This window comes from Anolis sagrei, chromosome 2, assembly GCF_037176765.1.
Source record: "Anolis sagrei isolate rAnoSag1 chromosome 2, rAnoSag1.mat, whole genome shotgun sequence".
Lineage (NCBI taxonomy): Eukaryota > Metazoa > Chordata > Lepidosauria > Squamata > Dactyloidae > Anolis > Anolis sagrei.
In genome coordinates, this window is record NC_090022.1 from 235338974 (window position 1) to 235588052 (window position 249079).

General features: G+C 39.7%; 1 protein-coding gene across 1 annotated transcript; it reads right to left on the bottom strand.

Annotated features, from left to right (window-relative positions):
* Positions 1 to 57835: 57835 nt before the first annotated feature.
* Positions 57836 to 193553, bottom strand: ROR2 (receptor tyrosine kinase like orphan receptor 2). Its single transcript, XM_060762016.2, has 9 exons — positions 193245 to 193553; positions 99723 to 99800; positions 89399 to 89686; positions 87095 to 87125; positions 79563 to 79690; positions 70110 to 70424; positions 65123 to 65368; positions 62015 to 62217; positions 57836 to 60825 (listed from the first exon to the last, which is right to left on the bottom strand). The coding sequence occupies exons 1-9, from the start codon at positions 193303 to 193305 to the stop codon at positions 59383 to 59385; spliced, it is 2793 nt and encodes a 930-aa protein (XP_060617999.2). The 5' UTR covers positions 193306 to 193553; the 3' UTR covers positions 57836 to 59382.
* Positions 193554 to 249079: the final 55526 nt, after the last annotated feature.

Below are 249079 nucleotides of genomic sequence, written 5' to 3' on the forward strand. Positions count from 1 at the left end.
GATAATAGCAGAGAAACTTGGATTCTATACCTTACCCCAACATATATGCAATTTACATTTCTTTTGAATGATCGTAGTTGGCCTTTCTGCTGCTATTCTTCAGTATTATAATCCTTTTGATTAGTTTCATAACCACAAAGGTGACAGGTGAAAGATACGTCATTTGCTATTCTTTTTAATGGATGCAGAAGTTTCGGGAAAACCAATGATGTTGTAAAAGCACTGTTTCTGAATTGTTAAATATCATAGTATTATTATACTTGTTTTCATTTCTGTTCTGTATAAGCAAGCCAACTTAGAATCAAAAGCCTTTCAAATGAGACCAGGAGTAAGGTATTGAGCATTTTACAGGGGAATAATACTTGAAGTGCAAAGGGGATTGCATTAGCTCAGAGTTGAGTCAAATATTATTTGCAAAAATTGCACAATGACGAGCCAGTTCAAAGAGCAATTAGCTTCTGCCATTTAGCAGATTATATTTCTGTGAGAAAAATATTTCAGTAGAGCTTGAGCTGCGATTCCAGAACCAAGCATTCTTGTTGATGACATCAGCCTTCAAAGGGGAAACCAGAAAAGGGATGATTATCCCTGCTTATTCCTTAAGATTATTGTGTGTGCTTTGTGGTATTTTGTACAATGGAATGCAGCTATTCAGTTGCAAACTTCACCACTGGCTTTTATGTTAAGCTCCTCTTATCAGGAAAAGACAGAAGTATTCTATTTTCAGTGCAAGACTGGTTTTGCTACAGGCTACCACAGGCAAAAAGGGTGTGCATGTGTGTGCGTGGAAGAGATTCTTGGGATGCTGAATTAATTCTATACCCAGTCTCATTTTCTGTGCTTCTCCTTTTGATATAAAACCACACTTGCTCAGAAACTAAGAATGTACAGGTCAGCATGGAAACAATCATTCCACACTCTTGTTTCAGGATTTTAACAGAGGAACGTGCATGGTGTGGTTTAAGCATTGAACAATGACTCTGGAGAAGAAGATTTGAAACCCTGCTTGGTTATGGGAACCTTCTGGGAGACCCTGGGCATCTCACACCCGCTCAGCCTCAGAGGGAGGCAACAGCAATCCCCTCGCAAACACATCTTGCTTAGTAAACTCCATGATAGGGTCACCATAAATTGGAAGTGGCCTGGAGACACACAAAAACAACAACCATTAATTTTGGAAACAACGAATAACACACATGACACTGTTGCATTGGATTCATGCACTATGGAATTATCAAGATTAATACAGATTATCAATGCTTCATCGCTTATAGATGAGGCTTGGGTTCAACCCGAAGTTCATTCAGATCTGCCAAAGTCATGCAAAAATCAAGTAAGATCTGTATGAAAAAAAAAAACCCTCTCAGGTGTAAATTCTTTTCAGGTGTGACAAGGAGAAGTCTCATTTCTCAGCCTCTGCAAATTCATTGGAATGAGGTCAAAATGTGCAACCCTTCAAATGTTTTTGATCCTAACACCCACGCAGCATAGTCAATAATCAGAGTTTATAAAAGCTATAATTTTGCTATATTTGAAGGGCCCCGTTTTGAAATGTCCCTGCATTGAAATGTTTACAGCAAGAGTGCACAAAAAAAGCATGTGGGTTCAATGTGGCTCTCTTGCCTCGGTTCTGAAGACCCATTTCTTTCTTGAGAAGTGGTGTGGCCACTTCTGTCATCAGCACAGCCAAAAATGCAGTTGCATTTCTGCCATTCTTCCCTCCCTTGGTGATGTGGAATGTTGATGGTAACCATACTTGGCCTGACAGCACTGAATGGCAATTCAATCCTCACTGGATTTTGGAAGTCCAGGACTTCCTTCTTTTGATAACACTCTTCTTTGTAGGCAAACATGTAAAAGTTTTTTCCAGATAATTTAATTAATGTTCCCATATTAGTCAGTTTTCTTCACAATCATTGATTCTACACAAATTAACACCTGAAAGGGGAACAAGAGATTCCATTCTGCATGATAATTCTATTGTGTCATGTCTTTGACTGTTAACAAGTAGATTTACACTGCAGTATTTCCATTTCCCAACCTCTGCATGTTCAAAGCTGTAGCATCTGAGCTTGTGTCACCCAGTGCAATAAGTTATGGTATCAACCCCAGGAACTGCTTCGTCTACTAGACCATACTACAAGGTTGTAGCTAAAGCATCAGAAAATTTGCCAAAAATTTGTTACTCTTTAAAAACAAACAAACAAACAAACAAAAGCAATGAAAGCAACAGCAGATCTGGCTGGTGTACATGCACATTAGACAGTTCAAAAAGTCAATTAGCATGGAGTTTTCATCTTGTAGGTTTATTGATACATGTAAACCATAGGGATAATTTTATTTTTAAAAATGCAAATTCTACCAGACACACTGCACATTTTTTTTTTACAGAGAGGCATTTTCATGTCATCCCCATGGATTATGTCCCCAGTCTGGTTTGCCTCCTCATCACCCTCCTAGTAACCCCATTGGTTCAGACAAACCTTTTATGACTCATTTCTCTCTGTGAGCATGGATTTGGAAAGTGTTCAGAAACTGTGGCAGTTCCAAAATGATATAGTTAGGCTGCTGATCAGGGCTCGTTGTAGAGAGCACAAAACATCCTTGCTAAAATGGTTTTGTTGGCTTCCAATCCATTCAGACTGCTGCTTATAACTTATGCAGCCTATATGGCTTAAATTCAGAGTGCAGTCAACCCTCCACACTTGCTGAGGTTAGGGGTACAGACCCCCACAAAAGTGAAAAACCACTAATGAAAGAATTACTAATTTCACTTATGTGAACACCTTCCAGAAATCTCTATGTTTTCCAGCACATTTCTGCCAGAAGTTGACCATAGAATCATATTGGAGAAAGGTAAAGGTTTTCCCCTGACATTAAGTCCAGTCATGTCTGACTCTGGGGGGTGCTGCTCATCTCCATTTCTAAGCCGAAAAGCCAGCGTTGTCCGTAGACATCTCCAAGGTCATGTGGCTGAAATGACTAGAGATTCTTAAATTTAGGTGTTCTTTGTAGAAATCTCTGAATCCTCCAACATGACACTATGATCAACTTCTGGCAAAATCTGAACACAAGAGTACACTGCCATACAGGCCCGTAGCCAGGATTTCATTTCGGGGGGGGGGGGGGCTAAAAAATTTCCAGGGGGGGTTTCGGGGGGGCCTGAGTTTCGGGGGGGGGGGGGGCTGAGTCTGAGTGAAAGAGGGTCTAGCCTAGCAAACGTTTTGTATCATTACCCGAATACCCCCATGCATATGGGATATATTGAGTATGGTGATCAGATCATGATATGAATAAACATAACAGTTTAAATAATGCACTAGTAAGGCCTTTTCGCGAACCACCATGAGAATTTCGGGGGGGGGGGGCTGAAGCCCCCTGAGCCCCCCCCCCCCCCCGGCTACATGCCTGCTGCCATATATTCCAGTTCAAAGCAGATAATGTGGGATTTTATTCAGCTGTGTGGAAGGGGCCTTAAAGATTCTTATAGAGAACATTTTTACTCAAATTTGCAAATGTTGAGGGCCAACTGTATTTGAAATCCTGTGTCTCCCCATAGGAGCATCCCTGCATCTTACAATCTTTGGAGGTTCATTGGGGAGGACACAGGAGACAGCTTTCCCAATGGATGCTCCTAGGCTATGATATACCTCTTAAGAGAGGCTTCATTGGCCTTTTCTGTGTTTTCTCTGGCAAGCAGAAAAGTTTTTATTTAAACTACCATATATTCTCAAATATAAGCCGGGTTTTTCAACCCTTTTGGGGGGCTGAAAAAGCCCCTCTTGGCTTATATTTGAGTTAAGGTATCGGCACCATGGAGTGGACCAGAGGAGGAGTTGCGGTAAAAGCAGTGGCGGCAGTGGAGACTGGAGGCCTTGCCTTCACCTCCTTAGCCTCCTTTGCAGCCTCCTCCTCCTCCACTGTGCCCTCCGTTGCTCATGGGTCACCCTCCACTTTTTGCAGGGTGCCCTACACCGCTTGCGGGGCGCCCTTCCGCCACTCGCAGGGCACCCTCTGCCACCCATGGGGCACCTTCCACCGCCAATGCACATCTGTTGGGTGTGCATTGATTGTGCTTTCCCTCCATGAAGGCAGAAGGGGTTTCGACTAGATGGTCTTTAGAGGTACCTTCCAGCACTATTATTACTTTTAATATGATTAAGACTGGATGACCATCATCTGTTGGGGGTGCTTTGATTGTGCTTTCCTTCCATGAAGGCAGAAGGGGTTTGGATTAGATGGCTTTTAGATGTCCCTTACAACTCTAGGATTCTATGAAAGGAGTCTTAGTCAACTATGAGACAAATATGAGACAAACAGTGTGGGATGCTGCACCTAAAAAGGCCAAAGCCATTTTAGGCTGCGTCAATAGGAGAAGCCTGAGAGAAAGCAAAAGGGAACTGATATGACAGTTTCCCACCCTTGGTTTATACTCGAGTCAATATGTTTTCCCAGTTTTTGTGGTAAAATTAGGTGCCTCGGCTTTTATTTGGATCGGTTTATACTCAAGTATATACAGTATATTCAGTTTTTAACTGGGGCAGAAGGATTATTAATGGATGTACTGAATATTTCACTGTATTTCAAATGTGTTTTTGATTTTTTGAAATAAATGTTTTTGAAAGATATATATATATATATATATATATATATATATGGCAGATTCTGCTATCAGCATAGGAGTTCTGGTGGTGCAATGAGTTGAACCCTTGTGCTGCTGAACTGCTTACTTGAATTTTGGCTGAACTGCTGACCTAAAGGTTGGCAGTTCGAATCCATGAGACAGGGTGAGATCTCATCTGTTAGCTCCAGCTCCTGCCAACCTAACAGTTTGAAAACAGTCAAATGTGAGTAGATAAATACATACCGCTTTGGCAAGAAGAGGCAAAAGAAATGCTCCAAGTAATCTTGCCAGCCACACAACCAGAAGGTGGCAATGCAGACTCCTCGGCTTCAAAAGGGAGAAAAGTACCTCCCTGGAGCCAGAGATGAGCACCAGCTTCAGAAGCCAGAAATGAAAGGTGTAGCCTTTGCCTTTGTTTGTGTTTGTGTGTCTTCGTTGTATATGACTGTAAAGGCACTGAATGTTTGCCTATGTATGTAAATGCTGCAATCTGCTCTGAGTCCCCTAGGGGAGAAGGGCGGACTATAACTAAGGTGTATTATTATTATTATTATTATTATTATTATTATTATTATTGCCCCACAGGAGCATGATATTGTGGAAAGATAGTGAAGGTGGGCAAGGTATTGCAGTCTTGCAGTATAGGTCATGTAGTTTCACTAAATGCAATATAGTTTTTTCACTAGTAAAGCATATGCGTGTTACCCCTCACTTCAAACCTAGGTGAAACGTGCAGCGTGCTAATGTACAGTACACTGAAAATCCCAGGTATTTTGTTTTCACATCTCAAAGAGAACCCTGTGTAGTGTTTTTAAGGATAAACTACACAAAATTTCCCAAGAGAAAATAAACATCAGAGGCAGAAAAATGTTATGGCTTCTTTTTACAGGGAAGGCAGAGGAAATTGGGATTTCGCCCTCTTGACCTATTTCAGCAAAAATGTACCCATTCCAAGCAACTGTATTTTGGCCTGACCTCAACAGAGAGCCAAATGTATGAAGGCTGCACTGTTCAGATTTCCACTTCTTCTCTGTTGATTCAAAATAGACAAGAAGTACATTAAGTTTCTCCAAATACTGTACACATCAAAAGTTATTTTCAGTTTTTGATCTTCTTCCATCTCAGAAACCTGTAAACACAACAGCTTATTTAACATTCCTGGCAGAAAGTCTTATGCTAAGCAAACACATTCAACATATCCAACAGCAGTTTAGTGATTTTTGAATTCACTCAGTACATGTGTATTATAGCATTGCCAGTTAAGGATTGCTCCAGGTTCTGAGATTTCTGGGCCAAAGCCTGAGACTTAAGGATGGTATCTAGTGCTTCTGTTAGATGTTATGCTTTAAGTATTGACCACATTTGTCCACATTTATTCAAGCACACACAGAACATTTTTCTTTTGGGAAATTAATAAGATCATCACACTAAAGCAGTGGTTCTCAACCTGTGGGTCCTCAGATGTTTTGTCCTTCACCTCCCAGAAATCCCAAAGATGGTAAACTGGCTGGGATTTCTGGGAGTTGTACGCCAAAACACCTGGGGACCCACAGGTTGAGAGCCATTGCATGGATCCGCTTTAAATCCGGTTGCTGCTTCCTGCAGAATTCTGGGGTTTGTAGTTTAGGGAGGGGCTTTTAAATAGTCTCAGCCAGAGAGGTCCTGCACTTCACTAACTTGCAAACCTCAGAATTCTGCAGGAGGCAGAAACTAGATTTAAAGTGGATCCATGCTCTAGTGTGATGAAGCAGTAAGACTAAAATCTTAAAAGGGACTATTCCCAGATAATGGTGAAATAAGGGTATTAAGTCTTCTCACTACAGAGATGAAATGAAGAACATTTAATCTACCTCATTTGCTGTAAACCAGAAGTTTGGGTGCAGAGCAGAGTTGAGGGCAACCCTGATTGCTACCATAACTGGGAGGGAAGATGATAGCTAACTAAGTAGAGAAATATATAAATTATTTGAAGAATCTTTGCAAGTTGCAGCAACAAATCATCTCAGGTCTCATATACACTGTCTATTTAATGCAGTTTCAAACTGATACTGAAGGAAGAGGTTTTGCTGTGCAGATGATTACACAGGAAATCCTGGAACCAGAGACTTGGGGCCCATCCAGACAGGTCCTTTATTGCAGGAACAATGTTCTGGACAATCCCGCATTAATTCGCTGCAAACCAAGAGTGGATTTATTCTGTGCCTTCTTGGAAGGCGCAGGATAATGCCAGTATTTCTGGGTCTGGACTGCAATTCAGACAGCATTCCCACAGTTTACCAGGCTAAATAAACCGGGTAAACTGTGGGAATACCCAGCCCCTCCCCCCAAGCCCCGAGATCCCTTAGAAAAGTAATAGAAACTTACATGATCTCCATTAGAAGCTCTCCTGGCACATAAAAATTATGTGCCAAAAGAGCAGGGGAAAGGAAGGAGAAAAAATCTCTCTCCCCCCCCCCCCCCCGCGCCCTCCTGGCACACCTTTAGAAGCTTGCCAAGGCTTCTAATGGAGATCATGTAAGTTTCTATTACTTTTCTAAGGGGACTGGGAGCTTGGGGGGGGGAGGGGGTAAGGCTTCTTTACATCTTTCTAGGGTGGGTGCAGAGAGCTCCCTCCAAAAATCTGCATTTTCTTAATGCGGATGATTTTGGGATAAAGGGTTGTCTGGAACCGCCCCCAGATGGTCCTCCTGGCATGAGAAAATGATGCCTGAGGAGATGGGAGGGGTGATGAAGAAAATCTCCCCCCCCCCCCCAAAAAAAAAAAAATCTCCTCGGGCATCATTTTCTTGCACCAGGAGGATGCAAGGAAAAGCTTTATGGCTTCATGGAATCTTGTAAAGTAAAATTTAGTGGGAAATCAGAGGCTGGGGGGAGCATGACCCTAGGAGTCAGTCTCCAGAGGCCCAAAACCTTATTTTAGACCTGGGCCCAGATCTAATGAGGTATTAATTCAGAATAAACCAAGGAAATCAAATTAATTTGTTTTTACTGGAGGCATTGTTTGAATGCAATGATCAAAGGATTGCACAGAACACATAGCAGGCAGGCTGCCAAGAAAAGAAGGTCCATGGGTACCACAACTGTAAAATAATATGACATTGGAAACACAGGTAGCCTAGTGTCAGCAGATTGAAGACCTCATCACATAGAGGTCCCAAATGTGGGAGACAGCAAGGGGAATCACTGGGCAACATGGCGAATCTATGGGGCAGTGGGGGTAAACTATCATCCCACACCCTGGATTGCCTGTATCACCACTTTCCTCATCGCACAAGGAAAAGCAGTGCCACCTCCCCCCTCCCCTGTGCGCTGTCCATGTTCTATGCAAATAAGCTTTTAGCTTATTTAAACCATCTTGTTTTTAACTTGTTGCAATGCTATTTGTAAACTTTCCTGAGATCTCTTAATAAAGAATGAGATATAAATATTTTGGAGGCCAGTGTGGTGTTGTGGTTTGAGCACTGGAGTATGAATCTGGAGACCAGGGTTCAGTGTCTCCTGCCATGGAAATTCAATGGTGGCCTTGGATGAATCACATACTCTGAGCCCTAGAAAATCCCATGATCTGTTCACCTTAGGGTTGCTATAAGTCTAAAATGACTTGAAGGCAGACAACATTTAAAAGCCAGCGTGGTATAGTGATTTGGGAAATGTAGTTTGGGAAGGAGCTGGGAATTCAAAAGACCCCACTTTAAACTACATTTTCCAGAATCCTGCAGGTGGCAGAAGATACCCAAAATGCAGGGTTCCCCACTTTAAAGCCCTTGTGTGATAAAGCAGCATGTTGGCAAAGGTCACCTTAGATCATAGGTTATGTATCCTACTAGCAATGTTACTGAGCACTGTATTGTTAAGTTTATAATGGGTCAGATGATTAGGATTTCCAAACAACTTGCTTTGCTGACTTCATCAAAGTCTAGCAAACATTCAGAGTAGAATTGGTAGATGAATCCAATACCTAGGAGGCTAAAAAAAAAAAAACACCAGAGAAAATGCCATCCGGTTTCCAATGAGATATTCATCTGAAAAAGTAGCAAAACATACAACCAGAATCTGTAGAAGGATGCTGTTCAAAGATTAAAAGCCTATGTGATTAATATCAAGGGCTTTTTTTATAACTGCACAGTGAAAACTTTCCAAACAAATCTCTAATTGAGATCTCTCTTAAGAGACATAACAATTCCTAGGTTAGATAAAGCCTTTTGGGTGATTGAGATAACCATATAATTTCCAGTCAGTCTGCAGTGCTTAGAAGTCCCACTCAAGACTGAATTTACTTTTCCGTTGACATGATAGGACTGCCTTGTTCTATAGTTTATACAGTTCAAGAGTGAAAGAAAGAGAGAGAGAGTGCAAAGAGTTTGTTTCCATTTGCGGCATTATGCTATTCACATAAATAATTCCACCTCTATTATATAAAATGCCTCATTATCAAGCTTCACTCTACCTCCCATTTCACTCAATGCTACCTTTTGTAAATAGCTCTCTTCTATGAACACCTGATTGCTGAAATATTTTGGTCATCTTCCAGACCAAATGAGGCACCGCCACACACCCTCACGACTAACTAAAGCTCTTGGCATGGTTTATGTCTGGACAGCCAAAATAAACTACATACAGAGCAAAATATTTTTGTCAGCTTTAAAGCATGGAAAATCAAAATGTTTCCAACAACTTCAGTGCTTCCAAATATTTTGGCAACCCAATTGGAAATATGCACAAACCTTTTGAATAACAGGGATCAAACACATTCAGACTAGAAGATCCATGTAATAGGAAACATCTAACGGGATACACACAGTTAACAACAAGAAAAAATATAACACCAACAAATACAACAGGAGCTCTATTCTGGGACAAATGAGGTTACATATTATGAGCACACAGAGCGATGAGTTTAAAATTATTTAATTCAAAAAGTCTACCTTTTTTTAAATGAGGGAAAGTTTCCTCTTTTTCCCTTGAGAAATGCTAGCTACCCCCTAGATGGATTGTCACCTTGTCATAGCGTTCCAGTGAGCCTGTGGGCGTGATCATCGGAGTCATGTACTCCCAGGAGGATCCAGACTGAGCACGATCTGAAGACCTGAAGAACTCATTGGCAGAGCAGGCAGAAGATAACATGATACATGTTACAATGGCTGTGAAGGCGGAGGAAGGCTGCAGCAGATGAGAAGCCACCATTGCTATGTTAACAATGCCACTAAATGGGACCATCATTCTGTGAAGACTGTGCATTGATCGGTTGCGCACTGACCTCCATACATTTTTTAAAAATCATGTACAGTCATCTTCAAATAAAATAAAATAAAACAAAACCAATGAAAGTTCTGTGGTGATTAGTGAGTGGTGACGGGGGCACAATTGTGAAATCTGGAAGCCCCTAGTCACAGACTGGCACATGGGTGGTGGATACGGACTCAGTCATTCTACCTCAAAGCCTGAGGCAGTTTAGTAATTCAGCAGCTGTATCTATGACTGAGCAGCCCTTTTAAGGATCCACACTGCTCACCGCATATGGGGAGGGGGCTAGAAAAGGTGCCCTAAATATAGGCTGTCTCTCTCATCCCTGACTGCACTGCTGCGTCCAGAGGGGTCACCACCTTGTGGCCAAAACCTTTGGAACATGGAACATATTGACATTGTTGGACGACACAGACAGTGAATGCCCCAAATGCAGGACTGCTATTATTGAAAGGGAACTGTTACACTTTAACATCAACATAGCAGCACCTCAGGAGACCTGGAGAGCAGAAGAGGGACAGCTGAAGGAAGAAAAAGGAGGCTACACCTTCTTCTGGAAGGGACTGCCTGAAGAATAACAAAGAATACATGGAATCGGCTTTGCTATCAGAAACAACCTGGTGAAACAGCTGTCTGAAGCACCCATGGGCATTAATGATGGACTCTCAATCCTCTGAATTAACCTTGCAAAAAAACCAAAAACAAACAAAGAGGTAACCATCATAAGTGCCTATGCACCAGCACTAGATGCTGATGAAGGCATCAAGGAAAAGTTTTACTGTCACCTGGACATCATCCTGTCAGAAACATGTAATGAAGTCAAAATCATCCTCATGGGGGATTTTAATGCAAGAACTGCACAAGACTTCGACCTGTGACCAGGGTCCATAGAAAATGATGGGGTTGGAAACAGCAACCCAAATGACATCCTGTTTCTCACCGAATGTGTGGAACACAACCTTATCATCACAAATACTCTTCCACCAGAAAGACAAGCTTAAGATATCATTGAAGCACTGCCGGTCAAAGCATTGGCACCTCTTAGATTATGTAATTATACGTGCCAAAGACTATTGCAAAGTCCAAAGAAGGATCAGAGAACTCAAGAACATCTGGTGGATGGTTGGGGGGTCACCACAACATGTGGAACTGTCTTAAGCGGTCGCAGCATTGGGAAGGTTGAGAACGCTGCCCTATGATGTGGGGGAAGCATCACTCAATCTCTGAGATCCCATGATGGCTTCATAGGAGCCAGTACAACATTGGAAGCTACCAGTGTAGTAAACAAAGCCTCTGGTGATGCCTTTTGTCCCTCAGCCAGAAGTCATACAATGTCATGTGATGGCTGGCGTAGCTGTAAATATGGGTATAACATGCTAGAGCTGTGAGTTTATTGCCTGTAAAACAGGAAAAACAACTCAAGGCACTTTTAGTGTGAGAAAAACAAAAACTTACAATTAAGGATAAGACAAGAGAAAATTGTAAACACATACATTCATTTTCAAATGCACCTAAAGCTGGCTTCTTTGAATATATTATTAGACATGCAAAAAGAGAAAATAAATCATCCTTGGATGCCTTTTAGAAAAAGCCTTGGAGTGGTCTGTAAAGGATTCCAAATGTTTTTGTTTACTCATACAATGCTTGTCTGACCTGGTTGTACATTTCACATGGGTACATTTTTGGTTCTGAATAAAAAGTCTGCTGAAACAAGATTATTTTCTTTTTTGTGTGATGTAGGAGCATCTCCCTGTTCTTTTTGTTATTTCCACCTCTAGTATCAATGTTTCTGTGAAAGAAGCCAGACCAAGGAATATATCTACTTTGTTATCTGAGGTTTATCTGTACTGAAAGATCTATCTAGGAATGCATCTACACCTGGCATATTAACCCAGTGTAAATCTGCCTTCAGACACCCCTCTTTTGCCATGTGTGTGCCAAATTTGGGGCTGTTATTCAAATGGTCCCAGACTGCATCCACCCTGCTAGGTTGCCTTCTCTGTGTCACCAGCACTGCTCTTAGCTGGCCACAGAGCTCCATTCAAGTGTCAGGCAATCACTCACATCTCTATTAATATCAGAATGGGGTGCCTGTATGACCAAGTACAAGGAGGGGAGATCTCAACATTTTGACAGGCAGGCAGAGGTGCCCACAATGGCCAAGAGTTCAGACGCAGCTGCAGCAGGCTAGAAGTGGCAATGGAGACCATGGGCACTATCCATCCCCTTTCCTGCACTGCTGAGCACAGGGAAAGGGTGATGACATTGGTGCCCATCTTGGACCATGGATCAGGTCAAATTGAACTCAATCCTGCTGTTAAGACAGACTGTGCTAAAGCCCCGCGATACTCCAAAGTTCCAGAAAAGCAGTTTGCTAAAAACAGAATGAAGTTTGTTTCAACTGAAAAACCCCACAATCCTCACCAGGAGCCGCTGTGTGTCCTGAAGACTGCCAGTGGTCCATTCTTGGTGAATATAGGGTTTTTAATTAAAGTAAGTCCTAAGATAGACATATTTTTCCATCAGAATCAAGGTGTTGCCATATGATCCCTGTCTTGAAAAGATTTAAATATGCATCAGAGTTCAAGAGAAAAATAGGAGCAGCAGATCAGAAGTACTTCTGGTTTGACTGAGTCACTGTGTCAAGCAAGCATGGCATACTGCAACTCTGTTAAGAAGGGGGAATCTGAGAAGCTGGCAAATTGCTGGTAAATGTTCCTGTGATGCACAAAATGTAGGTTCTCACTTAGCTTGTGGGCTATTAACAAGCTGTCTCTTAGTAAATGTCATGCCAAAGTACAAGTTATTTTATAGCTATTTCTAATGCTCAGGCTGTCTATCAGGAGCGCTGGAAAAGTCTGCAAGGCTGGGGAGAGGTGTAGAAGATCATATACTATAGTAATACAAGTGCATACATGTTTTTACTGAATGTGATGTATATGGAGAGGAAAGAAACATTTGTAAGGTCCAATTTGTTTCTTGTACATGGGCCGAATAAAATGAATTCACAATATGTACAGCTGGTTCCATAGCAGAAACTCTGCTTCCAGCCACTAACCCAGCAACAAGAAGAACCACAAGTTATTCCAGGGTTTCCAGGAAACTGCAAAGTGATTCTGGTGTTTTTGATCTGTGGACAGATATATTGGGTTGGATTCTGGATGATCTAGTGTCTACATGTAAAAAAGAACCATGCTGTTTCACTGACCAGAAGCAATTGAAAGTAGCTCCCTGCGGAGGCAACACTGCTTTTCCTGGACACCTGTTCTGTTGTGACCTCCCCAGAAGCAACGTCACCAGCAAGGCTCTGCTGGGGAGCTGCTTGGAGCTACTTCTGGTTGGCAAAATGGCAGTGCTGGAGGCTCTCAAGAGGACAGCACACAGGTGCTGATGTGCCAACTGGCTGCCTGAATTCCAGAAATGGACTCCACATGGCTTTGCAGCACTTCCACACTGTCCCACAGTATTTTGGTTGCTGTAGGTACAGCCATAATCTGAGTTTGCATTGTATACAAAAAGTTGCAATTGCTTGTTTTAATATTTAATAATTGTGGGGTTAAAACATGATGCAGAAGTGGGGTTAAAACATGATGCAGAAATTGATCCAGAATCATGAGTTTGGCCCCATCTACACTGACCATTTAATGCCATTTCAAATTGGTATAAAAGAAAATGACTTCACTGTGCAAAGGATTATATAGGAAACCCTGGAACTACTTTGAGATCCTGATAATGATGATGCAAACCACAGAACACAGTAAGGGCTTTCTTTCCTGCACTTTTGTGGGAGTTTGTTGTCTGGCCACTACAATCTGAAGCTAGCTTCAAACTGCATTAAATAGACAGTTTAGATGGAGACTTTCTGAGGACTAGAAGACTGACTTTTCTGTTGTTAGTATCTGTATTCACACAAAAGTTCTGTTGTGAATTCCAGGTGTAATACACATTCTTGCATGAAAACTATCAGGCTTATTTGCATGTATCAGAAAAAAGTAGTTTTATTATGAAAACACAGAAAGGCAGGAGAATTTTCCAAGACAAATGGAAGGATGTTATTACTCTGCTTGGGTTGATAAGCAGTACATTTGACAAGGTGTGGTGGAGAGGAGGGAATAACTGAGTGGGCACTGTGACTTCAGAAAGTCTGCTTCTCAGAAGAAATAATGAGTCACTGTAGCCCATAATGTATTAGTCATTCCCTTAACTGAGCTACAAGCTTTTTCATGAGCTGGATGAAAAGGCATGCGGAATGTCAATGACATCCTAAGACATTTTGTAGCCTGAAGCAAAGGACAAAATGGTGTACCACTGCCTGTCATTCTATGCAGAGAACCTACATGTATCAGCAGCTGAATCTTATTTCAGCCCTGCCAGCCTCAACTAATAAAGCAGGGGACACATGCAGTTTTATATTCACACCTCTCACTTCCCATCCTCCACAGAAATTTTCCACATGTGGTTGCCATGTCCTGCTGCTTAGTGGTAAGGCTGGCCCCAAACATAGCATCTGCTTGATAAGTCATATATTGACAATAGTGACTGGTGGGTCTCATGCCAGTAGAGCAGTGAATTTGTTTTGCATTTCAGCCAGAACTTTATAGCATCTATCTGAAGCTCAGATATTACTTAGGGAATAGGTTTCTCCACCTTGGATATCTCCTTTGAAGTTCAGATTGAAAACTGGGACTCTATCACACTACACAATTATCACACTTTAACTGCCATGGATGCATCTTCTAGTAGAAATTTAATGAGAGGCCAAAGTCCTCTAGTTGATAATTCTAAACACTTTTCCTTGAACTGCAGATCCCAAGATGTCATTGGGTGGAACCTTGGCAGCATAAGTGAAATCATAGTATTATAACTATATGGTGTGAAAGGACCCCTGGAGTGGATCCACCACCCCCTGACTTGAACATTAAACAGCTACTCAGCTATATTGAAGAAGTTTTCTTATAAAGAATAGTCAAATTCTGCATGATGTATCACTTCAGTTTAGCAGTCTGATCTAGTAGTGCCAAGCATTGAAGAAAATAATACATCGACAAATGAAATACAGTGTAGAAAGGCTAATATTTCCCAAGAATATGAAAGACAAATGGTTAACGGGTTGTAAGACTATTTCTTCCTCTTAAACTGCCAGCATTTACTTCACTAAAAAGCAGTCAAGAGGAGCAAGCTCAAGGGTTTTGGCAACTGTAAAAAGAGGATTGCTGAACTAGAGCTACTTGCAATTTATGTACAGCTTGGAATGTGTTTCTTCGTGAGTAATAGTAACCATAGCACCGGGACTGTGGCCCAGCTGGCTGGGAGTGACTGCTGACTGAAAGGTCATGAGTTCGAAGCCAGCCCGGGTCAGAGTGAGTGTCCGACCAATTTGTGTAGCTTGCTGTCAACCTTTGCAGCCCGAAAGACAGTTGCATCTGTCAAGTAGGAAATTTAGGTACCGCCTATGCAGGGAGGCTAATTTAACTAATTTATGATGCCATAAAAATATCCAACAAGCCTGCAAAGAATGAGGAAGTACTTTGTCAGTGTCACAAATAGACGGTGAAGCAACGGCTCCCCTGGTGGCCAGAATATCTTCATGAAAAGTTGGAATGTTAAATTGCCTCTGTATCTGTCTAGATATGTTGTGTGTCTATGGCATTGCATGTTTGCCATTTATATGTACATTGTAATCTACCCTGAGTCCCCTGCAGGGTGAGAAGGGTGGAATATAAATACTGTAAATAAATAAATAAATAAACCATGTCACCAAGTTGTAGTAACCACACTATGAGGTCCAGATAGAAAAGCGACAGAAATGTGTCACTGATGTCAGTGAGTAGGAGAATTACAGAATATGGAGCTCAACAGGGTGCTTCATAACTGCCAAACCACATTATACACAAGTCCAGGTGTCAAATCCAACAGAAGTGCACTACAGAGACATGAATCTGTTTTTCTGTGTCTCATACATGGAACCTGAAACCAGATTACTTGGCTGTTTTCCAGGAAGCAAGAAAGGCATCTGGGTCATTCCTAGAATACAACGTAGCCACCCAGGTAATTGACTAAAATGAAAAAGATAGTGATAAATAATTACAACCTCAGCACATTTTAACTATGGCTGGATAATTTCAGTTTGTACAAAAGCTGGCTTCATCTCCTGGGTCCTTCAACAATGGTATAGGATGATAACAGTTCATCATCTTTAACCATCACTGGAGTTCCATGCCACCTATTCTAGTGACTCATGGGGAAAATCATCTAAATTTGATTTCTTTAGTCACCGAATAAGATCAAATGATGAAAGCAGAATGCATGGAATTTAGAAATGGAAGCTTGTACCAGATGAAAACTTATGATAGTAAGCCTGTTGCTCCAGCCAAGCTTGGATCTCACACACGTCAATTTGCAGCTACAGTTCCAGGGATATCCATGCTGCTTCAGATCTCCATCTGCAAAACTGGATACCACAAAGGACCTGAAATGAATGTGTCAAATTGTACCTTTTGAGCAGTTTGCAATGCATCTCACAGTTCTTGTATGGAAGACAAACTTTACAGAAAGAAAGTTCAAACTGAAGAGCTCATATTCTCTCTTGGCATCACATGATACCTGGCTGCAATATCTGTTTCTGTCTATTAATTTTAAAGGGCTCATCCATGGCTCAGCATCAGTAAAGTGTTCCACATTTGTAACTAACTCCCAACAATTTTTTCTGAATCCTGAATTTAATTCAGAAAAGCCAAGGCACATTTTAAAAACTATTTCACTTACTCCAGTGGTTCGCAACCTGTGGGTTCCCAGATGTTTTGGCCTTCAACTCCCAGAAATCTTAACAGTTGGTAAACTAGCTGGGATTTCTGGGAGTTGTAGGCCAAAACACCTGGGGACCCACAGGTTGAGAACCACTGCTCTATTATCTCTTCCACAGTATTGCTTCTGGACTTTTTGAATGCCTGGGTGGGAAATAGTGGTGGCGGTCAGGCAGAGCTGGCCATCTGTGGCAGCTTTCCCCTTTCCATGGAATGGCCATAGTTATCCATGGATTTTATCAAAATACATATTTTTTCCCCAAAATTTGCCCTTGACTTATACATGAGATCAACTTAAACATGAATATATATGGTAGTTTCAGTTTGATTGTTGAAAAAACCAACTACTTACAGTTTTCTTGCTTTCTGTAATTAGTTATTTCCAGATAAATTAACCAGTTTCTCCAAGCAAGTGGGACTAACTCACACCAGGAAGTGCACCATTCCAAATTCAAGGAAGCTAGAAATGTTTAATGCATGATCAAATTGGCACTCTTCTGCATTTTCTCTTATTTTGTGTAACTTCATTGGCCAAATCTGCTATTCCACCTTTCCTGTCCTGACCAAGCTGCTAAATACCTCACAGCTGTATTGGTTGGGGTGAAAAATGACAGCGTCAATGAAAAGTCAATATTTATCAAGCAGAACAGACCGGTTCTAGCATATGGCTTCAATGACCTCTAGTGAGTCAAACTCACTAGACTGAAGAGGGCTGTGAATGCTGGCTCTATGAAAGGGTGATTCATTTAGGGGAGAGAGGTTGGTTTTGCTGCTGAGTGCCAAAAACCCCAAATGCCCATGCCTACTTTCTTCCCATCTGGTTTCTTCAGCTATGCTGAACCTTCAGCAGCAGATTGGTGAAGCGTGACATGGCTCCAGAGCCAGAAACAAAGACAGGCAAAGCTACAAAGACTGCCAGACACTAATTAGTATCAACTAGATTGCACTCCCTGGCTGGCATAGTCTGGCATTCATTTTCAATGGAAGATCTTTCTTCTGTTGTCCCTCACAAAAGGTTCTAAAGCTGTGAGGTCTATAATATTGGTTACTGTAGAATGTAACTTCCTGAAAACAACCAAAGAGGCTCACTGTGATAGAAACAAATTGCGGGGGGAAATGAGGTGGGGAGTAGGGAATATTTCGATATTTGTAGTCCCCATAGCCCATCTTTGGAGGTCATTTCAGTACCACCCATATCTGATTTAATGGACAAATGAATATGAATCAGTTGGATTTACTTAAGTATTAATTCTCACATTAACATTTGTTCAATAAGTTTACTCTGTTGGGTACAAACAGTATATTTACGCTAGAAACCAAGAAAATAATTTGAAAGAGGTTGCTTAGGATGAAAAACCAGGAAGTTGAAGTAGTCAGAAAGAAGGTTAGAGTCAAAGGTGACCCGACCAAACAAAAAACAAACGCACAAAACACACACATCTCTGACCACTGTGGCATTTATTTAAAAGTTCCAGGCCAAACCTAATCAAATTTGACATTTGATGCCCTGGCGTAACTACTGTATGCCCTTGGTATCTACTGGGTTTTGGGTCCAAGACTCCCCCATGGATATCAAAATCTGTGGATGCTCAAATCCCATTATATGTAATGACACAGTAAATTGGTGTCCCTTATATCAAATGGCAAAATCAACATTTGTCTTTGGAAGTTTTGTTTTGAATATTTTCAAACTGGATGATTGAATCCATGGGTGCAAAATTTGCAAATATGGAGGACAACTCTACTGTGTAAGAAAAAAGTGGATGCCATTATGAATCTTGGACAGCATCTCAGAACTTGAATATCTGGTGGTATAGGAGGGGACAGAGATCATGAGGCCATTAGTCTTGCCCCTGATCATCTTGCTTGTAGTAGGAAAATGCCATGTTTATGGAGTAATTGCTGACAGCTCTGCACTTTCTAGAAGACAAATTGAAAATGCTAGAAAATAAATCTGAATCATATAAGTTTTATCTTTTCTTGTTCAAGGGTGTGCACGAAGCCATGAGGAAGCCATAAAGAGGGCAGGATTCCTGCAGCTCTTGCTTGAAGGTGGGATGGCAGAATAACAGGTCAGATTAGAAGAATGTCTTAATTTATGTATTTATTTACCTTATTTATCCCTCGCCTTTCTCTACGCCAAGGGGGACTCAAGAGTCGCCCTTAAAGGTCTGAGAATTGCGGTATATAAGCGCAGTAAATAAAGAAAGAAAGAAAGAAAGAAAGAAAGAAAGAAAGAAAGAAAGAAGGTTTCCATGTGGCACTTACACAGTGCCTTAAGACATACAAATGTTAATTTAAAATAAAATAGATTAAAATTAATACATATTAAACATAATTAAAATACATTCCAATGTTAAAACCATACCATCCAGGAATCAAAGTCTAAGGCCGTTCCAAAATCAATTGCACATATTCCAGATTATAATTATTGTGCTGGGCTATTTTTTGAAAGCCTGCTTCCAGAGCCAGGTTTTTACTCTCCTTCTAAAGGCACCGAGGGAGGGGGCTGATCTAATATTGCTAGGGAGTGAGCTTCACAACTGAGGGGCCATCACTGAGAAGGCCCTATCTCTCGTCCCCAGCAGTCGCGCTTGTGAAGAAGGTGGGACCGAGAGCAGGGCCTCCCCAGATGATCTTAATCTCTAAGATGGTTCATAGCAGGAGATACGTTCAGACAGGTAAACTGGGGACAGGTAAACAGGTAAAGAATACTGTGGAGTCATCAAGGTGGATATACATAATCAGCATTTTGCTTTCTTCCCAGCAGTGGCTCCTTGAGGTGTTACCGCAGATAATAATCTAACCGTTTCTTTTTAAAGAACCTGTTGTCATTACAAACAGTGGGGAATGTGTTCCAATCTCAAACAACCAGTATGTATGTGATACCTTTTTGTTATCTATTTCCTAACTTTCTGCTCCCCTTACGTGGAAGTACCTGGACTTTCTCATATAGCCAATGTTAAAAGTCTCAATGAAGTCTGAATTTAAAAAGTCAGTGATAGAAGGAATATCCAGAACAACAGGTTGTACAAGTTTCATTTATATACCAATTTAGAATTTCTATCTTCTTAGCAGGCATATACTGGCAATTTTCCAGTAATTTTCCTATCTCAGAGATTTATCCTTTAAGCTGGGTATTCTGCAACCTTTGGGGAAATGCAATGGCAATCGTGATTTTTTTAATCCTTTAATTATTTATACTCCGAATCTGAACTCCATTTTAATGGATTATTATTTTTAGTTTGAAAGTGAATAAATATTAAATATATATGAGCAAACATTGTGCCTTATTTACACGTAGTCAACATGCATCCTTGTAAATTTCAAAAAAGAAGACTCACAATACCTTAGAGCAGCATTTTGTAACCAGGGGGTCGGGACCCCTGGGGGGGGGGGGTGTCAGAGAAGTTGCCAAAGACCAGCAGAAAACACGTATTTCTGATGGTTTTAGGAATACAGTGCTCTCCAGAGGTAGGTGAACTACATCTCCCCTAAATCACTGTAAATTCCTTACAAATCCCTCCAGTATTTTCTGTTGGTCATGGGGGTCTCTGTGTGGGAAGTTTGACCCAATTCTATCATTAGTGGGGTTCAAGAGGTTCTTTGATAAGTAAACTATAAATCCCGGCAACTACAATGTCCAAATGACAAGGTTTATTTTTTCCCAAATTCTACCAGTGTTCACATTTAGTCATATTAAGTATTTGTGCAAAGTTTGGTTCAGATCTATCATTGTTTGAGTCCACAGTGCTCTCTAGATGCAGGTGAACTACAACTCCAAAACTCAAGGTCAGTGCCCACAAAATTTTCTGTTGGTCATGGGAGTTCTGTGTGCCATGTTTGGTTCAATTTCATCGTGGGTGGAGTTCAGAATGCTCTTCGATTGTAGATGAACTATAAATCCCAGCATTTGCAACTCCCAAAATGACAAAATCAATCCCCCCCCCCCTCAACCCCACAAGTATTCAAATTTGGTTGTATTGGGTATTACTGCCAAATTTGGTCCAGTGAAGGAAAATACTTCCCACATATCTGATATTTACATTACGATTCATAAGAGTAGCAAAATTACTGTTATAAAGTAGCAACAAAAATAATGTTATGGTTGGGGGTTGCCACAACATGAGGAACTGCATTAAGGGGTCATGGCATTACGAAGGTTGAGAAACACTGGTTTAGAGCACAGCTTGTAAAGATCTGGGGTTTTAAAATATTTGTCATCTTATGACAACAATCTTTATAACTATGCGCTTTTTACACAGATTTTTTTCTTACTCTGTATTGGAAAAAGGATAGTTTTAGACTATAATAAAGATTAGAAATCTAGACATCGGATTTACAGAGACTTCAGTGAGGGTTGCAACATTAACATTGCATGTTTGGGTATTAAACCAAAAGAAAACAATCAAAACTTTCAATAAGTAGGGGAAGAGAGCAGGCCTCCTTACATGGTTGATGCTGTGCAGAATTTAGATAATTTCTTTGATGTTCAGTATGGTGAATGTGCAGAAATTAAACATGATTGCAAAAAAACAAACAAACAACCTCTATCCCTTTTTATATCCCTTTTTATATTAATAGAAATCAGATTGGAATTTTAAGCTAGAGAAAGGATATCACCATGAGAGTTTTCTATGCCTAGGTCATTGTGACTCTGAAGTCCTATGGCTTCAAACTACAAGAAAAGAGATTCCATGTGAACATTAGGAAGAACTGCCTGACTGTGAGAGCTGTTCAGCAGTGGAACTCTCTGCCCCGGAGTGTGGTGGAGGCTCTTTCTTTGGAGGCTTTTAAACAGAGGCTGGATGGCCATCTGTTGAGGGTGCTTTGAATGTGATTTTCCTGCTTCTTGGCAGGGGGGTTGGACTGGATGGTCCACGAGATCTCTTCCAACTCTATAATTCTATGATTCTATTCTAAGACTTCTGATGCATTTCATGGGAACTGACGACATATATTTCCTAGCAAAAAAGAATATAGAAAGCTGTTTGTTTTTGAAAGACATGTTGGCTGGACTGTGGTCCAGTTACATAGCAAAAGCCTCAGGCCAGGGAATCCTAAAAACAACACCATGTGAGTCCAGCATTGTGGAGGCTTACTCTGACATCACTCCAATTTTGCACAGAGGAAAGGGAGGTTCACATGATTCCTGCTGCACGTTGAAGAACAGGGGAAGTGGGTGTGGTGCTCTGAAAGCTCACCCTGAGTTTAGAAATATTTGTTTCTGAATTATTACTCCTATAATCCTCAAACCAGTATGACTACTGATAAGAGAGTGGCCTCTCCCCCACCAAAAAAAAAAAAAAAAAAAACCCTTGTCAAAATGCCACAAAATGCCAAGAAAGTGACTAGATGGCATTACTAATTACATACATGAAATAACCCCATTCTTAAACATTTTGTTACTTTTAAAATGTCACTTCAGTCCACACTTGTTACTCCCTCAAAGGTATGTAGTTGCCATCTTAAAGATCTATTTTGTAGAGTTTTTGTAAAATTTTGAGGTGGGTTTGGACGAAAAGGCCTCCATTAATGCATATAGTGGTAGGTTACATACCTGTGACCATCTTTCTTCGAGTGGTGCTCTGCGAATTCACACGTGTGGAGAGACTGCGCCTGCGCGGGCTCCAACGGAAACTTCTACATTTTAAAACTTTCAAGTTTTGGCGGTAACCCCGCCCAGCCCCGGCAGGGGATAAAAGGGCGCCCCGCGCACACCGATCCAATTCCTACGCCGCTACGGTAGCGAGAAATTGGAGGTTTGCATAGAGGGGAGGCTGGGCGGGTTAGTGTGAATTCGCAGAGCACCACTCGAAGAAAGATGGTCACAGGTATGTAACCTACCATTTTTCTTCGTGGTCTCTGCGAATGCACACTTGTGGAGACTAGCAAGCTCAGGTCCCGGAGGCGGGAAGAATGCAAACCGACTATTCAAGTCAAGGGCCAAACAATTTTATTAAGTGCAAACAGTTACCAAACAAGAGATTGTAATCACTTCCGAAGAAGGGCACAGTGCATAAAACTTATGGGAGTACGTGATCCTCCCGGTCACGTGAGGGTGACCAATCAACAGTGAAAGACACTCAATAAATGAGGGCATTCTTTAACAATAAGAACTGTTTCATGACCCTTGAAATAAACACATGGTGATTTTCGAAGACACTCATTGCAATGAGGGCACATTAAGTAGTTACACAAAAACAGTTTTGTTAACAAGTGCAAAACACATTAGCGAGGCAAGAAGGCGTCGATATCGACACAAACACTATCCGTGGTGAGCCCCATTAGGCTATAGTGCAAGGTTGCCTGTGCCTCAGGCAGTAAGGCATCAAGTGTAAAGGTGCAATTACATTCACTGGCACCGGTAAACAGTTGAATTCAAGTAAAACATGGTAAATAACATTCACAACAATATACGGTACCGAAGAAGCTCTCGGTACCGATCAAGTATAAGAAAAAAACTTTGCAAAGTTTAGGGCGGACACGACCCCAGAATTGCCCTCCCAAAGGCCATGTCAGGTGTACACCTGGTATTCAGTCTATAATGTGAGACAAACGTCTGGGGATTCTTCCAAATGGCCGCTTTGCAAATAGCATCCAAGGGAATCCCTTTAAGGAAGGCTGTCGATGCCGCCATAGCCCTGGTTGACCGAGCCCGGACAACCAACGGGGGTTGCTGTCGAGCAAGTTGGTAACAAAGCTCGATTGTCGAAGTGATCCAATGGGACAGGCGTTGCGCCGTGATCGGCAGGCCCAATTTCTCCCGGGCATACGCCACAAACAGTCTCTGAGTCCTTCGAGACTGAGCAGTTCTGTCCCTATAACAGAGTAAAGCCCTTCGCACATCGAGCATATGAAGTCTTTTTTTCCCCCGGGGTAGAGGGGGACTGACACAACGAGTGAAGGACAATGTCTTCATTCACATGGAAAGGGGACACAACTTTGGGAAGGAATGTCACGTCCGTACGTAGGACTGCCCTGTCCCCGTGGACAACAAAATATGGTTCGTCCACACGCAGTGCTGCAAGTTCCGAAGGCCTACGGGCCGAGGTGATAGCAACAAGAAAAGCCACCTTCCACGACAGCAGTTGAAGATCAATCGATGCTATCGGTTCAAAAGGCTCTTGTGCGAGTCGAGCCAGCACAAGGTCGAGGTCCCAACCCGGAGTCGGGGAGCGGACTGGGGGGTGTAGGTTGTTGAAACCCCGCAGGAAAGACTTCACGGAGCTCTCCTTAAACAAGGAGGCCTCTCCTGTCCGTTGAAGCTGCCAAGAGATAGCTGCCAGGTGAGACTTGAGTGACGACAGCGACAAGCCCTGTTCGGTAAGGTGCAGCAAGAACGAGAGGACTGACGGTATCGACGGTTGATGATCGTCTAGGCCCTTCTCGGAGAGGAAGGCCTGGAAGCGGTTAAGGCACGCCGAGTAGCACTTTTTGGTCGCTGGTTTGTGAGCTGCCTCCAGGATCGGGAGAACTCCTGGACACAGGGACCTCAGGACTGGATCCTCCACGCCGAAAGATGCAGAGAAGCGAGGTCGGGGTGGAGAAGCTGACCGTCTTCCCGGGAGAGTAGATCCTGCCGAAGTGGAAGGCGTCTCATCCGTCCCTCTGATAGTTGTAGAAGGACCGAGAACCACGGTTGTCGTGGCCATTCCGGCGCGATCAAGATGCAGTTCGTTTGCGCAGACTGGATTCTCTCGATCACCCTCGGGATGAGCGGGAAGGGAGGGAAGAGGTAGAGCAGATGCCGCGACCAGTCTAGGAGGAACGCGTCCCCGAGACATCCCGGTACCGTGTTCGGAGCAAGCCGGGCACCGAACTGAGGGAGCTGAGCGTTTTGCGGCGACGCGAAAAGGTCTGCGGCCGGGAGGCCCCAATCCCTGAAGATCTTGGCCAGTTCGTCGGGGTTCAACCTCCACTCGTGAGAGGTTGCCCTGGTTCTGCTGAGTGCGTCGGCCTCGACGTTGACCTCTCCCGGGAGGTGTAAAGCTGTTATCGACACCGACCTGGCCACACACCAGTCCCAAAGTTCCAGTGACAGCTTGAGAAGTTTTCTCGAGCCCGTTCCTCCCTGCTTGTTCACGTAGAACATTGCCACCATATTGTCCGTGAGGATCTGGACCGACTTCCCCGTGACCAGGAGGGCAAATGCCCTCAGGGCTTTGAAGATTGCCAGCAGTTCCAGGTAGTTTATATGGCACTGCCTCTCTTGTGGAGACCAGAGGTCGTGGACTGAGAGTTCTCCTGTATGGCATCCCCATGTGAACATCGAGGCGTCTGTCGTTATCGTGACAGCTGGGGGTTCTGGGTGGAATGGGACGCCCCTGCAGACATGCTGGCGGTTCATCCACCAGTTTAGAGAGTCCTTTACCGACTTCGGTATCAGCAGGCGTTTCGCAGCACTGTCCCGCATGGGATTGAAGTGGTCCAAGAACCATCTCTGGAGGGGACGGAAGCGGAGCCTTGCCAATGGTGTCACCATCACCGTGGAGGCCATGTGCCCGAGGAGGATCCGTATCTGCTTCGCCGGGACCACTCGGGATCGACGCACTCTGAGCGCTTCGGCTCGAAGAGCTCTGAACCTCTCCTCCGGAAGGAAGACTGTCTGGGAGAGAGAATCGAACATGGCGCCGATGAACTTTATGCAGGTGGTGGGCTCGAGATGGGACTTCTCCTCGTTCAGCTGGAGGCCCAGGCCTTCGAGGAGGGAAAGCGTCTTTGCCACTTGAAGGCGCAGAAGGTCCGGGGAGCGTGCTGCCAACAACCAGTCGTCTAGGTACGGGAAAATGCGGATTTTTTCCCTCCTGAGGACTGCCGCGACCACCGACATGCATTTGGTGAAAGTTCTCAGTGCCGTCACGAGACCGAACGGGAGGACGTTGAAGACGTACGTCTGTCCCGCTACCCTGAAGGCCAGGAAGCGTCTGTGATGCTTTCTGATTGAGAGATGAAAGTAAGCGTCTCGAAGATCGACGGACGCGAAGAAGTCCCCATACCTGAGGAGCGGGAGAATGGACGATACCGTCACCATCCGAAACTTTTGAGGTTCGATGAAGGTGTTTAAGTCTCTGAGGTCGAGGATGGGGCGGAGGGAGCCATCCAGCTTTGGGACAGTAAAGTATCTGGAGAAGAAGGCTCGATGGTTTTGAGAGTCCGGGAGAGGGGAAATTGCCCCCTTTAGAAGCAAGGTCTCGACTTCTGCCAGGATTGCCGAGGACGGTTCGGTATCGACAATCTGTCCTGTTGGTGGGAGTTCTTCGAACTCCAATGCATAGCCTTCGTCCACAATCTTTAAAACCCATGCATCTGAGGTGATATTTTCCCATGCAGGGAGAAAGTTTGTCAGGCGATCCCCGAACGGTGTCGAGCCGGATGGAAGGAAGAGGGCGGGTACCATTGGGAGGGACATGGGAACAACATCTGTAATGAAAGAGCAAACGGTATCGTCCATTAGGGCGTCAAATGCGGCGCCTGGCCTGATTGCCTCCAGAAGCCTGACGGGACCGCGAACGTTGCTGCTGGTGTTGCCTCCTTTGCTGTTGGGGTTGCTGAGGGTGGGTTTGCTGGGAGGTATGCAGAGGACGGGCTGGTTGATGGTATTGTATGGTGCGGTACGGGACCGTGTGTCGGCGTTTGTACTGGAACCATCTGGTCCTCTGCGCCTGGTTCTGATTCTCGAACCCACACTTAGAAGCCAAGGTCTTGAAGTCGTGATTTGACTTCAGTTTGTCATCCGTTCCCGCATTGAAGAGCCCCAGGGCATCGAACGGGAGGTCTTCGATCACCTGCCTCGACGATGTAGAGAGGCCAGAGGATCTGAGCCAGGCATGTCTCCTGATTGCCATGGCGTGAGCAATCATCTTGCCCGCGGTGTCTCCTGTATGTTTGGCCATCTGCATCTGATGATACGCCAGAGAGTTTGCCTCCTGAGCCAGGGTGGAGAGGGCAGAGCGGTCCTCTTCAGACATTCTTTGGAAAAGTGGTGCTGCTTTTTCCCAAATAATCTGTTGGTATGCGCCCATACAAGCGCCATAATTGGCCATGCGGGCCAGCAGGAGGGCACCGGAGTAAAGCTTCCTGCCTACCGCATCAAACCTCTTCCCTTCACGGTCGGACGGCGCCGACAATTGCCTTCCGAACCCCTGAGCCGCCTTCACGACCACCGAGTTAGGGTCGGGATGGTGTTTCAGCCACTCCAAGCCCTCATCGTCCGTTCTGTACCATGATTCAATTTTCTTAGAGGTTGGAGGGATGGAGGAAGGGGTCTTCCAGGAGCCCTGGATCACTTCAAGGAGGTAGGGAAGGAAGGGTAGAAGAGGGGCGGGTGGGGATTCCGCTTGCACCCTTTTAAACACCGGGTCTTGCACAGCCTTGGAAGTCTGCTTGACCTCCAGGCCTAGAGCCTCAGCCATACGAGCCATTTGATCTGCAAAGGCTCGGACATTGTCAGTGGGAGATGGAGGGTCAGCCTCATAGGCGTCGTGAGTGGGTGATCTCTCGATCCCGAGAGACAACACAGACCCCGAGTGTTCCGATCCCGGCAACTCGCCATCTTCTTCTTCGTCATCGGCCGCCACGGATTGAGGAGGAGGGGATGAGGAGACATCCCGACTCGGGCGCTGTAGCAGAGCCACTGGGGGGCTTTTGAGGTTGAAGCCTGAGTGGCACGGGCCAGAGCCAATCTCATAGTCTGTCTGCCCCTTTCCGGAGTCTCCAGCACTGGAGAAGTCTCCTGTCTTGCCGTCACAGTTGTCAAGGTCGTGACCGACGGGAAAAGCTCCTGTCTGGCTGTCACATGTCGAGTTGGTGCCTCGATCACCGTGTCCACCGAGATCACCGGGGACTCGGGTTGTTCCGACGGCAGTTCTGGTAGAGGCTGCGGCTCCTGGGCAGGTTGAGGGGCCGGTTGGGGTTCAACCAGCTGCAAAGGCGATGACCTCGCCGACGAGGTGGCCGAGGAGGCGGTGGTCTGCTTTCGGGAAGAAGAAGAAGACGAGGATGGAGGCGGCATCGTCTTCTTCTTCTTTGCCGGCGGCTGAGCTGTCTTCGACACCGACTTGCCCGGGGTGGGCGGGACGGAGGAAGAGGTGGAAGCACGCCGAGACTCCTCTTGAGACCGGCGAAAGGCAATGCGAACCGCCGTGGAAGATGGCGGAGTTGCTGACGTCGACCTCGTGGACCTGATCGATCTCACCGATGCCACAGAACTGGTCGAAGAGTGCCGGATGCGTACGGTCTTGGTCGTGACCGTGCATGGAGCTTTTTGCTTTGTAGGCTTTGTAGCCTTGGAAGCTGTCGACACCGGGGCCTTAGAGGTTGTCGACATAGCTGCTCTCGGCCTATTCTGTGCAGCCTTCTTCGCCCTTGTCTGGCGAGGCTCGGTCTCCGCCGAAGGATCGACAGGTCTTGATGTCGATATTGCCTTCGACGTCGAAGCTGATGTTGAAGGCCTGGATACCGCGGCTGACGTCGACGCCGATGTCGATGTTGAAGGTACTGGAGCCAACGTCTGCTGGTAGAGAAGGTATCGAAGCCGATGGACCCGATTTTTACGGGACTGTGCCGTCAACGATTGACAATGACGACACGAAGAAGTAATGTGTGCCTCACCGAGACACAAAAGGCAAAGAGCGTGCTTGTCCGAATCAGGGATCTTCTTCGGACAATTCGCGCATCTTTTGAAGCGAGTTGTTGACATAATACAGTCAAACAACTCGAAGAAAAACTCTCTGAAGAATCACTATCCAAATCGAAGTACCGAAGCGAGCCGTGCGGCGGAAAAAAAGGAATTGGATCGGTGTGTGCGGGGCGCCCTTTTATCCCCTGCCGGGGCTGGGCGGGGTTACCGCCAAAACTTGAAAGTTTTAAAATGTAGAAGTTTCCGTTGGAGCCCGCGCAGGCGCAGTCTCTCCACAAGTGTGCATTCGCAGAGACCACGAAGAAAAAAAGAGAATGACACAGTTGGAATAACCTGAGCTTTATGGGTTACACCTGCTAGAACCTTGACACTGCACATCGTAGGGATGCAAACGTCAGAGGACCTACCTGCCAACTAAAGAAAACTGTCCTGGGATAGCAGTAAATGGGATCCATAGGGACCAATGTCACTGTATCTTTCCCATGACCTTGTGGCCTGAGCCAGGAATTATTTAAAGGTATCTGTATAGTAGAAAATGAACACAAAGGCACTGATTTTCCCGCAACATAAGTCCAGTCCTATAACCAAATTGGGAGAGAGAAATATATACAATTGGCCCTCTGTATTCACAGATTTTACATCCACAGATTCAACTATGCATGGCTGGAAAATCTTCCTCACCTATTCCAAAAAACAAATCTTGGTTTTGCCATTTTATATAAGGAACACAATTTTTACGACATCATTGTATAAAATGGAACTTAAGCATCAGTGGTCCTGGAACCATTGTTGTTGTTCATTCATTCTTTCGTCTCCGACTCTTCGTGACCTCATGGACCAGCCCACGCCAGAGCTCCCTGTCGGCCGTCACCACCCCCAGCTCCTTCAAGGTCAGTCCAGTCACTTCAAGGATGCCATCCATCCATCTTGCCCTTGGTCAGCCGCTCTTCCTTTTGCCTTCCACTTTCCCCAGCATAATTGTCTTCTCTAGGCTTTGCTGTCTCCTCATGATGTGGCCAAAGTACTTCAACTTTGTCTCTAGTATCCTTCCCTCCAATGATAAAATGGAACTTAAGCATCAGTGGTCCTGGAACCATACCCCACTGGATACCAAGATCACATTGCAGAAGGGAAAGCTAAGACACTGTGGTGATTTTCTGCTCAATTAGGAGCTTCTTTACTATCTGCAGTAGAAAATAATTGCATACACACATTCACACCCCCTCGTTTTGCTGTACCTTTGTAATCAAAAGCAGTTGACAAGTATTTACCACACAGCTGGTATAAACTTGAATCATATGAATTGCACTCTTTAGAGAGCTCTGACGTGTGGGTGGGAAATAACTGCGAGAACATTTCCCTTTTATGTAGAAAAATAAGTAATACAGCCAATACTGTGCAATCGCAACATCAGCAAATGAATTTCTGATTTCGTCATCCTCAAAAGACGCCAACCATCAACATCAAAGCTAGGAGCGTAATCTGCTAGCAGTGTCTACTGAAGGGCCATTGAAATCAAATCTAGCTGCAAACCAAGAAATAGGGGTTTCTCAAACAAATGCACACCCAAGAAAAGGATCTTATCATATGTGGGAGGCTAGCTGGCATTGCAGCAGGTGAGCAACAGTGACAGCCCCATCATATAATACTATGTATATCCCACCATCAGTTTGCCTCATTGCACCCTGTGATTCTCCCAACCTTAGCTATTGACAGGTAAAACTTACGAGTAACTCCCCATCCTGCTATGTTCCCACTACCTACCATAGTGTGAAGGGTCCCTTCCACTTCAGTGCCATCTTACAAACAGCAATCTGATGTCAGGAGGTGGGATTCTCCTCTTCTCCTCCTCACTACTCCCAAGCTGGATGTTGACACAATGTGCCTTTGTGTATTTTAAATGCTGGAACTGCACAGTTGTCCTACTATTACTAATAACAATGGCAACAATATAGAGGGACCACAATAGTGCAGGAAGAAGCATGTGCAAAAGTATGATCCCGAAACTAGGGAATGGTGAATCAGCATAACTGTGCTACTGAAGAGAGGTGTGATATCAAGGGTGCTGAATCTGGAATGTAACCATTATCTACTTATCTAACCTGCTGCTCATGGGCTGCAAGTGGCTCAGAACAACTAGGTATGCGACCCAGCACAAAATTGTAAACTTACTTAAAACATTGTAAGATATTTTTTGTAGCCTAATTGCATGGTTCACTAGTGAGATTAAACTTTGTGGATGACAATGGAATGGAATGGAATAATCAGAGTATGTTACATTCACAAATATTGGAGCATTGTCCTTAGTCCACATTATAATTGCAACCACTTCAGCCAGAAGACCTGCTTGAAGATTTTAAAAGATCCTCCAAATGGGATAATTAGGATTATTATGCAAGGACCTTTTTTTGGCAGATATCACAAAGTTATGCACACAGGCCTTTTTTTTTTTTTTTTTTTTTTGCTCATCACCTCATAGCTCATAGTGTATTTTTCTTCCAGGGTGGACAAAGGGAAGTCAAAAAAGTTGGATACCCCTGATTTAAACTATCATGATTATAGCTGAATAGTGGTTTGGAAAAAGTCCAAAGTCACATAAATGGGTCAGCAACTTTTTGCAACAGTTTATATCTTCAGCAGCAGTAGATGGGTCTGTCGAAAATAGCAGCCTTCTACAAGCCTCCTATAATAGTTATTTCTTATGTATATAACTGTAATTGCTTACTATATTGTATGTATATATATTGATATGCAGTTTTCCCTTAACTCTATGTTGTTTGAGGTTGTGGGAGGGACTGCAGAGACTATTCAGACTGACTATTCAGTTTTAGAAGTCAGTCAGTAAAGTTTATGAGGTTAGTATGCAGTAGTCAGTGTCCGTATGCTGCAGTGTATAGTCAGTCTGTATTTAGTCAATGTCCAGTAATTCATTAAACTGAATAGAGTGTTAGCCTGTATACAACAAAAAGAGAGAGACTAAAACAGAATGTTTTGGTGAACTTACTATTTAAACTATCAACCAATAAGAAATGTACCTGTATGCTGAATACATGAAGTTTGTAAGTAAATCAACTACAGTAGAGACTCGCTTATTCAACCTTTGCTCATCCAACATTCTGTATTATCCAACACAGTCTGCTTCCCGCCCAGATCCACAGCTGTTTCAACATCCACAGATGTTTTGGTGATAAATTCGTAAATACAGTAATTACTGCATAACATTAATGTGTATTGAACTGCTTTTTCTATTTGTTGTAAAACATGATGTTTTTGTGCTTAATTTGTAAAATCATAATGTAATTTGACATTTAATAGGTTTTCCCTCCTTGTTATCCAATATTTTCGCTTATCCAATGTTCTGCTGGCCCATTTATGTTGGATAAGCAAGACTCTACTGTATGTTACTTTTAACAAAGACTATGTATTTTTGGTCTCTTGAGAGCATGATTTCAAAGCAATATATTTTATGAGAGAGTAGATGTTTTTGGGCACTGAATAGAACATTTCTGAAGAACTGCTATATTTTGTCCATTGACATAATCTCTATTCCTAACAGATCAGAGACAACTAAGTTATCAATCTAACAGCTGAAAGTCGAATTGCCTTTCAGCTGTTGGATATATACGACTGAAAAGAAGATTTTACTCAAATGAGTTTTTGACTCTTCTTTAGATCATACTTTTACAAAAGTTTATGAATGCCCTTTTTCTCCAAAAGGTTATGGAGATTCTGGTTTTCCTGAAGGTTATAATCTCTAAAAAGTCATGCCTTTCCAAAAGGGTCTGCAGCTTCCAACAGGGTCACTGAGACCAAAGGAACGGTATATATTTTATGGCCTTCATACAAGCACAATTTCATTACATTAAAATGATTCAAATAATGTACATTGTCTTATTCATTATTTAATACTTTGACTGAATGGATATTACATAGGATGTTTAATCTTCCCAAAACTGCCTCATTTGCTTATATTAATTTCATGTTTTGAAATAGGTGTTTAACTGTTTATGGATTAGTTTCAGTCCAAGGATTACAATTTACCACATGAATGAAAATGAGACGGTGATGAAAACCTAATTCACAGGGGTTTTTTTAATGCAGCTGGAGAGACTTGAGGTACAGCTGGTGAGAACACAGAGCGAGCTATCCTATAGGTTACAAAGGCACTAGTCTACTTGAGTGTATAGGGGAGCAGGGCATTACTGTATATTGCATACAGTAATATCTTTAAAAAATTGCATTTCATTTACTTGAACCCATGTTGAAAAATAAGCCATATAAGATGAGGTGTCAAGATCCTCACACTAACAGGACCTGATATTACACAATGATTGCACCAAATGAAGGAAACAATCCCCCCTCCAATCCTTCTTTTCAGTTCTGCCTTTTCCTGATATTGGGAAGCAAAGTACTTTATAACAATTAAAAAGACATTGTTAAAAATCCATAAGATTCAACATTAAAAAACATAATTAAACAATAAAAAGCTAAAATATGCATCATTAAAACACACACATAACAGTACAATAATTGGTACTATTCAGCGCATTGTGTCATTTGGGCCTTATATAGTAATTCATTAAATGCCTGTTGGAATAGAAAAATCTTTACTAGTTTGCCAAAAAAAGTAGGGAGGGTGCCAATCTAACTTCTTTGGAAAAGGAGTTCCAGACCAGAGCCAGCCACTGAATAGACTCTCTCCCTTATTCCCACCAATAAAGCCAGAGTAACTATGGGAACTTCTCCCAGGAATTTTATGTACACAACCATCAGGCCCGTAGCCAGGATTTTGATTTGGAGGGAGCTGAGTTTGATTCGGGGGGGGGGGGGGGGGAGTCTGAGTGAAAGAGGGTCTACCCTAGCAAACCTTTTGTATCATTACCCCAATACCCCCATGCATATGGGATATATTGAGCATGGTGATCAGATCATGATATGAATAAACATAACACTTTAAATAATGGCCCTTCTTGATGGTGGGCCCACAGCTCTGGAACTCCTTCCCCAAAAAGGTGTGTTCAGATGCCTCATTACTGGCCTTTTGCTCCCAGGTTAAAACCTTTATATGGAAGTAGGCCTTCCCCAGTAACTCATAATAAGCAGGCTATTTCGGTCTGGCAAGACTCTCACAGCCAAAGATCTGGAGCTTCGAGATTTTTCAGTACAATGTTTTAAGGACAACTTCAGTGGCCTGAGGCCCAGGGATTTTTAATGATAATGATAGATGTTATTTATTATGCTTATTTTATATAGTTTATGTCATATGTTTATGCAATGTGTTGGTTTATTGTTTATTTGTTTGGGTTGGGGGGATGATGTTGTGCTCTTGTATTATGAAATTTCTGATTTTAACCATTTGTTTGCCGCTTTGAGTTCCAATATTTCACACACAGAGCATAGATGTGACCATTCTTACAGAATATTCTTACACCTTAATATGAAGCTTTATGAATTGCACATACAAGAGAGATTGCACAGTAACAACTAAGAGCTGCTATGAAGTAACAAGTTATCTTTTCATTATGAACTGTTACAAAATAAGAGGAATGTTTAATTACAGAGCATGTGTTTGTATTGCTTCATTGTTCTGCTCTGGCTCCTGCATTAAATAAATGCAATTATAGCAGATCAGTATCAGAGAAGTCCTTTTAGATATTACCAAAATGTCTTTTCCCCCTAATCTGTGTCCTCATTTTGCCAACAGATCCTTTCCTTAATTAGGATTTACCTCAAGAAACACCACAAGCGTGAGATATTTTAGTAAACTGCAGATTCAAGCATTTGTACTGAATAAGATTGCTTATACAGTACAACCTGTGTACCCACAAGGCCAGTACCTACAGTTTGATCTACCAGCATCTGACACAATATGTCCTCTATAAGACTTATCGAGGTATTTTAGGTGATTTCAGCTTCCGCAAGAGCTACAGGTTGAGAGCCTGGCATATCGAGCTTCCCAGAAGGTCACATGAGACACAGACAGACTGAAAACAAAACAAGAGGTTTATTCTTAGCCAAAGAGGATGCCAGCAGAGAGAGAACCCCAAAGAATCATAATGTAGCATATATATTGCATTTTGATAGCAATTCAAGAATACCACACCTGCTCCTGATTGGTTTAGAAAGTGTCCAGCTAGGATTCACTTCTTGATTGGTCCTGGGGTCCATCTGACATCATTGCTGGTTGGTCTCTGCTGTGGCAGGAAAAGCTAATAAACTGTTATTGGATTATTTTGAGGTGTCTATCTACTTATTGACCTGCCCTGGAGAGGGGTGCAATTAGAAAGGAATATGGTATGACCATCCAGAATGGGCTTAATGTCTGGTGGATGAAATAGTGTTAGTCCATATAAACAATGGGTGCTTTTAAGGTGATGGCTATCTCAATGGGTGTCACAAGGATGGGTCTGGCTCAGGACATGGGAGAGAAAATATTCCCAAAGATAGAACAAAGCATATCAGGTGAAACAGGTAAAGGGACCCAGGGGGCTCTGACGCAAACCCATTGTGTATTTTTCCCAAGTCTCCCAGTTCATTGTAAAAGAATTATGATAATTTGTAGAATTGCTTTCTGGAGTCTAGGCTGGGGTGAGGCAACATACCAAGGAAATTAATGAGAGGTTATTACAGGGCAAAGTGGGCGCACTATATGTCCTCATGGAGCCATGACTCATAATTCATAATTTTGGGGTCTAATTTCTCGATAACACTATGGTATGCTTCCACTGGAGGTTACCATCGTGTTATCTTGGAGGACCTAGTAAATTCTAGGTCCTCCATGGTAATTTCCAGTAGAAATTGTTCATTTCAGTAAAGTTGACTATTATTCACAGTTTCCTATTTCCACAGTAAATTTAGGAACAGATCCCCGCACACTATATGTCCTCATGGAGCCATGCCTCATAATTCATAATTTTGGGGCCTAATTTCTCTATAACACTATGGTATGCTTTCACTGGAGGTTACCATAGTGTTATCTTGGAGGACCTAGTAAATTCTAGGTCCTCCATGGTAATTTCCATTACTGTTCATTTCAGTAAGATTGACTATTATCCACAGTTTCCTATTTCCACAGTCAATTTAGGAACAGATCCCCTGGTGATATGGGGATTATATGTTATATTTATACTATAACATGAAATATAAATATTTTATTGGCTGGGATTATCTATCACAGTCTCCATTATGTCAATTCAAATACAGAATACTTAGCTACATATCAGAGGTACTAAGAACCCTGTTAATGAATTGCAAAGATATGTAATGGAGCACCAGCAAAAATGTCCTGTCGGGTATTGGATCCTGTTGTTTATTGGTCCTATTGTACACCAAACCTAATGCATATCATTCTCACTGACCATTTAATATGTTCTGCATAGACCCTGTTGTGCAACAGTCCTAATGTACCATGTCCTGGTTGTGTATCAGGTTTCATGTGCATTGGATTCCAATGTGCAATGTTTACATTGCTGGATCATGTATGCTGAAAGCAGGGGTATAGCTATTGGGTAGCCCAAATGCTGCAGGAATTCTGCTCCCTCAGCCCACAAATTGCTAGCATTACAGTCAGTGAGAAACTGAATATCACCCACAACTAGAATTTTTATATTTTCTGTATTCACATTCCCCTATTAACTTTACCTTCTCCTTATCTTTAGATGGCTAATTGTAAATGCTACTCTAGGACAAGAAATGCAGACACTGAAGTTACATTTATGGGGAAGGGGGAATCAGAAATCTTATGGAAGCAGTGCCCTCTCTTCCATACTGGAGGCAAGGGAACATGGGTTTGACAGGCAATTGCTGCTGTTGCGTGAGTTTCTATGAAAGATGTAACAGCATCCTTTTACATTAAACATTAGGAAAAGAGAGGGAAGCCTTCAAACTGAAGTCGCAGCCACTGCATTAAAGCATCTAAATCTTTATTCACTGCAGCGGAAGTGTTTTGGTTTTCAGAGTTGTAAAGCTTAGCACTTAAAGAGCTCCCATTTAGCTCAGTGATGAGATGATACAAAATTGTCTCTGAATAATTGACATGCCAAAGAAGAAGAGAGATTCCTTCTTTGAAAGGAGCCTGCTTCCTTCAAGCATGTCTCATTCAAAAGACATTTTCCTTTTGTGTGTGTGTGTAAGACACTGCAGGGAGTTGAATTAATAGCAGCCCCTTCCCAAAACCTCGAAACTACTTTCTCCTGAAAGGAAGCAAGAATCTGTCATTTTTTAAAAACTGCATACACCATTCTTGTTACATGGTGTATTTGATAGCTTGGCGAAAGGCCACTCTATCTCAAAATCATTTCTGGAGAACAGAATGCCACAGAATTGTCTCAGCACAGCTGCAGTAAACAAAGGAAAACAACATATGGTAAAAGGATGGGTATGTGGCAGCAAGAAGACGCTTGATACTCTGTTAAACCTCGAAGGCAATTTCTCTTCTGCTAATGTCTATGGATAGGGAAGATGCTACTGCATCATGTATCACCAGAACAAAAGTCCCACAACAATGGTTGCTTCGGGTTAACACCTTTGTTGTTCACTTCCATTTCATAGAGCATCTGAATAGGATCAATCTCAGCTCTCAACATTCTCTGTTTTTTCTGTTGTTCTCCAGATTTCTGGAGTTTTGCCCAATGAAACACAGCATTGCTTGCAGTTTGCTCCTGTACCTTTAATCAAAAACACCCCATTTTCAGATTTGGTCATTTTAGGAACAGCTTCCAGAACATGGCCATACAGTCCGAAAACCCTACAACAACCCAGTGATTCCAGCATGAAAGCCTTCAACAATACAGCTTCCTAAATGTTTCGCTTTTGGCTTCTCTTCTAGAGAAAGAGCAATTTTCTTATTAATGTTTTCCTTTTTCCTTTACCTTTTACAGTAATGAAACTATTGCTTCCCTATAGAAAACAGAAAAAAATGCAAGACAAGTAAAGTACAATTGCAAATTCCTGGATTTCACCTGGATATGCCAAACCCTGTTGAATTGAAGGACTTACTGTATCTACTCGCTTATAAGCCTAGTTTTTCAGCCCTTTTTCAGGCTGGAAAAGCCCTCTTGGCTTATACTCAGGTGAGGGTCCTGGCGGGAAGGTGTGGGGTTGAAAGAAGGATATCTTTTAGCTCCATGCCTTCCTACCAGGACTCTCACTTCTGCACGCAGCAACACAGCTCTCCTTCCTCTCCTCCTCTCATGCAGCACGCACCTTTCTCTCCTCCTCTCTTGGCGCCAGTCTTTCCCACTTTTCCTTATTCATATACACACAGCATTTCCCCCAAAAATGTATAGCTAAAATAAACTATGGTGATTATTGGAAGGATATAAGCACATTTACATTGAAGAAGGTTAGAATAATGATTTAATCAGAGTTGGGCAGCCTTATCATTATTTATGTAAATATTCAAAAACATTTAACCTACTGATGCCTCAATTAATGTAATTTTATTTTGAAATTTACCCAGTAGCTGCTGTATTTCCCCCATTGGCTTATAATCGAGTCAATACGTTTTCCCATTTTTTTTGTGGTAAAATTAGGCACCTCAGCTTATATTTGGGTCAACATATACTCGAGTATATACGGTAAATAAAATCTATGACTCACAGGGACAGAAACTGGGAAATTAGAAGGAACTGGCACCAGAACTCACCTGATCTTGGAAGCTGAGCACTTCTGAATATTTCTTGCTCAAGAAAACCCTATAAAACTCATGGGGGTTACCATAAAATGACTTTATGAATTGTATGCAAGTCACACACACACACACACACACACACACACATTAAGAGGAATTAAAAAGTCCTCAGCTGCCCTGAAGAAGAATCAGTAAGATGGGCAAAGAGGACAGTTTTAATAAGGAAATGACTTTTGCTAAATAAACACTACAAAGAATTTGGGTCACATGGTATATATAGATATAGATAGATAGATTACAGTACTATTTGTTAAGTGTTGTGTGAAGCCTCCAGTTCAGTTCTGCTTTTTCCTATTTGCAGGACAGTATTTGTTCATTACTTGTTTTCATAACTGCACACTGATTATAGATATTTATTATCATTTTGCATCTGTTCCTATTGCTTTGCTTTGTGTTATAAATAAATGGCACTGGGGGAAAAAGCATGTTAAAATGAAGGTGTAAAAAAATCAACAGTGAAAGTGTCTCCCTGGCAATTTGCAATCCCAACTGAATATGGTATGGACCTAGAAGGCAGGAAGTGAAATAGTTTTATGCCACATAAAAATGAACCTCATATATCCAAGGTAAGAACATTGTTTGTCAGCCCAATCTTTTGTGTATTTCATGCCCAAAAGACTGAATGTATCTTTTTTTGAAACAGTGACAACACCTAAATGATACATAGTAGAGGAAAATGTCCCTTAAAGATGACTTTTGCATGCATATTATTCACATCTTATTACCAATATTGGTGGTTATTATTCACTATCAATTGGATTAGATCACAGGAAACTTAGAATGCGCACAATGAATGGATCCTTTTGTTCTGCAGAACAGTTTTAGGTTCTTGTAACCTGCACAAACTTTCATTTAAGGGCCTTTTCGGAATGTGCCTTATGTTCACATGTCTCAGGCTGGATCTACACTGCCATATAACTTAGTTTCAGAATGCAGATTAGCTGCTTTGAACTGGATTATATGAGTCTACATTGCCATATAATCCAGTTCAATATTGTTAATCTGCATTCAGAAACTGGACTATATGGCAGTGCAGATGGGGCCTTACATGTCATCTACACTGCTTGGTTAATGTGGGTCCAGCCCAGAGAAGAAATGCGCTGAACTTGGGGACAGTCATGTGTACCCTCTTGAACCTGCAGTGGAAGTGGGTAGGAGTCCAACCAGTCAAGTGAGGACAAGACTGCATCAGCCGTGCTTGATCATCACCTTACTGTCTGTGTTGCCATCACTGTTCCCAGATGGCCCCAGAGCTCCGAGTGAGCGCTTGGCCATCATGGACACTCTCTTCATGAAGCTCTGTGGTCATCTGAGAGCAGGGATGGCAGTGACACAGGCTGATGAGTGCAGGGAAAGGAGAATGAAAAAGCTGTGCCATGTGGACATTTAACTGCTGTCCACACAGCACAAAAGCATTCACTGACTTTTCTAAACACAGGCTAAACTAGATTAACCCCTGATGTCTACTGGAAGTAGATGAACATTGTGAAGACAATTATAATCAAACACACAGTGGTTACAGGTAATTAGGTCCATGTAGATGAGCCCTCAAGCAGAGAGAATTAACTGTCCCTCCAGATATCATTGCACTGCAGTTCCCAGTGTTTGGCCCCACAGACAGGGTTGAGTAGGACAATCCTGTTACAGACACGCAGTGCTAGTTGGAGGATCCTATGTCAGTGGGACAATGAATTAGTTCCAATTTGAATGGCATTAAGGAAGAATCAGCTCCTTATGTAGTTCCTTTAAAGTCTGAAATTGAACCTAGAGTGAATTCACTGTCCCAGTAACATCAGAACCACCAGTAACCACTAGTGACATGCACGCACCTTAAGTGGAACTTATGTGCACATATTTGTCTTTTCGGATAATGGCTCTTTGCTTGTATTCCATCCCAAACATCTCCCCCAGAGTATAAGGGACCGCTATTACTTTGTTGTTGTTTATTTGTTCAGTTGCTTCCGACGCTTCTGGATCTCATGGACCAGCCTACACCAGATCTCCCTATCAGTCATCACCACCCCCAGCTCCTTCAGAGTCAAGCCAGTCACTTCAAGGATACCATCCATCCATCTTGCCCTTGGTCGTCCCCTCTTCCCTTTTCCTTCAATTTTCCCCAGCATCATTGTCTTTTCTAAGCTTTCCTGTCTCCTCATTATGTGGCCAAAATACTTCAACTTTGCCTCTAATATCCTTCCCTCCAGTTAGCAGTCGGGCTTTATTTCCTGAAGTATGGACTGGTATTGCTGCTTGCCATTAAAAGGGAGGAGGGGGAAGAGGCAGGAATTCAGATAAGGAAGATGTAGATGATTTGGTGTCAAAGAGAATGGAAAAGAAGAGCATGTTCCCTCAGTGAATGCAGCCTTATTTCTTCTTTTCTCTAAGCCAAGACCAGATCTGGAGCCGAGGAAGTATGGCAGGACAAATGATTTTTTTTTCCAGACTGAGGGATTAGTGGGGGTTCGCAAGTAGCACCTGAATGTTTGCAAGTAGCATCTACTGCAAAGCTAAGCCTGAAATAATCAATTTCAAGAACTAATTTTGTAGCAAAAACACAGAGGGAAGTGATGGGCATAGTGGAATTTGATGACAGCTGTTTTGGGCTAGAACTTCCTTGAGCAGAGCATTTACAAATGCATGTAAGAGTCACACACAAGCTATAACAATCTGTGACTCCAAAGAGAGGGACAATTAATGTAGTAAACATCAGCTCATTCATGCAGTCGCTTCTGAATCAAATAAACTTTTAATGGAACAGGCCTGGAACACAAGCTGAAGATTTCCCCAATGTCTTCTTCCAATCTTTGTTTACAACTTTCCCCCACACCCCCATCTCAAAATATGTATTTCAATTATTTATCTCCTTATTATTTATTTATTTATTCTCATAGCAGTATCTCATAAGCAAATGCATGGTGTTCCTTCTTGGTTTCTTCTTAAATATTCTGGGAAGGCATTCTTTTACAAAGGGAAGCTGTGAAGGCTCTCATTTCAAAACAGACAAAAGACACTAAAGGCTTCTTCACATGGTCCTTTCAGGCCATGCTGTTTTGCAGTTGCCATCAAAAGGGAAAGCAAGTGATGTGGTTCATAGTGCCCCATGTGCCCTCCCTCCTTCTCCCATCATACGATGGGCATTGGTACCCTGTCCTCATATGATGGGAGAAAGGGTGGTAACATGTGTTGCCCCACTGCCCTTTCCCCCATCATATGGGGAAAAGAGGAGTAAAGTACATATAGCTCCATTGGAGCTACCCAAAACACATTTTCTTCCCTGTGGTGATGGAAGAAGCTCCTTCTGGTGCTTCCCCTCCACTTTGGGAGGAATGTGGGCAGGACCTGCCAAAGTTCATCTAATGATGTTCGGCAGTCCCCTTCCAGGCCTGGCCAAAAGCTGCAAAATGGGTCTGTTTTAGCCCCATGTGAAGAGGTTCGAGGGGTCACGAAATCCAGAACTGGTCATCATTTTAGGATGATGAAAAGGTAAATGTAATGAGGTCCTTAGTCCATTGATTGACCAATAGCTCAATGAGAAATAAAATTCATTGATTCTGAAAGAATTATGTATGAGTGAGAAAACTCAATATTTCTAAAAGAAAAACACATCACTTGCTTTCCCTTTTGATGGCAACTGCAAAACAGCATGGCCTGAAAGGACCATGTGAAGAGGCCTTTAGTGTCTTTTGTCTGTTTTTAACAAAACACTTTTTAGTTGATTAATTGAAGCCATTGTGGAGTGGAATCTTCAATTAGTAGGTATGTGAATCTTTGCAATTATAATTTTTCTCTCATGGCAAAAAAAATCACTATTTTAGAGGAAACAATCTACAAAAACTATATTTTTATTAGGAATATTCAGAAGAGTGTGGACATTTTGGCTGACATTTGGACAGTCCTAAAAAGATTTTGCTCAACTGCTGGATTGAATTGTCTCATCCCCCCTTTCCCCCCCCCCTTTTAGATCAACAATCTAAAACTTTAATTTTGCTTTTTGTACATCTTGTGCAAAAATATATTCTGAACACTGGAGGGAAGGCTTCTTTTATGTTGATGGTTGCCATCTGCAATTTCTCTAAGTAAGCACTTGCATTTTTTAAAAAGTGATCTGCAACCCAATTAGGGTGCACAATTTTAATCAACCAAAACATTTTCAAATTAATTGACTAAACACTCTAATTTAATAGCCTCCACCCCCTGCTTCTGCAGTTGCAAGTCTTGCCATTTGAGGATGTGAGGTTGAGGGTTCTCTGAGAGTAAATAATAATAATAATAATAATAATAATAATAATTATTATTATTATTATTATTATTTTGGAGCACAATACTCCTGACCTCATGATCGTGTTAAAAAACAAAGTATGGGTTGTCGATGTTGCAATTCCAGGCGACAGCAGGATAGAAGAGAAACAACTGGAAAAGCTGACATGATACAAGGATTTAAAGATCGAACTGCAAAGATTCTGGCGCAAGCCAGTAAAGATGGTCCCAGTGGTGATCAGCACACTGGGTGCAAGTGCCTGCATGTAAACACAATTGGTGCTGACAAAATTACCATCTGTCAGCTACAAAAGGCCACCTTACTGGGATTTGCACGCATTACTCGGCAATACATCACACAGTCCTAGATACTTGAGAAGTGTCCGACAGCCAGCAGAGTGATCTTGTTTACTGTGGACTCATTTTGTGTTTCTAAACATTATCATCATCATCATCATCATCACACTGGGTGCTGTGCCAAAAGACCTCAGCCAGCATTTGGAAACAATAAACATTGACAAAATCACGATCTGTCAGCTGCAAAAGGCCACCTTACTTGGATCTGCTCACATCATTAGAAAATACATTACACAGTCCTAGACGCTTGGGAAGGGTTCAGCTTGTGATTTCTGGATATGAAATCCAACATACAGCTCTCGTTTGCTGTGACATACTGTGCTTTTGTGTCAGTAAAATAATAATAATAATAATAATAATAATAATAATAATAATAATAATAGACTGTTTCTGCTTATCTTTCAACATACAAGCATATATTGTACTCTGGTTATTTCATGTAAACATTTTTTTAAATATCCATGTCTCTTTACATAAAAACCTTTTTTTATGCTTAGTACTTTGATAGACTCCAGCAGAAACTGATTATAAAGTTTAGTGTCTCATCTGGACAAAGAGTTCTTAAATACTTTATGTTCTTCAACCAAGCAGCAAGTGGCCAGTGTAGCAGTAAGTCCCTTATGGTGTAACAGATGCCTTTATAATTTAATTCATGTTCATCCCATGAATATTCATGCATGTAACTTGAAAAATCATTCAGCAAAGCAAACAATCATACAGCCTCAAGTCAACAGACAGGAGAGAAATGATCACCCTTGCCAAATGTATTATCAGTTATTAATGTACAACAACAAATGTCATTTCTTCAGCTGGGAATCTTGTTTTGTAATTGCTTTATTATTGCTTAGCTTGCTATGCAGGTCTTTCTGTCCATCAGAAGCACAATGCATGAAATAGCATTGTGTTGAGGGGAGTCAATGATTGATGATGTGCACCATCTTGTGGGAAACCATGCTAACTACATCACATCCCTGGTACAGCTCAGAGTTGAACACTGTAGCTTCCCATGTTTGAAACAAGGCCCTGGGCTAGGATTTGGCAAGTCACACTTACTCCACATACAAGGAATAATTTTGGCCAAAAAACCTTTGGCTACAATTGCCGTAAGTCAGAGTTGACTTGAAGGCACATCACAACAACAACAAATATTCCTACTGGCTACTTCAGTAATATCTTGGAAAAGTTGGTTTTGGGAACTACAACACTGCAAATCCCAGAGACAAGATAACCAATAGCTCTGGATGGGATTGTGACCCAGATAACCAATAACTATGGATGGGATTGTGACCAAATCCCAGCAAAGACTGGGATTTGGTGGAATAGGGCAAGGATCCATCAGGACAGCTTGGCTCCAGTGGCACACTTCTAATAGATAAACTTAGCTAAATGAAAGCTGGGATGGTGGTTGATCCTATGTCAGGGCAGATAGCAGCCACCACCATCACCACCAGTGAACTACTAATCTCCTTGGTCTTTGCTGTAGTGAAGGAAAGCTCAGCTCCAAAGAGACTGCAGAAAGGATGACATTTGCTAGTCATCCAAGCCTGGATTTACCCCAAGCACAAAATATAAAAAATGGTTAAAGATCATCTGCTGGGAGGCTTGATGGTGATTGTTTTATATTGTGTGTTGCTTTTCCTGTGTAGAGGCAAAGCATAGGTGAAGAAGGTGGGCACTGTAAGCTCAGGAGTTGGGTGGGAGACATAGGCCAAGAGGGATGAGATGGAGGTCTTTAAGACCATGGTGTAGGTAAAGGGGAGTGAAGTTAGGGGAGAGATCTTCCTGCCAGGTTGTGCTTTGGAGTTGGGTTGCTTCCCCTCCTCTTGCTCTGGGCTGCCTTTCCTTCTTTGCCTCACCCAGGATGGAGCTGGGCAGAGGGAACGGTCTTTGTTGGTCAAGGAATGATGGGGGCTATAGTTTCCTGAGGCATCAAGACTCTTGATCAGAGAAGGTTAAAGATCTTATAAAACTACAACTCTCATGATTTGCCAAAAGGGAAGTGGTGAACAAGCCCTATGAGAAGTGGCTTAAAGATCTGGGCAGGTTTAGCCTGAAAGAAGAGGAGGCTGAGAGGATACATGATGGCCATGTATAAATATGTGAGGGGAAGTCATAGGGAGGAGGGAGCAAGCTTGTTTTGTGCTGCCCTGGAGACTAGGATGCAGAACAATGGCTTCAAAAAACAGTAAAGGAGATTTCACCTGAACATTAGGAAGAACTTCCTGACTGTGATAGCTGTTCAACAATGGAACTCTCTGCCCCGGAGTATGGTGGAGTCTCCTTTGTTGTAGGCTTTTAAACAGAGGCTGCATAACCATCTGTGAGGGGTGCTTTGAATGCGATTTTCCTGCTTCTTGGCAGGGGGGGTTGGACTGGGTGGCCCACAAGGTCTCTTCCAACTCTATGATTCTATGATTCTATGATAAGAGCCACCTGAAATTCTTTGGAGGGCTGCATGCGGCCCGTGAACCATTTGTTGTGCAGGCCTGCCCTAGATCCTAGATTTTGATGCACTACCCTTAGGTCCCTTAGGAGAGCTCACCTTTTCAGAACTGGGGCACAACACTCCCTTGTACTGGCTCTGACATAAAATGCCAGTGTAAACAACAACAAAAAGGTATCTTTAATGAAGCATGTAGACGCAACAAACGACAGTGTTATGAGAAACACACACATTCCACTGTACAGGACAGTCACTGTACATCATGAAAGAGTTTTAGCTATCCCTTCCTCCAATGCTTAATTTCTCTGTTCATAGGATGAACAAATACTGAAAATAGGGAAGATGGCAGGCAAATCAGGAACAGCATGGCTGGAGCCTCCGGGTGGACCAGAGGGAGAATTCTCCCTCTCACATCCAATCTTATAAATTCTGCCCTTGGGAACCAGTCAATCTTACCATTTGGCCCTGAGCTAGCTCCCAGCCTGCATGGGAAATAGGTACTCATTATTTGCCACTAGTGACTTCCAGAGCAACTCAACTTTGAAGCTGCTCCAAGTTATATCTTTTGCATGTGCCTCAGCCTATACATGGAATGCCTGTCTTTTGCCCTATATGTATTTTGTGTCCCTCAAGAGATGCCTGTCTTACTTTGCTGATATTACACTAATTGTGACTTCTGAGGAGGAACTGTGACTTTTAAAAACAGAACGGCAAGTGACTGTGAGTCACACGTCTTTATTTGCTTTCAACGATTCTGTGAATCAGACACTTGGCTCCAATTTGAGCCATTGACCTCACTGCAGACTATTTTCAGATCTTCCTTCATTTTTATTTGATTAGAAGAAGAAGAATAAAAAGCCCCCCAGCATGGTCACACAGAGTGCTCTGCATGGAGCAACACAATGTTCTTTGTCGATGAGATTACTAGAGATGGGCTTTAGTCACATTTTCCAATAAGTACTTATATCCGCACTGTTGTATCTAATTACTCTCAATAATTGTAAATGCATTTCACTTCATATAAAATAACCTAATTTATTTGCCTGCAAAGGCTGCAGTACTTGAATAATGAAAACAAATACTTTCCCTTGGTAATATAAGTAGTAAATAACTTTGATACATGGCAATTCATTTTTTGAAAACATAAATAATATAGACCAGACCTTCCTGTGACCCTTGTGAAAGAAACAACAGCAGTTTTGCCTGAAATGGCTTTTCCATGAGAAGGCTCCAGAATATGTAACCTAACTGGAGGGACAGCTCAAGCTATGGTAGGGTTCCTACCTCAAGGCACCTGTATACTGGAGTGCATCATTTCTGGGTATGAGAATGTTATCTTCATCAAGCTTGTCTAGGACAGACAACAACATGGTTTCTTAGAGGCCTGCCTTCTCTTTAAGACTGTGGAGAGAAGCTGATCAAATGACAGTGTTCCCTTGCTACTTCGTGGTTCACTTTTCGCGGACTCACTGTTTTGCAGGTTTTGCCTCCCAATTTATGAATGGTTGATGTTGCCCAGAGTGGTGTTCTAACCTCGCCTCCTGGCAACGATGGAATGTGGAAGGGGGTTTCACCCTCCCCTTCAAGAGAGAGGCAGCCATTCAAGAGAGATTGAAAAGCAGAGCAGTGATAGCTAGCAAGAAGAAGAAGAAGAAAAAGAAGAAGAAGAAAAAGAAGTATGCAGTGCCTTTAAATCTCTCTTCGCTTCTGACTCACCCTCAGAATGTGGTATACATATATAGTGTCCCTACTTCATGGATTTTCACTTTTCGTGGGTGGTCCTGGAACACAACACCTGTAATAAGTGAGGGAACACTGTACTTCTTTAACAGAAATTTAGGTACTCAAAGTAAAAATAATGTGGAAATAGTATCTTTCAGCACCACAAAAAATATGTGTAGTTCAACATGTTTCAAAATATGTTTTCTCCCAAACTAACAATACTTTTGAAATGTAGATACCAAGAGTCTAACTGCTGAATCTGAACCAAAAGTGGAAATCATGAAATCTAAACATGATAGTGGACTACAGGTCTAACTAATGGTTATGTCATCTACAGATTATGGGACTTGGTTCCCACACCAATCGAAAAGGTGTAAGTGCATCATGAGAGATCAAGTTAAAGACCGAGGACTCTTTTTCTGTCCTTTCTTCTATTGACTATGGCCTCAGCTCAATAGCTACTGTAGTTCAAACCAGGATAGATTCATTGAAACTCAACCACTTATTTAAGTATCATTGCTTCAATAGATTTACTCTAATTAGGACCAGTACCTAGATTTGGGATTGGGGTGGGAATCTTGTTGTCCTTTGGTTGGACTGCAGCTTCTAGCATCATTAATCAGTATAGTCAAGGACTGGATGTTGAGAGCTGCAGTCCAATTGAATTCAGAAGACCACAGGATCCCTACCCATGCTACCTCTTAAGGAAGCTGCTCTCTTCATTCCTCAGATAAAAGTATACAAGATAAATCAATGAAGGGATGCATTGGTGACTTCTTTGTATATCTGCCTGTAGGGACTAAGAAGACATGTTGTGGGATAGGTAGTGAACTACTGACAGAATACACTATGGACTGGTACCCTGGTGGAGCAGGAACTGTGAGTCCATCTCGTGTTAGTAGAGTACACTGCCTGGAATTCTTCATTACTGGCCATATTCGCTAGGACAGAAGGATGCAGTGCAACACCTGGAGGGCTATGCAATTCCCATTCTTGCTGTGCAGGTGCCAGAAATATACTACTGCAAAAATCATTCAGAGCTCTTCTAGGGATTGAATTGTTGATAACATAATCCAGATACTAATCAGAAAGAAGCATAATTCATCAAACTCGGTTGCCAAGATATATCAAAGCAAGTGTGCCTATCAACCATCCATTGATAATTAGAGCTACTACACTACTATCCTCTAACAGGACATTTTGTATGTTCACCATTTAGCTGTTCACCATTTTAGCCAGTACACTGGTTTTGGAAGACTATCCTACTTGGACAATGAGGGATCGCCTAAGTAAAGTAAGTAAGTATTTTAGCATCTCTTTCTTTTTCAGTTCATTATGATTATGAAACCCAATGCATTATACAGTTGAGTAGCAGACTGTTGTCACATTATATCTCTGTTTAATTTCAAAAGTAATTTAGAGTATAATTCAACTGTACTAAGTGCTGCAAGCCTACTGAGAATTAAATCACTTTAAACTGAACATAATTATGAGATATTTTTATTCAACAATCAAATGTATCTAGTTGCTGAAAAGTGGAGAGCAAACATTAACGCATCAAACACAATTTCCAGTGTTTCACTTCAGTGGAAAATTCATTTCTGAAGTAATTAAAATTAAGAAAACATTGGCTGAGCAAGTTTTTGAGCTTCTTCTCTACCATCACATTAGAAGGATGAATACTCCTATTGCCGCTAAAAGGAGAATCAAATTTCAAATCACTTTTTTTTTCATTCCTTCAGGAGCTTATTATATGCATCTTTATCAAGATGGATGCAGAGTAATATGCGGCCTTCTAACATACTGGAATTCAACTATTTCCTCTATGGCCACTGTTAGGTGTAAGTAAACAATCAGTTCTGCAGAGAGGTCTGGAACAACGGCTGCCGCTGCCAAGGCCCTCTTTGGTGGCAGCCTCCTCCTCTTTGCCACCTCCACTGCTCCCAAGCTCAGAGGTCCCTTCTTTGCCAGGTTGGGCGCCCAAGTCTGGTGCCCAGACTGGCAAGGAAGGAGCTGGGAGCAGCAGAGCTGGCGAGGAGGACACTGCTGCCGAGGCCCACTTTGGTGGCAGCCTCCTTCTCCTCGCTGCCTCCCCTGCTCCCCTTGGGTGCCCAGCCTGGTGAGGAAGGAACTTGTAGCAGCTACACAGTGTTCCCTCACTGCTCCCCTATGGACATATTTGGCACCCAAAGGAAAAATGAGCAACTATGTGGGAAGCATGAGCCAGTTGACATCCCATGATTCCCCATTGGCAGCACCTAAGTGTCTGGGCACACTGAAAGTGACACTGCATAATTTCAATTGCCATTTGTCAATGATTTGGGCAGTTTTTAGGAGGCATTTTTAGAAAATGGAAATTCATAGAATCATAGAGTTGAAAGAGACCTCATGGGCCATCCAGTTCAACCCGCTGCCAAGAAGCAGGAAAATGGCATTCAAAATACCCCTGACAGATGGCCATCCTGGATATAGTCACTATACTCCTATTGATGCAGGCCAAAATCCCATTGGCTTTTTTTAGCTGCTGCACCACATTGTTGGCTCTTGTTTAACTTTTTGTCCACAAGGACCCCAAGATCCTTTTCACACATATTGCTATCCAGCCAGGCATCCCACATTCTGTTTCTTTGCATTTCATTTTTTCTGCTTAAGTGAAGTGTCCTTCGTCTCTGTTGAACGTCATTTTGTTTGTTTTGGACCATCTCTCTAAACTCTCTAATCTGCTAAGATTGTTTTGAATTCTTCTCCTGTCTTCTGGAGTATTATTTATTTATTTATTTACTTTACTTTACTTGTATACCGCAGTTTCTCAGCCTAACAGGCGACTCAACGCGGTTTACAACAAAGGTACAACAGTCAACAATATACAATTTAAAACCATAAAAGCATAATACACAATATTGACACAACAATAACAACCCAAGGCATCTCATAACTAAAATCGTGATCCAGTTTCGTCGTCCATATTACCATTCCTGTAATCATCACATTCATTGCACCAATTAACCAAATGCCTGTTGGAACATCCAGGTTTTTAATCTTCTTCGGAACACCATCAGCGAGGGGGCTGATCTTACCTCCATGGGAAGGGCATTCCATAGCCGAGGGGCCACCACAGAAAAGGCCCTGTCTCTCGTCCCCGCCAGCCGCACCTGTGAAGCAGGCGGGATAGAGAGCAGGGCCTCCCCAGAAGATCTTAGGGTATTAGCTATCTCTCCCAATTTGGTGTCATCTGCAAACTTGATGATCATGCAAATTCTCCAGGTCTTCCAGTACAGGAAAAAATCTGGCCACATTTTTTCTGATGCCCCACTTTCCAGTGACATTGCTATTGCCTCACTGGAATGCTTTCTCACATAAAAAGTGGAATGTGTGGAGTGGATTTTGGTCATTGCACAGTTGGTACAGAATTCCAACCAATGGAGTGATCAAAAATAAATTTTGATGATATCTTATGCCATTGTAATTCATCAAAAGATGCCACATCCTTTCATTTACCCATCACATATCACAAATCTGTGGAGTTTATGAATTTCATACAAGGTTCGTCCACTCGCTGAAAAAATGCATCAGGTTTTCCACTTTGGCTTTTTCATTCATGTTTGTTGTGCTACTGTTGTTAATTGTTGTTAAGTCAATGTTCACTTATCACTAACCTATAAATGAAAGTTCTCCAAGTAACCCAGTTATTGGAGCCCTACTCAAGATGCTATGCAGTGTGCAAATAAAACCATACTGTGTTGGAGAAACCCATTTACAGTGGAATTATATCAAAATATACATCTAAGGGTTTTCATTTGTTCTCACGTGCATAGGTGGGATATGAATGGGAGAAGGTATCCACCTCTGCCTCAATACAAAGATGCTGATCAAATGCATATGTGATGTAATACCTGCACATGCATCGGTGGACGGTAAGTATAATCTAAGCACATTGGAATCCTGATCTCACTTTGGCCCTTAGGAGCAATGTGCAAAAACCCCCACCAACTCCACCAACCTCCCACAGCCAGTTTAATCACAAATAATGATAAGCAACATTAACCTAAATGCTTGAAAAATGGAGTTTGGGGTATATCCTTTTTTTATTTATTTTGTTGTTGTTGTTGTTGCAGTACTATCTAGTGCATGTTTCTTGACATAGAACAGGAATTGTTTGAGCACAAAGTCACTTCAACACAATCAAATCAACTTTGGAGTTTGTTTCCAAAAGGTAACAATTTATATAGAATGGCAATACATGGACTAGGAGTGGAGTATTATGAACAGATCAAAACTATAAAAATGTATCATTTCAGTACAGGGCTTGGAAAATTGCATTTTATAATGAAAGAATGCATATTTTCAGAATGTTTTTTTTTCAGATTCCTGAAATATTTGTTCAAATTGATTTGGTAACTTTTTTGGGGGGGGGGGGGGGACCTCACAACTGTAAATTATAATGCTTGAAAGTGTATTCCTTATTAGTCATTTTGCATTCTGCTGGATTGGCTCTAAAAGAAGCACAGCCCCCTCTCTCCAGGGCTCCACAATTTAAATCTTGCATGTTGTTTAACTAAGTTTGCTCTGCCACAAAAGATGCATTAATAGAAAATGTGTTTTATTCATAAGGTAATTCAAGAACTTTAGAATATGGGTGCATTATCAAAATAATAAAAGCACATCCGTTAAAACATAACCCGTCTCAATGCCCAATTACTTTTGCAAAATTAAGTCCTGCAGGCATAATCATGTTACTGCAAACTATTAAGGAGAAATACAATACAGATCATTTTTTAATTTAATGGCATATATCACGATGTTAAGATCATATGCTGACACATCCAACAGGCATATAAATTATTTTTATTGAATGGAAATGTAGCATTAAATCTGAAGCATGTATGTTGAGAGATATTGCTTGCAGCCAGGATATTAAGTATGTTTCTCTAGGATGATTTCAATTGTAGGGTAGAATAAGGGCAATGGCAAGGCAAACAAAACAAGCCCTCATGCAACGGCAAATTTATATAAGTTAGGCTGGCTGTTGATAAGAGTCAGACAGATATAACCATAGACAAAATAACTCTATTTATGTTAATGGATTATGTGTCCTGGAATCTTGTAGTTTTATGGCTACTTCCAAAACTGCATTTTAAATTACAATCCACACCAACCAAACATGGAAACCATATCTAGATACCTAATTTGATCTGCATGGCAGGAAGAGTGATAGTACAATCCTATACATTTCTGCTCAGAACTAAATTTCTGAACTGAATGTACTTGGTTCCAGGGAATATTTAAACTGAAAAATAAAATCATGCTCACCTTGTTGCTGCCATGACACACGATGCACAACCCCTTTAAGCAGTGAATGCACCTGTTTTAGCTTTAATACCACATACTAAAGTTCAAGTCTGGCTTCAGCTTCCAGGAAAATGTAGTGTGTTGCTGTGTTTTATTTCGTGTGCACCATCTAGATTGGAGAGGGTTTGCGGGAGATGAGACAGGACAGGTTGCTGGGGTAGCTGGTACTGCCTTTTTTTTTTTTACACACCCTGTGCTACTTCCTGGAGTATATGCTTTATAACATTACAGATCCCTGCTCAGACGAAGAGAGGGACAACTGACTTGTGAGTAAGCAAGTGGAGCACTCTCATTCTTCCCTTTGTCTAGGTCAGTTCCTATCTCATCTGGTGCTGCTGCTGCTGCTGCCACCATTCCCTCCTCGCCAGGTGAAGCACTGCACTCATGCTCCTTATCTGATTCACTATCCAGCTCTGGAAGCAGTGTTCCAGTGAAAGGACCCCAGCAACCCAGAAGCTAGTGGAGAGGAGCACTGAGTGCCTGACAAGGAGAGGATGGCGACAGTGTCTGCAGTACCAGCAGTGGATGAGATGTGAGCTGGCTCAAGAAAAGCAGGGTAGGGAGAGTAGTCCCCCACTCATTTAGTTCTGAGTAAACTGCTTGTCCCCAACTAAACCATACTCCCAACTAAATGGTTTGATCCAAATTTGGGGTGTGGATGGCAAGGCAATTTCAATGTATTGTATTACAGGTAGGTATGGTGCTAATGGAGTGGATCACTTCCAATTTCAAAAAAAGACCCTGCCCAGTTCGAAACAACCTGGACATCTGTAAATCAGGGAAACTTATCCTCATGGACCTTAGAAAGTACATGGAGAATCTGTAATATTCTGGGCCATATCTTTATGGAATATAGAAACTGAACATTTTGATCAAGTGTATTCATTGTTGGCATGTACCCGCAAGTTTATTCCAAAGTATGGCAACAGTCTCCTAGAGTTTTCTTGGCCAGATTTATTCAGAGGAGACTTGCTATTGCCTACCTCCAAAGCTGAGAGTGTGCCTTGCCCAGTCACCCAGTAGGTTTCCATGACTGAGTGGAGATTCAAATACTGCTTTCCCAAATCCTAGTCCAATACTCAACCCTTAATTGCCACACTGACTGTCTAATGAAGTGTTTCTAACCCCTTAAATTAGGAATAATTGAGCTTCCATGGATTGAGTGTGATCCAGGATAATCCAAATGAATGCTTAGTAAGAAAGATTTTTAAATTAGACATGGTATTATGAAGCAAGTTATACCACCACCAGCAAATAAAATAGTAGGCTGAAGTTGCGCTTGAAAATGAGTGAGCTATACAAAGTTGAAAACTTAATGTTCATACACACATTGACCAATTGTAGAAGTATAGTCTCTTTCAATACAACCTACTGATGAATAATTGATGTGCAGATGCCACATTAACATGGTTTCCTATGTTTTGTGCCTGAACCTAATTACTTGTTCATGGACAAGTAGTTCAACATGAGTGTAATGGGAATCTCCACACCATCAAATGTGGTATTTAGAAGGAGAAAGTGGCCCCTTTAGTTCCTGTGACAAATGACTGATCTTGCATGTTCAACTCTGCAATATAGACCATGCTATAAGGCATACTATGTATCTTTCACAGAAGTAGCACTGATGCCATTCATAGTTTTAATACATGTTATGTCTTGCACAAAAGAAAAGAAGACTTGGATTGCCTTAGAAAGATATAAGCTTTCAAATCTTTACTTTAGCATGGGCACCAAGTGAGTGAAGTCATTGACCTTAGAGTAGGGAGAAGAGTAAACACATTCCAGGTCCCTGTTCAACACACACACACAAACCAAATAAAAGTTCTGAGAACTGCAAACCACAAAGCAATAGTTATGCAAAATACTTCAAAATGAAATGAGCAATCTTTTTAGTTAACTAAACTCACAAGGATCACAGAAATAGTGGATAGCCTTGGTCTTGCTATTAACCTCTCCACAAGCTCCATGATGACCAGTGTTCCATAGACACAGGAATTGGGGCAGGAAAAGGGGAAATTTCTATGGAGTCTTACATTTCCACAGTGTTATTACACGTTCCCCTTTTAGGTAAGTTTGACTAAGTGTGCTTTTGCTACTGCTATACTTCTGGCATGTTTTGTGTTGAGGTATTTGTGGAAGATAGGCCAGGGTGGAGTTGGGGAATGGCAGAAGCAGGGACCCATTCAAAAACATTTTTGTACACTACTGCAAAACAAATAAGAGGACACTGCAGCAATCCAAGTAATTACAGGGATTGAATGACTAAAGAGATTTGTTGAAGGTAACTGGCTTTATAAAGCTTCATATAAGAAATTTTAAGAACGTTTGATAATAAAATTTACCAATGCAATATACCGGGCAGACAATCAAGATAAACTTCAGGCATGAATACTGATGGAGCAGGCATTTCTTAAAATAGCTTTCAAGAGCTGCTGCCATAAGCCAATTTACTGAACTCATGGCAGCTGAATTATCCTGGGCTCAATGAAGAACTGCAGTGAAATTAGTAATATAGGGCACTTTGACATGAGGCACATATATAAAGAAAGAGTGAGTGAGACTTCTGGTGGAGACATGGAGTGGCAAGCTGCATTCTAGCAAGCTGCCTGGAACACAGGACATTGCTGGGATAGTAATGACTATTGAAGAGTTAGAAATTCCTCTTCAGAAAAAAAAAACAGAAACAAACTCGCAATACTTGACAGATCCTACCTTTCCCTTTTAGCTCAGTGGAACTAGAGGAGAAGGTGAGAGGAGGGGATGACATCACACACCCCAACAATTGCTTCCAAGGAGGCAGAAATTAATCAGATTACACTTCTTTAAAACTCTGTACTCTTAAAAGGATAACAACATGATTAAACGATGCCCTTAAATCTGCTGTAAGTCCACCAACTTTGTCGGCAAAACATCTCTAAAGGTAAATTTACTTTTTTCTTTGTAGCTTTTTTTGAAAGCTACAAAGACATTAAAAAGACTCTTAAAATTTAACCAATTTAATTATATTCTAAGAATTATATATGTCTGCCTAGTAAAACTATCTGGTGATTATCTACATAAAGAAAAAATGTTTTATTTTGCTAATAATGAAACTTTTAAAAAACGAAACAAGACAAAACAAATTGTGGGCTTACTCCAGACAGAAAGCAATCATTCAGTGGAAACAGAAAACAAAGCAGACTGGAAACAGGAAGTAATTGAACCATACAGATGAAACCATAGAGGGACAGAGAGGTCCATAGGGCTAGAAATATAGGAAAAATAAAATAACAATCGTTTAGAACTTTAGGCAAGAGGCCCTGCTCTCGGTCCCACCAGCTTCGCAAACGCGGCTGGTGGGGACGAGGGACAGGGCCTTCTCGGTGGTGACCAGGGGGAATTCGCTCCCCAGCGAAATTAGATTGGCATCCTCCCTCCTTTTTTTCAGAAGAAAACTGAAGACGTGGTTGTGGAACCAGGCTTTTGGCTAATGGATATAACGGCACCTGAACAGTGATTTGGACCAGATGGTTGTTATAATGGAAATACCTTTATGATTGGATAACTAATGTTGTTTTAATGTATTATATTGTATGATTTTATTTTACTTTTATAATTGTAATTATTGCGGAATCCAACCATTGCCATTGTTAGCTGTTCTCAGTCCCCCTGTGGGGGTGAGAAGAGCGGGGTAGAAATGCTGTAAATAAATAAATAAATAAATAAGAGCACATGAAAGTGGTCAGAGGTGGAACTACAATAAAAAAATATTTGAAAATTGGAACTTAATTTAAAAGGCAACTTGCAAAACGTGGTAATCAACAGAAATGACTACAATGACAACAAGACCAAGAAAAGACCAGAAAGATCAAAAAGATGCTCATAGGCATGGATCTTATGTGGATGAAGATCCAATGAATGAAATCCTGACTCAATTAAGATTCAATAATGGAGGATAAAATGGTTCAGGCAGAAAAAACACCTAGGAAAGGGTCAACAGGAAATGAAAAAAGGTATGTAACATATGACAGACACAATGAGTGGTATTTTGAAGAGAAAATAAAAATTATTGAACTCAAATGAAGGTGCAAATTGTCTTCCAAAGGGATTCAACCCAACTCCAGAGGTTGCAATATTCACAAGAGAATATTCCTTGATATTGAGCAGAATCCCTGAATCTGTACAGGTACTGGATATTATGATAATAATGGAAATTTTGGCTAGAATCCCTGATAGAACAGAGGAAATAGCTGGGAAGGAGTGGGACAGGGTCTTCAAAGTCCACTCTCAATACACAACAAGGAATAAACTCCCAAGAGATATCATTGTGTGTTTCACAAGAAAGGAAGTAAGAAACCAAGAGTTGCAAACATGTGCCAAAGATCCCATCATGATAGGAAGCACCAGGATTGCTGTGCTAAGAGAATTCCCACTGCACGTATTAAAGAAAATAAGAGACTAGTTTTTCCAGACAGATAAGCTCAGGAAGAAAGGCTACAGGTTCCAATGGGAAAATAAATATGGAGTGTTGATATCAGGGGACACACATTAAACAATAGGAAAGGAAATATTTGACAGAAAAAGACAGCAGGAACTTCCAAAAAAATGGCCCTACAGGACAATTACAAAAGTTACACTATTTGGAACATGCCATGCTATACTATCACACTTCACTTTATTCCTAAATTCTTGGGTAGAACTTGGTGGTCTGTCACCACACTGTTGTTACCACTGTCATCACTAGACTAACATGACACAGATGTCAAACATGGCCCACCAGACATCAAACATAAACAAGAAAGGAATGCCAGAATCGTATCAACTTTCTAGAGATGGAGTCTGATGAAACATTCATGCTGTAGCAGACATCAACACTGGCTGAGGTTTGAATATCAGAGACCTCTACATTCACGAAAATATGATTTCCATAATTAATTTGATATTTTATGAACAAAATAGAATGTGGTAACTGAGACATTTGTTCTTCTCAATTATAAGAATCACTTCAGTCAATGTCTTCCTCATGCTTAAATGTCTATCTTGAGATGAATCTATCAGAAGATTGCATTTACAATCTAATGCAGTTCTGAAAGATTTTCTGTGACACAGAGGAAGATGTCAAGTATAATAACTTACTAGGTTGACCTTCATTAATGACCTTCTGATGTAAAGTTAATGACCTAATATTTTATATGCTTCTTTGCTGTTCTGATTCTAGTAAATCTTCTCTTGGGTTCTTGGGTATATCCTGACAAACTGGCCAACATCTAGAACATGATTTATATTTACTTATGAGAACAGAACACAATACTTACCAATTGCTGACCTGCTAATTCAAATAAGAAGTTGCATAGACCAGAATGATTTAGATTGCTGAAGTTGTTTTAATCACCTTCAAAATAACTGCAAGAGACTATCATGAATTTTGTGAAGTTTAACCCTTAGGGAAATAAACATTGATTAATATTACTCAGCCTTCTACCCGCTCCCTTTTCCTTATTGTTTGTTTCTGTCTTGGGTCATAATCTTTGGATACAATGAGGCAAAAGGCAATAACAGAACACATTATTTTAAAACTTCATTAGTTTGTCCTTCCACAATAGCATTCTCTTTGCTTTTCTAGACTGCCATTTCAACTCCTTTAAGTAAGATAACAGGAACATAAGAATACATTTCAAATTAGTCTGTGATATAGTATTAAAACTGGACCACACACTATAAAAAGTATAAAAAAACCTTTCAAATTTATTTGTATGATTTATTAATTGTCTCCAACTTGCATTTATATTAACAAGCAAGAGAGCTTCCCATTGTTTGCCTACCAGTGCATAGCCAATTTCAAGAGAGAAATTGGAAACCAGTAATACAGCTTGTTATGAACATGGGCTGCAGATCAAAAAGGTGGATCCAAGTGAATCCAAAGATACAGAGCAAAGGCACAGTTTACATGAATAAAAAAACCCGAAATCTGTAAATTATCAGTTTTACAGTGTACTTTTCATTAACAACTTGTTAAAATCAATTGCATGTTTATTTGCTATTTTGTCAAGATAGTCCCAAGAGTTGGATATGTAGACAGGAATATAGTGGCACTGTAGCAACACTATAACAGAACTCAGGGAATATTTGCACTGCAGAAATGGCTATGAAATGTGTGGACCCCTTTTGTCGATGTAACAAAATCATACAAATTCTAATCCAATAAAATATTACAAATCATAATGTAAACGGTTAAATTATATAGGCATTCTTTTCAAAATTCAATTGCTGCCATGAAAAAAATCCCATATAAAAGGTATCAAAACATAAATTACATTTCAAAGTCTGTACATTATTCTTCTCATAAAAAAGCACTGAAGACACAGATAAACACACACTCTGTACAATATTGCTTACTTTGGTCTTTATAGGTCTACAATCACTAAAAATAGTTTTATAAACAAAGAAGGCCGTGTGTGTATTTTTATAGCACCATCTTAACTAAAATAAAAATGAGTGTATTGATCATTGTTATTAATCATTACAATCGATACAATGTATTAATGTATTTCTGAGGCATTTTTTTCTGAATTTGGCAATCTGCAGGCAAAACAATTTGGTTTATTAAATGTTAGAGCATAGCCCACCTTGTCACTTCTTTTGAGTACCATATATTTTTTTCTGCTAAAATCTAAGCTGTGCTCCCTTTTATTCATAAAAAATTAAAAGGAAATAAATCTGCAGTGATCATTCATGGCCACGAAGATATACAAGTTGTCCTGCTCTCTCACCTGGATTCTAGCTTTATCTGGAACAACAGCCCCACCTATATGTTACCTATAGCTAAAGAACCCCTTTACAAATATTCTTTTAACAGTGAAACAAGATGCCCATTATACTTTGGGCACCTCATCACAGGCAGAACAATGCTGCATGTAACCTTAGTTTAGCTCTCCTTTTGTTATTGTTTTAACCCAGATTCATAAAAAAAATCTTACAATCAGAGTTCAAGATATACATGATGTGCAATGAAATTCCACTATATGTTGCACAGCAACAGTATATTATAAAAGCAGCTTCCCTGCAAGAACTGTAATCAACCCTACATTTAGAAATGGCAATTCCTGATCGTCATGTTTGAAAGTATCTGCTGGAAAGGAGAGCCCATATACATGGCATGCCATTATTGCTGCTTTGTATCTGGTTTTGATTTTGTACTTGTGTATAGGAGTCCAAAGAAAAGTATTGATGACACTAGAGTTTCCAGTATACTGAGGAGATATGGTACCATTATTAAGCTTCTGACTGAAACTCTGCCTCATCCATCTGAAGAGTGTCATTGTCACCCAATAATTCTGTCTCAGGTACTGAGCCTTCTTCTTCCTCCTCCTCCTGGACCAGATTCTGACCAATGTCTTCTGCCATATTATGTGCATCTTCTGTCCCTTCAGGGAGGAGAGCAGCCCTGTCAGCCACAGAAGCATTGGAGGGGGCTGTCGTTACATATCCTGTACTTGTGGAACCACTCCCACTATGATGGGACCCTGGTTTTGGAATCATCTGAGGAGCCATCTGCTGAGGAGCCATCTGCATTGGGATCTGGACAGGATAGAAATTTGGCAAATAGGCTCCGTATGCTGGCATTGGTTGGTAACCATTGACAGGAATGTAGAGCTGAGGAGGTGGAACCATAGGTCTGATCTGTCCTTTCATTTGTATGAACTGTGGCTGAGGGAAAGTTTGTGTCTTCTGCTTTGGCCCAACATACCGAGTGTTGCTGACATTGCTTACAGGACTTGTGCTCAGAGAACTGGTTTGGGTGGTGTTGCTTGCACCAGATGTTTGTGCAGAACTGTTATAATTAGACAGGTTCCCCCATGTTCTCAGTCTATTGTGGATGTCTTTAAATCTTGGTCTCCTGTTGGGAAACTCATTCCAGCATTCTAACATCAGTGAGTACATCCATGCAGGGCAGTCATCAGGGCATGGCAAAACTTGCCTATTTCTTATCATTTCAATGACATCTTGGTTTGAATAGCCACAGTAAGGCTGCAAGCCATAGCTGAAGATCTCCCACAAAACCACTCCATAGGACCAGATGTCAGAATCAATGGAAAATTTGCCATACATGATTGCCTCAGGAGACATCCATCGAATGGGAAGAGGGTTGTTTCCCATTAGTTTATAGTAGTCAGCAGAGTAAACTTCCCTGAAAAGACCTAATTCAGATATCTTCACATTAAGCTTGTCAAAAACAAGGACATTTCTAGTGGCCAAATCTTTGTGGACAACATGGTGGCTTGAAAGATATTCCATTCCTGCGGCTATCTGTGTCACAATATGAAAAAAATCAGCCGGCTCCAATGTTGATTTCACGGTCTTGTCATCATCAGTGCTGCCAACATCCGAGTGAGGAGATCTCATCACCAGGAACTCATGAAGATCGCTATGGGAGCAATAACTAAAAATCATGCTGACAGGCTGTTCTTTGGTCACTATCCCCAGTAAGCAAACTACATTTGGGTGCTGCAGTCTTGATCTCATCATGGCTTCATGTTTAAATTCTTCACGGAGGGCTAGGTCTGCTTTATCCTTGAGTGTCTTGATGGCAACTGTTTGTGTTTGCTCCCCTGGAGTTGTCCCAAACAGGTGACCTTTGTAAACTTTCCCAAACTTTTCTTCACCGAGCTCCTCCATAAACCTCACAGTAGACAGGCTGATTTCTTTCAGTTTCGCCTGAAAATAAAAAAGGAGAAAATTCACATGTCTTACATTCTGTGTGATATCTGAATCTACTTCAAGTGAAATTCCTTAATTTTTAAAAACATTTTTAAACTCGTCAGTTCAAAGGGAAATTCTTAAAAGGATTCCTGCAGGTAGAAAGCTTTGAATCAAAACATACTTCCAACTCATTAACTGATTCTCAGATGTATCCTGCTACATAACAAATAAAAATGTGCCAATAAACAGAAACTGTCAAACATTTTAATGAATAAATAAGAAGGCCACTTATCTGCTTTAGAGCAGATCTCCTGTCTTGCAGGAGGCTTGTCTATATGACCTTTGAGATCCCTTGTAATACCAGGATTCTAAACTTTTCACCTCAACAACATTTATTTATTTTATTTATTTTTATCCAGTCTTTCATCCTCCCAGCACTGGGTCTTAAAACAGCTTATAAAAATAACAGGTAAGAAATTCCTATCACTAAAAGCATGTAAAACTTAAATTATCAAAAGAATTAAAATAATTTAAAAAGCTATCCTTTAAGAACAGCAAGCAAAAATATTTGCATAGTATTAGAAGCTCTTTCTCCATATGCAGTCAGTTTTTAATGGCCTGTCAAAATTAAAGTATCTTCATGAATTGAGACAAGGGATATAAGGAAGAAGCCAAGGATGCCAGAGACTGAAACCAGTCACCAAAAAGACCCTTTCCTGTGTCCCCATCTGATATACCTATGAGGGTGGTGGGAAAGAGAGAAGGGTCTCCCTTGAAGATCCTAAAAACCCAGAACAGGCTCAAATGAGAAAATGCGGTCCTTCGTATAACTTGGACACAAGCCATCTATGTTTTGTCATATTCTGATATCATTCTTTTACATAATGATTCAAAATTTATTTAGAGCAACATAGTACTTACTCCAATGACTACATGCCATGGTCTCTGAATGTAGCTTAATCATGCACACATATGTATACTTAAGCCAACTAAATCAGCCTAAATTCCTTGTGCTTATTTTACAGGTTTTCAATGTCTTTTATGTCTTGTTTTTTTTTTTTTGCACCTGACTGACACCAAACAATCAAGAATGCAGTAAAAGTAAGCATGGAGCTGGAGAATGTCAATTTTATCATCTTATGCCTGAAAACTCTGAAACCACTGGATGGGTGTGATCAAGATGGTGTCTTCTGAAAACAGGTACCTGTTTGTGCTGATTAATGAGAGGCATTTCCATGTCCTGGCTAGGAGATGCCATCAGCTGGCGACGCTGTGGAGTAGTAGCAGAAGCCTTCTGCTTGTTTCTGCACATGCAGACTAAGAAGAAAAGGCATGCAATAACCAGGGGGATGGCTATGCTGGGGACCAGGATGTAGAGGATCCCCATCTTGCTGCTGTCACGTGGACCTGTTAGGATTAAAAGCATATCATGTTTTCAGGTGGTGTTTCAAACCTCCCAATGCATTGCAAAACAATGACAGCAGTGAAAATTATGAGATGAAATTTATACACATGTGTTATCACAGGAAAATAAAGTTATTTTCACTACCATTTAATTTATAAGTAGTATTGGATACAGGATGCATCTACACTGCAGAATTAGAGCAGTTTGGCACTACTTTAAATGCCATGGCTCAATGCTATGGAATCATGTAAGCCATAGTTTATGAGGCATCCGCACCCACAATTCCCACAATTCCATAACACTGAGCCATAACAGTTAAAGCAGTGCCAAACTGCATTAGTTCTACAGTGTAGCTGCACCCATGGTCTAAAATAGTGCTAGGCATAGTGGTCCTGATGCTTTGGGAGATAATACCTGCCTGTCCCCCATATCAGATAGTTTAAGAAGCACTGGTTGAAAAGTATTGAGATTTGAAAGGAATACCAAATTTACAGATCTAACCAATGAGTACTGAGTCCTGTTATGTTAAGGCTGCTTATGTATGTATGTATAACCAGTGAGTGTCAACTCTTGTACTCACTGGTCATATATACATACATACATACATAATCTTATACGTCTCTGCTCAGAACTGAGTTGTGGCAGCCATAGGATGCAAATGCACTCCAAAGGGTTCTGCCTGAAAGAACTGTTCTGTTGACTTCAAAAGAAAGGGCAAAAGCTTTCTAGGCACATTGAGAAAGAATCCCCCATTTAAATGAATGAGGCAGTCTGCCCCAGAACAGTTCCAGCATTAATTTGCTTATACGATAAATGAACACAAATAGCACATTTCTATTATTTTATCTTGCATTCACATTGACCTTGTAAATTACATTGATCTTGTAAATCCAAAACACATCTGCTATCCTAAATCACAAAGGTGAGAAATTAAAGTATGAGGTATTTTATCTATGATATTGAGTCCCTCTAATTTAGATAGGGAAAAATGTAAGATGTCTTTTCTGAGTTCTGACTTAAAGAAAAGAAGGAGGGACTGAGTAATCTGTTCACATGCGTCTTTGCTGAACAGTGCCGTGCCTGGTCTAAATCATGTTTAGTTGCATTAAATAGTTATATTCTGGTGTAGAATCCATTCAAACAGCTCACAGAAAAATCAGGTTAAAACAGTAGGACAAAAATAAAAGATATGTCAAAACCAGTAGAACTAAGAACAACAAAGCAGAATTAATTCCAATATTAATAAATACAAGCCACAAGGAGGAGATGTAAGCCCCTTCCACACAGCTGAATAAAATCTCAAATGTTCTGCATTGAACTGGAATATATGGCAGTGTGGACTCAGTCCAAAGAAGATATTGTGGGATTTTCTGCCTTGATATTCTGGGTTGTATGGCTGTGTGGAAGAGCCCTAAGAGTAATGGAATTATCTTTCCCCATAAACCATTACTTATGCTAACTACTCTTTGGCCTTGATATTGTTGCATGTTTTCATGCCATTCCCAATTTATGGTGATACTAAAATAAACCTATCAGAGCATTTATTTGGCGAGATTTGTTTAGAAGATGTTGCCATTGCCTTCTTTTGAAGCTGAGAGAGTGTGACTTGGCTAAGGCCATCAAATGAGTTTCATGGCTGAATGGGGATTCAAAACCTGGTTTCCAGAGTCATAGTCCTGTATCAAATCCATGACATCACACTGGCCCTTGTCTTTGTTATATGTAACAATTAAAAAAACCCATAAGCTTACAATAGAAGGGAATGACTCTAAACTTGCAGCTGCACTGGAGGAAATGCAAAGATATACATGCCTGAGCTCAGAGCTCAATCAAGCTCATTCCTTCAGCACTAAATGAAGGTGCACATTACATTACAGGTTTAGTGTCTGCATGGACTAGGTCAGAAATTTCCCTAGTGACTTGAGTCTTTTTTCTCAAAGACAGAAGCATATCTATAACTTTTTATCCAGCACTTATTTTTTTTCAGTTTAGATGCACCACGGGCTTCAAGATAGATTCAGGGTGTCTAGCAATAATTAAAAAAAAATACAGAAACCAACCAACCAATACACACAGTACAGTTATAAGACAAAATGCCAGAGCATATTCATCCCTAAGATGTATAAATAAACAAAGCACAAGAGGCGTCTGTGTCATGTAATTTCTGAGCAGAGTTCTAAAATGTGTCTCCTTTCCTCAGAAAGGTTTTGCAATCCTTCTTTATAATTCAGACTCTGTTTTGGCATCAGAAGACAGACTTTGCTTTTCTAGGTTGCACTTGAGAAGCTCAATAGTTTTTGCCTTCACTTGAGAAAGGCCATTAGGCGAGGTTGTTGTAGGTTTTTTGGGCTGTATGGCCATGTTCTAGAAGCATTCCCTCCTGACATTTCATCTGCATCTATGGCAGGCATCCTCAGAGCTTGTGAGGTCAGACTTCGGAGGATGCCTGCCATAGATGAAGGCAAAACGTCAGGAGATAATGCTTCTAGAGCATGGCCATACAGTCCAAAAAACCTACAACAACCCAGTAATTCTGGTCATGAAAGCCTTCATTAGACAAACTTTTAGTCTCACACGGCAAATTAATATCCATTCTCCAGTGCTTAGCCTCCATTTCTCCAAACAAAAAGATAAGGGTGGCCATAGGTCCAAGGAAGAGATGGGGGTTCCTCACCTCCAACCCGCAGCTCACTTGAACTAGACACCACTGGTGATAAAAGGACAGAAATCAAACCAGTAGACTAGTTTTCGGGACCTTAAATTATATTGACAAGTCAATGAACAAATATACAATATTTTGGATTATCTTCTCTTACCTAAATATAACAAAAAGGCTCTTAATAATGATTTAGTTTACAGATGTTTTATTACAAACACTCTAAAAGCAGGAAAAAAGATAATACATACTACAAGAAGGAACTTCACACAGTTCCATGCGTACGTTTTTGTTTTGAGTAAAACACCAGGGACCTTCCATTTGGTTTCCAGGGTTGCGACAGTATGCATGTCCCCCTCCAAGCTCTGGAAACTCTGTGCTTGTCAAGTCATGGAAATGAGGATGCTGAGAGTCCCAATATTGACAATTATGGCCTGACTTGGTGACACTGACAGTTCCTCGATAATCGACTCCAGAGCCGTTGTAACATTGGTGGTCTGCAAGAAGTAATTTTACAAAAGATCCAAGATTAACTGGAGGAAGCAGTACTCCCCTTTCTCCTTGAAAAATACTTCACAGTTCCCAGTAAATCTATTTTAGGAATGACCAAAGCTAGTCTGACAAAAGCAAATCTGCAAGACGAAGCAAATCAGTACCATGTGTATCAAACATTTTTAGCAAACTCATCCCTTTAAACATGATTTAATACCTGGTTTGTAGATGTTCATTTTAGTTGCATGCAAGATAAATTGCTCAATTCAAAACTGAAAAATATGAAGGAAACTTAAATTGCAGGAGTCAACTAGTTTAGCAGAGGATGTATGACTTTCCTATTGACTGGAGGAATGTGTAAGCCTCATGGAAATAAAACAGATTATGCTAGAATAAATAGACTTATCTACGTGTTATTAAGAGCTGCCAGTGGCGTATTGGGCTAAACCCTTGTACCAGCAGGACTGAAGACTGACAGGTTGGAGATTCGAATTTGGGGAAAGCATGGATGAGCTCCCTCTGTCAGCTCCAGCTCTCCATGCAGTGACATGAGAGAAGCCTCCCACAAGGATGGTAAAACATCATAACATCCTGGCATCCCCTAGGCAACATCCTTGCAGACTGCCAATTCTCTCACACCAGAAGCAACTTGCAGTTTCTCAAGTCGCTCCTTACACATAAAAAGTGTTATTAAGCTGTGTCATCTATACATGTGAGGAGAGGTATGAGCATGCTAGCTTAACATTTGTTATGGTTCTCCTTCTGAACACAGTGTACTTTCTGCAGCAGGAAAAAGTCATCTTTTTACAGAGGCCACCTGGGCACTCCAGATGTCCTCATGTGGAAGAACCTCCACAAACAGAACAGAATACTCACTAGATAACTACGGTGGATGCCAAGAATGGGCATAGAAAGAAACACAGCTAATACACTCAGCTCCTTTCAGCTTCCCCATATTTACAAACAATACTGTCTAAATAGGCAAAACCCCATCAGCTCCCTCAAACTTACAATAATTCTGTCTACATAGACAAATGTGATCAAGAACTCTGGAACTCCATCCCTAGGGAGACTAGAATGGCCCTGTTCTTGTGGTCTTTCCGTTCAAAGGCAATTTTTTTTTTGGACAGGCTATTAAAAGTTTATATGGGGAGGGCTTTTAAGAAGGCCCTGTCTTATGTTTAACTGCCTTGTTTTGTTTTGTTTCAATATTTTTTTATTACTTTATCATAATTATTACATTTATTATACATTTGTTTATAGCAGGGTATTATTCAACACCCTCTTTAACATATAATCTTTTTCTTCTGCTTAAGCATTTTCCCCCCTTCCCCCCACCACTGTGCTCCCCTCCCCCCCATTTCAAGCCACAACTTTTACATATCATCTGTCCAAAATCTCATTTCTTCTTGTGGCGGTAACCTTCCTTCTTTGTTTTTTAAACCATTTACAACAAATTTACCCCATAGACTGCCTTGTTTTTAATCTACTTTTAATCTACTTTTATCATTTTAAAGTGTCTGTTTTAAATTATTTTAATATTGCTAATAGATTCATTCAATTTTAATGCTGAACTTTTATATGTTTTAACTACAATGCAATCATTTGTAAGGTCCCTTGAGTTCCAGTCTGGAACACAAGATGGGGAATTGATAAAGATACTGCTGCTGGAAACAACCTGATGACTCCATCACTTTCCCCCACATTCTTCATGACAACAGTGATGTATCATGTTGACCACTTTGCCTTACGGGCAAGGCTAAATAATTGCAGTAGTTTTTTACCTGCTGCAGGTAAAAGCAAATATTCCTTAAGAGTGTTCCCACATTATTCAAACATTTGCTGCAGAAAAAGTATTTGCACAGAAAGATGTGTGTTTTCTTCACAGAAAGATCCCCCCGCTCCCAAGCAAAGACCCACATGTTTTGCTGCACAAAATAATTTATCTGCTAACATTTTGGGAAAAATCCTTGAAGGTGTATTATAATTCTTAATAAGGTTGCCTGCAATCAGGATTAAGCTTCAAAACAAACACTATTCCTTTTCCATTCCTATATTGGAGGTACTATGTTAAAACCATTGGAAATTTTCCTCTTTAGTTCATACTTTCCATTTTTTAAAATTATCCCACTTTCCTTTTGTCCTTTCCCTGGCAACCTCTGATCTTCCAAGAGCTGTTCTTTGATTGTAGATACTCTTTATTTGTTTATTTATTTATTTATTTGCTTGCTTACTTACTTACTTACTATATTTATACCCTGCCTTCTCCCCCCAAGAGGGACTCAGTGTGGCTTACCATCTATGGCAAAAATTCAATGCCGCATTGTGCACATAATAATAAGCATATCATCTTAAATTATGAAACAGTTAAAACATATCAATAAAATAAAATAGATTAAAAAACATACAAATGCTGAGTCATGATTTCCATACTTCTTGGTTTTCCCATAGTCATTATCCAGATTGAGATTGAATTCTGTATCACCCTACTCCCTGAATGCCTGGAGGGATGGGGCCAGTCTAATGTCACTGGGGAGGGAGTTCCACAGCCAAGGGGCCACCACTGAGAAGGCCCTGTCTCTCGTCTCAGCCAGTCACACTGGCTGAGGGGGTGGGACCAAGAGCAGGGTCTCCTCAGCAGATCTTAAAGCTTTAGTTGGCCCATAAAGGGAGATATGTTTGGACAGGTAGTTTTGCTTCGGTTCTCTAAACCTCCCAAAGTAACATTGCATACCCTATTATATGTCATACCAATTGCATGAAGTGCTTGTCACTTCTGCTGCACAATTATGGGACTGGAGAAGCTTTCTTCCCAGGCTTTGCCAACTTATCATTTTCCCAGTTGGTTTACACAACTTTGGATTCCTTACACCTCAGGTACTTTGCAAGAGTGTAAAGATTAAGCCAGGGCATTGTGTATTACTGAAAACAATGAAACTGAAAGCAGTATGTGCAAGGACAGCTTTCCTACCAGGGAGAGCTGGTAGTTGTTCAGATATACTTGAGGCAGAATATGCATACTTTTTGCAGAAACCTTTACATCAGACAGCAAAAGTTGGCCAGAAGAGATTTGACATCTCCTGTTTCTTGTTTCTCACTGCTATGGAACACTCCCCTTTCCAGGTAAATTCCAAGCAACTGACAAACAGAAAAATCCCAATGCAGCCTAAATGTTTTTGCACATATACTTTTCAAACTATTCTTATTTCTCAGAAAAGATTTACAACCAGGAATGGGTAAAAGTGATGTGTCAGCTCACTGATTTGTTTTACAAAATCAGTGAAAGTATTGTATTTGGACATTAAGGATTTCGACATGTATTACTGCACAGGAGAAAAAAAATCTGTTAGTCCAGAGCCTTTCCTGTTGCTGGTTCCAAAACACACCATATTTTTGAGAGAAATTGAGAAATTTGGAAGAAAATGTATCAAATCTTGGCCTGTTTTTTATCAGGGAAGGAAGACTTGCATATTGAAATCTGCCATTTATTCCTTTTTCAGATTATTTTCTAGTTGCTATCAAAGCACATTGTTTTAATGTCACTTAGATTTCCAAAGAAAAAAGTGAATTTATTTACAAGGGAATACCAGAGGGCCAAACCCTCTGAATATAAAAATATAGTCCAGAGACATTTTCTCACCCCCCTCAAAAAAAAAACAAACAAAAAAAAAACAAGCAAAGGTGGCTAATGTGTAGCCCATAAGATGCAGACCCTTTTGCAGTCCCAGATCCCATCAAATCCCCTATTTCATCATGGTTCAAAATTTCATCATTATTTAAACACCACCATCGTTTCAAAAAAGAGAACTGATGTGACTGGATGCCTCCCGGAGAAGCCATTGCCCTCTAAGATAAATCACAAGACCTGACTTGAAGTGTATGTGTCTTTATTTTCTGGTTTGTTTTTTTTTTTTTTTCAAAAATCCCACAGATATTTCCTTCTGGTGACATCTGGTTTTGGAAAAATGTGACAAAGACACATTTTTGCACTGGGTATAGCGTATGATTAAGTCTCTCAGACTTGTTGAAGTTGCTGACTGTTGCCTTACAGATTAACACATAAATGATTATTTATTTGCATAAATAGTGATTCAATTGTGGCCTGTATCCACTTCAGTAAGTTCCATATGCAATAATTTATTCCACTTTAATATTAGACACAGAACTGTAGTTTTGACTGAGGTGGAGCAATTAAATGAATGGAATCCATGGCATAGTTTTCTATGATCCTAGATTCAACCACTCACTAAAACTGATAGTGGTTGGAAATTAATTTCCAGTTCGGGAAAAAGCTGGAAATTAATCTTCATATTAAAAATAGGTACGCTGTGGTTGTGGTTCTTAGTTCAAAACAGTACTCAACTTTTAGAAGTGCTATTTTTTGTTAAAAAGAGGGGGGGAGGGAGGGAGGCTGAAAAAAGTGAGCAATGGACAACATGCATCCCATGAACAGCTTCCCCAATCCTGATTTAAGACTATGTGGAGTAACTCCCTCTTTTTTTTTCTTTTTTTTTTTGCTCTGGGGAGCACAGTGGAGCAGGCAGCGGATGATGCTGGTTTGAAATTGAAATAGATCTCATATCAGGACAAGGGTGGATATAAATTACAGGAAAGAAGGAAAGAGGGAAGGAGAGAGGTCTGAATAAGGTATTATACAACTGAAAGCCCAACAGGAAACACACAAATCTATCAAAGAAAATACAGTGTGTGGGAATGTAAACTGAAAATACAAGGATGTTAACTTACATCTGTTGAGTCGCTCTACAGGTATTCCAATTCTTATACAGTTGGCAGCCTCCAAGGTCTCTGGCAATGGCAAGTCCTCACACTTAGGTGGCTGGAGCTGCATCAGGATGAGTGGATTAGATCTAGCGATGCTGTACTCCTGCCTACAGAGGTCATTCTCCAGCACTTCGCACTCATCCCGGCATAACTCCCGGGGCTTAGGCGTCCGAGACCGTTCATCACACAGGGGGAACACAAAGTGGCAGAAAGATGGGATGGCAAATTGGGAACACTGATCCGATAAATGGGTGGAGGTGCCAATCATAGTAAATGCAGCTGAAAAACAAGAAAGGAAGGCTTAGTTAAGATAAATTAAGACTTAGTTCGTACAACAACAGTGATGCGAAACAGAACAGTATCACTGACCTCATACATTTGAAATATTTTCAACAGTGATGTTTCACATGGATTTAACTGAATAGAAAAAAAAATGATACTACACAGGAATGTTGTTGTTATTCCTGGCCAGTACAACAAACATTGTACTCTGCAGATCCAGCAGCTTTAGAAAAATGGTCCCCAACCAGCAATAAATCTTCAACATTAATCCTTTGAGACCAAACACTCATGTTTTCTACTGTGGGGAATGTATTCAACCAAGCGGAAACCTCCATCACACCATCTCTTTTGGCAGTATTATCCCAAATGTTTCTCCACAGGTACAATGAACATAATCAAGGATGTGCTGTTCTATAGTATTACACTATATGTTTCACATCTGAATCCCAGTTCTTGAAAGGACTAGCCTAGAACAGTCTAGTTTGGATTATGTTTTTTTTAATGACAGCTGGATTGGACAAAATATAATATGGATTTTCCCAGCAGATAATAACTTATTGAAAAGCATAAATAAGAAAATGCTGACTGGAAATGTGAATAAGGCAAATTTGACAGGAATATGGGGTAAGGAGAGGCTAGTATTTCTAAGCTCACTTACACAGTTCACACTAAGATGTCTGTTATCGCTGCTCTTTTATAAATTTCCTCTGTTGATTACATATTGACATTTTCTGGGAAATCTAATATACACCAAAGCTTTAAATCATGAATTAGATCCCAAATATAGGTATATTGCACTGAGCTTGTTAGAAATCTGCAAATGTACATGATCTGTCAAATTGTAAGAAGCCAGGAATCTTGGAACAGCAATGATACACAGGGCCCAATAAACCATTCCTTCTACCTTATTAATGCACGGTGTCTCCTCCCACATAACAGCTCAGGACATTGGAACAGTATATTCTAGTAATATTTATTTGGATTAATAAATTAAGATTATGAGAAACTGCTTTCATAGCATACTTAGCATGCTATGGGTTTGAAATTGGCTATGAGACCTTAGGAAGAACAAGAGTTTTCATTCATGCAAGTACACGCAATTAAAAAACACTCCAACTCAAATATTACACACTGTTGCATAGACACTCTTTTAGATTTTGTATCTCTTGTCCACACACACACACACAGCTGAAGTCATAATAAGACATTTTTGTAAACTGATGGAGGAGGTTGTTCCAACTGTTCCTTGCTGACCGGATGACAAGTGCGTGGTCCAATGGAAACAATGCAGTCTCTGCTCAGCTGAGCTGTGTGGATAACAATGCAGCGCTGCAGAGGATTTGGACCAGCATATGTAGCTGTCATTGCAATCATCATCATCATCATCATCATCATCATCATCATCATCTTTTATTTGTACCCCACCACCATCTCTCATAGGAACACATCCAATAGATCTGATGCTCCCGATGAAGCAGCTGATATAAACGAGACCTTTGCCTTTTAGGCAGAATGTTTGCAAGGAACAAAACCAATAAGGATTTTAGCCTACTTCTCTTGCTCCTTACATTTGGCTCCCTCTGCTCTACCTTCAAACATGTTTTTTATATAAATGGAGGAAATGAGGATTTAAATATACAGAACCGTTGCCATCAAATCTATATAGTTGAAGCCTTCAGCATAACCACCAAAGTGTCAGGATGCCAACTCCAGCCATGTGAAAAAGGCCGAATTGGTCAACCTGACATGGAATGCCAAAAGGAGGGGAAAGAGCAAAAGACTGAGCTGATAAGGCCAGCTGATTTTTGTTATGAGACCTGGGGGAGGTTGGAGGGGGATGTGCTGGCAGACTATATAAACCACCATTTTGTCTACCTTGGCAGAACGGTCTTTCTTGTACTCTGGTAAAAAGGGAAATAAGTTATGTTTCCAGTGCCTCTGCATTGTGGGTGGCTTTCATTCCTAGAAGTTTCAGAAACTGAAACAAAGTCTACATCAGAATAGTGATTGCAATGAGGCCAGATGGTAGGATACATAACAAGGTATTTATGAAAGATAAGTATATCTCCATCAAGTCCCAGAATAAACAACTGGATTGTAGACTGAGTCTGTCAAAAAAACCTTGAAATATTACTAAATCATGATGTTGCTGTAGAGTACTGTGGCTCACTTATTTTCTCAGTAATTTTAAACAATTACTCTGTTTTAACAGCTATTTTAAACTACACTGGAGAGCACTAGAAAACTACTGTGGGGGCAGAAGGGTCTGATTTAACAGTCTGCTTTAGGCACTAGCACCTCAGTACAGTTATAGGCACTATGGGACTAATTTCACCTTTGTCCTCATTTATGACGTCTGAAAATCAGACTTCAGTTTCAACCATACTTGGTGGTTCTGAAGAAAAAGGACTTGTTCTGGGGCTCTATTTAGGGTTTTGACACCCCATGCCTGGATATACTAAAGTACCTCCACTTTTGTATTTGGAATTGAATAAAGTCCTGGTGCTGGAGAGTCTTGGATTCTGAGGACAGTATTCCTTTTGAGCATTAAATAGTTTTGTCTTAATTGTTTCAAGTTACTATTCCGGCATATAAGATGACTGGGTGTATAAGACGACCCCCAACTTTTCCAGTTAAAATACAGAGTTTGGGATATAAGACTACCCCGCTTCCAACACACACCAAATGAAAATTTTAAAAGCATCAGATTTGATTTCAATATGGTAATTTTCCTATTACTGTACCTCCTTCTCTGCCTCTCAGATCTCACACCTGCACACCTGCATCACTTCACTGCAGTCTTCAGGAGCAAGATCTGACAGGCAGAGGAGGAGGTACGGTAATAGGATACAAGGGTGGGCCAGACAGGTAAAAGAGTTGTGTTTTTCTGGGCCCAGAGTCACTCGACCTCTTTTTTCAATACCCTGGGTGCCCCAGAAGCCTGCAGCTTGCTCCGCCCTTCACTTACACCTATCCAGTGAGGTGCCCCTTCACCTCACCATCAGGATCACATTAAGTCCACAAATTCTGATGAATGGATTTTTTCTACCATACTTGTACAGCGCCGCCCTTAATGCTTTCATACAGTCACTGCATATGACAGGGATGCGGCCACTGCCATTTTTGAGCTCCCCCCCCCCCCCCCCAATATGCAGCAATCACAGATTCTCCAATCCGGATTGGAAGTTTCAGCACCCTCTCTATAAGATGACTCCCGGCATATAAGATGACTCCCATGCATAAGGCTACTCCAGCATATAAGATGACTTCCGCGTATAAGACTACTCCCGCGTATAAGACGATTCCTGCGTATAAGACGACCCCTGACTTTTGAGAAGATTTTCTTGTGTTAAATTGTAGTCTTATACGCCAGGATATATGGTATATAGGAGAGGTTCAAAAACTGGTATCCTCCCAAAACTACTTTTAATGTGATTTTAGATAGGAAAAGCTTTAACATATGCACAACTCAAACAAGAATGAACAATTCTCAAGATTTCCAAATGGGAGCATATAACATGTTTGCAGTTAAGGTTGGATTGCATCAGACTTATGCTGATTTCTGTTCACAAAGGGGAAAATATGAGCACACTGATGTTTGCTGATGACCTCAGTAATCTACTTAAGTATAATGAATGACCAAACCCCCTTTAATCAATGGCAAAGAATCCTTGAGTAAGCTACCCTTAAGAAGAATGCAGATAAGAACAAGGCTGAGATAAGTGAAGATATTGGACCTACCACAAAAGAAATCGTTAGAATGAGGCACAAAAGATCACAGGGCTTTTATGCTGGGACAAGCTGTTGGAAGAATTTACCTCCTTAGCCACAATGGAGCAAATTCACTTGTTTCAGGTGTGGGAGATCAATACAAATAATTATCTGGCAATAAAACATTGCCTACACACTGGCAGCCTAAGCCCACCTTGGCCCTACATATTTCTTTATATGATCACACATGTAAGGCTGACAATAAGCACATGCACACAGCCAGCATGCAGTTTCTGCAATTGTAACTATAATTCTTCCAGTTGCTACAAATTTGAAGAATTGCTTCTGGGTGTATCTGTGTATTGCTTAGTTGACATTTACCTATCTGCAAGCAAGTGTGTGCAGGTCTGAAAATGAATCAGGATTAATAGGTTATTTTCTGTGAAGAAGATAATAGCTTCAGGCTGGTGAAACGGAAGTAAATTTGTTCTGAAACAATCTGTGGACATTGGGCAGCTGCTAAATAAGCAGTTATGTTTTCTTAAGCACTTATGTTTTCTGGCAGTTGCCATTAAGATGTCAAAATTTCTGAATAAATGAAGTGCTGAAATAAAGACAGACAAGTCTTTATTTATGAGGAATGGAAGGGAGATAGCATCTTACTGGGTACCACTGAACTATTGTGATTGCAGTAGTCAGAAGTTTGCTGACATGAGAAGTGCCTGAGGATGAACATATTCTTAGATGTTCATCAGGATTTTAATGGGCCTCTCAGTTTCTTAAGACAGGCTACAAACTGGGAAAGGAAACCTTAGGGCCAAAGTTCAATGCAGCTCTTGTGGAAGATGCAGCTTGCTGTTCTGTAGTTAGGAATTACACAATGCACAACTTCTTTTTGGACTCACCCCTGTAACAAATTACAGAAAAGTGGTCTCAAGGATTCAGAAGGTAACTGTTCAATAAGGACCACTTCTCTCAAGTTTCATGTTTCCTTTTAGATTTGCCTATATGTGGAAGTATAACACCAAATGACTCAGGCAATTTGGAATTATTATGTATAGTGATTGGACAGATATATAGGCATACCTCAGTTACTAGGCATGCATGAATGGCAAAACAAAGAGAGAATGGGAAAACAGACTCACCAGCTACCATAGGCTAAGTGCATTCATTTCATATGTTAGCATGAAATAAAAGGGTGTTGAAATATTTTTAATTCTTCTTTTTTGTGGTATAGTCATATTGTCCTATTCTTTCCATGCTATTTTGAATCTGGTACACATCTTTTCCTAAAGATGTTATGCACAGGAATACAACTATACTCGTCACCTCCTTATCCATGGATTCTGTATCCACAGAATCCATCAACCACCCATAGCTTAAAAGTATACCCCACCCACACTTTCCAAACCTAAACCTTGAATTTACCATTTTATGTAAGGGATGCCATTTTACTTTGGTATTGTATGTAATAGGACTTGAGCATCCATGGTTCTGAAAACAAAGTGTAGGATACATCAAGGGACTTCTATACTTCACTAAATGAAATATACCTGTATTTATAGGTGTAATTAGTGTAGAAATATTTAACATTTGTCAATTAACAATACACAAAGTACTTCATTCCAAGAACAAATATCCTAAACACAGAAAGTAAATTTGTCCATTAGTTCTCTTGATGGTACAGAAGTTTTGTGACAGTTGCCCAGATCCCAGCATTGCTTCTTAAAGAAAGACTCCCTAAAATAAAGTCCACAGGGCTCTAAAGTACACCCAGAAAGCTTCCAGAAGTCCTAGTACCTATGAAAACAAGGTGTGCATGATCAGTCTTGTTTTCAACAAAGAAGCTTCCATTTAAGCTTCTGTTGTAATAGCGAATTTGGTATATAGTTCCTGGTCTGTTTTTGGAGGGCAATTTGGCCCTGAGATTTTCTGTACTATACATTTATGTACAATGATCAAATAGCCTTAAAGAAGGGAAGATAATACATCATGTGACATAAATTTCTAATCTATTTTTTGTGTTAAAAAAAGGCATGGTAGGGTTATTTTATACTTTTTAAAGAATGGTAATGTCATAATTTGAACAAACAGTAGATGTCACTACTTTCCATTCCCATAGCTACGTGCTTGTTTAATGCAAGTGCAAATCAGTAGACACAAGCTTAGATTTGGGTTTAAATCAAAGCAATTATAAACACTTTTTCACCTAATAAAAATAAATGTTCTAATTCTCCTAGTTTAGTTTTGCTGTCTTAGTTTAAAGGCGGGAGGTTATAACCTTCAAAAGGCAATAACAGAGTGTTTTACGCAATACTTGTAAAGTCCCACCTTACCTAAAGATTGGACAATGTCTGAAACCATACTTCTAGTGAAGAAAGGAGACACAGAAAACCTTAGCAACGATTGTCTTATTACACTCCTCTCTCAACTATATAAACTGTTCACAAGGATCCTGCTACAAAGAATATTTCAAGAAGTGGAAATAAACAGGGAGCAAGCCAGCTTCAGACGCGGCTACTCTGCCCTCAATTCTATCCATGCAGTCAAACAGCTACTGGAAAAACCCCCCCAGAAAATATCGAGTTCAGGTTTGTCTTGCTTTTGTTGATTACCATAAGGTCTTCAACTAAGTTAAGATCAATCCTATCCTTAACGCTCTGCACCAAGCCGGTGTAAATCCAGCATATGTGAACATCATAAAAAGCATAAATACATCATAAAAAGCACAATGGATATAAAACTGTTGTCAGAAGTATATTACATCAGAATAAACAAAGGAGTGCGTCAAAGAGACACAAAATCGCTAAAACCATTTGTGGCAACTTTAGGAAACCTCTTCCGAAAAAACAAATTTAAAGGTGGGATTTCAATTGACGGCAGACAACTGATGGTCATGGCAACTTATGAACTGGAATCCAAGAGACCACAAGCAGCCATATGACAGACATCATCCTTGATGGGACAAAGCAATGATTAAGCTACTTGGCCAGAAATGGCCAAGATAGAATATTTTGGCAAATAGATTTGTGTGAAGCCCAAAGGAGTGGGTCAACAACAAATCAAATAGAACAGAATAATACATATTTGGCCAAAAAGATCCTAAGAAGCATGTTTCCACATAAGTTAATAGCTATATGGTATGACCCCTCCCCAAATATCCATGGGGGAATTGTTCCAAGACACTTCCGTGGATGCCTGAAATCATGAATATTAGCAAACTCTATATTTTGATTGTAGTAGGGACCTTTGTAAGTCACAGAGGGCCAAAATACCGTAAGGCTAGGCACAGTCAACCCTGGGAGACCAACAATGAATACTAGGTGAACAGTTTATTTCAAAGGAAAGAACTGACAAAACCACGTCTGTATATTCCTTCTCTAACAAAAATCTATGAAATCCATGGGGTTCTATAAGTCAGGTTACTTGAAGCACATGAACTATAAATTATCATTCCTCAGTGCAATAGCGAATTCTAGCTAAGGATTCCAAGTCAGGAAGGTGGTATTTCTATCTCCCTTTTTTTTTTTTGCTTAAGAAATGTATCTTCTTTGTTTCCTATTCACTTCTTAGGACACACAACTGTGGAGTATGTGTATTAACATATGGCATATAGTGATATTGCCTGGCATCCGATTGGTTAGTTGCAACTAGAGTAAACACATTCAATAGATTTTTTTAATGGTGATTCAACATGCAAGTAAATCCCACTGATTCAGAGGCTCTAAATTAGAGTTAACAACAGGATTTAGGCTACTGATTGTGAAGTGTGTGTATGGATGTGAAATTATCTTAAATCTCATGACTGTTTTTGTCACAGGGTTTAGGATATTCAAAACATGTTTAACCTAGATACCCTAAAGGCATAAGATCTCATTTGATCTTGGAAGCTAAGTAGGGTCAGCTCTGGTTCGTACTTGGGACTGACAAGGAATACTAGGCACTATAAGCCATTTCTCAAAAGAAGGAACAGGCATAGGATACATAGCATTTTCATAGGATTTCTTTGCCTAAGAAACCCCTATAAAATTCATGGGGTTGACGTATGTTGTCAGGCACAGGCAGGCACACACCCACACACACACCAATTAGTCTCCCCCAGTTCTGATTTATGGGGCAGCAGACATAGCAAGCAATAAGGATCTGTTCCCTATCAACTGGGGTGCAGTAGACTGGTATTTCCACCACCATCCCATGAGTGATCTCCAATGCACTGAAAATCATGACTGGGATCTTTCTTCTAATTTTTCACACCAGAGATTGCTTGCAGAACAAGGGTGGAAACATGAGTCTGCTGCCTGATAAATTAAGATTGGAGGAGAGGGTTAGAATGGGAAGCATTACTTATCCATGTATCTGGAATCCCAGCCCATGACTCAAAACGTGGAAATACAATTAAACATTCTTACTCAGAAAAAGTTACTGAAGGTTCTTCAAAATTATTTTGTAATGTGTACATAAATCTGCAAGAAATTTATAATTATATTCCTAAGACCTAGAAGTAGGAACTAAAGTGAAGGGAGAATTCCTTCCCTAATATCTACTATGTTGCAACACATCTTCAGATCCTCTGAAGATGCCAGCTACAGATGCAGGCACAACGTTAAGAGAAAATGCTGCTAGAACATGGTCATACAGCCCAGAAACCATACAACACTCCACATCCATAAAAAGTTTAATTCTTGGGAATTCCACTGTAACTACTGCAAAAATGACTGCCTAATGGGAAAAAGCACTGTTTCAACCAATTCTTACATGTGGTGATGAAAGGTCAGAAGCTGTGCGTAAGGCAAACCAAAAGAGAGTCAAGGTGAAGAAAAAGTATCCTCAAACAGGGAAAGACACTGTCATAATACTCTCAGGGGTATTGACGAAAAGTAGCTTTAGCATTTCCAAAATATGTTGACACTACCATCAAGTGTCTGGTGTTTCCTACTAATAAAAGTAACAGTTGAAACAAAAGGGAATAGTTCAACATGAATAGTCTTCACTTCATGCTTGCTTGATAATTTTCCAAGCAAGTGAAAACTGTTATTTAATAATTGGCTACAATATATCTACACACACAATCAGAAGCACACAAACAATGTGCCCCTGTGATTTGCTGCAAGTTGCCACATACTGCTACTAAATAATGTTTCAAAACGATTAAAAAATGAAAAGATGTATCTTTACTTTGGTGTCAGATAGCTCAGCCATAAGACTGGATATTTGGATTGGCATGCCATTAAATAAATGACTGTCTCATTTCACTAAGCTATCCATTCTTGAACCTAAGGAGGAGAGAGGACAATTTTCCCCTAAACATACTAAAGTTTGATATGTTATCCCTAGGTTGATTTCAACTCATCTATTCTGTGGAAGTCAAATTTCAAGTTTATGAAATATAATATCCCTGACAAGAAGAGAGGCATGCAGCCTTACCAGTAATTCGGTTTTCAATTTCCCCTTGCATTTGGAGGGAATCCACATAAATGGTCCTGTTTCCAATGATCCGAGCACATGCAATTCCCCGGTAAGGCTGGCAAAACCCATCTTCATGGTAATCTTCCCTGCAAAAAATATATATATTAAAAAATGGGAACCTCATAAGTACATCTGCAGATGTCTGCCTGCCCCTGATGAATTCAAAGAATTATTGTATTTATTTTTAAATGAAATCAGGGCAAAGAGACAGTAAATGTGACATTTCGAATTCCTCCAGATGCAGCACTCATCTCTTCGTTTCAACAGACGCATTGTTTTGGAAATAAGAAAAACTATATTGGAGATTTTAGTTCTGGTTATGGAGGAAGCTCTCCAAAGTGGAAACAAGAATTATGCTAGAAATCTTATACTAAAGATAATGGGATATGACAGGTTATTCTATTAAAAACTTGTACAACTGAGACAGGACTATGTGTCATGTTACACTTCGTAACAAATTGCTGGTTTCAAATAACATGCTATGTAATTAGACAAGCAGTTGTTTCTCTTCTTTCATATCCTTCTGCAATTCTTCATTTCCTGCAGTGAACAGCAAAGCAGTTCTTGCCAAGATTTAATTAAAATATGCCATAATTCTGAACTATGGTTTAAATAAACAGAATGAAATCAGTGTTTAACTTCCTCTCCCTCCTCCTAATGCTTTCTTTAAATTTGACGCAACACCAATTTTATTTTCAGATATGGGTTGAGTTATATTCTGGGTTGAATTCTCTACTTTTAAAAATCAGTTGAGTGCACATGACTTCACAGAGCTGCTATGGAGTTGTACTGATTATAAAAGGTTCATGGTTCTAACACTATGGATGAACTCTTAACTTGAACTTAAGTTCAAGGGAGCTGTATTCCTTTGGGAGCTGGCTCATATTGCCAGGTTCATGCAGTACACCTGTCAAGTTGGAAGTGGAGGCTGCTTTTTGGCTGAGCAGTGCTAGTGCCTTGAGTTAGGTCAACTAAGTTCAAAAGGAGCACATGGGACTGTTATAGCCTTTCTGGCTTGGCTGGTGCTTTATTCAGAAGCCTATGTAATGCAACACTGCTTTGAATCCTATCAACTGGAGTATAACTATTGAATCCATTATAGAAGGAAGACAAAAAGTGTCAGCTGATGGAGCAATTTTAGCAATTATGTGGAAAAAATGGAAAGCTTTGTTTCACCCAAGAGGTATTCAGAGTTCATGGTAAGATAAGTTGTATGAGTCACCAGCTTCATTATAGATGTATGACGCAACTGTAAATAAACCTCAAGACAGCTTGTAAACATGTTTTGAGAACTACATCACTGCATCTCCCCATCTAGTTTAATCAGCAACTGCTTAAGAAGTTAGAAGTTTCCTGCTCTTAAATCACATGTCCTATTTGTCTTCACCCAAATCTTATTAGAGAACCATGGTCTGAAGAACTGAAGAAGGCTAGGCAGAGGAAGAGATATACCACAGTTTCATCTGGATTTCTGAATTTAGCTTTTTGAAATCTTAATCTTCCCCTTCTCCTCCTCCTCCATTGAATCCATCTATGAAGAGTCATTTCTTCTTTCCCTTGCCTGTCACTGAATAAATTTTGCAAGAACTAAACTATTAAGAATGACTGAGTGAACAAAAATGCAAATATACAGCAGAAACCAACAGCCTTGCCTTCACTTCACAAAAGGCTGCAGAAGTCAAGTAAAACTTTCATATACTTTTCATAAACCTGATGAAAGTGACTCAGTGGCAGACCAGAGCTGAATGGAAGAAGGACTTCTTATCCTTGCTGCACAAACTATTTTTGTTAAATCAACACGATGGCTTCAGAGCTTTAAAATTTGACTCAGTTTCAACTTGAAATGGACTCTGTCCCTTAATCTGATGAAGAAAATTGGAAAGCTAAATATAGTTTGAAGTAGTGAGACAATGTTGGCACTTGCATAGACTGACATTTAAAGGTCAATTTAAATGTTGCCTAATTAATTAGATAGAGTAGGAATTGCTTTTATCCCAGTAATGATGAAATGTTCCTCCTGTTATTTATTTTTATCCATCCACAAAACTTAGGATTTTGCTCTTGAGAAATATAGGTTTAATTTAAGAATGGAAACCTGCTCCCAACAAATATACCATATTTCTTTTGTTGTAAGATGCCATCAATAGTAAGACACATACTATTTTTGCTACCATTAACAGAATATGTGTGTGTGTACACACACACACACATATATATATGACCTACAATTTTAAGACAGACCCTATTTTCAGACAGGATTATATGGCAAAATGTGTGTCATAGGATTGAAGAAATACAGTAATATTCAAAGAATTATCATGAAGGATATTGCTGATGTCTTTCCCCCCTGAAATATTTTTCTTGTTGAATGTTGATAATAAGTAATCAAAATAAGAGCCAGCAGATTTAGGTTGAACAGTATATAGTTCAAATATGTTGGAAAAATGTGTCAGAGCTGTTGCATAGAAAACCCCTTGCAGACCACTCCATTATCCCCTTACTCACCAACTCAAAAGTGAAAGAGATGGGTTTTCATCACATTATTGTCTGCTCCCTAAACTGCATTTATGCATTCAGGAGAAAGCACAACAGCTTTTCTAACTAAATTTGGGCAAGCCCAACAGAATTTTAGCTGTAAAATACAGAAATGTATGCCATTTATTTAAATTGGCCACCTTCTTTCTCTGACTGCCTTTGTGTTCCAGTGGCAAGCAATGGCCACCAGCCACTATGACAGGAACAGGAGGGGACAGCGAGTGCCATTCTGTGTCCTTGGGAGGCCTAAACTGAGAAATATAGGATGGTCATAGTAATAGTTGCAGCCAGTTCTGTATTGGAACTGGCCCAGCTGTATACATGTCCGAAAGTCAGGGTTTGTTCCCTGACTTTCGGACATGGATGCTCAAGAGTCTTGGAAAAACTCTTGAGCATTCCATGACTTTTCTCAGTATGGTTCATGGCTGCATCAACCTGAATCAGCTCCATAAGTCACGTAAACACCATGGAACTAATTTGCCCCCTACCCCCTTTACGATTAAGTATTCATGTAGGTCTGCCCAAAGTTGTCTCTTTGAGTGACTTAACACATCATACCCGAAAAGAAGCCATAGGCATTCAGATCTATCAGTATATTAAACCATAGTTTGACATTTTGTTCATAGCATACACATAACTCTCCATTTTTTAAAAAAATCACTCAGAACTACTTTAGAATGCAAGTAGAACTTCTTGATTTCATGTTTCTCCATGTTAAAATTCTGAATAATACTTTATGTGCCATTCTGAATGATACCACCATGAGTGATCACTATGACATCATGGAGGATTATTCCTTTCTTAACAGGTAGAAGGAGGACATTCCTGGCTATCATGTGTTAGCTTTATTTCAAGCAGGAGTTTATGTTAAGTTCCATTAACATTTGTCACCATGCCACCACTTCAGGGTTTGACACAGATGTCCAAATCCTGTTTGTAACAAAACTATGTTAACTATGGATTGCCAACAATGAGCGTGTAAAGAAAAGGAAGAACAAACAAGCTCAATGTAAAGTCTTCATAGCCAAAACTTGGTGTGGTTCCAATATCTTGAGTTACACCAATGTCTGTTATTTTGATTTCCAAAAATTCTTTACCATGCCATATGGATAAAAAATCTGGCCTTAACTCCATTTGTTAATCCCAACTATATTAGACTAATAGAAGTGACAGAAATTTATTGCTGGAACTGAAATCTGGATTTAGGTCAGAATCTTTTTAGTGTGATCAGCTGTCCTGAACAAAACAAAGACTACAGTACCACCAAATGAATGCTTTTCAATAAAATGTGAAGAAAAATTGTGGTTTCACTTAAATATAGCTATCTTTATAACTGTGATATTTGAAGAATGATATTTCTTGCATGAAGAAATGAGTACGTTTTAACATCTTCAGAAGAGAAGGTGCTGATGTTAAACAATACAGATGTATTTATTTGCAATTCACAAGTGTTTTCATAGAATCATAGTGCTGGAAGAGACCTCCTGAGCAATCCAGTCCAACCTCCTGCCAAGAAGCAGGAAAATCACATTCAAAGCACCCCAGACAGATGGCCATCCAGCTGCTAATTAAAAGCCTCCAAAGAAAGAGCCTCCACCTCACTCTGGGGCAAAGAGTTCCATTGCTGAACACCTCTCAGTTAGGAAGTTCTTTCTAATATTCAGGTGGAGTCTCCTTTCCTGTAGTTTGAATCCATTGTTCCATGTCCTAGTCTCCAAGGAAGCAGAAAACAAGCTTGCTCCCTATTCATAAATATCACCTGAACACACATCAAGAGCAGTATTGCCTCATCACTTATTCATAAAACAATGCTTGTTTTATGAATGAGTGACTAAGTAAGAAAAGCCTATGTTATTTTTTGAGTGGGGTTGAAAAGTTGCTTCTCCCATTAATTAGACCTCAAATTTATAGTTTTTAGCAAATGAAACAATATTTGAAAGATGTAACTTTCTCTTTGCTATCAGACTCATCAGTTACTGAAATGTGAGATGTAATATGCTAACAGTTCCTAGGCAAAGCTTTCAAAGATACTTGGATCAACAAAGAAGCCTTTCTTTGTATAGCAAATGAACTACATGCCAAAATAGATATGGGCAAATCATGATGCATGTTAACCACCTAACACATCTATGGTACAAAGTGTCAGATGAGTGTACCAGAGGGCATATGAATATAATGGGCATATTGTCTTCAGTTGAAAGGTACACATCAGCCTAATCCACATTAGGAACATTAAAAATGCTATAAAGTCTTTAAAAGCTGTTTCCACTTAAAACAGAGGATGACAGCTGTTTGTGTAATTTGTGGAATGTAAACAATGTGTGTTTCTTCCTCCCTTCTATAGATACAGCAGACAAATGAAGGTGTTCTTGTTATTCACTTCAACTAAATCTTGTTAGCTGAGACAAAACTTGCAAAAAAAAACAAACTCCTGCAGAACAGCTTTCTAATCCATCTGCAACCCTATGGTCCTTGCAAAGACATTTCCTATTGCAAAAAGTCTTTTCCTGGAATCTAAAATGGAAACAAGGTGATGAAAAATGTAGCCAAAATGCCCCCATGGCCCCAATAGAGCATTTAGGGCAAAAGATTTCTTTCCCCTTGGAGATTGCAGTAGGGTGACTGTCCCAAGATCTTCTGTGGAAGGTTCCCTTGCCTTTCTGTAGTGAAAACTGTATTTAAAACAAGATTTCAAGATCATGTTGATTCTCCTACGGTTAAATCCAGATTGGCATAATGTGGTTTATTTGATGTGCCATAATTATGACATCTATCACTGAATCTGTTTCTGCATGGGTTCTAAAATATTGGTTTGGCCATAGGCATATGAATATGTGATATTTACAAAGAGTAAGGCTCAATTTCAATTCAAAGGAATGAAATCGCTTTATTGAATTACAAACTCTTTTTTTAAAGGAAAAGCTCTTTGAAGACAAAATATCCTTAAAATGTGGAAAATGGTGAAAATCCTGCTATTCATTCACATACTTTTTATATTTAAAAGTCACATTGTCTGATGCAAAATCCAGTGTCTAGTGGTTTTTCCCAAGACTCTTCTACATTAAATTGGAGGGGAGAAATTTCCAAGAGTTCTTTCCATTAACTCTATTTTCAAATTTTATTAAATTGATGTTAATTGCTTCAAGAGGCAGAGATAGACTACTTCATGTGATATACCTTGCATTTAGAAAATTACATATGCTTTTAATGAAGCCACATTTTTCACATATAAGTAAAAACAGGAATAAAGATTTCCACTGTGGAATGACCCTGGTTCACTTGAAATGCCACTTTCCTAAATACATCAATCCATAAACAAAAACAAAACACAATGAAACCAGAGTCTAAGCTCAATCAACTATTTGTGATTACTTTGTGTGCTCAGTTCAGCTCAGAGTATCTTGTGGGGAGGGGGGTGTATCCTCCTTACTTATATTTTTCTTGTTCAGCTTTTGGTTTTCTTCTTGATAAAGTAGCGAAGAAAGTTAAGTTTTCATTCCACTTTTGTTGTTTGGTCTCTTTATTCCTTGGGTTTGTCAGCAAATACAAATAATATTTACCCTCTTCACACTTCTGTCCACAGAATAAATCATTTTCTTGCAAAACCTAATTCTCTTCCAGAACTAGAGAAGGCAGTGCAGAGCAGAACTTGGATACATTAACAAAAGGAAAGCCTCCATAAAAAGGTTGACCGATTTACAATTCAACTCTATTATAGGTCTTCATATAAGATTTTCTTCAAAACGTGTTGTTAAACCATGCAAGTTTGCACTTTCCTCTTAAACCAGAATTTTTCAAAAATAATTATTCAATTTGATTTCTCCCCAGAAAATGGCACTCAAATCTTACACAATCTGAAAAACATGACAACATCCCTTTCACAACATTTTTTCTGACTGTCATTTTGGAGGCGAAATGGAGGGGGTGGGGGAGATATTTTAGCACACTTCCAGTGATGTGAAGGATCTATGAAGGGAAACTGGTTCCTGGTCCTCAGTTGCCCACTCACAACTGAAATATGCTGGTGCTCCCTCAGGGCATCCTCATAAATGAGATCATATATCCAAAAGTATGTGTTCAGTACTATGTCCTTGTTTTCCAAAATCTATGGGGGACCTTCAGGCTGTAAGTCTTCCAAGACTGTCCCACATGACTGCTCCCTACAGAAATGTTCCTTTTTCCATGGCTTCTAATGAGACACATTAAGAAGGTGCTGATTTTGTATAATGGCTGACATGACAAGTCAGCTCCAGACACTCGCAGGGCACTGAGAAGTCAGTCTTCCAAGGCAACGAGAGAGCTTTTGAATAGGATCAACAAGTAGAAGACAAAGCTCAATGTGTATGTTTGTGAAAGAGAAGGTAGCCAGCAAGGTTTCAGTGTTTGAACTATTATGGGAGATGAGGATTTGAATTGCACTGATTGACTTAAAGGAAGTCACACTCTGTCAGCCTTAGAAGAAGGTAATATCAAACCTCCTCTCAATATACCTTTCTGAGAAAAGTGATAGGATCACCATAATTCAGTTGGCTTACAGGCACATTACAACAACAAATACAAGTAGAGGTCTGAAGAAAAGGCTTCCTAGAAATTAGCTTTGAGATGACTACATTTGAAGCAAATACATAATCCAAGTTAAAATAAATTTTCTAAACATAAAAAGCCATCTTGGATCCTGTGCTAGGAGAAAGAGGGAACCTAAATAAATATCAACGAATGAAGAAATATCAGCCTTGAAATTGGAGAAATAAGATAATTATTTCAAGTGAAAACTAAAAAAAATACAATGATTGCTTTCTTTCTTTGAGAAGATCTTCAATCATTTGAATACTTAAATATAGATAAAATTAAGTGAAAGCATAAAAAGAACTTGGCGTATTTAATTGTCCTGTTGTCCAAAATATTTGCATCAAAATCCTCATGAAGCCAGTAAATGCATATCAAATAATACTTACTGAAAATTGTGGTTCGGGCTGTGTGTTGGGCCTGTAAATATATACAGCAAAATAATTAGCAGATATAAAAGATAGGAAATATAATTTAAAATGTAAGTACATTTTAAACATCTGGTTTTGCTTAGTTTCAAACTACAAGTGAAATAAAAGTGCTAGTCTCAACTAGAGTAGGCCCACTGAACCAAGTCAGTCAATACCATTGATTAAGTGGGTTGTTCTAATAAGCACTAACAACTCGATTTCACTCAAAAAATGTCTACATCATAAGTATATTCAGAAGCAAAAATCAGAATCATATATGCTGAAACTAATGTCTAAATAATATTTTGAAACTGTGAAGTAGTATTTCTCACTCTTTAATTCATGATGCCATCCTTTATTTCTAATATCCTCTTACTAAACCCTATTAAAACCTATTAAACAGAATCCAACAGAAATGTTAAATTAACACCTACTGCCACATGACCTTGGCTGTGAGAGAAGATGTTGATTCAATTATTTATACATTCAATATTATAGTAAAAAGATATACAGAGAATTCAAAGCTTCCTTCAGGGATAGTCCCATTTTATGCTGTGTAAATGACAGATAATAGTCATTTACACAGTACAAAGCAGCATGCTGCAAAAGAACATGTACAGTGCTGCAGGCTGAGTATATGCATGGACTTCTGTTCCTTCACAAGAACTTTCACTTCAATGGGGAAAGCCAATCTGTACGCAATCTCATTTTGCAAACATAAATCACTTCTATATCCCCAAAAGGAAGCTTGTGCTGAGGTGTTCCATACATTTAGAACTCTGGATCAAAGCATGCAACCCATGGTGCTTCTTAACAGAGCTTTCCAAGCAGTGTGTCATGACATATTAGCTTGTTGGCTGCAGTATATAGGTATGTCATAAGGAGAGACCTCTGAGTTTATGTAAAATAAGCAACATGAACTTTCATGCATTTATATGATGCAAAGGTGCTAAATGGTAAGGTGCTCATCATATCCTTGTATGAATACCCTGGATGAGGAATCAGATAGGTACTGTGCAGTATGCATAATTGGGTCAAAAAAGCTGATTCTGCATCACTTCCTGTAAAACTGAATAACTGTATCATAAAATGATATATGTCTAAAAGTGTGTCACCAAGATGGAAAGTTTGGAAAACTCTGTTCTAAAGGATGGATGCCTAACTTCATCATCATAGAATGAACCAGACCAGAACAGCTTTACCATGAAAAATGCTAAACTACACTTGGCTGAGATTTACATGATGCAAATCTTTGGAGACGAAAGTTAAAAATGATATATCCAATATCGCTGACCTACCAGCAAAATGGAAACTGCTTGGGGGCAAGATTTCCTCCTGCAGCCACCTGCCAATCCTGAGAATTGGAGAGCCCTCCAGAGGGGATTTAAGGGATGCAGGATGGGCAGAAAGTAAGGAATGTGCTCCTCTATTGGCAACGAATACAGTCCACTTCATGGAAGACTCTCTTACATGCTTCTTTGCAATCCTTTTGTTCCCTTGTCATCACAATGAATATTTATTTTTGCACTAAATGTAGCATAAGATGTAGCATTGATTCAGATTATATTGTTTATTTTGATTGGCAGCAGTTCTTTTCTATCACCTTCTATCTGACCCTTTCAGCTAATGATGCCAGGGACAGAACATGAAAACTTCTGCATGCAAAAAGTGACCTATCTTTGAGTTACAATTCCTCATCCTCTTTGAAGAAAGTGCATCAAAGGGTTTTTTAATGACTGCATGTGGTGCATATGCCTTACACTACCATTCCCTGGTCAAAAAAAAAATTACGGAAAAATATGTGCCTTGACTTTTAGCAAGTTGCCACAGACATCATATACAATCTTTCAAAGACTGGGGCCAAAACTATCAATACCAGATGGAGAGCTGCTACTTATTCTTCAGAGCAGCAAGAACACAATGTGTTCAAGCAGCACTGTGAAATGTGAAGTAATGAAAGTTTGCCTTTCTGTACCTTAGACTAAACCTTATTTCACATTTCTGCTGTTCTCTGAACTTCATATTTACAGACCATTCCATCTGTATCTACTTTCTTTTATTACTAGTAAATGGTATCAGGTTCTACCCAGAAGTTTTTGTGTTGAAGAGGAAGCCTCAGGCAATGACTTTATTGATTTTCTTTCATGCTGCAATTTATTTTCTTAAAAAGAAAAAAAAACACAGTGAATTAATTTCTCATTTTGTGATTGTGAAAAGTAGGAGCTAGTCTATAAAGCAATAAACCTAGTTATAAAAGCCACATTTTAAAACAAAGTGACTCACCCATCCGTACAAACAGAACTCCTGTTGCATTTATTGTCTTCATTCCATTCGTGGCCACACATTGGTAATAACCAGTGTCAGTGGTGTCCAGATTTTGGATCCTTAATCGTGAGCCATAGTCTGTTTTCCTTATAATGATCCTTTTGGGTTCTTGGACCACTGGTGCATCATTTTTTAACCATCTGACGTTGGGGGATGGATTCCCTGCCACTTTACAATGGAGAATTGCAGTCTGGCCCTGGACTATGGTGATATTGTTCACGGGTTCCAAAAAGGTCAAAAAGTAACCTTAAAAAAGGAAAAGGTCAGAATATATCAAAGTTGAACTTATATACCCAATGTGTCAAAGGTCAGTTATTCATGAATACCTTCAAGAAAACTATATCAGTTTTTTTAAAAAGTATTTCTACTGGCACACCGTTTTAAATATATAAGACAACATATACGGTATAATTACATAAGAAAATAACAAACGTCAAACTAGAATAACATAATAAACTGAATTAAAACACACATATCTTGAACAGAAATAAAACAGAAAAATGGGGGAAAGAAGTGACTCCCAAATGGTGGGGTGGATGGACGTTGTTTAAGAATGTAAGGAAATGATCTGCATCCAAGGCCTCTTCTACACTGATCTATTACCCAGAATCTGATCTCAGATTATCTGGCACTGAAAACTCATGTAATCCAGTTCAAAGCAGATAACCTGGGATCAGATCCTGGGATATAAGGACAATGTAGAAGGAGCCCAACTGAAAACTCAATAAGCATCTGGATTTGATACTAGCAAGCTAATTCTTTTTTGCTACCTTGCTGCTCTCCTCCCTACTCTCGGTAATGCTGGAAATTCTCCTTCACAGTGTCTTATCTATACAAGGTTTTAGTCTTTTCCTTCCTCTTCTCCTGATATTTATCTCCCATCATGCTTATGGAGCTTTTTCAGAGAAGTAGACAAGCTAAGTCTAACTGTGGCTCCATTGGACCCTCTGTGCTAGCTAGTGGGCACATCTATAGGTAATGCAAAATTAGGTGCGATTTAATTACTTATATTTCTAAGCAATTATATTTCATCACTTCAGCAAAAAGGGGAGTGGCCTTCACCTGCATAAAGCCCCTCTCAAGATCACCTTAAAAACCAACTAATTCTAACTTTACAAACAAAATGCAGGCCCTGACTTAAACATCATTTTTCTTCTTCTTCTTCTTTTATATAATTGCCAACATCTTTGCCAGATGAAGGAGATAACAAGCTCCAAAAACTACTGTGATATATTTGTACCTTTTGGCTGGCCTAATAAATGTACTACAGCAATGTCTTATGGTGAACTTTTCCCTATTGTCAGTGCATCTAACTGTGGAATTGATACAGTTTGATACCACTTTAACTGCGATGGCTCTAAGCTATGGAATCAGTTGTATTCTGAGGTCTTTAGCTTTCTCTGCTAAAAGGGTTCCAAACTACAAATCCTAGGATTCCATAGCACTGAGCCATGCCGTTAAAATAGTATCAAACCGCATTAATTCAACAGTGTAGGTGAACCTATCAACTCCCTTTCTAACCTGAATGGTGATCTTGACTTTCTTGATCCCCTGATTGTATACACTTTGGTTTGTTTTCTGGTGATGCATGAGCAGTCTCTGGAGTGCCAAGAATGTGACAAATACAAACAAAAAAAATTATAAAAAGTGAATTTAAAAAAATCAGGTGGAAAATAGGGGCAGGTGGTTCATTATATGGATTACAGGGCAATACCAGACAAGAACAAGAGGGAAACAAGGGAGAACTAAGCCCATCAACCACTAGCTTCACATAGATTCAATCATACTAATCAAGGTCTAGCTTTTAGAGTGATTACAAGTTTTTGTTTACCCATATTTAGTATACCATTTAAGCCACAGACAGGAAGTTTTAAAAGAGTCAAATCTAACCCATGTGCTAAACATTCCCGTCACATACTCTGCAGTTCAAAAGTGCACTAAATTTGCTTTAGGCACTCATTCAATAGTGGAATGAGAATCTAGGTCTTGTGCCAGATAGTTATTTTGACTAAAGTCAAAACTATTTGATTATGTTTAGTCAAGCAGCAGTATAATTGATAATACTACGCACCATCAAATAAGAACACTGGATCTGAAATTCCCTTTTCAATTAATGATAAAATACAGATGCATTCGTGCATATGAACTTTAGAAACAAGTGAATGAAACAGGAAGCTCCTAGTGTGAAGGCAAATCACAGACATAATTGACTTATATAAACCACTGGCATCTTTTTCTACCTTGGGGAGGACTGGAACTATAGCTGACATTGGGCTTAACCCTTTTCCTATAGGTCCAAAGCAAAACTCCAACCCAATGGCCTCATGTAAGCCACCCCAAGTCCCCTTGGGGAGATGGTGGTGGGGTATAAATAAAGTTTATTATTATTATTATTATTATTATTATTATTATTATTATTATTAGAACCACAACAAGATGAGTCCATAGCATACACTCTACTGGCTGTTGAATTGGATCACACGTTGGACACTTCCCAAGTGTCTAGGACTGTGTGATGTATCCGCGAATAATGCATGCAGATCCCAGTAAGGTGGCCTTCTGCAGCTGGCAGATGGTAATTTTGTCAGTGCCAATTGTGTTTAAGTGCAAGCCAAGGTCTTTAGACACTGCGCCCAGTGTGCCAATCACCACTGGGACCACCTTTACTGGCTTGTGCCAGAATCTTTGCAGTTCGATATTTAAATCCTCATATTGTGTCAGCTTTTCCAGTTGTTTCTCTGCAATCCTCCTTTCACCTGTGATTGCGACATTGACGAACCTTCTTCTTCTTCTTCTTCTTCTTCTTATTATTATTATTATTATTATTGGAGGAAAATTCTGAGTGTGCCTTGGACCGTGAGAAGGTCAAACCAGTCCAGACTTCAGGAAATAAAGCCTGGCTGCTCACTGGAGGGAAGGATATTAGAGGCAAAGATGAAGTACTTTGGCCATATCATGAGAAGACAGGAAAGTTTGGAGAAGATAATGCTGGGGAAAATGGAAGGAAAAAGGAAGAGGGGCCGACCAATGGCAAGATAGAGGGATGTTATCCTTGAAGTGACTGGCTTGATCTTGAAGGAGCTAGGGGTGGCAATGGCTTGGCGTGGGCTGGTCCATGAGGTCATTAAGAGTTGGAAGTGACTGAACAAATAAACAACAATTTTCAGCTGTAATTGATTTACTCCATGGTTCGAATCCAATAGATATAGGACCCTTCCAGACAGGCCCTGTATCCCAGGATCTGATCCCAAGTTTTCTGTTTATCCTAGATTATCTGGCAGTGTGGACTAATATAATCCAGGTTAAAGCAGAAAACCTGGGATCAGATGCTTTGATATAGTGCCTGTTTGGAAGAACCCAGAGAGCAGACTGTATTTATTTTTTCCCACAAGTAACTAATATTACATTACATTTTGGCCAGTGATGCTACGGTTAGAAGGAGTCTTACTCATGTCTATAATGTCTGAAACAAAGCCCTCTGATTAATGTGTGACACTAAGAACTTTAAAAGAAATGTTGCACATTTGAATAATTGACTCCTAAGGCAATAGTTAGAAAAGATGACATTTACAGCTTCAGTGATACTGTAAAGCTGAAAGTAATTTATGTGGGCTTTAAATTTTTGTAACATTTGCAATTGCAAAAACGTACTAACAAATCTGGTTTGAGTTAGAAAAGGCTTATTTTTCAGTGTGATATATTGTTCAACAAGGCATTATTTTAACACATGCATGATCAGTCCAAATTCCATGCAAATCTTTCCTATTTTTGTAGAACAAATGTAAAGCAAGAAATGGTGCCACAAAGATATACATTATAAATGTTAGTACCATTTTGTGCTCACCCAAACATTTTCATCAAAGTGGAATTTGCCTGTTATTTGTGGTATACTCCAAGGATAAAAAGCAATTATATACCAACATTATTGACATTAGAATCAAAGAATTGGAAGAGACCTTGTGGGCCATTCAGTCCAACCCGCTGCCAAGAAGCAGGAAAATAGCATTCAAAGCACCCCCAAGAGATGGCCATCCAGCCTCTGTTTAAAAGCCTTCAAAGAAGGAGGTTCCACCACACGCCGGGGGCAGAGAGTTTCACTGATGAAAAGCTCTCTGAGTTAGGAAGTTTTCCTAATGTTTTGGTGGAATTTCCTTTCCTGTAGTTTGAAGCCCAGCTTACTTGTCTGAACGTATTTCCCTCTATGTCCTGCCTTGCAGTTTAAGATCATAGAATCATAGAATCAAAGAGTTGGAAGAGACCTCATGGGCCATCCAGTCCAACCTCCTGCCAAGAAGCAGGAATATTGCATTCAAATCACCCCTGACAGATGGTCATCCAGCCTCTGTTTAAAAGCTTCCAAAGAAGGAGCCTCCACCACACTCCGGGGCAGAGAGTTCCACTGCTGAATGGCTCTCACAGTCAGGAAGTTCTTCCTCATGTTCAGATGGAATCTCCTTTCTTGTAGTTTGAAGCCACTGTTCCTTATCCTAATCTCCATGGAAGCAGTAAACAAGCTTGCTCCCTCCTCCCTGTCTGGCGAGGCCCTGCTCTCGGTCCCACCAGCTTCACAAAAGCGGTTGGTGAGGATGAGGGACAAGGTCTTCTCGGTAGTGGTCCCCCGGCTGTGAAACTCACTCCCCAGCAAAATTAGGTCAGCTCCATCCCTCCTTTCTTTTAGGAAGAAGCTTAAATCATGGTTTTTGGACCAGGCTTTTGGATAGCAGGAACGACAGCACTTGTAATTTTTGAAAAATTGGCTATGGACATGCTCTGAATCAGGTCTATGGTTGTTGAATTGGACTGGAAATGGCTACATGGTTTGCTAATAATGTTTTAAATTATTTTAACTTAATGCTTTATTTATTGTTTTGTTTGTTACATTTGTTTATATGTTGTGGCATCGAATTGTTGCCGGTTTGTTAACCGCTCTGAGTTCCCCTTCGGGGGTTGGGAAGGATGGAATATAAATGTTCAAAATAAATAAATAAATATGCCATTGTTCTGTGCCTTTGTCTCCAGGCCAGCAGAAAACAAGCTTGCTCCCTCCTCCCTATAACTTCCCCTCACATACTTATACATGGCTGATGTATTGGAATGGGCCTAACTTGAAGGACTAGTGTATAAGGATTTCTAGTCCCTAGAAGGGAAGGTCTGGTCTAAGACAAAGAGAGTAGGGAGCACCCATTCCTTCCATGGTAGTGATGCCTGATTGATGTAGAGATTGGGGAGTTTTGCATAGCAACAGAAGGCAGAGAGGTCCAAAGGGCAGTAATCTGAGTCAGTCAAGGAGGAGTCTGGTGGAGATTTTTTTTTTTGTCGTGTCAGGAGCAACATGAGAAACTGCAAGTCGCTTCTGGTGTGAGAGAATTGGCCCTTTGCAAGGACATCGCCCTGGGAACGCCCACATGATTTGATGTTTTTGTCATCCTTGTGGGAGGCTTCTCTCATGTCCCCGTATGAGGAGCTGGAGCTGATAGAGGGAGCTCATCCGCCTCTCCCCGGATTCGAACCTGCGACCTGTCAGTCTTCAGTCCTGCCAGCACAGGGGTTTAACCCACTGCGCCACCGGGGGCTCCATCTGGTGAAGATAAAGGAAGTGCCTTTAGGCAGGAGAGAGAAACCTCTGTGAGGGAGGATTTTAAAAATTAGAGGCAGCCTTTGGGGAGATGTGCTGAGTTTTTAAAATAGCCCCTGAGAGACAGAGTGCTAGTGTTTTGTGATCCTCTAGTTGGGAATAACTGAGAGTTCTGAAAAGCCTTGTGAGTGAATGTTGCTTTGTGAAGGAACCATTTACTGTAAAGAAACAATCTGACAACCAGCTATAACAAATAAGCATCTGTACCTCTCTTAACATCTGAGAAGCCTACTTATTCACGTTCAAATAAGCTTTATAAATCTGTTTGTTTTACTTCGTCACAGTCAGTGTGTCTTTCTGTGCACAAATATAATAAGGGTGCCTGTTTGAACAACAGCCAACTCTCTTTATATTAGAGTTTTCCCTCAAATTTTGAGTGGCTCTGGGGGTTAACTCCGGTGATTGGTCAGACTGACCAATGTGATTTTGGTGGCAGAAATATAGTTGGTGGTCAGAGGTCGGATTGTCCATTGTAGCCATCATGTCACCGCTCAGCCTTCTCTTCTGCAAGCTAAACATGCCCAGCTCTTTAAGCTGCTTCTCATAGGGCTTGTTCTCCAGAGACTTGATCATTTTAGTCACCCTCCTCTGGACACATTCCAGCTTGTCAACATTTCCCTTAAACTGTGGTGCCCAGAATTGGACACAGTATTCCAGGTGTGGTCTGACCAAGACAGAATAGAGGGGTAGCATGACTTCCCTGGATCTAGACACTCAGCTCCTATTAATGCAGGCCAAAATCCCATTGGCTTTTTTAGCTGCTGCATCACATTGTTGGCTCATGTTTAACTTGTTGTCCACAAGGACTCCAAGATCACACGTACTGCTGTTGAGCCAGACGTCCCCCATTCTGCATCTTTGTTTCTGTATAAAAGAAATGAAGCATTTTGAGGAACATAGCATTAAGATGCTCCTCTACTTTGAAACATCTACAATTATTTCTGTTTTATCTCAGATGCATGCCAAAATGGCTAGCTACTTCTGAGATTATGTAGCTATAAAATCAATGTATTGCTTTTTGCAAGAATGTATTTCAGGATAATGATAAAGGCATGAAGTTAAAAAAAACCCCAGATACTTTGGGAAAATGAGATTTAGAAAAGGAAATACATCTGCAGTTACTAAATTTAATACAGTTCATAATAAGATCAGATCAGTTAAATATTATTTAACATTGTGCATGAGTCTGTTGGAAGGAAAGCAGCTTTCGCCAGTATTAAGCCTAGCAGCAATATATTTAGTATAATGTTCCCTGTCCTGGAATTCTATTACATCAGATCTCATTTTGATCATTACATTTTATACTTGCTTTCATTGGATGAAATCCAAAGAGCTACTTGAGCTCTGTCCAAGAACTTGGAGGTGCCCATCAGAATTTTCGATTTGCTCTTTTTTCATATTTGCAGGCTCTTCCACCATCACTCTCACTCCAACCTCTGTTACATTACAGATTGTTTTGAAAGCATTTTCAGCATCACAAAAATTCCCATTATGCAAAGATGATTGTTTGTTTCTCCCTTGGGCATGTAAAACTAGCCATGTAGATCTTGGATCCAAGCCATTAAAATTTAATCAAGTGTTTGGATTCACTTTATAAGTCTCCAACCAAACTGAATTCTAGGATAACATTCTTCTTTTGCAGAATGGAAGAGTTTATAAGTGAAATCTTTTTTGTAAGGTCTTACATCCCTAATAATTAACTTTTGTTCTAGTACTGAGGACAGATTAGGTTAAGGCTTATACTTTTAGCAAATCTACGAATCTCAAAGGGAAGGAGAATTAATATGCAAATCTCAAAGGGAAGGAGAATTAATATGCAAATTTCCAAGTCATACAAAGCTTTTTAAGAAATGAAAAATGAACTGCATTATAAATTCTGGTGTATGTTCATATTCTTGTTTTGAAGGCAAGTCATCAAATATTAAAGCAATTTTAACAATAATATTTGTAAGTACTAGACAAGCCTGAGGAACCTGTGATGCAGTGAACAAAGAGTAACCCGTAACCCATGGAGGGAGGACTTCAGTGGAGTTCATTTTTAAACTGGATTATGGGAGTTCAGGGGAGTTCTTGTTTTTACCATCTTCTCAGGGTTACAAAAATTGGTGTATATCCCATAGTGCTTGGGTGGGCAGGCTTGATAGTTTTAAGGTTTTCTTAGGAACACTTGCTATTTACAGATTACTTGTGATTATATTTACATATACTTTATCCTTAACCATGCATAGCCTACTTTGCTCTCATAACAATCTGTACGGTATATTACTAGCTGGTTTTTCTTCTAAGGCAACCCACAAAAATTATTTTCATGATTGGTTGCTGTTGGTTTCAGTTTTCCACATTGGTGATATCATCATCATCATCATCATCATCATCATCATCATCATAGGCTATCACTCGTGGCCAATTCTCATTGTCTTCCAGTTAATGGTGCACCTCTAGAAAATGATTATATCAATAGGCATGGCATAATACATTTTTACTTATGAGCTGTTTACATACTTAATAACCTACTTTTAAAACAGGTTATAAAATTCTTCAAACACCAGAAAAGATAGCAGGTGACCAAAAGTTTATTTGATCTAACTATTCCAAATACAATGCTTGGGTTGTAACAACAATTGCCAGTGGTCAGTGGGAGCACCAACTCCATGACTAAAACATAGTAGTTCCAAAACATAGTAGTTCCAAACCACAGTTGTTCCAAACCAAGTTAACAGTAGTTCCAAATAAAGACAGCTAACACATGAATATTCAGCAAATTAAAATGAATTGCAAACTTCTGCCTCCTCAAGTTGGGGACTTGTGTACATTGGCCAAAAAACCTAACAGTGGCACAAAGGTGATTCCTGGATGTCTACACAACATATAGGAACTTCTAGTTCTTATTGCAGGTTAAATTGGTTAAGCCTCATGCTAAAGAAAGTCAGGGAATGTTCTGGAGCTTCAGCAAGTTTAACCTCATGCTTTGGGCATAGTGTGGACAACACAATTGAGTTCACACAGGCTGACACTGGTATCTCATTTTCCCTGCACTCATTAGTGCAGGAAAGGTGAAGTGGATCAGGCTCATGTTGCCTTCAATGCTGCAGATGGTCACAGAGCTCCAGGAGAACTCCTGGCCAGCATGGGTTCCCTGTGCCGATATATGCAGAGGTGTCCTTATGATCAAGAAAAAGGAAGGACGTTTACAATGGCCAGGAGCTTGCCTAGAGCTTTGCATCCACCCAGCTGCGGTGGTGTCAATGGCAACACAGAAGGTAAGGTGATAGTGCTACTGGACCAAATTGGTTTCAGTCCAGGTGGATTGTGTAGACTCGATCCTGCTGCTCATGCAGATCAGACTCAGAGTGTTTAGATACTTCCAAGATCTTTGGGGTAGTCTGCAGCATTTCTGCTCTGGATTGGCTCTGAAATAACTGGCTGATGTAGGTAAGCCTTACATCTTAAAATATAAAAAATTCAGATGCTTCACAGGTTGATTCAAACAGGCTAGGTGCATGTCACACATGGAGATGATATACAGTCAAATATAATTATCAGAAAGTTCCATAGTGTAACATTCAAAAGTGCCACATGAAGCAGCTTGCAATGAAAAATACCAGAGAAAACTAAATGGTCACTTTTAACATACTGTTTCTGCAATGCTGGATGGAAGAAGCAAAATATATGTCAGAAACACACCATTTTCAGGTATTTAAGCATTCAAGACACTTGCCTACCCAAAATTCTAGAATCTTAAAATTCAGTTTATTGTGGATCAAATTAAAATTAACTCTAGTTAGTAGTGTTACTAGTTGGAAACACTACAAGTGTCTTTCTATAAACTCATTGGTGGTATGGGAGAATCAGAATCCCCCCCCCTTTACATTAAACTGGCCCATAGATCATTAACTAATGAATATGAAAGTATTAGTTGGGGTAGAGATAGACTTCTATGAGTAGAAACAGCAGAGATGGTATACTTCAGTTGCAGCTTCATGCTAGGTAGCAATGTTGGTAAAATGCTGGCCAACTGCTAATTCCATAGAAAATTTGGCAACAACAGCAAAGTTTGCTGGAATTTCAGCATGATAATTTGCAGTTACAGTAAGACACTTTGCTTGTCATATACAGAAAAGGAAGCAGAAGAGTGGAGGAGCCTATTTTTGCTTACTTCACAAAAGGCATGAAATGAAATCAGTGACATCACTTCACCACAATCCTCCTCATATTACCAGGCACAGTTCCTGAATATCTCCCTTTCCCAGTGGAAAAAACTGATTGTGCTTTTTGACTTCCACACAAAGTGAGTTAATATCCCCCTTGAGTCCTTTGTAGGAAAAATGTACCTTTAATTCTTTATCACTCAAAAAGTCAGTACAGAGAAAGGAAGTCTGCTACTTCTTTGCACATATAGGGAATTGTGTAGGGAAAGGATATTTGGCAATGAGAAATAATGACTAATAAGTTAACCAAATCTTTATGACTTCTGGAAATACTATGCATCTATATTAAACCCTTTGAATTTGAGGTACTTGTCATGGTTTTATAAAAGGATAGCATTTTTCATACTAATAATACAACTGTAGGTTGTAAAAATAAAAGCTTTAGATGGCAAGTATTGATAAAGTTAGAAAAACAGTGTCAATAAATGTTTACTCTTACCTTTATGCGTTGGAACTGGCCTGCCAGGTCCATCCAGTTGGCCTAAAGGATCATCAGAATCTGGTATCTCCATTTCACCTTTAAAAAAAAACCAAATCAAAACATGATTCAAGCTGCTTAATTCACCTTAGGTTCTAGCATTATTATGAGGGACAATATTTTCCCTGCTTGTATACGACCTTTTGGTTTCTATGATTTATATAAGTTATGTACAGGCAGCCCCTGAGATAATATATCCGACTTACAAATGACTCACAGTTAAGAATGGTGTTGAGACAACAAGAAGTGAGAGACATCTATCCCTAGGAAGGCTAAATCATTCCTGAAAAAGTTATCATGGGGTGGGGGGAAGAACTGGGTGTTTTATTATGAAGTTGTTGACGCCGGGGGGGGGGGGGGGGGTCTTTAAACATTTCATGTGTATATGTGAGCCTTGAAGAAACCTGCTGGCATAGCAATGCTATCACTTTCACAGAGTTTTCTTGGCCTAGGAATACTCAGAGGTGATTTTACCAATTCTTTTCTCTAAAGTATAGGTTACAGTACCTAGTGCATTATTTGTACTAGCTGGAAATAATAGGAATTGGCTACCAACACTTCTGAAAATATGAAGTTCTACATAAATATGTCTTCGAATTATCAGAAATCTAACTATGATACCCCATCACACAATTTTTAGCAATCATATTAACTTGTTTCTATGATAGTATTTGGCCATTCAATGATATCAAGACATCCAAATCTTCTCTGAAACATGGGCCTTAAATAAGGCTTCTTCAGACCTTGATGATCAATAGAATAAATCCACAAAGGTCTCCAAACACAGCTTCCTGATTATTTTCTAATCAGGCCATTATCTGAATGATAGTATTAAGGAATAACATAGTTCTCCTTCTTTCTCAGTTGATTTATATACTGGTCATAAAATCACTGCACAGACAGGTATGTGAAATGAACTATTGACCTTTGAGTGTTAAACAATTAAAATGAACTGATGGCCTGATTTGACATGGCAATTACATTTCATTACTAAAGTCTCCAGTTTGCCTTAAGATTAAATGTAGCATATCAGTCAATTTCTTGTGTGGATAGAAAACTTCAAAGGATCATGAAAAGGTACAAAGTGTGTCTGTGATAGCATTCCCAATAATATTTTATACTTTACAGAGCCTGGGAAAGTAACTACTTTGACTACAACAATTGCCAGAGTCCTCCAGCCAATGTCTTGTGGTAGAAACAACTACTTTTTCCAAGTTCTGTATGTAACTGGTTTTGACATTTCAACCATATAAGGCATAGCCAAAACAAATGGCTGTGGTCAGAATATCTTCATTCCTGATCCTTCCCATTCATGCAAATCTTGTGCTGTCAACATCATTCTTCGTGTTTCTATTTATTTCATCCATTTATATCCTGCTTGTCAAGTACAGGCTTGACGCTGCTTAACAGCTAAAACCATAAGCCCCGATAATGTCTAGCGTGATCAGCAAACAGTCTAGTTTACACCCCACCTACAACATACACAGAGACAATTTAGTTTGCTGATTTAGCACTGTTTCAGTTACTACCAATTCAAAAATAGATTCTACTTTCATAATGTCATTCCTTCCTGTGGAGCCCCCAGTGGTGCAATGGGTTAAACCCTTGTGCCGGCAGGACTGAAGACCAACAGGTCACAGGTTCCAATCCGGGGAGAGTGCAGATGAGCTCCCTCTGTCAGCTCCAGCTCCCCATGCGGTGACATGAGAGAAGCCCCCCACAAGGATGGTTTTTTGGTCGTGTCAGGAATGACTTGAGAAACTGCAAGTTGCTTCTGGTGTGAGAGAATTGGCCATCTGCAAGGACGTTGCCCAGGGGATGCCTGGATGATTTGATGTTTTTATCATCCTTGTGGGAGGCTTCTCTCATGTCCCTGCATGAGAAGCTGGAGCTGGTAGAGGGAGCTCATCCACTTCTCCCCAGATCCGAACCTGCAACCTGTCGGTCGGATGGTAAAGAATACAAGGATGGTTAAAAAAATTAAAAAATATCTTGGTGGCCTAGGGCAACGTCCTTGTAGAAGGCCAAGTCTCTCACACCAAAAGTGACTTGCAGTTTCTCCTGGCATGAAAAAAAATCCTTCCTATATCTTGGTTGCTGCTACTGCTATTTCAGGGCATATCCATCAACATATCTACTCATCGTTCTCAGTGGATCTACATGTGGCTTAACTTGACACACTATCATGAAGTTCTAAAATTGTCTAATGAACATCTGGCCATTCTCCAAATAAAAGACAAGGAATAAGGGGTGATGGGGGGGAGGGGGCTGCTGCATTACATCTGCACAGGCATCAACATGAGTATATGGGGGGAGGAGGAGGAGGAAATGCAATGGCAATATTCCAAATCCATTAATCATGTGGATGCATTAAAAGATAATTTATTTTGGTTTACCTCAGTCAACAGAGGTTTGAGATGTGACTGTCAGGAGGCACTACATGGATTCATGAATATCACATATGAAAAAAGTATATGTCTTTCAAATCAGTATGATTACCTATTTTATGGGTTGTGCTCTTGCTGTTCTACCATCAGTTATCAACGTCCACACTCCTCAAACAAAGAAAGCACTGTATATTTCTAATTTGTCTACCAATCTAATTATTTTGGCTGTGAAAGGCAAACTGCTTAGGTTGCTGAATCATAGCCTTTCACTGGAATTCTCCCTCCCCAGCCCCCAACATCTGCAGCTCCTGGCAACAGACATCAAAAACAGCAAAGGGTGCTGAAATGCCTACAAAGAGGCAGTTAGTGCTACAGTTAGCACATCCCTTTCATAGTGATGCACAGATCCTCCACTGTCTCTGCTACTTAGAGTTCCTGGCTGAAAGAAAAACAGCAGGACCAAATGGGCAAGTCTGTGAAGACTTCCTGTTTAAGCTATTGGGGGAAACACACCCATGTATAGATATTTTGCTTTCTTAAACAAGCAAAGTTAATGATTTCAGTGTCAATTTGTTTAAAAATATCACCGAGGGAAAACACACTCTTACATTCCATTCCACTCATGCCGAATTCAGAGTAAAGGGAATTTTACAGTATCAAAATCGCAAAGAGTAGAACCAAATGACATCACCCAGACTTGGCTAGCAATGAACTTTAGTGAAAGAATTTAGAAACTCAGAAAGAATGCAAAATTTTGTCTTTTTAAAAAAGTAAAAACAAGACTAGAGCTTACAGTTCTGTCCATAAATGCTACATAGAAGTTGGCCATGTTGTTAAGTTAAGCCTGATAATTCTGTTTCAAGTCAACCCTTCCCCTCATACTGGGTTATACAAGATCAACGTACCAAGAAAGGACAATATCTACACACAAAGGGTTATATGCAATATGGAATTGCAATGAAGCCTTTTCAAACCCTTTTCCTTTCAGCAATTTGACCATGCATGACATACAAGGAAGAAGTTACTCAACACATGTAACATCAAGGTCAGGTCTACTTAATACAGTCTTCCCCACATGTTAGATTCATTCTAAGCTGAATGCCAAAATAGGACTTTCAACAACAACCAAAATATGTTTTGCTAACATGTTTATCTTCTTGGAGGCAAGTCTTGGTGAATTAAGTTTCTGCATTCTTAATTCACTGGTTGGCTAGACAGCATCTTTCTAGAGAGATTCAACTACAGATCAGATCAAAAGACTAAATGCTTGTGTTCACAAAATATCTAGAAAGTAAAAGAAGAGGAAACGGCAAATTACTATGATAGGTAGAGAAGGTAGAAAAGTGTATTTTTCTTATGTACATATTTTTGAAGTAAGCATTCTGTTCATTATTTTGTAAGTTTCTGCATCATTTTCTTTAATTTAAATTGAAGTTTTAACACTGCAAAGCATGTACTTAATCGTTGTTGTAGAAACCTCCTGGTTTCATCTTAAAAGATTGCATTCCAAGGTCACAAACACTACATAGATTTTACATGTTTATGTTTACTCTTTTTTTACAGAGAAAGAATTCCTGAAAAAATTATTTGTTCACCAGATTTATGGAGTGCTAGACCCATAAATTATTATTATTTTCAGCCTTTTGGAGTCCCTGGCATGTGTGTGTGTGTGTGTTGTTTTCACAGCCAGGAGCAGTAAAATAATCAATCATGCAATAATGTCATGGATAATTATCATGTTACTTGGTGTGCTTTGAGCTGCAGGTGTGTTCAGTTTGGCTAGTGGGTGCATTTAAACTGTGATATTTACAGCTCAGGCAGTGAAATGTTTTTGGAATGTGTCCTCATTTTCAGTAAGTATTTTTATTTGGTATAATACTGAACTGGATTTTGCCATCTGTTGTGAAGGCAAATATGCATGGCATCATGTAGCTTAATGCTGATCCCCATTCATTAACTTCCCATAATTTACCAGTGTTCTTTCTAAAGCATAAACTAGCACCAGATGTATTTTCTACAAATAAATTGTGTCTAATTGCTATCCAGACAGTGCACTTAATATTTTTAGAATAAAGACTGTGAAACTGCTATAATTTTCTTCTTCAATTGACTCAGACAGATGTCCCCTGCTACCAACTTAATAATTTCCCTAAATTATTAACAATTCCCCCCTGGGAAAAATAATACATTTTCACCCCTCCCCTTCAGTTCCAAAAGAAAAATTCTAACTGGAGCTGATGGGCCAATTGACTACCGCCTGCTTCCAGACTGCTGTCAATGTGATATGACATCTAGACTTTTCTTACTAGCCCAAGAACTGACCATACACTCATATGCAGAAGTCAGAAAAAGACTTCTTTTACTTCAACTCTTACATTTTTGTAAGTTGAACGGTTACATTACAAAATCTTAGATATTAAAATGTAGATGGAGTCCCCTGCACTTCAAAGGCTACTTTGAAGACAGTCTCTCTTATGTCATTTGAGAATTTCTCCTACACAAGTATTTGTTGAACTGCAGTGAATAGTAACCATGCAATGCTTACAATAAGATTCTTATCTAAAAATACTCAAATATGATGTTGTTGTTGTTGTTGTTGTTGTTGTTGTTGTTGTTGTTATAAACTGCTTCTCAGGTCAATTTCAACTTATGGTGACCCTATGAATGAGAGACCTGAAAGTCACCCTATCCTCAACTGCCCTGTTGCAGTCTTGCAGGCTGAGTCTAGTATCCATCTGTAATGTGGTTTTCCTCATTTCCTACTGCCATCTATCTTAACAATTGTTGTCTTTTCAAGTGTAATGTCTTTTGATGACATGTTAAAGTAGACTTCAAGGGAGGTTTCCAGCTTCATTTGCTCTAGGACCCAATTATTTGTCTTTTTAGCATTAGTTATTTGTATAACTTTTCTTCAGCACTACCTTTAAAATGAGTTGATTTTCTTCTTGTCAACTTTCTGGGAAATACAATGGCATGGACAATCCTAATTTTAATATTCAATTACATATATTTACACATTAGGTTCTTGTTTAGCCATTTCATAAATGAATTTTAAAGTCCTGTTTTTTCCTGAATTCTTGAGCGCAGTCTCCATTCTGATTAATGCCTGAGCTAAGTTACAGGAAATCTTTGACTATCTCAATATCTTCACTGCCTACTTTAAAGTTATGTAATTTAAAAGGTAAAGGTAGTCCCCTGACATTAAGCCCAGTCATGTCTGACTCTGGGGTGTGGTGCTCATCTCCATTTCTAAGCCAAAGAGGCAGCGTTGTCCGTAGACACCTCCAAGGTCATGTGGCCGGCATGACTGCATGGAGCGCCGTTACCTTCCCGCCGGAGCGGTACCTATTGATCTACTCACATTTGCATGTTTTCGAACTGCTAGGTTGGCAGAAGCTAGGGCTGACAGCGGAAGCTCACGCCGCTCCCCGGAATTGAACCTGCAACCTTTCGATCAACAAGCTCAGCAGCTCAGTGCTTTAACCCACTGCGCCACCAGGGGCTCCTTTATGTAATTTACATGTGCTCATTTTTGTTTTGTTAGTTCTCGGCTGTCGTCTTTACTCTTTCTTCATGGATTTCCTTCCATTGTAGTTCCAAGTTGTTGCTATTTTCTGCTAGCATTATGGTATCAACCACATATTTCAAAATGTTGGTTTTCCTTTCTCCAGCGTTCATTTTTTCTTTCCCTGAGTTTAATCCTGCTTTACATACAATATCTTTAGCAGACTGGATGATAAAATGCAGGTATTTTGCTATCGTCTTTTATTTCTCTGCATTGATTGTTATAGTAGTTCTCCTTGTTTCGGCACACAAGCTGGTGCACAATTTGCATTTAGGATTATGACTCTTCTTTCTGTCACCTTTTACTTTTGGTTTATATGTGTCCTCAATAGTGGGAAGAGTTCCATCTGCCTTCTATTGAGACTTCTCTTTCTTTTTTCCCATTCTTCCCTGACAATGTCCCTGGATTCAATCCAAAATTCTTCTGGCTCCCAATTATAATTAGGCTTAACAATGCAGGTCTTTTTAAAACATTATCTTTAAATAACTCTAGCATGTATGTAAGAAACCCTAGCATGCAAGTGGACCAGCACTGAGCTCTCACTTTGTGCCCTAAAGCCAAAACATTACTCTTAAAAACGCCATCTTAAAAATATGTTTAGGAAAACACAGCAAGATTTTACAAACAAGTGAAAGGAAGATGGATAAAAACCTCTGCCACATCCTAGAGATGGAGATAGTTTTCTGCCAAGACAAACACTACATTTTAGTTTGAAATCACCTATGAGATAATTTGGTGCACTTCCTTTGACAAATACCAATTATACACATGATCACTAGTATCAATGACTATAATGTTTTAATTGAAAACAATATTCAATTTTTAAATCTACAGCTGAGCCGAAGTTTGAAGTATCATATATACTTATCTTTTTGACAGCCAACAGATATCCTTTCCTCAAAATAGGAGAAACTTCTTTTCATCTCCCATCTTTTGAAGAGGAAAAAAATCAACAAAAGATGGATTATGGTGTTTTGACCCATCCCTCTGCCCTTCTTTACAGAATTACACTGCTGTACTTTGCAGGGGTAGAAAATCATGACTTTCCACATGGTTTAAGAATAGAATTTCCATTATCCTGGTAAAGTTGACTATGTTTTCTGGGGTTGATATAAGTCCAACAACAACTCATATGCCATGGTTGGAGTAGGTCACCTACATTAAAATGCTTATCTTCATTCATCCATTTGATACATTCTCCCATCAAGGGATTCAAGACTCTCTAGTCTCCACTACAACCATATTAACTGGTCAGAATATAAAGGCATGGAGTTATCTGTTCCCATACAATTTAGAACCAAGTTACAGGATGTTCAAGACACTATGTTAACCTCACTTAATGGCTAACTCAGAAATGACAAACTATCAGTAAACCCAATGTATTTTATGTATTTTTTTTAAAGATGTGTAAATGTGTATGTTGAAATAATAGTTTACTTTCAGCTTCAACTTCAAAGATATATTGTGTCTTTGTCTATATTTTTAAAACCTTGTTTGGCACACACTTTCTTTCAAACACTAGAAAGCTTATCAAAGTTACATGCTGCTTAGTGAAACACTTCCAGATACCTTCCAAGAACACTGGCAGTCTCTACAAAAAGAAATGTACATTATATGTATGTAGAAACTGGGGGGAGGGGAAATGAAGGGAATGGATTTGCTGCCATCACCACAATTTTGGTGGAAGTTGGTTGCTAGGGTAGTACAATTTGGTCCCCAGATTCTAGGACATTGCCGCCTCCCCGTGCTTTACAGCTCTGTCTATTGTTTTTATGTTGGGAAGTTGAATCAAAGAAAGAGGGCAAAGGGTCAGACAGTGATGGGTCCATGAGGAAACAGTTTTCAGTGAGACTGTCCCAAGTCACTGACTCTTAAGTAAAGGTCAACACACTCTCATTTGGCCAGATGGTAAAATGCAACTGGCTGGAGAATTCCAACTGGAAAGAATAAAAAGGTTAAGCATTACACTGTGAGATGCAGACCACAGTCATTTTGGAACCAGAGCGTGATTTTTAAAAGAGCTGAAGGAAGAAGTCAGCAGTAGAACACAAGGGAAAAGCTGAGAGACAAAAGCATGGATGCCTTAATTGTAATAGTGAGTGGCCGCAATCAGCATCTCTCCAAAAGAAGAAGGATGAGTGAGCTGAATTTACACAAGTTGGAAGATCTGATAGGAGAGGAAATTCCCAACATCAATTCTCCAGGAAAGCTTAAAACTCTTTGAAGTTGAGGGTGTGTGTAGGATATTCCTAGGGAAGCAAAGGAGTTGAGGACAGTGCAAATTAGAAAATAACGAAATATTCTACTTCAATCACACGGAGTAGAAATTTGGTGGAATGAAACCTAAAATACAAAATGTATTGCTTTGATAGGACTGATGTTCATGATCCCTCAAATTGAATACTACAGTGGTGGAATTATGTAGATGGGATTGATAATCTCCTCCCCTCCCCCTCCAGTCTATTCATTCCAGTCACACACAGATCATAATCGCAGACATTACTCAAAAGAGGTATTTTGTTAGTGTCTGTATTGCTGTTTTCTTTTCCTCACATAGCATAATGTATATTTTCATACATATTCCTGAACTTGAAAAAAGTTCCAAAGTCACAGTTATGATGTTAGCCCTCTCTTCTTTATGTGGCATTATGATCTGAGCACTGACAATGAACCCGGGTTCAAATTCCTGTTTAGTCACAGAAACCCACTGGGTGACCCAGACTCTCAGCCTCAGAGAAAGGCAATAGCATACTACTTCTGAATATTTTTTGTAAAAAAAAAATACCCATACCATGTTTGTCTTAGGGTAACTATAAGTCAGAATTTACTTGAAGACTCACAACAAGATTGTCTTTGTGTTCCTTATACTGCCCCTACCCTCTCTCTCTTCTATTACAGAGAATCACTGATAAATATATATGGTATATGAAAAGCATCCCTAAACCACCACCTTCTTCTTCTTCTTCTTCTGAACAATTCCTTGGGGTTCATTCTCAACACTACACCTACACTTACTTCTCCTCCCACAAATCAGAGTGGCATTGACTTTTGCACTACAAAGCACTTAAGGCAAGAAAAGGAACTATAGGCAATTGAGGCAATTATTAGCAGAAGGGATTGCACTTTTTAGCTTTTGGTTAGCAGCCGCGACTGGCTACCTTTCAAAACAGCCTTCTCATATGGGCTTCAGGATTATTATTTTTTTTAAAAAAAAAAAATTACAATTAACTCTGTAAAGAAGAAAATTATGAATAAAGGGAGCAATGGGTTTACTGGCAATGACAAACTACATTCTAAAACAAAATCAAATTTTCCCTTGCAAAACTTCATCCAGGAAATATTTTAACTTTTTGTTGAGCCAAGAATTTCAGAAGTGCATGGCGTGTGGTCTAAAGTGTAGAATTTGCTTATTAAGTTTTGAAAAACTGCCCAGCTGTCCTGTCTGAACTCTAGTCTATAAGCATTACACCTGCTAGCAAACTTGGGGGGGGGGGGGGCATAAACAAATAGACTTTCGGTGTTGGGTGTAGTAGCAGGAGGTCTGCAGCGAACAATGGAATAAATCGCAACCGGGTGGGGGTGGGGGTAGGGTGGGGAGATGGGATTTTAATCTATATTATTCTAGATTATCCAGAATAATTACTCAACCTATGTAAAGGGCAAAACAGAAATAAATGGGAAAGCAGACTATGCTTGCTTCAACAGCTATTCTGCATATTTAAAAATTATAAGTCTGTAGGTTTGGCCACCAAAACGAAAATTACAAAGGCTTTTGAAAGGAAATAAAAGAAAAATCGCAGATATATTTTGGAAGAAGCTTTCAAGTGGTCTCAAAGACCTGACCTGGTAGTTTCATTTTATATTTGCATATTGAGGGGTTTTTTTTTGTTTTTTGTGGATAATATTTGTTGAAACAAATTGAATGGTTCTTCTTTCATGGCATAAGAATCTATTCCTGCTTTTTCCATGTTATTTCTGCATCTGATACCAAAGTTTTTGTTAAAGAAGTAAATCCTAGGAACACATCGTTTGCTGCATTACATTCCCTGATGCTATAAACTGGCTTGCAAAATAATCTTTGTACTAGAACATGCCTTAAAAGCATTCGACTCTTTCCAAAAAAGATTTTGTAAAAGGCTTTTAGTCTGTTAGTTAGTTTTCCTCAAATGAAAATGAGCAGGGAAAGACTCATTTTCCTCTGGTTTTCCTATCAGAAGAAGCAAATTATTAACAAAGGGAGCAATAGGTCTACCAATGATAAAACTACATCCTAAAAGAAACTCAAATTCCTTGAAAAATCTTGTCCAGGAAACCCATAAAATTTCTATGCTACAATATCATTTACTTTTGGTGGTTTTGGTGTTGTGTGCCCTCAAGTAATTTCTGGCTTGTGGACATCCTAAAATGAACCTTACAATAAGGTTTTCTAGGTGGTATTTGTTCAGAAGGGTTTGTCATTGCCTTCCTCTGAGGCTGAGAGTGTGTGATTTGCCCAAGATCACCCAGTGAATTTCCATGGCTGATTGATTTCAAGAGTCTAATGCTGAAACCACTACACCAAAACCTCATAATTATGAATTTATAATAAATGGATATCCCCAAAAGCACATAACACACAACAAATAGGTTGACACGTAATGACAAGCTAGGTTGTAGCTTGTATATTCCAAGCATACAAATTGCTAACCACAATTACTTTTTAAATTACTTAACCGGTACAATAAAATAATTCCATGCTTCTATCCACCTAATGGGTATAAACATGGAATTATTCTCACATACACACAAAGAAAACTGTAGTGTGGACATCTACCTTCTATATAAGTGAGCTTTCCAAACATTTCATGTTAATGATACATTTTTAGACATGCATCGTTTTGTGACACACTAACTCAGTTTTACTAGCAAACCGGAGAGTAAACCAATCTTTTATAAGAGATATAAATTGCAATAATGAAATGTATGGGGACACAACAAATCTCATGGAAAGCCTCTCATTTATACAGCAGTTTCTCATTATGTTCACGCAACACACCTGTCTCTACACACTGTAGCTGACACACTAACATGTTTTGATACATAATTTGGAAAGCTCTACTCTATGATTGCAGGGAACAAGACAAATCAGAGTACCTGATATGTCAGAGGTGGGACATACTGTTGGAACAATTTCTGTGGTACCTCTGAAGATGTCCTGGGCCACTTATATTTTGGGACCATTCAGTCCATGGTTTACAGTGCTTTCTTTTATATTTGTGTATATAAAACTACAGGCTGGAAGGTGGGAGCGAGCCTACATGGCACAAGGCCAATGTGGCTCAACTGTCCAGAAGCAGGAACATTTTGTGTTACGGGGTAGGGGAGGGATGATGGTGGTTTTCCTTGGCCCAGCCCAGATGCACCCTTATTGGCCAAGGTCCCAGAGGTCCCGGCCAAGAAGTCCCCACCTACAAGCCCCCCACAATCCCCTCACCCCGGCTGAGTGTCCCTGCTTGCATTCGTCATACTGTCTTATTAAATAGACAAGATTATAAAGGTTATTTACATGCAACAATATCATTATGTATTATTTTTATGAAAGTAAAATGTCCATCTCAATATTCCTCAGAGGATTTTTTTTAAAAAAAAAAACTATATGCACCCTTATTCAAAAAATCTGAACACAGCCAAAGATGCATTAGCAAAGTTTCCACTTTTGGCAAAGTGACAAAATATACATTCACCCAATGTTGACTTCCACAGTTCAGATCACTCACACCTCTCAGTCTGCAAGGGCCTACAAATAACAGCTGTTGAAATTTTTGCATAACCTAAACTTTCAGTTCTAAAGAACTCTTACCTGTCTCAATTTGTTTATATTCTTGGTAATGGACTGATTCACTATTTATATTAGTTGTTTAAATAGTAACGTAGCTGTTATAGGGATTGTGCATTTGCATAGGGATGGCTAAGCCTATGTAGATGAAATAGCTTTCATCATTAATTAATGGAGGTAGACACAACTGTTGTTTTCTACACATTTTTCTTTGTTTCATAACTATGGATTTCACAAAATCATTTCTTTTAAATAAATGACATACAGCACGTTATTTTGCATCTTATGATGGATGTAAAGCTTCAATGGATGTAAAGCTTCAATGCCTTTAAAACAATACCATTATTTGTATACTGATGGCATGATGTGCTTAATGAGGGGCAAAGCAAATTTAGAAAACATGACACTACGTGTTTCACATGTTGGCAAAGCTGAATAACCACTTCTTTCAGATTCAAATGAACTGGCCATACTCTGAGGATAACACAGGTTAGCTGTTATAACTGGCAGAGGTGGGTAGATGCTTTTTTCCTGTTTGGATTTGCCACTTTGGTTTCTCTCCACGAATCTGAAGTGGAATGCCAATTGAAGGAAATGAGATCTATAACTGTTGCATAATGCTGTGACCTAATATATTTACCCAGATACAAAGGAAAACTTCTAAATGTACCCAGTGCTTCAGAAAAAAATATAGGAAAGTAACATTTTATTGAGCTGGCTTTCTAGTTCTTGGCCCACCTGACACAGATGTCACAGAACTCATAATTAAACTTGGTAAGGCCTATGCACCCAGCATGGATGTGAGTGTTTACAACCTCAGTGAGATGGGATTTCCATGCAGAAGTCAAGTAACCACAAGCATGTCCTTAACTAACATTTATACTGGAGCTGCATTGGGAGAAATATTTGCTATCATGGGGCAAACTTCTTATTTAGTAGGAGGAAGACACAATTACAACTACTACTACTACTACTAATACTACTATAACACCCGGAGAAAGAGAACATGTGATTAATTGTGTGTATAAGAGCCTTCAATGAGATTTACTTAAGAAAAGGAAAGGTAAGAGACAAAGATTCTTCTCGGTTACAACCCTTGTGTCCCTATATGTAAGCCTCCATTAATTTTCACATTACTGGTCTCCCTTATCCGAAATGCTTAAGATTAGAAGCATTTTGGATTTTTCCAGATTTTGGAATGCTTGCATTTTCTTTTCTTTTTCTTTTTTTAAAAAACCCTCAAAATTGCTTCTCCTGCCACCATGCCCTACACACAGCCTCACAGATTCCTCAATCATGGCTTCATTCCCCTCACTTGCCCACCGATGCACTGAATGGTAGTGACACCAGTTGTTATGAGATGACAAAATAAAATGAGACTTGTGTGAAGAGAGGTCACTTTACTGCATTAAATGCTTTCTACTTCTGGTGTGGCAATGGTGGAAACATTACCACTCTCACTGGTGCTGATGCTCAGTGCCATTCCTGCTCTCCTTCTCCCCTCTCTCCACAAACATACTCCACATCTGAGTATCTTTAATGAGTTTTGCTAGGGTTTGACATCTCCAGCTGGCAAGAAGGAAGTGACAATGCCAGCAGCAGAAGAGTAGGAGCCCAGGCGACAAAATAAGCAAGGAGGAAAGTAGCTGGTTTTGTACTTCCACCGTTGCCAGAACAATCACTTCAAAGTGCTGACATAACTGTAAATATGTGATAAGTGGAATGGTCCTCCTCTCACCACCACCAATGCAGTGATTTCATACCACCAATGATGCCCAGACAGGGATGGAGACAGAAGAGAAGACGGTGGCGGGCACAGAAATGAGAAAATGCATGCCTTCCTTCCTTTCCTCCCTCCCTGATTCCTTTATCTCTCCATTCCTGTGGCAAAAGCAAGTGGGGAGAGAAAGAGGAGGATGGATGACGGAAGTAGGTGGCTGGTGACAAAGCATTTCAGATTTTAGAGTACTTCGGATTTTGAAATTCTGCATAAGAGATGCTCAACCAGTATTAACCATTCTTAAAGATAGAAGAAGAATATCTGACAAGAAGACTATAATTCCAAGAGACCACTACAACACATACGGTAGCTGCAAAAATAATGAATATAAGATACTTAAATTTTGGATTTAATAAACTACTTGGAACTTTTATCCAGTGTTATGCAGGCTAGTGTATATGTAAAAATAAATTATCTTCTCCCTAAATGTCAACATTATAACTGTCTCCTGCATAGAGTTTTATCAGGTTAAACATCTTTATCATCCTAGTAATGTCTTATAAAGCATTTCTTAATTCATTAATATGATCTGTCATTTCATAAAGTAAACCAAAACTATTTGAAACAGAACACAGTGCCACAAAGTAGTACTTGAGAAAGAACATTAAACATTTAGGGTAAAAGTGTATACATTTCCAGTGTACACTGAAGCACTAAATCAACTAAAACTTGCTTCTGACAGACTCATGATGAATTATAGGCTTTTCACTAATCCTCAGATAAACAAAGTGAACTCTGTTCTTGAAGCAAGACCTGCCTGTTAAATCATATAGCCCAGATTTTGTTCCTCAGCTGAAAAATGTGATATTGCATTGATTGTTATACAAGCAAAAGCACTAAGTTTTCCAGATGCCCTTTTGTGCATACAGAGCAAAGAAAAATTATGTGCTAGAATACAAAAGTGCATAACAGACTTGAGCCCAAAAACTGGAGAAAAAGAACAGAGTAAATACATAAAGGAGAGACTATTGTCTCTTGAATATATTAACATCATCTCAATGATTAGCTATGACACTTGGAAAAAAAATCCATGGTTCTTTTAGTAAAAATACTAACATACCAAGGCTGACCAGAGTTGTTGTAAAGCAGGTCCATTCTCTTGAAATGTTACTAAAGGTTATTTATATGACAATGTGTGTGCAAACTCTTCAAACCATCACTATTCATTCTTAGCTACTTTAAGGTCAATGTGGTTGCAACCAAATACTTGAAGGTGTATAATTTTGTGCTCTATAGTGTGTTCTCCTGAAATTCCACAGTTAATAATTCATAACCTTTTAAAATTTCTGTAGAATATAGGAAAGGCTATACTGAACCATGTTGCACACTGAATAATAAGTCATTTATTGTAGAATAAATGTTTTAGTCCTTGAAAGAAACCAGATTCTGTTAAAAAGAATGAGGGGAAATCCAAACTCAGTGGGATGTAAGCTACTTCCAATGGACAACCCTCTAGCAAAACATTGTGACTGGTGCAGAGAAACATGCCTAATCACAATGGGTAGCATTCTAGACATTCTAGGTTGGCTATGGCTGATGTAAGCTTATGTGATTAAAAAAATTCATTAGTCTTGAAGACACCACAAGACTATTATTTGTTTCTATTGCCACAATGCAATATGACTATTTTTCTAAAATGCACTGGACCTCCCACGGAATCATAAAATATTATAATTTAGGTAAGGAAGAAATCTTTTGTATTTTTGCATGAGAAACAGCACACCTGCCAATAATTTAGAGCTATAATCTTTGGGGATTTATGTTGCATTAACTGTACTGTTCCCCCTATTAAGACTTTTAATCACTTTTTTCTATAGGTCACCATCACCCCAAGTCTGTTTCAAGTCTTTCTCTACTCAAACAAGGCTTTAAAAGAACCAAAACCAGAAAAAAAAATGCCACCCAGGAGAGTCTATGACAGGTGTTTCAAGTGAATCACTCCTTTTGGATCAAAATGTAGGAGGACACAAGGGTAGCCAAGGAAATTGTTTTGCTAGAAATTTTTCTGCTTTCTCTCATTCCTCCATAATTTCCACATGAGGGCCTATATGTTTTCTCCTGCTCTCTTCCCTAGCTCCAACTACTCGCGACAGAAAAGGGACACATTGCAAACTGAAACCTATTGGGCTTTGTCAAAGGCTTTCATGGCCAGAATCACTGGGTTGTTGTGGCTTTTTCAGGCTGTATGGCCATGTTCTAGAAGCATTCTCTCCTGACATTTTACCTGCATCTATGGCAGGCATCCTCAGAGGTTGTGAGGTCTGGGACTTCACAACCTCTGAGGATGCCTGCCATAGATGCAGGTAAAATGTCAGGAGAGAATGCTTCTAGAACATGGCCATACCACCCGAAAAACCCTCAACAACCTATTGGGCTTTGGTTATAACAAATGATAGAGAAAATGTTTGAAGAAAGGACAAGAAAATAAGATATTATTTGCTGTAAAGAATGGAAGCAATCCTAGGCAGAATGCTTCTCCTATCATGAAATTATTGAGTTGGGTAGCTTCCCAAGAACGGCTCAAACATTGGGGAAAGGGAACAAACATTTTCAGTTATGAGTTCCATGATTATGAAAAACAGAGGTCTGCCAAGCCCGAACATTATAATCCTTTAAGTACAGACATTCTCTACTTCTAAGAGTTTGATCAATTTTAAAATACCGGATTAGTTATTGTTTTAATTTGTAGTGATTCACATTATTTGTCACTGGTAAACAATGTGTAATTTATTTGCACATTTTGCATATTTTATAAAATTCATAGTGTCTGACCGCTGAGCTGAGAATGTTCCTCAGTATATATAAACATATATGTGAATTTTAAAGAAGAATTGGCTTTTGACATGGCAGGGGACTTCATATAATCAAGCCCTCAGCCATATCAAGGAGACTTTGTGTATATGTGTCTTTAGATTGCCTATAAACTGATGATAACCCCATGAATGTTACAGGATTTTCTCAGGCAAGGAATACTCAGAGGTAGTTTTCTAGTTCCTTCTGCTGAAATATTGGCTACAGCATCTGGTGTTCATTGATGGTCTCTCACTCAAGTACTAATCTGGGTTGACCCCGATTAACTTCCAAGATTAGGTAGGATGTTGTACCTTTAGTATATCTAGAACAGCATCAAGAGTGCTAACCTAAAAGTTATGATTTACTGGGTTGTTGTGGGTTTTCTGGTATACCTCACAACCTCTGAGGATGCCTGTCATAGATGTGGGTGAAACGTTAAGAGAGAATACTTCTGGTATATGGTCATACAGCCCGGAAAACTCACAGCAACCTGGTGATTCCAGCCAGGAAAGTCTTTGACAACACCGTTATGATTGATTCAATAATGTCCGCCTCATGCTTTAAAAGAAATTCATCATGAAAACATTTGAGACTTTAAGCCACCTCCATTCTGATGAAGGGAAAAACATGCAAAAAAGTGAGTCACACTAAAGCTATGCGATTTTCAGAAGAGCACTTCTCTCAGTTCTGATACCATATTTAGCACTTCTTGGAGGTCAAGCCTCCTGAGCTCCCTTTCTAGAAAGGTTAGATCCCCTCAACCCAGCACTGAGCTCTAGGGACCCCATTTGGGGTTAGGACCCACAATTTAAGAAGTAATGGACTAGAGCACTGTGCCAGGTTTCAAATCCCTTTTGGCCATGGAAACTCACAGGTGACCTTATGCACATCACACTCTCTCACCTTCAGAGACAGACAAAGGCAACCTTCATTTGGGGACCTGAAAAACAGATTAACCCACTAAGCATCTCATTCTTGTGTCTCCATCCTCCCCCATACAACAAGAATTTGCCTTTACCCACACTTGCAGAAGCTCAAATATGTAAAGAGGCTACCACCCCAAAACTGATGATAGTTGGTACACATCCATTTAGAAAATAAAATAAATCTTGAATTTAACTCTGAAAGAACAGGACAATAATTTTTATCACCATTTCCTTTTTCACCAAGCTGGGAGTTTAGCTGGAATCTTTTTGTGGTTTTGGCCATATCAAATCTATACAATTTCTGGCTGTCATTCAAAGGCCATAACAATCAGACACAAGGCAATCTTGTGTCTTAGAGTGAAGAATGTTTACAAAAGCCCTGGAACAGAGCTGGGGCAGAGCTATATCTTAATCTCCTGCTCTCTCCATCCTGAGGAACCAACATCCCTACAATAATATCACTGTGTCTGCTATTTTAATAGGACATTATCAATGCCTTAAAATTCAAAGAATTCCAATCAGTTTGTTTTTTTTGGGGGGGGGGGGGCTGAATTTTTTTCAGGGGGGTTTCAGGGGGGCTGAGTTTCGGGGGGGGGGTGAGTCTGAGTGAAAGAGGGTCTAGCCTAGCAAACCTTTTGTATCATTACCCCAGTACCCTCATGCATATGGGATATATTGAGTATGGTGATCAGATCATGATATGAATAAACATAACAATTTAAATAATACACCAGTAAGGCCTTTTCGCGAACCACCATGAGAATTTGGGGGGGGGGGGCTGAAGGCCCCCCCCCCCCGGCTACATGCCTGCATATGTGTATCATTACTTCAAGCTAGTGTGCTCTGCAAACAACTATCCCCAATTCTACTATAATTTTTTTTCCAACCTGGAAAGGTTTTAAATACTGAAACTCAAACTATAGGAATATTTGTCTCTTCTGGAATATTTATCTCGTCTGTCCAGTTCAGTTCTCATTCTTTTTTGTTCCTGTTTGATTATATATGTACTGTAAACCCAATAGGTCACTCTGAGATGGGCAGCCAAGATTAGCCTCCAATTTGTATGCATTCAAACAATCACAGAAAAGATAAAAAATAACTTAGACTGAGTAGAAGCACAATTTTATTTAAATTTGCTCATTGAAGGTCTGCGGATTTGTGCTGTTATTTATTTCTCCCTTTTCTACAATTTTTATTGGAATGAACCAGTACAAATACATAATAACGACAACTACTACTAATGAACACCAAACCATGGCCTAATATTACTTTTCAATTATTAATCGATAAGACGGTGCATGCTGCATTTCACAAATATACTTTGTCACTATTGGGTTTAAGAGTTGAAACTATTATGAGTGCTGACTATGTTTTTCAATTTTTTATACAATATTTATTTTAAAGATAAACTGTTTCTCCCAAAAAGCAATAATGGCCAGAGTTCCCTTACTGGAAAGCATGCTATACAACTAGAATAGTCAGGCCTTGGGGTCTGATCCTGAGACTCCAGTTTTCATGGGGCATCTTCAAGTGTGCAAACTCTCCAATTTTTATGTGAAAGTAGAAAAGCCCATGTGCAAATATCTAAATCAACTATTAAAGCAGTAGTTTATTAAAATTTGCAAGGGTTGATTGAGTATTTGCTTACCTTGCCAAAACTCTCCTTGCTTTTCTGAGTTAGTTTTCTTCTCACAAGTTCTTGGAATAGCCGTACTCCATTAATTTTAATTTGTGTCCCACCATCCTCCCAAAACTGGGATACCCACACCAGCTCATTTATTGAAAAAAACAGCATATGGGGAGATTTTCAATGATACCTGAACATAGGCAAAAGGTTTAAACTATTCCTGTACCTGAACCATTTCTCTAATCTAACATAGGTACTTGAACATGCCCCATGCATTTATAAAATGGGTTTTTTTAACTAACCAATTTCATTCCAAAACAAAATTGAATTGTTTTGTACAAAAGTTTGACTGAGAACGGCTAGATAGTTACTCTGTGAACATTGATACCATTGTGTTTTGAGTTGCAGAGCATATTTAGTTTTAAATGCAATTTTAATTGTACAGGTATTTTTATTGTAGCTTAACTATGTTTTAACTTATATTCATGACAAAATATTTAATAGTTTTTCATTTTTGTATTTGCCGTTTCTAAATTTATTGGGTTTGGTCATGTAATTGTGAGCCACATTTATTTATTTATTTATTTATTTATTTATTTATTTATTGGGTCCCCATGGAGAGAGATGGGGCAGAAATAAAGTAAGTAAATCAATCACTTATGTGTCATCACCCTTTGCAGACACAAGTGAATTAGCAAAACACCTCTCCTTCCCCAAGCCACCAGTAGGATTTATCCCTCAGGTTAGAAGGAGGCCTTTGGTCTGTGGGAGGCATATTCTGTATACATCAATTTTACTTCAAAAGGGAATGAATATACAAGTTATGACAGGTATATAAAACATGAAAGGTTAATGCATCACCACACTCAACTAAAGATCAGGATGAATCCTTACTAGGACTTTGATTTAATTCAGACACATCTGAGCCAAAATCCACTTCGTATTTTTACACTGGAGGGAAAAGGAGGAAACTGAAATAATAAATTATCCCCTCAATTCCCTAACAAGTTTCAGAGGAGGAAGGTTGGGAATTGTGATGACTGAAATATATTGGCAGCTTTTCCCATCTTCCTAAATAAGTGAAAATGAATAACCCACTTGTTTAATCTTGGTCTGGCAGAACCTCCTTTTAGTTCAGATTTCTGTCTTATTTTCCAATCAGGAAAATGCATTCTGTGCTTGTATGTGTGTGTGTTTGTTTAAATAGCAAGCTGAAAACAACTGTGATTGATACTTAAGGAATAATGACTTCATGGAGGACTGACTCTAAGTCTCAGGATTTGGCCCTGGAAATTCTGGACTGGAAACTCTATATACAAAAAATACTGGACACAACTTTAGGATGCAAGCGTTACTGATGTCAAAACTTCCAATTATTGAAAGCCTTCTCTAAAACGGCACACCTGGCACCTATACAGCATTGTTTTTGGCAGTAAGTAAAAGCATTTTTTATTTTTCCAGGTATTTTAATTTGAAAAAAAAATGTTTTAGCCTGCTTTACGTCTCTACCTGCTGCCTCGTTTTATTTTACTATATGTTTCATTATATATTTATGATTCACTCTTCCTACCTGGGATCTGCTGGATGATGTGTTGTATGCAAATGTTTTAAATGTTTAAATAAATTTCTAAATAATGGATGATACTGAGAGGTTACTTGGCTTGGAAGAGAGAAACACATTTCCAAACAAGTCACCTTTAACACAGTCTCCTTTTGTTGACATATTCTGGACTCATATAGCAGCTGTGTTCTCTCACCATCAGAGGAACCAGGGTTCATCTGACAACTTACAGAGTTGAGAAAGGCTGTCAAATTCATATGCTGTGCCAGATCACTAGACCAGTCCTTTCAGAGGCCTATTCTTACTTTATAAACACTCCTATCTGTTTGTAATTAGTTATGCCGGCCTCCGGTAGACAAACTTGTGCATTATTAACTTCTAGTCAAGCAAATCCCTTTTATGGTTGTCTTCTCTGAGGTTTGACATACAGAATATGGTGCAGGATGTCAGTTAAGAGACTAGGTTTGAACCTTTTTGTTTGGTGTTTGTGAACTGTATTTGTGAAGACAGGAATGAATAAATTTGCAGGAATGAAGATATGCTGAGGAGCACCAGTTGGCATTTAGGATAAATTCAAGGGAAAGAATACCACTGCTTTGCACACCTATCTTTGTGTCTCCCATATATATTGAGTAATCACTTGCTACATCTCCCATACATCCCTATTAGCATGGCCAATTGATAAGAATTACAGCAGTAGCCACATTATTATCTGCTCTAGGAGTGCATCTATACCAGTGGTTCTTAACCTGTGGGCCGCGGACCACCAGTGGGCTGCGAGGATAAAAATCTGGTATGCAAGCCTCCTTCCTCTTTATTTTATTTTATTTATTTTATTTTATTTCTGCTCCTTTCACACCGCCTGCCACTCCTTCCCTGTTGCTGACCAGAAACTAGAGCTGATATGGTCTACCCAATGCAATTTTCTGAATCAGCACCCCAAACTGAATCTGAAGTTGACCAAAAAACTGATTTGAAACCCTTTTGATACTAATATTGAAGAGTGGTCCCTGGTCAAGTGGTCCCTGGTCAAAAAAAAAAAAAAGGTTGGGAACCACTGATATATTTTGTAGAATTAATGCAGATTGGCATCACTTTAACTGCCATGGATCAATGCTATGGGATCCTGGGAGTAAAAGTTTTGCAAGGTCTTTATTCTTCATTGACAAATAGTGTTGGTGCCTCATCAAACTCCAACTCCCAAAATTCCAAAGCACTGAGTCATGGCAATCAAAGTGGGATCACTGTATTAATTCTACTGTGTAGAGTAGATGCAGTGTCCATCACACCTTTGCTGTTCTCACAAAATGTGTTGTATAAAAGATTGAAGTTCTTCCATAAAGAAGTAAAAGCAAAATCAAATAAAATATGCACTTTGAGCCATATTTGCATAAATGTTAATTTATTCTAATCAAGTTATGGTTAAAAAATAACCCCCTTCATCTCTTTTTTTGTCATGTAGAAAATGATGGCTATAAAATATATCAAGGTCCATAGAAACAAATTATCTTTACTTCCCATGGGATAGGATGATTAAGAAAGATCATGGCATGAGAAAAAAAAATTCACATTACTATGATTCTATTTATCTACTAGAAAATTATTCTTCGTGACTATGTATGCATATTCAGTTTTGAGGACATTACATATCCATATTATTCATAATTGAACAGTTAATAAGCTATATTTTCAGAACAAAACCAAGTATACACAAAGGAAAAAAAATGGTTTTACAGGCTTCTGTCATGGAGATATGAAGGAAATAAAAACTCTCACTTTCCCCTCTAAGCCAGGCAAATTTGCCCCCCCCCCCCCCCCCACTAAACTTTTTGAAATATTCCAGGCTCTATAATGTGCTTTCACATATCCTGCCTAGATAGCAAAATGTTTTAGGAAAACAAAAAAAAAATCTTGATCAACTCTGACAAAGAACAGAACTGCAAATGCTTTTGAAAGCGCCATGACATTTATAGAAATATCCACAGATGAATAGGATGAGATAGATGGACACTCTCTGAAGCTACTGTAACCAACAAATAGAAACAGAAGTAGTTTACAATTAGTGAAATATTTTTATAAGGGTCACTTAAAATATTGTCAAACTGCTGATAAGCATTACCATCTAGAAAGCAGTGGTTGTGTTTGTGGATACATGTTATTTTTTTCTGCATTTCTTTTCCTCTACAATAGTGGCAGGATGTAGTGCAGGTATTCTATTAAACATAATGAGATGTAAGGTTCCGAAATGTAAGAGCATAAAGCAGTTTAAATCAGAGTCTAGCATTTACTTCCTTCACAACAGTGGTTTTCAACCTGTGGGTCCCCAAATGTTTTGGCCTACAACTCCTAGAAATCCTAAACAGCAGGTAAACTGGCTGGGATTTCTGGGCGTTGTAGGACAAAACACCTGGGGACCCACAGGTTGAGAGCTACTGCTCCACATGGAGAAATGTACCATCTTATCTTGCCCTGACCTAACAAAGTGTGAAATATGCTAGGATAAAAAATAGAATTATACAAGTTGTGTATCCCTCAACAAAAATCTTGAGACCAGAAAGGTTTTGCATTTCAGACTCTTCACATAAAATCACAGACCACAAAGATAATCCAGTCCAATCCCCTGCCATGCCAGATAATACCATCAAAGCACTCCTGACAGAGGGTGTAAAGAGGGTTAAGAGATCAGGGTCTTTTATTGCTCCTGTGTGACAGGAATATGGTAGGTTTGCTGCCACCACCTCAATCACTGTTTGAGGAATTAACTGGTTGTAGTACTTGAGGTAATATGTCCCTATACACCGGTTCTTCTGTTTTAGCTCCCTTTCTTGTGACTAAACTGCAGAGATGTAGAGGCTGGCTGGAACTGGCTTTATAGGACAAAACAAGGCTGAGGCAGATTAAAAGTAAACTAAAGAACAGGTTTATTGAAATATTCCAAACAGACAGCTCATTACTGGGAGGTACATATGCGTAGATGGTTACTGAGGCACCGACTTATAAAACAAATGGTTTCTATAGAAGGAGTAACTTTTCTCTGACGTGAGTTACGTTTCTCACACTATCCCTATAACAAGTACCAGTGTGTTTCTTAGACCAGCCGCCCTGGCTGCCTGCAAGAGTAACTAGGTTCCTTCTAGCCTACTCTGCACTGTAGGGAAATAAACCCACTTGTATTCTCTCTTAATACAAGTCAGCAAGTCTTCCCTTTGACTACCTAAGCCAAAGTACACTGGAGCACTTGCCCTCTATTATTCCCTATCAGTCTACTTTCTAAACCCACTCAGAAACTCACTTCTCCCTGCCTGAAAATCCTAATCCTATCTCTTTCAGATCACAACCATCTCTCTCTAAGACCAAATCATTCTCCCCTCTCTGACAGAAAGTACAGCCTTTTACCCACTCTTTCAACTTCTCCCCTAGGGGTCTGAGCCTACCAGGAGTTTGCTGACTCCTCCCCTTGCCTCTGCTTTACCAACATGTCAGCTATCCTGAGCTGCCTTCTCAACATGGAGGCCTGCTCACTGACTCCCAGGCTGCGGCCTATGAAGCAAAGGTATGAGTCCACTACAGAGGGCCATCCAACTTCTGTTTAAAAACGTCCAAAGAAGGAGACTTCACCACACTCCAAGGAAGTGTTTTCCACTACTGAACAGTTCTTACAATCAGGTAGTTATTTCTAATATCCAGATTTTGGAATATCTGTATTTGCGTATGGATACATAAAGCGATGTCTGGGAATGGCAATCAAATCTAAACATGAAATTCATATATATTGTACATCTAGTCTGAAAGTAATTTTATACAAAATATTTGCAATAAGATTGTGTACATGAAACCATCAGAAAGCAAAGGTATCACTATCTCAGTTTCAAGATTGGAGATATTTGGGATATTTGAACTCAAAATCAAAATCTTACAACTTATTCCACTTCTTTTGTGCCATGGAAGAGGGGAGCAATGTCCCTCAATCCTTATTTCAGCTATAATAACAGAAATAATAAAACAACAGATTCCCACTGCAGCTGAATGAACTCATCCTGTTGGTTAAGCTCATCTGAATCTATCAAAGTGCAACTGAAAATTGTTGCTTAGGTTGAAACTGAACTTATAAAGACTTTGTCACTTTTGATGCAGGAAACAGATTAGTGTGATCCTCTCTGATTTGCTTTAAATTCCTTGGAGATGGTTAGGCAATACTTCTGAAAAAAGCAACTGAATCATACCCCATTTGGTCTCTGTTTGTCCCCCTTGGGGCAACAGCTGTCTTGGTGCAATTAGCGCAAATTGACCCCATGATTGCAGGCTAACAGGAGGAAGCCTGCATTCCAGGCATTCCCTCTCTCTTTTGCAAATTAAAAAGAGGCTGCTCTTGAGAGGGGGAGAGAAAAACTGCAATTCAGCAATTAGGAGATCAATTCTGAGGAAGTGTTAGGTGGAAGGGACTTAAGAGAAACAAAACTGTAACTTAAAACACATTTAAAAGGCTATTTTACTAAAATAATTTACAGCAACTATGCATGCCATCTTACTATTTACAGTTTTAGCATTAATACCATGTTATCATTCAATTTATGAGCATTTTCTACTTTCATGTGCTCTTTTTCTGATTTTTTTTGTGGCTGCATGCCTTCAATTCATCTTGGACTTATGGCAATTTAAAACATTTATCACAAAGTTTTCTTGACAAGATTAGTCCCAAGAGCTCTCCTTTGTAATTATTTATTTATTTATTTATTTACATTATTTCTATCCCGCCCATTTCAGCCCAAAGGCAACTCAGGGCAGTATACACAGTTGGCACAATTCAATGCCGAAACAAAATACCTACATTAACAAAGCAAAAACACCAAGTGCAATTAAACATAAACAACAGTGCATAATAAACAATTTAAAAAGAAACTATGTCCTCTCATTCAAATCTTCATCCGTTACATTGTCTTGGCCATTCCTGGGTCAAGGCTGAGAGTGTGCGATTTGTCAAAAAATCACTTAGTGAATTAGGAGCCCCCGGTGGCGCAATGAGATAAACCCTTGTGACACCAGGACTGAAGACCGACAGGTCAGCAGTTCGAATCCGGGGAGAGCAAGTAAGCTCCTTCTGTCAGCTCCAGCTCCCCATGTGGGGACATGAGAGAAGCCTTCCACAAGGATAGCAAAACATCAAGACAGCCAGGCATCCCCTGGGCAATATCCCTGCAGACGGCCAATTCTCTCACACTAGATGCAACTTGCAGTGTCTCAAGTCCTGACACACACACACACACACACCTTAGTGAATTTCCATCGCTGATAAGGGATAGAGTAGTCCCAAAGAAAATCAAATTACTTTGCAAGCACCTTCTTTAAGCAATTCCTATAAACTTCCACTGCAATATCTTGCCCAATTCTTGCAGCACCTTAAATACCTTCCCATGAACCTACCTCTATCTCATTTCTAAAATTATCTTTCCTTTCACTCAGTCATTCCTCATTTCATATGTACTTATTTGCACCTTTTCACTCATAGCATGTTTTCGTAACTTGTAGATTCATCCTGCAGAAGCAGCTGAGACATCATCTCAGCAGAAATACAACTCTTACTAGCTGTAGCTAGCTGGAGGCAAAGTTTAACAAATGAGTCCATGTTTTAACTCTGATTAACTCCTTCTCAAATCCATAGATGTAGAAAGGAAAATTATAATTGTGTATGTAGCATGGACACAGTAGGGGTAGCAGGTTGTTAAAATTATGAGTGTTGTCCTTCCTTTTGCATCTCAGCAGATTGAAAGAGACCATTAGATTTAAGAAAAGAAGTGATGGCCATATTTGAACATCATGGGTATTCCTGCATCTTGTTTCACATCATAAATGGAAAATGGAACAGAACACATTGTTTGCATGGAAAGGTTTCCAGATTCATTCCTTGGCATCTACAGATAGGGATGGAAATCACGCATACCTCATGTCAATGGAAGCTTCTATTGACCAGTCCACAAGACACGGCAATGGTCTGATTCCTATGTTCAGTTTTGCGGTGTAGAAATGTTCTCCCCAGAAATAAACTTCTATGAAATGGCATTAGGCTTTTGGGGATTCACAAGCTGAGGGGCAAGAAAATGCTACCAACAGAAGAACAACCAAGGAGAACATGAAGTGTACACACTAGAAAGATATAAATGTTTTTGTTATAAAAATGAGTAACCAAGTATCCTAAATATCTTATAAATAACTTACTTTGATGAGTTGAATGGAATATGGGCCAAAATTCTATTAGGATTACCACCAAAGTGCTTGCATCAACTTTAATGTCCATGTTTCAATTTAACTGAAGGAAACAATTTACCAAAAATCCATTAGTCAACCAAGCAAAACTGTGAAATTACAAAAATTGGGCTTGTTTAATTTTAATTCCCATAAACACATTCACCCAAAGAGTGGCTTTGAAAGCTGAAAATGGATTTTAAAGTTAAACAAAACACTTTTCAGCCTCTCCTTTCATGAAGACATGGCCCATTACATGGAGCACAAAAGTTTCATCTGAACAACTCTTTTTGACTCCCACAAGGCCCAAGATAAACAGCACTGTAATAAAAGTTGATAGCATGGGCTCTGCTCAAGTGAAACCACTTTATAACTTGACCAAGTGAGTTCTCTGCCAGGAAATTGTTGCTTTTCTAGTCCAGTCTAAGAATGCTGCTCTGCCTTATGTCTGCTAGGAAAAATGCCTGTTTATGGGTGGGCTGAAGAGGGAAGATTTGGGGACAACATTCAGGTCTTAAAAAATAGCAGCAGAATTAAGAATTTGGTTCTAGATTTTCAGTGCTCATCATAATCTGTATTGCTCCTATTAAACCATAAAAGATGAGAAAGATGGCATTTAATAGTATCAGAGAGTTTTTGAATACTGTTTTATCTTCTTCCCAGTTTCTGTTGATCACAGAATACCACTAATGAAATCATAATGACATTCACAGGACTAAAACTGCTGAGCTGCAATACAACACTGGAAATCATGTGCACTCTTGTCTAATACATTACAAACTTTATAGTTTCTTGTAACAAAGTGTTTTATATCTTAAGAGTAATTTATATCTAATGGTGGAATGCTATAGCCTGCTATGACACCTTGCCAGCCCTACAAGCAGAAACATCTCAAACTACTTACCCAATAAATCTTCCATCTTCTCGGAGTTACTTGGCAAGAGTCTTTCATACAAATTTACCATTTATGTACCTACAGATGTTAATCTTCCCAAACATCCTTCCTGTAAAAACAGCTAGGAGGTACAACGATAGTCTCTTTGCTCCAGACTCCTTACTGCCTTTATAGACCACTAGTGACACATAGATAAGGGAGAACAATACAAGGAGGCTATCCCCATGTATACTGATATACAATAGGATCCCTGTACTCATAGTGCCAGAATCCATAGTTTCAAAAAGCTGCATCTGACAAAAATATCCTCACTAAGAATTTTCTAGGTCCTCCAAGTAATTCTATGGTACGTTTTTGCAATGTTACTTTCAAGTACCCCTGGAAGACCTAGAAAATTCCTAGAAGATACCTCACTAGGAATTTTCTAGGTCCTCCAGCAAGACTCGACGCTAAATTCCAGTGGAAACCATTCTTTTCAGTAGTGTTTGCTATTATCCATGGTTTCCGTTTTCATGCTAAGTTTTTGAATATATCTCCTGTTCCATACTGTACAATGGTGAGATTAAACATATACATGTGTTTGTGTGCATATGCTTGCGTTCTCTCTCTTTTCCCCGCACACAAAGGTTATGAGGTTACCAAAAAGTGGGGAGAACAGATTCTCAAGCCTCTGATTGGTTTCTTATCCATTTCTGATTATACACAAATTCCTTGTGACCACACCCAAACCTCATCTGAAACATGTCCCTCTATATCTCTCCACACTTTTATCTTAACACAACCTTTCTTATGGCCATTGTTCACATAGCTGCAGGAATCTCAGCCATCCAAAGCTCTCCATATAACTCCAACCATTTGGTATTGCTGCCCCCTTACACCTGGAATTACCTCCTAAAACATTCCTCAGTCACCATGTCCCTTACTGAAACTCTATTTCAAAATTCATGTCCCACTCATGTTTCCCTTAATCCCCAGACATAACGCTAACTAAACCCAAGCATAACTGTAATAATCCTATATTCTTACCCTGTTTGTCCATTTTCCCCTTCCCTCTTCCCTCTGTTTCTCACATGGTGTGTTTAACATTATAAGCCTCCTGGGGTAGGCAGTTGTCATTCCTTTTTTGGTGTGCAAAAACATCATTTTGAAATAAATGTACCACTATCATCACCATTTTCACCACTAACAACATCTGAAGGGAAGCATGAGTGTGCACATATCAGTTATAGTACATTGGATACAAAATGGAGTTGACCACAGCTTCTTATTTCATACCATAAACCCCATATTAGACTATAGTTGTTCCTTCCAGTATGTACTTCTAAGTCACTAATTAACTCTGCTAATGGCACAGTGGATGAACTGAAAGTCATTGTTTTCTGCTCATGGCAGCACTGTTCAGGCATTATAAACTGTGTTCACACATAACACAAGCATGGATGGGCAATGCTAGAGTTGTAAAAGCCTGGGGGTGGGGTTTGAAAAACTTAAGTGGGGAACAACATTTCTGACCCCCCCCCCCCCCCCCCCACACACACACACTCAAGCATATACAAAGTGGAGAAGAAAAGATTATGGGTAATTTCTTTTGGAATAATAAAATATTGAGGACAAAGTGTTTGTATAACAAGTTTTCTAAACAATATGTTGCAGGAAGGCTTTAATGGAATTTAATATCCAAACCAAGAGCTAGTATGGTGCAGTGGTTTGAGCATTGGATTATAACTCTGGAGACCAGGGGCCAAATCCCTGCTTGGCCATGGAAAACCACATGCTGACCTTGGGAAGTTTCACTCTCACTGCCTCAGAAGGAGGCAATGGCAAACCTCCTTCTGAATAGGTTCTGCCCAGAAAACACCATGATATACTCCTGTTAGGATCAAAATAAGTCAAAAATGAATTGAAGGCACACAACAACAATAGCTTAAATGCACCAGATTTTGTCTGATTATGGAAGCTAAGCAGGGTAAGCCTTTGTTACTACTTGGATGGAATGTCATCAGTGAATACCAGATGCTATAGGCTGCTTTTCAGAGGAAGGAACTAGAAAGCCACCTCTGAAGATTCCTTACCTAAGAAAACAATTTTGTTTTTTTGGGGACAAGAGCTCTTTCACACTGTTTTAGTGCTATTGTTCCCTTTAAGTGCTGTGGCTGCACCATGCTAGAAACCTAGATTCCAAGAAGGAATGCTCTTCTTGGCATTTGTACAGTTATCATTCCTAATAATGGAATTGGGTGAAACTAAATATTTTATTTTAAAAATTAAAATTGTTTGCATTTTTATACATCTATGTGTACATGAACTATTCCGTTCAGTTAATATTAAAACTTGCAGAAGGTCACAGTCACTTAAAATAGTTTAATTGTAGTTTGAGTAATAATGTGAGGAATTATTATATTTGGCTCTGGTCCAGTGTACCTGTCCGAAAGTATCTACCTTCTACGTCCCACCTCGGAGCTTAAGATCTTCTGGGGAGGCCCTGCTCTCAGCCCAGCCTTTGTCTCAAACACGTTTGGCGGGGACGAGGGACAGGGCCTTCTCAGAGGTAGCTCCTCACCTGTGGAATTCGCTTCCCGGGAAATTAGATCATCATCCCTCCTCACCTTTAGAAAGAGGGTAAAAACGTGGTTGTGGGACCAGGCCTTCGGGCAATTAGGTTAAAGGACAATTGATAGTGTTTGACTATGGCTTAGAAGTGGTTTTGGATAAGTTAAGCGGAGTAATCATTAGTATATGGCTAGATACATAGCCACCAGACAGGCAATAGCTAAATGGATTGTAAGTATACTTTTTAATCTTTATTTATTAATATTCATGTTTTTAATTGTTATATTTGCTATTTTGTATTTTATGATGCGGCATTGAATTATTGCCAATTGGAAGCCACCCTGAGTCCCCCTAGGGGTTGAGAAGGTCAGGGTAAAAATGTTCGAAATAAATAAATAAATAAATAATATTCCTTTCACAAAAGCTTGAAAAGTTTACAAAAGTATACATGTTGTAATTTAAATGTGAATTTTACAAGTATATTATAGTTGCTCTTTAATAACGATCATATGAGGAAACAGAATATTTTCAAAATGCAACAAGAAAACAATAATGCCCTACTGCTTAGGTTTTGCATTAAGATGTCAATTCTCTGACATGAGGTAACTACTGTTTTACAAAGAAGATTAGGTAAACCATTAAGATAACATGTTGTGAAAGATTTCTAGCTAGCATATTTTCTATTTGTTGGAAGAGGAGAAGGTTTGCTTTTTTAAACAAAAGGTGGCAGCATTTGGCAAAAACAGAAAAAGATTACTAAGAGGTAACAAACTCTGAAGCAGAGAATATGAAAGCATTGTGCGCATGTTATTAATAAAATAAAGTTAATAAAAAGACTGTGAATGAAGAGAAGTGAGGCAGTAGTCCAATGTTTGAAAAAACACTACAAAAATTGAAAATTAAGGCAAAGGTATTAAGCCTCATGCTCTTTTGTTCACTTTGTAAAATACTACTTTCCGTGCTCAGTGAGTACATCTTGGGAAATCCATTATAATTTGCCATTAATTATAATTATGTATTTCAGGCATTTTATTTTCTATATATATATATATATATATATATATATATATATATGTACTTATCCACATAAAAGACAAGAAAATATTCAATGTACAATTCTGAATTTTATTTTACACCCTAACTAGCCAAAACAAAGCAAGAGACAGGTAGACAACTCAGCCAAGACCCACAGCTGAAGAAATAAGTCAAGATTCATTTCTGAATATAGCCTTTCCAAGAGGGAGGAAATACCTGTGCCATATAAACGTAGTAGTGAGCCTGGGTAGGAAGTCTGCTCAGACTCTGTGGATTTTCTTCCCTGGTTGAATAGACAAATGCTGTAATGACTGCAGCAGTTAGGGACCAGTTAGTCCACATAGGCAACTAAACCAGAAGATGTCTTCTGTACTGAAATGATGGTCCAATAAAAAGGAGAGAAAACTCTGAATGAAAGTGTGAGATAGAATTAGAAATACAGTAGGCTCTTGATATCCTCTCAGGTTTGGTTCCAGGATTTAATGTGGATATCAAATTCCATGGTTGTTCAAGTCCTATTATATATAATGGTGTTGCAAAATGGTCTCTTATAAAATGGCAAATCAAAATTTACATTTTGGAATTATTATTATTTTATAATTTTGAGGTTGTGGCTGGTGGAATCAATGGATAACATGGGTCATGCGCACCCTGCAGATTTAGAAATACTTTCTGAAACAATTATTATAGCTGTGGTAAATTAATGGAATGGATTAGAAATGCTTGAAGTGCTACCAAATATTGAAATGCATATATATGCTCTTTATTTACATTTTTTCAACAGATAAAAGAGGAAATTCTGCAAATGTTTTTGGCCAAAATATGCTTTCCTTCTCTGAGGTAAAGTAGCAGGGGAGGTTGGTACAAAAAGACTTGAGGAGCTGTATGATGCTCCCAGGCTGTATTTTGCCCTTTCCTATGCACTAAGGAAAGAATGCCAATATTCATCTGCAAGACAAATGCAGTTAAGATCACTTTTAGCTGGAATTTCTTGTACAAAGACATAGTCAATTCAAGCTGATTTGGGCAATGAACTGATGAAATAAACAAAAAGTACCATCCAACTATCACATTTCATGGCAAATATTTCAACTAATGCAGATGTTTGGAAAAACTGAAAATCCATGCATACATTTTAGAGGAATGAGGGCCAAAAGCAGTTTCATGGCACACTGCACACCAATTGTTCCATACTTAGCACCACTCCATTCAATTCATGGAACACATGAAGCAAAACACATCTAGAGTGAAGAAGGTGAGATGAAGGAAATTATTTTATGCACCACTGTAATAATGCCAAAATAACTCATTCCTTAATGAGGAATCAATGCAACATTCTTTTGTAGTCTATGGTCTAAATTTACAAACATATCGAAGAAAGCTTTAATACTCCAGATGTGTTTTGTCTAACAGAGTATGGCATGATTGTGGACCTGGGATGTGCTCCAATTATATGGTTTTCTCCCTCAGAGCTTACCTTGGAAATTCAGTCCAAAAGTAACAACTTTCCTTTGTATTATTTCAACTATCATATTTCTTTCCTAATGTCATTGCTCCCAAGCCTACGTGGGATATCCCATTTCTACCAAAAGGAAGAATGTTTTCATTAACATATGTTACTGCCTAGGTCTTTCTGCCTCTCCAATCAAATACTGCTTTAGTTCAGGGAATTCACAGGTGCAAAGTAGAGTTTAGATTCCTGCAGCTATGAGAAAGTAAAGATGGGGAAACATTACTTTCTTATGATGCTGGGAGTTCATGTTTGCTGATGACACCCATTTCTCTACTTCTTTTTCAATGAATTCAGGGGGGGAAACAGTGGCAGCAATGCAATGGTAACTAGAATAAGTAATCAATAAAAAGATGAAGAAAGATGAAGCCCTGGTGAAATGGCAGCTGCTGCTTCCACTGCTTATTGTATGTGCCTCTGTTTCCTCCATGCAACGACAGGTCAGTGGTTCGAATCCGGGGAGAGAGGGTTAAGCTCCTCTGTCAGCTCCAGCTCCTTGTGCGGGGACATGAGAGAAGCCTCCCACAAGGATGGTAAAACGTCAAACATCCGGGCATTCCCTGGCCAATGTCCCTGCAGACAGCCAATTCTCTCACACAAGAAGTGACTTACAGTTTCTCAAGTCACTCCTGACATGAAAAATCCCCATGAAACACAGCCCTCCATACCTTAGTTTCCTATATGCCTCGGTTTTCTTCACTCATTTTCACCTGCCTGTTGCCCTAAGCCATTTTAATAGGGAGTCCCAAACCTTGTTGCATGTCTGCAGCCTCTCTGTCTCACAAGGCATGACATCCATATTTAAAATGGCATAGGGAAATAGTAGAGGTGGCAGCAAATAATCTAATTCACAAAAGTTAAATGCCAAAATGTGGAAGGCCAATTGTAATGTTATTCACACATAACGTTGAGCTGGGGGGAGGGGGATGACGACGAAGACAACATACATTTGTAGATACAAAGTGAAAAAGTTTGAGAACCATTGTTATATTAGATCCAACATCTCCAAGAATGGTAAATTAGCACATTATCCTTAACTGTTCAAATCCCTTCCTTCACTGAAAACAACAGATGGCAATAGAACTAATGTGCCACAATATACACAAATTGTGGGTCTGAATCCTCACAAATTGAATCCCCATTCCTTGATCTGTTTCAGATGACCAGGAGCACCGTTACTTTGAAAATTACATGGTGTGTATGTGTGGATAGATACAATAGTTTTAGTCGGGGTGCTGTATATTTTGTACTTAAACTGAACAGGAGTTTCATAGCTACAGGTGCTGCACTGACTTTTCTAGAAGTACTGGAGATCCCATAAAATAATGCCTCCAATTCCCATCTTAGAGGACTGAGAAGGATACCTTTGACTTTTCCATTAAAGTCCTCCTAAATATATAAAGCATCCCCTGAGGATGCTTGCCATAGATGCAGGTGAAACGTCAGGAGAAAATGCCTCTAGAACATGGCCATATAGCCCGGCAAAACCTACAACAATCCTAAATATATTTTCCACCCATTTCCTAGGACAGATTATTCACCAAAGCAATCAAAGAAGATGTTGTCCCACAATAAGATGTGAAGGAAGACAGAAAATGGTTTAAATAGTCTGTGCCATATGCTGAAACTGAGAAATCACTTCATCCTCCAGTACCTTACCAAAAATTGGAATGCTAAACTCAGGCAAGACATGTTGAATGCAAGAAGGGGACACAAGTTCTTAAGAGAATTATGTAAATTTGTCACAATAGACTACTGAAAGTACTGCATTGTTTTTTATATAAGTTATCATTGGTCCTGGAACCATCCAAATTATTAATGGCCAAAATTCTATTGGTCCAGGTAGAATCACACATTCATGATTGATTCATATTCACAATTTCTATGTAGCCTCTAGTTTAGGGGATACATTATATAGCAACTATGAAAAACCCCTAATCCCAATTATCAGTCAACAACCACTGTGATTGACAGGGTCTAAACACCTATTGATTGGGAAGTAGTTTACTGATGATCCTAATCCCCCTCATGCTGCAATTTTTGGCATAAAAGGAATTGCAAGAGGATCCTGTTTCTGCCTGCCACTGGAAGGGCAGTAAAGGGGAACCCAGCCTGACCTCCCTAGGAAGGTGGCTCCAGAACCACAGGAAGCTCTTTCCATCTTCCCAGACAGGCTTGGGAGGTTGGCAGGACCAAGAGAAGGGCCTCCTCTAAATATGTGTTGGCTTGGCAAGCTCACTTGAGAAAATATGATACTACAGATATCGTGGACCACACTTTACGAGTGATAACCCACACTTGAAATTGAGCCTGGGAACCACTGGAAGTTTGAAACAAGAGAATTGTGAGATTTATTTGATCATTCTATGAAGATGCAACATTTGTGCTTGCAAAAAAAACCTTCTTTGTCACTGTAAGGACTACAGAACAAACACGGTACAGGGTGCATAAAATTCCTTAAGCAGCATGGACTCCATACACATTCAGTCAGATACACTCAACATTTTCTGCCAGCAGTTCAGTTACTATTTTATCACTTGTTGCCTCGGGCTCCCTGCAAAATCAGGAAGGTTGTCTATCCCTTCTCAGCAGGAAAGGACATTAAAAAACAATCATGTCAGCCATCTGGGTCATTTCTCAGACAGAACTTCAACAAAACTGGTGGCTGAGGAAACATGAAAATGTACAACAACAGTCAGAAAACATGTGAATCTCTGTTTAAAATAATACGGATAAATTTTTATCTACAGATCACACTAGGCTTCAGAACTGTGTGCACTTCTGTGAGAAATGTGCATGATGTGAACACATAATTCAGGGTACTAGCTGACAATTTCTTAAGAAATTGAAGACATCGATATGTATCCAGCATTTTTCTGCTCTCTACTTTCATGGGGCCTGAGTGACAATGGTTAATGGTGATGGATACTGGGAATAAAAAGTGCATTTTCAAGGGGAACAAAAACTCTTGTTTTCTACTATGAGACAAACGCAAAGACCCATTCCTCTCTTACAAACCAAAAGGAATACACTGCCTAGATCCACTCTTCTATTACAACAGAAGCCTTATGCTTCAATGTGCATTTTCTTTAACATGACACAAGTAGTTTATCATGAAAATGAGTACTTCACCCATAACTGAAATATTTACCTACATCACTCCTTTTAATTAATTTAAAATGCCAATGCAATCACTGACATATTGGTTGCTAAACTATGTATGCCAGACAACAAATATTTTAAAACTATAATTACAGGTGAAGATATATTGCAAAGAAAAGACTGAAGCAGACTATGCATAATTCCCATCTCATTTTATGGTTTGTTTGTTACAGATATGATCTTATATACTATTTCCAGCCTGGAGACCAGGAAATATCCCTGAACATATGGTTTTGATTAAGAAACTGCTCAGTACTGAAAGAAGAGGTCAGCATGTATTTTCAACATCATTTTTTTCATCTATCTAACTCTCTATGTCTTTTGAAAAGAAGAGGTCAATCCTCTGGATGCCAATATCTTCATGCAGTCATTTGAAAGATGATTCTATATTCCTATATAGTGTTGGGACTCACTCATCATTTGAGAACCTCTTCAATTGTATAAACTGGCTTTGTTCCAGATGAGAAACATTCTCCAAAGGCATGGAATAAGAGGAGAGTACTAGGCTCTCAAAAAAACATTCTATTGGGAAGAGATAAAAACAGTACAAAAGCTATTAATATTCGTGGTTGTAAATTCATAAAGTAACAGGCCCTGTAAATTTAGAGCAGATACCGCACAGCATCAAGCCTGTCTATATACCGAATTATATGGTTGGTGGGCACAATAGTAATCAGCTCTGTTGCTATCTTCTGCAACTTAAAAGTAATGTGATAACAATATTGTTATGTCTCAATACAATTTCCATCTGCAAAAGGTAAAAGCAAAGGTTTCCCTGACATTAAGTCTAGTTGTATCTGTCTCTGTGGGGTGGGGGGTGTTCATCTCCATTTCTAAGCCAAAGAACCAGCGTTGTCTGTAGATACCTCCTGGGTCATGTGGCCAGCATGACTGCATGGAGCGTCATTACCTTCCTGCCTGAGCAGTATCTATTGATCTACTCATATTTGCATGTTTTCAAACTGCTAGTTTGGTAGAAGCTGGGCCTAACAGTGAGAGCTCACCCTATTTCCCAGATTCGAACTGTCAACCTTTCAGTCAGCAAGTTCAGCAGCTCAGCAGTTTAACCCGCTGCCCCACCAGGGGCATCTGCAACAGATCTAAAATACAAACAGATCTGAATAGGGCAGATTGTTTCATTCAACATGGTTTTTGAAATTTGGCATATCTACCAAATTAAGAGACCAAATAATCTATAAGGAAATTTAAAGGAAAAATAAAGATCATTCTGTGTCTGCTCAAGTTACTAGTATTTTTGCACAAGTTTGATATATGTTTTGCCACTTTATACCTATAAAGGGACATGCAATGGTTCCACCAAGAGCTTTTTTTGTAACACAGGACCCAAATACTACACTAAGAGTTTGAGTCCTTTGACCTCCTATCAAGAGATCTTGGGGTCTGAACCTGGCATTATCTGCATGGAAATTCTGTTCTCTAGCACAGTCATACTTCAGTTAACAAAACATCTAACATAGAAGTTCATTTCTACACAGGCTTTTTATGTCTCCCACTCCATCCCTCATCCTCTGTCTGCATGGGAATTCTTTTTCTTAAAAAAATAGCACTGGCACAAGGATAGTGAAAGAGGGCTGGAAAAACATAGCATTGGGTTGCAGAAGTGTCTGCACTAAAAAGACAATACATTTTCGGCTTGGAAGAAATGGGATTCTACTCTAGTCAGTCCTATTACAACCCTTTGTGCCAGTCTGCAGCAAGCAAGATAAACACCACCTGCCTCCGAAATCCCTTACTCAGCAAACATGAACAACAAAATGAGAAGTGGCTTAAAGAGCCTGCAGAAAAGATGGTTAGGAGGAGACATGATAGTCGTGTGTAAATATTTGAGAGGATCTCATAAGGAAGAGGGATCAGGCTTGTTTTCTGCTGCTCTGGAGACTAGGACTCAGAGCAATGGATTCAAATTACAGGAAAGTACATTCCACCTGAACATCAGGAAGAATTTCCTGACAGATCTAGAACTCACTGCCTTAGAGTGTGGTGGAAGCTTCTTCCTTGAAGGCTTTCAAACAGAAGCTGGATGACCAGCTGTCAGGGATACTTCGTACTTTTCCTGCATGGCAGGGGGCTGGACTGGATTACCCATGTGGTCTCTTCCAATACTATGATTCTATGAAAACAGGGAGAAGAGAGCAGATAAGCTTGGATCACCTGTTACCCCAATATGTGAAATCTCTAAGTTAACCCGAAAAAATCAGATCATTAAAAAAGTGAAGGCTGCTGAAAAGAAGAATAATAATAATATGGGAATTTTAAATACTGTTTATATTTAATTCTGCTTTAATGTTTGCATATTTGTATATATTTATTCTATGCTAATGCTTTTATGATAAGCTACTTTGAATCTTCTTGGGAGAGATAAAGAGAATAATAATAATAATAATAATAATAATAATATTTTGGGAGAAATATTTCAGCGAACTTTGTTCAAAATGTTTCTTAAGAATTTATGCAAGTCTTATGGTTCCATGTGGATATATTGTTACAGTTCATGAAAGGTTAATTATGGCTAAGATGAACTAGCTAGAAAGTAACTAATTTGCTATGAGTGTTTTGCTAACTTGTTACATTTTATGGTAACAAGCTGAGTTGTTTGCTAACTTGCTTTATGGGATAGCTTCTCAAAACAGCACAAAAAGATACACATTTGTACTAGGTAAAGATTTCTCCTTGACATTAAGCCTAGTTGCGTCCAACTCTGGGGGGGGGGGGGGAGGGTTGCTCATCTCCCCTTCTAAGTTGAAGAGCCGGCATTGTCCATAGACACCTCCTAGATCATGTGGCTGCTATAACTATATGGAGCACAATTAACTTCCCACCAGAGTGGTACCTATTGATCTACTCGCATTTGCATGCTTTTGAACTGCTAGGTTGGCAGAAGAAGCTGGGGCTAACAGCATCTTCCTGAACTTTTTAATAGCACAACAACAATACTAATCTCATTAGTAATCGATAGTTCCAGCTCCTGGAATACAGTAAAAGTTACAAATATTAGCCCCTTTAGGCATTTCAAGGGGACAAATAAAGTAAGCAGTTTCTGGGGTATGGTGTGGTTTCTGGGCTATATGGCGGTGTTCTGGCAGCATGGTATACCCAGAGTTATATATATTCCATTTGCTTGACTACTATCAGATCCTCTGAAGCTGCCGGCCACAGATGCAGGTGAAACATCAGCAGAAAATGCTGCTTGCTAGAACACCGCCATACAGCCCAGAAACCATGCAACACCCCAGTGATTCCATTGGGCAGTATTGTTTAAGAAGTAAAAGTCCATGAGCTGTACAAGAGTTAATTGGCGCAACAGAATTGTGATTACCATGTCTCCTTTGAACACTGCCACAGATTCTGTTATGTCATTTGGGGGACTGTATTGAAATGGAAATTATTGAAATTGGAGGTGATGACGGCTGACAGGGAGCTCTGGCGTGGGTTGGTCCATGAGGTCACGAAGAGTCGGAAATGACTGAACGAATGAACAACAACATTGAAATGCTATGTACCATATTTCCTCAATTGTAAGACACCATTGATTGTAAGACACACTCTTATTTCAGTACCACAGTCTCCAAAAAACATAAGATACACCTGCAATTCTAAGACACACCCCATTTTTAGAGATGTTTATATAGGGGAAAAAGTGAACTGAAGAAATACAGTAGCTTGTAGAGGAAAGTATTTATCCAAATGGGACTGAAATTCCCATTTGTACTAGCTAGCATTGCTATTGGGAAGGGAGCTGCAATGCAAAATTTATTGACAATTGCCCACTGATCCATCCCTATTGCAAAACATCTGTGAACCAGCAGATTCAGTTGTCTTTTTAAATATTGACTGCTGCTGTTGCTGCATGTTTTCAACTTGATTCCAACTTTTGGTGACCCTAAGGTGCACCTATCATGGGGCATTCTGGAGCTCTGAGTGTATGACTGACACAGGTCATTTGGTGGGTTCCCATGGCCAATTATGGAATTCAACACTGGTCTCCAGCATTATTGTCCACTGATATCTTCCCTTTGCTAATGTCTTTTCATAACTGATGCTAGCTATTGTTATTTTTACAGCCAACAATTCTAATAATATTTTTGGGTATAATGATTGCATATGGTAATTTTTTTCAAATGACTACCAAACTAACACAGATAACTACATATTAAATAAATGTATATATAAAACATCTTCAAAACAAAGTAACTGTTCAACAAAATAATGCAGAGGTTTTATTTTTTCCTGATTACAAACTAAAAGCCATCAAAACACGTTGGGTTTTTTTTTTTGGGGGGGGGGGTTCTTTCTCAGGATCACATGGGAAATATTATTTTCCATTTCTCTGTCCATGCATCAATTCTATCTCCAGAAAGCCATTGAAATACTGTCAAGGGCAAGCCCCCTTTTTCCTCTGTCTTTTTATTCCCATACCAAAAGGTCATACTTCACTAACAATAACTACAGTTAAATCAAGTGGCCCAGCAAGATTGCAGATGAATCGTCTCAGAATCATTAACACACAAATGGTAAACCTATTGAACTAGAAGTCTCAAGAGCACTATCACTTGTCCTCCAGTGACTGAGGGGCCCTCCTTTGGAAAAAGGCCAGCAGCCTTCATTGGTCTGTTTTGGAAATTCTGTTCAGTGCTTTCAGCTGGCTGAGAATGATTCAATGCCATACTTTGCACTTAGTGACAGCTCTGTAAAACTTTACACCAATATTCTGAAGGTCACCCCAACACAAGGTCATATCTCTGTGTATTCCTTATCTGAAATGTCTGGAAACAGTTGGATTTTGGAATAAATCTAGACATGAAACTCCGTTATGTTACATATACACCTTCTATTCATAGCACAGAATTTTATATAATATTTTAATAATTTTATGTATAGAATAAAATTTGTATACACTAAGCCAGGGGTCCTCAAACTTTTTAAACAGAGGGCCAGGTCACAGTCCCTCAAAACTGTTGGAGGGCCACATTATAATTTGAAAAAAACATGAAGGAATTCCTATGCACACTGCACATATCTTATTTGTAGTGCAAAACCCCCCAATTTAAAATAATACAATAATTAAAATGAAGAAAAATATCAATAAATATAAGCCTATTAGTATTTCAATGGGAAGTGTGGGCCTGCTTTTGGCTGATGAGATGGGATTGTTGTTGTTATTGTGTGCTTTCAAGTCATTTCAGACTTAGGTTGACCTTGAGCAAGGGCCAGGTAAATTACCTTCGAGGGCCGTATTTGGCGCCCGGGCCTTAGTTTGAGGACCCCTGCACTAAGCCATCAGAAAGCAAAGGTGTCACTATCTCAGGCATTCATGTGGACAATTTTAGATTTCAGGATAAGAGATGCTCAGTCTGTACTATATAATTCTGGATGCATTTGCTTATAAGCAATGCTAGCTACCAACATCACCTGCTACTGATTATCTTATTACAGGACATCTTATTGATCATTTAATGGACAAAAAGGATTGAGTGTTTCCAGACTGGGATTTGTCAGCAGTGCAAAAGATGGCAGTGAAACATACCTTGCTTGGTCAAGACAGACACGGGCAGCTTAGTTCTCCAGTGCCCTTGACCTTGCCATTGTGTATTTATATGGGAACCAGAGACCTGGAGGAACCTAGTCGACAGTGGGCTCCATGGCACTGGACTCCTGCCCATTGACCATGTGGTCCTTTGTCCTCCAGTTGGCCTTACTGCTCGAAGGGAATAAGCTGTTTCTTTGTACATATGAATCTTCCCTTTGGATATTCTTCCTTCCATGGAGTAGCAGATTTGGGGGGGGGGGGGGGGGGAGAGATATTTTCATTCTGAGTGCAAATATATGGGATTCACAATTATCTGCAACTCTGAGTAACTGCACAAAGTCTGATATCCTCATGGATATCGGGGTCATACTGCATTTCAATATTCTAATTTTGTTCTAGCCTTCTAATACTAATTTATCTTCATAAAACTCACAATCTGCAAATGCTCAAGTCTTATTATACAGGCAGTCCCCAAGTTACAAACATCTGACTTACAATCGACTCATGGTTAAGAATGGGGGTGAGACAATGGAAGTGAGAGAGATATACCCCTCAGAAGGGAAATCCACTCCTGGAAGAGTTATCATGGGGAAAAGATGTCTCCACTGAAGCTTTAGCACCAATCCTTGTTTCCACAACAACTCACATTTTTTCAAAATCCAGTTATCACAGGGACAGAAAATGAGGTGAAATCTTCTGAACAGGGGCACAGGCAGCAAAACGTATACCACAGGGGTATTAACCCTTCCCTATTCCATCCAAAGCATGCATGTGTGTGTGCTTACACTTAAAAATGGATCTGTTCTGGAGCCTATCTTGTTCATAACTCAGGGACCACCTGTATACAATGGCATAGTAAAAGGGTGCCCCTATATAAGATTGGGGGAGGGGTGAATCAAGATTTGCTTTTGGGGTTTAAAAATATTTTCTAGCTGTGGATTTATGGATTGAGAATCTGTGGATAGAGATGACTGACTGTACTATCTTATATTTTAGATGCTGACAAGTGAGATGAACTTTTTAAAAAATATATAGTTCAATATGACAACCTACAAACCATTCATCTCTCTTCCTTTTAATTTTTTTATCTCCTTTGTAATATTCAAGGTTTTCCATCAAAAGATCTAAAAATGTAGAATGTTCAAAATATAACCTAATATTTCATTATTAGATACAGCACCTTTTTAAACAATTGAGACATTCACAAAAATAAATGGACTGTTCTTTTTTTTTTTTAAAAAAAAGAAGATGATCATGATGAATATACAGTTGTGCAGCCTACAGTAAAATTGTAATTCACTACAACTAAAGAGAAGGCTTCTTTGTGCACTCAGAAGGGAAAACTAGATTAATTTCTATTCTAGCAGAGAGGAAAACCTAATAACTTAAACCTGGGCAAAGAATCAAAAACGGCATTAAAATAAAGATACAGAAAACATACACCACTTGGGATCCTGATGACATCCATACTTCTTATAAGCATGAAGGCATACCTCAAAGCCTTTAATGATCCATATATGTAACAATAGCACTTTAAAAAACTTAATAATGTAATAAAATATGAAACATTTTTAAAGGGGAAAAAATTAAACCCTGGGACCAATTCCTGGCGCCACTGGTTACAAAGGGAACCACAAGCACAGTATATTTACAGCAAGCTTTCAAGTCCTATTGCCTGAGCCAGCAGTGTTTCAGACAGGGATGGCTTCACTCAACCGCTTGCAATCACTCCCTATCAGCATTCTAAGAATACAAGAAGAAAGGTTATGGTTTGCAATGTCACATTTTATATTCTGCTCTTTTCTTCTTTGCAGATCTGCTCAGTCTGCCCATAAAGCCTGTTTTAAAAGCATAAGCAAAAGGTGGAGATCCGGTTTGGAAAGCCAGGAAGGAGGAAGAAATATTTGCAACAGAGACTCAGAGAACAAGTATGAAAGGAATAGTCATTCATGACTGATTCCTCTGTTGGACCTCCCAGCACATCTACCGTAGCGGCCAGGTCCATAAAGATACTCAGCACTTCCTGAATGGTGCTGAACCGCGCTTTAGGGGCCTCACACAGGGCACTAAGAACGTCACGAGTCAAAGCATAGTTGTTGCAGAGAGCCCTACTTTAAGGCAGTGGGAGGAGGGGAATCCCAACCATTTAACTGAAGAATGAAGCAGAGTGGACTTGGGCAAAAAGCTGCTGAAAAACAAACAGCACAATAAATGAGGAGAAATAAAATAAGGGGCAATCATGAGACTCACACTTCTCAATGCACTCCACTTTCTGTAATAACGATTTCCTCAAGACCCTACTTGAATAAATCTTCACTAGGAAAATAAATACCTAGGATGATGACAGGTGCTCTTGGTCTGAGCTGTTATAACTACCCCAACTTTCCACTTCCTATTTAAAAAGACACCGACTCAGCTTTCATTTGCAGAAATCACTTGCAGCTCCTTAAAAAATCTGTCCCCACAAGGAAGCACCCTCGGTTACTACTGTAATTGGTTAGCAAAGTTAAGATGATAAAACAACTTCTTGGAACTAATTTTAATTTCACGCAATCAGACATTTTGAATGTTTTATACTGTTTTCCTTTTTTACTGGCTTAAATAACACTGGTCATACTTATAGACCCTTCTCTCCACAACACACACACATGAGCAATGTATAATTTAGGAGAGGGTGGTTAGAATAGTACAGATATCTGCCGGTTCCCTATAGTCTGCTATTAGAAAACCACAGACTGGTTTGAAGTCAGCAGAGAAGTGGTTTAGCAATGACTTCATGTTCCCTTGCAACTTTCCAGCCCACAGTTAAGGGAGACAAAATCTCACCAAGTGTTTTGGCATCATTGATTTATGTACATTTGACAAAAATGCTGAAAAATTAATCACGCTGTCAATCACAAACTGTAGTGGTTTTGTATAACCAAAAGGTATGGAAAACTTCTCTAAAATGAAGATTAATCTAAATTTGAAACTAATGGGTATTGAAAGCCAATAATTACCACTCTGCTGTTCACATTCTCATATCTGCCTAGATGCTGACTGCTACTGAATAGTTATGTTTTCCATCTTCATTCTGAGGTTGTCAGTGGAATGTTTTAAATATGATAGCTGCCAAAATAGAAGGGCAAGGATGAGCATCTTCATATTTGAATCAATAAAAATCATTTTAAAGCAATTTTTCTTATCAATTGATGTTCCCATAAATACTCTGTGAAATAAATTTTCACCACCAATGATAAAAGGGGAACCTAGTAAACAGATGTTTTCAGGAGGAGTCCACACTCGGAACAAAACAGTGCCATCTGTTCTTGTTAGAAGAAATGATTGATATTCCGTTAATGTTTGTCAGAAAGAGTTGCAGTGAAAAATGATTCTCTTCTATTTCAACTTTATAGTTTTGGTGCTGAGATTGTATGGTCCTTTAATAATGCTACTTCAATGCCACACACAAACCATCATTCATATGTACTTCTTTGGTTCCTGTCTGACTGTTTTGCAATGAACTGCCATATAAGAACAAAAAAGTATACATAAAGTTAGTGTATGTAAACCATTCTAGTAGCATAATATATTTGCAGGTATATCTCATTTACAAAGGAAGAGTATAAAACTCTTTAGTATAAAACAGAGGCAGAAAATTGATGGAAAGAGAGATAGATTTCTATGCTACAAAAAGAAGAGAAGGTCAATAGGTTTCAATGAACATTCTGGTCCTCCCAATGATATGTATAATTAGCTGGGGGAAAGGATTCAAAGGCGTGGACCCTCACAGTATACAAACCAGATCTGAGAGAGTCAAAGGGCCACCTTCTGATTTTGGTAGAAACTTCTTTGTAGATTAATTCTGAGACGGGCAGCATGCATAGTTGCCTTGTAATTCTGACTTCATATTGTAAGGCTGGAGAAAGCCCCTCAAAAATGAAAAACAGATGACCACAAAGAAATGTTATTTATATTGTGGGATGCTGTAGTTAAAAATTAGGAACTAAGGATGACTTATCACCGATGCCTCACCACTAATCAATACTTACTGAAGTAATGAAGATACATCTCACACTTAAGTAAATAATGAAAGAAAATAAGAGAAAATATTTTTTTTTCTCCAGCAAAATTTTAGAAATATTATTTTTGAAATCTGAAGTCAAAAAGAAAAATGAGTCCTTTATACAGACATTTCCAAAAGTGGCATCAAACTTACACAAAGGATTTTGAATTTAAAATTGTATCGTTGTATTGTCGAAGACCTCACAACCTCTGAGGATGCCTGCCATAGATGCAGGCGAATTCTCAGGAGAGAATGCTTCTGGAACATGGCTATATGGCCCAGAAAACACAATTTTATCATTATTCAGACCCTAAATAAGAGAAGAAACATGGTAAGAATAATTGAATACAATTGAAAAGGCTATAGAAAAGATAAACACAGATAATACAATTTGGAACACCTTGGTAATCATAACTGTTTTGAGGTGTTGTGACAAACTAATTTATATCTCTGCCTCTCCAATTTAACCCTCATTACCCTTTGCCAGCACATATATTTCAGGTTTTCCTTCACTGTCAGCACTGCATTGTAAACTGGTTGTAAGCACCATCACGCTTGCCAAGGGTTCAGCTATAGGGGTAAGAGGGCAATGTATCCTGTATAAAAATCCTGCCCCAACTCAAAATACATTTTCCTCCATTTTCCAGATTTCTAGCATTGCAGGAATGTAAAACTTAAAACTTCACTTTAGCATTTAGAAATACAATTTAGGCATCCAAAAAAAGAGAAAAGCAGCATTATAGAGCAAATATACAGCGATAATTCTACGTGTGAACGGTTTTCTGCATCTGATTCCACCACCACCACCACCCACCTCTATTGCTAAAAATTGGGGCTGAAGGGAAATGTCATTTATGGAAGAAGGATCATGGAAGAGCAATGTTCACATTTGGCTACTTTTTGGGTAGCTTCAATTAGGATGTTTGTGAATATTAACACCACGATAATCTAGAGACAAAAGTTGCATAGCTTGTAAATAACTACTCTTCTGTGCATCAGTGAGAGGATTCAAAATACCTTCAAGAATTGAAATAGAAAAATTCCAGGGCTTTATCACTTTATACTTTGAAACTTCCAGTGTCCTATAATCCATTCAAATAGATAAATTTCAAGAGCTGTAGAATAGTTTTTTCAATCCAGACCAGTCACAGGTTATCTAACAAGACAAAGGGTGAAACAACAAAGTGGTCATCAGCCAGTCCAGGAGTTAATACAAAAGGTCAGCAGTCAAGATACAAGAACTTAGCAAGGAATAAAAGGGGTTGTTAAAGCATAGCCTGTCCAGTGTAAAAACAAATTAATGCTAAAGAGTACTGTCAGTCACCCCGATAAGAGGGTAGGAAGCTGCCAGGAGATTTATGGGCAGCTGACTCCAAAATACCATATGCATAATTACTCAGCTCTTTTTATTTAATAGCCACAGCTATAAGCATGTTGAGAAGAGAATTATGGCATGTTTTCAGCATCCTCAACGTCTGCCACCTTTTGCTGGGGAAGTGGGCCCTTCACTGCCTCAGTCTCCAGCTTCTCATCTAGAAAGACCATCATCTGATTCCCTTGTGTCTGATTCAGCTCACTGCAGAAGTTGAGTTCTGACAGCTGACATGCCACAACTAACTATAACTTGGCTTCTATGCAATCTACAGATGGGCATCCTAGGATCTCTCTACTCCAGACTAGACATGATATTTAAATGCACTCATAATATCAGGTTGTCTAAACTTTACCACTTTTAGGGCCATATTCAAAGTATGTTTGGTGAGTGGAAAGTATGCCCATGTATGTATGTGCATTGTTGTTGTGTGCCTTCAAGCCACTAAACTTATGGAGACCCAAAGGTTACTCAGCAAGATGTTCAAAGGTCTTTGCCTTTTCTAAAACTGAGGGAATATGGTTTACTCTAGGACATCCAGTGGACTTCCATAGCATAATGGGGGTTCAATACACACACACACACGCATAAAACTCTTGGTAATTTGGATGTTCACCCATGAAACACAGGAAGAGCAGCTCACTTTCAAGCATGTATACCCAGAAGTAAGACAGTGTACAGCAACCTTCATATAGGAAAAACAGTCTGACAACACCATCCTCCCGTTTCTCTTTGCACAATCTTTGTGTAATCAATTTAAACTGTCTGCTTTTCAAATATCTTTATATTTTCACTTTTAACGTAAACTTTAAATGTCTTAAATTATTCTTATTTCTCATCACTGAACAGAGATAGAAGGGTTTCTTTAGTCTTTGCAACTCCAATCCAAATTACTGCCTGGGACTACTATGATCACCAGTACCCACACCTTCCATCCTACAGCTCACTTGTATGACTAAGGACCACACAGCACACTGCAAACAGAAACATTCAAGGCATCGTTGTTAAATAAATGATCTAGTCAGTCACTATTAGTTTATACTCAGATGAGTTTATAAGAAAAAAAATCTGAACATTAGAGCCTTGAAATACATGGCAGGAGCTGCAATACATTAAAATCAAATGAAATTATTGTCATTTTTTATTACTTTGAGTTGTTTCCAACTTCTCACTGCCCTATTTCAGGGTTATCTGACAAGATTGGATCAGAGGAGGAGGACTGCCATTGCTTTCCTCTGAGGCTGGAGCAGCATAAATTGCCAAAGGTCATCCAGAATGTTTCCTCGGCCCAGTGGAGATTAGAAACCTGGGTCAATCTAAAACAAGTATGTGTGCAAAGCATTAGATTTTCCTGTGTATAGCCTATACTCTATATAGGCTATCTGCCACAGTTATAGCAAACAGAAATACAGTGGGTCCCAGAGTCTCAATCCAGTACTATGCTATCTGTCTGAATGAGCTGAAATAATATGTAAAAATTCTCAATAACTCCACAACATGTGCAATCGACTTTCCTATTCTACCCCTGAAAAATATCTGAAAACCTGAAATGATTTAGTTTAACCTATAGCAGAGATTAAAGTTAAAAGGGAGACAAAAGGAGTGGTGGTGGAGAAAGAAAATCCAAGGTGTGTTTTATTTTCCTTCATTAACTTATGGTATTGCAATACAATTTTCATGCTCCATGTTAGCCTTTGTGGGTAACTGCAGCTAGTAACAAATGGAGGGAATTGCGGAATTAAGCCTAATAGAAGCATACATATTTCAAGGAAGAAAGCTAGTTATGCTGTTCCAAATGAGAGACTCCAAGGCACCAAGAGGAAAACTGAATTCCTTTATAAGCCTAGAGCAATATGTACACAATTGCACACTGAAATTATGTTGAAATCTCTTTGAGAACTGTTAAAAACCAATCTCATTTTGAGATGCAAAATCTGTTCAAAGAAAGAATATTGTCTATAATAAATATAAGCACTCTCACGGGCAAATATTTGAAGAATCCTTTGTGAAAATTTTGAACTAGCCCTCTCTCGTTTTTTCCTCCTATAACTAATAAACAGTTGATTCAATCTCACAGTAGATAAATCTTCATGACTGGTCATTATTCAGGAAAAAAGAGGCAGCATGTGTGACAGGGTACCTTTTGTTTCACTTCAGCTCTAACAATCTGTTTTTCATTGAGCAGTGTTTTTAGTTCGTTCTGCACAACATTTTTCTTTAATTATGATAAAAGACAGTAACTTAATCAAGCATAAATCCTGCCCAACTGAACATAAGAAAACAAAGAGAAATAGTCATGCAGGTGGCCTTTTCCTCTCAATTATTGGCTATATGCACTACTATAAAACATTCACAAAATTGGCTCTCTCCAAAAACACTGAAATTACAATAAAGGAATCAACAATTCATCTGTGTTCCAATTTTTAAAATCAATCCAATGTGCAAACTGCTATTGTTCATATATACAAATTGCCCTCTTGTTTTGACCTCCCATATTTAGGAGGGAAAATGCAAAAAGATATTTTCAAAGTAAATTAAAAAGGAAGGTTGTTGCCACATTAGTATGATTATTCTGTTGTTACGGTTACGCAAAACAACTTGGCTATTCATATTTCAAGAACTAAAAACCAACAGTATCATTTTGTGGTAATTGCTGGCTAGAGTCCATTGGCCCCACAGAAATATTCCACACCTCCAGTTAAAACACCATGTTCAACTGGAAACACATAAAAACAAGACATATCCACAAAGAAATGCACAACCAAGCAGATAAGAGTTATTGGAATGTCAATCCAATAAACACCAAGCAAAGCCATCTCATAATAGATCTTGTGAGTGATTTGACGAATACAGGTTGAGTATCGCTTGTCCAAAGTGCTTGGAACCAGAAGGAGGTTGGATTTTGGATTATTATTATTATTATTATTATTATTATTATTATTATTATTATTGGGGAGGGTGTACTCACTTCATTTGCATGAGGTATCTTGGAGATGGGATTCAAGTCTAAAAATGGAATTCATTTGTGTTTCATATATATTTTATTAACACAACCAGTTGGTAAAGGTGAGTGTTACAAACAATAAATAAACTAGACAATAAACATGCAACAAACTAGAAATCTGCCACTTTAATGGATGGTGTCCAAAAATCTGGAAAAGGAAACCAAGCCAAACAAATTCATTCATTAGGTTCTTGTGGGTTTTTTCGGGCTAGAGAGCCATGTTCTAGAGGCATTTCTCCTGACGTTTCGCCTGCATCTATGGCAAGCATCCTCAGAGGTTGTGAGGTCTGAGGTCTTCTAAACAGACCTCAGGTCTTCTGAGGTCTTCATCTTCTAAACAAACAAGTAGGCCATCTTTGGTGAGCCAATGTGTATGTAGATGTCAAAGAAACTACCTTTTGAATAATTATTCAAAATATCATTTCAAATTATGAGACTATGGGTGGAATTCATTTATCACACATCAAATGTGTATACTCTTCTGAATGGTGTGTGATTCAGTCCTGTGAAATATGTCTATCCAATTTCACAGGATTCCCCCAAGTTCTCAGTAGAACAATTTTGGAGACAACGTTATGTATTTCTAAACTCAGTATAAAATACATCAAATTAAAAAAAAGTCCCAGGGAGCTCAGTAAGTCTCATTTCAAGATAATTGTATTTTAGTAGTCATGAGTGCTTCAACATTTCAATGGGTTTGAAGCATTATGAGAGATCGAAAACCAATGCTTTAAGGCTGACCAAGCTATTCCAAAGTTTCAGCCACTGAAATTACACTTGTTACTTGGCCTTTTCACCAAAATTACCTGGGATGTCATTCTGAATCATCATCTGAAAAATCCATACAATATACATTTAAAGAGTGGTTCAAATATAACCTACCATTAACTCATGTAATATGTACATATCAAATATATCACAAATGAATTCTGTTGTAGGACTATGCTATTATCCATAGATTGCCTTTTATATCCAGTATAGCTCTGCTCAAATAAAAAGGCTAGTTTGTATATGCCTGCTTTTTTCTTTCTTCTAATTTATCCTTAGTGGTTTACTGAAGAACGTGTGAATTAATGCCATTGGAAACAAATACTGCCAGTCACTTCTTGTGTATAGTTGTTTCCAATGGAATGGATATATGCAGGAATAACTCAGCAAGCGAGAGTCCAAAAGTGGCAGCTAAAATCCCGGAATCTAAATCAGTGGCTGATACCAGATGAGAAACTCCCTCCTGGACATACAGAAGACTGAGCTCTGGTACGAGATGCAGAGTCAATCTTAAGAAATGGAGCTACAAAATGGAGTCCACGACATGTGATTGTGGAGAAGAGCAAACCACAGACCATTTACTACAATGCAGCCTGAGTCCGGCCACCTGCACAATGGATGACCTTCTTACAGCAACACCAGAGGCACTTGAAGTGGCCAGCTTCAAAGGAAATTTAGCATAATGCCGAGTTTTAACTTTGTTAGAGATTTTTCATACACTATAACTATATTCTCAATTTGCTTCTGACATGATAAATACATACATTGGAAACAAATGTGCTTTACGTTATATCTGTTTTCTGATCATTCATGCATACAGGTTAACTGTGATCACCATATGTAACTTTCACACAGAAGATTAAAATCGTATCTAAATATATCTATATCTATTAATACTGTTACAAATTATATGTAAATTAACTGATAATTATGAACAAGATTAAACATAAAATAATATGAAAAGGTATGAGAAATAGGTCCTAATTACCTTTATAACTAAGGAAATTGGCCATTTTGTGAGTTTTAATATGTTTTAAAATATTGTTAAAAACTATTATGCTAATGAAATGTTTTTAGGAATGGTTAGTGCAACTAGAGTTCTCTGAAAAGCCAAATCCAATATAAAAAGTAGTTGTCAAAGGGAAGAGAAAGCCTTATTTTTGGTATCTGGAATGTATTATTTCAGGCAGCATGGAATTGCTTCTGGCTACAGCCAAGGAATGGATCTTAAGTGAAACCTGGTGTTTGTGTTCATAAATGTTTTTCCCAGGTGCACAAAACCTTACCTAGTGAACATTCAGATTTGTGACCACCAAACCCGTAGTTGATTGTCTTGTGTTGGCTGAAGGAGGATTCTCTTAATTACGTGCTTTTGATTAAAGCTCTTTAGCTTCCATTTAATGTTTATGGTGAAAAGTTGCTTCTAGTTGTTTTTAAAGATGCTGTCTCTTACAACTCTATCCCAGTTATAGCTACAGACCAATACATTTGCACAATTGGCACCCACCTTGTCCACCTTCCAAAAAGAAATAAAGACGTGGATGTTCCACTGTGCCTTTGACTAGATAGTTCCCCAAATAATGCCGGTTTCCATTTTGATCCATAATTAGACCTTACCACTGTCCCCTTTTAGAAACATAGTGCTCTCCTTACAATGCCTTCCCAGGTCCTAATTTCGTCGTCTACCTTTGGCACTTTATCCATCAATCCATCTTGGCAGTGACTAGGGGAGCTTTTGCACAACTAAAACTTGTGCGCCAGTTGTGCCTGTACCTTGGGAATACTGACTTGGCCATGGTGGTCCACACTCTTGTTACATCTCAAATAGACTGCAATATGGGGTTGGCTTGGAAGACTGTTCGGAAGCTTCAATTAGTCCAACGCATGGCAACCAGATTGCTCACTGGAGCGGCGGACAACGAGCATACCACCCCGTTACGTTAGCTCCACTGGCTGCCAGTCTGCTACCAAGCACAATTCAAAGTGCTGGCTTTAGTCTATAAAGCCCTAAACGGTTCCGGCCCAGTTTATTTTTCCGATCATACCTTCCTCTATGATCCACTTTGGAGGTTAAGATCATTCGGGAGGTCCTGCTCTTGATCCCACCCCCCTCAAAAGCGTGATTGGTGAAGATGAGACACAGGACCTTCTCAGTAGTAGCTCACATCTGTGGAATTCCCTCCCTAATGAAATCAGGTCCGCCTCTTCCCTCCTATCCTTTAGGGAAAAACTTAAAACATGGTTGTGAGACCAAACATTTGAGCAGCAGACGCAGTGATACTAATGTAAATGACTTATGTGACTGACCATGGACAGACCTCGGATTGTGAGTTTGGATTTGTGTAATTTTAAATTGATGTTTTATAATCAATGTTTTAACTAATTGTTTTAATTGTAATTGCCATTATAATTGTTGTGCTTGGCACCTAATGGTTGTCAGTTGTGAGCCACCCTTAGTAACCCCCCCTCCCCCCAGGGTGTGTGTGTGAGAGAGAAAGAGAGATGGATGGGATAAAAATGTTTGAAATAAATAAACAAACAAACTAAGCATCCATGGATTTTGGTATCCATGGGGGATCTTGAAGTGTAAATTTACCCTTTATTAAATGAGATATGCCTATACAGCTTTCCTTCTATTCCAAAGATCCTCAAACTAAGCCCCATGGGCCGGATACGGCCCTCCAAGGTCATTTACCAAGCCCCCGCTCTATACTTTAGACTTAGGGTCATTCTAAGGCTGAAACGACTTGGAAACAAACAACTGTCCTGACTATCTCATTAGCCAAAGATAGGCCTACACTCCCTACTGAAATACTGGTAAGTTTATGTTGGTTCAAATTGGTATTCGTTTTAAATATTATATTGTTCTTCCATTTTTTTGCAATACAAATAAGATATGAGCAGTACACACAGGAATTTGTTCATTTTTTTCAAACTATAACCCCCTCTCCTGACAGTCTGAGGGACCGTGAACCAGCTCTCTGCTTCAAAAGTTTGAGGACCCCTGGTCTATACAGTATTTTATAATGGCTTGAGAGACTGCTGTGCACAGAAAGCACAGAGAAATCCACTTGTTATAATCATATTGTATACATATAAATCATGTAACTGAGCTATAAGGGTTTTATATTAAGTGCATTTGCTTTGAAGAAAATTCTGCCAAAATAGATTTGAGTAGCTTTTATAGAACTCTATTAGTAACATCCAATCAGCTTTTACAAAATTGCTCACTTCATAGAACAGATTAATAGGCAAATGATTTAAGCAAATATAGTAGTCTAGTAGTAATGTCACCACATCAAATGTAAGAAAAAGACTGAATTCGGAAAGTTTCAGTTCTAGCACTGCTCATTATGATGACCTTAGAATATAATTATATGCATTCCTCTTTGAAGTAAGTTTCCAAGTTCTTCAAAAAGACTGAACATTTTTGCAATTATACACAAGAATGGAACAAATATTTCAGCTTTCCAGTCAGGTTTTCCAGGCAATCTTGCATATCAATGTAAAAATCCGATTTGCATTTCAGTTCATTCCTATAATGAAAATGGACATCAGCACAACTATGTGGCATGATCTCAATTAAAGATTCTATTATCCAGTTCAGTTTTGCAATACAACTTATGGCAGATCATGTAGATGTTTTAAAATTATCTCTCCCAAGTTTCCTTAAATGTGTTAGGTCTATTTCTTTTATCCTTAAACAGAAAAGCTGCTTTACCATTATTTCTTAACATGATCCTTAACTCACTACACTGAGTTCCTTAAAAGTACACAAAAACAGTCTGAGTGAAGATTATGGAAGTTGTAATTCAGCCTATCTTGAGAGCAATCATTTTGGGCAAAACTCCACATGACAAGCATTCTATGTATGAATCTCATGCACTCCCCTCTTCCTCTCTCCTCCCAAGTAAATGAAAACACACTATACTTTCGAGAGACCTCAAGATAGCTTCTTTCAAAATGTTTCCACGTTTACCTTGCCTGTTGTAGATAAGCACGCACAGCTACAGTAGCATCAGCTAAGGTAGAATCACATTTTTCCCAGCTCATTTTTTACTGCATTGCTTATTTCTAACACAGAGAAACCAAGTTGTGCTTCCCCAACATCCATCGTTCTTCACTATCCTCCCAATGAGAATGCTGCCAAAAAAGAAGCTAGAAATAGAATGAGGGAAAGTGGAAGCTGGGCAGACACATTGAGTCTCTTTTGTAGAGAGATAAAATGAGCTATTATTATTATTATTATTATTATTATTATTATTATTATTATGCTTTTTTCAAGAGGGGATCCTTTGTAAACAGAACTAAATTTAAAATAAGTGAGATTCCTTGCTTGAGATGTTACCCTGTGATATTTTTGGTATCATGAAAGTAGATGTGGAAGCAAAACTAGTCTTTAAGTCTAAAATTGAAAGCTGTATCCTGAGCATTCATTTTTAAAAAATAATTCCAGTTCCTGAAGTGTTCACAGCTAACAAATGGAATATTTAATAAAGCAAACTTAAAAAAGAAGCCTAACGTTGCTCAGACAAAGTAATTTTTCTGTGTGTGTCACTAGTAACTTGAGACATTGCAAGTTGCTTCTGGTGTGAGAGAATTGTCTCTCTGCAAGGACATTCCCTAGGCAACGCCTGGATGTTTGACCATCCTGTGGGAGGCTTCTCTCATGTTTCCACATGGGAAGCTGGAGCTGACAGATGGGAGCTCACCCACTCCTCGAATTTGAATCACTGACCTTTCAGTCAGCAGTCCTGCCAGCACAAGAGTTTAACCCACTGTGTGACCGGGGGCTCCAGACAAAGAATAATAATGAATAATATTGCAGTTTTTAAGAATGTATGCAAGTTTGCTCACATAGTTAGTTACCAAAGCAAATGTCCTTATCTTTAAACTGTTTCGGTGAATGATTTGTATAAAAAACAGTCTGTGATTCATGCTGACCAGCAGTGGCTTACAACACTAAAATATTTGTGATATAACATCATTGCTGGCCACATGCTCTTTAAGAAATCAGTTAGAATTTTCAAAGAACACAGACTGGAAATTATTTGTGAGCAGCTGATTTTCATGAACCTTGTAAGATAACAAGAAGAGTAACATTACTCAAGACTTCACATGATTACGTCTTCTTATAAACTCAGAGTACAAAGGCAACATTTTAGTGGTCTGAGTGTTAGAGTAGGACTTTAGGAGCCAGCATTCAAATCTTCATTTGGTTGTGGAAATGGACTGGAGAAGTCACACTCTCAAAGGAAGGCAAAGACAAGCCCCCTCTGAACAAAGCTTGCCAAGAAAAATCCATGATAGGTTCCCCTTAGGGTTGCCATAAATCAAAAATGACAATCTAACAAGAATACTCCTGGCACCAACTATGTTTTTGTATCTTACACTGTTCATTTTTCTCTAGTGGTAAAAGACTGAAAGGTGAGTGAAACAGCACAGTTAAGAATGAAACATATAGTGAAAGGATAAAACAGTGGTTCTACGGACAGACATTGAATTCCAGTGGAACTTGCAGGTATGTGAACACCCCTCCCCCTGCCTTCTCCTTCATGCCCCAAAACTAGAACTGGAAGACCTAGCACTTTTCAGATCACACTTTGCGAAAGTGCAATGGGTTATGTAGGGCAGTGGGAAAGAAGCATTAAGTGCTTTATCACACTAGAGAATGAACCCACTTGAAATCCAATTTCTGCCTCCTGCAGAATTCTGGGGTTTGTAGTTTAGTGAGGCTGTTAAAGTGAGGCAGCAACCGGATTTAAAGTGAATTCATTCTCTAGTGTGATGTGGTCCTAAGTTCTGCCAGTGGAAAGTTGGGTTTAGTCCATATACCATTGGTGGACCATAGCCATATCACAGCAGTATGCAATGAGAACACACATACCAATGCTTGCATTCTAAAGGAACTTCTAAAGATCTAGAGTAGCCAAAAGGTCGGTAGTTGCCTTGTAAATTTTATCTCCAAGAATGATCTGGTTTTGATTACCTCATCATGAAAAGAACGTACATGCCTCGAAGCAACTACTGATTTACATGCCTCTCAAATCTGACATTGAAAATATACTTCAAACTACTATTCTTGTTCAAATTAAGTCCTACTAATTGGATTTGAAAACAAAGTTCTGTTTCTGTTGCATAAAAAAAATGAAATGCTGCTTGAAGGAGGGAGGCAGGATTAGCTCCACTAGACAACTGTCATGAGGCTTTATTATTCTGGGATGTATCTTTTCAAATTCAAAATGATCCAACAAAGTGTAAACTCAGCTATGTGGGTTCATCACAGGAACAAATCCAAAATCCATAAAAGACCAATATGTTTCCTATAGATACTTCACATTTTATTTTATATTCAAAATGTATATTCTGTCTCTTCACTAAAATAGTACATAAACTACTTAGTAATACAGTACAGATAAAATATTGTGGTTATATTTCAAAGAATAAAAATAAAATATAACCATAGAAAATCAAAGTAAAAATTAAGTATCTCAACATAAATAAAATACATGCAGTTGGTAATAATAGGAGTATTGTTCTAGTCATAAATTTAAATGCATTAGTTGAGAAAACAATGTTATTTTTAAAGGAAATATAGCCGAGTAGGCCCAAAGAACCTTAGCCCAAACATACTGAGAAAAGTATTGCCATAATAATGATACTCAATAAACTATTTACATTCAATGGCAACCATTTGGATTATGCACAACTTTGGATAATTTTCATATCAAAAATTAAATAAAACTAAACGTTCCAAAACTTTTTTATGAACTGATTATTGGTATGCTAGATAGTAATAGTAGGATTCTTTTAATAAGTTTGCCCATGAAGTCAATGTTTATACAGTTCAGAATTACTGTCTCACATCAAATAATGGTCTCTCTCAATATGCCATGAAATGGATTCTCTTGACATGGCCAATTGCATTTCAAGGATGCTAAGTTTATTTGCTTTCAGCTCTAATACTAAAGGCTCATTTTAAATAAAAATAAAGCATGTCAGAAGCCATAGTTATATTTTAACAATGTTAGTACAAGAATTATTGTTAACCACTTTTAAATATAAATATTACCATAATATAACCTATTATTAACTGCCTTTTCATATAAATATTTTCATTCAAAGTTATTAACAATTTTTTTCAAAAAACAATGTACAACAGTTAATAATAAGCTAATTGCCTTTTCTATTGTTTATGCTGACTTACTAGCGAATCCAATATTGCTCAACTCACAATAACTAAAATCATGAAATTTCCCATGGGAAATAAAGCATTTTTCTGTATCTTGCCTAATAGTAATTCTTTCTTACCTAACACCCAATCTATGATTTAATTTTGTTCCAAAACTTAAATAAAGCTTGTCAGTTAGCCAGCAAATGTTTGTATAAGCCCTACTTTCCCTTATGTATTAATAATAAGTGAACTTCTAACATATACTGAAGATTAGATCTCATGTTAACAGAGAATTATTATATTTCACAGTATCATAACAAGGCAAAATAGCGAATTTTGGTACTTGTTGCTATAGCCTTTTCTTTTCATAAATCCATCAGACTGTGATCGTTCTCTTTTGCTATACATAAGAAATGAAGTTGCAAAATGTTGGTAAACTTTTTGCCAGACCTGAAAATAATTGAGGTCTCCAGAAATTTACCTCCCAATGATTCTTCCTCTTATATTTTAAATCCCACTTAAGCTGGATTCCCAAGCAGAAGGAAACTATTCAACAGTCAATGTGCAGAAAGATCCGGTTTACATACAAAAGCAGACTTGAGTGGAATGATTATGTCAAATTATATCCAGTTAAAATGCCTAAAGCAGTAAAATACAATTAAGATACCATTTCTTAGAAACCCCATCCTCACATACCTAGAAGTTCATCATTTGTTACCAAAGTTTGGATGTGTACATACACATGCAGGAATGTATGCACACAATATACACAAAACATACACACACACAAAACAAACATACAAGCAAATATAACATAGCCCACCCCCCCCCCCACCCCAAAATCTGCTTGACTTGGTTTTTAGATCTGTTCCTGGGATTTGGAGGCACTGATTCAGAAAATCTCATTGGATAGATTGCATCAAATCTAGTTTCCTAGATATGGTTATCACGGTGTTCTATGGGCAAACAAGTGGCAACTGGAAGAATCATATAGTTGGAAGAGACCACATGAGCCATCTAGTCCAACTCTCTGCCATGCAGAAAAAACATAATCAAAGCAGCCCAAAAGATGTTCATCCAGCACGTTTAAAAGCCTCCAAGGAAGAAGCTTTTATCACACCCCGAGGCAGAGAGTTCCACTATTAAATAGCTTTCATTGTCAAGATGTTCTTTCAACAACATTGACAATCCTAACCCTAATTGAGTTCCTAGATCATGTGTTGATTACTCCAAAGAGGACACTCTTTTTGTTTAGTTGTTCTTTTACTATGGAGCTCAGAACTTGGTAGAAATGGCAATAACATAATCCACTTTGTATGTTTTCCCCACAAAAAAATGCCCTTTCCATACATTTCATTTTTATATGTCAACATTAAAAAGTGGCCTTAATTTATTTTGGACAAAAACATTTTTTAAGGCAGGAAACCATTTATTAAAATCAATCCATGATCTATAGCTGATTACAACAACATAATGCATATTCCAAACCTATATTTGTTCTCATTATACTCTCTTCATTCCATCACTATTATATAAGGTGCTGGGCTCTTACAATGAAGAATTCTTTAATCAGTTCTGACAAGCATCCACTTTCCACTTGGCCAGGCCCCAGCAAACATAGTCGTGCTCTACTACACTTCATTTCTCTCCATAGCCTCCCCTTTTCCTTTGGGTAATATACCTCATTTCAAAGGTTATGACTTGCCACAGAATTCAGTTAGTGAGGACACTGTTGGCATTGATTCGTACAGTGTTTAATATCAAAGACAAGAGGCATCTATGCTCAAACCTGCCTAGACATTACTCTACATAACCTAAAAGCACTTTTCTCTGCTTCTAGATGCAAAAGGTCTTCTTTAGTCATTCAAACGTCATGGAAAGGCCCACTGAACATGATCATCGGAGACACTTTTTGCATTATTATTACTCCACACATAGATAAGGGATAGCAACAGATTCACTATGGCATTTTCCATGAAAATTTCTCTTTTTCTAAAAAATGATTTATTTAGTAAAATTACCACACAACACAATAGATAAACTGGATAATTTCAAAGCTATATGTTGTTTCAGATGACTCTTTCTTGGGTGTGCAGATATTAAACAGACACACATGAACATATTCCTGTTTATACATTGAAATGAAAAGGATGCATGTATAATCACTACATGGTTATTTGGAGAACTTCCAGAGAAGTTTGTCACCTTAGTGCACCAAATGTGGTCAGGAGGAAGGGGTATCACCCTCCTGTGACTTAAAAGCAGTGGGGACAGGGATGAATCTAACATTTGCTCACAGTCAAATGTGTACTTGCAACATATGCACTCTCTATTCCCTGGACCATCTCAACATTCAGCAAGATGGAAGGGTCTAGTAAAAGATTCTTGATCTAAGAAGAATCATGGGATAATCAGATTAGCAATCATGGGAAAGAGCTATAAGTCCACAGGTTAAGGCTGAAGGATTGGGGGGCGAGCAGAGACTACAGAGGGTATGGCCCAGGACCACAAAACTTGTGTGCCCTTGGAGGAAGGCAAACTTTGGTATGATTTTTGGACAAAAATAGTTCCCAAATGCATAGAGGGAGATATGCCCCTCCATGACTCTGTCATCCATATTTGCTGAATGAGCAAACTTTAGGGCAGTGGTTCCCAACCTTTGGGCTTCCAGGAGTTCTGGACTTAACTCCCTGAAATCCCAGCCAGCTTACCAGCTGTTAGGAACTGTGTCCACACCATACAATTGAAGACAGCTTCAATAGCTAAGGCATGGTGTGTCCTGAACTAACAGTAAACTGAAAGTTATCTTCTCAATAACTTCAGGTGTTAAAAAGAATTTTCATTTTAAACAGTTTGCCTACAGCATCTTATTTTGGGAACACGTTATTTCTCTAACATCCACTGAGAGAAGTTCTGTAACCCATTAGTTCTGATAACCATTTTTTTCAAACCAACAGCTTCAGACAATTCTCAGAATAGTAAGGTGACCAGAGTAACTTTCACCAGTGCAATTTCTATTAGAAGAATGTGCTCCTATGTGCCTTTGTGTCAGAAAGAGCAGCTTTACAATTTAACAGATATTCAGTTCTACTAGATTTCTGATATACACCCACTCCATTCCATTTTGGAAGCATATAATCTAATTCTTTTATCTTGGTTTTCAAATTTCTAGAATAAAAATATTGAAATATTTTTCCTTTAAATATATGATTTGTGTGCACAATTATTTCTTCTACATCTCCATTAGCCCTTGTTAGCTTAAATGGATCCATTATCAACTTCCTATCCCTACTTTTAAAACATGATACATGTATCTTTTATTTTAAAAATCATAAAATATCTCGGACTCAAAGCTATACACAGATTACGGAAATTGTTTCCAGAGCTACATATCATTTTAAGAGGCAGCAATGTGGCTCATTATAATTCAAGTAAAACCTGAATCCTTGAAACAAACTCTCTGCTGTGCCAAACCGATCCTCACAGATCGGAAGTTCTAATCAATCTTCCCAAACATGACCATCCACATACTATATAAAGTGGCACTACATAGAGCACTGGCAGTATTTTCAAAAATACCAAACATGCTCAATTTGGTTTCGAGGAACTTCTGACAACAATCCTGAGAGCCAGTTATCTAGGTCGGATTTTCTCAAATTGTGTTCCCTCCAGATGTTATGGACCTCAGCTCCCACAATTCCTAACAGCTGGTAAACTGGCTGGGATTTCTGGAAGCTGAAGTCCAAAACATCTGGGGGAATGAATGGAATGAAAGAACCTCCAAGAATGAAAGGACCTCGAGGGCAAAATAGGCATCGCCCAGAATAACACAGGTTTTATTATTTTGAACAGGACTAGAACTTTGCAGCTTTTTCCAGTTGAGACCTTCATGCACTGTGGCCTACATCTGAGGCACTTATTTATGTGCATGTGCTTCCACATTTATATTCATGGTGATAATAAATCCATACACATTCCCTTCTGTTGAGTTGCACAGATAAATTATTCCATGTGAGCAGTGGATCTCTCAGGACCTCAGAAAAATAGGAAAGGAAGGTCAATAATAAAGTACAATATTTATATGGGTTTTCCCAGCATTTACCTTCAGGCTGATAAATGTTATCACTATTGAGCAGGTCAGAGGTTTTGACAGATCTGCCCTGAGTCCCTTTGGAGAGATAGAGCAGAATATAAATAAAGTTTTATTATTACTGCCCTCCCCTTCAAAATTTTAATTTAATTCCCTGTTTGCAGTGCTTTGTCCAGTTGGGTTCAATCCAATTTTATCAAGCCTAAATATCTTAAAGGCATCAGATCCCATCTGATTTGGGAAGCTAAGCAGGGCTAGGCCTGGCTCCCAACAAATACCTGGTGCAGTATGAAATACTTCAAAGAAAGGCGATGGGAATTTGCCTCTCAGAAATTCATAAGGTTGGCAAAAGGAAACTTGTAGATTGAAGGCAAACACATACACATAAATTCAGTGGTAGTCTTCTGCAGATAAGCCCCACTGAAATCAATGAGTCTTGAGTCACCATTTGCTCAGTTTTGGTTTCAGGTCCCCTGTGGATACCCAAATCCGTAGCCATTCAAGTCCCATTATATATAATGGTGCAGTAAAATGGTGCACTGTATAGAAAATGGGGAAAAGGTTTGCTTTTTCATTTCATTTTTTGTGTATTTTCAACCCATGTGTGGTTTAATATTTCCCTTCAAACTGAATAAATTATTAAAGGAATTGTACAGTCAGAAAAGTTTCCATCTTTCATTCTAACCGTTTAGTGGTTATAGTAATTCATCAGTCTTCATCCCCCTCAGGGTGAGAAAAACGGTATACAAATACTGTAAATAAAAATAAATAAAGTAATAAATTTTATTTCTAAAAATATTTTGTAAAGGTATATATTTATTTGATGATAGGGAAGCATTATCTTGCATTTTGATTTATTTTCATTCCAGGCTTCTCCAAGATGCAAGTAATATTCACATAAAATGGATCTCGGAATGCCATATAAAAGACATTCCACATTAAATAGATGCTTACTGCCTAACATTTCCTGCTGCGTGCACTTAGAAAATAATAAAATGGAGATGCAAGGACAGTCACATATGAAATGCAGCTGATGACACCACAGGCTTCATATAGTGCAGTCATTTCAGTCTTGGGTGGTCTATTGCACAGGTTCTAAAGAACTCAAGCCATGAAGTTGGTTCAGTCATCAGAAGACAGGAATAAACAATGTAGTCCTCGGAGTTGTAGAAAAGTCATCTTAAAATCAAATGGAATAGCGCAAAATTTCCCCCTGTATTTTCCTAGGACACCAAAATATGAAAGATTGAAAAACTGAGCTTTAAACCACAAGCAGACCTCCTAATCTGAAACTGAACTAAAATGAAACTATCTATCACAATTCTATAGAGGATATGATTCATTATTATGTCTTTGCTTCTTCATATTTAATCAAATCAAATCAATTCAATTCAAACAGACTGTTGTGTAAGCTCTTATTATATTAGAGGGTTTTTTGTTTTCTGCAAAGAAAGCTATATGGGCTTAATTTATATGCATCTTTATTTTGCAAAGGTAACTTATCAGCCAAGATATTGTATTAGAAGATAAGAGCTATACCTTTACAACAAAGTAGCTACATCTCTGACAGGAAATGACTCAGTTGTCTCTCTAGGATTACATTTCCACTCTTAACCCTTCATTGGGCTGACACGTACATTAGAACTGTATTTTTCCACACACTGGATACAGTGTTCCCTCACTTATTGTGGTTCCGTTCCAGGACCATCTGTGATAAGTGAAAATCCGTGAAGTAGGGACACCATATTAATTTTAATATTTATACATACACACACACACACACACACACACACATATATATATAATTTTCTTACCCGTGCCTCCTTACCTACCTCCCGGCCCATCCCAAGAGCGCCTGCCTGCCTCCCTGGCCTCCGCAAAACTTCCAGAGCCACGCGGGTAGTAGCAGACCAGGGAGACAGGCCTTTCCCCCCATGCCTCAGGCTGCCACACTTCCAGGTCCCTGGCCTCCACTGGACATAAATATTTAATATCTTATAAAAATTTTATTAATATTTTCAAAAACCCTTGAAACAGTCATTCAGCTAAAAGCGAACTGCGAAGTAGTTCCTAACTAATTCCTAACTAATACAGCATCTTTCTACCTAACAATATACTGCACTGAAACTGCATTACTCTTCACGCCCCAAATTTAAATCAGTATCAGGTTTAGTAGTTGACTTGGAAGTACATGCTTCACTCAGGAGTAAGGAGTTTATTCCTCCCCCCCCCCCCCCCCCAAACTTAGGCCAGCTTCTTCTTATGGAACATTTCCTCTACTCCAGCTTCAGGTGGAAGGATGACTTATAAACTCTGGAGCAGCCATTACTGTTATCAAATGCAACCGCTGCCAGCCCTCTGGCCTACAGTGGCTAACATGTGGCATGGTGCGGGAACCTTTAGCAGTAGATGAAATGTGAGCAGGCCTCAGCAAATGGTGGGATGGGCGAAAGTGAGATTTACTAGTAAGTAAATTTCTCCCTTGCTCTGACCAGGGACTGCAGTATTTCCCAAAAATTAAAGCAATACATCATCGCAAATAGCAGTAAACATGTAAGCAAAAACGGCAATGCTTGCCACCCAGCAACCTATCTCTCCTCTTATCCCTAAAATCAGCCTAATCTAGGTGTTACATATGTTGCAAAACACATCAACAAACTGTATTTTCTTTGAAACTGATGGACAAGTAGTAAGTTTTGACATAGAATCCTAGAGTTGGAAGAGACCTTGTGGGCCATCCAGTTCATCCCCCTGCCAAGAAGCAGGAAAACCTCATTCAAAGCTCCCCTGACAGATGGCCATCCAGTCTCTGTTTAATTGCATGAAAGCCTAAAAGAAGCATTTGCGTTACTAAAGGTACAGTATGTCATGAGTCAAGATCTAGGCAGCTATGACATAAATATGATTTTCCCCCCGTGTAGACACGCCCTACAGCTCTGTTTCCCTTCTGAGAATACAAACACTGTGCCAAACTGCAATTCAACTTTATGAGGTCATAAGCCAGTTTACAATGATGTAACTAACTACCTTAATAGGATGCCAGCTAAAATTTCTTTCTATATAATTTGTTTTGCACTGTTACATATGTAGATTGAGGGATCTTCACAAAACACTATATTTCACTTTAATTTCCATAGTTCCATCTGAGTAATGTTTCTACCGAGGGCAAGAGAAATACCTATCCATAGTTTTAAAAATCATAATCACATTAACAGATACAAGACTAGCTGGCATTGCACTGATTAATTACAGATAATGAAAACATTCCATTGATCCTGTCATGAATATTCTGCTAAACATATGGAGTAATACTATGCAATGGATTTATTGCATTCCCAAAGCAGTTTCATGGCTGACAAAAAAAAAATGAGTGGAGACTAATTTCCTGACGGGTTTGGGAATATCTGTCTTCTATGACTAAGAGGGAAGTATATATTACCCTATGTGGAGAAAAGGAATAACAGTAAAATCTATTACAGCCAATTTCTCAAACAGATTTCTTTTAAAATGTACATTCAATCCACCAAACTTATATAATACAGCTTCCTCTTGGAAGCACATGGGGCCTTTTCACCCTACTACATAAGTATACAGTTATCCCTCCTCATTTGCTGGGATTAGGGTTACAGTCTCCTATGAAAGTGAAAAACCACACATTTTAAAATGGCTACTTAAACACCTCTCTAGGAATGTCTAGGTCTTCTGTTGGAAGCTGACCACTGAATCACATTGAAGGATCTTGAGCAACAGTCCTCGAACTTTATAAGCAGAGGGTCAATTCATGGTCCCTCAGACTGTTGGGGGCTGGACTATAGTTTGAAACAACATGAACAAATTCTGATGCGTACTGCAGATATCTTATTTGTAATGCAAAATATATGAAAGAATACAATATTTAAACTGAGGACAATTTATAACCAACATAAACTTACCAGTATTTCAACAAGAAGTGCGAGTCTGCTTTTGACTGATGAGATAGTAAAATTAATTAGGGTTGCTGTTGTTTTTGTTTGCCTTCAAGTAATTTCTGACTTTTATCATAGTTTCAAAAAAGATTTCAAAAAAGTGGACTATTTGAATATTAAATATATGCCATATGCAATAATTGTAAGTATTGCCAATTTGGAAGCTGCTCCAAGTCCCCTTTGGGGTGAGATAGAGTGGGGTAAAAATACACTGAGTAAGTAAATATGCATTGTATAAAAATACAATTATCATGATTGTTATGACATATACAAGATGTCCTTCAACTAATATGGCATCTGATCAACTCGGGGTGTGCCCAAAATGCCTATGGGTCTCAGCATAAGAAACATTTTATAGAAAGGAAGCAATTAAGCTATACAAGATCTTTGAGTATCATCAGAGATAATATAAAATTAAATTGGCTGAGAAATTACTTTCAGAGGGACAGAAGTTCAATGATTTTCTTATTTACAAATATTTTAAACTGGATAAAAAGAGTTATAGCTTTGAATACAGTAAATCTGAGTAACAGTTATGTACAGATGGTGAACATTTGAATGAAATTGTTAAAACTAGGTACGGAAAAACAGCAAGTTAAAATTGTAATGATAAAAAAGGTCCAAAGTTTTGAATATGACATACAGATGGACCAATGAGAAAGGACATGGTTAAAAGGGCTGAAATTAACATTATGTATGAACTTAAAAAGGATTTCTAAAAAATGATGTATCATTAGTATATGATGCTAGACAACTGGCTATAATGTCTAAAGCTCTTTCAAATGTATGTTGGAAGTATGGATATCATGAAGGGACATTCAATCACATGTGACAAAGCTAACAGGATCCTTTAACTGAGATTATTTTAAAGGTCACATCCAATTAAACCCAGAATTTTTTCTTCTAGAACTTATAGAAGAACTATATAAAAGGAAACATGGAATAAATTATCACTGCAGCAAGACTGATATACACAAAACGATGCAAGAGCTCTATTATCTATATAAATAAAATGTAATGTTTGTTTGTGGAATTAACATAACTCAAAAACCACTGGACAAATTGACACCAAATTTGGACACAATACATCTATCAGGCCAATGAGAGATCATCACTGTAATGAAGCATTGATTTTTAACTGTAAGTTAAGCGTTGTTATGTATGTGTGTCTCTACAGTAAACTATGATTGCGTGTGTGTGTGGTATGTGTGTGTGTATGTATGTACGTGTATGTGTGTATACACACACATGCTTAGATGGTTGAATATTATTATATGTATGTGTTTAGGAAGTAAAAGACAGTTATGGATGTACATAAAGGGTTAACCATTTAGAAATAGCAGAACTAGGGGGATGGGACCGAGCTCAGTACTCTGGAGAAAGGGGTGGATCCAACTGCATTTACCAAAAGCAGACATTTTGAGGCTTCAGTCCTTTGGTCATCGAACCAAAGGGAAGGTGGTTCAAACATATGGTGAACCAAACAAAGGGAAAGCTTTTAGCCTGAGTGATTTAAATAAGTCAAGGGGACTTATTTAGGTTTGTGGTTTAGCTGTGTGCTAATAGGAAAAGAAAACCCACTGGGAATCTTTACTTCAGCAGGAAGCTGAAGGGAGATGAGAGCATTAGCTGACCTTAGTTAATCTGTCAAATAAGGAAACATATTTAGAAGTGCAACAACTAAAGAACTAGCTGGTGAAGTAAAAGACATCCTAAAGTTATATTAAGATTTGTTGAAACTGTAACTCATAAAGCTTTATACCTCAGGAGAAGAGAACTCTGAAACCATTAAGACCCTTCCATACTCCAAATAAACTTGTTCTTGTTTTAGTAACTCAAGTCTCAGTGTACTATTTCAAAGGAAAAAAAAGGAAACCTCGCTACACATCAAAAGAAACACTACAGAGTGGTAGCAGTGAATCTATTTGAAAATAGGGGAATCCGTTAATAAATTAAATAGGAAACCCTTATTAATTGGTGGCAGCATAGCCTAGTATCTCACAGATGGTGGCAGCATATTAGATTGAATAGAATATCAGACAATAAAGAGGAAGCCTTTACAATCACTCATAAAAACATTGAAAAACACAGTGGAGGGGACTTAAAAAGCAAAAGATGCTACAGTGCATGTGTAAAAACTATTCCCCTGGCAAACAAAACACACAATAGCATATCCATGCTCTCTTCCAGACTACAGCTCCCAGCATCCCCTAGACCTGGCCCTTTAGGAGAGGAGGATGATCCAAATGCACTGCTTCCACGCTGCAAGATTTCTTCTCCTTGGATTTCTTTGAGAGCATCCCAATCCCTGCATATTTCCAATTTCTTATTCCTGGACTGCAACTCCCAGCAATCCTCCAGATAGATAGATTAAATAGAGATAGGTAAGTAGATCAATCTATCAGGAGGACTGCTGGGAGTTGCAGTCCAAGAATAGGTAGAGAAGGAAGAAAGGGGAGAAAGGGAAAGGAAAGAGGGGGAGGAAAGGGAGGAGGAAAAGAAGGAAGGAAGGAAAGAAGAAAAAAAGAGAAGGAAGGAGAGAAAGAAAGGAGAGAAAGAGGGAAGGAAGGTTGGCCACAGCAACACGTGGTGGGTACAGCTAGTTGATAATAGAAGACTTGTTATTAAAACTGAATGATTTAGCAGAAATTGATAATCTATCAGCTGTTGTTAGGAAAAAAACATTGTTAGTGACATTTTAAAAGGACTGAGGAACTGATTGATCAATACCAGGTTTGGGAAATTCATAGCAAATATGTAATTAAGGGTCAGATTATATTGCATGTGTCACTGCAAAAAAAGTTAGGAGTCTTTTTATTTTCATGTATTATTTTCTTTATGTTATGTGTTCTATTTGGGGTTTTTTTCTGTCAATTATTTTGCATATAAGGGGGGGGGGAGAGAGAATGCCTCCCTATTCTAAAACTATTTAATGTTTAATACTGTGCTTTGACATTTTTGAAGTGCTACCTATTTTTATTGTAGTAATATTTGCAATTCAGAGTCTGTTATCTTCATTGTCCCCACATACAGTCATCTGAGGTTAAGGGGTAGGCCCAATTTTATGCAATACCCAGTCTCCATGGCGCAATTTCATCTGCATTGATAGGAGCAAAGTAGTTGGCCCTACTGTGAGTTCACAGAAAAGTCCACCCAAATAGAGACAAGATATAAACAAGAAATGTCCTTATTCTCTTAAAATTTAATATTTCACATGGCTGATGGAGCGGGGAGGGCTATGTTTAAATGAGCTACTCTGGAAGATGTGTTCATAACAGCAACAGCACAAAACCAAATAATGGACCACCACTGGTTGAACAACAGACGTTCACTAATTCTCATTCCATTCACAAAATGTCAATGAACACTGTGACTGTGGAAATGCTACAAGTTATTGTTTGTATTCTTGTTCTATAAAGAAACTGAAAGCTGTAGCTCTTATAAAATAAATATATATTAAAAGAAGATTGAAGAATAGCAAATCCAGAATGAAAGGCTGACCTTACTGAACCAACTGTGGCCATCTGTAGAGAAGTAATCATTCAAAAATGACAAGGATATATTGGCAGGGCAAAAAATATAACGCATTTTCAAAGAATAGCCAAATCCGTGCATGGAAAGGAAATGAGATAAAGATGTAGTTAAGCTCTCACAAACCTAACCAAAATGGCTGGCTCACATTAAAATACAGGCTGCCCAAAATATAAATCACCAACTTTAAAGGCTCCTATTAGTAATGGATTTTAAATGTGTAAATTCAGCAAAATTCAATCTAGTACTGAGTCCCAAGGTAAACCAGCTGTCCAGAATAACCCATTTTCAAATCTTCTTGGCCCAATTTGGTACATGCAGATATCCTTAAATGGCTGACCTTTGGGAGAGGCCAATGTCTTCCTTTATTTCCACATGAAAGCATTAACTCACAGCAGCACTGCTGTTTTGTCTGGCTCCAAAATATGGTGATAACATAATACTTTCTCAATCCAGAATAGCTGAAGATGTGTTTCACATCTATTACAAGATTTATCTAGGTTGGTTTTTTTTACTGAAGTTAATGGCAAACCTTCTTAGAATTCAATAGTCTGAGATGACGAGCCATATAAAGCCTGAAAAGTATTGCTTGGCTATGATGCATCTGTTGTATCTTCTGCAACTACAAGGGAAAACATATCAGTGTAATCTGAACTAGTTATCAACTGGGAGATATAAGTAGTAGAGATAATCACTAGCTTGTAAACCCAATTCCATTCATTAAATGAACATGTGCTAACTTAAGTTTGATTATTTGGGAGAATCCTCTCTAAAGTCACTTAATGTTAGGGATTTCTCATCTTCAGAAGAGAAGGGGAGCAGAGAAGTGCTCAGGAATTGGAGGGGGAAGGGGAATCAGAAGATGAGGTTTTGCAAGTGCCCATATTTCTGGAGAGGTGAAAGGAAACATAGTACAGAGGGCGTTCAGCTAGAATAGTTGCTAGACACGCCGAGGTAATTGGGAACCACCCTAGCACCTCCTGCGTGGGGAATTCGGAGCTATAAATCAGAAGCAGGAGCAGTTAGCTTTCGCTGCTAACGACGACTCTGATGCTGATGTTTTCACTCCAATTGAACCTGCTTCGAGTCTACTTCTAAGGATTTAGTGATCACTGCCTATTATCTGCTGTTAGACATTGCCTGTTGTCTGATGTTTCTTTTGGACTTTATCAGAGACTTCAGTTTTATGTCTGCATTAAGACTTCCTTGCTTTCTTTTGCATTTTTCAACTGCATTTGCTATTCGTTTGTGTTTGCTGAAGCAAAGCATTTTTCTTTTACTTTCAACATTGTATTACTGTTCTTGAAAGGGAAATCAGGGCACTTAATGCCCTGCCTTTTAGATTTCAGAATCAGACACTTGACAGACACTTGGCAGATTCTGAAATTGTTGTTCCTTTTACATTTGTTTATATTTGCAAAGAAACAACAGACAACACTAGACTATTTTATTGTGAAATTCTTATGGAAAACATAAAACATCACTATCACATACAGACTTAAAATATTATTTTATTGCATGCCAAAAGAATAAGATTTTTTTTCACCTGATAATTACTCTATATAGGCCCAGGTAATTAAAACATCTACAGGATTTTATTACAATTCCATACCATAATTCTATAATTTGATATAATGATTCTACATTGAATGCTCCTCCAACTAACATGAAGAGCATAAAAGAAAAGATATGATGTTCTTGCTATTTTACCTTGTCCACAGTTTCCAATCAGTAAGTGTGAAAGAAAAGTTTATATTAGGCTAAGGCAGCCTTCTCAATGAAGACAAATTTCATTAATGGGTTTTAGAGCTATCTAAACATTCAGATGGCATGCCTGACATTTCAAATGTTAGTTGAAAAAACATTTTTGTCCTGAAATGAAGAGAGGCCGAGAGAAACCAGATGGTGAGGAAGCAAAAACAAGCAACACAAGAGCAATTAAATTGCATTCACATGGCTACAAAAAGAGTTCTGGTTGAATCTTTAAAGCAAAACAATGAGAAAGTATTTATTTATTTCTGTTCGGACACCTTTCTTTTCATTGTGTGAAGTTTGGCATGTGGAGACCAGAGCCCACAGTGATTTCATATTGGTCTCCACCAACCAAACAATCAAATATTTGTTTCAACTTCTATGATTGGCATTGCTGCTACTACCACTGCAATACAGGCAGTCCCCGACTTATGAACAAGATATGTTCTGTAGGTTTATTCTTAGGTAGAATTTTTATGTAAGTCAAAATAGGTTCATTTTTGTGTAACTCCAGCCGTGTGTGTGTGTGTGTTAACTTTGGATAGCATAGGAAAGGGTTAACACCCCTGTAGTGTTCGTTTTGCTGTCTGTGCCTCTGTTCAGAGAGTTCATCTCACTTTCTGTCCCTATAATTGGATTTTGAAAAACTTTGCTTGTTGTGGAAACAAGAGTTGGTGAGAAAACTTTAGCAGAGATACCTTTTCCACATGATAACTCTTTCAGGAGTGAAATTTCCTTCTGAGAGGTAGATTTCACTCACCCCTGTTCTTAGCTATGACTTGTTAGTAAATCAGATGTTTGTAACTCAGAAACTGTCTGAATATGGAATTCAAACACATGTGAAACTATAAATGTCCGTACAACCATTTTGCTTTTACAAATGCTTCCAAAAATTGCACATATTTACGAATACTTATCCAAATAGTTGCATCATGGAATGCATTTCTGCAGGAAATGCCTATATAGCCACGATTCAAAATTCCCCCCGCCCCCAATATACACATTTTTTTGCATATTCCCCTAATATGCATACTTTTGGAATATACCTTTTTCCAGTCAACATACTTGAGTATAACATTTGGATCAATGCTCATTTCTCAATTCAGATCAAATTGGAAATTACACTGATATGAATTCTTTATTTTCCAGCTAATTGTGTCACCTCTGGAGACAGGTGAGAGAAAGCTTCATGAGAATCTTAGTGATTAACAAAATAATAGACAGATGGACAGAAAGTGTGGTATTATCCTAAAAATATATTGGAAGTACCAAGAAACACCACAACTTCATGGAAATATTCCAATCCTCTTCCATCAATATGGAGAAATGTGCATGTAATGTTCGTCACAATTGCTTGCAAAGTATTGAAATTAACATCCCTCTCAGTAATTTGAAGAATACAGTTTTACACAAAACCAGAAATACTTGGGTCATTTACACTTACAGTATTATTAATTGCATGAAGTTGTACTTTGAATTATGTCCCTTTATTTGAGAGGCTGTATATGCAACCTCTCAAATAAAGGCTGCATATACAACATATGGCCCAGCAGATGAAAAGTGAAAGTCCTAGACTGGAACCTACAAAATGCATATGAAACATACTGGGGAATGAAAATATTTTAATTATCCCCTCCTGTTCCTAGCAGTCCTGGTATTAGCCTCTCCTGGCACTGTTATTTAATGTATTGATACACTCTACATGTAAGTGCAGAGAATGGGGCAAGATGGAATTAGAAATGGAAAAAGAAAAGCAGACAACAATTATGTTTTTACATACTGCTAGAAAGAACCCTACAAAGCTCTCGGGAATTTTAAGCGTATGGGAAATGCAGTTACACTACACCATGGTGTTTCTCTGTCACAGGAGAAGACCTTTTTGCAGCAGCCAGTAAAGACAACCAAACACTGTCACTTATGAAGAAATACGTTCATGTTTTTAAGTAATATCAACGACACTCAGCTGCCAACAATGCCCTCCCTGGCACTTCTCATCTATGCCTAGCCATCATCAGAAGATACTGTAACCATACATAGTGGTAAAAGAGACTGTGAAGTATCACAACAGTTTAAATATTCCTTCTCTGCTATAACCAATGCAACATACTGGCTCATTCATAAAGCAACTGAGACTGATGAATCTATGTGTTTCAAAACGTAATGCTCTATCTCATGTAAAGGGGCAAAAAAAATGAATTAACAGATCTGGCTACTCCAGAAATAGCTAGTTTTCACTCCAAGGCAACAGGGAAAATATATTAGTGGGCCCTTGGTATCTACTAGGGGTTGGTTCCAAAACCCATGGATGATCCCTTATATTAAATAGCACTGATTTATTTATTTTTTGGATTTAAAAAATATTTTCAAATTGTGGATGGTTGAATCCATAGATACAGAATCCATGAATATGGAGGGGAAACTAACACCTTTTAAAAGCATTTGTTTCAAGAATGATAGAAAAAAGCCAGGAAAGTGGAAGCCATTGCTCATCCGCCAATTGGTAAAAAACAGGCAAGACAGAGTGGTTTTAAATTAGATGTAAGTGTGTGAACTGCAGCAGCCTCCAGATGTTGTAGGACTGCCACTCCCAGAATTTCTCACCAATGATTTTGATGGCTGTGGTCAAGCAAGACCTAGAGGTTCTTACAGTTCCCATTTCCAGGCTGGAAGGCAATAGATTCCCTTCCAAAGAAAATGTATTTCATTGAGGGTAAATGAAACATTCGCTTTTAAAAGTTTCTGGGGAGAGGCAGAAAAGCCATCTGGCAGGGATATCTTGGGTATAGGATATCCCATGGCTAGAAAAGTCCCAGATGCCTGAAAATGCAGTGCTGGTGTCTAGGCAACTGACATGCTTTCCCAGCTGTGGAAGCTCTTTGCCTTAAGGTAAGGCTGCTCTTGATGATTTGCTGAATCCCATCCAAATTTCTGATTCTGGATGCAATGCAGGTATGCAAAAGTGTCAGTCCAAAAGGGATTGAACTGCCTGTTAGAGAAACATTTATAACCTGAACAGAAACTGCTTGAAACAAAGGAACCAAATCCTTAAAAAGAAAGAATTGATATCTTCACAGCAGAAGTACACATCATAAAGTTCTCCAGACTGCAGCTCCCAGCATTCATCATTATAAGTGGTGCTGTACAGAGCTGTTGGGAGATACAGTCTTACAACATCTGAAAGGATGTGCAACTTGCAGCTCTGCTTTACAAGACACATAATAAAAGAATCACCAAGTGAAATCAAGTTTAGGGTGGGTGGATGTTGAAACAAAAATAATGAACATAAAACACAAGTAACAGAGAAATTCATTAAATTTATTGTTTTTGTATCTGCCTACCTATGTAAATCACAACCCCTGAACCAAAAGGCAAAATTAAATCACTTTTGCATTTTTCTTGATTTTTGCAATATATTCTCCTCTCTGAAAATGCGCTCCCACTCAGTCAGAAAAAAATGAGGACAAAATGCATCTGTTACAGGACATTAAAATCCATAGTATAAAGACAAATTGCTTTTCAAAATACACACATCAGAAAAATGTGTATATCAATGCATATTCTAATACATGTATACAGGCATACTGTCAAGATAGTAGTGTGTGTGGGGGGGGGGGGGGGGGAGAGAGATGAGCAGACTCAAATTTGATATATTCTCTTCTCCTTAGATAGGATCACAGAATCAGAGACCCAATGTGCAATTGTATATACATAGCAGAACAATGGAGTAAGCACAATGAATAAGCCATAAAGATAATGACATGAGTCAGAAGAATGATCATTCCATTCCTACAACATTCTTCTGCTATTCATGCCACCCCCCATAACTTTTAGTATACTGTCATTCCTTCCTAATTCTCTTATCTTCTCAATCTCCCCAAACTTCTCTAAAACAGAACATATTATTACAGTTCACCAATTGGAAAATGCTGCAAACAAAAGTGCTGTCTGTGAAAAAAAATTGGAAAAGTCTAGTGGAAAACTAAATGCATCAACTTAATTAAAACCTACCAGATTCAGGCCAGAAAAATAAATAGATTTGCAGAAAACAAAAACCATGTTCTTTGACAAAAAAGTGAGAGCCAAAACTAAAAGTATGGACAGAAACACAGTGCTATACTAATATAAGTTTTGCACATAGTTAACAGGAAGCAGAGGAGGAATATGGTTAATATTTTACCAGTTTTGGTGATTCGCAGATGTCAAAGGAATCTGGAAAGACTTTGAGAAGGATATGGGGACAGATGGACCTTTACTGCCTATGTTTCTTTTCATTAACTTGGAGCTACCACAGTCACAAAATGCCAAAGTCTTTTTCTAATGCACCTTCCCAAATATTTAAGTCAAACTATATATAAATTTAAGCCCCACCTAGAATTGTACAACTCTGTCATATTAAAAATATTATCAAGCAAATAAATACTGCTTTTACATAAAAAGAATTAGATAGAAATGTATTTAGCTAAGTGGTAAATACAATGGTATATGGCAAAACACACACATGTGCAGATACTTTTATCACATGCACCGTATACACATAGCTTGCCTTCACAAATGTACATTCCCTTCAAGTTTTCAGATGAAAGATCACTTCTGAGGACTCCTTATGTAAGAAAGGCCTATGAAATGTATAGGGTTGCCATAACTCAACAGGTGACTTGAAGGTGTCTACTTCAAGGCTGAAGCTGCTGGGGTGGGAGAAGAGATCAGGATAAGGTTTAAGACAAGCATGAAGATGCCTGAAGAAAAGCAAGTGTTTTAGAGTATTCCAAATACTAAATTAAAAGTATAACTTTAATTACATATAACTTTAACTACAGACTGCTGATCTGGTCTTTTCCATTTTTCCATCTAAACTTAAATAGGAACAGAAATATTCTTATGATCAGTTTCTTCATATAAGTAGTCCACCCAAAAAGTGCTTTACTGAACAGACAAAAAGTTTGGTCTCACTAGAAGAAGCACAACATTTATCTCAAAAAATAGCCTATTATTCGGCCAAAGGAATAAAAGAAGAAATATTAAACTTCCGAGAGGTTTACAATGAATAATTGAGAGGGATGTATGACCAATAATAATAATTTTGCAAGTTTTTCTCAAGCCAGATTGAGACCTAAAAAACGAACATGGGACCAAGATCCCATAGCACCATAAAACTACAAAGTGATCAGGTGTGTTCAAAATCGCATGCCTACAAAACCAGAAATGGTGCTGGTCAGTCTTTTTCAATACATAGAGGAACTATTCTCTCTTCCTTTCCATTCCTTTCTCAAAAATGTCAGTGCCAGATCCTAGCATTAATGGTAAATGAACATGAAAGAAAAGAAAAGAAAATTGACAATAAATGCTAAGTAACAGTTAAATAAAGAGCTGTGAAACTATTATAAATTCAATTTGACGTGTTCTACATTTTTGCTGCCATTATTATTATTATTATTATTATTATTATTATTATTATTAGCGTCGTTCAAGAGGTCTCTATTTAAAACAAATGATTTCCCTATTTTGTGGTAAAATATTTGCCTAAAAAAAGGATAAAGAAACATAACCATGGATTAGCCTACAATGAATTTGATTGTGACCCAATCCAGATTTTTATGATGGTAGAAATATTTGACATGGGACTACGGGCCTGTTCTACACAATATCCAGTAGCTGACCCATATATGCACAACATTTTCAATTCTTCTGATAATCTTGTTCCATTTTTTTTACTCTGTGACTGAAAGACAAAAGAAGTCTGTTCAAATATGAGTCAAGGCTCCGCATCAAGGAACCTCCAATATTGGATGAAGTCGATTTCAAGGGAATACGCTATAGGCTATGCCACATTCTTCAAGGACAGGACCTAGATTCTTCAAACAAAGCTCTAAATCCATAACTTAGCCACATCCCCAGATAGCCAGGGTTGCTCACTTTCCTCTGCAGCATAAAGGTCTAGAGCAAGAGTTCTTAATTAGAGAGTATCCAGATGGTTCCAGACTTCATGTCCCAAAATTCTTGACCATCGGCCATGCTACCTGGATAATACCTAGGAAGAGAAGTTCAGCAACATTCTGCAGTTGAGAACTGTTAAAAACTAGCTCTCAACTCAGACCTGACACACAAGTTTATAGCAGTGTGCATGTAAAGCATCTTTATCTTCACCATAATTTGAACCAGCCCTTAAGCAATGAATTACAAAACACATGTTTCTTTCAGTGAACTGAAATCCTTCCACACACAAAGGATCTCAGCTGTTAATATAAGGTGGTTTAGATAAGTTTAACTGATGGTCCAATAAGTCATTTTTACCTATTTTGCATCACAGTGAAGGATTTATGAACAAGTCTTCTATATATTATCTAATATCCAAAGCATAACACAACATAAGCTTACTACAATTAAAATGTCTATCAAAATGTGATTGATCTGTTTTTTTCTGACTAATAGTGACCCAAAAGCAAACCCACCATGGTTTTTTTGTGTCAAGGTTTCTTTAGAGTCGTTTTGCCATTGCTTTCCACTGACACTGAAATAATGCGACTTGCATAAGCTCACTCCATGGAGATGTTTGAATTCAACATCTTCAACATCCATACCACTACACCACATATATACACAAATTGTAAAAACATGATGCTATTTTCTCAATTAGGAAACTTCCAGACTATAACAGCATATGGTTCACATTCCCCAAGCATATAATAGATTAACTTCTGTAAACGCATACAAGTAGTCCCCAAGACAGAAACATCCAACTTAGAAATGACTCATATTTAAGAACAGAGGTGAGACAACAGGAAGTGAGAGAAATCTACCCCTCAGAAGGGAAATTCACTCCTGAAAAAGTTATGATGGAAAAAGGTATCTCCACTGAAGCTTTATCACCAATCCTGGTTTCCACAATAAGCCTAATTTTTCAAAATCCAATTATCACAGGTACAGAAAGTGAAATGAAATTGTCTGAACAGAGGCACAGATAGCAAAAGAAACATCACAGTGGCATTAACCCTTCAATGTGCTATCCAGAGATAGACAGATATTTGGCTGGTTACACAATTAAAAATGTACAAACAAATTCAAGTTAAGAACAAACCTATAGAACAGACATGGGCAAACTTCAACCCTCCAGGTGTTTTGGACTTCAACTCCCACAATTCCTAACAGCTGCTAAACTGGCTAAGATTTCTGTATTTTATCTTTAGATATAGTTTTAGGTTGCAGTTACATCTTCACATCTGATTTGAAGCTGCTTTACTAGCTGCCTTAACTAGCAACTCCCTTAAAATCCCTTTATATCAAATTTTAGTCACTAAAATGATTTCATAGAAATTTTTATCACTTTCTTTCGGCCATTACATTTTGACTTACTCAGGATACGTAATCAGAAAACAAAGATAAAATGAACTAAATTCATTTCTTTTCTGAAGACAACGTAAAATACAAACACTTACATAACCAAAGGCCAATAAGGGAGGATAATAACAGAACAGTATAATCAAAAATACTGGACCTTTGCCCCTTGGGACCCATTGCTCCTTTCCAGGTCATTATTTTAAATTAAAGACATTTGTAAGGCAGCATTGCACTGTTCCCTTTGGATATTATTCCAAATCATGGAACCATTATATCCTTCATTAGAATTAGTAGATCTATACTGAACAGGGTTATTTTCTATGTAGTGCTATTGATTCAGGACTCATAAAAATAGGACTCAAGTTCTTAAAATATACTCTAGTCGAAACATTTGTATTGCAATGTGCTTTGTTTTGCAAATTCATCAATCATGGGAATTCAAGAGTGGTCTGTGACGTACCTCAGGTTTGTGTGATCGCCAAGTTACTTGGGATAGCAAAATGTCAAAGGATACAATAAAGAGTTTCAGCATTATCTGGCTATATTAATGAAGACCAAATGGAAACAAAATGAATTACAGTCTCAAAATGAGGCATATCGCATGATGGTTTTTTTTATTATTATTCTCAATCTGGAACCTATATCTCAGCCACAGATTTCAACACTAATGCAAAGTTCTGGCCAAAGCAAGGAACCAGAGGATAACAAATAAGTCTCTTAGACAGCAATATGTCAGAGCAAGTCATGTGGCAAAGCTTGTGTCCTGTACATGCTTCCAAACTCAAGACTTATTATAATGGCATTCTGCTGATGCTTTTGGACCTTATCGCAAACTCACATCATAAATACCCCATTGTAATGCATTTTGGATTTGACTGATATTCCTTTTCTGTTCTAATACAGCAATTTAATTGTTTTGGTATGACACCAAGCAATAAATGGGCATAGCACCACTCAAAGGCACCAAATTCCATATGATACTGGATGATAAGCAGGATGAGCTATGGTTATTACTTGAATGAGAGGCTGCCAATGAATACCAGGTGCTGCTGGTTATATTTCAGAGAAAGGAAATGGAAAAACCATTTCTGAGCATTTACTGTCATAGAAAGTCTTATAAAACCCATGGGGCAACTTGAAGATATATCCACACAGAGAGAAGAAGTTCCATCAAATTCCCAAATTTGAGGACCGGCTGCATTTGACAAAAACATGCAAATTATATATGCACACAGTGGCAAATACACTTCATTTGATCACCAAAGGAAAGTGGCTCAAAATATCAATCATGTTGACTGGCTATCACATGTTCAGAAGGCCACTGAAGAAAGGTCCTAACTCATTCAATTTTAAATAATCCAAACTTTTTTTTTAGATGTACAGATTTTTTTAAATGTTCTCTGGCTACTTCCACACTCATTATTCTGAATCTGAATATAATGCATGATCTTTGCAACACAAAAAATTAAAACATTTTCTAGGATAGTTTATTATTTAGTTGGACAGTTATATAGCCTGTGTTGAAAAGTCAACTTTCACACTCAATTAATCCCAACTCCAACCTGTTACAGAGCCATAGCTGAATTTATCTTTTATTTATGCAGCATGCAAAGCCATTCTAGTTAAATACACAAAAGTATATAAAAAAATAATGTCAAGGCATTAAAGTGGAAAAAGCAAGGAAATTCAGTTAGAGCAGCCAGTTCGTTGTGAGATAATACTTACCAGATGAATTGTTACTGAAAGGCTTAAAACTACTCTAGTAGGACAAGCAGAATTGGCCTAGAGCTACTGAAGAAATGTTTCAGTTACAGCTATTAGGATGTTTGAGGGAGTTTGCTGTTATAGAAATACACAGGCTTTTAAATGTCATACAATTCTTGAAATAGAGCCCCCTTCATCATCTGATGCCTGTCCTATAAAAGGGGAAGGGTAGAAGGTGGGTTTCCTTTGTTTTAGACTTCTACCTTCAGCTCTTCACAGCATTACTAATGGTCACAAAATAAAGCCTGAAAACATCTGGATACCTGTCTACTCTACTATGGAAGATATTTCAATATCCATATTCATATTCTCCCTTTTAATGTAAATAATATACGTTTTAAACACCACACATTTTAAGCATTGTACACTTTTTAAAAAACAAATAGCAATCAGTATCAGTTGAGCTGCAACATATAACATACTATTAATAATTTAAAAAGAAACTTATCTTACTGAGTATTTGCCAATTTAAAAAACTGAAGCAGATCTATAAAGGTAAGACAAAAATAATGTTCCCACAAAATGATAAAACAAAATTCTTCTCATCTGGGTTTGCCATTCACAAAAAGAAACTCCCATGAATGTTGCCCAGTTACAACTAAATACCTCAGAACAGTTACTGCTCTCTGTAAGGTACATTGATGTTGAATGCGCAGGGTTAAAAAAAGACTTTATAGGCTTTGTGAAGATAAGTGATATGACAGGTGGAGAACTTGCAGGCAGTATTTTGAAAACACTGGCAAATGGGCTGAACTTGCAATACAGGGTTATGAGTGGACAGCTGCTAATATGAGTGGTCATATTAGTGGTGCACAGACAATTATATCGAATAAGTATCCAATGGCTGTCTATATTCACTGCAGTGCTCACTCACTAAACTTTAGCAAAGACTTGCAGCATTCCACCTGTCAGAAACTGACAACGAACAATATCATTTGTGTGTAATTTCTTCAGAGCATTATTCATCAGACTGGAACTGTTGAAGAAAAATATAAAAGTCTGTTTCCCTGAATCAGAAGCAAATAACCTGTTGCTGCTTTGTGAAACTTGTTAGGATGGGTGACACAATGCAATTTTACATTTTGTTGAACCTTAAAGTGTGGTGGTGAGAACACTTGAAGAACTAAAAGAGAGTCCTTTATACAACAGTGAGACTTCTTCCCAAGCTGGACACCTTCTTTTAGCTATTCTAAATGTTGAATTTTTAGAAACCATACACATCCTAAGAAAGCTTCTATCATCATCCCTTCAACTTAGTAAAACTTTACAAAGAGTAGATATGGAAATTTTCTGTAGTCTGCAACATGCTGACAGTTTCGTAGAAAAAGTCAGGGGTGTGTGCACAGAATCTGTGAAAGAATTTCAAGAGATCTTTGACACAGCAAGATCAGTAATGGAATCTATGAGTGGAGAAGTTAGGGTTCTTTGCATTTGTTCAAAGAAGACTCGTAAAAGCAACATCTCGGCAGTTCATAACACCAATTGAATATTATAGGCTAAATGTGTACATCCCATTTCTGGACTTTTTCTGCAATCAGCTTCAAGAAAGGTTTACAATACAAAGGCAAGTGGTTCAGGAACTGCAAGTATTCCTCCTTATTAATTGTGGCCATTTAAAATCCAACTTGAAAAAGTGCACAGAGTTTTACAATGAATGCCTTCAAGATACTGACACATGGGTGGAAGAATTTGACCGGTGATGTAAAAAATGGGAAAAGATTACACCTGCAGAAAAACCATCAAATACCCTGGGAACATATGTTGTCTGTGATAGACAGAATTATTTTTCCGAATGTGAAAAAACTTCTTCAGATTTCTTCAACATCGCCAGTGTCAACAACTACAACTCTTAAACATACATAAGAAGCACAATGGGGCAAGAAAGACTGGCTGGACTTGCACTCTTGAGTGTTCACCAAAGTTTATCAATGGAGCCTGATTTCTGTCAAAGTATATTGACAGTTTTCAAGTGTTTCCAAAAGGCGTTGTGGTATTATTTTGATACCACTAAATTACCAATTAAGAGTCATTTTCAGGTTTTATAGACATGAAACTTCGTAACTAAAATAGAAATTTGATTTAATTAAGTCTATATAAAATATAGAATGAGTCACAGAATTATAATTATTTTGTGCTATGGACCTAAAATATGTTTCAACACACAGCTGCCTCCAAGCCATAAATCTCAGATGATCAAAACAAATGAAATGTATAACTCTATTTCTGTTATTGCTTATTCACATATAGGGTCAAACTCCCCCTTGAAGATCTCTTTTCAAAAGTCTTGGAAACAGCAAAACAGTGTTCTCTCTCTCTATGAACCATCTTGCTATTATCTGACAGGATCTTTTTGTTTGCTAGTCTGTTACACAACTCAACTCCTAAAAAGCTCCACAATCCAACAAACAAACCCCACAACTGAACTACACAACTGTATGTGTGAGAAGGGGAGGGGGTGTTAATCAGTTTGTTCCTTTAAAGACCAATGACATTTTAAAAGTTAAAATAAGTATTGCTTTTTGGAGGCTTTCTGGCTATCAAATGGAAATTTCAGAATGGAACATTACATAAAGGAGTTGGAACTCAAGGTTTTCTTCTGAAGATAAAACAACTTTTGATAAGCCTCTGATTTCAGTTTAGTGAAAGTATTAGAAACTTTAAAACTTGCATATTTATTCACAACAAAAATGAAAACATATTAAACGTCAGATTCCACTTCAGAGTATAACAAAGGCAACATAAACTGCAAGGGCCTCTTTGCAGACCTCTCACAGGAGGGAGGGAAGAGAGAAAAAAAGAGAAGGAAAATCATTTAAGTCAAATTGCTATTTATCCCAAATGGCTGAAGGGGCTGTGCTACAAGAGCCAGTAGTCTAAATAACAATAAAAACAGGATTAACAAACAATGACTCTTCTTTCATTGCAGCAAAAGGCACCCATTTCTTTTCTTTGAAGCCTTAACTAGTTTGTACTTATTGGGTTAGAAGAATTGGGCACTTGCATTCTTTCTAGACATAGTGATCATAATGGCAGCTTCCTTTCATAAATATACGAAAGCCAGCACCAGAAAGTTAAATTGCACATCCTCTTTTACATGAAGGAGCCTACTTTTGCAAAAGTATCAGAATTTTACAAGTAACATTAAAATAACTATTTATTCCATTAAGTACATAGCAAATCAAAGCAAAATAACACAGATTTTGAGCAACCTATACCAGGCTAGATTCAAGTTTGTTTTGTTTTAAGGTTTGCTTTATTTATATTTCAGAACATGGAAAGCATATTACAAATTTTCTGGGATTTAAACATAATGTTCAGGTGCTACATGTTTTCAACATAAGATGATCATTTAAAACAAATTATTAAATTTGGCAGAGAGACACAAGAGAAGCTAAATCTTGGTAAAGAAACACACAACTTACTTTAGCATCTCAAAAATTTAGTTTAAATGTCCACTTTGTAATTAATTAGCAATCTAATTGTTTAGACACTGACGACAAATACTGAATAACAATAACACTTCACCCAAAGTTTTAAAAGAGAGAGATCAGCTTTCCTGCAAATAACTGAAAGCTCCCTAAATAGGATTAATCTCCCAAGTTTGTCAATCTTCCTCCTGCCCCTCTCTTGTATTTCTTTCCTTTCTACAGAAAACAAGAGATTTGGAAGACAAAACTGCTATTGACAAAGTCAGGTCACTCCCAAAGAGAAACTCTTTTCAACTAAAGCCTTATCTGCTTCTTGACCCAAAAATAAACTGAGGATTTTTACTGTCAATTTAACGATGAAACAGGGAGTCTGGTATTTTGGGGGGTTTTTGTTTTTGTTTTGTTTTGTAAAGAATGAAACTCCTCATATGAAAACCTGGAAGTCTGCAAAATGCATTACAATTTGGAAGGAGGACAGTACAGTGACACTTCTTGAGGGGTGGGCAATAGAAGCTTCCAGAAATCATTAACTTTTAACCCAACTCCTACCATTCTTCATCATGGCAATATTCGCTAGAGATACAATGCGAATTATGGAGATCCAGGCTTATCTACCTCTGTCACATATTTACTCTAAAATAAGGCTCATATGTTGTGATAGGATATACACGCAGATGTGTATTTGACAGTGATGATAATTGTGGCTCTCCAGATGTTATTCTACAAATCGTTTTAGGCCTAGCCATCTTAACAAATGGTGAGGAATATTGGAAGGTGCAGTCCAATAACATCAAGAGGCTTACTTGAGTCTTACTCTTGATCCTTTGTTCTTAAATCAGTTCTAAAATGCAGGCTTGATCCTTTAAATATTTGAAAAGCTGATATTGTGTTAATTTTTGGAACTCTTCAGTCTTTTTTCATTATTACTCTCTGGCAGCTTGCAAATATTAATGACAGCCCATAATATTTAACACACGTCAGAGAATTCTTTAGGAAATAGTTTGACCTATATGGAGCTTCACACAGTTTCTTAAACTCTACTGAAATGTTTTTTTTCTCCAAATCTTTTCTCATTCCGAAGTTATTTCACTATGCATTTATATTTAAGAAGCTAGAAGTTACCAAAACACACAAATCCAGGGGAACTGAGGAAAATGCATGGCGTGCAAGAGACAACAAGGAAAATGTTCCTGCCTTTATTGCCTGGTGGTTCTCCCATGAAAATAAGTCTCATGACACTTTTAAATTCATTTTGTTTGAGACAGGACCTGAAACCAGAAGTCACGCAAAGGGAAAGGTATGGAGGAAAGAGAACATTTGCAAAGAAGTCTGGGGTTATGAGAAGTGTAAAGCGTCCCTCTCTCACCTACCATTTTTCTTTCTACAGATAATCTGCCCTTATATTGCCTAATCAAACATAGGCTTGGAAAAATGTGCCTGCTCTCATTTAGAGATGGGGGACTGGTATTATATTCTTTTTAGCAACAATGTTGGATTAGTGTCAAACTACATAGCAAATAGAGCTTAGAAAAGTTACTTATATTTTCAACAACTAACTACTTCAAGGTCTGGCAGCAAATTCTAGGTATGAGAGTGTTTACAAGAATTTCCACACATCCTACAGAACAAATACTTAGCACTAGATATGGGCAAACCCAGAATATGGTTCAATTGTGTCAAACATGTGGTTGTCCAGCTTCTTTGGGACTTCAGCTCCCAGAATTCTTGACCATTAGACAGGTTGGCTAGGGCTTTTAGGAGTTGGACTCCTAAATACCCGGAGGGCCACAACTCTGACACCTCTGTTAGATTGTGTAGAAGAAAGACCTAAAACAGCGACAGTGCCGTACTTATAAACCAACAATGGAATCTTTTTTCTAAAATGCTTATTTTGATATTTTAGATAAATATCAAAGTACATTCAAAATGCATTCTACTTCAATATTTTCTTTTCCTATTGGATTTCTTTTTAGGAGTACATATGGAGTGGGTGTGATCATATGGATTCTTCCTGTTTTCTCAGCATCCCACTGGGAGGGGAAATGATTATTAGATTTAAGAGAACCACATTGTCAGCTCTTCCTAAGAAGTTGCGGTATTCACACACATACTGCAAGTATTTGGAATTATACCTCAAAGAAGCAGCTGCCATAATATGGCTTGGAGCCTATGACTGGTTTTATCCATCTGTGCATAGGATCAGAATGTCATGTTGGTATCCTAAACCAGTAAATCATGCCGAAATAAATGAAAGGCGCTTCTGGGTGAATGTGCTACACTACAGTTTAACAGTATTCCACACTAGCATTAACACATTCATCTTGGCATTTTTGCTGGAGTTTACACAGAAAATGTTTGACTGTATGGATATTTGCACAACTCGGTCTCAGATAATGGAAATTGTACTTGTCAAGACTATGAGCCCCATCACTCTGAGAGCTTTGGGCCACAAGAAGCCTTCAAAGCTCTATTTAGCCCTTTTGAAAACCACGAGGGGAAATAAAATTCCATATTTCATCACATAATAGTCACACTTTTCCCCTTACTTAAAAATGGGGGTGTGACTGTTATGTGAGGGAAAACCCTTTTTTGTTCCAAAACAGCGATTTTGAAATAAAACAATGTGGAAAATAACTTGGGAACACACTTTCTCACACACTAACTTGATCACACATCCATTCACTGACAACCCCCTTCCAAGAATGCCATTTCAAGCAGTGTTCTTGGAAGAGAATGGTCACTGAATGGATGGGCTACCAGGAGAGTGTGTGCAGAGGTACATAAATGAGTATCCAGGAGGGCCTTTGGGTGAGCATGGATGGGCGAGCAGATGGGTGAGTGAGTGAAGTGGGTAGGTCTTTGGGTGGGCAAGTGAGAGGATGGAGGCTTACACCAGTAAATCAAGAATGTGACTATTATGTGAGAAACTGGGACTCTAAAAATGGGAGTGTGACTAGTACATGGTGGTGACTATTATGTGATGAAATCCAGTAAGTCTCCTTAAGGAGATATCCAGGCACCATCTGGAAATGCCAGGATAATGCAGCATGACTATCCATGTGAGAAATAAGGCAAGTCAGTCCAATTCAACTATTATTCTGTATCACTTGCCCTTCCCTCCCCCAGCAGATGAATCGAAGTCACCATGTACCATAGTTTCTCTTTCTCTCACATACACACTAAAAAAAATTCAAAAAGACGGATCACAATATGAATCATGTTGTCAAAGTAAACCGCAAACATATGTACATGTGTTTTAGAACACTCACTAAAAGTTTTTCCTGTCACTCTTTGTCTCTTGAAATATTAATTCCCAGCATATCCCATGCAGAGAATTTACATAATACTCAGAAGAATGGAAGTGCATTTTCCATATGGGAAAACTATGCTCAAACTATGCACTCTACTAAACAATGTGAGGCCACCACCTGGAAAGTATAGAAATTTTAGGTTAATATTCTAGGCACACTTACTTAGAAGTAGACCTCTTTGAACTCAAAGGGGCTTAGTTTTGAGTAGGCGCATGCAGGAGGCCCATACTGTTAGAATCTCACACTGAGAAGGTTTTTCACAAAATTCTTACAAATTAAGGATCTTCATGGAAGGGGAAGGAGAGATTAGCAAAAGGTAGGGCAAAGCAGACCTCCAGCCAGCTCTGCTTATTTCTCAATTAAAATATTTCAAGTATTTTGCTAAGATGTCACTCCTCATTTAATTTCTTCATTTTTTTTCCTGTTCAAGGAAAGGAGAAAGACGTATTTCATTCAAAATGTTACAAAGGTCAATAAAGTTATCGGTGCAAAAGTAACTCTTGTTCAAAAGAACAAGGCTCCATTATGACACAGAGTGCAGGGAACTGGCCTGAAATCTATCAAAGGGGGAAGGAGAACCTCTTGCAGTGAGAGGGGGGGGGGGAGGCTGCACTCTTGTGTGCTTTTCGTTTGCTGGCCCCCTTAAAACAGATCCAGCTGTTGAAAGGAAATGGGGGTTGGGCTGGAGAGTTATATCTCTCTTAGGGGCTGGATCTTGAGCAAAAAGAGAATGCCAACCATCCTCCCTTGAGTAGTCCCCCAAGAACAGTCTATTTACTACTGTTGCATATATAATCCTCCATCACTCTGCAGCTCTGTCCCTGTCCTGGTTGGCAGCCCATGCTTATTTTCCCCTAGTCACATCCCCAATAGAAACTGGAGCCCCTTGGGAGGAAACCAGGTCAGAAGGGCAAAGTATTTGCAACTTACTAGAGTGCTTGTTGATTCTGCGATCTTACCCACAAATCCTTCCATCCCAGTTCTCCCTCATAGCCAGCAGGTTTCCCCTTAAAAAATAAACTCAGAAACATTATCTCCCACCCCATGATAAAGCAACAAATGGCAAGACCATGGGACCCCAGAGCTGAATAACAGCCAATCTAGGCATCTGTCACCTCCTGGGGAGAGGTAAAAGGATCAGACCATGCAACAAAAGGAAGAAAAGTTCTTTTAAACATGCAACTGATTAACAGGCCCTCTCTGCTCTGGAGTGTTGGCCTGCTATTGCTCTGCTGGGACAGATTTCTCTTATTACTCCTCTGAACAAGCAAGTTAACACAATTTATTCTTTTTTAATTAAAGGGAAACTTTGTCAGATCCCTGCCAAATGATCCCTGCCAAGTAGGGTCAAAGCCAGGCTAATACATGGATGGGGAATCACAACAGCTTAGGCTTTATTTCAGAAAAAAGCAATAGCAAAAGTGTTGCTGTAAGATTTTTGGGCTGTATGGCCATATTCCAGAAGCATTCTCTCCTGACGTTTCACCCACATCTATGGCAGGAATCCTCAAGAGATAGGAGCACCTGATGGCACAGTGGGTAAAACCCTTGTGCCTGCAGGACTGAAGACCGACAGGTCGTAGGTTCGAATTCGGGAAAAGCATGGATGAGCTCCTTCTGTTAGCTCCAGCTTCCCATGTGGGGACATGAGAGATGCCTCCCCCAAGGATGGTAAAACATCAAAAAAAATCTGGGCATCCCCTGGGCAATGTCCTTGCTGATGGCCAATTCTCTAACACCAGAAGTGACTTGCAGTTTCTCAAGTCACTTCTGACACAAACCAAAAAAAAAACAAAAACCTCAGAGGTTGTGAGGTTTGTTAGAAATAAACAAGTGGGGTTTATATATCAGTGGAATGTCCAGGGTGGGAGGAAGATCTCTGGTCTGTTTGAGGTAAGTGTGAATGCTGCAACTGATCATCTTGAGTAGCATTGAATAGCCTTGCAGCTTCATGGCTTCACTGCTTCCTGCCTAGGGAATCCTTTGTTGGGAGGTAATTAGTTGTTTCTTGTCTGGAATTTCCGTTTTTGAGTGTTGTTCTTCTTGACTATCCTGATTTTACAGGTTCCAGTATTTTAAAACTCTAAAATCAGTAAAGAAAGAACAACACTAAAAAAAGCGGGAATTCCAGACAAGAATCAAACAGGGCCAGCTAACATCTCCCAACAAAGGATCCCCCAGGCAGGAAGCAGTCAGGCTTTGAAGGCCATTCGATGCTAATCAAGGTGGCCAACTGTGACATTCACACTTGCGTCAAGCAGACAAGAGTTCTTTTTCCCACCCTGGACATTCCACAAATATATTAATCTCACTTGCCTAGTTTCCAACAGACTTCACAACCTCTGAGGATGTCTGTGAAATGTCAGGAGGGAATGCTTCAGGAACATGGCCATACAGCCCTCAAAACTCACAGCAACCCATGCAACTGATTAACAGGCTCTCTCTGCTCTGGAGTGCTGGCTTGCTATTGCTCAGCTAGGACAGATTTCTCTTATTACTCCTCTAAACAAGCAAGTTAACACAATTTATTCTTTTTTTTAATTAAAGTAAACTCTGGTAGATCACTGCCAAATTATTAAAGCCATGAGGGATCGAAGCCAGGTTAGTACATGGATGGGGAATGACAACAGCTTAGGCTTTATTTCAAAAGAAAGCAATACCAAAAGTCCTTGCCATAAGTCAAGAAGTGACCTGAAGCAATGCATGGATACATGTGATAAAGCAGGCATGAGCCAACTTGGGCCCTTCCTCCAGGTGTTTTGGACTTCAGCTCCCATAATTCCAAATTAGATGGCCTTTTGGGGCTCCTCAGAAGTTTGGAAGGAGATGAAGAAGCAACCTAACCAAAAGTAACCATCTTAAGCCAACAACTCCATGACTTTGGGGAAATAGAACTTCTAAGCCAGGCATGAGCAAACTTGGGCCCTCTGGGTGTTTTGGACTTCAACTCCCACAATTCCAAATTAGGTGGCCTTTTGGGGCTCCTCAGAAGTTTGGAAGGAGGTGAAGAAGCAACCCAACCAAAAGTAACCACTTTAACAACTCCATGACTTTGGGGAGAGAGAACTTCTAACTAAGCCAGGCATGAGCAAACTTGGGCCCTCCAGGCGTTTTGGACTTCAGCTCCCACAATTCCAAATTACGTGGCCTTTTGGGGCTCCTCAGAAGTTTGGAAGGAAGTGAAGAAGCAACACAACCAAAAGTAACCACCTTAAGACAACAATTCTGTGACTTTGGGGAGAGTGAACTTCTAACTAAGCCAGGCATGAGCAAACTTGGGCCCTCCAGGTGATTTGGACTTCAACTCCCACAATTCCTAACAACCTCAAGCCCCTTCCTTATCCCCTTCAGCCACTTAAGCTTGCTCAGGCCTGTGATAAAGTAAAATATGACTCAAATAACGGGAAGAGAAGATTATGTTCCCCATCATTTTCCTGACATTCGTGGGGAAATTTCGGTCAGGGTGAAAAGTGTTAAGAGACAAAAAAGGATGTGGAAATAAACAGAAGAGAAGGGAGATTGGCCACAGACTCTTCCAACACGAGGATCAAAGAGGGAAGAAGCCCTCCTCCGCTCCCTGTTTCATTTCATGGCTTGAGAGGGCGGGGAGGAGAGGAGTTTGCAGTTGGTCTCTCTCTCCCTCTCTCTCTCTGAGGCAAGTTGGTTTCTCTCTCGCCGGCTTGAGAGGAGAGTCCGCAGCGGGACATAAAACTTTCTGCTTTTTTTTTGCCAAGGACTGTTCAAAGTCTCTCCCCGGAGCCTCCACACGCTCCCTCCCCCTCCCCTCTCCCCAAACGATTCCCATAAATCTTGAAGCTGTTAGGAAGGCAGAGCGAGAAAGAGGGAGAGAAGCGGTCGGGACTTGGCAAGGGTTCAGCGGCGAGCAACGGCGCAAGGTCAGAAGGGAGCCGAGAGCCAGCCGCCGTCCCAAGTCAGGCTTCTCTAAACAATCACATGGCTTGTTGAACCCAGGCTGGACGTGTCCTCATCCCCCCGGGCTCCTTTTGTTTGGGCTTTAAGCCAGCCAGGTAACTCGCAGGGAATGGGACTTAGCTACTTCATCACACTAGAAAAGGAATCCACTTAAAATCCGGTTTCTGCTCCTGCAGAATTCTGGGGTTTGTAGTTTAGTGAAGATGTTCACAACTCTTCCCTTAACTACAAACCCCAGAATTCTGCAGGAGGCAGAAACCGGATTTAAAGTGGATTTTTTTCCTCTAGTGTGATGAGGTATTTAAACACTGACACACAGGAAAGGAGGGGAAGAGAGAAGGGGTAAACAAAGCTCCCTCTCTCTCTCTCAGACCAATTCCCCCTCGCTGCTTTTCAACCTTCCCCCCATTCCAGCTCCACTTGCCTCCAAAACAGCCAGAGCAACCACCAAAGAGCACAGGAGCCCTGGCGAAGGAGGCCCCAGCCTGCCTCCTTCCAAGGGGCTCCTCCTTTGAAGCGCCGCCAAGACTCGCCTTTCCCAAGACAGAGTCACCTCCTTCCAAAATGGCCAAGGAAAAAGGGCAGGGAATCATCATCCCCTGGCTTTCCTCCCCCTCTTTTCCAAGAAGCAGGCGCCTGCCTCTCTTTTTGTCTCCACAATGAAGTCGGGAGAAGGAAGGGCGGAAGCCAGCCTGGAGGGAGCCAGGCAACTCCCCCCCCCCCCCCACTTTCTTCCCAAATGTTTCCACTCGCCACCTTCTTGCCCTCCTGTTATCTCTCCCTCCCTTTGACCCTTTTCTTTCTCCCCTCCAAATTCAAAAAGCAAGTTCCTTCCTTCTCCAAAAAACAACCCTTGTTCTTTCATCATACTAGAGGAAAAAATCCACTTAAATCCAGTTGCTACCTCCTGCAGAATGCTGGAGTTTGTAGTTTAGTGAGGACCCTTTAACAGCCTCACTAAACTACAAAGCCCAGAATTCTGCAGGAGGCAGAAACCGGATTTTAAGTGAATTTTTTCTCTAGTGTGATGAAGTGGAAACTTTTTTTCTCCTCTCCATCTCCAAAAAGAAGTCCCTTTTTCAAACTTAAGTTTGTTTTAATGTCTTGTCGAAGGCTTTCATGGCCAGAATCACTGGGTTGTTGTGAGTTTGTTAGAACCCTGCCAAATGATCCCTACCAAGCCAGGTTAGTAGATGGGTGGGAATCACAACTGCTTAGGCTTTATTTCAAAAGAAAGCAACAGCAAAAGGATTGCTGTGAGTTTTCCAGGGTGTATGGCCATGTTCCAGAAGCATCCTCTTCTGACGGTTCGCCTACATCTATGGCAGGCATCCTCAGAGGTTGTAAGGCAGGGGTCCTCAAACTAAGGCCCGAGGGCCGGATGCGGCCCTCCAAGGTCATTTACCCAGCCCTCGCACAAGGTCAACCTACGTCTGAAATGACTTGAGAGGCACACAACAACAACCCTATCTCATCAGCCAAAAGCAGGTCTACACTTCCCATTGAAATACTAATAACTTTATATTTGTTAAAATAGTTCATTTTAATTATTGTATTGTTTAAAGTGTTTATTGCACTACAAATAAGATATGTGCAGTGTGCATAGGAATTCATTCATGTTTTTTCAAATTATAATCCGGCCCTCCAACAGTTTGAAAGACTGTGACCCGGCCCTCTGTTTAAAAAGTTTGAGGACCCGTTGTAAGGTCTGTTGGAAACTAGGAAAATTGGGTATGTGTGTGTATCTGTGGAATGTCCCACCCTGGACGGGAAAGGTCAAGAGTCGAGAGAATGCTTCTGGAGCATGGTCATATAGCCTGGAAAACTCACAACAAGATGGTTTTTTTTTGAAAGAAGGAAAAGAAGTGATGTCGCTGAAGAGGACCTCCTCACACTAGGGAATGAATCCACTTTCAATCCGGTTGCTGCCTCCTGCAGAATCCTGGGGGTTGTAGTTTAGGAAAGAGCTTGAACAGCCTCAGTAAACTACAAACCCCAGAATTCTGCAGGAGGCAGAAAGCGGATTTTAAGTGGATTCATTCTCTAGTGTGATGGAGAAAAAGCTGATACATAAACCTTGAAATCGCACCTTATCAGAGGCCCTTTAAACTCACACACATATATACACACCCATAAAGGTCGCATTTTGTGGTCTCTACACAGTGCTTCTCCTCAGTGGAGTTTCCTTTCTTTCCATCCCCAAACCAGGTGGCGTTTTGGGACCTCTTCAGAAGTTTGGAAGATGAAGAAGCAACCCAACCAAAAGTAACCACCTCAAGTGAAAAACTCAATCACTTTGGGGAGAACTTCTAACTAAGCCAGGCATGGGCCAACTTGGGGCCCTCCAGGTGTTTGGGACTTCAACTCCCTCCATTCCTAACAGCCCCGGCTGAGGGGCAAAAGGAAGGGGCCCGGGGCTGTTAGGAATGGTGGGAGTTGAAGTCCCAAACACCTGGAGGGCCCCAAGTTGGCCCATGCTTGACCAAAACAGCCTGGGCTTCCAACTCGCCCTCCTCCGGGTTCATGTGCTTTCGGCCTGACTGCAAGGTTCGCCTCTTGAGGAAGCCCCGAGGCGCTAGTGGGGTGTCCTGAGCCCCAGCAGCCCGCCCGCTCTTACCTGCCGCCTCGAAGGCAAGGCTGAGGAAGACCAAGAAGGCGGCAACGCTGCCCGGCCCCATGCTGCCTCTGCTTCTGCCGCCCGCCCAAGAGTGGCTGCCTGCCTGGCTCCACAAAGAGCCCTTTGTGGCCGTGGCTTCTCGGGAGGCGGACGTTTCTTCCCCCGAGATGCTAAGGGCTGCGGGAGAAGTGGCCGCTCCGCCTTCTCCGGCGGCGGACCGAGGAGGAGGAGGAAGGCGAGGGAGCCGCGCAGTCCGCCTCCTGGGCGCGCCTTTCGTTGCTTCTTTCCCTCCCTCCTGCCGCCTCTGCCCACAGCGGAGCCCACCGGCCGCCCCAAGGAAAAGGGGAAGGCGGGAGGCTCGGGCCCGCCCCCTCTGGCCAAGGAAGGAAGGAGGGATGGGGCTTGAGGAGACCTCGAGGAGACACAGAAAGTCCTCTCAGAGGGAGAGGAGGCCAGGCCAGCAAGAAGGACCATGCGGACTGAATTCCGTCACAGTCCATGAGGGAAGGAGAGGACCATGGACCAAGCCTGTAACCAAAGGGAGGGGGGTTTAGGGGTTCAAACTACCCCTACCCCTCCCCTCCCTTTGGTTACAGGCTTGGCCCTTGGTCCTCTCCTTCCCTCATGGACTGTGACTGAATTCAGTCCACGTGGTCCTTCTTGCTGGAGGATGCCTGCCATAGATGCAGGCGAAACGTCAGAAGATAATGCTTCTAGAACATGGCCATACAGCCCAAAAAACCTACAACAACCCACCTCCGAAATTTTGCAAGTACAAAACAACAACAACCTGGTTTACTCATGAATTTTAAATCTCCATGCCAAGTCTATGAGAAGCAAAAAATTAGAGTCCCTCCAGAACTGCAAGCACTATCTTAACCAATTGTTGATTGCTCACACTATCATTACCTGCCTTTCTACCAGCTTACATTGCAACTTAAAATTGCTGGACAAAATTTTAACAACCTTAAATATGCAGATGATACCACTTTGATGGCTGAAAGCAAGGAGGAGCTGAGGAGCCTTCTAACCAAGGTGAAAGAAGAAAATGCACAAACTGGGTTGCAGTTAAACATAAAAAAACAAGATTATGGCAACCAGACTGATTGATAACTAGCAAATAGAGGGAGGAAACGTGGAGGCAGTGACAGACTTTGTATTTCTACACGCAAAGATTACTACAGACATAGACTGCAGCCAGGAAATCAGAAGACTTCTATTTCTTGAGAGCAATGGCCAATCTTGATAAGATAGTGAAGAGTAGAAACATCACACTGGCAACAAGGATCCACATAGTTAAAACAATGGTATTTCCCATAGTAACCTGTGGATGTGAGAGCTGGTCTTTAAGGAAGGATGAGCAGAAGAAGATAGATGCTTTTGAACTGTGGTGTTGGAGGAAAATCCTGAGAGTGCTTTTGACCACAAGAAAATCAAACCAGTCCATCCTCCAGGATATAAAGCCCAATTGCTCATTGGAGGGAAGCATATTAGACGCAAAGATGAAGTCTTTGGCCACAGAATGAGAAGACAGGAAAGCTTGGAGAAGACAATGATGCTGGGGAAAATGGAAGGAAAAGAGAAGAGGGGCCGACCAAGGACAAGACAGATGGATGGTATTCTTGACATGGCTGGCTTGACTTTGAACGAGCTAGGGGTGGCCATGGCTGACAAGGAGCTCTGGCATGGGCTGGTCCATGAGGTCATGAAGAGTTGGAAGCTACCAAACAAATAAACAACAACAACATTGCAACAGCAGCAATAGCTGACATAGTGGAAGTAATTGAGTGCCCCTACCCTCAGCTGGCAGGCAAAGCCTAAGGTGTGGGGTGAGGGGAGGGATTTGACCTGGATTGCAAGTGAAAACTGAGGAAACTGTGGTGTCTCCCACGGGTTCACCTAATCCAGTAGTTCCCAACCTGTGGTCCACAAGAATTAAAATATGGCCCACAGCCTCACCGTTATTACATCATGCCAAGTCAATGAGAAGCAAAAATGAAAGTCCCTCTGGAACTGCAAGCACTATCTCCACCAAATGATAATTATTCACACTATCATTACCTAATTTTCTACCCATTTGCATTGCAACAGCAGCAATAGCTGACATAGTGGAAGCACTCAAGTTGCCCTACACACCGTTAGGCAATGGTTAGGCAGTGGTTCTCAACCTCTAACAGCTGGTAAACTGGCTGGGATTTCTGAGAGTTGTAGGCCAAAAACATCTGGGGACCCCAGGTTGAGAACCACTGGCCTAAGGTGTGTCTTGGGGATGGGGGCGCTGGGATTTGACCTAGATTGCAAGAGGAAACTTTGGAAACTGAGCTGTCTCCCACTGGGTCACCTAATCCAGTGGTCCCAACCTATGGTCCATGGACCACCAGTGGTGTGCAAGAACTAAAATATGCTCCGCGGCCTCACTATTACTACATCATCGCAGACGAGAGCAACTGGTCTTGCAGAGCTCTCTTATAGTGCCAAGACAACGGGGATGTCAGGAGGGGAGTAGCTGACAACCCATGAAAGGCGTGACTCAAAGCAGTGAACAACACACAGGCAAAAAAATTACATAACCATAAAAAATAAACATAATCAACAAACCACAACATATTTAATGAAAATTATATAAAAATAAAAATCCGTGATATGCATAATAAATAGACCATAAAGCATAGTTTAAACACTCAGTAGATTAATCCTAATTCCTTACCATTAAGCCATGGCAGTGGAAGTGGGCTCCAACTACATTCATTCTACAGGGTAGATCCAGTGACAAATTTGCATTCTTTTTATATATCTATATTTCTATCTATGCCCTACAAAATGGCAAAGAAAGATGTTGTAAATAAGACAACGTGAAGCTTGAAATTATAACTTTATTTATTAACATGAATTACATTAACATTAAACACAGAAAAATAAGATAACAAAGGATAATATTAAAATAAAAATTATGAATAACATTAAAATAATCCTAAATGTGAGGGATAAACCTGGTGCACTACTACCAATTTGTTAATGTTCAGCTCTACTTTTGTCAGCTGCCTGAATTAATTTTTTAATAATTATTGTACTTGCACTATTATGAGAATTAACTGATTTTCACACAACTCAGAACCAATCTAAATTAGATTTCATGCATGTCACCTATTTATGGTATCATACTGTGTCAAGCCATTACATGCACATATTCCTGCCAATGCATGCTGGAGTTCCCAACAAAGTGCAACATGCTCACCTGCCAACATTTGCTTGTTAAGACCTGTTGGTGGACCTGACCACCAATAACTTGATACTTGGAGGAATGAGACCCACCACGTCCATCCTAGACCCCTGCCCATCCTGGCTTCTTAAGGAGGCCAGAGGGGGATTGGCCGAGTGGGTAACGGTGGTGGTTAATGCCTCCCTTCGGGAAGGCAAGATTCCAGCGAGCCTAAAACAGGCTGTTATAAAGCCGCTGTTGAAGAAACCATCACTTGACCCCACTAAATTGGACAACTTTCGGCCTGTTTCCAATCTTCCCTTTTTGGGCAAAGTCATGGAAAGCGTGGTGGCCTCACAACTCCAGGTATTCTTGGGAGACACGGATTATCTGGATCCGGCACAATCTGGTTTCAGACCGGGACATGGTACCGAGACGGTCTTGGTCGCCTTAGTGGATGATCTGCGCCGGGAGCTAGACAGGGGGAGTGTGTCCCTGTTGGTGCTCCTGGACCTCTCAGCGGCCTTCGATACCGTCGACCACGGTATTCTTCTGGGACGCCTTGCAGAGATGGGTCTTGGGGGCACTGCTCTGCAGTGGCTCCGGTCATTTCTGGAGGGTCGCACTCAGAAGGTGTTACTGGGGGACTCCTGTTCAACGCCGCAGCCGTTGACCTGTGGCGTTCCTCAGGGTTCCATCCTGTCCCCCATGCTGTTTAACATCTACATGAAGCCGCTGGGTGAGATCATCCGGAGTTTCGGGGTGCGGTGTCATCTGTACGCAGATGATGTCCAACTCTGTCACTCCTTCCCACCTGCTACTAAGGAGGCCGTCGAAGTCCTGAACCGGTGCCTGGCCGCTGTAATGGTCTGGATGAGGGCGAACAAACTGAAATTAAATCCAGACAAGACAGAGGTACTCCTGGTCAGTCGCAAGGCCGAACAGGGTATAGGGTTACAGCCTGTGCTGGACGGGGTCGCACTCCCCTTGAAGGCGCAAGTTCGCAGCTTGGGTGTGACCCTGGACTCATCGCTGAGCCTGGAGCCTCAGGTTTCAGCGGTGACCAGGGGAGCATTTGCACAGCTTCGGCTCGTGCGCCAGCTGCGCCCGTATCTTGGGAAGTCTGACTTGGCCACGGTGGTACACGCTTTGGTCACATCCCGCCTCGACTACTGCAACGCTCTCTACGTGGGGCTGCCCTTGAAGACGGCCCGGAAGCTTCAGCTAGTCCAGCGCGCGGCAGCCATGTTGTTAACGGGAGCTGGACGCAGAGAGCATACAACGCCTCTGCTGTCCCAGCTCCACTGGCTGCCGATTTGCTACCGGGCCCAATTTAAGGTGCTGGTGTTATCCTACAAAGCCCTAAACGGTTCCGGCCCAAAATACCTTGCAGACCGCATCTCGGCCTACGAGCCCACGAGGGCCTTGAGATCATCCGGGGAGGCCCTTCTCTCGGTCCCGCCTGCCTCACAGGCACGTCTGGCGGGGACGAGGGAGCGGGCCTTCTCGGTGGTGGCCCCCCGGCTGTGGAACACTCTCCCTGCTGAAGTTAGACAGGCGCCCTCCTTGATGGCCTTTCGTAGGGGCCTAAAAACATGGCTCTTCGAGCAGGCCTTCAATTGAGTGTAGTTAAATTGACAATGGAATGAACTAGGACTACGAATTTCGGCTATGACCCCAGGACTTGACGAAGCGGATTTTTTAGTATAAGTATATGTTATGTTGTATCTGTTTGGTTTGTATCGTCTTGATTCACTGTACATTGTCTTCTTGTTGTTGTTGTTCACCGCCCCGAGTCGCCTCTGGGCTGAGAGGGGCGGTCAATAAATGCAAGAAATAAATAATAAATAAATAATTTTGTATAAAGTTACAATTACAACTTTAATTCTATGTTACACAAGAGATGAAACATCTACGAATGGTTTTTCATTTCTTCTTCTTATGTTTATTGAGGAGCCCCAGCCACACCCCAGGTTACTACTGCCCTCTGGATTGTTCCAGCATCTCCCAGGGGACAATATTACCCACTTTGGGAGTTGCTGTTGTAGAGCAGGCATGGGAAAACCTTGGCCTTCCGGGTATTTTGGACTTCAACTCCCACAATCCCTAACAGCCTACTGGCTGTTAGGAATTGTGGAAGCTGAAGTCCAAAACACCTTTTGGACTTCAGCTGCCAGAATTCATGACAGTTGGCCAAGTTTGGCAAGGCTTCTGGAGCTGAGGTTACAAACACCTGGAGGACCAAAAGCTGGGAATCACTGATTTAGAGCATAGTATTTTCTTCATAGCATACCTTTCTTCTATTATAACTCTTATCTTCAAATTTCCTGTCTGAAATCTGTTCCATGTAAACAACATATGGTCTGTAACAAATATCTCATCTTCCCATCCTGCATTTGGAATCGAGAGTGCTTGGTTTGCCATGCGTGGATGATCTTCACAAGAGCAGAGCAAAGGAAGGACTGACCTTCTTGGTTTTCTTGACCACAGGATGACCCCCAAAAGACCAAGACCTTTGGCATTAAAAAGAAGTGCCAAGTAGGATTAAGTCCAGCAGTTTCTTACTTTAAACATTAAGCACTGGAGTAAAGTGCACTTTAGTCACTTGGCCTTTCTTTGGAGAGTTGCTGCTCAACATTTGCTTTCTGTGGCAAAAGGTGGCTTGACATTAAGGACTAATCATTTATCTCTCACAGCTTAACAAATGCAGTAAGGTCTATGCAAGAAAACGACTATGCCTTAAAAGCAGGAACCTCTGGTATTTATCTCATGTATGCCTTTGTAAAGCTAGATATGCTTGACATTTTTTCTTTTGTATCCAAAGAGAGGATATTTATTTTTCTAAGTTTAAAAATTTTAAATAGTAAATGCATAACAGAAGTACATTCTATTCATTTGAAGTAAATGCATCTTTAAAATCCAATCTTATATTCTCTTTAGACAGTTTTGAAATGACATTTTGGCTCTTATGAGTTCCTGCATTAGGAAATATTGTTTATTTGCTATCCCTGCTTTTAATTTAAAAGATGCTGCTTTTAATTTCTGGTCTTACTGTCTGATTTTGTTCCAGTTCTGTATAGGTCTTTTGTTGTCATTTATTTTACTGCAAGCTCCCTGGGAACCTATTTGTAAAATAAACAAATAGATAAATCGCAAATATGAAGGAATGAATAGAGAGATAGAAAGAGGAAGAGAGGGAGGTAGGGAAAGAACCCAGACTGTGCTGGAGCTGGATTCCCACTTTCCTTTCTAAAAGGCTAGCTCTGCCATTGTTTGTATTATGGAAAATATTCAAGGAGGAAGAAGACAGGAACAAGAAAGATCCTCCAGTCTGCTCCCTCTTTATTCTCAATTTCCACATCCACCACCAACTACCTTTTTGGAATGCTTCTGGTGTAAGCATTTATTTGCTTTATGAATTATGGTTTATTTTGAACAGCGGCCTATAAGTAATTGTAATATATAAACACATCTTACTGTAATATGCTAGATTGAATGGGGCTGGCTTTGAGGAGCTGTAGCCACTGCAGCATGGTGCAGTTAGACAGTTGCCTGGATCAGAATGTAAAACCCATATTGCACCAGTGCTGAAGGCAGGAACTTCAAGCCGCAGAGCTTCCAGCCCTCATGTTGTTTGTCTTCAAGTCATTTCCAGTTTATGGAGACCCTATTATTTTAATTTCTACAGTTTTGAATCTTTATCAGTTTAAAGTGTTTAAGTGTTTAAGTATTTTTAATAGATAAATTCTGTTACATTCTAATCTATTCTATGTTTTCAGCTATAATGTAATAATTTTAATATGCAAGCAAGCCACCTTGAGTCCCAATCTTGGAGGAAAGGTGATATATGAATAAAGTTGGTAATGATATATTAGGAGCTTTGGAAAATCACAAGGATGAGGCCTAAATCAATAAGGCATTTGTGTGGTTGCAGCATTAAGACAGTGTTCTTTTTATTTCCCTGCACATCATAGTCTTCGGAGCTATCAGAAACTAGTTCTGAGGATTTTCTGGTCCTCTTGGAGAGGTTTTTGGGGATCACATCAAGCTGTAGACACTATTGTTTGCTACTGTCAGGTTCTCTTCAGTGAAAGTTCAGTATTGTATCCTGCCTTATTGATAATTGGATTTTATTTATTTATTTACTGCATTTGTATACCGCCTTTCTCAGCCAGAGGCGACTCAAGGCAGTTCACAGCCGGCAGCAATTCAATGGCATAACAAATTATAAAGATATATTTAAAACAATTATAAAAACAATTAAAACCTTTAAAATATGATATAAAAACAATACAACCTGTAAAAATAAAATCCTCTGTGTCTCCTTACTAAAATCATTGTCCAATTGCATCGTCAGCCGTTCCATATATTCAGAGTCGTCTAATTATGCTCCAGGAGTAAAAGCTTGCTCGAAGAGCCAGGTCTTGCTCGAAGAGTCAGAATACAAATTTGAGAACTTGATTTCTTTCAAGTTAAATATATGCTATATATTATTGTGGAAGTCTAGAAATTTTAGTCTAAAAAATCAAAACAAAAAACCCGGGTCAGTTTTTCTATGGGTCAGTGTGAGTACTGTACCTTAACTTTTTTTTTACTAAAGGCATCCCCCATCCCCCCGTTATGTGTAACGGCGCTCCATGCAGTCATGCCGGCCACATGACCTTGGAGGTGTCTACGGACAACGCTGGCTCTTCGGCTTAGAAATGGAGGTGAGCACCACACCCCAGAGTCAGACATGACTGGACTTAATGTCAGGGGACTACCTTTACCTTTACCTTTTAGGCTTGTTCTTAAGTTGAATTCGTATGTAAGTTGGCACAGGTACATTTTTAAGTGTAACTCCAGCTCTCTCTCTCTCTGCACATACACACACACACAATCTAAATAGCCTAGGAAAAAGTTAACACCCCTATGGTGTTTGTTTTATTATTTATTTATTATTTATTTGTGGTATTTGAATACCGTTCTTCTCAACCCCGAAGGGGACCCAGGGTGATTCACAGTGTTGGCAACAATTCAATGCCAAAAATAAAAAATAGTATAAAACATCAAAATTGCCCCTCCCCTGATAAAACATTAAACATTATGCTGTCTGTGCCCCTGTTCAGAGATTTCAGCTCACTTTCTGCCCCTGCAATAATTTGATTTCAGGGAAAAAATGCTTGTTGTGGAAACAAAGATTGGTGCGAAAGCTTCAGTGGAGACACCTTTCCCCAATGATAACTCTTCCAGGAGTGAATTTCCCTTCTGAGGGGTTGCCATCTCTCACTTCCTGTTGTGGCACACCGATACTTAACTATGGGTCATTTGTAAGTGATATGTAACACGGGGACTGCCTGTAGATGGAATTCAAGCACATGTGAAGCTATAAATGTCTACGCATCTCTCTCTATATTGCTAATAGTCACTAATATTTAATCAACAGTTTTTATTGAGAAGAGGAGGAGGAAGAAAACAACAACAAGAGGAAGACTGCACCTTAGATTCAGGAGAAGTGGGGTAAAGTAATGGATATTCTCCAAACAATATCCTTTTTTTCTGAGACTGTTATCTTGTGATGTTGTGTTTTTTGAAACTTGTGCAATAAATCTTTAAAACTAAAATGATTTGTAATACCAATAATGCTACCATTTAATCAACTAACTAGATGACTGATTTATTAACCAAAAATCCTTAACTAGTTGACAGACCTGTTAAACAGCTGCCTTACCAGTCTGCAGGATAGAAAGAAAGAGGTAGAATTATTTTGATGAATAATTGAATATACATAGGAGAAGCTATGTTTTACTATAACATTGTGTTCAAAAGCACTGCGATATGTATTGTGTGGTGAACAATGTAGTAGGATTACATCATGGGAGCATGTTTACAAGAGTTCACAATCCTTTAAGCTTCATAACGTAAAAAAAAAAAAAGTGGGCATCAGGTTGTGTTTACCAGGCTTGATTTGTTGTTAGATGTGGCCAGTGCACCGATGTCACTTCTAAGTAAAGTGATCAAAAACTAATTGCTCTTTCTAATGAGCAGCCTGGATTAATTCCTTGAGCAACACACAGTCTGAGATGAGGTTGCCCCAAAGAACATGAGCCTCTCTTGAACACACAGGGGATTGCATTTCACTCAGTTCACTGTTAAAAGTAAATTGTGTAACTTTACCCAGTAAGGGACTGGGAAAAAAAGGCTTTCTGGTTGTTCTTTGAAATTTAAAAAACATTTCAAAAGTGATTTATTGCAGTTGTCAAAGTCATTGGGAAAAGAACTCAAACAGTATGTTGTCTTGCTTATTTGAATTATTTTGTCTTGCATGAAGTGAAGAAGGCTATTGCTTGAAGGAACCCTTCTGTAAGGCACCAACCACAGAAACATTCTGAGTACATTTCACATGAGGAGAAAAAGCTACATTCTTTGCTGGGAAGGTCAGTGGTTTTTAAAACATGTTTTAGGAACTCTTAAGGGATTTTTAAAAAATTAAAAATCCATTTTTCATATTGCTCAAGGGCCATGCAACAACATAGTGATATCCCTACTAAATAAACACACATGCATTTGGAAAGCTAGAGGTGATACCTGATGTCACATGAAAGGAAGACACAGAAGATATCTTTCCTTTCTCCTCCTTTCCACAGTTCTCTCTTGTCCACCCCCAAAAGCCTTTTCTAAACATGGTGGCTTATGGGAAGATGCTGGAAGAGAAAATCACAAAAACAGAGAACTTGGCACAAATAATGCAAAATCACTTTTGGCTCATTTCCTGTCTTCCCACTTAACCCCCCCCCCCCCCAAAATGCTGGTAGGCATCCTTTCTGCATCACATGATTTATTTATTTACAGTATTTATATTTCACCCTTCTCACCCCGCAGGGGACTCAGGGTGTATTATAATGCACATATACATGGCAAACATTCAATGCCATTAGACACACAACATATACAGACACACACAGAGGCAATTTAACACTCCAGCTTTTCGGTTTCATGAGGGTATGCTCATTTCTGGCCACAGGGGGGAGCTGCTGCTTCACCCTCCACTTATGACACCATGTCCTGGTCAGGCTTTGTGTTGGGAAGGATACAGGAAACTGCCCATGTGTGCATCTATACTGTAGATTTATTGCAGTCTGACACTGAACTGCCATGACACAATGCTATAGATCATAAGAGTTGTAGTTTGACAAGATATGTAGCCTTCTTTGACAAAGAGTGCTGGTACATCACCAAAATAAAAGTTCCAGGATCCCATGGTATTGAAACATTGTGGCTAAACTGCCTTAAATCTAGAGTGTAGATGCACCCCACAGGAAGAGATAAGGTTACTGCTCATGAGATACTGGATATGATTCCGAGGTCAGAGTGAAGAATTAATTATAAGGATTGTCTGAAAAGTTACAATATGTCTCAATATGTCTGAACCTGTTTTAGAGGAATTGAAAAAAATGTGCTGAGAATATCAACTTTTTTGCTACAAAATGCAATTTACCAAGTCTTCTGCCAAAGTGATTTGATACATTTTGATAGTTTTTATATGGACACATATATGTACACAATATTGTATTCTTAGCCAATAATGTTTTTTTTTTTTTTTGTTACCTTTTGGAAACAAACTACACACAGATACTCAGAGAGATAAAGTTTCTTTATTTCTATTTTGAATCTGGTTATTCCATCACACCATCTATTTCACAGAATTTTTTTTAATACTCTATAAATAATTTGTAAATTATTATATACAGAAAAATACAATTTCAATGAGTATGTGAGTTTTAAATGCCACTGTACAGAAAGGACAACAACATGAACAACAAGTATATTTTGAATAATTTGAATATATTTGAGGCATGAATTTCAATATCTTCTAATATCTGGGATAGAATAAAGAACAAGGAAAGGCAAAACTGAAAGTGTTTCCCCTCATTTCTTGAAAACAGGGTACTTGAGAATCTAGCCATAACATTGTGTTCTTTATTTGTGGCTTCATTCAGCTAAATTCACTGGAGGTATGCCAATCTATACCCAATGCTCCTTCAGTGGATGGCTTGAAAATAAAACCAAGGCTAATGTCTGAACAACTGTGCATAGAGACTGGCGTCCTGCTTGTTTCTTCTGACTGGAAGAAAGCTATATATATTGAAATAAAGGGGAACTCGTTTCAAGCAACTGTTTTTAGAATCAACAGAACCCACTCATTATGTTTTAAATAAGATGGTATTTCTCTCCTATCCCAGTAAATCCCACAAACCATATGCCCAAAGACATTTGGTGGGCTGGTGAAATACATTCCTTCTTATGAGGGCATGCACAAGAATAATTTGGTCACTGCTAAAATGACCACAGAAATATTACATGTAGTGTTTCTTCTGCTGTCCCTAATCTCACCCACACTGCCACCCCCTTTTCCTTTGGTGACATGGCCTCATTAGATGGTAAGCCTGAGCGCAGGGAACTATTTTGTTGTTCTTCTACTTCTAAAGTGCCATGTACACTAATGGTGATTATAAATAAATGATAACAATGATTATCTTAGAAAAACACGTTGAAACTTTATGGTAACATTTTCATTCATCTTTTGACATTTGCTCTCATTATTTTAATTTAGTCAGGAAATATAATTTCTCGATTTCCTACCAGTCACAATGTCAATATATTCCCTTCAACATCAGAAAAAAGTATGTTTTTTTCACTGCCAGCCCTTGTGGATCATGGGCAGAAAGGTGCTATTATGCGTGTGTGCATCTACACTGTATAATTAAAGTCATTTGACAGCACTTTCATTGCAGTGGCTCAGTGTTTTGGAATCCAGGAAGTCGCCAGCACTATTTGACAGAGAAGACTAAAAGCTTGTAAAACTACAACTCCTAGGATTCCATAGAATTGATGCATGGCAGTTAAAGCACTGCCAAACTGCTTTAGTTATGCAGTGTAGATCAGTGGTTCTCAACCTGTGGGTCCCCAGATGTCTAGAACTTCAACTCCCAGAAAACCTAACAGCTGGTAAACTGGCTGGGATTTCTGGGAGTTGTAGTCCCACCTGGGGACCCACAGGTTAAGAACCATTGTAGTCCCACCTGGGGACCCACAGGTTAAGAACCATTGGTGTAGATGCACACAAGCATTTGTCAAGTTATGTCAACTTTGATTCATTTTTCAGTGTGGATGCAGTCCTTGCTTTCTCCTTGTGAACTTTCCTCAGGCATCTTGTTATGAGAACAGAATGTTGGACTATGCATGCCTTGGATTAATCCAGCATTACTCTTCTTATGGTCTTTTTCTGATTAGATATGATGTGTCTGTACAACTATTTGAAGCTGCTTTCAAATTTTCATCTACCAAACAGGGTAAAAACATTTTAACAACCACAATAACAATAGCTACAATTATTGTACCCTTTGAATTGTGTTTTCACATATTTTGGCCATCCCAAAAGAGATTAAAGAGTTTGGAGCCCTGGAGCAATTCTGAAAATAAAGTGCCCTTTCTGAACTTGTATGAGCTGTTCTGGGAGTGGTGAAATGGATATTAATTAAGTCCATTAATGAAATGCAGAATGTAACAGACAGCACGACTGGAATATTCATATGTGAAGAACCCCTTTCACCCCTTCAGTTTCAGCATTATTTGTTGTAAAATTTGGTAAGTGTACTGGTGGCTTGCCAGTACAAGCCTAGAGAAGACAAAAATGCCCCTCTTACTCCTAGGTTTTGTCCATTCCTGATTAAAGCCCCTAGTCTTGTTGATTTAAGTGAATAGGAATTCTTAAATTTTTAGCACACTGAAACATTCTGATGAATTGCGCCCTTTTGTGTGTATACTTGTTTTGTAGCCCTTTCCACCTCAAGGGTTCTGGCTGCGTAATATGTTAAACACAAACAGCTGAAATTATTAAAACCCAACCTTCTTCTTAGCCTTCCACTGCCAATGTTGGCTGAAAACAACATTCACATTGCTTCCAGAACATGCTCAGACTTAATTTTTGGCAAGGCACCAAGGAAACTTTTTCCACACATGAAAGATAGGCAGTGTGAAGACCACTCTGCACTCCATCAAAGTCCCAACAGGGCAACATGAGAGTACTGTTGATTTAAAAACAACAGGCGATTTAATTATACAAGAGGATTGTTGGGTGAATGAGAGATCGGAAAGTGGAAAAATGACCTTATCCAAAGCTTTGCCAAGCTCTTTAATTTTATGATTTCCCTCTCATTGGTTAAATTGGGTAGCACAGTTTGCATCAGCTCTATGTCTGGCATACACTTCCCAAATTCTGGTGGTGTGTTAGGGAAATTGGAAAGGCTATGCAATCCATGGATTCAGGCCATCTTAAATCTGCCTTTACCGATGTCAGATCTGATGTGGCAGAGACAGAGAACATTCCACTGTGGTTGGGAGGGCTTTTGAAAGGTCAGACCCTTTCCCCTCTGTCTTCAGAGGAGAAAATTTAAAACAGGGTGAGTAATTTGTAATATCTGGGAGCTAATTACTAGCCTCTGGGACCATTTCAGAGATGAGAATTAGAGAACAAGAAGAAGGAAGGAGAAGGAGAAGAAGGAGAGGGGAGGAGGAGGCATTATTATTATTATTATTATTATTATTATTATTATTAATTATCATTATACCATAGACCAGGGATCCTCAAACTTTTAAAGAAGAGGGCCAGATCATGGTCCTTCAGACTGTTGTGGGAAAACTATCGTGTTTTTGTTTGTTTTTTTTTTTAAAAAAAAAACATAAATGGATTCCTATACACACTGTAAATATTTGTAGTGCAAATGAAAAACATGAAAGAACAATACAATATTTACAATGAAGAATAATTTTAACCAGCATAAATTTACCGGTATTTCAGTGGGGAGTTTGAGCCTGCTTTTGACTTATGAGATAGTAAAGTTAATTAGTATGGTTTTTGTTGTGTGTCTTCAAGTCCTTTCAGGCTTAGAATGACTCTAAGCTTAAAGTTTAGAGCAGGTAAATGACCTTGGAGGGCCACATCCGGCCTGCAGACCTTAGTTTGGGGACCCTTGCCATAGACACTGGTGAAAATGTTATATCTGCGTAAAGCCTGACCCCTGAGTGACCTTAAGAGCCAGAAGCCAGGTAAGATGAATGTCAGTTCAGCTTCTGATAGGACAGCCCCCAATTTATCCACCACAGATCAAAAAGATCATATGGCCCATGACTGGCTCGGATTACAGCAGATGATGTCATAAATTTCCATCTGATTATGCATAGCATAGCCAGATGCTTCTTTGATCCACTTCCTGCTCTCCAACAGACATATTCAGTGGGACTATTGCAGAAAAAATGAGAGTCAGAGGGGAGGGTGTTGGTGCTGCGGAGAATACAGGAGAATTTCAGCCTCTGCAATAATCAATATAGATACACAGAGGCATAAGGTAAACTTAATGCTTATGTAGATCAGTAACAGGATTCTGTACACTGTGTGATCTGTTGCCAGTCATAACCAGTAAGAAGGTCAATTGAGTGGGCAACACATGGAGAACAAGCCACATTTATCGCTTGCATCCTTTTTTCTACCTCTCACAGCACCTCTATAACCATCACATAATCTACTGCTGTAGTCCATACCCTAAAAACCATGACTGTTTCCTTCTTCTCGTCACCTTCAGTATGAAAAGGAAAAAGACACTCTCCCTGCAGTTTCTCATTGATCTATGGTGTGAGATGTTATGCAGGCCTCACTGAACTGTTGCATTGCCATTGCATCACAGAGACAACTGCAGCAGTAGGAACAGCAGGAGGACACAGCTCCTGAAAAGTTGCAGGATCTAATTGAGATTCTCCAACACAGCATTGTCATTCTCCCTTGAGCTAGAGGGACGTAATTCATAAGAACATACAATGTCAGCATTGTATGTTCTCATGATGCTCGTGGTGCTTATAATTGTGGGAATCAGGGTATACCAAAGGTATACCAAAGGTATACCAAAGGTATAGCTGATGTAATTATTTTGGTGAAGGAAAAACATATGCAGTGTATGATGTTCAATTCTGAATTGGAGTAAAAATAGTAAATATCTGCCAGGGCAAAAAAGCATACTGCTTCTGCTTCACTCACCCTATTATTTCCCTTACATCTTTAGAATGCAAGTGTGCGCTCTTTAACATCTGGTTCCAAACTGTTTGCTTTCTGTTTGATGAGAAAAGATCTATGCAGAGATCTGTATGCATGACCATCTGGTTTTTAAAATGTGACTGGTGTAAGTATTTGCCAGCAAAGAGATACTGACTAACACCCTGGCCATGGGCATATTTGTTAAAAGCAAATGGTATTGAGTATAATGGGGCTTTCTTGCTATAAGTTGTGCTAAGGAATACAATCAAATGCTTCCCAAACTGTTTAACTTTAAATGGATTTTGTAAAGTGTCATGTTTTCTGCTGCATATTGTCTGTTCTTTCATGTTACTGTTGAGACCTTGTGTTGCCAAGGCTTCAGTTCATAAACTTTCAGTGGTCTAATTTGTTCCAGAAAGCTGGGAAACTGACTCTGGATCAGTCATAAGCTAGCAGTTTATTAGGGACCTGATCCTTTCACTACAGGCAAGCAAGTAGCCCTACCGAAGTCCACTCCTCTTCCCCAGTACCAATACAATGTTAGAATTGGCCTAGGGCCTTTCCAGACAGGCCCTATATTCCAGGATCTGATCCCAGGTTTGATGTTTATCCCAGATTATCTGACAGTGGAGAATCATATAATCTAATTTAAAACAGAAAACCTGGGATCAAATACTGGAATATAGTGCCTGTCTGGAAGGGCCCTTAGTAACTGGGATCCTTTGGTAGTGCTAACAATTCCCTATAAACAGAAGAGCATCATCATATCTAATCAGGCCCGTAGCCAGGATTTCGGGGGGGGGGGGGGGGGAGGGGGGTGCTGAGTTTTTTTCAGGAGGGGGTTGGGGGGGGGGCTGAATTTCAGGGGGGGCTGAGTCTGAGTGAAAGAGGGTCTACCCTAGCAAACCTTTTGTATCATTACCCCAATACCCCCATGCATATGGGATATATTGAGTATGGTGATCAGATCATGATATGAATAAACATAACCGTTTAAATTATGCACCAGTAAGGCCTTTTCGCGAACCACCATGAGAATTTCGGGGGGGGGGGCTGAAGCCCCTCAAGCACCCCCCCGGCTACATGCCTGTATCTAATTGAATCAACACTGGAGAAATTACTTTAGGACAGGGATTATACTCCTGCATTCTCAAGCAGGCACAAGCAAACTTCGGCCCTCCAGGTGTTTTGGACTTCAACTCGCAGAATTCCTAACAGCCAGTAAGCTGACTGAGATTTCTGCGTGTTCTAAAGGAATGCATCTAGAGCAGAACTTTCCAAACTTTTTCATGTTGGTGAGATGCTTTTTAGACATGTAAACATATATCCTTTCATTACACAATAATTCAGTTTTTCTAACAAACCAGTGGTTAAAACAACCCCGTATAAGAGTCTCATATTCTGTGTGTGTGTTTCATATAATCTTCAATGTGTAAATGAGGCTTGGAGGGGAGAGAGCATTTTTCACGCAATATATCTAAGGCCTACAGGCAACACACTCGTGTATCCAGCACACCATTTGGAAAGCTCTGATTCTGTTCTCATTTCACGTTGTTAAAGGTTAACATCCTCAATTCAAACACATTGACAAAATGTTAGAGAGATCAGAAATGCTTCTTAATAATTTCTTAATAATTTAAACTATGGGTTTATTTAAAAAGACTCAGTGCTCCTATGACCTTTACTAGAATTTGACCACGTTTGGAAAGCTCTGATTCTGTTCTCATTTCACGTTGTTAAAGGTTAACATCCTCAATTCAAACACATTGACAAAATGTTAGAGAGATCAGAAATGCTTCTTAATAATTTCTTAATAATTTAAACTATGGGTTTATTTAAAAAGACTCAGTGCTCCTATGACCTTTACTAGAATTTGACCACGTTTGCATATTGGAACTACACTAGAAGCATTTGTCAGTCCCCTGACAGATATAGCATGAAGAGTGGGGAACTCTAGGATAATAAAATATAGTCTGAGATCTTTTATCACTAGGATCTGGTGTGATGTAGTAGTTTGAAAACTGACTACATCTATGGAAACAAGGTTCAAATTTATTTATTATTTATTTATTTGGCATACTTTTACCCCGCCCTTCTCACCCCGAAGGGGACTCAGGGCGGCTTACACATCCAAGGCACAATTCGATGCCCGTAACATACAACAGCAATAAAACAGAATAGCACAAATTAGCAATCAACAACAATACATTACATCTATACCCGCTAAAACCAATAAAAATTTCATACAAACCGATACAAACCAATTACTCCTTATTGCCGGTCAATGTTCGCTATCTCATAGTTCAGAGTTTCCTTCCACATTTATCAGTCCTGCCGGTCCTATTTGTCTGGTTGTCCTTACCTAGTTAGCAGATTGCCCGAGGGCCTGGTCCCACAACCACATCTTTACCTTCCTCCTGAAGGACAGGAGTAATGTCGATGCCCTGATATCCACTGGGAGTGAGTTCCACAGGTGAGGGGCCACCACTGTGAAGGCCCTGCTCCTCGTCCCCACCAGCCTCGCTTGGGAAAGCAGTGAGGTCGAGAGCAGGGCCCCCTCAGATGATCTTAAATTCTGTGGTGGGACGTAGAGGGAGATACGTTCAGACAGATACGCTGGACCGGAAACGTACTGGGTTTTGTAGGTCAAACCAGCACCTTGAATTGGGCTCGGAACTGAACCGGCAGCCAGTGGAGCTGACACAGCAGAGGGGTGGTGCGCTCTCTGTATGTCGCCCCGGTGAGCAGCCTGGCTGCCGCTCGCTGGACCAGTTGAAGTTTCCGAACTGTCTTCAAGGGCAACCCCATGTAGAGTGCGTTGCAGTAGTCTATTCGGGATGTAACAAGAGCGTGGATCACTGTGGCCAGATCAGACTTCCCAAGGAATGGGCGCAACTGGTGCACAAGTTTTAATTGTGCAAAAGCTCTCCCGGCCACCACTGAAACCTGGGGTTCCAGGCTCAGCGATGAGTTCAGGATCACTCCCAAGCTGCGAACCTGCATCTTCAGGGGGAGCGTAACCCCGTCTAACACAGGCTGTAACCCTATGCCCTGTTCGGCCTTACGACTGACCAGTAGGACCTCTGTCTTGTCTGGATTCAGTTTCAATTTGCTAGCCCTCATCCAGTCCGACACAGCAGCTAAACATCGATTCAAGGTCTGGACAGCCTCCTTGGTGACAGGTGGAAAGGAGTGACAGATCTGGACATCATCTGCGTAGAGATAACACCTCCGTCCGAAACTCCGAATGATCTCCCACAGCGGCTTCATGTAGATGTTAAACAACATTGGGGACAGAATTGAACCCTGTGGGACTCCACAGGACTACGGCTGTGGGGCCGAACAGGTGTCACCCAATAACACCTTCCGGGACCGTCCCTCAAGGAAGGACTGGAGCCACTGCAAGGCAGTACCCCCAAGTCCCATATCTCTGAGGCGTCCCAGAAGGATACCGTGATTGACAGTATCGAAGGCTGCTGAGAGGTCCAGCAGAACTAACAGGGACACACTTCCCCTGTCCAGCTCCCGACGAATATCATCTACCAAGGCGACCAAGGCTGTTTCCATTCCATGCCTCGGTGTAAAGCCAGACTGTGCCGGATCTAGTGTAATCAGTGTCTACCAGAAATCCCTGGAGCTGTGTTGCCACCACACGTTCCATGACTTTGCCCAAATAGGAGAGATTGGAGACTGGCCGATAGTTGTCTAATTGAGTGGGATCCAGTGATGGTTTTTTCTACAGCGGTTTTATAATAGCTTGTTTTAAGCTTGCTGGAATCTTGCCTTCCTGCAAGGAGGCATTAACCACCACCTTCACCCACTCTGCCAAACCCCCTTTGGCTTCTTTTATTAGCCAGGATGGGCAGGGGTCTAGGATGCATGTGGCAGGTCGCACCTCTCCAAGAATCCTGTCCACATCCTCAAGCTGAACCAATTGAAATGAATCCAACAAAACCGGACAAGCAGATGCTCTCGTTACATCCTCAGAACTGCAGTTAAAGTGGCGTCAAAACCAGACCGGATCAGCGCAATTTTATCTGCGAAGAATTGAGCAAATGCTTCACAGCGAGCTCCAGAGCTGTCAGGGATCTCGCTTTTCGGCGGATTTAACAGACCCCTGACAATTCGAAAGAGCTCAGCTGGATGGGCAAATCCTCACTTGCCCGTAGGATAAGTGGAAGGAGGCAGCCCTAACATGATATTATAGGTTATTATCTTATTATAAGATAAGATGTATCACTACCTAGAATGTGATCATCAACCTTATCACATTGGCTGCTGGAATCACCACGGATCATGGTGAATCCGGCAGTGCCTGACAGGGTGAACCCATCATGCCACGCCACGCATCGCCTGACTTACCCCAAACCCCATCCTATGTGGGAGCGTGTCCACCACCTGGCTTCCCCTGTTGATCCTGATGCAACACGGGAAACCTCCCATGTTGCCGCTGCAATGGCATATGCCGGTTCATCTCCATTTGTGCCATGGAGCCCTGCTGGAAGTAGCTCTATGTCATGGGATGGGAACCAGTGGGCTCTATGGGGCAAATTGAGAGGAACTGGCATATGCTGTCAATTTTAAGCCCATCTGATGAGGTCATTGGCCAAGATCATCCACGTGGCTTCCATGGCTGAGTGGGGACTCAACATCTGATTCTCATTTAGAAAGGAAAACACAAATTTTACCCTTTTTTGTCCACTTTTCTGGTCTTTTTTTTTTTTTACAAATGTCAGGTGTCCATCTAAAGCCTAAACATCACACACACTTCCCTTGAATGTTTTTAGAAGTTTACAGAAGTTTAGTAATACCTAGATGCCCATGGTGGATTTATTACAATCAGGAATGTGTTTTTCTGTGTACTGTGAAAGCACATAATTGTTCCCAGATCTCTGCCTGCCTGCATCTTAGTAGTTTTTAAGGCAAAGATGAATGTATGTTGTAATGCTTATGCAACACCTAATAAAGATTGCATGCAAGCATGCAAACAAACAAACATGGGCTGGTGGTCAACATCACTCTGGTGAAGTACATTTTGCTTCCACAATTTCAAATCTCTCCTCCACCATGCAAGTCAGTTCTGCAGCTGGGATCTCCTTGAGAAAGATCTCAGTTAAGAAAGATCTCATTGACTTCCTGGATCTCCATTGAGTCGTGACGTGTGACTGCAGCAATGTGCTGGAGATCCAGTATTTTATTCATATACATACTCTTTTCCATGCACCTCAAAACTGTACTAGGAAAAATTATTTTCAGGACCAAGACCACAGGGTGAGGATTTATTTTTCTGTCTAGTTGCCAAATAACCCATGATGGCATTCAACAATATAGCTGAATTCTGTACTTTTGGAGAAAACTTTTTAAAATGCATTGGTTCCTCAACCTGAAATAATCTAAACTGCAATAAATAATAACAATAAATATATTTCAGTTCTTTTGGTGAAGGTAACTAGAGTAATTTGGATTACAAATAGTTAGAAATGGATAGAGGTTGTTCATCATCCATTACATATCTTCCAGCTGTTGCAGTTTAGCAAGAAAAAGCTTTGAATAATCCTCTGAAGTTCTACTTTTTTCAGTTGCCTTTTAAAAAGTCTAACCTCTCTTTTCTTCCTATTTTCACCTTGATCCTTAGATTGCTTCCATTGCTGTGCAATGAGTTTAAAGTGCCAAATTGGTCTTCCGCGATTCATTGGGGTTAGGGTGGGGGGAGAGGAGCGGAAGAGCCAATGTGATGTAGTGGTTTGAATGTTGAACTGGCAGATTAGAGTTCAGCCATAGAAACCTATTGGGTGCCTTTGGAAATGTCACATTATTTCAACCTTAGAGGAAGGCAAAGGCAAACCCACTCTGAACAAATTCTTCCAAAAAAAAACCTGTAATAAATTTGCCTTAGAGTCACCATAAGTCAGAAATGACGTGAAGTCAGAAACAACAGAGACATGAGAGGAAAGAGTGGAATCTTAGCCTTTCCATTAGGCTTAAACAAAAGCATTCTGCTTCAGACACTCCTACACTCTTTTTCCTTATTCATAACTTTTGGCATCTTGTTCACACTTTGATGCTTCTTGACTGCATGCATCCCAGCTTTCAGCTGCAGAACGTTGAAGGGTATGCAGTTTTTAATGTGTTCTTGGAGAAACCATGATGCTATTTTTTCCGTTTCTAAGCAGCATCAAAACATTTTCCCAATGCTTCTTCCATGTTCCATATTTAAGTTCAGAAGTTATAACAAACTTCCCTCTAGTTTCAATTTTTAAAAAGGGTTTTCTGGTTTTATGATGGTCAGGGAGTTTGTTCTCAAATATTACTCAGGATCTCATTAATGCTGATCACTGGGGAATTATTGGAATGCGATCTGTTTCTTTGAACATTTCTGGATTATTACTTCCTCCCTCTCTCTCTCCCCAACCAATAAAAGCAAGTGCTGAGTTTTGCTTTTGTTTTCAGGAAGAGGAAATGCCAGAAATATTATAATGCGTACCCTTTCCTCACGTATCATGTCTGATGACATGAAAGCTTGTCAGCATCTGTCTGCTGCATGGGACTGTCCAACATCTGTTCTAGTACTGTGGTATATTTACAGAGGCAAGAGAAACCCAGGGACATATGTTTTGTGTGCATACTTGAAAGAGAAGGAAACAAGGAGAGAGAATGCCTTGAAAATATTTTTAATGATGTAGGAAATTACTTGGGGAAAGGATACATTTACAATATAGTAAAGTCCTTTCTAAAATATTGGCCATGATCCTATTTAACACTGGCAGAGGTTAAAGCTCTACTAATATAGAAGTCTAAGATAGTGATGGTGGCGGTCTACAAAACAGCACAACAAAGGACTCCTGGAGCATTACCTGCTGGCCAAACAGTTGTCATTTTGGCCATGTAGGGAAATACCATTCCAGAAGGAGATACTGGACGCCTCATCAAGTAATGTACACAAAAGTGAAATCATCAAGAATATTCTGGCCAATGAATATGTGATCTGTCCCAAAACTAATGAGAATGATTTTTTTTTAAAAAAATGAATATCTGTTAATAGTTTATCTCCTTCAAAATAGGCTCCATCTGACAGAAGACTGGGTGACCTGGAAGGTGCTGAACAGACTGCGCTCTGACAGAGCTAACCTTAAGAAATGGGGCCACAAAGTGGAGTCCACAACATGCGAGTGTGGAGAAGAGCAAACCACAGACCACCTATTACAATGCAGTCTGAGTCCTGCTACATGCCCAACGGAGGACCTTCTTATAGCAACACCAGAGGCACTCAAAGTGGCCAGCTACTGGTAAAAGGACATTTAATATAATTGCCAAGTTTTTGAACTTTTTCATTTTTTAAATACATTACAACTGTACCCTTGGATCGCTCCTGATACGATAAATAAATAAATAAGTAATAAAAACTTATTTTTTAAAAAAAAAGTTTTAAAAGAAGAAGTTTAAGGATGCTGCTCCCAACTCCATCACATTTTCTCCTGTGGTAAGATACAGAAACAACAACAACAACAACAACAACAACTTATTTTTACACTGCCCTGTCTCCCTGAAGAGACTCAGGGCAGTTTCCAACACCTAAGGCCCTTTGCTAACACAGAGACTGCTACAAAGGTCAAGCTTTATGCCTGATTTCCCCCTTGACCTGCCTCAACCCCCACTTTCCTTTCCTGGCCCTTCTATACTGTGAAAAAAATCATTCTCATTACTTTTGGGACAGGCCACATACGTTGTTTGCATGTGTATATATTCACCTGAACTTTTTTTTAACTACACTTTCCCAAATCTCCCAGCTAGCATCATGTGCTGGGGGGGGGGGGGGGATAGGATTTGTAGTCCAAATAAGTAATTTTCTCAAACTATGGGACGATGTTGTCTATTTGAATTGTATGATTAGTTCCACATGGTCAATGAACTCTGTCAGTGGACTCTCACATTGCAGTGCCCTCATTCACGTCATTTTTTCTTCTGAATGATGGGAATTTCAAAAGCAGTTAGTGGTGTTGGGGTTTGCTGTTTTTCAGACTGTTAATCAAAGGGAGGGGGAGGATATTTCCAAATTCATATGAGTACCTAAAGTAGCTTGTTGGATCTGAATCTGCGAATCTAAATTTCCAGATGTGTACACAATGAATCTGGAACTTTCCAAACAAGCAAGAAATCCTGATTATATCAGTTGTATTTTACTTAAACTAGCCCTGTGATCTGTTGTCAAGAAATAGATGCACACATTGTAATTTAAGGTGTTTTAATATACACAGTTGTACATTGCCAAAAATCAAAACGGAGCTTAAAATGTGCTTCTTTTCAGCAGTGTTTGAACAGAGAAGCCACTAGAAGCAGTCTGGAGGACTGCTTAGCCAACAAGAAGAAAGGCAGACAAAAGTGGCATATGGCCGAATTTTCAGCCATCCCCCTAAGCACATCTGGCAGGCATACGTAATACAGCTACTGCAGGGAAACATCAAAGAAGACACCCATATTGCAATGGAAATATCTTCCCTGGCCAAAGTTATTAATGCTTTCTCAGGAACAGTTTGCTTGATGAGTTTTCCCTTCTTTCATTCTTTAATATTCGGTAACATTGTGTGGACAGCCCTTCACATCTCCCTCCATCTAACGTGGCTAGCCTTTCTTTTTAAAGTCATGGGCAGTTTAAAAAAGTGAGGATGATCAAGAGATAAATCTCCCCTCCCTTCAATACTATCACAAAAATAACACTTTATCCCATTTCTCTCATGCTAACAAATAGGAATTTGTTGTTGAATTTGTACATTTATGTTTTAACATCAGGTCTCTGCATACTTCACTTTCTTCCTTTCTAATTTAAATAGCTTAGTCTCCTTCCTTTGGTCATGCTATAATGTAAACAAGACGTGCAAAGGCTTTTATGTAGAAGAAGCATGAAGTGAGAAATTTGCAAAGAAGTTCATCCATGATCAAACATATATTGTACAACTGAATACTCCTTACATGCTCAATGAAACCAGTCTTTATACGCCAATCTGCCACTGAAATGAAGGGCAGATTGATAGCCAAGTGCCAACGGGCCTCATGTGTAGGAGTTTCTCCGCTGTAAAGGATGGATGACAACTTATATGTATCTTCTATATATTTATGAATTTTATCTCTTGACTTTCTGCCAAAAAGCAGCACTCAAGGCAGCTAAGAGAAATAAAACTCAAATAAAAGTCCAATTAAAACATAAAAGCATATGCAAAGCACAAATCAAAAAGACATCACTGAAAAGAAATCACAGCATCTAAATTTGTTACAACCTCTTCTTAAAGCAACCCAGTTTGAATGCCAAAAATACCTTTAATCCAGGTGGCCTGGGCTTCTTCTGTAAAGACAAAAGAGAATGACTGGACCAAAGCATTACAGAACACGTGTGTGGCCACTGAGAATGAGAAACATCTCTCTTGTTCTGAGTGAGAAATCTCTCCCAGGACCTTTCCAGACAGACCGTTATCTCAGACCGTTATCTCCTGAGATAACGGTCTGTCTGGAAATATGTTCCTGGGGTCCCATCTAAACTCACCCTAGAAAGTACATGCTTTCTGGGGTGGGTGTCCAGATGTTCTACTGAGACTTCCCAGTAGAACATCGGGACACTTAACCCCCACCCCTAAACACAGTTTTTTTAAAAAAAGAACTCACCTGGGTTCCATAAGAGTTTTCCTGGAGCATACAAATGGTGCGCCAGGAGGAAGGGGGAGTAGGAGTGATTTTTCTCCTCCCCCCCCCCCCCCTTTCTCCTGGTGAATCATTTGTATGTGCCAGAGAACTCCGGCAGCCATCTTTTGGAACCTGGGTAAGTTCTTTTCTTTTCTTTTTTTTACTGTGTTTAGGGGTTTTTGGGGGGAAGAGGGTGGTATTCCCACAGTTTTCCAGGCTTATTTAGCTCAGAAAATTCTGGGAATACTGTCTGAACTGCAGTATTCTGCAGTCCAGACACCAGAAGTAGTGGGTTTATCTTGTATATTACAAGAATGCACTGAATAAACCCACTATCAAATTAATTCACCACAAACCATGGTTTTCCTGGTTTGTGGTGAATTAATTCCGGTTTGGCCAGAACGTTGTCTGGTAAGCCCACTATTATTGTGGAATTTTCCACAATAAAGGGGCTGTCTAGATCTGTCTTCAGTGGTGGAAGGGCTGAGAGAAAGATTTCCGATAAAGATCTTAAAACGAGCTCCTTTGGATCAACCATTATGGCACATGAGTGGATCTGGTGGCAGCTTCAGAATTTGAGAATAGTGGTACATGATCCCTAGAAAGCTACCAAGGGTGGTCATTTCTTCTAGGAGCAGTAGGTCCATTCACTGCCCTGGAGCTTTTCACAGTTATATCACTATGATTCCATTTCAACTGCCGTGGTTTCATTCTGGAAATATTGTGACTAAAGAACAATTTAGGGAAGGGCATTTAGAATTTTCGGCTAGAGATCTCCTGTTCCTCTCCAAACCACAAACCCCAGGATTTCACAGGATGCAGCCATGGCAGTTAAAATGGAATTGTTGTTCATTAACCATGCAATATGAAATCATATTTGGTATAGAACAATACCTTTTTGTAATCTCCAAGGGCACTCTGCCTTTCTGAAATAGGTTACACTGTTGCATTTCCCTGTCTACAAAGATCCAGCTACTTGCCTTTACATTTACAATGGCCATTTCCAACTGGATTGGTTCCTATAGAGTCATGGATTCTGGGGATCACTCTTTGGGCTCTCGTGTTTCAAAGCAAGAGGGCAAAATCACTCACAATGCAAGGGCTAATTCCAGGGACGTAGCAATTAGGGAAGTGAGAATCTGATCTGAGATATTACACAAAAACAATGGTATTTTGCCAGAGCAGGCAAAGCAGGTGGTCAGTACAAAAGATGAGATCAAGTGAAGAGAAGCAGCAGCCCAAATAAAAAAACCAACACAAGGTGTAGTTACCATCATAGCCTGGGAAATAAGCCAAGTTGAGGTCTGATAAGAGGAAATTTAGGACCGCTGAGAGTATGGAAAATGTGCCGTAATTCTAAGCAACCTGCTATTTGTTTATGTTGCTGCTGTGCTCAGGTAACTCCAACAGACAGCTGAACTGACTTGTTAGCTGTCCTCTGACAAAGTTCCATGCCAACTGGCAGAATTCTAAATTCTGAGAAAATAATTTACTTACATTTTGATAGGCTGTTTGTGGGGAAAATGATAAACCAGGGGCTTAGCATTTTTAAAAGGCATTCAATAAGCAATGAAACTGTAGGATTTTATCACAGGGAGATGAACACATGGGTAGCATCATGCTATATCTGTTGTGAGTCCTTCATCTCACTGTGATGAAGCCATCAAGAGCTATTGAAGGGCAAAACTCCTCAATAGCCCCTGATCACGTCACCGTCCCAGGACTTGCCTTGTGCAGTGAGTCTAGGACCCTCTGTGGTGGCATCTGATGCACTCCCCTCACTGTAATTAAAAAAAAAGGAAGGAAGGAAGGAAGGAAGGAAGGAAGGGAAGTGGCACGGAGTGAGGGTGGAGATATGCTGCCCACCTGGAAATCACACAATGCTGGTGACTATCTGAAGGCATCTGTCACCATGATGATAAATTGTTACTATTGTGCATTGTGGGAATACATATATATATATATATATATATAGAGAGAGAGAGAGAGAGAGAGAGAGATTTCAGCCAGGACTGCGGATGGTGGGTCTGTGCCCAGTGAGGTTCTGCTGAATCAGATCAGCCAGAAGAAAGAACAAAGCATTCTCGGTTTGAAGGCAAACTACAGAGGTTGGCCAGAAGGAATACAAGTACCAAGTAACCACTCAAAAATGTACCAGTATGCCCTTACATGACATTTTATACACTTTGACAGTTATTCAAACTTCCTGCATCTCCCCACTGAGAAATGAGCCAGCCAGGATCCACACTATGATTGGCCAGGCATTCCCTCTGTGTCACAGGTGAGGGGAGGGATTCCTTATGGCAGGAAAAGGAATAGCTGCCCATTGGCTGGTTTAAAGGTCCACTGTTGGAGGACTTATTTCCTGGATTGACTTAAATGTCCAGTTCCGAAAAAGACAAAGGTGCAGGGCATGGAAGACAAGCAGTGATAGTGCCAGATATCCAGAGGCTTGGCTGTCTTTTCAAAAAGTTAATGTATTCATCATTGTTTAGTCTTGTCTTCCTTGGGAGCCATAAGCCCTTCAGGTGTTTTGGACCTTAACTCCCAAAAATCCCAGACAGTTTACCGGCCATTAGGAAGTGGGAGTTAAAGTTCAAACCACTTGGCGGGCTAAAGCATGCCCATTCCTTCTTTAAACTCATCCAGCCAGATCAACTGTGCAAAACACAACCCTACTGATAAAGGGATTGTCTTTCACTCATATACAAAAGAAATTATGTTTCCAGGTCTGGGAGATTGCTGGAGGAATATTTCCTGATAGCTCAGCAATCCCCGTTCCCAGGGGCTTATGACAATAGAGAGGATTGGTGGAATGGGTGCCTTCACAATACTTTTGATCTTAGGCTTTGTACAATTAATACAACACACAATTAATACAATATACATTCAGTACATTTATTAAAGGGTTTAGTTTAGTATAGTTTGAGGTATAGTTGCTGCTCGGTCATCTTGAGACTTTCAGTGGCTTCAGAACATCAAAACTTTGATGAAGGCTGAGAGGAGATATGATAGCCATGTATAAATATGTGAGAGGAAGCCACAGGGAGGAGGGAGCAAGCTTGTTTTCTGCTTCCTTGGAGACTAGGACGCGGAACAATGGCTTCAAACTACAAGAGAGGAGATTCCATCTGAACATTAGGAAGAACTTCCTGACTGTGAGAGCCGTTCAGCAGTGGAACTCTCTGCCCCGGAGTGTGGTGGAGGCTCCTTCTTTGGAAGCTTTTAAGCAGAGGCTGGATGGCCATCTGTCAGGGGTAATTTGAATGCAATATTCCTGCTTCTTGGCAGGGGGTTGGACTGGATGGCCCATGAGGTCTCTTCCAACTCTTTGATTCTATGATTCTATGAATCAGAAAAGGTTTTAATAAATAAAAATAAAATCATGTAACATCATATGAAGTCTTTCAAGGTCCAGATTAATTTGGGAGTGGGGTGCTGTCGTGACCCACAGAACACAAAAAGTCTAAAACAGCAGTTGAAGTACAAACTGAAGGTATTTTAATGTAAAACAAACTTAATATGGCACTTAAAAGTCAGTGCAAGCAGTTCAAGGAGCGTTATCAAACAGGAACACAAAACGCTAGATAAGCAGGCTTGAGTTGAGCCAAAAAATAACAGAAGATACGAAGAGCAAGAAGCAAAATACAAAACAAACAGTCTTTAGACGTTGCAAGGCATGAAGTTGAATCCAGGAATACAAACGCGTAGTCAATCAGTCCAGATGGTCAAGAAGCCAGAAGTACACTCACGAACGAAGGTTCCAAGGTCCGAAGCACGGCAGGGAAGCAGGATACTGGAATCCAAAACAAGATTAACGGCAGACAAGAACACCCAAACAACGCTTTGTCGTCTGCAAAGGAGTAAGTCCCAGAGAGCTTGTTTTATTCACTATCAGAAGAATGAGATTCATTGCTCGCATCTGATTCTGCTCCCGCAGCTGAAGCATCTATACCACGCCAAGCCTGCCACCTTTGATCTAGTGCCTGATCCTGCCAGTCAGTACCCTCATTCCCATTATCCCTAAAACCTTCAAAGTCATCGCTTGATGTTGCTTCATTACAAATGTCTCTGATGTTCTGAACTAAGGTCCAGTCCACAGCCTCCTCCATCTCATCCTCACTGTCATTGGAGTTATCTGCTGTGTCCCTAAGTCTCTTGGACATAGTGTCACTCTCACTGCCAGAGTCACTAGCCACTCTCTTCATTCCCCTGTAATCTACTTGCAAAGCCTCCTCTGGCCTGAACCCTGCGAAGCTTTCTTCATCAGAGGAAGCCAGAAAGATGTCTCGAATACGTTTCAGCTGGCGCTGATTCTCCTCTGATTCTGCCTCACTCCTTCTTCTCCTTCTACTATCAGTAGTAGGTAAGGTCTCAGAAAGCTGACTCACAACACTATCCCCCTCCCCAAAGGCCCCCACCGGCGAAGCCACAGGAGGGGAAATACGTTCAACAAGACGCGGGCGCGATTCCGAAGTCGCAGGTTTCAACAGGGAACGGTGGAAAACAGGGTGCACTTTGAGAGACGGGGGAAGACGCAAGCGGAACGCAACGGGAGAGATCTGTTTCACAATTGGATAAGGACCCAAAAACTTTGCTCCCAACTTTCCTCCAGGAGTCTTAAGATGTTTAGAGGAAAGCCAAACCAAATCCCCTTCATGAAGCTGCTCTCCTTCCTGGCGATGCTTATCTGCCTGTACCTTCTGGGTTTCTTTGGCTTCCTGCAAGATTTTACGGGCGACGTCGTGCAAAGCTAGGAATTCATTAGAACGGTATATAGGGTCGGAAGCTACTACATTACGAGCCGGAGCCGGACCCCAACGAGGATGCATGCCATAGGTTAATTCAAACGGCGAATGCTGGCTAACAGAGTGCGTCGCATTGTTGTACGCAAACTCCGCAACTGGGAGCCATTGGACCCAATCCCCACTTTGTTGGAGACAAAAGCATCTTAAGTACTGCTCCAGAAAACCATTTACCCTTTCTGTTTGCCCATCCGTCTGAGGGTGAAATGCTGAGGAAATGTTTAGTTTTGTCCCTAGTTGAGCCTGGAACTGCTGCCAAAAGCGTGAAACAAATTGAGGCGCACGGTCCGAAATTATAACCTCAGGAGCTCCATGTAAACGGAAAATGTGACGCATAAACAACCGTGCCAAAGTTATGGCAGATGGGACCTTGGAGCAAGGAATAAAATGGGACATCTTCGTAAACAGATCCACCACCACCCAAATACAAGTATAACCTTGTGCCCTGGGCAAATCTGAAATGAAGTCCATGGAAATGATTTGCCACGGTCTCTCTGGTACAGGTAATGGTGATAGTAACCCCCGAGGTCTCCCAGATGCAGATTTACACTGCTGACAAACGGCACAAGTATCACAATATTGTAAGATGTCCTGACGCATTTTGGGCCACCAGAAATTCCTAGTGATGAGCTGAACTGTTTTAAACCTCCCAAAATGCCCTGCTGCTGGCTCATCATGGTGGGCACGTATTATCTCCAAACGTAGCTTTCCCATGGGTACATATAGCTGTTCCCGACGCATCAAGACCCCGTCTAAGTCCCTCAAATTAGGTATTACAGTCTTCAACCCACCAGACAAAAGAGTTAATTGCTCCTGCACCCAGCGATCGGTCTTTTGACCGTCCTTAACTTGGTCACTCAAATCGGCAGCACAGTCCAAAACATTAAGTGCCCTGGGTGGCAACACAGTTTGCATTACAGGTTCAGTGTCCGTTTTATACTCGGATTTGCGAGACAGAGCATCCGCTCTAACGTTAGCTTTACCTTCTACAAATTCTACCTGAAAATTAAATCTACTAAAAAATAAAGCCCAATGAATCTGTCGCTGGTTCAGCTTCCGTGCGGTCAATAAGTGTTCTAAATTACGGTGATCAGAACGTACCACCACCCGGTGTTTAGCCCCTTCCAGCCAATGCCTCCAAACTTCAAAAGCCACCTTAATGGCTAAGAGTTCTTTCTCCCAGATGGTGTAGTTGCGTTCACAAGGAGACAACTGCCGTGAATAAAACCCACAGGGACGCAGTTTACCAGACTGGTCCCTCTGAGACAGCACAGCTCCCAAGGCATAGTTCGAAGCATCTGCCTCCACAATGAAAGGCTTGTCGACCTCCGGGTGAGCAAGGACTCTTCCATTGGCAAAGCTGCACTTCAAGGTCTCAAATGCCCTCTGAGCATCCAGGTTCCAAACAAAGGGCTGATCTTTCTTCAGGAGTCTGGTCAGCGGGACTGTGATCTGGGCATAATAGGGGATAAATTCTCGATAGTAGTTAGCAAACCCTAGAAATCTCTGCACGTCCTTCTTGGACGTGAGTTCTTTCCAAGAGGCCACAGCATCCAACTTATGTGGATCCATCTTTACCTCCCGCCCAGAAATAATGTGACCCAGAAACTCCACCTCCGTGACGTGGAATAAACACTTGGAAGCCTTGGCGAACAGCCCGTTCTCCCTGAGTCTCTGCAAGACAGTCCGCACGTGACGTCTGTGAGCCTGCATATCGTGAGAAAACACAAGGATATCATCAAGGTACACTACAACATAACAGTCCAGAAGGTCCCGGAAAATGTCGTTCATGAGCCGCTGGAACACCGCTGGCGCTCCGGACAAACCGAAGGGCATAACTAAAAATTCAAAACAACCGAAACAGCTGTTAAATGCGGTCTTCCATTCGTCACCTTCCTTCATGCGAACTAAATTATAAGCCCCCCTCAGGTCTAATTTAGAAAATACAGAAGCCCCCTGCACTCTGGAAATCAGTTCAGGAATTAGGGGCAAAGGATAACAGTCACGAACAGTGTACTTGTTCAAAATACGATAGTCACAAACTAAACGTAAATCGCCAGTCTTCTTGGCTACAAAAAATACTGGGGCCGCCGTAGGAGAATTGGAAGGGCGAATGAAACCCTTGGCCAGGTGCTCATCGATGAACTCCTTTAAAGCCTGTCTCTCAGGAACAGATAATGCATACAGCCTACCAGATGGAAGTTTGGCCCCCTCCTCCAACCTAATCTGACAATCATAAGGTCGGTGGGGTGGCAGCTTATCAGCGGACTGTTTGCTGAACACATCACTGAATTCCCTGTAACAGGCAGGCACACCTTCCAGATCTGCAGAATTAACTGTCAAAGTATTACAGCGAACTGGTTTTAACCAGATGGCCTTTGCTTCCCAGTCTATTGTAGGGTTAACCTTGGATAGCCAGTCCATGCCCAAAATAATGGTGTACCTGGGCAATCTGATGACATCCCAAATGAATCTGCCCTGCACACCTTGTGCCTCCCAAATCATAGGGCCAGTTTCCATGGTTACAGATTTACGCCCTACTAAGGTACCATCGGCTCCTTCTACCCATACTGCTTGTTTCTTTTTCCTAAGAGTCACTTGATGTTCCATAGCAAAGTCTCTGTCCATATAAGACCCTGTGGAACCAGAATCCACCAGAGCCCGAGTGGAGACCTTATTTCCATTGCTGGAAATGAACTCAATCTGCAAAAAGACATGCTCTTTGCATCTGGGCCAACGAACAACAGGCCCTAGTGTGCTTGACCCCTGGCACACTAGAGCTGCCCGTTTCCCTGCACCTGAGAAGCCTTGGCAGGGCAACTCCTGGCGAAATGCCCCTCGCCACCGCAATATAGGCACAGGTGCAGCCGGCGTCTCCTCTCCTTCTCAGCTACAGTCAGCCGGCGTTGATTACCAAGCTGCATCGGTTCCTCCTCATCCTTTCGTTGTCCTCTGGTGCTGCTGCCGCCGCTGCCGCTGCTGCCGCTGCTGCTGCTACTGTTGGACATCCGACCCCAAGACTGTGGGAACCCACACCGCCGTTGCAGCTCCTGACGGGCTTCCAAGCGCAAAGCAGACTTCACCAACTCATCCCAAGTGGTTGGGGTTTCAAACCGGGCTAACTCAAATTGGAGAGTTGGAGTCAAGCCTCCCATAAACAGAGCAATAAAAGCTTTTTCTCCCCAATCCAGCTGTTGCTTTAACTGGTTGAACCTGTTTACATAGTCCAGCACACAGTCCTTGCCTTGTTTAATACTTTGTATCTCCCTGCTGGCAATCTCAACACTCAATGGGTCTCCAAAAGAGTCAGTCATAGCTTTTTTAAATGCAGCCAGGTTGTTTAATACAGGACTGTTGTTGGTTACCATCATCACAGCCCATTTTCCTGCTCTTTCCGTGAGCAAACTCAGCATAAAGGAAATTTTAGCTGCATCAGTAGGATACTCTGAGGCTGCTATCTGGCCAAAATATAATTCCACTTGAGTAAAAAACAGAGGGAGTAGTTCCTTTTCTCCCTTGTAACGCTCAGGAAGAATAACACTCTTCTTTGGAGCAGCTGCAGGAACTCTAACACCAGCAACTCCTTGTAAGGCTGTGAGTTGAGCTTGTAAATGAGCTACTTGGTTAGCTAAATCTTCTACTGACGCCATCTCACTGCTGTGTTTGTTAGGCAGACGACAATCTGTCGTGACCCACAGAACACAAAAAGTCTAAAACAGCAGTTGAAGTACAAACTGAAGGTATTTTAATGTAAAACAAACTTAATATGGCACTTAAAAGTCAGTGCAAGCAGTTCAAGGAGCGTTATCAAACAGGAACACAAAACGCTAGATAAGCAGGCTTGAGTTGAGCCAAAAAATAACAGAAGATACGAAGAGCAAGAAGCAAAATACAAAACAAACAGTCTTTAGACGTTGCAAGGCATGAAGTTGAATCCAGGAATACAAACGCGTAGTCAATCAGTCCAGATGGTCAAGAAGCCAGAAGTACACTCACGAACGAAGGTTCCAAGGTCCGAAGCACGGCAGGGAAGCAGGATACTGGAATCCAAAACAAGATTAACGGCAGACAAGAACACCCAAACAACGCTTTGTCGTCTGCAAAGGAGTAAGTCCCAGAGAGCTTGTTTTATTCACTATCAGAAGAATGAGATTCATTGCTCGCATCTGATTCTGCTCCCGCAGCTGAAGCATCTATACCACACCAAGCCTGCCACCTTTGATCTAGTGCCTGATCCTGCCAGTCAGTACCCTCATTCCCATTATCCCTAAAACCTTCAAAGTCATCGCTTGATGTTGCTTCATTACAAATGTCTCTGATGTTCTGAACTAAGGTCCAGTCCACAGCCTCCTCCATCTCATCCTCACTGTCACTGGAGTTATCTGCTGTGTCCCTAAGTCTCTTGGACATAGTGTCACTCTCACTGCCAGAGTCACTAGCCACTCTCTTCATTCCCCTGTAATCTACTTGCAAAGCCTCCTCTGGCCTGAACCCTGCGAAGCTTTCTTCATCAGAGGAAGCCAGAAAGATGTCTCGAATACGTTTCAGCTGGCGCTGATTCTCCTCTGATTCTGCCTCACTCCTTCTTCTCCTTCTACTATCAGTAGTAGGTAAGGTCTCAGAAAGCTGACTCACAACAGGTGCAATGTTTAAATAATATATAGGCATAGGAGCATTTTAGTTCATTCAAAATTGTAGAAAAAGTTCTACAGTAAATACAGTTGTCTCTTCACCTTTGCCCTTTTGACTTTTGCAGATTTGTTTATTTGTGGATTTGTTTAAAAACATTTCTCTAAGAATCTCTAGGTCCTCCAACTTTCCTCTATGGTCAACTCCTTCCAGTTATGCTGGAGGACCTATAGAATTTTAGAGATAACACTTTTCTAGGAAGCACTAGGTTCTCCAGTGTGATTCTGTTGTCATGGGAAACTGATCATAGAGCTGTGCTAGGTGACCAATAAATTCCTGGAGAGGTGTTCTCAGGTAAAAAATAATAGCAACGTTATCATTTATGGTTTTTCACATTTATGGGGGCCCTGTGCCCCTAAACTTGCAAATGTGGAGAACTGACAATAGTGATAATTATATTTGCATTCCAACCCCCAGCCCACAATCAAAAGGCCTCAGTTTTCCCACAGGACTATGATATGTGCTGCTGTTACATGCTTTGACAACTCTAATTTATGGCGACCCTATCATAGGATTTTCTAATCTCCCAGAGTTTTAGTGTGATACTCAATCCATTATACCTCACAGGCTTTCTATGTTTTGAAGCTCACACAAACACATCTTAGAGGTTTTGAATTTGGGTTTTTTAAAAGAATCTCAAACTTGAGCCAAAGTATCTGCTAGAAAAAAACTTGTAATCCAAGGGGAACATTAGCCCTGTTCTCTTGGTTTGGCTGAAAAAGAAACAATTTTGGAAAGAGGTGATAAAACTGATGCATGTTATGACACTGTGTGAATTGCCAGAAAATCCACAAATGATTCTGACTGGAAGTATCTATGAGGTAATGAAAATAGGATTATTCAATATCTGCTAGCAGCTGCAAAGACTGAAAATTTGGAAAGACAGTAAAGTAAGGTAAAGTGCAGGATTAATAAGCTTTGAGGTTTAACATTAATTGGGAGGGGAATAATTTCCTTGTTTAAATTAAAAGAAGCAAACATTTGAGACAATATACAGTATTTAAGAACTGGATGACTGTCTCCCACATTTTCTTGGATGGCTCATGCCTGTGATTATGACTTTAAGAATTCAGAACTGAAGGTCTATTGATTATTTGCTTTGTTAGGAAACTAAACTTTATTATGAAACTATAGTGTATGGCTGTTATAGCAAAGTGAATTTCATTGTTGTAATGCGCATGCTTTTTTATTTATTGTTCAAAAAGCCCAAACGTCTAGATTCCTGTGGTTTTCTTTATATCAGCCTCCACACCAAAATAAATTGTTCAAGATGTCCAGCATATTTTTTACAAAAAAAGAAGAAGAATACTGAAAGGCACATAGACACATCCTCTGAGTCTCTGTTAAGAGAGAAAAAGTGGCATATAAATAAATATAAGCGGCAGCATCTGCACTACATTCTTGTTCTGAATTATTTTCTTTGCTGGTGCAGATCCATTGGCAGGTGTACTCTAGTCTCAAATAAGGAGGGTTTGTGATGGCAGAACCTTTTTAGGAGCCTCATGTAATAATGCCGTATGACTCTGGAGAATAGGGTTTGAACAACTGCTTAGCCATGGGAACCCACTGGGTGACTTTGGAGAAGTCACACTCTCAGTTTCAGACAGAGCAAAAGCCAACATCCTCTTAACAAATCTTGCTAGGAAAACCCTGTGATAGGTTAGTTTTAGGGTAATCTTAGAAATGACTTGAAGGCACACAATAAAATCAAACTTCCAGTCATATATTAGTTGTGGGGACATGCTCCAGCATGGAAGAAGTTGTGTTTGTAGAGTATTACATTCTACCAGCTTCAGTTGATGAAAACTGTGACTGGAATCCTGCATCAACAATTTGTAACTTTCCAATGCCACCGCCAAATCCTTGAGATGGAGCCCCTGGTGGCGCAATGGGTTAAATTTTTGTGCCAGCAGGACTGCTGACCGAAAGGTTGGCGGTTCGAATCCCAGGAGCAGGGTGACATCCTGTCTGTCACCTCCAGCTTCTCATGCGGGGACATGAGAGAAGCTTCCCACAGGATGGTAAAACATCCGGGTGTCCCCTGGGGAAATGTCCTTGCAGACGGCCAATTCTCTCACACCAGAAGCAGCTTGCAGTTTCTCAAGTCACTCCTGACATGAAAAAAACCAAAACCCTGGAGATGATATATATGATTTCCAATGAACTGTGACAACGTGTATTAGGGTGTACTCTAAAGTGTCCCATTGTGTAATGACAACTCCCAATCTACAAAAGGCCACACACTGCTACAATGTCCATTGCACAATGGAACCAAGGTCCTAAGGCTATGATTCTGTTATTTGCACATAGGTTCCAAAGATATATCTATATTTCTGTTCCTCTCCTGAGAACAGAATCATTGTAGCTTCTTGTGATTCAATGTTATGTCATTGTAAGTCAATTTACAATGACATAACTGTCAAAGGATGCCAATGAATTTAAGCAGAGGCCAAAAAACAATGCAAACTGATGCATCAACACAAGCTGTGAGTATATTTTGCTCTGCTTGCAAGAATATTCCTCCACTGCATCCACATGTTTATGACTTGAGCACCAGTACAGAATGAAGTTTGAAGTAGACCAAGTGATCCACGCGCCCTTCGAAGAGGTCTTGGAAACTCTCATTAGCTTCAATGTGGATTATATAAATACATCCAAAGAAGAACCTACCTCCCCCAAAGTTTTTATTTAAAAGAAAATCAAGGAGAAGTTTTAAAGACAGAGATCTGAATCAACATTAAGTAATAACTGTCCAAAGATTTTGATTTGATCCACACTCCATGGGGTGCTTTCTGTTATTCAAACCATGTGTTATCTGCCTGCTTTCTAGGTCCAGTACTGCTGCTGTCAGCATTTGTTTTAAAATCTGATGCAATGTATTAAGTTGATTTGAAGAATAACAAGTAAAATTTGTTGGGTTGGGAGGTGCTAGTGGGAGGGTTTGAAACAAAGAGCTGAATAAGATGGAAAGCTTATGGAAATAATAAAATCTCCAGTGCTAGAAAAAGCAACGTAGCGTTCCCATGGGAGCGAGTTTACAACCTTCTTGGCAAATCCTAATCAGACACATGTAACAAAAGTAACATAACCAGCTTCTATATAAACAAAAAACACACATACCTTCCAACAAAGGGATTACATTTTAGCCATGTTTTGCAAAATTACCATATATAGAAACACGAATCTCAGTTCAATAGCCTTGAGCACCGAACAATACACACCACAGATGAAAGAATAGTTTACGAGATGAATATTTTATGAGAACATCATATCTCAATTTTCTTTTCCACACTGAAGACGAGTGCATTAACATTTACAAGGTAATTCTATCAGTGCTTCTCCATGTAAAGTACTCTCATAGAGACTTTTGTTTTTGCAAAGTCTTTAGAGAGACAAAGCTCATATTGTCAATTTTAGAATCTTATTGCAAATGTATAGCGTATATAGATTTATGACACCAAGTGCCAGTCTATGTTGCTAACCAGGTAACTTGATAGGAGATAGAGTGAAAAATGGGGCATTCCATAATATCTTGAAGAAATCATAAGAGTTTATAATACAAAAAATAAATCTAAATTAATAAACCACAGTATGCATATATGCAATGGGCAGAAAGGTTTTTCTTTTCTGTTGGGGTTGCGTAATTTTATAACTGTTTATAGAATATTTCTAAGTTGTGACTCAAGCCCTCAGTGGAATGAATTCTATTAGTTTGTTGCAGTTGCCGTAGATCTGATGAATGGTAAGACATAGATAATGCAGAACACATAGGTAAATTCCATTAATTTAGTAGGTGTGCTCTACTTTGGATTAATCAGGGGTGCTTCCAGACAGGGCTTAAACAGGGTTTAAGAAACCTGTTTCATTGTGGGTTTAAGTCCCCATGCTCCTCCCAAACACCCAGGCTTTCTCAGCGGGGGGGGGGGGGGGGGGGGCATTCCAACATGGCAACCTCCAAGCTGGCATAAGGCCACCCGACCCCTCCCATGTGCCAAGCGGGGGGGGGGGGGGAACGGACAAAACTCCCTGCCTCATTTCTATATACCAGGAGGCCTGCAGGAGAAGAGTAATGGTGGCCCAGTAAGTTTTCTTTTATTTTAAGGGGGGTTGGGGGTACCCTCTCACTTCTCTGGGCTCATGGGGTTCAAAGAAGTGAGATGAGAAGTAGGGACCAATCCCTTGGTAGTCAGTAATTAATAAAAGGTAAAGGTTTCCCCTTGACGTTAAGTCTAGTTGTGTCCGACTCTGTGGGGTGGTAGAACTGAAGCTGGCATTGTCCTCCAAGGTCATGTGGCTGGCATGACAGCCTGGAACACTGTTACATTCCTGCCGGAGCAGTACTATTTATCTACTAACTTTGCATGTTTTCGAACTGCTAGGTTGGCAGAAGCTGAGGCTAACAACGGGAGCTCAACCCACTCTCCAGATTCGAACCACCAACCTTTGGGTCAGCAAGTTCAGCATCTTAGCAGTTTAGCCCACTGTGCTACTGGGGGCTCCTAATGCATAATACTATATTGCATACCATAGTATCGCAAAAGTGTAGTGTGCTAGTCTCATTTGTTGGCTAGGATCATGTCCAGACAGAGCATACCTCCCATTTTCAAGTTAGAAGATTATGCAATACAACTCTCTATTGTTATTAGTTGCTTTGAGCATAGCAACCCCATTTATGAAAGACCTCCAACAACATCCCTGCTCAGGACTTGCAGACTCAGGGCGTGTCTGAGTTTACTCATGTGTGATGCAGTCTTTTTTTCTTACTGTCTTTTACCTTACTAAACATGTTCAAACAAGTATTTTTTCCATCTCTGAGATTAATCTGATCAGTGGAGTATAGCCAAAACAAGTGACCAACTTGATGACATGTTTTGCCAATGTAATATGGTAGCTATGAGCAAATGATCCATTTCCCATTTTGTTCAAGTTTTTTAAAAGAAATAAAAATATAAGATGATGGCAAAACCAAAAGACAAAAACCCCAAACAAACTCAGGCATATATAAAACACAGGATGTATCATTAATGCAGAGCAGATGTGAAGAATCTTAGATCTAAACAAATGCATGTACAGATGAAAAGTGCGCTCATACAGTGTAGAAGACAATGTGTCTTTCTGATAGTGACTCGTCACATCTTATAGGATTTCACTCCAGAACTATGACAGGACTTTACATGTGGATGCTGCGAGAACACAGAAACTGTAAAGTTCCCGAACATAAGTGTAACATGATCTGGATCTAACCCAATATGTCCTCCTCATAACAGCTTCTAACAATTCAATTGAGATTTAACTGTAGAGTTTAATGTTGATGTTAATCCAGTTGTCTGCCATAATTCTCCATAGGCTGAAGCATCTCTACTGTGGAAACATACCAGTAGCTTTACACGAATCAAACACATACAGCAAACGCAAGCATTTCTCTTTCCATCAACAGTCTAGAAGCATTTGTATGTTCAAGGTGTGCTGCTATTTTATGACAAGACATTGTGTGGGAGAATAATGCAATTCTTTCTTGGTTTAATTCAAGACAGGCACAATAAATAATAATGAGCAGACTTCATTCCTGGTTCTGCTAACTTTTACTGTCTTTTTGCATTCATAGAATACATCAGTTCTCTACCCTTTCAGTGCTTTTTCTTCTTCCAGATGAGTCATTTGCTGGAAAAGAAAAAAGATAGTTTGACATACAACAGCCAAAATCCAGACCTTCTTACTTCCATTCCCAGAATCCTCCTGGGATTTTATGGACTATGTAAATGAAAAGAGGAGAAAGAGAAATCCTTTCTTTCTTCTCCTACAAAAACAATAGGGGGTGTGCCTAAGACCCCCAGGATGATATGATTTGTGCTCTGTATGATTGCCATCTGGCTGCTAATTCTGGCACTGAGGTATGAATAAGCCTACTGAAACTAAATGCTTGTTAGGAACAGTCTAGTATTCTGTATCTCTTTAGAGCAGGGGAGGTCAAATTAGACCTGGGAACCACATGTGGTTCTTGGATCTCATTTTTGCAGCCCCTAAAGTCTGTATCATTCCCTGAAAAATTTCCAACCCCCCCCCCACCCCCAATTTCTAAAAATAGTTCTTCATTGTTATTTTTGAATCAATGTTGGCCTGTAATCATACAGAAAGAACACAGTAACACATGAAACCATGGAAAAACGCCTCCTCTCCAGCTCCACTTCAGAATCCCGTTCTACCCCCAAATAGCTAATTTGACTCTACATTTTATTATCCTAGCTATTTAACTTATTTACTGATCATATCATACATAAAGTACGATTAGACCGAAGCCATCACATATACATCAACTTAGGTTGATGTAGAAAGGATCAACCTCATGGCAGACAAACACCACATAGGGCTTATCCATGGTGATGCAGGGCAAAACTACCTTAATGCAACCTTCCCTCATGTTAGCCCAAGTCAGGGGAAAGTCTGACTTTGAGCCTGTCCCCACTATCACACTGTGTATCCTGTGCTCATGTGTCCTATGCTCATGTCCTATGCTCACATTATCACACATCCACCCTCTGTATCATGGTGGTTTGCAGCTGTGATCTGGGTCCTACCTGTCCATGATGTTGGCCAGGGCAATGGAGTGTGCTGGGAAGTGAAAGGAGGAGGTTCCTTTTCTTCCCCACTCGTGGTGCCCCATCTCCCGAAATGATGTTAGTCCACATGATAGTTGATATCTAGGGCATGTGGGCTGGAAACCACCTGACACAAACAGGGTGGCTGCCCACTCAATTGTGCACAACCCCCTTGAGCGCTGTGAGCTTGAGGACCTGCTCCCATTGCCTGGGGTAGACCATACCTAGGGCCAATCCAGTGTTGGATACACCAAATTGGCCTTGGATCATGAGTCTGTATAGATCCAGTCTCAAAGGAAGGAGGCATTAAAATTGGAGGAAGGAACATTAATTCAAGATATGATGCTGACACCATATTACCAGTAGAAAATAGTAAAGATGGTTTCAGGCCACAATACCCCCACACAGAAGATTTATAGTTCATGAAGAGACTTCAAGGAATTATATATTATTTTTTCCCCTTTTATTAAAATATTTTCCAGAGGTTCAGAGTTGTGAAATTCTAAATTGTTAGAGGTTTTGGAATAGACCTAGCAACCCTGAGTCCCCCCTCGGGGGTTGAGAAGGGCGAGGTAGAAACGCGCGAAATAAATAATAAATACCCTACAAACTCTAGCAACTCTAACCTTGTAATAAAGTTATGAATTTTTGTATAACTTGTATCTTTTTATGTACTGTGTCAATTCCTACTAGCTGAAGTATATTAAATGTTTCTAATATATGTATCAAAATGTAACTTGAAAGCAGCCACCTCTCCATGCCTCCTGTTTGCATAATCTCTTGGGAAAGGGGACAGTGGCCAGGATCCTGCCATCTCCCAAATACAAATAAATGGGTCTTAGAGGATGTCATGGAATCTTCCTAGAAGCCAAGATAACTACATTGAGATTGTTGCATTTTAGCCGTATCATGAGAGGATATAATATGGCTTAGATTAGTGATTAGAAAAGTCAATAATGCTTGATAAAGTAGAAGGCAATTGGAAAAAAAGGGAAAAAACACATTTCAGATGAATACACTCAATCAAGGAATCTGTATCCAAATCTGTAAGACCTAAACCAGGTTAAGCAGAGTGACCTGGAGGTCTCTTATTCATAGGGTTGTCATAAATCTAAGGCTGTGCTCACATTCACAAAATAATTAATCTCCATGACTCAGTTTTATTCATCGTAAAAATCATGAATTATACAATTTCTTTTGTAAATTCACACTCCACTGAGAATAAATTTACAAAAGAAATAGGAAGAAACAGGATCGCAGGATAGAGTAACTCTTCTTGCCTTTTTATGGAATGTCGCATTTTAGAGAGTGCTCACTTGCAGTTTCTCCAACACTCAGTATGGATCTACACTGCCATATAACCCAGATTATCAACACAGTTAATCCAGATTATCAGATTTGAACTGGATTATATGAGTGTAAGTAAAGATAAATGTTTCCCCTTGGCATTAAGCCCGACTCCAGTTCTAAGCCGAAGAGCTGGCATTATCCATAGACAAACATGTTGTCAGTAAATTCCTAGTTCATGTGGCCAGCATGACTGCATGGAGTGCCATTACCTTCCTGCTGAAGTGGTACCTATTGATCTACTAACATTTGCATGTTTTCGAACTGCTTGGTTGGCAGAAACTGGAGTTAGCAATGGGAGCAGACCCCATTCCATGGATTCGAACCCCCGACCTTCCAATCAGCAAGTTCTGCAGCTTAACTGTTGAACCCGCTGCACCACAGTGGCCCCCTATATGAGTGTACGCTACCTATAATCAACTTCAAAGCAGATAATCTGCATTTTATGTGGCAATGTAGATCCAGCCTCACTGGCAGTCTGCAAAAAAAAAAAAAAATGCAGTTGATTCTTGGAAGTCTGATAGAATCATAGAGTTGGAAGGGATCACAAGGGCCATATGGTCAACTCCTGCCATGCAGGAACACCAGCAAGAATATTTTTCTTAAAAATGTTTGGGCAAGATCTACAGTTTAACTTCATTTTTCCTCTTGATAATGTGACTTACATCCTCTGGACCACCCTGACCCAGGAAAATGTATCAGTTTGGGCCTATGGATAGATGCAAAACTTGGGGGGGGGGGGGGAGTCTTTAAATGTATATGTATGAGAGTGAGGAGAAGATTCATTTTTCTTTACCTTCTTTCTTAGATTTGGGAGGTAATTTATGTGATAATTCTGTTTGGATATCAACGAGCATGCCAACATCTTAAATCAAGAAATAGCTTCCTAAGATTTACAGAGATACTCGCAGGAACATCTCAGCAAGCAGCAACACTAGAGGCACTCCAAATGGCCAGACACTGGTCAAAGGACATTTAATCAACTACAACGCTTGCAAACTTAGTGTTTTGTTTGTTTGTTAAAAAATGCAACTGTTTGGTCTGCTCCTGACATGATAAATAAATCTCAGCAAGCGAGGGTCCAAAAGTGGCAGGCTAAAACCCGGAACCCTCAATCAGTGGCTGAGACCATATGAGAAACTCCCTCCTGGACACACCGAAGGCTGGGAGACCTGGAAGGTGCTGAAAAGACTGTGCTCTGGTGTCACAAAATGCAGAGCCAATCTTAAGAAATGGGGTTACAAAGTGGAGTCCACAACATGCAAGTGCGAAGAAGAACAAACCACAGACCACCTACTACAATGCAGTCTGAACCCTGCCACATGGACAATGGAGGACCTTCTCACAGCCACACCAGAGGCACTCCAAGTGGCCAGCTACTGGTCAAAGGACATTTAGTATAATGCCAAGTTATCAAACTTTGTGGTTTTTTTAAAAATACAATACAAATGTACCTTTTATATGATAAATAAAAAAATAAAATAAATCCAAGCTTCATGAGTACAAAATATAGAAACAACATAGTACAACCAATGCTTAGGAAAAAATAACCAAAGGAATAAATTTGTGTTTAGTAAGGACTAAGTGTGCTCAGTGCTCAAGAAATGCTAGTTTATTTTTGTGGTGAAAGTGGAAAGGAGGTGGAGGTGGAGAGGGTAATGGGATGGAGTGTCTGGAATATTGAACAGAGAACACTGTATGTTGCAAACATTTTGCATTAAATAATATGCCTGCTATAAAAATAACAGTGCAGACCAAAGCATTTTAATATTAAAAAATCCAGTGAAATCCATATAACCCTGCTCTAAATGTGCTTTTTGATTAGAGTTCCAGAAAAGCAGGTCTAAAAGTAAATCAAAATGGGAAAGCATCAGAAATGCTTTCCCAAATGTCTAATTCTGGCTCTTATAGTCATTCAATTATGTTTTTAATAAACTCACAAGTAAATCATTTCTGTTTAAAGCTTTCTAGCCATTTTAGATTGTATTTATTTCAGTGATAGGCATCATGAGAAGATGTATACTTTTAAATGCATAGTTGTGAGTACAAATAATGACTTCTTCTAGACAACTGTTTCTTATTTTCATCTCTCTCTTTTTGTATTTGTTTTGTTTTCACTGACTTAAGAATGTAAATTTAAGTGTAGGGCTTTTGTGCTTTGTTCTCTCCTGGTGGAAATGTGTTCTGTATTAAAGTTCCCGGATAAACTTGAACAGTCCCAAATCTCAACCTTCAGCTTTGTACGTATAACATGAGAGCCAAGCAAAGATAGCGAATGCGGTTTTATGACCAACAGATGGTGTAATTGGTGTCAGAGATGTTTTTATGTCGAGGGGTCGCAGGTTCAGCTTCCATCTGGAACCTTCTCAGCTCTACTGTATATCTAAATGATTAAAGGAGTTACATGTATACAAGGTCAACAACATAGTCACCTGCCCAGGAGGTGAGGAGTGTTACTTTCTTCAGTGTGGTAATTAATTAAATTTCAATTATGTTTCCTGCATTCTCTATGATAGATGCCATACTCTGGGTGATAGTGCTGATAATGATGGGAAGAGAGAAAAATGTTCTTCTTAAATAAATTATTTCTCTCTTTTTTTCTATTTTAAGTTCAGATCCCTGCATATAGTGGTAAAATTAAGCATAGCCAAGTCTAAAAGGAAATTAAGAATTGATAGAGTTAATTAAAGTAATGCCTGTTTCACTATACAGTACAACAACTATATTCCAAGGCTTCCCTTATTTTCTTAGGGTCTCCAATACAAGCTACCCCTTCTTCTTGGTATTTACATCATTTGTACTATTGAAAACAATAGGATTTGAAATCATCTGTGGTTTCACATATCCACATGAACTCCAGGAATATATCTCCCATTACACAGTATTCTCATCCTGTATACTAATACTTCCCAACCTGTGGTCTGCGGACCACCAGTGGTCTCCAAGAAGTAAAATATGGTCCATGGACTCACTGTTACTACACAGTTGCAACGAGAGTGACTGGTCTTGTGAAACCCTCTCATACTGTCAAGGCAATGGGGATGTTGGGAGAGGAGAGGCTGATAACCCACAAAAGTCATGACAACAAGCCTCCTGACTGCTACTTCTCCTCCTCCTTCCTCCCCTTGAGCGGAACTGTTCCATGTGGTGCCTGGAAGCAGGGACGCTTTGGTGATCTCATTTTTAGGCCTGTTCCTGGGGGTTATTTGGGGTGCTTATTCAGAAAATTGCATTGGATAGACCACATCAGATCTAGATTATTAAATATGATTTTCTGTGGGTGAGCAGATGGCGACTACTGGATAGCATATGTTCTGCATCAGAAACTAGAGCTGATGTGGTCTATCCAATGCAGTTTTCTGAATCAGCACCCCAGATAACCAAACTGAATCTAAAGTTGACCAAAAACTGATTCGTAACCCCTTTGGTACTAATGTTGGTCAAATGGTCCCTAGTCAAAGTGGTTCCTGGTCAAAAAAAGATTGGGAATCACTGCTGTATACGAATGAACATTGGGGTCACTTTCACTTCTCCTATATGCATTTTTAAAAAATATTTTCCCAAAATTTGGTAGATTTCAACAAAGATTCTGTAGACTTAAAGATATTATAGGATTCTATACCAAAGAATCCATAACAAACGGCACCAACCATATGCAGCAAACATTTCCATCAAATGGAAGACCATATTGTATCTGCTTGCCATATAAATATCAAGGACAAGGAGACTATCAGAAAGGGAAAGGAAGGAGGAAGCAACACTAATGCCACTCCACAGACAGCAGAATGCAGAAGCATTCAAAGCCAGACTTTGAAGAGATAAATAAAACCACATGCTGGTATGAATTAATCTATGAATTTAATTTCCCCCCATATTTAATTTCTTTAAAAAATCTCATATCCTTCTTTTTGTTTATGAAGACATGTATTTGAAGAAGTTATTCTCTTAAAAAACATGCAGGAATTGAAAGTTTCATTGAAGCGTGGTGGTACTTCCTCTGAGATAAACCAGCATAAATTACAGAACACATGACAGTTTAGTGGAACTTGGATCTTTGATACTACAACAGGTTGTTACCAACCCCCTAATGTTAGGATAGCTAAAGTTCTAACTCACACTCCAGTAAACACAATGATAAAGATTGAAATGATTGAGAAACCCTTTAGAATCAATTTCTAGAATTTGTAGAATACTAGAGACCCTCACAGCTGTTCCAGATCAGGTTGTGCTACACATATACCTCAATTCTTCCACATCTAGGACATTGACATCACTAGTGTGTGTGTGGGGTGGGGGGTGGGGGGTGGTGGTGAAGTGGTTTGGGAGTGACCCCAAAATGACTACCTATATGAATTTTTGTGCAATGCTTCAACAGATTTTTTTTATTATAAAAATATCTCCGTAGTTGCCTATAACCACAAAAAGAACAGCTTACTTGGACTGTATTTATTATTTTATTTTATTTAAAACATTTATATTCCAATCTTCTCTACCTCCATAGAGGGACTCAGACTGGCTCACAGCAAGGATTCAATGCTAATAATACAGTCTAAAAACATAATACAATAACAAGTTAAAATACATATAGTTTAAATTACAAATAAGCCAAATCGCCAAGATAAAATCATGTCCAACTCAGTCTGTATGTGTAGTCGATAACTTTGTTCTGTAGCCGGTTTCAACCATTATTCTGGGAATGCTTCCTTCCATAGCCAGGATTTCACTAGCCTCCTGAAGGACAGGAGGGAGGGGGCAGATCTGATCTCAAACAGGAGAGAGTTCCATAGCCAAGGGGCCACCACAGAAAAGGCCCTGTCTCTTGTCCTGCCAGGCGCGATTGCGAAAGTGGCGGGACTGAGAGCAGGGCCCCATCAGAAGATCTTAATAGCCTTGATGGTTCATAGGGGAGAATACATTCGGACAGGTAAACCGGGCCGGAACCGTATAGACTGTATCAACATACTACAAGACTAATGCTCTGTTAATTTCTTTTTAAAAACTTCTAATGTGTATACACTCTGGTCAGAGTTGCCACTATTGTTGCAATTAACACTGATGTCTTTAATAATAATAATAATAATAATAGAACAACCAAAATAATAGACATAGTCATATTAAGGAAAATAGTTTAAGATTCAGATATTTGAAGGTATTTTAATATTCAGTGATCTATACATTTAATAATAATTAAGAAGGAGAGAGAGATATTTTATTTGTTAACACTAATGAGTCCCTTCGAGGAGAGAGGGTGGGTTATAAATAAAGTATTATTATTATTATTATTATTATTATTATTATTATTATTATTATATAAATCAAATAAGAATGGAAATATTTTATTGCTAATCATGAAATTTAGGTCCAAAAATAAAATATTTATGGAAAATAAGTTTATTTTAGACTATTTAACTTATTTGCTATTAAACATTGTCGTAAGCCTCATTCCTTTTCTGTAGGTTGTATCCATTTGTGCATGTGGCACTCAAGCCATTCCCTAAGCATCAAAAGTGACTCCACAACAAAAGAGGTTGCCCACCCATTATCTAAACCAGGAGAGGAAATCTAGCCCTTGATATATTTTTTTAAATGTGTGTATGTATTTTATTTTATTTCTAACTCACATTTTTCCCAATATGGAACCTATATCATTGAACTTCAACTCTCTTTAATTATGCTGCCTAGAGTTGTTTGGCTTGAACCCAGTATTTCAGGAGAATTCAAACAGGATTTGGAATGGTTCCTTTTTGGACCACGAATCTCACTTGGGAGATTCTGAGGACTGAAATCCAAAATATTATAGTTACAAACTGGGAATCTAGGAAGTCTTAAAATAACAGTGAAAACTTGGATCATTTTTGTTTCACTTATTCTCTGGAGTATCAGCACTGAGTAAAAGACAAGATATAAATGGATAAATACTAAATGCTGCTGCTGCTACTACTACTACTAATAATAATAATAATAATAATAATAATAATAAGACCCATTGGAATTCAGGAAGGACTGGGAACCTTTTTAAAAAATTCTAGAAAAAATAATATTTCAACATGGAAATTTCATGTTTAAAATAAGGATCCCTGTTTGTCCAATATCGAGTTCAGATGGATACTGCTTACAGAGAATAGCAATGAAGAATAAGCAAGAAAATGATTTTTTTTTTACATTGTGGGTGACATTGCTAGCATCTTTAATGTTGATGCCAGACTTCTTTAAAATATAATTTCTGGCAGCAACATAAGAGGTCCTTTTTTTTTTTTAATTTTTAGAGAATTCAGTACCCTGTATGTTAGTGGGATGAAGCCAGCCTCAGATATGTTTAGCTTTTAGCTGTAAATAGCAGATTTATATAAATAGATTTATCTACAGCCCAAATATTTAGCATTTAGCATCAAACAACATTATTTGTGTGTGACATAAGAGGATACTGTACTTATTTAAATGTACTGCTTTTAAAGTCCTTTTATTACTTTTTTATTGTATGTTATAAATTGTTCTCAGCATTTGCAGCCGTTTAGTTTGATTTAAGGCTGATCTATTGTATGTTTCAACCATTCTGTGCTTAGTTTAATTTGTAAGCCACCTTGGAGAAAGATGATGGATGATGGTGGTGGTGATTTTTCTTATGATAATTACTTTTGCTAATAATAATAGCTTATGATTTAAAAAGCACAGATCTCTATACATTTGGCCGTCAAAGTAGAAATCTTAGAAAAGTGGAGGTTGAGGAAAGAAAGAAAAAATAACAGTTAGATGGATTTTGGGTGTTCTTTAGAAGATCCAAATTGTTTTTATTTATGTTTACAAGGCTTACCCTAAACTGGTAGTTTGATTTCACGTGGGCCTATTGTTGTATTTGGACAAAATTTATTTATTTATTTAAAGCATTTATATTCTGCCCTTCTCACCCCGAAGGCGACTCAAGGCCGAGAACAACATATGTATGAATGGCAAATATTCAATGCCGGGACATAAATAGGCTATACATATACATAAACACTGAAATCATTACAATTATTTATGTTGTTGTTTATTTGTTCAGTCGCTTCTGACTCTTCATGACCTCATGGACCAGCCCCCGGCAGAGCTCCCTGTTGGCCGTCATCACCCCCAGCTCCTTCAAGGTCAAGCCAGTCACTTCAAGGATACCATCCATCCATCTTGCCCTTGGTCGGCCCCTCTTCCTTTTTCCTTCCATTTCCCCCAGCATTCCTGTCTTCTAATGATGTGGGTAAAGTACTTAATCTTTGCCTCTACTATGTTAACGTGGGCAAAATAATCGTGGAAGCACTGAATAATGGACTCTGGAATCTCCGCTAAAAAGCAGGTTTCAGCTTTACTTGAGCTGTTCAAAGATACAACATACACCATCAGCAGACAGACGTGAAGAACACAAAACAAAAGAGATAGGCACTTAAAACAAACTGCAGCTGGAAGGGAGGTTATCTCTGGCACTCCTTAGACTTTCACACGGCAAGAATTCAGGGTCACATTCTCACAGCCTTCTGTGTAAACATATATCCTGGCAATACAATTCTATTACAATCACATTCCTACTACATAAAATTACATTTAAACATACATCATACATAACATACATACTGACATAATATCCTTCCCTCCAATGAGCAGTCGGGCTTTATTTCCTAAAGTATGGACTAGTTGGATCTTCTTGCGGTCCAAGCACTCTCAGAATTTTCCTCCAACACCACAATTCAAAAGCATCTATCTTCCTGCACTCAGTCTTCCTTATGGTCCAGCTCTCACATCCATAGGTTACTACGGGAATACCATTGCTTTAAATATGCGGAACTTCGTTGCTAGTGTGATATCTCTACTCTTCATTGCTCTACTCCCAAGATTAGTCATTGCTCTACTCCCAAGAAGTAAATGTCTTCTGATTTTCTGGCTGCACTCTTCATCTGCAGTAATCTTTGCACCTAGAAATATGAAGTCTGTCACTGCCTCCACATTTTCTCCTTTTATTTGCCAGTTATCAATCCATCCGGTTGCCAGAATCTTGGTTTTTTTTTTTTTAATGTTTTACTGCAACTCAGCTTTTGCACTTTCTTCTTTCACTTTGATTAGAAGGCTCCTCAACTCCTCCTCACTTTTGGCCATCAAAGTGGTATCATCTGCATATCTAAGGTTGTTAATGTTTCTTCCAGCAATTTTCACCCCAGCTTTGCATTTGTCAAGCCCCATACATCACATGATGTGTTCTGCATACAAGTTGAATAGGTTGGGTGAGAGTATACAACCCTGCCGTATGCCTTTCCCAATCTTGAACCAGTCTGTTGTTCCATGGTCAGTTCTTACTGTTGCTACTTGGTCCTTATACAGATTCCTCAGGAGAGAGACAAGGTGATTTGATATGCCCATACCACCAAGAACTTGCCCCAATTTATTATGATCCACACAGTCAAAGGCTTTAGAACAGTTAATAAAACAGAAACAGATGGTTTTTTTTCTGAAATTCCCTGCCTTTCTCCATAATCCAGTGGATATTGGCAATTTGGTCTCTCGCTCCTCCGCCTTTTCTAAACCCAGCTTGTACATCTGGAAAATCTCTCTCCATGTATTGCTGGAGTCTTCCTTGCAGGAACTTGAGCATTACCTTACTGGTATGAGAAATAAGGGCCACTGTATGAAAGTTTGAGCAGTGTTTAGCGTTTCCTTTATTTGTTATGGGGATATAAGTTGATTTCCCCCCCGGTCTGATGGCCATTCTTGTGTTTTCCATATTTGCTGGCATATATTTATTTCAACATTAAAATCCACAGTTTAAACCATCTTAGTCATCTGCATCGAATCAATGGCATGGTGTGGTTTCCTATTGTTGCCTTACTGCATTGTCCCAAAAGCTTGGTCCCACAGCCAGGTTTTTATCATCCTTCTCTGAAGGACAGAAGGGAGGGAGTTGATCTAATCTAATCTAATCTAATCTAATCTAATCTAAGGTATGGGCACAACTGGTGCACAAGTTTTAATTGTGTGAAAGTTCCCCTGGTCACCGCCACAACCTGGGGTTCCAAGCTTAGCGATGAGTCCAGGAGGACTCCCAAGCTGTGAACCTGCACCTTCAAGGGGATTGTAACCTCATCCAGCACAGGCTGTAACTCTATACCCTGCTTGACCAGGAGGACCTCTGTCTTGACGGGATTCAACCTCAATTTGCTTGCCCTCATCCAGACTGTCACAGGTTTGCTGAAAGAAGTTTGGTTTCTCTTACTTTTTATGATGCAGGAACCTATACTATTCTTTGAATATTATTTCTGCCTCTGACACCAAAGTTCTGTTAAAGAGTAATGCGTAAATGTAAATATTTGCCATTCTCTGCATGCTAGTTTTGTATGGCTGCAGTGACACAGCCTATGGGTCTGAAAACACAAGCTCAGCCTGACCTTTCCTTTTTAGCTCTACAAGCAAGACTGTACAGCTGCATTTGGTGTCAGAGAATTGAAATGCCCCATATGCACACATCCAGAACCATTACGTTGGAAAATTAGTGTTTTATTTCACTGTGCTGAAATGGTAATTTAACTTGTCAGGTTTTTGGCTGAAGGAGTCAACCAGAAAACCTGAAACAAACCCCAGTAGGATGTTATAGCCAAGAAGGAGATGATTGTTAAGGTTGTTTCCTCTCAAAACAGATTTTTTAAAAAGAATATATTCCCCTTAAGTCTTCTACAACTTAAAATATAAGCAGGTTGGCCGCTAAAACAGCATGGAGGTGGCTGTTAAAATAGCATAAAAATAAATTTCCCATGAATGGGTTTCTCTAACCTATTTTGTGTTAGAAAATAGCATTTACCTGCTACTGATACAATCAAGTTTATTTTGATCATGTCAACACAATGAGTTCTTCCAATTATATTGGTGTAGGCATATGGATTTCTGCTTACTTTCCCCCTTATTCCTACATTTTATGTAAGTGCATTCTGGAACTACTTAAAAGGGTAAAATAAAAGTTCCAAAAGGATTATATCCTCACATACTGATCATTTCCTTATTTTGATGGCTGGCTTTCTGAGAAAGGAAACTCCATTCTGGGATGCTCAGTTGTTTCTTGGAATCTGAATTAGGGAATATGATGCAGATACTTATTTCTTTTTCCACAGGACAATGCCTGGCTTTGTGATGGAAAGGGAAACAGCTGCATTGGCGTAACCTGATGTTCTTGGTGGCATCTTGCATGCACATGGCCATCCAGGATGAGAAACATGTGAACTCTCCAAATATTATTGGATTGAAATATATACCTCATTTGAGAGTTTATCCGAAGGAGGTAAGTAAATCGAATTACAGCAGGATATCCACATCTTTACCTCGACCTATCAAATGACACTATCCTTTCTCACCACTCTCACAGTAGAAAACAACCCGGAAAACATTATTTATTTATTTCTTGCAAATAATTAATCAGTCATTTCTTTTTTATATACACAACTACTTCAAATGGTATCCTACCTGGAAAGTGGTGGGAAAGAAGCGATGTCATGTGATAAGTTCAAGGTGAGGATTAAGCAGTTGGTTCAATGTTTACAAAGCTCAGATGGTGCTAGACTTTTGATATGTTTTAATTGTTTGAAAGACTATTTTAATCGATACGTATTTTTACAGTTTTATAATATTGGGTTTTTACTGATATTGTTATTGTTTGAATCTGGCATTGAATTATTGCCATAGTTTGTAAGCCACCCTGAGTCTCCCCTCGGGGGTGAGAAGTGCGGGGATAACTACAATAAATAAATAAATAAATAAATGTTGTCCTGCTGTAATTGTGATTTTTCCACCCTGTGTGATAAAGAGTTGATGGTAACTTCAATCAAGTCACAGCTAGTGTGGACACTTGCCATAATGGCTGAGAAATCATGAGAATTTTAGTCCAAAGAGGTAATGTTTCCTAACTCTGTGTCCAGAAACACCCTGAGGGTTCTTTCCTCTTATTATACATTTCTATTAAAAAGTAAGCTCTATGGAGTATGGTGGTGCTTGCTGCCAGGTAAGTGGGTATCTGAGTTATCCAGACTGTTTCAAGATCCATTAATCTGGGAATGGACAAACTGGTCCTTTCCATAAATGTTTTAGACTTCCATAAATCCTGGCAATTGTCCATGTTGTCTGGATCTGATAGGGGATGAGAATCAAAAATATTTGGAGGTTTATATTCCCTTTATCTATTCATAAAGCATCTCTAATACTTTCAGATATTAAATATTATTTCTGCCCCACCTTTTATTTTTCAGGGCATGCTGGGCCTTGAGGATTGGATCTGACTAGAACATAGTAACCTCAGCCTAGCCAATTGACGCTCTTAACTTTTCAGTCTAGGTTAAGATGTTTCTGTGTTCATGTGGCTTGACAGAATGGGATTGGCTGATTTTTTTAATGCCTAATGATAATTGATACACCCTATAATTTGCTCTCATAAGGTTTTCATTTAGTATTATGGAGCATTTGTATTATTATGTTTTCCATATATTTGTTGGTATCTCATTGGGATCTTACATCTTTGAAACTGGATTTACATCTGTGAGAATTAGAATTGGTCAGTTGTGCATAAAATCACATACCATTACACAATAGGTAGGATCTGGCAAATAATTGTAAGATGCTTTTGTAACTTAGGCTTCTACAACCAAATCCAGCACCCAATAGGTGCCTTGAGTAAGTAAATAACATATCTAAGAAATTCAAAATAACAACAGAAAGTTGTTGAACAAGCTGGTTATTTTAAAATATAAGTTCCATTTACTGCCTCCTTACTGCAAACACATTTTCTTTCTCTGCCTCTCTTTCTCATTCCTGACATTTTCTTTTACCGGAGTACTACAATTTTTAAAAACACAAATCCTTGGGGTTAACCCAAAATATTTCTTGAGCTGGAAGAGCATTTGCAGCTTCAATACATTTTGTGACTCATCACAGGATACAAACTTGGTTTGCAGTAGCAAAACTTCAGTAACCAGCAACTGCCAACCAACACCCCACAATCCTTTTGGAACTAATAAAGGCCAGATGGGGTGACAAAAAGAAGAATAAGAAGACAGTTCAGCATTCTTTGCAGTGACCGAGATCACATTTCAAAAGCACAAAGAGGTGGGGGAATCAAAGCTTTTCCGGCAAACCTCCACTTCCAACTTAACAGTTTCATTGTGTGCTACAGTTTTTTAAACTCCATAGAGGCATCAGAATTACAGATTTCAGCCTTAAAATCCACCATTTATTTTCCAAGTGTTTCTGCTGATTTAATTTTCAGCCTTTGAGGTGGGAAGAAAACAGGAGTAACTGTATACTAGTAGATAATCTAATTTTCCTGCATAAGGACTGTTTTGGCACCAGCCAGTTTGCCTATAGCATTGTTGTCTACAAACTTACTTTCTGCCGTAGTGCCTGCTGGAAAATAATTAAAGGGAAGGATATCTTACAATGGCAGTACTTTCCAAATACTTCTACCCAGAAGCTGGGGGTTGGGATGGAGGAGGAAGGTTGTCCTTTTCTTCTCACTCTGGATTTTTTTTCCATATCAGGAGCGACTTGAGAAACTGCAAGTCGCTTCTGATGTGAAAGAACTGGCTGTCTGCAAGGATGTTGCCCAGGGGACGTCGGATGTTTGACCATTCTTGTGGGAGGCTTCTCTCATGTCCCCGCATAGGGAGCTGGAGCTGGCAGAGGGAGCTCAAACCATTGTCCCTGGATTCAAACTTCTGACCTGTCAGTCTTCAGCCCTGCCGGCAGAAGGGTTTAACCCATTGCGCCACTGGGGGCTCCTCTAACTCTGGATAAGAATCTATATATATAAATGTTAGGTTGGTTCAATGGGACAGCAAAACTCCACAACCCCCCAATGAAACTTAACCAAAATTCCCATGCCCATAACACAACCCACAAGGTACAGACATATCTACTCAAAATGAAAAACATCACAACAACACACTCACAAAATGGCAAAACAACAAAACTCCACAACCCCCCAACGAGACTTAACCAAAATTCCCATGCCCATAACACAACCCACAAGGTACAAATATATCTACTCAAAATGAAAAACATCACAACAACACACTCACAAAATGGCAAAACAACAAAACTCCACAACCCCCCAATGAAACTTAATCAAAATTCCCATGCCCATAACACAACCCACAAGGTACAAACATATCTACTCAAAATGAAAAACAACACAACAACACACTCACAAAACGGCAAAATAACAAAACTCAAAAAAACCCAACGAAACTTAACCAAAATTCCCATGCCCATAACACAACCCACAAGGTACAAACATATCTACTCAAAATGAAAAACAACACAACACACTCACAAAATGGCAAAACAACAAAACTCAAAAAAACCCCAACGAAACTTAACCAAAATTCCCATGCCCATAACACAACCAACAAGGTACAAACATATCTACTTAAAAATGAAAAACAACACAACAACACACTCACAATACG

Coding starts and splice junctions, on each gene's coding strand:
- ROR2 (XM_060762016.2), bottom strand. CDS start 193,305: ATGGGGCCGGGCAGCGTTGCCGCCTTCTTGGTCTTCCTCAGCCTTGCC. Junction 99,801..193,244: donor CCTTGCCTTCGAGGCGGCAG/GTAAGAGCGGGC, acceptor TTTTTTTTAAAG/GTGAAATGGAGATACCAGAT. Junction 70,425..79,562: donor AATTGAAAACCGAATTACTG/GTAAGGCTGCAT, acceptor CTTGTTTTTCAG/CTGCATTTACTATGATTGGC.